Here is a 288,358-nt window from a genome sequence, read left to right as displayed (position 1 = left end):
CTGGGTCACATATTCAATGGGAATGAGAGGAAGAGGGGTCCGCAATGACTGAAGCAGGGAAAAGAAATTCACACAGGGCAAGACTGAGGTTAGCCAAAAGAAGTGGGGCAGAAATTTTAATTTTCAACTACAGACAAAGCCTGTGGCTTTTTAAATTATTTTACAATTCAAAAATTCCAAAAGAAGTCACCCAAACACTCTGAATTATCAATTTATAACGTATTTAAATAAGTGTTAAATGGTTAAATGGTTTAAATAAGTGTTAAATGGTCCATCCTCCAAGTTTTCTTAACCTACTCCAGGAAATGGATTTTTAAAGTAAAAAGACGATGTGTGAACAGCTTGCTTTTTCTCATTATAAAATGTCTACTTTTGCTCGAGGATCTGCCGTTCCTGAGATCACAAAAAGTGAATATGGAAAAATTGCAGAAATACACAAAAAGACAACTTCCTCTATTACAAAGGCACAGACAGCTGCTTTAGAGATGGCAGTTGTGTTAAGACTGAGATGTACACTATTTTAAACTCCCTCCCATGTCAATCCATAGCCTCTGCTAGATCCTGAGCTTCATTAGGTTCTTCAAGAGGACCCACTAAACACCTGCCTAGAGGATCCCCCTCCCTGCCTGGATTCTGGATCAACTGACAAGTAAGGCAGGGCATGGAATAGATAGAAGCCATAATGTTACCTTTGTTACTGAGGGAGCTGGGTTCAAAGATGTGGCTTATATCTGCAGGCAAATGTGATGTAATCAATATTGTAAGGAGAAAATTGTTATAACTGGAAGATGACTCCAGAACCCCAAAATGATATAATAAGTGCACAGGATTTTATAGAGTCACAAAAGCTTACTTGAAGGGATTTTGTAAGAACTATGTGAAGAGCCTGGATAAGTTAAATTCTATTAGCCACTCTTTGACTGCCCCCTACTGTCTGAATTTCAGAATGTTGATTAGAACATAGTACTTGGTCTTAACGATTTTAATTGTACCAAATACATTTGCTGAGAGATTTTTATAGGCTTTCAGATTTTTATAAAGGGCTCACGTGATCCTTATTTTCTATATCTCTATACAAACAAAAGTGATTTCTTTCATTTAGCTTTAATCCTTGCTGATAACATATCTTGATTTTTCATTTGTGTTAATCGATTTGTCTAAGGGGTTTTCAATCATGACAAAAGCATCGCATTCAGGGGTGACCAGAAACAAGGAATTCAGTGTATTGTATTTTCAGTGAGAGAGACTTCTCTCATAATTTAGTAAAATAGGTAATTTGCTGAATGCAAAGCCTGTGACAAGGGCTGTAAACCTAAGTTTTCTAACCAGTGCTTTGTATGTGATTTTATTATCTCACACCTCAGTGTTTCTACACTTACTGATAGCAACTAAATACAGGCTTATGGAAATTTTTATTGGAAACTGATACACTTGCTTTTATAAGGCTTTGAGTAATATCTGTGAGATGATGTCTTCTTAAATATGAGGGGCACTTGTGGGAGTTAAGTTAGATGGTCAATACAGGCTTCATTTTTAAAGGTCTTGAGTGCAGAACTGTAATCCTGGCACCCTGAGTTTCTTAGCCTGTGAACTAAGAACTAAGGGATTGTGGGTGGGGACAGTTAAGCAAAGCAAGGCCAATTTGTCTCCCTGCTCACTTGTCACAAGAATATAGATGGGCTGATGCCCCAACAGTACTTGGTGGCCAGTAGGGGACTCTATTCCTTCAGTAGCCACTCCAAGGAAGTTAGCTCCTGTCATATGAAAAAGGAATTTTAAAAAATCTCTATTTTTCATCAAGACAGGGTGTTGGAGGACAAAGTACTGTCCTCCACATTATAGGGCAACGTCTTCCTGCAGAATAAAAATCCAAGATTGTGCAAAGGATAGACCTTGTGCTATAAACTTGAGGGTCTAAAATAATGTCATATAACTTTATTTTCTCCAAATCTGAATAAATCTTTTTTTTAAAGATTATACTTATTTTTTAGAGAGAGGGGAACAGAGGGGGAAAGGAAAAGAAACATCTACGCACATAAGAAACACTGACCAGTTACCTCTCGCATGCCCCAACCAGGGACCTGGTCTGCAACCCAGGCACATGCTGTGACTAGGAATCAAACCAGAGACCTTTCAGTTTGCAGGTGGGTGCTCAGCCCACTGAGCCACACCAGCTGGGGCCTAATCTGAATAAATCTTGAGATTGAGCCTGCATCATATTGAGTTATCAAGACGTTCAGTTTTAGTCCTTATTATTCTGGGGCTTTCCCTACTCTAAGTTCACATCAAGACTCTTGTTCTTGAGCAGAACAAAATAGTGGGAGTGGCACCTGCAGTTATCCATCCTCTCTGACTGCCCTGACACCTACCCAACACCCAAGTCCATGTGTTCTGCCTCCCCCCAGGCACACCATGGGCAGGAGGGATGGGTCCCCACTGCTCCCAGAACCCGCAGCCCTCCTCCCCTTGAGTCCTGGGGAAGCGCAGCTCCCTACTCCTTCTGATCACCTCTCTCTTACCCTTTCTGCGTCACCCACCAGAATCTCCTTAATGAGTTCAGGCTTTTCTGACAGCCAAGAGGAAGTATTCCCAAACAACCTCTGCGGGAAGGCTTATCTAAGCACCTCCCTGGAGGCAGACAAACACCAAGGCGGAGAAAGCAATGCAGAGAATAAGTGTAACTTCATTTTCATCCTTCCTGATGCACCTGTCAAATTCAAACTGATATTACTACATCATCAAGTTATTCTGCCACATTTACAAAATCAAGGAGAATGGAATAAAATGTGAAAGACACGAGTTTAGGAAACTTAGAAGATTTAGAGAAAGAGCATCATTTCTGTGGATCCTGCAATTCATTGTTTAACCTATTTATTTATTTCTGCTGCCACCTGCTGGTGCACAAGGACTAATCATGTGCTGAGCCAGTGAAGGAGATTTGCCCTGCTTTTAATTCACTGCAGCCTGTACAGATCTGTAAGGGCTGAGGATAAGCACCCACAGGGGATCGTAAAAGGTTAAAGTAGGATGTTGTGGCACTGCTTTAATACAAGTCAAAAGGTAATATACTGGGGAGGGGTCTATGGAAAGAGAAAAGAAGTAAGGAAATAGGTAATATACAATACCAGAGGTCAGTAGGTTGGAGATGGAATTCTGCTGACAGAAGGGAGAATTTGTTCATGTTGGGGATGCAGTGTTTCAATATTTGTAATAAGTACTCCTGGGCTCCTGGGCTTATTCAGGCAGTTAAAGACAATAAAGGAATTGCAGAGTATATTTGAGCTGCTAAATACATGAATACATGCCACTGAAGGCTTGCTCATTTCTTGCCCATTTTACTATTTATCTCAAACAGCAACAGCTAGAGCTGATGTAATCTTTTTTGTTTGTTTGTTTAAAGCTGGGCAAGAGTACACAGTATAAAACCACCCTTAAATGCCACCAGGGGACGGATTCTACTGTCTGAAAACTAAGCGGATGCCCTGCTATGTACAGTAGGCTTAGTGCTCAAGGATTGGCTTGATATCGTGTGTGGTCTGGAGTTCATACACTAAGAGGTTTTCATTCAAATCAAAACAAAGAAGCTGAGGATTCTGCACAGAAGGCACGTTGCCTATGTTCTTGACCATTTATGGAGCCGGAACCTAGTCTATAAAACGATTCCTCATGATCCTGGATTCAGGAAGGGCTGAAATACTTACTGACAGGAAGGCATTACGGAAGGCCAGCCGCGCACGACACCAATGGGCACTCAAGAGATTTCAGCTCCACAAGAGGAATCGGCTGCTACCGGAGACATTGCTGCTTGGGGTGCAATGGAGAGGTTCCTGAGATAAAGTTCATGGTCACCTCATCTCACAAGACTACTTGAGTGACCTAAATTCAGTGTGCAGAGAATATAGCTGGTGAACTATGGATTAGTCAACACTTTTCTTCACAAATGACTCCCAACTAGAACTATCTTAGACAAATGGGAATTTGATGATTAACAGAGTTCGACCATTAGGGCCAAATCTGTTGTGATTTGGCCATAACAGTCCATATGGCCAAATCACAGGAAGAGTGGGGATCTGGCTGGGCCTTAGAAATAGCTAAAATAAGTGAGTGAGGTGCTTCTCATGCTCTTCAGTGGTGTTTATCAATTCATAACAACTTCATCTCGAGGGCAGAAAGTCTCCCTTCAAAAGGAGGCATTATCTCTTCTGACAGCTCCCAAGCTTCCCTCCCCACGACTCCTGCCACTTAAAATTCTCAAGGAAGATTATTGATTGGCTTGAGTCAAGGGCCCATGCTGACTGCCCTGGTGCGGTTCTGACACTTGTTAGCTCTGTGAGCTTGGACAATCTACGCAACGTCCCTGTGCATCAGTTTCCTCGTCTGTCAAGTAGGGCTATAATAGTACCTAGTTCAGAAGTTAATGTGGGAATGCAAAGAGACACTCCATGTAAAGTTCTTACAACTATACCTGACGCAGGATGAGCACCATTGAAGTGGCTGTTATTCCACTGGGACAGCTGTTCTCAATCTCTCCGACTCATCAGGGAACTTTACCTGGTACCCTGGTCTCATCCCCAGATAACTGGTTTGTGGGTACACTTCTCAGAAGACTCATTTTGCATACAGGACTGAGAACTACTGCCCTAGAGTCTAAGTGCCATCGATGGAGGGATATCCTTATGTCTACTACTCAGTCTTCAGTGCTTGAAGCCATGCCTGGCACACAGAAGGTGCGCGAAAATGTTTGGTGAGTGAGATAATGAGGCAGCCACAGGGACTGCTGTCTCTAGCTGAATGAGGGCAGGTGCGTGTGCGTACGTGTACGCGTGTGCACACACACAGGCACAGGGCAGCCCACAACATTTGTGGGCCCAGGGCGTGAGTACACGTGGAGGCCCCTTTAGCATGTTTGTAAATATTTTTTATAGGCCAAGCTAATGAATGCCTAAATAAAATATTTTTGCCCTACCATGAAAAAATAATTCTTTGCAATTATTTAGAGGTACAGATAGAAATTTCAAATTTTAGGCCTTTTCCAAGTTCCTCTCTAGAACATGGCAGGCTGGGAAGAGCCATTCACTGGCTTTTGGTCCCATCTATGACCACACTCCCTTCGCTCCCCCATCCCAGCCCAGCAGGTGCCCTTCGAGCACACAGCTGACCTCTGTTTCATTCCATCAATCAATATGCCTGTTCTTATGCAAGTGCCAGGCTGTTTTGATTACAGTGGCCTTGTAGTATAGTTTGATATCAGGTATTGTGATGCCTTCAACTTTGTTCTTCTTTCTCAAGATTGCTGAGGCTATTGGGTTGTTTGTTTTTTATGGTGTTAAGTAGTATGAGTTCTTTATATATTTTGGATATTTACACCTTGTTGCAAATATCTTCTCCCATTCAGTAAGTTTTCTTTTTGTTTTGTTGATGGTTTTTCATAGTTTACACTTTTAAGACTAGTTATAATTCCCCATTGTGTGAATCATTTTACAAGTTAAAGAAACCCAAAATTTAAAGCAAAGGACCTACAGTCCTTATGTGTGTGTTTATAGTTTTACGAAAAAATGAAAACAAGTCCGTCTTATACTTTCTTCAGTAGGCTATTTGGATATAAAATGTGGGTTTTTTCCTCATTAAGTTATTATTGTCCTTAGCTTCTGTTTTAGAATCTGCTGCCAGAAAACAGATCTCTAATTACCTTTGTGACCAGTAAAGATTTAGAAAAACAAATGCTAAGCAAGGACTTAATTTTAGCACAAAGAGCCTACATAGAAAGATGGATTTTCCAAGTTCTTTGCCAGGTCAATAGAAATAAAATCATTCAAATTTGTCTTCATTAGCAAACGTGCACATGATGTGCTCTGAGTGGGGAGGAGAGCGCGGGTTTAGTCAGTCCTACTCTGAGAGGACTTAGCAGGCTGCTTCAGTTAGGATGAGCAGTGGCGGCTTTTCTGAGGAGGTGACATCTGAATTGAGACCTGAATCATAGGAAAAGCCTTCCAAGAAGAAAGACCAAGGACAAAAACCCGAAGCTTGGAACAGAACTTGCACAGGTAAGGGACAAAGGAGGCTAGCGGGTCTAGAGCACTTGAACAGGAGGAGGGTGGAGGGATACATCAATGACAGGAGTAGAAATGCTCTCTAGCCTCTTCCACATCCCTCCAGCCTTCTTTTGTTTGGTCCTGCTGAGAAGGAGTGAGATTAAACCCCTACATTTTATGAACCTTAGATTTTAAGCTGTCTTTAGCACCTAGAAGAAGGAGTCACTGATTTAGATACCATAAGAACATATTGGGAGATGACCTGTTTTGGGTGGAGGGAGATGACATTGGAGGGCAAGCAGCTGCCTATATCACACTGGGCTTTCTAGACCAAAGTAAGGAGTCTGAATGTCACTAAGGGGAAGCCACTGGAATTAATATGATTTGATTTACTCATTAGACAGACCCTCCAGATTGTTCTCTGGGGGTCAGCCTGGGGAGGCACAAGGGAGGGAGTAAGATGATCTCTTAATGCTATGGAGCAATAGTCCTTCCACGAGAGGCTGGTGGCTACTCTAGGGCAGCTTTAGTGAACACGGAGAGAAGGTATATACGACTTCACTGCAACTGGAGGACTAGATAAGTTGGATAATTTCTTAAGAAGGAGAGGGAGGAGAAAGCATGCAGTAAGCACTAATTGTGTGCCCAGATCGCATTAAGTTTTGGGAAAGATACAAAAAAAAAAAAAAATCAACGAACTCCTTCTCCCCAAAATGTGTAAAGTTTGGTTGGGGTACAAACTAACTAATGCTTGTATAAGGTGATATTTGGTGGTGGGCCCATCTTTCCTCTTCTTCAGGACTCAGCAACCAGGGCCACAACTCTGGGGCGGGGGTGGGGGTAGAGGGAGAGAGAGAGAAGGAAGGAGAGAGGGAAGGTGGAAGAGAAGACAAGAAATAAAGAGAAGGAAGGAAGGAAGAAGGAAAGAAGGAAAGAAGGAAGGGAGGAAGGAAGGAAGAAGGAAGGAGGGAGGGAGGAAGGAAGGAAGGAAGGAAGGGAGGGAGGGAGGGAGGGAGGGAGGGAGGGAGGGAGGGAGGGAGGGAGGGAGGGAGGGAGGAGAAAGAAACTAAAACCCAGCACTGCCCCCTGTAGTTTCCCCAGAGGGAACTGTCTCTGTAACCTCCCCTCCCCTCCACCATCTCCCAGTATATTTTCTCAGAATAAGTATTTCTCAGAATAAAGCACCTGTGAAAGGATGGGGGCGGAAGCAGGCTTGGGCAGAGGGAGAAGCTGAGCTGTGACGCGGGACAAGCAAAGCCATGACCAATCTGACGGCAGGGCTCACCAGAGTGCCTCGCACAAGGCAGGCCTGACCAGATCTCATCCTTGCACCTTAGTTACCAGAGCAGATGCAAGTTTTCCTGAGAAGGGAGTGACCCAGAAAGGGGCAGCTCTCTGCTGCTGAGGCAGTCCCTGATGGAGCTGATTGCTGGAGCAGAAAGTGCTGGATCTGGGCCATGTATCCTGTGTCCCCACACCTGTTGTGGGGATACTGGGGGTGGGGTGGCTTGGTGGATAAGAAGTTCTGTTTTGGAGAACCGTTTGGGGGCAAGAAATCATCCCTTCTCATCCATTTCCCCTCCCCAATCTGTCTGTCTTTCCTATAAGAATAAGAACACCCACGATCATTTCCTTCCACTGAGTTAGACACTTATTGTCTTCTTGTCTCTGAAATTTGCTGAGCTTTGAACTGGCCTGATGCTGCCATACAGAGAGATGTCAGAACTAAGGAAAGGGTCACCCAGTTTCTACTCTGAGGATGAGTTTAAAGGAGATTGCTGCCTTGTTGGAGAAAATGCTAGCAATTGCTGGGAAATTAAATCCCATAGTTATGCCTTAATTCTAGCATCTGCAATCGCAGAGAAGAATCCTTGGAATTGCACATTCTCTCTCTCTCTCTTTTTTTTTTGAGTCCACAGACTAAGTACCTAATGTTATGATTAGCTAACATTGGATTGGATGATGTGTCTGAATTAAATGTAGAGTATGTTTTGGACCTCTAAATATAATACACTGTTAGAACCCACAAAAATATTAAATAAAACAAATGTGTAGCTAGAGGGACACATGAGAGCTGAAAACACCTGTTTGACAAACTAAAACTAGAAAACAACTGAAATTGTAAGGCAATTATGAAATGTGTGATTAATGTAATCATTGCTAAGATTATTTCTCACCTATAATTGACATAACTAAGGAAATGCTGAAGACTGATGCACTTGGTGGCTTAAAAACATGAATATTTGCAAGAGTTTGACACCTGTATTCCTCCTAATTTGTGACCTCTTCTTTTCATATGTACCGTGCTGGAGATTCAGAATAAAATGTCAATTATAATAGACCTAAGTATTTCAGGTCTAGAAATATTTCTTCCATTCCATTGCATCTACAAGTGCACCTATAAGAAATAACTCAGAAAACCACTAAAATAAAAAGTTTCCTTTTTTAGGAAAATGTCAAAATTTTGATTAATTGTGACCCAGACTTAAAATATGATGATTTTACTTTTCAAATCTAGGTCTGAGAAGAAGTGAGTCTAACTAAAGACAGACTACAAATGCTGGATATCTATCTATTTATCTCTCTCTCCACCCAATCATTCATCTATCCATTCATCCATCCATCCGCCCATCCTCCCTCCCTCCATCCATCCATCCACCTACCTACCTCCATTAAAAATTCAGCGATTCTAATTTATTTTAATTTAGTATATGCTCTCTGCATCCTGTAACAAATCTGTAAACTTTCTGATACCTAACACATTTTTAATAACTTTCCTTTTCTAGAAATCAGTGTGTACTAAGGACTAGCTAATTGACTCCCTCTTTCATTTGATGCTCATTAACGTGAGCAAGGCCCTGCAGTAGTTGTGGTGGAGAAGATAGTTTCATAGAGTTTACATTCTAAGACAGACACAGACATCACACATGTGTTTATGAAAGGCCCCATAAGTCGAGCAGCTAGAAAACACACTTAGAAATCTCACCTCTAGGATCAAATCCTGGCACTCTGTAAGCAACAAGCTTTGTAATAAAAGTGTGGGTATTAAGTATCTCCTATAGCTGTTACACAGATTAAGTGAACTGTATTTACAAGAGTGCCTGCTACATGGTCAGACTCAATATATGTTGGCTATTATTATTAATATGTATGATAACTGCCATTAGAGGAGAAATATAGGATGTAATATAGTTTTAATATCAATCCACATAAAGCATGAAAAATATACAGCTTAAAAAATAACATTCCATGTGACATTCTATGGTCAAAGTTGAATTTGAATGTGTCAGTGCTACTTTTCTTCATGTAAACCACTGCTTTACTTTAATTAATTAATTCAATACTTACTGACGTTCTACCATGTGACTGGCTAGACAGGGGTACAGGGTGAGAACGGGCCCTGCATTCATGGAGCTTATAGTCGATCTTGGGGAATAACGGGGGGGTGACTCCCAGCCTCACAGATCCAGTGGGCGCTGGACTATAAGGGGTAAATCTCGGGAGAACTCAGAAATTTTACAAGTAAATAAAACTTACTAAGCTTTTCAGGATGTGTGACTTCCCCTCAAATTCACACGTCCCTTAGGACTGGTCAGATCGCTTACTTTGAAATGCAATCTCTCGCCTCACATCTCCTACTTTCTTTCTCCTTATGAGCTCACTATTACATTTTTATAACATTTTAAACCTTGAAAGCTTGGTACGTTAGAACTACCATTAAAAATTCATAAATCTTGCACGGAATATGTCAAAATCACACAGATTACTCACCATCCTACAGAGCTAACACCATTTTAGGGAGGCCAAGTTCCAACTTCTTGTTCAGTAAAGAATATTAGTGTATAAACTACGGAATTAAGGCAGAGGCAGTGTAATGTAGTTGGCAAGAGTCCTGGTCTTGGATTTTGAAGTCCTTATTTCTTTTGCTCATTTAAGCAAATATTCATTAAATACTTAGGCGGTGGACCCCTCTGCTACTTCAGCCTGTTCAGTATATCTTGGCCCCTCTGGGAACATCACCGTCACTGTCCCTTAGGAAATGGAGATCGGCTGGCCCCACGCGGCTTCCACGTGGCCGTGTAGTGCAGGCCAGCCAAATAAGCATCTCCCATCTCAGTAGCCACGGTGGTGGTGGGCTCAGAGGCAGGACGCCACACATGCGAGGCCTACTGCGCTGGGAGCTTTCTTTGCCCCTGAGTTGTCGATCTGCTGCACCGTTTGCCCGAGGCTTCTGCAGGGCCTGCGCAGAGCCTGCCTGACCGCAAACCCAACCAAGAGGTAACAGGTTTGGAGGCGGAGCTTGACTGTAAAGCGAAAGAGAAGGTGAGAGGAAGTCTGAGTGGGTTCAAACTCAGGGGGGCCAAAGCATAATCTACTTCCCATAAGTAAATGCAACTTCTGTCTTAGTCTCTCCTTTCACCCGGTGGCAAAACGGTGAATATGTGACAACACAGTGTACCAGTTAACTCAGGGCCTGTCCCCTTGAGGTTGACTCAAAGTGCCACAGCATGGAGTGGTGAGGGCCCAGCAGATGCCCAATCTCCCTGTGGCTGGCTGCGTTGGAAAAGCCCACAGTTCCACTGGGTCCCTGCTCTCTGTCTACTCAGTTCCTTCTCTGCACTCCTTCTCTCACCCACTCGGCCCCCCAGATTGTGCAGCTCTCTCCACAACCCCTGCGTCTCTTATAAAAACTCCATATATCTGACCCAACACACCAACAACCTTTGTCACTCTGCTAATTTCACTCCATGGTGTCACAGAGTGCCTCCTGGGGTCTAGGTGGCCATAATGTCACAGGTCTCCTTTCTTTTTCAGCCGCAGCCCCCCAGATGTGGAGTTTTCTGACATCTCTCCGCCCCAGGGCTCACTCGGGGAGGGGTGCAGCCACCATTCCTGGGATTTCATGGGTATCCATCCTCCTTGACTCCTCTCTCACTACCTCTCTGCTTTGAAACCTGAGATGGGAAAATTGACTTTTACATTGAAATCTGTTCTTCCCAGATCCATCTCTTTACATAAACTGTGTCACTTGAAACTAAAATACCTTGTTTTGGGTGAGAGGTTCTAAAACCACTTCGAAGTTTGAAATTTAATAATCTCTCTAGGTCTCCGAATGCTCTCTCTCCTGGGGCAGTGAGTGAGGCCACCTCAATTTACGCCTCAGATCAAGGAAGAGAAGCAAATTGCTGATAAAGAAAAAAACAATTGATTGTCTGAGGTTTGCTCTAAACCATTCCAGGAAATGGTACTGGAATGAGAGCAGCAGGAAGCCTGGAGGAAACCAGGTTTGCCATGTGTGGGTAATTGCTGGAGCTGGGTGGTAGCCTAGGAGGGTTCGTCATACTCTCCCTCCCACTTCCTTACTACTATTTTCTCTGTGTTTTGATTTCTGGAACACTTCCATGTTCTAAAGTATTTCTTATGTTGAATAAAAGAAACCTTTGAGAGGAGAATAGGACCCTTTGGAAACTATAATCTAGGAAGACTCAGAAAAACTTTCTTCCAAAAGGCTCTAGGCCTACCTCAGCAGAGTTTGCTGCTGCTTCTTTTGTTTGAAATTCCACAAAGGCAAATCCCTTCAGATCTCCAGTAGCCTTATAATGTGGTAAACTTATATAAACAACATCCCCGCATTTCCCAAAATCTTGTTCAATCTAGCTGGGATTAAAATGTTTGGGAAGTAACTCCTGTAATGAATTAGAAGCAGTACTAAATATATAAGGATTCTTACTCAGAAGGTCAATACATTTTATTTGAATATGAAAAATAATATAAAAGAAAAGAAAATGAAAAAAATCAGTTAAAATCCAACTATTCTTTTGTTTAAAAAAAAACAACCATTTGAGACTATAATTAGCTTTATTAAGTAATTCATGAATCAGGCAGCATCCTTTCCAGCAACTCCAAGGACCCTCTGAGGGGTGGTACCAAAAGAACAGTTTCTATAGGAAGAAGGGTGGGGCAAGGGAGCTATTAGCAAAAGAAAAGAGAGGATTATTTTTAAACCTGGACATCATCTATTCAGAGGGGAAGGGACCCGCAAGGGTTTTACCAAGCTGCTGGTCTCTTCTCCCTGGGGAAAAGGGAAGGGATGGAGAAGCCCCATATGACAGATTATCATCTCACTGGTGTGGAGCACAGAATTCCAAACTAATTCCAAACTGGTTGATTAAGATGATATTTTTAAGGGCAGTTGAAATGGCAATTAAATCAGGTATTAGGTTTCAGTTTGGTATCTCGGGCTTTAGCACAACTGATGCCATTTTGGGCTTGTTTGATTTTCCCTTTAACATCCCATTATGTAATGATGTCCCCGATTTAGGTAACAGATCATTGTTAAAGGAAATCGAGCTGAAAAGGAACTTGATCAGACCTGTAATTTGGAAGCTTACTCTGGCTGTGGTATGGGGGAGAGTGCCTCCAGGCAGAAAAACTAGAGGAGACTATAGTGCCTTGATGTGGAGAAATTGAGTCAGGAGGTGACAGAGCTGGAGGGAAGGTCCAGGCAAAGACAGCGTGTCTTGCCCAGGGAGGGTCATGGGGGAGGCAGCCTCAGGGGTCCTGCTAGGCTCCTGCTTGGGTTACAGGGAGAACGGCAGGACCGTTTACGAGTATGGGATGCATGAAGTACAATAAAGACTGAGAGGCAAGATATTTGGCTATGACACTTTGGAGGGGCATTAGGAGAGTCAGCTAATTCTGTTTAGGTTTTGTGCATGTAAAATTGTGAGACTAATATAAAATAATTCAAAATATTTTAAATTATCAAGCATTATTGTATACTTGATATACAATCGTTGTTTTCCAAAACTGTATGACATGTCATATGACCCACGTAAATAACCGATGATGAAAGGAAGACTATTTAACAGTCTTGGGCACCAAACCCGCTCTTCTTGTACAGATGGAGATGGTATAACACACCTGAAGGTGAACGTTTGCAGGGAAACCAGCTCCAGATGCATCAGTAGAAATCCTTGACTTAGCTCATCAAAGAGAGTATGTGGATTTATTTTAGTAACGTGTTAAGTTCAAACAACTGGGAGGAAACAAGACGAGTGCTGAAATTTGGATGGAGACTCGGCTATTTGTTTTAGCCTAACAAGACAAAAACTGAAAAGCCTTCACTCAAAATAGACAGTATTCATGCAGATACCTGCAAAGAAAACACTCGCCCATCTCCTTGCAGAGGAAAAGGCAGAAACTAAGAAAATAATTTCTAAGCCAGGAAGCATTTGGTGCATAATATTGAAAGCTAACTTTAACTCCTGAATTTTTTTTTAATTTGCACTTCAGGGTAAAAAAATCATCATCTTAAAATCATTCACTTCCTTCTGATAATTATTTAAGTATCAGTCCTCAAAGCTTTTCTTAGATTAGAGGTCTGTGGCCCAACCTGAACAAGTGTTATTCTAAGAACTCCTTGTGTCTTCCCTTTAAGAAAGTCTCGGCTATTTTTCATAAAGAAACATTCTAAGAAACATTCTTAGAATTACAAAGCATTTTCTGGCACCGCAAAGATGGGAGACTCATTTTGTTATACTCTGATGTGCTTATATTGATTTAAATTCCCAGAGTTCTGTTTAAGTCTGACCTTTCTCTCTGACACAGCCTTTATTTTTCTCATCGAAGGGGTCCTACAGGGGCCCCGAATGCCACTACTGAGAAAGCATGTCAGCAGCATTTCTTAGCAAAACACTGCCAGAAATGCGGAAAATAAACATCTCTGAAAAATAGCTGAATTGAAGTGCTTCCAGATTCAACTCCAAATAACTAAACTCCCGTAAAGCCTGTTAAATACTATACAAATCAGGTCTTTAATTGTAGTTCAGCTTGCAGATGGCAATGTGACTTAGAGCCACTGAGAACTAAAAAAGCAAGTTTGATAGCTATTGATCTTGGGACAGTACAATAGCCTACTGACTCTGGGGGTGGGGAGGAGGGAAGAGGCTGAGAACTCAGTACCGAGGAGCTCTCAGGGGGATGTAATGTCTAAATTTGGCTGGTGATGGCTGATAAAGAGCTCAGCACCTAATTAAAGCAGCTTTGCAAACAGTTCCCAAAGCAGAATAAATGTCTGCATTTGGAATCAGTGGTCACTCTCCGGGGAGTCATCATTAGCCAAAAATTAGAACTTAGCCCTTTGGAAAATCTTCACCCTGGAAGATGGTAACCCAAAGGGTGATGAAAATCACAAGTTCTGTAACGGAGTCCTGGAACAAGATCTCGTTTGTCTTATCTGCACAAGATATCTTGCTCAACTCTCCGGCTACGGATAAATAAAGCCTGGAAAATGCTCAGGCTCCAGGGAGAAAGTAATCAGGCTTTCGCACGGTGGATAAGCTTAGTTCATCCGTGAAAACACACGTCCTCGGCAGTAACAATGCTCCATCAATGCAGGCCTCTCTGAAGGTGCTTGCAAGGCCCTCAGAGCCAACAGAGAACATTCTCTGCCCCCCGATGGCATGTGGCTGTGAATTTTTAACCACCACTCAGGAGTACAAGGAATACCTCATTACTTTACTACCTTTAAATCCAACTTGGACATCCAGCTTTAAGATTCCATGCAGCCTGAATGGTAGGGAATTAAACTCCATCTTCATTTACCCCCTCACTGGTTTCACCTGCCTCTGAGTGATGCAAAAGTCCCTAGTTTCTCTTGCAGAGAGATGGGCCACACTGGTTACCTCTGAGATGCCCAACAATACCCTGAAATTCTTCCTTTTCAAGTCCACCCTGGGCACAGAGTGCTCCGCAGAGAGTCGAGCGCACCTGGGTGGACGAGCCTCCCAGGCATCGCCCTAGGGGGCTTCGCCCGGGGTGTGCACCACCTTTCCCTGCCTGAGGCCTCCCCCACCCTCTGCTTCCCGCCCCTCCTCAGAGACAGTCAACTCTACACAAGCAAAGGCTTCCAGGAAAGACTGTAAGAGAGGTCGTCTTTCAGAAGTTCCTGGTGTAGGCTTCCTAAGGATAGGAAACACAGTGTCCCTATTAGCTTTCCCCCAAAAGAAAGATCTCTCTCTCTCTCTCTGTTTATCTATCTATCCATCCATCTATCTATGCATATCTCTCTTTCTTTTTATTTCATGTACTCACACAGACACTTCAGTTAAAAAATAAGTTAACATTAGTGTTATTCCATTTATTTCATTTATCAAATGAAGAAATGAAGGCTCGGAAGTGTTGAGTAACACCTTGGGTAACCAGGGTAGGAGGCATCCGGACCCAGCTCTGTGTGAATCCAAAGTCCTTGCTTCTAAAACTTTTGTCATAAGCCGAAAAAAGTCAATATTGCAGAGGATGACTTGTAGAAAGGTAGTCATAATTTAACAAAAAAATAAAGTAGGTGCTTAGGAAAGGAATGTATTAACAGGCAGATGCTGGTGCTATGGTAAGGTGAAGTGGCTCAAGAGCTTTCATTTTGTGTTCCCTCTTCCAGTAGCCATGGCCAAGGCTAGTGCTGGCACAAATGCAACTTGGAAAAAAGTTGCATTTGGAAAAAACTTGGAAAAAAGTTGCATTCCTTCTAACAGTCACAAATCCACCATAACCTTCCTGGTTTAACAAGAGGACTGTGGGCCGCACTTTAGCCCCGTTTCACCCTTTATTAGTTATCTGTTGCCACAATAATACTGTGTAACAAACCACTCCAAAACTTAGTGGCTTAAGGTATTAGCTATTTATTATTTCTTATGAATCTGTGAGTTCCCCAGATTTCCACTGATATTGGCCATTGTCGTCTTATCTCCACTGGACTTGCCATTCATCTGCAGTCAGTTCCAGATTGCCTGAGGGCCGGATAGCCTAGAATAACCTTGGCTGGATCAGTTTATGTCTGCTCCATAAGGTCTAGCAACCTCCAGTAGACCAGCCCAGGCTTGTTCCTATGGGAGAGGCAGGTGTTCAATAGGGAGGGCAGAAGTTTTAGGTCCTCTTGAGGCCCATGCTCAAAAGTGGTACACCATCACTTCTGCCACATTCTATTGGCAAAAGGAATTTACAAAGTGAGCCTAGACTCAGGGGGTATGAGATAGACTCCAACTCTTTTTTTCTTTTAAAGATTGTATTTATTTATTTTTAGAGAGAGGGGAAGGGAGGGAGAAAGAGAGGGAGAGAAACATCAATGTGTGGTTGACTCTCACACGCCCCCTGCTGGGGACCTGGCCTACAACCCAGGCATGTACCCTGACTGGGAATCAAACCAGCAACCCTTTTGTTTGCAGGCTAGCACTCAATCCACTGAGCCACACCAGCCAGGGCTAGACTCCAACTCTTGATGGGAGAAGCTTCCACGTCATAGCTATGGATACAGATGTGAGGTGGAGACTTGGGGCCACTCTTTTTTTTTTCCTGGGTGGATTAATTTATTTTTTATTTTTAAGTTTTCCCTCAGTTTTATTAAGAAATAACTGGCCTATATCACTGTATAAGTTGAAAGTGTACAGAAGGATCCTTTGATTTACATTTACTGTAAAATGATTACCACAGTAGGTTTAGTTAACATCCATCATCTCATGTAGGTACAATGAAAAGAAAAAAATGTTCCCCTTGTGGTGAGAACTCTTAGGATTTGCTCTTCTAACAGCTTTCCCATATATCACATGACAGTGTTAACTATAGTCATCCTGTTGTACGTTGCATCCCTAGTACTTATGTATCTTAACACTGAAGTTTGTGCCTTTTGACCACCTTTTGACCTCCAATTTCCCTTCCTCCAGCCCCCTGCTTCTGATAACCTCAAATCCGATCTCTATTTCTATGAGTTTTGTGGGTTTTTGCAAAAGATCCACAAAGAAACGTGATCACACAGAATGTGTCTTTCTCTGTCTGACGTATTTCACTTAGCACAGTGCCTTCAAGGTCTGTCCATGTTGTCGCCAATGATATAATATTCTCATTTTTATGGTGAACAATATTCCACATATACATATACTACAACTCCTTTATCCATTCGCCCACTGATGGACACTTAGGTTGTTTCCATGCCGCAGCTATTGTAAATAATGCTGCCGTAAACAGAGGTGTACATGTCTTTTGGATTTAGTGGTTTGGGTTCCTATGGATAAACACCCAGAAGTGAATTTGCCGGGCCCTTCTTTGCTCTTGATATAGCCTTTGTTTTAAAATCTGTTTTGTCTAGTATTAGTATGGCTACTCCAGCATTTTTTTTCATGTTCATTGTCATGAAATGTCTTTTTTCCATCCCTTTACTTTCAGTCTGTGTATGTCTTTTGATCTGAAGTGAGTCTTTTATAAACAGCATATATAATAGTCTTTTTTCTTTCTTTCTTTTTTTTTGCTATCCATTCAACAACCATATGTCTTTTGATTGGAGCATTTGACCCATTTGCATTTAAAGTAATTGTTGATAGATATGTATTTATTGCTATTTTATTACCCATATTTTTAATCTTTTTTCTTCTTCTTAAAAAGGACCCTTCATCATTTCATATAATATTGGTTTGGTGGTGATGAACTCCTTTAACTTTTTGTTGTCCAGGAGGTTCTTTATCTGTCCTTTGATTCTAAATGATAGGTTTGCTGGGTAGAGCAATCTTGGTTATAGATACTTGCTTTCCATTACTTTGAATGTTTCTTGCCAGCCCTTTTTGGCCTGCAAAGTTTCTACTGAGAAATCAGCTGGCAGTTTACAGGAGCTCCCTTATAGGTAACTGCTTTTTTCTTGCTGCTTTTAAGGTTTTCTCCTCATCTTTACCTTTTTGCATTTTAATTATGATGTGTCTTGGTGCGGACCTCTTTGGGTTCATCTTGTTTGGGACTCTCTGTGCTTCTTGGACTTGTATGTCTTTCTTTCAGCAGGTTAGGGAAGTTTTCCGTCATTGTATCTTCATAGATTTTTCAATTCCTCACTCTCTCTCTTCTTACAGCTCCCCATGGTGTAAATGTTCGTACATCTGACGGTGTCTCAGAGGCTCATTACACTATCCTCATTTTTTTGGATTTTTTTAAATCTTTTTGCTGTTCTGACTGGGTATTTTCTGCTTCCTTATCTTCCAAATCACTGATAAAATTCTGCGTTTCATCTAATCTACTGTTTATTTCTTCTACTGTATTCTAGATATTTTGGATATTGCATTCTTCATTTCTGACTGGTTCTTTTTTTTATGGTTTCCATGTTCTTTTTAATACTGTTGAAATTCTCACTAAGTTCCTTGAGCAACCTTATAATCGTTGTTTTGAACTCTGTATGCAGTAGTTTGCCTGCCTCCATTTCACTTAGTTCTTCTTTTGGAGATTTCTCCGCTTCTCTCATCTGGGATCTGTTTCTCTGTCTTCTCATTTTTGCTGCTTCTCTGTGTTTGTTTGTATGTATTAAATAAAGCTGCTGTGTCTCCTAGTCTTGGTAGAGTGGTGTTTAGGGTGCAGTGCACAGCCTCACCAGTCACCTGAGCTGGGTGTTCCAGCCACACCCCGTATGGGTTGGGTGCACCCTCCTGTTGTAGTTGAGCCTTGATTGCTGTTGGGAGGACTGACCCTCAGGCCGACTGGTTGCAAGGACTAGTTGTGATTACAGCAGAGGAGCTGCTCTGCAGGGGCCAACTCCACAGAGCAGGACTCATTTCAGTGGGGCTTTGGTGCCCACTGAGTGCCCTTTGAGTGTGTCACTCTTGGAGGTGATTGGGTTGTAATTCAGTGTGGTCTGAAGCTGCCCAGTTGGTGTACTGGCTCTGGGGCTTAGAGGTGCCCAGGAGAGGCCATGCTGTTAACAGAGACTGCCTGTCACTAGTGCTGGGCCTGGGGCCACTTAGCAAGAGGTATGGGGCATCCCAAGGCCAGATGCTGCTTGTTTAAGAGATTTTAGGAAAGTCTGAAGTGTGGAACAAGACAGGCTGTTCATATGGAACAGCCACTGGAAACGGCTTGGGTGGGGCCACTAGTTGGGTGGGGTGGGGTCTCATGGAATCACCAAGGTGGGGCAAACAGTGTGAGCCAGGTTGATGGAGACTCAGATATGACTCCCACCTGCTGGCTCTCTGGGGACAATGCTCAGCAAAGGAAAATGATCTCTGCCAGCAGTTCTTTCTGGAAAAATGCACCCCCCAGCTCTTGTCTTGATGCCAGACAACTCAGTTCCTCCCTGTGTATTCCTGGTGCCTTTCGAGTTGCTACCCCAGCACTGGAACTCAGAGGGAGTGAGTCCGAGTAAGTCCATGCATGGGCCCTTTATGAGGGATGCCTCTGACACCACAAGCCTCCGTCTGTCTCCCTCAGGCACAATCCTTGCTGGTTTTCACAGCCAGAAGTTATGAGGACTTCTATTCTTGACATTGGAACCCTGGGCTGGGGGACTGGTGTAGGCTAGGACCCCGAGCCCCTCAGGGGGTCCTCTGCAGCTGAGATATTCCTCCCAATTTTTACTGCCACACGTGGGTGTGGGACCAGCTTGTTCCACATCTCTGTGCCCCCCTACCAGTCTCGATGTTACTCCTTTATATTCTTGATGTTACAGGACTTCTGTTCAGCTAGATTTCAGGCAGTTCTGAATGATGGTTGTTATGTAGTTTAGTTGTGATTTTAATGTGGTGTTCCGTGGTTCCAAGTACCACATTTGCCCATGCCGCCATGTTGACCTCCTTTATCATTTTTAATTGGGCTATTGTTCCAAGTGTGCAGACTTAAAAAATCATGATATGTGATCCAATTCTATTATTAAAAGTAAAATTTAAAGTATCACCCCAATAGATTTAATTTAAAAAGGCATCTGATCCATAATTAGAAATATCTTTAACAACATCATTGAAATTTAAAGTTTGAAGTATCTTTAGAAGTCATCTGATCCAAGTTCTTTATCTTACAGGTGAATAAGCCAAAATCTAGAGAGGCAAGTCCAGGCGGTAAGAGATCCAGAACCAGAACTCAGATCTCCTCTTCCATCTCAGCCTCTGCTCGTCCGAACTTGTGCCTCCTTTCTTCAGCTTGAACAGTGTCCGTGAGTATTTTCATTTCCCAGAGGTCTGTCTGTCACTCATCATGAATGGATGGGAGGAGAGTGAGAGTGGATGTGGGGAAAGCAATCTGAAACATTGTTGCAGTGATTCAGGCCCCTCCAGGGCCCTAAAATATGTATGGTAGAGGAGGTGGAGAAAGTTACACACATTCCAAGGATGGTTAGGAGTTAGAAAGGACAGAAATCCTAGAAGCAGAAAAAGAGAAGAAACCAGGATGAAAATGCAGTTTCTGACATGAACAATGAAGTGGGTGGTAGCACCATTCATAGAACGAGGCTCTAGGGGTGGAAATTAAGAGATTGGTTTTCCCACTGGTTTTGTGCCTCCTTCCACATGTTCAATTGGAAATCTCCTTGAGCCAATAACAGATACAGGCCTGGGTTTCTGGACGGTTAAATGCAATGAATGCATTGGCTCCCTCTTCCCCCAAATATCACAAACACCTGTGTGATGTTGAGCATCGCGCTGTGCCCAGTGAATGCAGTTAGAGGGAAGACAGGTCGGTACCTGCCGTCATGGAGTTTCCACGGTCGCAGAACAGTGTGGTCCGGTGAGCATTCCTGCTTGCATTATTCCTTGTAGATGTCAAAGGTGCAGACTCCAGAGTGTCCAATGATTTGCCCCAAATTCAGATACCTGGGATGTGGTAGAACAAGAGCTCTCATCTGTCTTGCCGTGGCTCATTTGGTCCCAAACTCCGCTCTTCCCTTATCCCCTACACGGTCTGGAGAGGGAGCTCCTTTATTCTAGCTTGAAGTTTCAGAAGTACTGAAAACATATTTCAAGGATTTAATCATAGATTTCCTTCCTTCCACATGCTTTACAAAGCCTTCCCCCTCGGCACTGGAATGAATGAGTGGCGTCAGAATGAATGAGGCCCATGACTCTGGACTCTTTGGACACTCTTCCTCTCTTGTTTGAAGTAACATATCTTTGACCATCATAGGCAAACCACTCCGCAGGCTGCCCCAGAGAAGGTCAGGCAGTTGTAGGACAGTAAACCAATAATTTACATTATAAAAGGTTATTTAGGCAGAATTAGAAATTTCTGACAAAACACGGATTGTCTGCCAGTCAGTATCAACTTAACTAGTATTTATTAAAGACTTACTCTGTGTGCAACACTGTGCCAAGACTAAGCTATACGTAAAATATTTTATTTATAATCCTTACAATTTCCTTATTTGACAGATAAAGGAACTGAAGCTTAAGAAGGTTCAGTAAGTTAAGGCACCACAGCTAGTAAGTATCAGAACTGGAATGTGTGTCTGTCGATTCCCTCCAAAGCAGGCCCTTAACCACTAAACTAAACTAAATTCCTGTGCGTTCAACACTGTCTCCAAATGCGGTTTGGGAGTATGCTGTGTCCTTCCCAGCCCCTCACGTATGCTGTTTATCACAGGGCTTTCCCTCGTCTGACCGTGGGCTCGGGCTGAACGTTTCATGTGGGTTGTCCCTCACACATTCCCTGCAGTGCAAACACTACATGAAGCAGTCCTAAGGGGACCAGATGGGGGAGAGAACAAAGAATTCAAGTTTCCAGAATATTTTGTTTGAATTATAAGCTAATTTAATAATAGTTAGTGTTATGTCTCGCCTGAGGCGAAAAGTTGAACCATAGATTATTTTTAATAATGAAAACATGTCAAGTGATATCTCCTTTACAAGCAAGGGACACAAGAGGAAATAAAAGCTGGACACATTTTGGGAAAAATGATCTAAGCCATTTGACGTAATTAAATGAGAGTTAGATTGGTTTTAGCATAAAATAATAAAATGAACGAACCAGAATTACTTGGTTAGCGAAACTTATTGAATTTTCATTTATATAAAATTTGAGTGGGAGAGAAATACCAAAAAAAATTGTTTTTTTAAAGGCTAAGAAAAATAGTGAGTGAAAGTTTATAATTTTGTTTGATTTTATGTTCTCAAACTTGTTCCCTTTCATGACCTGAAATTCCAACACCAAACCATACCACCATTATCCTCTTTGGAGAAAAACAGGATGTAAAGAAAGTGAATAGAAACTCCATCATTTTTGCAAAGCTGAATGCCTCGAGTTTTCAGCAAAACATACAGAGAAAATCAGTTTGGGTTTGAGTAGGTTTTGCTTATACCATTATTAGCCACTAGATGGCAGAAAATGACATGAAATGGAGGCTGCGGACACAGTTGAAAGTTTGACTAGAAGTGAGAAAGCTGGAGTTAGTGAAAACCTATAATTGTACTATATTCATAAAGAGATATAACGTAGCCTTTCTGAACATGTGCACATTACATCTAATTAAAAACATTTACTGATTCATTTAAATTCTTGTCTGGAAGTCCTAAAGCCAAGACCGGGCTCATTGCGAAGCTTGTTCCAGAGCTCCTCTTCGATAATAACCTCTCTTCCTGTCTCTGCCAGTCTCCTTCCCCGGGACTCCCTGCTTAACAATGTTTCTCAGGGCCGACCACCGGCTTGCCTGGGTCCTAATAATGATCTCCTGTCACATTCTCCGTCATTCTCTTTGCTTCTTTCAGCATCCTACACTACTTCATCCTTGCGTACTTGCTTGCACTGAGCCAGCTGTGGTCACCCTTTGTGGCTCTTTTGGGGCCTAATGAACCCATTTCTCAGCGGGGCACCTAGTCGGATGCTAGATTTCCAGGTCTTAGCCTGAACCAAAATGGGCCCAAGAAGCGAAAGGGATGTTTCTTGAAAAACGATTCAGAGAAGTGTTACAGGAGGGCTGCTGGAGAGGGAAAAAGATGAATTCAGACCAGTTAAGCAGCTTATTCAAAGTTCCTTATCAATAACTGCTAAAAAAAATAGAACCAGATATCCCTGACACCTGATTTGGCACTCCATTTGGTTAACAGTATCTTTCTTTGATCATTCAGTGAAAGACAAGAGTAGCAATTTGGGGGAAAGTCTGCCAAATAGACTTAATAATCTTTTCCAAGTGATATCAGTGAAACCAGCAGTAGGAAAAAAAGTTTTCGGCTAGCCTCTCTGGACTTCATAATTTCTATGATACTCAACACCCTGAAATTGAATCACAATACTAGACTCTCTTGTTGGAAATTACCTGAAATTTCCCCAAGTAAGTGCTCTTTTTGAAAAACCTCCTGTGCAATCCATACCCCATATCATTTTCTACACAGATCTCTCATAAAGTGTTGGAACAGCCAAGCAACATTCTCCATGAAATCTTCCCTAACCAAATGCACCTACCTTAAATCAACCTCATTTTCTTTGTGCCTGGCATATAACAGATGCTCCGTTTGCACAAGGAAGGAAGGGAAAGGAGGAAGGACGAAATGGACAGGGAGAAGGGAGATGAGAAAAAAGATACACCTACTGAAAAGTTATAAACGATGATTGTAAAATCTCCAAGAAGCAGGATATCTGTGTCCAGTTAAGATGAAGAAATGTCTGCTCTCTTCCCAGTATAACCTAATGTTTTAGGCATGGCCATTATTAAAAATATTCCCTGACCATCTCTTTTCTAGACTAAACAATCCTAGCTCCTAAAACTTCCCCTCAACACTTCTATTAATTTTTTGTGTGCTTATCTATTCCAATTTTGATTTCTTTCTTAAAAGTCAAAGTTACTTGAGATTATATTCCATTGCTTTTCATGACCTTTTTAAATGTTATCCTCATTTGAGGAGATATTTATATAGGTAAAAGAGAAACCAAATGAAATTTGTATGTTTTTAAAGAGTAAACATATTTTGAAGCATATGCAAGAGTAGTTTATCAAAATAACTACTTTTTGTGTACAGACAAATTTTAACAGAAATTTGATTTTTTTAAAGGATAAAGTAGAGTAATTATTGCATCTAGATTTCCCAACCCCCCAACACAATACACACACATACTTTTTAATGCAGTGAAAAACTAATCAAACATGATACTTACCTTTCCCATGATAATATTTAATTAAATCAACTATTAAAAGAATTTTTACCCTGAATTTATGAACTATACAAAGAATCTGTTGTAACATAATAACTGAGAAAACCTGTTGGCGAATATTGTTGGGAACATACAGATACATTTTCCAGTTTAGTATTTCCCTGTTTCTGACCAAACTGTTGTCTACGACCCACCTTTGCCAGCATCTCTTTACAAAGGGCAGTTCAACAGTACTTCTCAAAAATGCTGGTTCTTCATCTCCATCCCAGCCCTACAGAATTAGAATCTCTAGAGAAGGGGTCCAGAAAATTGGCATACTCCCCAGATAATTCTTATGAATATCTTGGTATCATATATACTTATATCAAACTTTGGTTTTTTCACTTGGCGGAGCACTCCTCTAGAAGTACTGAGATCCTTTTTTTTTTTTTTTTAAGTCGTTATTTAAACAGTGATGGGAAAAACGTGAGAGGCTTATTTTCTATCCAGGACCTGGTTATGGTAGAAGGAGAATTTGACTGTGTTCCTAGGGATCTGTAGGGTGCTTTGATCTCCCAAAGACTAGCTTTCTTTCTGGATGTTGGCGTATGCTAAATCCACGATTTCTTTTATAATTCACTTACTTGGCCATGTTTGCACTTCACGTTGCAGAGAGTTGGATTTGTTCCTTGCAGTGAGCTCTAACACAAGACATTGTCTTTTTCAATATGGAAGTGGCAATACTTATTTTCAGTTGGACACCACCTGCTAGGTAGCTGAAAAGAAAGAAAAGCAATGCTGAGCAATTGCTAAGAGCCAGTGGTTGGATCTAATAAATGGAATCCCGAGATGGCATTCCTATTCTTCGTGTTTCCACCCCCAAGGTCACCTCCAGGTCTTTTGCTTTAAAGGCGACCTGTTGCAATTATGTGATAGCTTAGGGTTTCTGTGATAGCAACATGACATTGTTTAGAGTGTTGTCTCTAGTTATGTTAGAATCTGTCAATAAGGTTATTCTCTAAATACTTTCGGTTCACCACATTTTTTTTGTTTCACCACTTTGCAGCATATTTTCTCCTAAAATGATTATATTTTGAAAGCTCTATGGCTGGGACTTACTAGATGTTTCTCCATGATAGTTTTCCTTTGATCTTACTGACTTGCATTTTACATTCTGTGAAAGGTTACTGACACTTTTTGTATAAGTATACATTTTACAAAACTTTTCACCTCTGTTTGAGTCTCATAACCACTCCACATATGGCAAGAAATGTATTGTCTATATTTTAATTTGAATAAAATTTAATAAATGTTATGGTCATCCATATGAAATTTACTACTCCCAAAACATGAACAAGGATGTTTTGGAAATTAACTTTGGAATAAAGTTAAATTCACAGGGAAAATATGTTTTATCTTGTGTTACTATAGGATGAGAGAGAAATCTATTGATGAAAAAATCTCCCCAAATTGTGTGAACCAAATTTCTGTTTGTTCAGTGAGACATAAGGGCAAAGCTTCAGGCTTCCCAGGCTTATGATAGTATCTCTGTCGTGAACACAGCAGTTGGGGCAAGTCCTCCTGAGTAGGGTCGTGTCTCAGTGCACCTCACATCGTCCCATCTTACACCTCTGCCTGCAGCGCTCTGAGAGTACTCACGATGAACCACGCATCAGATGACCGCTCTGTGAGTCCCTGCGACACCGTTTGATCGAATACTACCCGACACAACTTAACTATGTGACTTCATCATCAATGCCAATCTTAAGGCTCAGTGGAAAGAATTTCTGTGTTGAGCCATGTCATTTTATTTAATACCTACACTACTAATCTCATAGGTGTATTACACTGTTGGTAAAGAAGATATAGGAAGTTAGGCAAAATAGGTACAAGTTGCCAATTTACAGATAGGTTGGGTGGTAGAAATACTATTTCGAGGTGATTTATTGGAAACTGGAACATATTCTCCCCTATAAACGATGTTATAATTGTTATTAAATTCCAACGTTAATTCAAAGTGCACGTAGGTGGGCTACCCTGATACAAAGGAGAAGGAGATGCAGTAAGCCAGCCTCTAGAAAAGAGCTATGTGGCGCTAGCTGAGCACGCGGGCTCCTGCATGCACACTCCCAGGTGAGGGTCACAGAGAGGCGGACTGTGGTAAGCAAAGGCAAACCACAGTCTCTGAGGCAGGAAGAGGCCTTTGATTTCTTGACAGGATAATGACACAGCATGGGCTAATTTCCCTTGGGAATGATAACCAGATGCGTTTCAGAGTGTCGGACCTGAACCCCTTGTGAGATATGATTGATAAGTTTATTCCAAACACCAGAGAAGATAATGAAGTAGGGTAACTTCCAGCCCTCCCCCTACCCCAACTCACTTCCTCCTAACTTTTCCCACTCACAGTTCCCCTCGTTTTGGACATCTGTATTTCTCCACCAGGAGATCTCAAAAAAACAAAACAAACAAACAAACAAAAATCACCTTCGAAAGTGGTCCCTTCTATTCAAGCTCTACAATAAGGAAGAAACTTGATTTGGATCTGAATCTCTTCACTTGGCCAAAAGGATCTGAAAGATTGGTTAGTGTGGGATCTCTGGTGCTTCCAGAAAGTGGAGCTCCTCCTGTCTCCTCCTCTTCTCACGGGTTTCCTCCAATCAGAATAAAGCACAGGGACCTGGAAAAGGTCACCCCCCTGCAAGGAGCCATGCCTAATTTGCTGTCTGTAAGGAATATTTATAAACATGCTTTTTTAAAAAACCAAGGGATCCTTGAGTTATGCCAGGTCCAAAACAGAGCAAGACTATCCTCACAACGGTGGTAGCTGTAGGGATTTAGGTGAGTGTTCTCTGGACAATCCTCTGCTACGAATTTTCTGTGAGGTTTGCCCCGCTTCTGGGAAGATTAAGCTCTGAATGCAGCGATTCTGGTGGTATGTTTCAAGTTCCTGTACTGTTTTATTGAATCTTATACCAAATTTATGCCAAACCAATTAAGGTTATGCACTGAGAGATGAAATTCCTGAGATGTGAGGCCAGTTTTTTCTCTACCTGTCGCTAGCGCTGCCCTGGTTTGGGGACACAGTCCGTGATGCTGAAGGAGCCAACGAGCTGATGGGAGGGGCAGCACCGAGCAGACTCACAGCCTGCCTGTTTAAGTGATTCCAGTCCCCAGGACAATCCTGGGAGAAGGAAAAAGTAACAATTTCTTTTCTCCGTGAGCTCCGCTGTGCATGTGTCTCCATAGATTAAAACAATGTACACTGTCTGCTGCTCAGACTTATAAGATGAATTTAATTAAAGTAAGAAAATAAACAAAAAAAAATTCTAAGTACCCAGGAAATAGGACATCATACCAGTTTGATTCGGGGGTACTTAGCACATATGAGAATATAAACATGTCTTTCTTTATGATACCCATGTTTAAAATAACCATTTTACCTGGAAACAATCAATCTTGGCTCCCATATGAATCAGGAATTAAAGGAGATGATGTCACTAAACTAGTTTTATTAGGTAAGAGACTGGTCTTTTATTAAAACAATTGTCTTTGCTAGCCATACTTCAACTTCAACACCTCACGTGCACCTCCAAATGGAATCCACTCTTCTTTCTGTGAGCTCCCAACACCTCAAAGGCTGTTCCTCCCATGTCCCTTATTTCAGTTGGTGATACTGCCATCCCCCCAGGGGCTCAAGCAAGAAACTCTGTGGTCACCTTCAGCCTCTCCAACTGAAGTAGGAAAATTTGCTGAGCAGAAGAAACATGTTCTTTATGTACAGTCACAAACAAGTCATTCTCTACCCATGTTTAAGTGATTTTGTGAAATGTGAAGTGTTTAAGTAATTTTTCTGGGAATTAGCTCCCAGAAGAAGATATGATATACTTTGAGTACTTTTGTATGAACTCGTCTTCAGAAGTAGCACATTTACCTTTTAGTAAGCTAATGTACCCATAGTTGCTTTTCTAAAGAGGATAAGAAGATATAATATATTGCACTACGGGTGTATATGTGTCTACAGTGAGCTAAGTGGAATATTGAAAATCTTCCAAGTGTAAAGGAAAATTATCACCCGCTTCTGCTGAAATGCAACCCGTTCTGGGGAAGAATATCACGACGTTTAAACACTGTATTATACTACGCACTTGGATTAGCATTACCCATGAGGAACCCCCAAAGGCGTTCTTTGTAGAAACCAAAAATTATCATTGTTGCCCTTTACTCAACTCAATATCATGCTACACTTCTAACATCAAACTACATGGCAACATACTGTCTCATTAGTAAGAGGTACAGAGTTCACACCCTGTAAGGCAGCTTGCCAGCCGTGGGGAAATATCTCAGTGATGATTTCAAATATTTCCAAGAAGATAATGTTTCAAGGAAAAGAAGCAATCACCATGACCTTGTGCTTCCTGGATTTGGAGATTTTAAGGACATATAATGTCATGTAGCTTTAATAAGTGCCTTTCCACTGTCAGTAAAATCATATCTGGGTTTTTTTCCACTTGCTTAGAAACCCTGAAAATAGCATAATAAATGCTGTCAGTTCATTTACACTTAAAATCAAGTCTCATTTCATAAGACTTAATGCTATCCTGTACCAAAGCATTCTTGAACATGAGGGAAGTTATATGAGTTAAAATATGAGTAGTTATATGAGCTACTGGGGGCTTCTCTTCAGGTGTCTGTGCCCATGTTTGATAAGTACCAATGCCAGAGGGATGCTCTCGCAATCAGTAAATAACTGAGATGCTCACATGTGCATAAAGAGAGGCCACCGCCCAGACACCAGCCATCAGGAGCTCCCAAACCTGAGGTGAATTGTCCCAAAGTCATTATCTGGAAACAGAAGCAACGAAGACATTGACCCTTGCCGTCCCCGGGAAAGCGGTACACTTCCTACCAGTCACTCGGAGCCTCTGCTGTGCAAATGTGTTTACGGAACGGTTAGCTTTCTGGACAGCTACCTGGGAGTTGATTTAGGAACTGAGTAGGACTCCACCACAAAGAGCCACCGATCACAGACAGTGTGTTCTTTTAATTTACTTCCATAAACAGGCAAAAATTGAAGTCAGCTGTCAGCAAAGACCAAATTAAAGAGCTGAGTGTCAGAGCCACAGTTGAATTAAGATCAGTTTTTTTTTTGGGGGGGGGGGTTGTGGGGGTTGGGTGTGGAGGAGAGGTTGAATTTTTAAGCTTCCAGGGAAGACACATTGTTAGGTACAAAGCTTAGACTTCCACTTGAACTGTGGTTTAGATGTGCTGTGCGTTGTTTATTTTTCAAAAATTAAATGTAGACTGAAACGAATATCATTCCTAAAAACTTTCCTTACTTAAATGATGTACATAATCTTGGACATAATACAATAGATGTGTAAACTGTAACCATCCCTCATAGAATTAATGCAAATATAGCTCTGTCTGCTAGGCTTGTGGCCTCTGAGTCTCCTCGATATGGCTCATCGCAAAGTCCTAATGCTTCCTTGAGTGATTTTAATGATTAATTCTTCTGGATAATTTTTGCTTCTCTTGTTCCCAAAGGGACCTCACTTCTGTGTTAGTCTGTTGTGACAGAACATTACAATTTCGACGACTGGGGGAGGGAAGTAAACAAAACCTCAGGCCTGGGCTTTCGATAACGCAATCTGCAGTGCACACATCGACCGTGTCTCCGAAAGTGCATGCAGACGCCTGTGCCTATGTGTGACGTCTCAAAGTGTGGTGGACGCGGTGTAAATGCCACTGGGGGCCGCACGGAGGCGGTGAGCGCACACTGGCTGTGGAGTCAGACTTGGGCCTGCTTTGCAACTTGGCTACTTCATACAAATTATTTCTCTGAATTTTAATTGTCTCATTTGTAAAATAAGGACAATCGTATTTCATAAGGCTGTTTTAAAATGAAACATGAAAATATACTTATGCTTACACTATGCTTACCTAAAGCTAGGCATATGGATGGCACTCAGTAAAGTAGCTATTCTTGTTATTTTATTACTAGCTCAATTCCATAAATAGATTGTTAGGGCCTGCCCTGAGTCCAGGACTGGGGGATACACACACGAAAATATGACATAGTGGCCTGTCCTGAATAAGCTTATAGTCTAGTTGTTAGTTTTAATGGCAGAAATAAGCTATAGTGCCTGGCAAAAGTGATGTGTTACCCTATGGGGGAGGGTTTAAATGGTTAGGGGTGGGGCAACAAGAGCTACAAGGGATCAGCGAAAGAAGCGGCCAGTGTGAATTAAAAGCATGCAGGAACATTACATGGGAGGTGTCGGCATTTTGATGAGTCTTGAAGAGTGGGCTTCCCACACATGAGTGACTGAAGGGTGATAAAAATGAATATGACCTCTTGAAGGAAGAAGCAACTTCACCAAAGCACTGTTGGTGCTGGGAGTAGGAGGGGCTCAGGTCACAAGGGGTAGCATTTTCCAAAATGTGTTCTAACAAGGGGTAGCTTATCAGGATAATCAAAGGCGTCTTCTCTCTCTCTCTCTCTCTCTCTCACACACACACACACACACACACACACTGAAAATAGTTTATTTCTTGATCAAATGATTACAAAGTATTAGGCCAAGCAAGGTGAAACACACATCTTCCTTCCATGACTTTGCAGAGACTTCAAATGCGAGCATGTGTGACAGAAACGTAACTCACAGCATTGTTGAAGCATACAGCTTCTACCTGTGTCCCAAGTGTCATAATTCTCATCGGTGATGCAATACATGGCACATGCTTCTGTCTTCCTTTTGAAAGAGCTTGTGGTGACAGAGGAAAGGTGAGACTCAGACAAGAACAATGGAAGTAAGTGGAGGACAGAAATGACTCCAGATATGCAGGGGAAAATCCAGATTGGAATTTGGTGGCAAGGGTTGGAAAGGGCTGCACCACTCTGCATTCAGAGACGCAAGGTTGGAAAAGGAAGGTTGGGGAATTGCCTCCTGAGAATGAGCAGCTGGCGGGGGTGGGGTGATGAACAAGCAGAATAGCAAGAAAGGGATATCCAATACTTCCTTCTAAGTTGTTTGAGTTAATGTGAAGTGTAAAATTCAACTCCCCTAAGAGTTGAGTACAGTCTGTGCCCCATAATGGCCTTGTGATCAGTTAGGTTTATCAGTTCACTTATGTATCAACCAGCTGCTAGGTTAGCTGGGTGCTGGCTGTTCTAGAGTAGCTTCAGTGGGATGGCCCATCTCCGCTGCATGTGGCCACTCGCCCTCCATCAGACTGGGCCAGGCTGGTCCATTCCCATGGTATTGGCAAGGCTCCAAGCGAGACCAGAAGCACTCAACATCTTGTGAAGCCTAATCTTGAACTGGCACACTATCATTTCCAGCTGTCTGTTGGCCAAAGCTAGTCACAGTGTAGCAAAGACTCTAGGGATGGGGAAATTGTTTCCACTTTTGATGGGAGGAGCTGCAAAATCACATGGCAAAGGGGTGAAGATAAAGGGAAGGAGATAACTGTAGCCATGTGTATACACAATTTATGATATCTTACTTGAATAATATTCTCATGGAAATGTTAAAGGACTTTATTTAATTCTCTGTAGAATAAGAACAGCATGCTCAGAAAGCAGGATCAAGTCAGTAGAATACACACCTCCAAACCAAGAATGACTGTGAGAATATAAGACATTTGTGAAGCCACCAAAGACTTGGAGGAGCATTAAACTTTCTATAAGTCATGGCATGGGCTGCTGCACCAGTATTACTTCACCCTTAAGGGACACTCTGACACTAAGGCAGAGATGCCTTATAGATTGGAGTTATGAATTCCAAAGAGTTGCTATAGGATATGGTGTGCTTCTGGTTCATTTGGCCAGGGAAAAATCCTCTCCTCTCCTCTCCTCCCCTCCCCTCTCCTCTCTTCTCCTCTCCCCTCTTTTCTGTCATCTCCTGTCTTTTCCTCTCCTCCCTTCCCATCTCTTCTCCCCCTCCCATTTCTCATAGGGACTAAGAAGTGGAAAAGGTATGAGAAAGGGCTTAGAATATTAAAATGAAGCATTTGCCCCAAGCTTATAGGCCCTGGCCTGTCTCTAGAAGATGTGGGATACAAAGTTTATGACTGAGTTTGGAAGCGTTCATCTTTGGACAGCATTGTTGGGCAGGTCAGAAGGCGGCCCTGTTATTGAAAGTGAAAAGCAGGCTACACTAAGAGCTTTTAAAAGAATTAAGACAGATGCAAAACAAAGGCACATCTGCCTTCCGGTTCCCAGGCACCCACGGCATTCAGCAAACATTTAGTGGCCAACTGCTCTGGGGCCATCCATGGGCTTGGACGATTTTCAAAGGGGCTCAACTAGTAAAGGTCTCCAATCAGGCTTCATTTTGTAAGAGATGTTTCCCATGTCCCATGTGATTTTTTTCTCTCTAGACATCAGAAACATGAAATAAAATGTCGGTGGGGTCCAATTGACTCAGGTATATTTTTTAATGGTTGGTAAGAGGCTCTTTAACTTTAGACTTCCTAGAGCTAAACAAGGAAAGTAGATAGGAATGACTGAACCCTCCCTGTGGAATGAACTACACATGGTTAAGTGAACGGTTAACATAAACACGTAGTCACACATCAGAATAGGCGGCTGCAACTACAGTATCATTCCATTACTAATCCCGATCACCCTTTGTGAGGATATCAGCGCTTTTAAGAACTAGTCCTTGTCTTCTCCAAAGCAGTGGACTCAACTGCTTTATTCCTGTGTCGCTCATTTGTCCTGGTTGGCATCCACCCATGAAAAATCTGTCACTTTCTTATATGAGAGTTGTACCTAGGCAAGAACACACGAAGACATTCCTAGTTGCTTTATCCACACTCTTCAAGCAAATGGAATCTACATCAACTATTTTTTTTTCAACATGGACGGTTTCTGTTCCTCTGTTGCTAGTACACGGATACACAGCGGAAACTCAAGCCCCGTGGGTTCCGCATATTACACCAGTTGTGTGCGACCAACCGCTCTGAGCTGGCCTGCTCCAGGATGCCTGTAACAAGGGAGTTTGCAGGCCTTTCTGCATTTCGTGCTGACCTCAAAAGCTCTTCTCACCTCATTCTCCCCTACATATAATATTTATAATTCAATTTCTTGAGAGTTACTTGCTTACTGGCACTCTAAAATACCCCTCCCCCTCCGCAAGCAGCTATGATTGCAGGTTTAAATAGGAATACATTGTTAGATGATTGTTTTTTAAAAACCATTTCATGTTCATTCTAGGTATTGCAGACACATTCATATACACAGTCAATAAAAACCAATAATAATAATAGCAAACATTTAGTGAGAGTCTACTGTATGCCAGGCACTATGTTAAGAGCTTTCTGATGTATTAGCTAATTTAATATATACACCAAACCTAAAGTTCACTTTCTATTTTAGGGTCATCTTTTAAAAGTGTAAATGTAACCAATTAACCTGCTTAAAATATTTTTAGAGTAAAATCTAACTTCTTTACCATGCTCTACAAAACCCTCCATAAGTTTCCCTTTGCCCATCTCCCCAGCGTCCTCCCCTCCCTTGCTCACACCAGCTTTCTTTCCCTTGGACTCTCAATGCCTTTGTCCCTGGCCTTCTGTGCCCCTGGAACTCCCTTACTCAGCCTTTCTCCGAAGACTGCCTCCTCAGCATCATTTAGGTCTTCAGCTCAAGTGTCATCTCTCTAGAGAGGCCTCTGGGACCATCATCCTGTCTCCCTTCAACACTCACCCTCTATCCATTGCTCAGTTGTACGTATCATCAAATGTAGCATTGCTTGAATTTACTTTTCCTATCCATTTGCTTACATGCTTCCATCTGTCCATCCCCACTCAGACATTAGTCCCCGTGAAGGAAGGATTTGTATCTGCCCTCTGTATATAGACGAGTAAATATCATTTTTATTAAATGAACACTTAGGGACAGACGACAGCGGTCCTGGCTTTCTTCCAAAGCACGTGTGTGCTAAGTAATTTATCCACAGGCACCCAGATGATGAGTTCTATTTCAAACAACTCACTTATCCCAGTTGGAACTCAAGACTGGTCAAGTCTAACCCCCATGCTGATAACATTTATGCTCCCCTGTGTGAAGTTTTAATACTTCTATTCTGTACAAGAGCTGAACAATTCTACCCCACTCCCCTTTCAGTAACAATTGACTGGATAAATTTGTATAAAAGGATGTGGTTTTACTGCTGTATCTTATTCTGGGTCCGAAGAGAAGAGGCCCAAGTATTCTAGATTGTCATAGAACCCTCCAGGAGGGCAGGAGAAGGGGAAAGAAAGAACTAGGATATTTTGAGCCCCTGCCATTTGTGAGGCATGTTGTAAGTGTTATGATGATTAACACCTATGCTGCGTGTCACAAAACACCACTGTCCGAAGGAAGAAATGCTGATTTGGAGTTAAGAAATAGTAGAATACGAATGTTGTTCTATATAAATCCAGAGCCCATAAATTTTCCATGGCCTCACTGTCTTAATGAGTGGTAGCCGTATTCTTAAGAGTAAAATGTGAAGATTTTTACTGTTAACACCACCTACGTTTCTTCATTTTCACTGACATTTGACTATTCCCAGAATATATGATATTTCTTTATCAAAACCCTGACTTCCCTCTTGTTCAGCAATAACAGAAAGTTATGCCAAATTAAATAAAGCCGCATTACTTAAACAGGCTCAGCAGAAACAAGCCAAAAGGCTGGACAGTGCTCAGCAGTGGATGCAATTTTGAATCTCCAAGGCAACGAAAGAATTTATTTTTCCCTGAGGCAATATAAAACATGAGCTGTCTTCTCTTTCATAAAATGAATCAAGCCAGCTCTGTGTGGCAATTTTACCTAGATTCAACAGCTGGTCCCTAATCCGTCAATTACCCTTTCACATAAAGCCCAAGATTGAAGCTTCTCCTACTTTAATGGCATGTGGTCCAAGGGACTACACAGGTGTCAGGTGACCAGCCTAGAACCATCAGGACTTGAAATCGACATGGAGGGAAATTCTACCTTTGCAAATACTCTCCCCCCACCCCTCCCATCCCTGTCTCTCAGGATCCTCCATGAAGTTTTCCCTGAGTTGAGAGATAATTGAGCACAATTTGGCCTTAGCGATGCGCAAGTTCCCCACAGAAGCAGGGCTTGCAGACAGTGGCAAGATGAAGGCGATTTCAATGCCCTTTCTTAGAATTGTTATCGTAGAAAACAGGGTCTCTCCTGTCAGCAACTCCTGTTTTCCTGACAGAGCATCTGTTCCCCCATCCTTGTGGGAGCAAGGCTCTTACTTCATCCACAATGTCTATCTTTTGGCAACCTGCTCGCCCTGGACTTAAACTCTTTTGAAACTGTTTCCCTTCCTCCTCACATTTCCAAATGAAACAACTTCCCTGCAAGTGCGCTCCTGGCAGCCTTGCTCTCTTACTTTAGAAAACACATTTAGACACTCTGTTCCAGCCAGAAGGTCACCCGTGACAATAAACAGCAAACAAAACGCACATTTGAAGGCACAGAGGAGTGATGAAACATGACGTTGTTGGCTGCCTCCCTGCCAGAGCCGGCTGTTCCCTCCATCCCGTCCACAGCCACACTGATAGCTAACAGAGAATACTCCAGAGCTTTCTACTGAAAGCCAAGCTCGGGGGCTGCTGGTGACACAGGGCACCCATCACATCCATTCAAGTAGGATTTCTGCAAAAACAAAAAGATACCATATGCTCTCTGTTCCTTTCAATACAAAATTCTCCTTTCTCAGGTTGCTAAACAAACAAACAATGCTATAACTGAGCTCTTAACAATGATGCCTGATAGAAAAACTGAGGGTTTCAGTGTCTGGAGAAGTGATACTGCTTTGCTTGTGCATCTGTGAAATCTAGTATTGGTTCTTCTCATAAAGCATGGCATCCTTTGGCTCGTGACTTAAAAGGAAGTGCCACAGTACTTCCCCTCTTCATGAGCATCCTCTCCTGGTTATGAACTGAAAACTGTCCTCAGGGAGGCCAGGCTCTGTTGCTGACCTCTAAGCAACCTGAAAGGAGTCTGGATCCTTTCTTCATGAACAAACCACCCATGTGAATCTGTTGGACGCCTCCCTCTGGTCTTCCATTCAGAGGTACTCTCCTCTCCTTCCTTGGTTCATTCTCTCAAACATTTGCTCTTCTCAGGGGCAGGTCAAGGGTGCAGGGTGGCCCAGCCACTCTGGTCTTTGGCACAGCTCATCTCCACACAAAGTGTGGTATCTATTTTCTCCTATAGTTTTCTGGTGTAGAATCTAAAACATGCTGGAAAACCAGATTATCCAGACCTTGGGATACTCTCCAGTTGTAAAAAAAAAAAGTGTTTGGTCAACAGTATGGGGTATTAATGTAGAAACATGCCTGACACAGATGAAGTTAAAAAATAAAAGGAAGTTGCAGAAAAAGGAAGGGGCTTGTACTATATTTTTATGTAATTCATGTTTAAAATATATAGTTTTATTTACAAAAATAGTACACGTTCATGGGAAGAATCAAAAAGCTTAGTTCCTGGATGACCATGGATGGGAGGGAAAATTTTACTTTTCACTTTGTACAATTTTGGTTTTCTTAAATTTGTACCATACACAGGTATTTTTTAAAAAAGAGCAATGAGACTGTGGGCCAAGATGGAGGTGTAGGTAGACACACTGTGCCTCCTCGTACAACCAAAAGAAGGACAACAACAAATTTAAAAACAAAAAACAACCAGAACTGACAGAAAATCAAAATGTATGGAAGTCCAACAACCAAGGAGTTGAAGAAGAAACACTCACCCAGACCGGTAGGAGAGCTGGAGACAGGCAGTCAGGCAGAGAGGACTGGCAGCAAGGCAGCAGCTGGGGGACCAGGGTGGGCAAGACGGAGGTTGGCAGAGTGGGCAGTCCCACTTTCATGTGCAGATAAACCAGAAGGAACAACTGGGGACCCAGACAGACCACACAACACAGGGCTCCAGCACAGGGAAATAAAGCCTCAAAGCCTCTGACTGAAAACACCTGTGGGGGTTCAGAGGCAGCAGGAAAAACTCCCTGCCTCACAGGAGAATTCATTGCAGAGACCCACAGAGCCCTAGAATGTACCCAAACCCACCCACGTGGGAATCAGCACCAAAGGGCCCAATTTGCTTGTGGGTAGTGGGAGAAGTGACTGAAAGACAGCAGAGAGAGGAGCAAGTGGCATTGTTCTGTGGGTTGCCCCACCCTGGTGAATACCTAAGGCTCCACCCCTTACTACGTAACATGTGCACCAAAACAAAAAGCATGGCCCAAATGAAAGAACAGATCAAAGCTCTGGAAAAAATACAACTAAGGGATGAAGACATAGCCAACCTATCACATGCACAATTCAAAACACTGGTTATCAGGATGCTCACAGAAATGGTTGAGGATGGTTGCAAATTAGAGGAAAAAATGAAGGCTATGCTAAGTGAAATAAAGGAAAATGTACAGGGAACCAACAGTGATGGGAAGGAAACAGGAACTCAAATCAACGGTATGGACCAGAAGGAAGAAAGAAACATTCAACCAGAACAGAATGAAGAAACAAGAATTCAAAAAAATGAGGAGAGGCTCAGGAACTTCCAGGACCTCTTTAAACATTCCAACATCTGAATCATAGGGGTGCCAGAAGGAAAAGAGGAAGACCAAGAAATTGAAAACTTATTTGAGCAAATAATGAAGGAGAACTTCCCCACACTGGCAAAGGAAATAGACTTCCAGGAAGTCCAGGAAGCTCAGAGAGTCCCAAAGAAGTTGGACCCAAGGAGGAACACACCAAGGCACATCATAATTACATTACCCAAGATTAAAGATAAAGAGAGAATCTTAGAAGCAGCAGGAGAAAAGGAGCCAGTTACTTACAAAGGAGTGCCCATAAGACTGTCAGCTGATTTCTCAAAAGAAACCTTGCAGGCAGGAAGGGGCTGGAAAGAAGTATTCCAAGTCCTGAAAGGCAAGGACCTACATCCAATATTGCTCTATCCAGCAAAGCTATCATTTAGAATGGAAGGGCAAATAAAGTGCTTCCCAGACAAGGTCAAGTTAAAGGAGTTCAACATCACCCAGTCCTTATTATATGAAATGTTAAAGGGACTTACCTAAGAAAAAGATGATAAAAAATATGAACAGTAAAATGACAACAAACTCACAGTTATTAACCACCAAACCTAAAACAAAAACAAACTAAGGAAACAACCAGAACAGGAACAGAACCACAGAAATGGAGATCACATAGAGGGTTATCAGTGGGGAGGTGGAGGGGAGAGAATGGGGGAAAATATACAGAGAATAAGTAGCATAAATGGTAGGTAGAAAATAGACAAGGGGTGGTTAAGAATAGTATAGGAAATGTAGAAGCCAAAGAAGTCATATGTACGACCCATGGATATGAACTAAAGTGGGGGAAATGCAGGTGGGCGGGCATGTGCAGGTTGGAGGGGCATAAAGGAGGTAAAGTGGTACAATTATAATAGCATAATCAATAAAATATATTTAATTAAAAAATAAAAATAAAAGAGTAATGATGATAATAAATTGGTGGGGAACTAGTCAGATGTCATAGTGGGATTGGATGCAGACTAGAGAAATTTTAGTTTTGTTTTTCCCCTGAGTCAGCATTTACATCGACTCTCAAAGTGGCCCCTGGTTGGTAACTGCCAGCCCGTGAGTGTCCTGATCTGCTGTGCACGCGGATAAACCACATGCTTCTTTCCCTTCATATCCGAGGTGCTGGGATGCTGTGTTCCTGTGCCCTTTTCCCTCCTTCTGTGCCATAAAGGTGAACCTTGCAAATCGGCCTCTATCAACATCCCTCTCTTGATCCAAGAGCCCATTTAGGGGATTAAAAAGCAGGGACCTTTTCTCCTTCTTGCCTTTCCTAAAGCATCATAGAGATCACTCAGGGGGCTGGTGAGCCAGACTGTCTGAAACCAGGCGCCCTGTCTCTGCCTTCAGGGAGAGACTGCAGCATGAAGACTGACCCCAGAGGCAGGAGAGTGGAGACCGTAGATGGGTGTATGCAAATGGAGCAGGTTGTCCAGAGGCACTGTTGACAGCAGGTAGTGTGGGCAGTCATTGAACAAAGTAGGATGAGTGGTGCCCAAAAGTCAGGTTCATGGGCGATTGCAATTGAGCCTGTGCTGCAGCCACCGGATACAGAGCAAAAATAAAAATAGGGCTCTGGGCCCAGAGGATGTGCTGTTTTGGCTGATTATTAAGAAAAAGATGGAAGTGAGGACTCAGTTATCAGAATTAGAGCACCAGCTCGAAGACGCATCAGCATTAGCGCTGATTCACACTGAGTTGCCTCATTGGCCAGACTCAGGCCCCTCTGAATCCTTCCAACAGAGGAAGGGCGGGTGCCTGTGCCTGAAGTGAGACTGAGTCTGTAGGTCAAGTGGGCCAAACAGTGAAAGAGCAGAGATTTGAAAGGCAGGTCAGTCCATACGTTATATCAACCAGATTGGGAGATGAGGGCATATTCAGGGCCATTTAGCACAAGTGGGATCAATGTCAAGCCTGCTGCCGATGTCAATTAAAAAGTTCAGAAAAAGATAAAATCTATTCACGTCACCTGTCATCTGCACATTCATTGGACATTGGGAACACGAATCCAGCAGTGCGTGTCCTGAAAGTCTCAAGCTATGAAGTGAAAACAAACAGACAAACCAATACAACCACCTGAACCAATAAACAAACACACCAGGATGACAATCCATAATCTTTTATGGGAAAAGTGATGACGTGTGGAGCCCAGCACAAGGTTCATCCACAGCATTGAACCCTGGTTGCAATTTTCTCTTTATGGCTAGGTTAGAGGAACACACCCATTTTCCTTAAATCACATTTAATTTGTTTCTTGGAAATTCTAACATGTTCCAAGAGAGCACCTTCCCCATTGCCAAAATCTCCTCTTGGCCTGATCTCTCTCCTCTCAGGTGTTGAGGCATTGTCCATTTCCCATCTCACACACTGTCACTCACTTCTTGCTCAGATGGCCTGAATCAACTGCAATGTGTTCCTGTTCCAGGACTGAATTGTTACAGCAGGCTGATTGTCAGGAAGGCTGAAAAAGTGGGGTGTGGGCAGAAGGCAGCTAGACGATCACATTCTTCCAGTTAGCTGCCAACTACAGACTGTCTAGCAGGGCCCTGTTAGGAGAGTTGCACTCTGGGACCACGCCACATGGAGCTCAGATTGTTGGTAATATTTATGTCAATGATACAAATTGCTGGTGGAGAAACACAGGAAGCAGCTTTGGACAAATTTAACAAGCCATTTCCAGAGGTATTTTTAATTGAACACCCAGTGAAGAAAAGTGCTTCCCAATCGAGCCCATACTGGAATTTGAAGCCAAACAACATTGATTTAGCAAGAGTGCCTAGTACTAAAAGGCAACCTGCATTCCTGTTCAAAATCTGACTAAATACATCGAGGGCTCTCCTTCCTAAGGTGTCATTATTCTAAATACTGTTCGGACATCACCTCCCAGGACTTCCTCCTGGTGTATCTCCAATGCTGCAGATCTTCATGAAAAACTCCTGGGATTTTTTTTTCTCCAATCCTGTTCGCATGAGTTACTATGGTTGACAAACATGTGGCTGATTGGCCCCTGTGCTACTTAATGAGCTTATTCTTCGCTCCTTTTTGTAACTATCTGGTGAGCCATTTCCTGACATTCATTCCATGAACGTGTACCAACTGCTTTGCATAGCATGTGCCGTTATGATGCTTGGAGCAGTGAAGACCAAGACGAAAAAGGCAACAGTATCTTGTGCAAGATAATCACAATAAATACCTACTGAGTCCATATTGATAATATAGGGAGACAGACGTAGTGCTTCCACTGGTGGGCAAAATGAGAATGATCACCTCTATTTGAATGGATAAAGAAAGTTTTTAGAGATACAATGCTTGAGGGATGTATGTGTTTCACAGACCCACTGGAAAGGTGTTATGGACTTGAATGTGTTCTTCCAAATTTTCCTATGTTGAAGCCACCAAATGGGGGCAGAGAGGCTTCGGGTAGTAATTAAATGGTTTAGAAGAGGCCATGAGAGTGGGGCTGCTAAGAGGGACTAGTGTCATTCTAAGAACAAGAAGGGAGAACAGAGCTCTCTCTCTCTGCCCCCCTCTCCCTCTCTCCCTCATCCACAAAGTAAGAAGGTGGCTGGCTGCAAGCCAGGAAGAGGGTTTCACCAGTAACTAAATCTGCTGGCACTTGATCTTGAACTTCCCAGCCTCCATAACAGTGAGAAGTAGGTTGCTGTTGTTTGAGCCACCCCGTGTATGATAGTTTGTTAGGGCAGCCCATGCTGAGTGGGACGAAAGGAAAGGGGAACGGCAGAGGGAAACAGAGGGAAACAGGTTAGCATTACAAGGGGCAGCGATTCGCAGTACGGCCGCTGCACTGAGCCAGTGACATCCCTACACTGCTGCATCAGGGGGTATGGGGATGAGAGGCGACAGCCCCCCAACTTCCGTACACACCGTCCCAGGGGAAGCACAACCTTGTGCCTCCCCAGCCCTGGTTAATTATGAGTTCTTACGGGAGTGTCGTCATAGCCCTCAGATATTTTAAGGTGATTAATAAAAATGAAAACACCACTTTACACTTTAAAAGCAGTTTTTACACATTAGCTCATTTGATTTCTTGCTGCAACTCTGTGGGAAATGGAATTATCCCCATTTTTACAAGGGAGGAAACCTAAGAGTCGAGTGGTTTGCCCAAGGCCTCGTTCCTCGTCACACTGTTTATGAGGAAGGCTCCTGTAGGCTTTGCATGGGGCTTTACAATTCTTCACAGAGACAAGATTCTGCCTCATCTGAAGGCCAGAGCCATTTCTCATGCCCCTTTTCACAGCCAGTGCCGAGTTCTGTGATAGGCTCAGAAAACAGATGCCTAATAGATGATTGCGAAGGGAAGACTGGCTTTTCATTCCGACCGTGTGTTTTTGCCACTGGTCCCCTGCGGGGATGCCCCACCTAAGTGAATGCTGAGCAGCTCCCGTGCTAGGCCACACTCCTGCCTGCGGCCTCCCGGACCGCTGCTGCTTTCCATCACCAACTTATGGATTTTGTCGTCCATAGCACCGCAAGGAACTGGCAAGCAGTCCTTATGAAGTTAAATTTACTTTTTCTCATCGAATGACTAAAAGATAACCCAAGACTAAAACAGTTACATGTATAGATTTCAGGTGAGCTGCCTGTGTGCTGTGAGACAACGTGATTTGGAGCGGGTCACTGGGACCCTCCGTACGAGGACGAGGTGATTCTGACGACTTCCTGTGTCCACACCTAGGAGAAATGCAGAGGCCAGCTGTCCTGATTCTGAAGCTCCGTATGCATTCCCTATTTCCATAATAGTACTTGTATGCCACTTAACGTTGCATTGCCTTCCTTCTTTCAATGCTCTTGATAACCCAAATACATCTCACTCTTTATAACAGGTACACTCCTGAAAATGTGTAGGTAGACCAAATCTGAGCTGTTTTAGGCGTGAAGAGAGAACACTTGATTTAAACAATGATCTAAGAGATGTAAGATAAAAATGGCTGGGTTTGATTTTTCTTACTTGTGAACTACCACTTATGATGGTAAACATGTTATTTAAATATTAAATATATTCAGTATATTAAAATAAATGAAACATTTTAAATGTTGAATTAAATACATTAAAATAAACTTTAAAAGAGGAAATTCATTAATTTTTATCTTACATCTTCTGGATAAAATGTAAAGTTCTGAAGGGGACATATGATAATATCTTAAGGTAAAAACTCTGTTTTTCTCCAGGGCTGAAAGTCTTAGAAACTTTTCCAAGAGCTACTTCTTCCTACCCAGAGTATGAAGAAAGGATTAACAAGGCCCAGTGCACCTCCTTTACCAGGCTTAAAACTTAATATTCAAGTGGCCAAAGTATGCAGAACAATAACTTCTTTACTTTCTTTAACTAATATCATCTCGCTGATGGCAGAAAACAAACAAACAAACAAACAAAAACCTCAGACTTGCCACGTAAAGGCCATTCTCCCTGTTAAAATAGTCTCTTTTCATTTAATTGTTTAGCTTTATAAATACACAGGCAAGTCAAACCTCAAACTTATAGGAGCTGAACTAATGTTCACAAGGCTGGGGCCAATTTTAATTATGTGTAAAGGATAAAAACAACATTTTGAGTCACACCATTTGAACGTGGCCCTTCCTGGCTCTGGGACTCACCCACGTGAGAGAGTCCCAGGGCCCCATCCCAAGTCCAGTGGAAGTCACCTCCATGTTCTTCCACTCCCTTGGCTCCGGACTCTGGATTCAGACTTTCTGGGCTCAAATTTTTCTGACTTACAGATCTTACTAACAAGGCAACCTTAAGCAGATTCTTTCTAACTTCAGCTTCCTCCATTGTCAAATGGTCAACTGCTTCACAGGAATTAGTGGCAAGGGTTAATTTAGATCACACCGCCGTAGCTGGTGTGGCTCAGTGGATTCAGCATGGGCCTGTGAACCAAAGGGTTGCCAATTAGATTCCCAGTCAGGGCACATGCTTGGGTTTCAGGCCAGGTCCCCAGTAGGGGGTGTGTGAGAGACAACCACACATTGATGTTTCTCTCCCTCTCTTTCTCTTCCCTTCACCTTTCTCTAAATATAAATAAATAAAATCTTTAAAAACATTAGATCACACCCATGGAGCTTTGATGACACTACCTCTCAGACCAGCTATGGTGAAGCTTGGGGGGATTTTAAAGTTCCCAAGCAGCTGTGGAAGAGACATTTTAAAAATTCAGTAAAATGGGTGACTTTTAGATTTCTGGCCAAGATGGAGGTGTAGGTAGATACACTGTGCCTACTCGTACAACCAAAAGAAAGACAACAATAAATTTAAAAACAAAAGACAGAAAATCAAAATGTATGGAAATCCGATAACCAAGGAGTTGAAGAAGAAACACTCAACCAGACCGATAGGAGGGGTGGAGATTGGCAGCCAGTCGGAGAGGACTGGCAGCAAGGTGGCAGCTGGCAGAGTGGGCAGTCCCACTTTCACGTGCAGATAAACCAGGAAGAACATTTGGGAGTGAGACAGACCACACAACCCAGGGCTCCAGCACAGGGAAATAAAGCATCAAAGCCTCTGACTGAAAACACCTGTGGGGGTTCAGAGGCAGCAGGAAAAACTCCCAGCCTCACAGGAGAGTTCATTGGAGAGACCCACAGGGTCCTAGAATGTACCCAAACCCACCCACGTGGGAATCAGCACCAAAGGACCCAAGTTGCTTGTGGGTAGTGGGAGAAGTGACTGAAAGACAGCAGAGAGAGGAGCAAGTGGCATTGTTCTGTGGGTTGCCCCACCCTGGTGAATACCTAAGGCTCCACCCCTTACTACATAACAGGTGCACCAAAACAAAAAGCATGGCCCAAATGAAAGAACAGATCAAAGCTCTGGAAAAAATACAACTAAGGGATGAAGACATAGCCAACCTATCACATGCACAATTCAAAACACTGGTTATCAGGATGCTCACAGAAATGGTTGAGGATGGTTGCAAATTAGAGGAAAAAATGAAGGCTATGCTAAGTGAAATAAAGGAAAATGTACAGGGAACCAACAGTGATGGGAAGGAAACAGGAACTCAAATCAACCGTGTGGACCAGAAGGAAGAAAGAAACATTCAACCAGAACAGAATGAAGAAACAAGAATTCAAAAAAATGAGGAGAGGCTCAGGAACTTCCAGGACCTCTTTAAACATTCCAACATCTGAATCATAGGGGTGCCAGAAGGAAAAGAGGAAGACCAAGAAATTGAAAACTTATTTGAACAAATAATGAAGGAGAACTTCCCCACACTGGCAAAGGAAATAGACTTCCAGGAAGTCCAGGAAGCTCAGAGAGTCCCAAAGAAGTTGGACCCAAGGAGGAACACACCAAGGCACATCATAATTACATTACCCAAGATTAAAGATAAAGAGAAAATCTTAGAAGCAGCAGGAGAAAAGGAGCCAGTTACTTACAAAGGAATGCCCATAAGACTGTCAGCTGATTTCTCAAAAGAAACCTTGCAGGCAGGAAGGGGCTGGAAAGAAGTATTCCAAGTCCTGAAAGGGAAGAACTTATATCCAATATTGCTCTATCCAGCAAAGCTATCACTTAGAATGGAAGGGCAAATAAAGTGCTTCCCAGACAAGGTCAAGTTAAAGGATAATGTCAAGTTCATCATCACCCAGTCCTTATTATATGAAATGTTAAAGGGACTTACCTAAGAAAAAGATGATTAAAAAATATGAACAGTAAAATGACAACAAGCTCACAGTTATTAACAACCAAACCTAAAACAAAACAAACTAAGGAAACAACTAGAACAGGAACAGAATAACAGAAATGGAGATCACATGGAGGGTTATCAGTAGGGGAGTGGGTGGGGAGAGAGGGGGAAAATGTACAGAGAATAAGTAGCAGAAATGGTAGGTAGAAAACAGATGGGTGGGGGGAGTTAAGAATAGTATAGGAAATGTAGAAGCCAAAGAACTTAATATGTATGACCCACGGATACGAACTAAAGGGGGACAATGCAGTTGGGAGGGGATGTGCAGGGCAGAGGGTAATAAAGGGGGTGAAATGGGACAACTATAATAGCATAATCAATAAAATATATTTAATATAAAATAAAATTTTAAAAATGCAATAAAATGAATTAGAAATCACATACATGCGCACACGCACAATCTAAGCTCAAAGTACTACAGCAGTTTCCAGGCACTTTAATTTTTATATATGTCGACACTGATAGCAATTTGCATGCTGTGGTGTGCTGGCCATACTTTCCATAACACTGCCTTATACAGTGCCCAACGCAAACAAACACACAATAAGTGTTAGCTATTATGATGTTTATTGAGTCCAAGTAGGAAGAGAGCAGATAGAGACTCCTGCAGAATGAATATTATCATATTTTGCCATGTGTAACGTGCACTTTTTTGCCCATATTTTTTGAGGGAAAAATAAGGATGTGCATTATACACGGGTAGTTTAATTTCATATCTATATAAATGTTTTTCATTCTTTTATTTATGCTTATGCATTAAAAGTGTAACTCTAGAATGCAATAATGATAACTGTAAGCAAAATAATACCCTGGAATATGATCATTGGTTTTATTTCTAAATATAAATAAAATCAATTGAATTTAAAAATTAAAAGATTTTTTTCCTGAAAGTTTGGGACAAAAACGTGGGTGCGCATTATACAGGGCAACATACAGGGTAACTCAAGTTCAGTGTCATCAGTTAATAAATAATCAGCCTTCATTAATGATGGAACAAACATGAAAACGTCCAAACCATGACCACATGCGTAACTCGTATCTACCTAACTTAATTAAAGAACATAAAGTGCTTCAGGAATCATTTCACTTTATAAATGAGAAAACGAAGGCAGAACTGGTAAAGGCCCAGCTGTGGATTAAAAGCACCTGGGAGAGCTTTTAAAAACTATTGTTGCCCAATGACATTAAGTCAGCCCCTGGTGCTGGGACAGGGGTGTGGGGATTTTTAAAAAGCTGCTTAAATAATTCTAACATTCAGGGCGTGGTTAAGATTTTCTGACTGAACCAATTACTGAACGAGGCAGGACTCTTCAGCCCCCACCTACTATCTCCAGCACAGCATGGCAGTTAAGTTGGAGACTTCACTGCGGGGGAAGCATTTATCTTTGGAAAATCAAGATGAAGACATTTTGTGAACATTAAATTTGGGGTAGAGGGAGGTCTATATTAAACAGCTGACTAATCAACCTAACTCATGCCCCAGACGAAGGGCCCTAACTGGGTTTCTCTAAACGCCTCCCTGGGTGTTTTGGGAACCTGGGGGACATACTGATAAGCCTGGTTAGATGGGTGATAGATTGTACTCTGCATAATATTTTAGATTCAGCAGGGAATTCAAGGCACAATTTTTTTAAAAAAATATCCTATTTCATCCCTATTTCCAGAATTGTAATCAGAACTCTGGCTTTTATGATGTATTATTTTTCTCATTCGGTTTCCTTTGGAAGAGAATGGAAACTTTGAGTCTTGGCCACTCTTCCCTCACATTCTGATTTCCCCATTTGGTGGGCCACAGTGCTTCTTGTACTCTTTAATATCAATGGAATTAATATGCATTCTGTGGAAAATGGACCATGGAGATTTATAGACTTGAGAAACATAATGAAAATTAAGCTAAATGTTGATGCTTTCTTAAAGGTAGAGGTGGTACATTTGATGGGCTTGCCAAAGTTTAGTTTGGAGAAAAAGTGTTTAAATTTTCCAAGGCTTCCTTTATTTCATTTTATTCAAGATATTGGTTCCTAGACCTCCCCTGTAGTGTAGAACCCATTCCGAGCTAGTGGGGAAGGTCTTAGGGGAGACAGGAATGAGTGGGGCAGATCTGATCACATCACGAGCCAAACTGTTTCTGTAACCTGCTGGGGAAGATGATAGTATGAGGGGGAAAAATTGTTGCAACAATTCTGCTGCCCATTTCTTTATTTCTTTTTCTTTTTCTCATCTGAGGCATTTTTCCATCACCTGTTAGAGATGAAGGAGAGAAGAGATAGAGAGAGAAACATCAATCAGCCGCCTTTCCATTCAGGCCCTTACCAGGGACCAAACCCTCAACCCTGGCATGTGCCCTGACCTGGAATCAAACTGTGATCCTTCGGTCTACAGGATGATGTGCCAACCAACTGAGCCACATTGGAGAGGGCCTTTTTTTTTTTTTTTGAAATCCTCACCTGAGGACATGCTTATTGATTTTTAGAAAGAGAGGAATTGGAGAGAGAAACATCAGTGGGTTGCCTCCCAAAAGTGCCCTGATAGGGGATTGAACCCGAAACATTTTGGTGTACAGGACGATGCTCTAACCAACTGAACCACCCAAGCAGGGCTGCTGCCCATTTCTCGCATTTCCTACTCCTGATTTCTCATTCGGCATTTCCTTAAATATCACTGTCTTTTGAAAGTTCTTCTGTCATTTTCCAAATTAGTTTGGATCTCTGTGTAATGTTATGCAGTTTTAAAGAAAACTGTTTTCCTACATGGTACCTGTCACAACTATATTTGCTTCATGTATTTTTCCTGCTAGATTGTATCTTGTTCTATTTCAAGCACCCGGTACCTAACACAGTGCTTAGCATGAATGAATCTGCCTTCTACTACCAATACCACACACACCCACACACCCACACACACACGCATGCACACACACTGTTTTAGTGATTTTAAGTATTTGCCAAAAGAGTAGTGGAGAATATACTCATATTGAAACCTTGGTGATATCTTTAAGTTCTGCTTTATAAAACCCACAGACTACTCAACCTTTATGCCATTGTTACAAAACCAGAAACCACTTTCTAAGGTGGCTATAGATGCGCTGAAAACGAAACTTGGAATCAGACTTGGGCTCCAATCTTGAGTCTGCCCCTTGCTCGCCATCAACTTAATGTCACAAAGTCTCCATTTTCACATCCACGAAACGGCAAGCAGTAATGACAATAATGAGGAACTAAGAAGTAACCCAACACAAACCATGGTTGTGAGGATGGAATAAGATATCATTTGAAAGCTAGCAGAGTTTCTGGCACAAGGTAGGTCCTCGGTTAATGCTTGTTGCCTCGGAATTGCAAACAAGAGCAACAGCAATAATGGCGATTTTGGATAGAAGTTTTCCAGGTGGAGCAAGCCGCTCCCACGGGGAGGAGGCCCGGAGAGTCTTTCATCGTGGCTGCTCCTTGCTCCTGAGCCACAGTTTCTGCTGCACCGTCTTTCATTCTACCTGTGGTTTCTGGAGTTACATCAGAGGTTTGGGGTCATTTGAATTAATATTCCCTCTATAATAATATAAGGTAATCTGAAACTTCTATTTTTTGGTCCTGATAATTATTAAAAAATTATTCTAGGAACTACCGTATAAAATAATATGTTGGTATACTGACTGTTTTTGAAATTAGTCCTAAAAATGTTTACCAAATATTATACTTAGGAACTCAAAACTTTGGTTTACTGGGCTCACATAGCCGCATGTTGACAATCTTTAAGGCAAGAAGAAAAATAAAATTTCTCTGACATTAAACTAAGGTTAACAGTGCCAGAGAAGTTGCTGGGGCAATGCATCAGGACTTCAACCCGCCAAAAAGCCAAGTTTATCACAGTAGGTGCATTTAGTTTTCTCTGGGACGGGGATGTTTCTGGCTAAAGGTTGTGAAGCCAGTGTGCCTAACACTATTCAAGGCTTCCTGTAACCTCTTATAGTAAGATTATAGCTGACACCCAAGAGTATGTTGGGGGGAACTCAGCTCAATTGGAAAAATCTCTCTTGTATATTCAAAATGCTTATATTCCTCAGGAAGCGGAGAGATACCACTGTTAGTGAGGAACTGCCGTTTCTCACCAACTCATCCCTGTCCAAGTTCAAAAAAGCCCTGGGTCTGCCCATCAGAGGTTTGTCAGGTATAGGATATAAGAGGAGCTGCAAAAGAAAGTCATAACTGAAAGAATAAACATACAGGTTAGGTAGGTACAATTGCTTAAAACAATCACTTCTCATGCTAGTCCGTCCTAGGAAATCATAAAATGTAAACTCAGCAAAATACACACATTTTTATCACACGAATAGTGTGAACAGCCTGACTCTAATAGTGAATAATTTCTATTTCTTTTTTTCACCTATCCTCCTAAATGAAGGGATTTCCTTCCTGCATAAAAATATCTTTGTTCTTATCTGAACTGACTGTCGTTTGTTTAAATATTGGAGACACAAGCAAGTGGATAGAAAACACAAGACACACACTGAGCTTTCTTCAGCTCCTGAAATTTCTCCACATTGGAGTGAGAAAAAATAGGAGACACATTTCCTTTGCATTTTTTACCCCTAATTGAAGAACCAGTTCCTAATGGAAGAACATGAAGCTGAAAAGGAGCCAATGAAATAGCAGGGTTTCAAAAGCCACGGGGCTGCTTTCTCAGTACAAATAGACTTGTGGTTTCAGACAGAAAGTCTCTGTGGCTGGGAGAATGAACAGCAAATCAAATCAAACTTCATGTAGCTGTTCTGACGAGCAGGAAATATGTAAACATTTTCAAAACCATCAAGATTGCCAGGTAAGGGGACTGCCATGCCTCTATCTCGGTACAGCACCCCTTCTTCATTCCTCGTTCACCTGGTCAGCTCCTTCAATTTAGGATGTAGTCATCTTTCATCCTAGGACAAACCTTAATTTGACATTTTATGCAAACTGTAATAAATCACACACTACCCCACCACCAATAAAACTATTAGGCAGCTCCATTCCTAATCTGAGCTATTATTTTTGCCTTTGAGTTCACTGAAAAGTCCTTTAAAAAAAAAGGAAGAAAAGAAGGAAGGGAAAGAAGGAAATAAATTGGGAGGAAAGGATGACAGGGTGGAAGGAAGGAGGGAAGGAAAGTAAGAAGGGAGGGAGGGAGGGAGAGATTATAAACACAGGACGTGTAATGGAGTGGTGAAGAGAAGTAGTAGGCCACCCTATAGAATCAGAATGCCCTTTTAAATGCTTCTAGTAACACAGGGTGCCCTTTTAAATGCTTCTTTAACACAGGGTGCTCACTGTGTTAAAGACAGACCGACTATGTGACTGACAGAAACCAACACTGATTCCCAGGTCTCAGCTCTGGGACTCTTCTTGCTCCCAGCTCTCTCCCACTAGGCCAGACAGAAGGGGAAAGTGTTCATTTATTGCTCTATTACAACTGAAACCAGTACTATTTGGCAGTTCCTCTCCACAAAATCCAATGTCAAAACTTCAATTTCTTGAAACAACAGGTTTGGTTAAGGCCAAACGCTTTGAGAGTCACTTTTTTTCCCTCATGGTATTTCCATTGCCAGTACTAGCCAAAACCCAAACTACATGCCCAGATGAAAATAAACATAAATCAGGAAACCTCAGAAATGGTCTGAGCTTAGTGTGAAGAGTAAACGAACGAGGACTCAGGTTAGCTGGAATTTTATCCGAACTGGATCCTTGATTTGTTTTTGAGCTGGTTAGATCAGGATTTCTTTTCATTCCTTGGTTTCAATCCTTGATTTTGACATACATAAAATAGTTATTGCACTGGCAAAATAAAACGTCTCCCCCACCCCCCCACCCCGACAAGAAATATCCAGAAATTCAGCCCACTCCATTAAGTATTAGGCAAATTCCAGTGACGGATGACATATTACAGTTATTTCCTCAGTTATTCCTGGTAAAGGGTCCAGCTCAGAATTGAGCTTTCTTTATAAAATATAACAAAAGAAACCTTGAGTCTCTAACTCCCCCCAATTACTTGTCCTTGGGGGAAAATGCTAACGCCTTTTGTGAATGGAACCTTGATGGTAGAAGTAACCTTTATGTTACTACCATTTTTTTTGTGTGTGGACTCACTGATGCTTTTTTTTTTTTTCCTAATAGGGACAGGATGAAGCACATAAAAGCATTTATTAAAGGACATATTTTTGCCTGAAAACAAACCCTATTTCTGCCCCCACAGGATGTTGGTGCTCTCCACAGACCTCGTGCTGATTACCCTCTGTGGGAAGTAGCGGTCAACTCTAATTAACTAATTTACTTTCAACAAGTGTTTAATTAGGGCCTTTGCCCATATGTTGTGCTCTTTTGAAGATTCTACACAATGTAGGAACTTTCATGAAATACAAAGAATTAGTCTGATTCTCTGACATAAGAGGCCTTCAAGCATGTAGAAAATAACCTGAAACAGTTGACAAGTATTAAACTAGATAAATAAACATCCAACAACCTAGAAAGGGCATTGAGCCCACCATCCCGAGGGCAAAGTACTGTGCCTTTAGGGACTAGCTCTGAAGAGGAGGACGTGAAAACTTAAGGGCAATATTTAAGAGGCAAAATTGTAATCGATGGTAGATTGAGAATAATCATGAATTCTTTGACTATTCACTCTGTGTTAGATAGTTTCTGCACTCTCTCCCATTTAGTGCTCACAAGAATTCTACAATCAAAATCATCTTCACTTTGCAGGTGAGGCAATTGAGACCGAGGGGTTAAAGAACTGGCCCAGGTTACAGCTGGCAGGTTGTGGACTTGGGGTTCAATCCAGGTTAAGTATTAGGGAATTGCAGAGGTACCTTAAAGAGGTGCTTCCCAAACTCTGATGTCCACAGGTTATATTGCATATTCTAAGTCAATGGGTTATGGGTGGGGCCTGAGATTCTGCATTTCTAACAAGCTCCAGATAATGCTTATGTTACTGATCCTCCAGCCACACTTTTGAGTAGCTGGGATATAAAGAAAGAGTGAGGATTTCAACAAATTTAAATGTGGTAGAGAACATGCCAGAAGCTATTGAGAGTCAGAGAGGATCAGCAAATTAATCAAGGACGTAGAGCTGATGAAAGTGTGGAGGCAGTTCTTAAGCCCAGGTCCCAGGGCCAGGCAGTGTGACTCTTAATCCCTTACCTTCTGTCCCTCAAGCACTTAGACTATCTAATTGTAAAATGTGGATATAGAGGAAGTAATGATTGCAGTTGGAATTCAACAATTAACTGCCTCTTCTTGGGGTCATGGTCTTAGTAAGGCTAAAACTGCCTCCACACCATGTCAGTTGCCATCCTTGGAGACTGGAGCATAGGAAGTGGAGTGTGACTTTAAAACCTGCAGTTGCAGAAACTCTGTCACATTAATGGGTTAGAATAGGAAGCTCAGTCACTGAGACAGGCTGGTGTGCTCCTTCCCCAGAGGAGGCAGAGTAGGCAGGAGTTCAGTGCAGAGTCAGGCTCTCTGGTTTGAATCCAACGCCACCTTCTAGCTTTTTGACTGTAGTTGAATTACTTAGCTTTTCTGTGCTTCTGTTTTTCCATAAAGTGAGCATCATTATAACACCTCCTCTGAAGATTTTGAAGTACTGAATGTGATATCATTGAAAAGTGCTTGATACAGTTCCAAACATGTCATAAAGGCTATGTGTCATAAAGGCTATGTATTTCTTTTTAATAAAGATTTTATTTATTTTTAGAGAGAGGGGAAAGGAGGGAGAAAGAGAGGGAGAGAATATCAATGTGTGGTTGCCTCTCACGTGGCCCCCGCTGGGGACCTGGCTCGCAACGCAGGCATGTGCCCTGATTGGGAATCAAACCAGCGACCCTTTGGTTCACAGCCCACACTCAATCCACTGAGCTACACCAGCCAGGGCAAGGCTATGTATTTCTATTAGTCAATCTAAATTTGTTTTGATCTGTCGAACACAGAATTAGCTTGGCCATGGTAGTGGAGAAGTAGCAAGGTAAAAATGAACCAAATTAAGGTAGAGAGGAAATCAGGGAAGCTCCGCTCTGACACTAATTTGCTAACCTTGGACACTTCACTAGAGTTCCCTGAGCCTCAGTTTTCTCACCTGTAAAGAGGTGGAGTTGAGTGAACTGGATAATTTCACACACTTTCCCCAGACATAAAAAGGGTTATGACTCCATTATTGAGTGGGAAAGGAGGGGAGGGACATGGGAATAAGAATTATTTGCAGAACTTTTAATAAGGCTGCGGCTGCTCGATCCTACTCCCCAGATCGCCAGCACCCCCTCCGCCCGCTTATTAAGTATTGAAAAGACATGAAAATCTGCATTTTAACAAGTGCCTCATAGGATCCTCAAGTCTGTGGTTCCCAGTCTTTGAGAAACACTGTCTAGGTAATAGAGAAAAAATCCAGTTAGAATTGCAGTTTTTGTAAATAATGTTTATATGTGTGATGCAGATATGGATACACAAAAATAAATATCCCAGGCAGTGAGAGCTCCTGAGTGCATAGAGTATGCTAACTGCAAACCCTGTGCCATGCATGCAATAAATTAGTTTATGTACATGGGTGTGCATGAAATATCTAGTTTTCATAAAATCCCTGCAGACGTTTTTGAGCTGAACTTCAAGTTATGTGAGCCTATTAATTTTCTGTTCATTTAAACCACGTTGAGCTGGGACTGTGGTTCCACGAAGCCCAAAATACCCTAACTAGTTCATGTAGTCTATTCTAGGCACTGTGGATTTAAAGCAAGTTTTCCCCGAAAAGCTCCATGGGGTGTCAGACAAGTAAAGTGATAGGTTTGAAAACAGATTTCTAAAAAACGCTGCAGAAACACTGGGGAGGCATAGCAAGGCTTCAGGAGGGGGAGCCCGAAGTAATTCCTGAAAAGTGAGCAAACAACGTGGGTGGGAAGGGCATTGCAGGCAGAGGTGCAGATGTGGGAGAGAACACAGAACGCAGGCCTCTGCAGGAAGCTGGGCTCCCCTGCCAGGCCGACTAGCATAGATTATCAGCAGGTCTGTTCTGGCAGCAAAGAATGACTTCATCTCCTCTGAGCACTGTGTGGAAGGGGTGTCTGTGATGATACTGCCTTGAATCCGGCAGACCTGGCTTCACACCTCAACTTGGCCCTTTATTAGCTGTGTGGTCCTAAGTTACTCAACCTCTCCAAGCCTCCATATCCTTGTCTGAACAGGGAGGTTCATGATGTCTAATTTGCAAGTAGTTTACATTGGAAAGACAATGAGTATCAAGTGCTTAGCACATTATGTTTATTATCACTTCAATTATGATGACTATCTGTGTGCTAGAAATACAAAAAGACACCATCCCTGCTCTCGAGATGCTTAATATTTAGTTAGCAAGACTAGTATGCGAGCAAATAGTTTTCTGAGAAAGGAACTGTCCAGGAGAGTGTGAGAAGTGCACCTTCTAAAAGTTAATTTCATAATAAATGTTCAATTAATTTGAAAGTAATATAAACAGGTGAGCAAGGTTTCATTTAAAATCATGGTTTCTGCCATGGCTGGTATGCCTCAGTGGGTTGGGCATGGGCCTGCAAACCAAAGGGTCACCAGTTCGGTTCCCAGTCAGGGCACATGCCTGGGTTGCAGGCCAGGTCCTCATTGGGGGCATACGAGAGGCAACCACACATTGATGTCTCTTCCCCTCTCTCTCCTTCCCTTCCCTAAAAATAAGTAAATAAAATTTAAAAATAAAATAAAATCATGGTTTTCATAGCTGAGTGGAGACTTGATTGTAAGGAGAGGCAGCAGAGTGGTTAAGAGACCATTACAGTGGGAGGTGAGGGGAGAAGGTAAGCAGGGAAATAGCAGCTGAATAAAGAAACCAGACTTATGAGATACTGAGGAGTAGAATTGACTGGATTTGGCTCTCATGCCTCAGCTACAAGTCTTGGGTGCTGTTCACATTTCTAGTGTAGGAATACTTAATATTGATGACATTCTCCAGCATCTGGAATGTGAGAGGTCGAGCTAATAGAATCATCAGAGTTTTCCAATCCTCATTTTCCTCACCTGATCCACCCAGTACTTGGCCAGCAATTAATTATTCCTTCCCCCGTGATCTATGTTATGAATACAGGCATACCTTACTCTATTGCACTTCGCTTTATTGCAAAGTACTATTTGCAGATGTTGCATCTTTCACAAACTAGAGGCAAGACACTCCACCCACAAAAAGATTACAACTCACTTTATTGTGATACTTGTCTCGGTAGGGTAGTCTGGGACCCAAACCATGTTACCTCGAAGGTGTGCCTGAATGAAACTTGCAGCATACTGCATTATGTTTGCCACTTACGTCTAAACTTCCCTCTCTTCAGAGATTCTCTAAGTTCAATCTTTAAACTAGCAACTGTTAGAAATGCAGATCCTTGGGTTCCATTCTGGAAAGACTGAATCGGAAACTGTGAGGCTGGGCCCAGCCATCTGTGATGGAACAGCCCAGCAGGTGATTCCAAGGCATGCTGGATTTTGTAGAATCATGAGTCCACAGGAACCTTAAGTGCACCGGTGATTTGGATGATTCTGGCTTGCATAAGAGGAAACAGCTCCAGCAACACTCTGCCAGTCCCAAGACGACGAACCATGGCTTCTCACGGAGGGCACGGTGGCCCCGAGGATGGAGCAACCAAGGGCCCTCATCACAGGTACAGGTACGATCCAGCTGGGAGAATCACAGTGACTTCAGGCAGCTCTGAAGCTAATTTAGTACAACCTGGGTCTTCTTCCCGTGGCACAGTGCAAAGCTCAGAGGAGCCATGGTATTTACTGCAAAGCTACCTAAGGATTAGTCCAGTATCAAACTTACCAGTCCCACTAGGAGAAAAATGGGGCCCAGTGGAACATGTGAGAGGTAGTCAGAAGGAATAGTGTCCCTCTGACACACTCCTCCTGCACACTGGGCCATTGCACTGTTCTTACAGACAGGGCTACTCAAACTCCAAGAGACAAAAGTAATAGCCCATCATAGCAGGTCAGTAGGTAGAATTTCAGGGGTCAACAAGCCATGGTCTTAAGGGCTCCAATTACAACTAGACAACCAGACAGATGCTCAATTGTCTACTGGCCTCTGTGGGACAACTCCATGCGTCTTGGGGAGAAGGGGGAGGGCTCCTTGGCTCTTTCTCAGGGAAAGGGAATTAATCCTATCATGACCCCTAGGTCTCAACCCCCAAATTCCCATTAGCTGTCTGACTAAATGGCATCCCTGGGTGGGCTACAAAGTTTGAGAATTGTTATGAAATCACTTCCTGACAGTTTTCAGAATGAAATTCTACATACAGAAATATTTTCTTTCTCATTAAATCATTTACTTCCTCAGCCAGGGAGCTCTTTGGTTGAAATTGTGTTGAAAATTTAATTGGAACTGTCCCATCCCTGACAATACAGAAACTACGGTTCCGAGACCCTCTCTGTCTAATGACAGAGGTTGTGCTGGGCTCTCTAGCGAAGTGTCGGCAGCTGCTGACCATTGGCGCTGCCTAGTTTCTCACAGTTCATCTCCCTCTGACCCACTAAGCTAATTACACTCCCGGCCCTGCTCACAGTTAGACGTCCATGGGCAGGATCTAGACTCCCCAGAGGTCAAATGGGAGACTTGTTATTTGTTTGCTTTTCTCCACTCTCAAAAGGAATTGACTGCAGACAGAAAGGGACCCACAACCTCAGCGAATTCTGACCAGTCCTATGGCCACGTCCACCACGTTTTCCTCTACTGTTGCCTTTCCCTCACCGCTGTTGCCTTCAAGACCTCTGGATGCTCAGAATGCATGAAGCTCTGAGTGGCCGTGGGCAAGGTTTTAATCTATGCAACCTTCACTTGGCTCGTATGTGAAAGGGGGTAGTTGTGAAGATTAAATAAGACCATGCATGTAAAATTGTGCCTTGTGTGGTGCTAGATAAATGCTAGCATTGAGGAAATGATGACAACGGTGAGGATGACTACAGCGCACAATTTTAGTGTTCCTCCCGGATCCCCTGGGATCCCTTTAGACGTTTGTCTGTGCTTCCCCAGAGGCTTCTAACCAATGACTATTGGGTGTAAGAACATGAAATTCCCAGGAGCCATTTGGGACCACAAGGATGCTCTGAACCTAAAGAAACAAAAGTGAGAGAAAAAGATCCTTCTTGCTTTAACAGAGTGGCTCTGTCATATTTTTGTGCTGATACTTCTTAACTTGTGGTCATTAGCAGAGTCCCTGCTTGCCAATAGCAGTGCAAGCACCAGCTTAACCTCATGGAGGAAGCCATAAGCTCCACCAGTGGGCTGGTGGCTTCAGAAGCTCAGTGGGGACAATAGTGGGGTAAGTCACCGACAGCTACGAGTAGCAGTGTGAATGGGTGGTAGAAGTTCAGAGGACTGTATTTGTGAACTCTAGGTTCTCCCAGAATAACTGCGAAGGTTTGGAAGTAAGCAAAAAGTCCACTAATAGTAAGTGAAGAAACAGAACCAGAAAAATATAACATACTACTGAATCACTATGAATTTTCTCCATGACTTTCAAAGTACAAGAGTGGGAGCTGTAGAGCTTCCTACCTCTCCCTGTCTCCGTCATGCCACAGGACCAGATGAGAAGCAGGGGAAGGGCAAGGAATCCTTGGTGGGCTGGCCAAAGGGGAACTGTGCGTTCTTTGCCTGGCCCACATTCTTCCTTCCATTGTAGTGTAGCGGATCAGGAAGTGGGCACCAGCAGCCTATGGAATGGACTCTGCCCCTCAGCGGCCTGTCTTCACATCTGACGTGTACAACTCTCTCCCCACCACCTGTTCCCCACCCCCTGTTGTAGAATACTCCTGTGCGAATTATCAAGCCCACCGGTACATGATATTAGAGAGTGTGCAATAAATGATTTATACTGATACTTTCTTCTTCTAAATCAATTCCATTGAGTTCAGCCTTGAACAGCTTGCAGAAAATCTGATTGCAATTATGTCTTTATGAGTCTCCTTCCCTGTCTGTGATGGTCTGAGTGTCCTGGCCCTTCCTGGTAAAAGACACCTCCAGGCCTGTGGATTCTATTCTGCCAGTTGTGATTGGCCAGACCTTCGTGACTCACTTGAGAGCACTTTCCTATAGCAAAACTTTTTCCATAAAGGTGCAGATAATATTTGGGGGTGGGGGGATGCGCACTGTATGTTTTCTGTCACAATTATCGGAGTCAGCTGTCATGGCATGGAAGCAGCCACAGTCGGTACTGAGGTGAACGGTCACGGTCACATCCTTACCAGATAGGATCATGGCACAGAACCAAAAAAATGAAAGGGTTTCCTCCTCCTCCTGAGTCAGCCCCATTCAATACAGAAAAGCACAAGAGCAGCTACCTTTTCAAGTTTCCATGCTCCCGTCTGCCTCAATAAAAAAGGAATTCCGACCCTCTGAGAAGGATTGGAAACATTTTTCTACCATTTCTTTACCCATTTTTCATTCATATCACTCTCGAGATTTGAGGAATAACATGTGACTGCCAGCCTCTTCTGGGCTCTTCCCCTCTTCAGGGGTGTTGCATGCCTCTATATCCCTCCACGTGGAGTCTCAACTTCTCTGGTCTTGTTTCTGTAGTGAGTTTAGTGAGGTCCCTTGCAGTGTCAGATAGTTGTGAAGGGGGTACGTCTAGTTTTGCAGCTCCTTCCACCCGTACCTGGTGAGTGAGCTTAGCTTCCCCTTTATCATTACTAGTCCTTGTGTAAGCATCTCTGTTTTATCACAATTCCCCCTCCTAAACCTCTGTGCCTTCACGGATACCCAAGAACAAATGTAAGACTTCTTAAATGACAGTTTTCTACAACACATACCTGGAGTGTCTTGTTATTCTAAATCATAAGTGTTTCTATAATCTCCAAATCTTGAGGCTATGAGCATCCCTTAGAGTGAGGGTGGGAAAACATAAATAAGTAAGGAAGGTCAGGGATTCTGGAAGGCTAAGAACCTAATAACAAGTTTTAATATTGTTCTAGCTATTGAGCTAGGCACTCTAGATATGTTACCTCACTTAATCCTTTCACAGCCATTTACAATTGATAACAACCTATATATTATATCCCAACTTTAGATGAAAAATGTGTAACCAGGGATGTTAAGTAATTTAGTATTCCTTATAACAAGCTAGTAAGCAACAAAACCAGAATTTAAACACAGATGTCTTTGCCTCCCAAACCCATGCTGTTAATCACTGTGTTATCTTAGCAACTAGTGAAGGGAAATTGAAACAACAAGCCGTATCTTTTGAGAGATTACCTCTCTCAAGACTGGAGATAGCCCTGAGCAGCAAAAACTTCTCAAGAAAGGGAAGTATCTTATCTGCGCCATTCCTAAATTAGGATTGAATATTCCATTAGTCAACCATCTTCCAGCTCTTAGGAACCTGAACCTGGGCACATCCTAACTCATGACTCCTCACCGGAGATGAAGTCCCTGGCCTAACTCAGTATTGTGATCCACTCAGGGCTAACACGACCCATTGATGAACCGACAGAATGAAAACAAAAACGAGTAGGATTTGATATAAAGAAATCCAGGGAGGGAGAACTTCCGTGGTTCAGCATGTCAGGCTTACATTTTATACTATCTCTACTTTGCTTAAAAAGCAATATTCTCAGTGCCCCTTTCTCTACAATTCCCATAATGATAGGATTTTTTTTCTAGAAAAATTATAGAACCATCAGAGTCCACTGAAAATCCATGACATATACATTGTAATTGATGTTCTAAAATCTTTTCATACATGTTCCTACTGGTTCCTAAGTACCCTCCCTCACAGCCACTGTACAAAATTGGAGTCTCCTCAAATACTTCCACTCAGAACAAGTAACTCCACTAACTTTTAGTGACAAGAAAGCCATGTGACATATTTCCTCATTTATCTTCTTCAAAACATCTCTGTGTGGGTACCATATCATAAAAGGATTTTCTTTGTCAATGCAGAATACTTACCTTAGAAAATAAAGACGAGTCGGGGGACACAACAGAAAATGATGGCGATTAGTTACTTCAGTTGATATAGCTACACACTCACATGACTCTTCAGCTTTCTGGCTTCCTCGTGAAGACAGCAGACTTACTGAACTGGCTGAGAACACAAGGACAGCCATCTGGTCAACTAACACCCATCATGTGAGTGTCTGCTCTGTGCCAGGAACTATAACCAAGATCAAAGATAATCATTTGGTGATAAGGGGCTCAATGCAACAAAGGCTTTTTCCAATTTGCACATCCAAGGAACAGTCTATCTTGAAAACCTACAAATACTCTATTTTTCAACCAAATGCCTACTGACCACATCAGATATTGTGAAAAGATTTTTTTTTCTCCACTGCAGAAGAGATGAAAATAATTGAATTACTTTTAACTCACTGACTGTATGGAATGACAATTCTAAGGTGTTTCTCCAGTATTCATTTTCTACTCAGCACTGTTTTTACTTTCACATTCCTTAAAAAATGTAACTATTGCTGATGACTGATAAGTGGTTTCCCCTAGTTCTGGTGTCTCCTCTAAGACCCAGCCATGTGTAGCTCTGCCTACTGGACCTTTCCAGTTGGATGTCTTGCTGTCTGTCCAAAATTAAAGTATTTAATCAAACTTCTTCTTAACTCAAAACTGAGTACACAATTCTATCAAGAGCACCATTTTATTCCGTTAGTTATTCTGGCACGAAATTTTATAGTTACCATTGATGTACTATGTCTTAGGTTTTAGAATTCATCGGTCATCGATTATATTGACTCAGTATTTCGAATTATATTGAGTCAGTATTTCCAATTTTATCTTGTCTACTTTTTAAAAGAAAAGCTGCATCCACCTTTCTAGTTCATGAGTCTATTCCTTAGAGTGTCTAAGGATTACGTTACATTACCCCTAAATCTCTGTCTTCCTTGACATTTCTCAAACTAAGTATATACACTCTTTTCATTTTAAGGTTTTGCTGCCTACCAATAATAGTCTTTATCAAAATGTGAAAGAATTATTTCTGTATAGCTACTGTGATTGAAACTCATTCATTTCCCTACATTTCAGGTAGCACCAACAATTCAGTAGATAGTTTATAAAATGGAAAAATGGAAGTACACTACCTAAAATACTCCAGTCATTTGCAATTCAGAAAATCTTTATATAGGTATGTCCTATTTTACTACTTCTTTTTTTTTACACATGACATGTTAAATTAGACCAACTACATTCGTCTACCTGTGAAATGCCTTTAAGTGCTCTGGCTTTGCAAAGGATGGGCCACAGCCTTACCTGGATGTACGATCCTCACCTCCAGTGTTTGTAGTAGACTGATATGTGGCCAGCAGTAATCCCATTTCCATGCATTGGCCAATGGTAGCTCTTCATTGTACTAAACAGTAAGCACCCTGAAGGCAGGGACCTTGTTTTCAAGTAAGTGTCTGAATCTTAGATACTAGCAAAGAGTGTTGCATTTAATGAATTTGTTCAGTAAAGAAAGCCTGTTTTTTTGCTCATCAAAGACATTGTTCAAACAACAAAAAGACAAGCCACAGACTGGGGGAAACAGTGGCAAATGAAATATCTCAGTAATTGTATTCAGAAAATATGAACTCCTAAAAATCACTAAAAAACCCCAAACGATCCATTTAAAAAATGGGTAAAATATTTCAACAGGCCCTTCACCAAAGAAGATATAGTGATGGCATACAAATTAAAACACAATAATGTACCTCTACATACCTATAAGAACATCTAAAATTAAAAAGACTGGCCATATCAAGTGTTGATAAGGATGGGAAGCAACTGGATCTCATGTACTTCTATGTGGAATATAAATGCTAAAATCACTTTGGAAAACAGTTGATCAGTGTTTTAAAATCTTAAATATACACCTATCTTCTGACCTAGGCATTTCACTCCTAAGACTCTACTCCAAGGAAAAGAAAATATACGTCCCCACAAAGACTTGTACGTGAATGTTCCTGGCAATTTTTTTGTAATAGACTCAAACTGGAAATGACCCAAAGGCCCATCAACTGGTGAATGGATAAACAAATTGTGGTATACTCATACAGTGAAATACTACTATATGAGTATAAAAAAGGCCGAACTTATACAACAGCAGAAATGTTTCAAAATAATGATTCTAAGTGAAAGAATCCAGGCATAAAAGTAGTGCATACTGTATTATCTATTTATATAAAATAGAAAATTTAAACAAATCTATGGTGACAAAAAGCAGGTCATTGGTTACCTGAGGACAGATGGGTTCAAGAGAGGTTACAAAGGGTCACAAGGAAACATTGGTAGGCAAATGGACATGGTCATTATCTTGGTTGTAATCATGATTTCATGGGTGTTTGCATATGCCAAACTATTCCAAATTGTACACTTTAAACATATGCAGGTTTTTTGTATGTCATTTATACCTCAATAAATCTGTAAAAAGATTAGTGAAAAAGAAGAAAAAAAGGAACTCTCTGTCCATTTGAGACCATCAATCATATGGATAAATACAGTTGCAGAAGACTTGTATTTTTTAAAGGAAAATCTGGCTAAGGATTATAGCTGCAAATGGAAATGGGCTCAATCATTCATTCATTCACTTAATGTATACTTACTTAAAATGTTATTTTACAGGTACTATTCCTGTAAAATTATAGGCACTATTTTACAGGCACCAGGGATATATCTGTGAACAATGCAGATGAAGCTACATTTTATGGGGAAGAGGGGACAAAACGCTTACCACACAGATGAATAGATTGCATGTCATTGTCAGGGAAGGTAAATCAGGGGAAGGAGGTGCACAGGAGTGATGGGGGAGGGGGTTGTTATTTTGGATGGTCAGGGGAGATCTGAGAGATGACATTTGAGCAGAAACCCCTTTTCATAACATTAATGCTTTTAATTAATAAATTTTCATAATTTCATATTTCATACTGTTTTGAGATTTTGGACAGTAAAATAATGTTCTGGATAATAACCTGCAATACTTTATGTGACTCACCTCCTCTATCTTAAGAAAGAATTTTGGGGGTATGTTGGTGGTAGGAGTGAGCTATAGAGAGTTAAGCATAATATATATATATATATATATATATATATATAAATTAAAGGCCTTTATGATTTCTAAAAGCCAAACACCAATTAGGAAACCACTTTCAAATTAGAATCATCTCCCTTAATTACCACTTTGAAGGGAATTACCTTGCCCCCATAATAAAACATGTAGCTCCCTTTCATTTGGTAGCTGAGCCTAAGTGTTCTGTTTTTGATTTACCTTTTTTGTCTGTACTGACTTTTATGTGTTGAAATCAATACAGTCATAGCAATGAATGACGAGACAGTCTCTGTATGAAACTATTGACCTATTAGTGTTATTATCTTTCATTCACCTATCCATCCAGCATGCACTAAGTACCTACTATGCTCTGTGTACTTAAACTCCTCTAGCTGTTCACCAAGAAAAGGAGAAAGATAGCAATAAGGATTAAAAGATACAACAAATATAAGGTGTACAACAGGTTAAATGTCCACTTAATGTTAGTTCCTTTTCTTCATGTTTTACTCACTCTAGAAACCAAGTGTGATTTTATACTTCAAAGATTTTTTTAATTATGAAATATTTCAAATATAAAAGAGTATTTAAGGAACAGACTAATAAACTCAGCTTCAGAAACAAAACATTATTAATACAGTTAGCATTTATATATATACCTGACTCTCTCATCTCCCTTCCAGCAATAGCCCCTTCCAGACGAAGTAACTTCTATCCTGAATTTGCTATCAACTCCATGCACTTCTTCATACTTTTATTACCCATGTACACATATATACTACATGTAATGTTACATACACATATGTAATGCTGCATTGTGAGTTTTTAAATGACATCATAGTTGAGGTATTCTGAAAACCAGGTTTGCCTGCAAATGTGTTTGTAAGATGCATCCTTATTGGTGTGTGTAGAGCTAGTTCAGCCACTTCTCCGGTCGTAGCTGCCATATGAACACTTCGTGGCTTATTTATTTCTGCTCTGGTTGGTAGACACGGAAAAATGCTGCTTCAACAATGCTTCCACAATGTTCCTGTACAAGATGCTATTTGCAAATGTGTGAGAATCCCTCGGGGGTATATTCAGAAGTAAACCGGTTGGATCACTGACTACACATAACTTCCATTTTATGGAAGTTACCAAACCACCCCAAATCGTTGTAGTGATGCAAACTTCAACTAGTAGTATATGAATTACTCATTTTCCACATTCCAATTACTTCATAGCATAGTGATATATAAAAATATTCTCAGATGAAAGGGTATGAAATGGTATTTCCATAGGGTTTCCATTCATGTTTTCCTTTCTACCAGTGGAGTTAAGCACCTTTTCAGATGCTTAGTGGTCATTTGGGTTTTCTCTTCCATGAGTAATTTTTGCCCATTTCCTCAAAGTGTCTTCTCAGCAGGATAAGTCACATTTTTATCTTCTCAATTTTAAATTTATTAAAGTTTCGATGCAATCAGTACATTTAAACCTATCAGAAGATTTAAAAAACAAACATAAGTAAGATTTTCCTTACCACCCTTGACCCCAATCACCCAGTTTTTCTCTTTGTAGTTAACTTTCCTCCTATTTGAAACCTGGAAGCAGTGTATGGAGAGTATTGTTTTCTGAATTCTGTCTGTGCATTGAGGAGATGTATGTTGAGTAGAGTAAAACTAAGGGACCTATGGCAATTCTTGAAGGACTACAGAGACTGAATCGGTCAAGAGGCTTTTATTACCCTTGAGCAGGGAGATGAAATGAAGAAGAGAGAATGATCACTGATGTTTGACGGTCACAGAAAATGAAGAACAGGAGGTCTCATGCCAGCGGAGGGTTCAGGCCAGGGCTGTCCCTCCATGCAGCTAGGGCTGTCCCAGGAGCCCTTGGCTTGTGTGTGAACCTGTCTGTCCTCGTGCAGAGTAACAAACACTGACTTGTATGGAGATGAGGGAGTCAGCAGCTGCTAACCAGAGGTTCTTTATGAAGCCTGTTCAGCCATGCATAAAGGGGGATATCGCTTCAATGTTTTCTGACATTATAATAAATAATATGCCTATGATTTGCATTTATTAAGTGTTTATTATATAGGAAATACGTTACACACTAGCTCATTGAATTTCTCAATGCTCCTAACAGGTTGTGAAACTATCTTACAGATGAGGAAACTGAGGTTCATACTGGGGAATAATTTAGCCATAGTCATAGCTTATATGTTACAAGTCATAGATAGTGCTAGTCTTGTGATGAAGTCTGTAGACTTACTTGAAATTGATGGGAATGAGAGTCTAGTTATGTAATCCCAAGTTCAAATGTATAATCATCCACCTGGAATTGAGAGTTGCTGATTTATTTGGAAATGTCCAGGTTATTTTACACCTCTCTTCACATGGCATTTCTTTACAATGAAGTTATCACGTGTCCCAAGTATTTACATAAATCTCTGAAAGGCAGGTGCCAAGTCACCACTGAGAAAGCTCTCACTGGAAACCCAAACAGTTGGCCATTTCTACACATACAGTTCCTCTTCCCTATTGCGTCTTCCTCCACCATCTTTCCCTGGATATTGGTAGGGAGAAAAAGCCACATTTACGTACCAACCCACTGGGTATATCATAAAAATTATAAAGCCTTAGGTTTAGGCAATTTGTGAGCCATTTTATTTCTCCAGGGGGGAAAAAAAAAAAAACTAGCTCTGGGATCCCAGGCTTTCATATGCTGGCCAAAATGAATGCTTCCAGGGTTTTCGTCCAGAGCTCCCTAAAACCATCCCAGCTTTCTCAAAGTCTCCGTTCTCGGAGGCCACGAGCAGGAGTTCCATATGAGCTTGAGGGGTCTCAGTGCTGGTGCTAGAAGGTGAATTGTTACAGTTTCCCAGGCGAAAAACTCCATGTCTTTGATAAAGAAATTAAACATTTATTTTAAAGGGTAATACATTCCTTCCAAAACTCTTTGTGCTTTCAGCAAAGTGTGTCCAAGCCAATTTGGGGGGTTTTATTCAGCCTTAAAACTGTGGCCACTAATCCACAGAAGTTGTTTACTTCTTTGAAGTTTCCTCTCGCTCTGAGCTGACAGGGTTTTAGCCAAGCTTGGCTCCAGGAGACCTTCAGAGATTGTTCTCTGCCCAGGTTGTGTCCTCTCTGTATGGCGGTTTGAGCCCTTGGCTTAAATTTTGGGGGTCGGACCAAGTTGTTCAAGTACAAGGCAGAGTGGATAAATGTTTCCAGCCCAGGGAGAGGTTTGTGAGAGCAGTGTGTGTTTGTGGAGTGGGTTTGGGTGTGGATGGGCGTGGCTAGGTTTCGCTGAAATGAACCCAGGAGATGTATATTGAAAGTTCAATTGTACTTAGTGTGTTCTAAACATTTACATTTATCGGATCTAGAAATAACTGTGATAATGACTATACAATGGTTATTCTCTCCCCATCGTTACTTTCCCATGTAATTATTAGCTCACTTGAGATACTGATGAAATAATCTTGGTAAATGGTCTAATAAAAACTAGTGTCATGCCAAATTGACCATGAGCAGCAATGAAAAAGTAGCACATGAAAGTGGTTAAGAGTATTACCCAAAGTTCCCATTACTGTATTCAGCCATCTCGCCTTACGATGCACTAATATTTCTCTTAAATACGGTCACGGATCATTAATTCCCTGGCCTTGAAATCTCATTATTAAAAGTGTTACTTAGCAACTTTGAGACATTGAAATTAATCCAAAGAAGAAAAGCCAAAAGGTCTGTTAGTCTGTTCACTCTTATTGTAAAAATTGATTGATGTACTAAGCCGGAATATTTTTCATTTGCTTTCTTAGAATTATATTGTCTTGACTGGGTTAGGGGAGAAAAAGTAAAATGTGCGTTTTCTTGGCTCCCATAGATCAGGAACAAAATCACAAACATATTTGGTGTTCATCTCATATGTCTGCCTCACTATTCCTCACGCATGAAAACAACTCTCTTCTCTCCTCCAAAGGTTGGATCCAGTCTAGAAACAGCAATGTGTACTGTCTAATATTGAGTTAGTGGATGGAGCGGGTCCAAATAATTCTATTTCTTTCTGCAGGGTTGATTCATCGTTTGCATTTTTTGGCTAAAAGCAGTCATGTTTATCTTGATTTCTGCATGCTCATTGGTGGAGCCACTAGAACTGTCTGGAGTGAGAGCATAACCTCCACGTCGTTCCTGCTCCACCTTTACACACACTTGCTCTTAGGCACTTCCCATCCTGCCCCAGGCTCACGTCCAGACCTGACTTTGTCGGTGTATGACCTGTGTGGTCATGTAGGGCCCACGCTGAGCAGGGCCCACTCATGGTTTAATGTTGCACTGTGGCTCTCTTGAAATTCTTAATTTTTGAAGAAAAGGTTATGCATTTTCATTTTGTTCTGGGATCTGCACATTACGTAGCTGATCCTGCATACCTGTCTGTCTTCTCTACTGTAGATAAGCTATTTGAGGTCAGGGGTTATATTTCCTGGTCCAGTTCAATGCATATTGCATAGACTGATTAACCTTCATGGAAAGCATAAAGATTTGATTTCTCATAATTCAATCTGATGATGCATTATTAATTACTTGGTTTCAAGCTTTGGATAGAAACCTTTTTTTCAAGTTGGAGTTTGTGTCTACAAAATTCAGTCAGTGTATTTTAAGTATTGAGTTGGCCAAAAAGTCCATTTAATCTTTCCTGTAAAATAAAAGACACATTTTTCATTTTCACCAATAACTTTATTGATTTGGATATTTTGAGTATGTCAGCTATCTCCCACTATTGGCTTCCAGTGGGTAGAGGCCAGGGGTGCTGCTAAACATCTCCCAATGCATAAGACAGCCCCACAGCAGAGAATTATTGGGCCAAAATGTCAATAGTACCAAGAAACTTTGCAAACTGCTTTTGATCAGTCACAGCACCTTCTCCATACACTGCACAAATCTTTTTTTGCATTTCAGTTGCATTTTTACCTTTCTTGAAATAATAAAGTATAATACACCAAAAATGTTGTGTTTCTTCTTCCATCTTCAATATTGAAATGGCTGCACAAAAATTCACCAGTTTTGATGTTTCTTTTAAAAATGCGCACTGATATGACAGCTGTCACAAAACCCTCTAACAAAATTGCTTCAAGTGAAGTTAAAGACAACTAAGCGCTACTAGAGCCATCTTACAGAAAACACTCAGTGAACTTTTTGGCCAACCCAATATTTCAGTTATGTCACTAGAACACTTTAGCATAAAACATTAAGGATCAAAGTCAGTTGTTCCAAGAAGAAGCTTAGAATTAAGTATGATAATAAAGCTAACTCCTGAGAGTAGGCAACATCATACTATTAAACTTTTTAAATTTCATTTGGCTATTAATTCAAATAATTCTCACTGGAGTAATGGAGTCACCTAGTAAACAGTGTCCATTGGTTTCCGTCACTCTATTCTCTGTGTTTTACTTAGATAATCATCCCATCTTTGTTAATTTTTCCCTTTTAATTAGATCTCAAAATCTATTTTTAGGGCATTTTCATGCACCACTCATGAGAATAGAAATTACGATACATTTCTACAAGGTAATTGGAATCATAATAAAAAAACATGCAAACCTATTTACCCAGCATTTCTGTACATTTCCTCCTGAAGTACATTGCACCTATAACAGCAAAGCAGTAGAATTAGTGTCTAATAAATCATTTATTTTAAAATAATATATTAAATATTTATTTATATCATCATAATTATATAGAAAAATGACTAATAGCTTAGATTTTTAAAATAATTACACTTAAATCAGTACAATTCCAATTTTTAAAAATGTATAAATGCATTAAGAACTGGAAATAAACATTAAACTGTTCAAAGTGATGCTGTTTTGGAAGGAGGGATTATAGATAATTTTAATCTTCTTTTTTATATTTATCTTAAAATGATTTTTAAAATAATTTTTAAATATCAATTTTGATTATTTGAGGATACCTCCATTTTTTTGTTTGTTTTTGTTTTATTTTCTTAATTTATTAAATTATACTTTGTGGGAGGAGGGTACCTCCATCTTTGTTAAATATAATAACCTAAAATTATATGCATATGCCAAAGATTCTATTTAGACTAAAAAACTCTTAAGCTGTATTTGGATTTTCAAAGAAGATATGTAAATCCCAATGAAACCTTAAAGGAGATCACGTTGAACATGAAAAGTGCTCCCTTATCCCAGTATTTCAAAAAGTATCCCTTGGGAATCAGCATTTTGGGCAGACACCAACCATCCGTCCAACTTCCCAAGTCACATGCACCACCTTGGGGTGCGGGAGAAGAACAGCTCTTGCCTGGATTTTAGCCTGGCAAGTCCCCAAGTAAATGTAGACGACTGGGATGACTGAGTTGATACGAACTGGTCTCATCGGAATTGGTGGCAGAACCTTTCTGTGCTTTAGCACAGCACTGTGTGCAGAGCTCAGCTTTAGCGCTTTGTATTCAAAATGCCGAAGTCCCTTTGCAGCTGTTTCCATTACTAAACTTCATGCGGTTCGAGGGCAAAGACCATGTAGTTTCTGTGTGTCGTCCCTCCCAACACGTGGCGCAGGACCTGGCATGTAGCAAGACACCATGAATGTTTTGAGAATGAATAAATAATGTGCAGTCAGGTCTTACTGATCTTAACATGGGTCATACTGCGTGGCATTTACTCGTATATATGCTTTATAAATGCTTTGATGGAGTGATTTAAATTAAACAGAACCAAGTTTGGATATCAAACTTTAAGATGATAGAAATATGCCTTCAATTTAGTTATGACAGTCATTGAGTTTGAAGGGACATCCATTTGTGAGACATTTTCATAGAACATTCGGTTTCCAATTTTAGATTCAGTTCTACTGGATAAGTATCCGTTGATAGCTGGTATGAAAACAACTGTGGGACTTGAATAAATCCATGGAGACTCACTTTTCTATTGTATCAAACGAGAATACCACTATTCACTTGACCCACCTGACAGACTTTGTAGGTGTCACATTTATATATATACTAACACTGCAAATCACGGCAGAAACATTAGATATTATACGCAAAGTGCTGTGCTAAGTGATCTGGAAACCAGTGGTTTAAACCCAAGAGCCCCGTCTTCAGGGAATTTATAATCTAATTACAAGTATGAACTGCTCCGTCTAGTACTAGGAGCAACCAGTGTTTGTTTGGGTCACAGAGCAGAAACCCCACCATGACGAATGCCTTCAGGCTTCCCGTTTGCATTGCCGTCGTTAGGAACCTGCACTTTTTGCTGCTCAGACTCTCAGACAGTTTGGAACCTTAATTTTGGTCAATTTTCACATTTGAAACAGTGACAAGGATCCTTATTGTTCTTTTTGTGTTTGTTCTGCTTTGAATAACATATAATTTCCAACAAAAATCCGGACCATAACTTTCCCTGAATTGTATTTCTCAAATTGAGACTGACTGTGGGAACAGAGGGGGAAGGAGGGGCAAAGAGACAGAGAGGGGTAAAGAGACAGAGAGATAGAGAGAGAGTAAGAAGATGCAGAGAGGGAGGGAAGCTGGTCAGGAGAGAGGATGGAATCCGGACCCTCTGGGAAGGTACAATTAGCATCGCATCTTCCCCCATCTCCTAGGCTTGTGAAAATATTTGCTGCTCAATATATTTCCTGGCTCTGGACCTTGTTAAACATTTTAATAATCTTTGTACAAAAGGTTAAAAAGTTATAATAAACTCTCTCCCAAATCATCATTGCCACCACCACCAAACCAAAAGGGGGAAATTAGATTGAAGAAGTAAATCCATACAGTAATATAGAATTGGCACCCCTAAGAAATCCTGCCACTTCAGGTAAACTCAGGCATGTCCAGGATATAAATCAAATCTGCCTTTAACTTGGACAGTTTGACTTTTACCTGGAAGAACACAGAAGAAATTGCTCAGGTAATAATAGCCCAGAGATTTATGCAAAGCAGATGTGGGGTGGGGGTGGGAGTAAGCCAGTCCTATCCCTCTTATCTGGGCCTCGGTTTCCTATAGTTTTATTGTCTAGGGAGTCCAGACCAGATTTTGGACTTGGTATAAACTTTATCCAGCCTTCAACTATACAATTTTTATGTAGTTTTATATTTAATCATCCAAGGCCCTCACAGAATCATAGGGTGAATTACTGGTAGCTTTTTCCCCAAATTATTCTGGGATATATTTGTATTGGCTTTTGAGCACCAGTTTTATTTGTCTGAGAGTGTAAATCAAAGAAATAATAATTTCTGGGTAGATTCAGACCCAAATGTCTCCAATATAGCCCAAGTATGTGTGTGTGTGTGTGTGTGTGTATACAGCAGTAGAATGTTTTATATTTTAGTTCACTTTTGTAAAGTACTGTTTGTACATCAAGGAAACATTTAAAGCAAATCATGTTTTAGACTCAATCAGTGCTGTGGAGTTAAAAAAATCATATAATCTGAGAAAATATATTTAATAATTGGTGCCAATTTTTAGATGGTGGTCTTTTAAATTTTCTAAATTTCCTAATTAGGGAGTAGCAAATTTAATGACAAAGAACTGCACACAAGCAGCTAATTACAGTGGAGCACCACTGATACTGAGGAGCTAAAGAAAGGGCAGCTAACATACCATCCACTTTGCCTGTTGCTATTCCGCAAAACACATCAGAGTTCAAAACTATAAGATGAAACACATTCAGCCAGCCCATTTTCCAAAGCTCAACGGTCTGTGTTTTTGAAATGCACACTAATTTAAATTTAAAAGCACGCATTTAATGTTCCCCTTTGTAGGTTTTCAGGAGCAAACACACATGGAGTCACCATCTGTTTTTAGCCTGGTTCATTACCAATTCATCCCCTGTGCTGTATTATCAGATCAAGAGGGTGGACATAAATTTGGCCACCTGGGCACTGGTGTCATTAACGTGCAGCCCAGCCACACATTCATAAAGTGGTTTTGCTTGGAGCTGTAACTTCGTGGTGCTTCCTTTTTCCATTTGATCAATGTTGAGTTTTACTCAGTAAGCTCTTAATAATGTAATTTCAGAACAAACTAGAGAACACCAAGAACTTTCAGGGATATTTGGCCTATAAATTCAGGAGAAAATTATTTGTTTTTAGGGACAGACAAGCTGGTAGGAGTAGAATCAGAGAGAAGAGCAGACAAAGGCAGGAAAGATACATAAAGACACAGTCAGGGAGAAGCACACACAAGGTCCTTTCTTCTTTATTTTCCTGAATGTGAATGTGTACCGACGAGTTCAAACTGTTTCAGTGTAATTCCGAGTGTGGCTCATGGTTGAAAATGGGTGAGCCCACTTACTTTCTTTTTCTTTTTTCCTTCTTTTTTTAAATTTTTTTTTGAAGATTTTCCACCGTGGCTGCACCAGTCTGCATTTCTACCAACAGTGCACTAGGGTTCCCTTTTCTCCACATCCTCACCAACAGTCATTTGTTGCTTTATGGTTGATTGTCATTCTGACAGGTGTGAGATGATATCTCATTGTAGTTTTAATTTGCATGTCTCTGATTAGTGACATTGAGTGTATTTTCATATATCTATTGGCCATCTGTATGTCCTCTTTGGAGAAGTGTCTATTTGGAGAAGTTTCTGTTCAGGTTTTCTGCCCATTTTTTAATTGGATTGTTTGGTTTTGTGGTGTTAAGTTGGATACATTCTTCATAAAATTTGGATATTAACCTCTTATCAAATGTATCATTGGCAAATATCTTCTTCCATTTGATAGGTTGTCTTTTCATTTTGTTGATGGTTTCCTTCGCTGTGCAAAAACTTTTTAGTTTGATGTAGTCCCACTTGTTTACTTTTTCTTTTGTTTCTCTTGCTTGAGGAGATATATCCCCAAAAATATTACTAAGAGCAGTGGCAGAATTTACTGTCTATGTTTTCTTCTAAGAGTTTCATGGTTTGGAGACTTACCTTTAAGTCTTTAATGCATTTTGAGTCTATTCTTGTAAATGGTGTAGAAAAGTGCTATAATTTCATTTTTTACATACATCTGTCCAGTTTTCTCAACACTGTTTATCGAAGAAATATCTTCACCCTATTGTATATTCTGGCCTATTTTGTCATAGACTAATTGATCATAAGAGTGGGTTTATTTCTGGGCACTCTATTCTGTTTCATTAATCTATTTGTTTCTTTTTATGTCACTTTCTTGTTGTTTGATACTATACCCTTGTACAATAGTTTGATATCACATACCTTTAACTTTGTTGTTCTTTCTCAAAATTGCTGTGGCTATTTGGAGTCTTGTGATTTCAGATCAATTTTAGGATAATCTGTTCTAGTTCTGTGAAAAATGCCATTGGTATTTTGATATGAATTGCATTGGATATAGATTGCTTTGAATAGTATGGACATTTTAGTGATGTTAATTCTTCCCATTCATGAATATAGTATATGCTTCAATCTATTTCTATCTTCTTCAGTGCCTTATAATTTTCTAAGGAGAGGTATTTTACCTACTTAGTTAAATTTATTCCTAGGTATTTTATTTTTTTTCATGCAATTGTAAATGGGATTGTTTTCTTAATTTCTCTGGTAACTTCTTATTGGTGTATAAAAATGCAGCTGAACCCTGGCTGGTATGGCTCAGTGGATTGAGCACTGGCCTGCGAATGCCTGGGTTGTGGGCTAGGTCCCTAGTGGGGGCATATGAGAGACAACCAATCCATGTATCTCTCCCTCATTTTCTCCCTTCCTCTCTCTCTCTCAAAAAATAAATAAAACCTTAAAAAAATGTGAATGATTTCTAAATGTTAAATTTGTACACTGCTACTTCACTGAATTCATTTATCAGTTCTAGGTGGTTTTGGTGTAATCTTTAGGGGTCTCTCTATGTAGCATGCTCTCATCTACAACATCCAATGATAACAGTTTCACTTCATCTTTTCCAGTTTGGATGTCTTTAATTTCTTCTGATTGTCTGATTGTTTTAATACAATGTTGAATAAAAGTGGGGAAAGTGGACATTCTTGTCTTGTTCCTGATCTTAAGGAAAATGATTTTAGCTTTTCAACACTGAGTATGATGTTAGCTATTGGTTTATCATACGAGGTCTGCCTGCAATAAGCCCAACCATTGTTAATATAACTTGAATGGTTTGTGCGACATTGATGTAACCTGGCAGCGAAGGAGAGTGGGCTGTACTGCACGTGTGTGAACAATGACAACTCCTCAGTGGGGGCAGTAGACACCATTGAGTGAGCATGTGTACTGTGTGGCCATTGTATTCAAAACTACTGAGTGAGTAGAGCAATAAATCTGCATCAAATTTTGCATTAATCTTCAACATTCCTCTGTGGAAACTATGGGCAACTGGTGATTGGCAGCTTCATCACGACAACGCACCCGCTCATGCATCACATCCTGTGCAGAGTTTTTTTGGCAAAACATCAAATCACCCAGGGGACTCAACCCCTCTACAACCCAGATATGGTGCCCTTCAACTTCTGACTTCACAAAACTAAAATTGCCTTTGAAAGGGAAGGGATTTCAGACTGTTGATGAGATTTAGGAAAATACAATGGGGCAGCTGATGGAGACTGGGAGAAATGTGTGAGGTCCCAAGGTGCCTACTTTGAAGGGGACTGAGATGTCATTGTCCTATGTACAATGTTTCTTATATCTTCTATCTTCTTCAATAAATGTCTCTAATTTTTGTATTACATGGATGGATACTTTCTGGACAGACCTTGTTGTATATGTCCTTTATTATGTTAAGGTATGTTCCCTCTATTCCCACTTTGCTGAGAGTTCTTATCATAAATGGATTTTGTTAAATGCTTTTTCCTGCACCTATTGATATGATCCTGTAATTTTTATCCTTTGTTTTGTTTATGTGGTGTATCACATTAATTGATTTGTGGGTATTGAACCAAACTTGCATCCCTGGAATAAATCCTTCTTGGTCATGGTATATGATCTTTTTAACACATTGCAAAATTCCATTTGTTGATATTTTGTTGAGGATTTTTGCATCTTTGCTCTTCAAGAATATTGTCCTGTAATATTTTTTTTTTTAGTAATGTCTTTGGTTTTGGTGTCAAGGTAATAATGTTGGCCTCATAAAATGAGCTTGGGAGCCTTCCTTCCTCTTGAATTTTTTGGAATAGTTTGAGAAGGATAGGTGTTAATTCTCTGAAGGTTTGGTAAAATGTCACCTATGAAGTCATCTGGTCCAGGACTTTTGTTTGTTGGGAGGTTTTCTTTTCTTTTCTTTCTTTTTTTTTTTTTTGATTACTGACTTGATCTCCTTAGTAGTTATTGGTCTGTTCAAATTTTCTGTTTCTTCTTGATTCAGTCTTAAAAAAATTGTATGTTTCTAGAAATTTATCCATTTCTTCTAGGTTGTCCAGTTTGTTGGCATATAATTGCTCATAGTATTTTCTTATCCTTTTTATTTCTGTGGTGTCAGTTGTCCCTTCTCTTCTTTCCTTTCTAATTTTATTTATTTGGGTCTGCTCTCTTCTTTTCTTCGTGAATCTGGCTAAAATTGTATCAATTTTGTTAATCTTTTCAAAGAATCAGATCTTGGTTTCATTGATCTTCTTTAATTATTTTTAGACTCTATTTTATTTATATCCACTCTGATCTTTATTATTTCCTTTCTCCTACTCACTTTGGGCTTTGTTTGTTGTTCTTTTTTGAGTACCTGTAGTTGTAAGATAAGATTATTTGAATTTTTTTTCTTTATTTCTTGAAGTGCGCCTGTATTGCTAAGAATTTCCATCTAAGAATGACTTTTGCTGTGTCCCATAGATATTGTGGGTATTTTTTTACTTTCATTTGTCTCAAGGTATCTTTTTTGATTTCTTCCCTTAGCTCATTGTTAACCCATTCATTGTTTAGTAGCATGTTATTTAGCCTCCATGTGTTTGTGTGTTTTTCAGTTTTCTTCTTGTAATGGGTTTCTAGTTTCATACCATTGTAGTCAGAGAAGATATTTAATATGTTTCAGTCTTCTTAAATTTATTGAGACTTGTTTTGTGGCCCAGCATGGAAAATGTCCCCTGTGCATTTAAAATGAATTCTAGTTCTTTGGGGTAAAATGTTCTAAAAATATCAATTAAATCCATTTGGTCTTATGTGGTACTTATGCCACTGTTTCCTTGTTGGTTTTCTGTCTGGGTGATTTATTCATTGCAGTCAATAGGGTGTTGAAAGGACCTACTCTGACTGTATTACTGCTCACCTCTCCCTTTATGTCCATCAAGATTTGCTTGACATAATTAGGTGATCTTACTTTGGGTTCGTTGAGGTTTCCAAGGGCTGTATCCTTTTGTTAGATTAATCCTTTATTATTATGAAAATGTTCTTCTTTGCCTCTTGTAATAGCCCTTGCTTTAAAGTCTATTTTGTTTGATATAAGTATTGTTACTCCAACACTTTTTGGTTCCGTTTGCATGAAATATCTTTTTCCATCTCTTTACTTTTGGTCTGTGTGTGTCTTTTGATCTGAAATAGGTCTTTTGCAGGCAGCATAATTCTTGTTTTCTTATCTAGTCAGCTACTCTCTGTCTTTCGATATGATCATTTAATCCATTTACATTTAAAGTAATTATTGATAGGTATAAAGTTATTGCCATTCTATTGTTTTCTGATTGTTTTTGTAGTTCTTCACTGTTTCTTAATCTGTTGCTCTCTTTGCTTGTATGTTGATGACTTCTGTAGTTTTGTATTTAGGTTTCTTTATTTCTTGTATATCTCTTGTAGATTTTGGATTTGTGGTTATCACGTGCTTCATATACACCAAGCTATGTTTATAACAGTCTAATTTAAGTAGATGGTTGCTCAAGTATGAACACTGTTTAAAATAACTACAATTTTTACACCCTCACTTATAGGTGTTCGTCATTATTGTTTTTAGTTTTGTGTATGTGTTTACGTTTATCCATTAATTTACTATTGTAATTACACATGATCTTCCTACTTTTGCCTTTTAACCTTTGTAGTAGCTTTATAGTTGGTTGACACACTGCTTTTATTGTTTGCCTGTGTCAATGAGAACTTTTTTTGCAATATTTTCTTATACATATTTTTAATCATTTTTTAAATTCTTCTTAAAGAAGTCCTTTTAACATTCTTTGTAACATTGGTTTGGTGGTGATGAACTCTTTCAGCTTTTTCTTGTCTGGGAAGATCTTCTGTCCTTTGATTCTAAATGATAACCTTGCTGGGTAGAGTAATTTTGGTTGTAGGTCCTTGCTTTTCATCACTTTGAATATTTCTAGTCAATCCCTTCTGGCCTACAAAGTTTCTGCTGAGAAATCAGCTGACAGTCTATGAGAGCTCTCTTGTAGATAACTAATTGCTTATTTCTTTCTGCTTTTATGATTCTTTCTTTGTCTTTAAGCTTTGGTATTTTAATTACATGTATCTTGGTGTGAGAAACTTTGGGTTCATCATGTTTGGGACTTATGATTTTTATTCTTCATTTTGTGAATGTAGTGTATCACATGGATTGATTAGTGGATGTTAAACCATCCTTATATCCTGGAATAAATCCTACTTGATCATGATGCATGATCATTTTAATGTACTATTGAATTCAGTTTGCTGATATTGCATTGAGGATTTTTATATCAACGTTCCTCAGGGATATTTCTCTGTAACTTTTTTATTCAGTGTCCTTTTCTGACTTTGGAATTGGAAATGCTAGCCTTGTATAATGAGCTTGGAAGTGTGCCCTCCTCATATTTTTTAGAAGAGTTTGATGAGGACTGTACTCTTCAGCTCTATAATTTCTGTTTGGCACTTTTCACTTTCTTTCTCTGTTGAAATTCTCACTCTGTCACACCTTGTTCTCCTGACCTCAGCGAGCATTTTTATGGTCATTATTTAGAATTCTCTATCAGGTAAATAGCTAATCTCCATTCCATTAAAATCTGTTTCTGGAAATTTGTTTTGTTCTTTTGTTTGGAATATAGTCCTTTGTTCCTTTATTTTCCTTGACTCTCTGTGTTGGCTTCCATGCATGAGGATAAAACAGACAACTCTTCATCTGGACACGGTGATCCTGTGTAGGAGATGAACCTCACCAATCTGTTTGGCCTGAGCTCTTGGTTGCCTTAAATGCTTTGTGATGGTCCAAGCTGCCTTCTTGTTCTTAGTGGCTCCCAATAGCAGAGAGCATGGCAGGACCTATCAGTGTAGGGGACCCTCAGGGGAGAATGCATTTGGCTCCCAGATGCAAGCTGACTGGAAGCCAGTCCCTAAGGAGGAAACTTGGAGAATGTTAGTTAAGCCTCTTTTAGGGAGAAACTGAGAGATGGGCATTTTTGCCTGCTCCCTTTATGCTAGGCTGGCTATGTACCTGCCGGCCAGTTGCTTCTGAGCCAATTAAGAACTGCGTCTTTGTTAGCTACAGTCCTATGGGACTTGTGCATGCAAACTCCTTTGGCTATCAGAGCCAGGCAATTGGAGGCCCATCCCTCCACAGCAGCATGAAAGCTGGGCTGTGAGATACGTGTACAAGCTCCTTCCAGGAGATACTGGTAACTTGTTGTGGGCTACAGGGAGAAGACCAGAGAGGGAGCTGCCTGTTTCCCTGGTCTCTGGAGAGCATCAGAGGCAGCCCCTAGAGGTGTGCTAAATTAGAAGCCTGAACCTCAGGCAGCTGCTTTCCAAGTATGCAGTTGGACCCCTTTCAGGGAAAGACTGGAAGATGGGCGGTTTTGCAATTCCCTCTGCACTGTGCCCTGGGGGCATGGCTGTGGGAGTGCTCCCATTCATTAACTACTGGCTCTTTTTTTTTTTTTTTTTTAAATTTCACCATAGTCTGTGTGTTTCCTGGATGCAAGTCTTGTTGATTTCCAAAGCTAGGTATTTTGAGCTTCCATCTCTCGGGTAGGAGTTTTAAAGTGAGGGCACTACATGTGGGGTATATATATCTTTCCCTCCCCGGGGAGAAACCAGGAGTTGGGAGTTTCCTCCTGATTGCATGGCACTATGCTAGGGGTTGGTGTTATGGTGAGAGTGTGTCAGCCTTTCAGCCCATTCGATGTGGGTGTTTTCTCATTCACTCAATGTGCAGTCTTATTCAGCAGGTTTCTGGACCACTTTCAGTGGAAAATCCTCCCTGGATAACTGCACATTCGTGTGTCCTTGGATGGAGGAGAGTTCGGGACCCTTCACCTTGGTTGACCTCCCACTAACGGCATTCCATAGGTTGCCTACACTTGCTACACAGAGTAGGTTTGTGGCAAAAACCTATGAAGATTATGCACACCTTGGCCATCTAACAACATTATAGAAATCTTTGAAAAAGTTAGACAATAAATTACTTTACCACCATCCTCAAAATGCCAACTTCTTTCATCAAAATCAGAGAGATGCTTCATTAAAAGTGGATATCATTGTTCTAATTCTAATGCTACACAAATTAATTTTTCTGGTCAAATATCATTTTGAGTTTTCTGCTTTTCTTTACTCTTTCAACTAATAAGTAATATAATTTCTTGCTCCTAAGAAAAAGCAAATTGAAAAACAACATTACAGAGTAATGTCAGGCTATGTTAAGGTAACAATAATCCCAGTCTCGGTGGCTTAATACAATAAAGGTTTATTTCTTGCTCATGCAAAGTCTGACTTAGTTTGGGCAACTACCCAAGGCAACACTTGTCCATGCAGTGTCTCCGATCCAGGCTGCTTTCACCTTGTAGCTCTGCCTTTGTGGTCCCAGCCAAATGGGCAAAGAAATTGTGTAGAATGTACACTTGCTCTCAAGTGCCTCAGCCTGAGAGTTTCACATGATTCCCAACCAAATTCCTTTGGTTAAAATAACTCACAAGGCTTCCTCTAACTGCAAGAGAATTGAGTCATCAGATGCTGCTTGCTGGTTAGAAAGGAAAGAACTAGATGTAACCAGGCACTGGAAGTTGCTCCCACATTTAGTTTTTCCAAGTGGCAGATGTGTAAAAAAATAAAATAAAATAAGATCGGGAGAAGCATGTGTGATGGAAAAAAAAGCTTAAGAACATATTTATTTAATTCAAAAGTATAATGCAAGTACCTAAAACTTCAGTTATCCTATTTTACACAATGAACTCTGAAAACATACTTTTGACACTTATCTTGCTTTGCAGTTGAATGCCACGGCTGCATGTGCCTCTGTTTGAACGTGTATGCTCCTGCATCACAGAGCTGTTACCAAAGTTTCTCAATAATTACAAGTTTTAAAAATCCTCATTGTTAAAAATTACAAACCCAGGGACCTGTAATTCACAAAATGCTAGTTCTGTTGTTCACTTGAAATATTTTATTAAATTTGAAAGAAATGAAGGGAAATTCTTTGTAGGGTCATTGAGATAATTATTTCATCATAAACGTAGATGAAATTGGTAGGTGATATGGTAACCTGAAATTAAGTATCATTATCACATTTATGAGAAGAGTACTTTCCAAAGCTTTTAAGCTTTGACTTATTTTACATTCTTTATACACCAAGACAATTTTCAAGGAGCTTTTAAACTATTGGTAAGTTTCACTCTTGGAGTGCACAATGAGGAAAAACATTTGAGAAGTCCAAACTCCTTAATTATTACAAATTTTTCCTAATTGCCCTTCACTTATCCTGATATTTTTATTCTGAAACAAGGGGCAAGAGAACTAAGTGAGCCTTGAATTGTAGCCCTTGGTCACCCTTTGTGCCTACCTGCTCCTGGTTTTCTTCCCCAGACACTTTGTCACAGTCTCTCTACTGGTGCCTCCTCCTCTGTTCAAGATGTAGGCGTTGGTGCGTCTAAGGCTCTTTCTCCCCCTTGTACATTCTCTCTCGGGTCAGGTCAGCCCGTAACGTTCCTAGGTACTAAGTGCCCTCTATCACTCATATCCCACAGACAGTCTATCTCTAGCCCTGACCTCTCTCTAAACTCCAGATTTATATCCAGTTGCCTACTTGGTATTTTCACATAAATACCTAAGAGGCACCTCAAATTTAGCATATGAAAAATGTATTATTTTTATTCTACAACTTTCCCTGTTTTCATCGTATGTTCTTTTGCTTAAGGCAAGAAACCTAGGATACATATTGTTTTCCTTCTTTTTCCTTCACTACCCCCCACTACATCCAAGTCACCAGCAACTTTTGGGCTCTTCTGCCCAACGATGTCCTGAATCCAAGCACCTCTCTCCTTTACAGCCTCCCACCAGCCTAAGTCACCTTAATTCTCATGTGACTACTACAATAACCTGGTCTCTCTGCCTTCATTCTGAAAATCCACACTCCCTACACAGCAGCACAAGTGAATATGGCAAAGGAGTCAGATCACATCACTCCCCAGCTTAAACCCTCTGATGATTTCTAAGCACTTACACTAAAATTCAAGCTTACACCTTCATGGCCCTTCATAACCTTGGCTTTGAGTACTCCTGACCTCGTATTGGTTCCATGGTCCTTCTGCCTATACTCTGGCAACTCTTCCCTTTTGCCTGTACTTTGATCTATGCTGACCCTGTTCGCTTTTCCCTGGTTGCTTCCAGTGTCCGGGCTACTTCTTTCCCTGGCCATCACATACCTATCATTCGGGCTTTCTATCAAAGGCCACCTCCCCAGAGATGCCTTCCCAGGCATTCCTGCCATGATCACATAACTGGTTCTATCTTCGTACTTAGAGGTGCTCAGCACAATCTAAAACGTTGGTCTGAAAACTGTGTACAGCTGAGGCAGAGTTAGAGGCTGCCTCCCACAGAGTTTACAGGGGTGGTCCAGGAACCAACAAGTGATGTTCTTTATCAGGGGTCAGCAAACCCAGCCTATGGGCTAAATGCAGATTTTATTTTGGTATGGATGGCAACCTAACAGCTTTACATTTTTTTAATGATTGAAGAAAATCAAAACACTAAATAGCCCAAGGAGGAGTGAGCTGGCTAAGCCTTTAGAGAACTTCAGAACAACTACCACAGGACTCCTGTTAGGGTTCTTAAATGGGGATATGCATTTCTCCACGCGTAAGTGATGTATGTGCCAAGGAGTATGTGAAGCCATAGGACAAGTAAGCATGGAACGTCTTCCTGGAACACAATTTCACTGCAGGTTTTGGGGGATACTGAAGGTGGGGGGTGGATAATTTTGTATTTAAAAATAACCATAAATTTTACTGAGGAGAACACAAAATTTGCCTGAATTTTTATATGAAAATCAAGAGGGTAAAGACATTTTAAACTTGAAATAAGGCTGCTTTAGGTTATAATCCCAGAGTTTCAAATTCACTTTTCTCTGTTTTTAGGGGTATTTTAGTGGAAAGGTTTGAAAAATACTGCAGGAAATACTCCAAGGAGTGTTTCTGACAGAAGATTGTTGTCACCATATAGGGCATGAAATTGCCCTGGAAATAAAAAAGTTTAAACTCCACTGTTAACTCCAACCTATCGGTGGTGTTTCCTTGGAACATCTTTGTTGGGAAGGACTCTGAGGCTCAAGCTGAGTCCAACAGGGATTAGCAATGTGTTCTAACACTGGGGGAGGCGGTACGTGGCAGTTTGCTGTAATTAGTCATCACAGATTAACATTGGAATCTGTCTAAATTTTTAACTAAGTTTATTGGGGTAATATTGGTTAATAACCTTATGTAAGTTTCAGGTCTACAATTTTATAATACATCATCTGTACGTTCCATTATGTGCCTACCACCCAAGTCTAGTCACCTTCAGTCACCATATATTGGACCCCTTTTCCACTCTCCATCCTCCGTCCTCCTCTCCTTCCCCTCTGGTAACCACCATGTTGTTGTGTCTATGCGTTTGCTTGTTTGTTCATTTGTTGCTTTCTCTTTTACATCCCACGTCTGAGTGAAACATAGTTCTTAGCCCTTTCTGTCTGACTTATGTTGCTTGTCGTGATACTCTCCAGATGCATCCATGTTGTTGCAAATGGCACTATTTCATCTTTTTATGACTGAGTAGTATTCCATTGTGTATATGTACCACTTCTTGATCCAATCATCACTCAAAGGACACTTAGGTTGTTTCCATGTCTTTGCTGTTGTGAATAATGTTGCAATGAACATGGGGATACATATATATTTATGAATAGGTATTTTCAAAATTTTGCAGGTAGATACCCAGAAGAGGGATTGCTAGGTCATTTGGTAGCTTTATTCTTAATTTTTTGAAGAACCTCCAGTTTCCACAGAGGCTGCACCAATTTACATTTTCACCAGAAGTGTACGAGGGTGCCCTTTTCTCCACATCCTCTCCAACCCTTATTTCTTGCCTTAATGATAAGAGCCATTCTAACAGGTATGAGGTGGTGTCGCACGAATTTGATTTGTATTTCCCTTATCCACAGTAAAGTTGAGCATCTTTTCATGTACCCGTAGGCCATGTCTTCTTGGGCAAGTGTCTGTTCAGGTTCTCTGCCCATTTTTTTAGTTTTGTTTGGGGGGGGGTTGTTGTTGAGTTATATGAGTCTTTATATATTTTGGATACTAGTCCCTTACCAAGGTATTGTTTGCAAATCTTCTCCCATTCAGTCAGTGGCCTTTTTGTTTTGTTGATGGTGTCTTTTGCAGTGCAGACGCTTTTTAGTTTCAAGCACTCCCATTCATTTATTTTTGCTTTTATTTCTCTTGCTTTTGAGGTCAAGTTCACAAAAAAAAAATTCTGGGACAAAGTCTAGTACCTATATTTTCTTCTATGCATTTTCAATAAATAGTGTTGGGAAAATTGGAAAGCCACATGCAAAATAAGAAACTAGACGTTCTGATACCATATAACAAAATTAACTCAAAATATCTAAATTTTTATTCAACATTTTTTCAGACTGTTCAACCTCTAAATCAGATTTAATATGTTTACCACCTATTTTCAAAGCCATAGTTGCCATTACACCTCTGCCTTCATGATTCAAGTGGTATTAATTAATATGTTTATCAAAGAAACCCTTGGAGATTTTATAGGAATGATCATCCCAGTCCCTTCAGGCTTTTCTTGATCCCCGCAAGATATATAGGTGAAGAGGAAATTAAAAGGGCACTGTATTCCAAGTGAAATGTTTAACAGGTTATTCCACAAAGAATAGGATAGTATTTGAACAAGAAAATAGCAGAACAAATATGTTAATACAAAAACAAATGGAGAAATATAAGTGAAAAATTAAGACGGGGCAAGCATATTTAGGGTAATAATGAAACAGCTCAAAAGAGAGAGAAAGAGGACCAAACAGGCATAAAGCAAGCAAGTGAAAAGGTGGGGAAAAATTCAACAAAGTTTTCTGAGGTGGGCACACTAGAATCTGGTTATAGATTAGCTGGAGGGAACGATGAGAGTAAATGTTGAATTCAAGGGTCTTTGCTTACCCAGCTAAGTAGGTACAGATATTATTAACTATGAAATCGGTGGGCAGAAAAAGGAATTGTTCAGGGGACAGATGTTGGTGATTATGCTGATCATTTGCTTCCTTGCTCTTGGGTCTACTCTCAATGTCTCCTGAGCTTCTCAGTGTCACAAAGAACTACATTACCCAGGCTCCCCAGCTTCTAGGCAGGTTTGGGCAATGGCAGAAGTTGGTAGGAGGCTGGAGGTTGAAAGATAGGGAGAAGCCAGGGTATTTCTTTCTCACTTTGCCTCAGGGGATGTTTCTTGTGGTGACCAGAGCTCTTTCAAGATTTCGGCTTCTACCAGACAAGCTTTCAGTCTTTGGTTTCAGTTTCCTCAGTGGACATAGCTCTAGCCTCAGCTATTTGTTCTAGCTCTAGTCGGGTGGTCTTATCTTCTGGATTCTGGAAACTTTATTTCTTCTTGTTATCCCTCTTGCCCTATGGGTGAGTGGCTTCTTGCTGTTTCTAATCTCTGGATTGTCTCGTTTATACCTATGTAATCATTTCCAAGTATTCGGCACTGTTTGAAATACCCTGACTGATATAGTAATAACTTCAGTGTTAGACACATTGAACTTGAGGTAAGTATGGGACTCCCTCATCAAGATACTTAGAAGCAGCTTAGAAATAGTTACCAAAGACCTGGCAACAGAGATCGGTTTGGAAGTCAACAACATGCAGGTGTATTTGAATGAGGAAAGATTAAACCAAAAAGATTAAATAGTGAGCTAACCCCTAAAATGTCAATGTTTTTAATTTAGACTAAGAAATAACTTGACAACTGAAAAGGACTATCCAGAGAAGCAGAAAAGCCAGGGTAGAAATGTCACAGAAGCCAACAAGAAGTAAAATTGCTAAAGGAAAGGAAACGATAGAGTCAGACTTGGTGGAAAAAGCAGATTGGACCCATACAAAAGGACTGAGGCAATTAGACAAACATTTTCCTTGAATTTAGCCAGGGGAATGTCATTGCTACTTTAGTCAGAACAACTGCAATACAGTTGTGAGGAAGAAACGAGATTATGATGAGTTAAGGTGAATGTCAGCTACTTTTTCAGGATATTGGACAGCGAAGACCTTGAAAGAGAGCACCTTAAGTCGAAGGGAGAGGAAGGACCGAAGAAATGAAAGGCAGGGATAGTGAAGATCCCACAAAGGTAAGAGGGGATGGGATTAAGTGGATAAGTGGAATGGAGGGTTACCCCTTTTGAAAGGAGAGGGAGAATGATAAGGTTGGTCCAGATGGAGATGCAATTACAAGGTTACTAATTCTGCCTTTTCTAACATGGTATTATCAAGTAGTAGTCACTTGTGCACAAACTTCTGTAGAATGAACAGAAGTATTGCTTATTTCTCTCACTTACAGCTCCCCTTTAAAGAAAAAAAAAGAAAAAGAAGTGAAGGAGAAGGAGTCACACATCACCTGGATATGAATTACAGGCGGGAGGCTGGGTGTTAACTTTTTTCCAATGTCTCAAGCAAAACATGAAAATCCCATGTTTACAATGACTGATATTAGCATCTTAAGAAGTCCAGAAACTATGGTACATTTACACAATGGAATTCTACGCAGCAGAGAGAAAGAAGGAGCTTATACCCTTTGCAACAGCATGGATGGAACTGGAGAGCGTTATGCTAAGTGAAATAAGCCAGGCAGTGAGGGACAAATACCATATGATCTCACCCTTAACTGGAACATAATCAATAGAAGAAAAAAGCAAACAAAATACAACCAGAGACATTGAGGTTGGGAACAGTCTAGCAGTGGCCAGGGGGGAGAGGGGTGGGGCCAGTGGGAAGAGGGGATTGCAGGAACTATTTTAAAGGACACATGGACAAAATTGGGGGGATGGTGGTGGGGGAGGGAGGTGGGTTCAGCTGGGGTGGGGTGGAGGGATGGGGAGAAAAGGAATACAACTGTAATTGAATAACAATAAAAATTTAAAAAAGGAAAAAAAAGAAATAATTAAGGGTACTTGAACAATAAAAAAATGTAGAAAAAATATTTAGTGATATATTCAAAGGTATCTTGCAGATAGATGTAATTTGTACTTGTATACTAATGCAAAATTGTTAATAAATTATTTGAGACCAGAAAAAAAGAGAAAGACTTAAGGCATTCATAAAGTTGGTTTTTGTTAAGTGCTGATCTGTCAAATTTTCTTTTCTTGTGATGAGGATATTTAAAATTTCTTATCTTCTCAGTGTTCAAATATGCAATTAACTATTGTCACCATGCTGTACATTAGAACCCAGTGACATCAGTTTTTAACTGAAGTTTGTACCTTTTGATAACCTTCTTCCATTTCACCCATCCCTACTGGAACTTAATTGTGAAAGTTGTAGTCCCATCTTTTACAATACTTTTACAATGCTAAGCTACCTGAAAATACTGGGAAGAAAACCAATTTCACATATTCTACTTATGCCATCCCTATACTGCTTTCAATGTACGTATTTGTGGAAAACCACCGGATCTTTGGATAACTACCCTGAAGCTATAAATTACACTTTAGTCCGTGTGCATTGCAGCTATTAATCAATTCCCATATAACTACAATAGAAGCTTGAGCAAATAATGTCCAGGCATCAAGCTGTAGACTGAAAGGAACTAATGCTTTCATATACATATTCATTTTTTTTGATATGAGAAATACTTTTGAAATAATTTAAATAGCCAAGGACAGAGGAAATTAAAGACAGGTAACACCTTGTGTAATGCTTAGTATATATCATGCTGTGTTAACCATACTGTACACATTTTACCTGATGTAATCCTCAGCACACGAACCTCTGTGTATTTTACTTAATTCAGCCCTTAAAATGGAGCCCTGCAGGTAGGTAAATATTGTTACCTCCATTCCACAGGTGAGGAAACTGAGACCGGGAGAGATTAAGTAATCTGCTCCAGGCTCTTCTCAGAGCCTACGCTGGAACTCAGGCAGTCTGACTCTAAACCCCCCACTCCTAACCTCTCCACTACTGTGTAGTTTATAGTTAGCCTGGCTAGTGTCTTAGATGTAGTTACTAACAGGTTTTAAATTTTTTGTCTGCTTTAAGGACCTTAAGGATAGAATTTTTAAGTGGTGTGTTTTTTTCTAAATATATCTGTAAAGAAAAGAAAATTTTCACGAATACTTTTGAAGTTTTTAATGCATGAAAAGAACATCCCAGAAACAGAGCAGGTATTGACTTATTAACGATGAAGCACAATACAAGAGCCCCGTCCCTGCTTGGTAATAGGAATATAGTGTAGATAGATGGGAAAGGAGGTGAACACTTCAGGGTTAAACGCAAACCCTGAAGTCGTATACAACATTCATATATGGCTTATCTCATAGCGATAACAGCTTCATAACAATGCATATGACATTTATACTTACTGGTAAGACGCTTCTGACTCAAAAGTTAACCAAAATGCTGAAGAGGTAGTTTTGCCAATGCAAGGTGAGAGAAAGGCTTTACTTAACCTTGCTTTATTATTTTTTTTCCTCAAAAATCTGCAACCATTTCTTTTGTTCTAATTTTCTTCTGGATCAGCCAGTAAGGTAATGATGCTTTTAGAAGTGGCCAATTAAAACCCCTTTAAGAACTGATTCCCCCAAAGGGACAATGATGCCTTTGAAACGACTGCTCCAAAAGGCGTCCCTCAGAAGCTTCCACTGTGCCCCTCAGTCTGGGACGTGGCACAGATTCGGGCTCGAAGGTTCCCAGGTACTGTCTGACCAGCTGTCACAGGAGGCCATTCTGGTTTTGCCTCCAGTTCTGTGCACAGTCTCGTGATAGCAAGTCCTGCAGTGACCCACGAATACTGGTAGGTGTCCTGTGACTGTGAGTCAGGGACTGCTTTCAATGACCCCTATGCCTATCGAAGTTTGAAATGGAAGTTTGAAGAATTCTCTAGCTGGCCTGTGAAACTGCATGATAAGCACTACATGTGACCGCATGTAATTCCTCCTGTGTTTCCAGCTGTGTTTCATGAAGTCATCACATCTCAGACTCAAAGGGAGTTCTGGTTTCTCACCGTCAGGTTCCGCATGCTGCCTTATCTGTGTGAGGAGACATTCGAATTCTTTGACACCGGTCATTGGACCCTATGTACAAACTAACTCATCCTATCCTTACAATGAGAAATCGGCCCACGAAGAAAGGAAAGGTTAAGTTCCAAGGGGCAACAACACTTGTCAATTCCCAAAACTAGAACAGTCATTTACCGGACAACGGTTAGGGACCACTAAAAACAAAGTGGCATCTATTAATCAGGTATGACTTGTTACACATAAGAGAGCATAAATATACAGTAAATAAGAGGTTTATGCGAAGCCCCAGCAGAATATGTACATATTAGAGCCGCTGTGAAACTGAGGAGGGACTCCTGTAGCACATCCCCAGGTAAGAACAGTTCCACCCCAGGACAGTTTGAAGGGAACAGACGCTGAGGACAACACGTGGTCACACTAAGCAGATATCCACAGACATGTACCCTTGACAGTGCACAATGTGAGAAATAAAGGGCACAAGTGAGAGAGCACGTTGCCTGCTGAGCATCTTCCTTCCCATAAATATGCACAAAGTCCGTCCTCCAACAGTGGTCTGCAGCCACACACCTCCTCTCCATGGGGGTGCTAGGACCACAGGGCGCACACGGAGCCAAGTCACAGGCTATTCCCTCACTCCCGCTTCCCCTGATGCAGGTCAGGAGCTCCCACCTTAGTCTCCAGCTGCAAATCGAAGCATAAATAACACCGAGCCCACTTCGTGGCTCCCCCTTTCACAATGTCACTGAGAACAGAGAGATACCGGTCAGAGCGGCACAAGTACCACGCACCAGTGTCCGGGAGTGGAGAGTAGCTCTGTGCACTTTTGCAAAAAACCAAAAACCCCCAAAATCCACCCGATGTGTCTTTTATTTTATTGGTTAGCCCTGTCTGTAGCTAGGAAGACACTGTGTTGCTCCTGGGCTCTTTCTATCAGCTTCCTCTTCTTCTTTTTGTTCTTTTTCTCCTTCGCCTTTGGTGCTCTCTTCCCTAAAACGGGGCAGAGAGAGAGAAAGAAAGAAAGAAAGACGTGTCAGAAAAGGCTCTTTCTCTGGGAAAGAAAACATAAAACATTAAGAGTTTTACACAAAGCCCATCTGGAAAACATCACCTATGGAAAAAGCAGCCTCAAAGAGAAAATTGTTCACATTAATTTTGACGGAATAATAATAATTTACTAAATTGGATATGCTGTCTAACACAGAGACTGATCTTCCTGTTACAGGGAACTGGCATATTTAAAAACCTCCCAGCGGCCTGATCAGTCTTGCAAATATCATCCTGCCACAAAAATTCCACTTATCCCCTCCTACTTTTAACAATGCTACCCTTCACTAGACATCTTTACATCTTTCTACTGCTCCACCTGTCAGTGGGTCAAAAGAAAATAAGCATCTATCTACAGTAAATATACCAGAAGTCTCAAACTCCCCTGGCCCTGCCCCAGGGAGAAACAAATGTCTTGCTTTTAACATTATTCCCTCCGTGTTCTCCAGAGGCCAATATATGAAATGACATATGTGTAATACTTCTCTATTTTCTATAAAAATTCATGAGGCCATCATTCATTATGTGGCTTATGGTTTCTTACAGAAATCCCATAGACAAGTTGTTCTTATTATTAATTGAGAGCAAGAGAAATGCTTGTTTCTGAAGAACTGGTGGTACGTGTCTTACAACCAGAAAATCACACCATGTTATTTTATTTGCCCTCTTTGCCTTAGTCACTAAGAAGCTTGGACCACAGGCTTAATAGTTGAGGTTTTCCTCCATCAGGAGTTTTTAGATGCTATGTTTCACTTCTTACATCTCAGTGTCATGCATCCTAGTCTTTATAAGGTCTCAGCATTTCTTTGCAAGTATGTATACATAAGATTATGAGAAAAAAAGAATAAGAAACACAGGCATTTGCTTTAGGTCCATTGCTCTCTTTGGGGTCTAAACACACAGGGATCGTAGGATTCTTAGAGTAGAAACTAGCTCTAAAGGTTACCTGCATTTCACAGAACGTAAGTCATCATCACTATACATCTCCCGTACAGGAAGGTTTTTCCCAAGAGACTAGAATCCTACTGCCAGCCCTCCTACCTGCCCTAGTATCAGTTTTAGTGTGTAGTTCTGCAAAACTTTTCTCTCATAGTAATGAGAGCCACATAGTAATCAGTACCACAACTAGAACATCCAGTTGTAACCCATGCTTTTCAACCTTCCCACACCTAAAACACTCAAGACCTCACACCTTTTCAGGACGGTGACATAGGCGGCCTGTTTTCAACCCAGAGAATGGAGCAGGGGGCTCATGTGAGAAATGAGGAAACAGACCAGAGGTCAGAGAGGTAGGCTCACGCCTTGGGAGACCAGAATCATACCAGATTGACAGAGGCCAGGACAGTTCTACCTAAGGGAGGTGCTTCTCATGTCTGCTCTTTCTGCTCAGAAAGGGTCTATTTGATTTGCGGATGGAAACCAGTCTCACTGGTAAGACTTGAGAACATGGTTGTCACATAGTCGATATTCAGTAAGTATTTGCGGAGTAAAGCTTTTATGACGAGAAAAAAGATAAAAAAGAATAACTTATTTTTAATAGGACACTGTAGTAAAATAATCAGAATATGATCATGCCCTCATATTAAATTATGAAGGTCCTTGAAGTTAACTTCTGGTTCTCATTAAATTCTGGCATTAATGTTATAATGGCATTTTGCCATCTTTAAACATAGCTAATCCTACCCAATAAAAATTTAGTCCAAGCCATCATTAGTCAAAAAAAAAAAACCTGTAAAGTTACAACTATTTAGTAACACTACAACTAATGATGAGACAACCTAATGAGGGCAGAGAGATGAAATATTTAATATAAAATAGCATATGTAAAAAGAAGCTTCTATTGTAGTTTTATGAAGGTTTTTCTTAGTGTTGTATATTTTATCTAAACAAATGAAAAATCCTTTAAAAATCATTGCTGACTACATTGTAAAAATTCAGTTTCTATTTCATTTCTTTAAAGGCTGGAGTTTTCTTTAAAAGCAAATCAAAATTAAATGAATGGAAAATAATGCCAACATTCCTTGATTTTAAAATGTATTCTATTAAGATAAAAATATACTGAATATATGTTATTTAAAGAAAGCTTTTCAATGTCACCGTTTCAATTCTTCATATAAAGGATTTAGTTGAAAACCAAATGTGCACTACTTTGACTCACAGCAAATCTAAGCTAACTGATTGGAAACTCATTTGAAGAGAGGGTCAATTTCATGTCACTTACCTAATATGTTATTCTGATGTAATTGTCAACATCAAATCATCTTTGGGTTTGATAGCTGATATAATGTACGTTAGGGAAGTTATTCAATATTTGCGTAAGACTGTTCATATTTTGGCCAAAAATTCAGCAATGATTCTGAAACCTTACTTATATAGGATAATTTTCCAAAATGTACAATTATTCTATTTATTGGCAATAAGTCATATGGTACCAGTGCCAATGGGAGATGTTTTGGGAGACCTAATTACAACCCTAAAATTCTTCCTCAGCAACCTCTTTTGAATGATGCCTCTGTGCTATGAGTTCATTGGTTGGTTTTGTTCTTGCCCCCCCCCCCATTTCTCATGTAAGACACATTGCAAATACCAAAGAATTAAGATGGTTAGCCAAGATTTGACCACAGGTAGGCCTAAAGTTAACTGACAATATTTTTTTGGTCCATAGTACGTTGTTTGGACTCTAAGCCCAAATCAAAGTAATAAAAGAACATAAAAAATGACCCTAACATATGGTATAAAAAGGGTCTTGCATATATTTTTTTCTGATCTCTGCTAAGATTTAACAAAAGAAATTAGTGAGATTAAATCTAACAAAAAGGTCTATTCCTATTCTTATTTATATATTTGAAAATAACATACTGAACATACAAGCATGCTAATTTATGTTTTCACTTCTTTATATCTGTGGCTATGAAACTGGATTCAGAGAATAACATCTACACTTACGGATTGTTTCACATTTTCAGGAACAGTCACCCTGTGCAGGAAGCATTTACAAGCAAGTTTGATGCCAAAGAAGAATTCAGCTTCCTTGCTTTTTAGTTCACAAGAGGAGATTTGGAAAACATGCCCCCAAGATCAGCAGAAAAGGCTTGCGTTTTATTAGGAGATTGTCAGCCTCCAGGTTTGTCCAGCACCAATGACACACTTTGTCCTGAGAGCTTGAACAATGCAGTCGCCTGAGGGGACTAAGAAGCACAAATAGGTAGGTACACAATAGCCATGGGGATGCAAAGTGCAAAGTAGGAAATGGAGTAGCTAAAGAACTTGTATGCAGGACCCAGGGACATGCACAATGGTGGGGGGATTGCCTGAGGGAACAGGGGATGCCGAGTGGAGGAGGGCAAAGGGAGAACTACTGGGACAACTGTAATAGCATAATCAATAAAATATACTTTATAAAAAGAATGCAGTTGCCTTGATAAATCACTAGTGAGCGAATCTCTTCAAGATCAAGCAGAATCTGATCCACCTAACAGAGCAGATCTTTTCAGCGCCTTGTGTGAACGCAAGAAAGACAGCTAGCCCAGATATCGCAGTTTTGAAAGAAAGCAATGTGATTTCACAGAGAAAGGGCTCCTCTGGGAGGAAGGACACCTGGTAGGTTGGCACGACTCAGGCACAGAGGTGTCTGGTGCAATACTATACTTGTGACGCTCGTTTCTGCATTTACAGAGAGAAGATGCTGTAGTCATCTTTCACTAGAAAGTTACGAGACACTGTGTGAAAAGATTGCGCTCCTGGCATGAAAGGAAGATGTATAAAATACCAGTGGCAAGACGAGATTATCATCAAAATGAACAGAGTTAGAAAGGTATTATCAAGGCCACACACTCCAACCGACGTAATTACATTGACTGGCACACATGTGGAAACGGTCCGACAGGATAACCTATCAACTCTTCTACAGAGAAAGGTGAACAGCGCCTTATGGAAATACTCCCAATGTCCAGCTGTAGATTACTGCTATTAGAATCAGAAACAGGATGGATTATTTTGAACCAAGGTATCAGGCAGCCTCACAAATTACATGAAGCTGTGAAAATACTGACTCCCCTGCCAGTCAGACATGAGTTTCATTCTTTCATAAGTTCCCACATGCAAGGACTGTCTTCAGCTGTTTTCCTTTTCTCCCTCTCTAGGTGTAGCTAAAAGTCCTTTCATCATCGGAACAATGGTTCTTGTACACCCCTCCATCACTGAGGCACAAAGGTTGTTTCCATAATAATTACTAAGGGCTTTCAGGGCAACTTTCTAATGGTAAATACAATGAAACAAAACTGAAGAAAAAATTCAGTAGCAAAAAAAAAAAAAAGACAAAAGCTTCTCTCTCCATATTTACACACATGGGGTGGGGGAGGGGGAGAGTCAGTCACAGTTAGGACCAATGCCATTAACGGTAATTAGGATTGTGATAGCCACAGCCATGATGACAGAGGTAATCACCTGAAACCAGGGCCGATTTCTATAACATTGTCCTAAGTTTGTGATGCTAACTTGAAACCTAGGCTTCATTGTATTTATGAAATTCACCATGGAGACTCGGGAATCACCTCAAAGAGATTCGGTCAACCTTCAGAGCAGCTAAAACAGAGGGACAAGAGACTTATATAACCACAAACTGGTGAATCTTGTCACACCTCAGAGGACACAGTGTAGGCAGAACATAGAAAGTTGCTTCCACATCTCGAGTCACAGGGATTGAGTTGTAGACAATGAATAGCCACTGGGCTATTACTCCCTTGCATGTGGGCAACTTTAGTTTGCCCAAGAAGGAGTAGCAACAGAGATTTATTTGTTTAAGAGTGATTGATGATTCTCTGGAAACAATGCCAGCTGGTTCCTAAAATATTTGAAAAGCTCATATAAAAATAGACAAAAGGCCTGACTACAATTCAGAAAAGAAATAAAAATGGCTAATAAATATATCTAAACAATCAAATCTCACAATTAAAACTACCCAATAAAACAAGTTGCCACTGCAAAGATTCTTAAGAGTGAAAATATCTCAAGCTAGTGAGGACGCAGAGAGAGAGGCATCGGTATGCGGTTGGAGAATATAAAATCGCCACGTACAGTCTTTCTGAAAAGCCATTTGGCAAGTGTAATAAAGCATTAAAAATGTTCATAACTTTCACTTAGATCTAGGAATCTAGGAAAATAACCTAAACTTGGACAGAGATTTATGCATAAAGATGTTTAACATAACTCTGAAAAACCTGTAAATTACCTAAATGTCCTTCTACGATTTTTCCATGCCTCATTCTTTTTATGATTAGTGAAGCAATAAAGTGTATTTTCAACTGTGAAGAAGCACTCTTTTAATTTTAAGGCCACAGCCATTAAATGTATTTCCACGATTAACTGCATGTCCCTAAAACTCATCATAAATACCTATAAGGAAAAGCCTGGAGTACGATAGTATTCCTACTATGGTAGGAAGCAGATGCTTTACTGGAGTGGCCAGATTCAATAAATGAATCTAAGATATAAAAGCTTAAGAACCACTGACCCAAACACTCAGACATCAAGGAAACAAAAACAGACTCATAGAAACAGAGACCAAAGGGACGGTGGCCAGACAGGGTGGGAGGGTGTGTGAAAAGGGCGAAGGGAAATACGGTCAATAATACTGTGATAAGTTTGCAGTGACACATGATTATTAGAATTAGTGGGGTGATCAATCACATTGTAAGGTACAAAAATGTCAAATCATTATATTACACACCTGAAGCTATATAGCTAATAGAACGTTGTATACCAACTGTACTTAAGCTTTAAAAAAGAATAGATGTTAGCTCCTGTGGCTTCTTTTACCCAGAGAGGAGTCCGAGGGGCAGGTATGATGAGCATGACTGGCACCTACCGCAGAGTGCTCTACACAGCCCGAGATAAAAATCTCCCTACTGTCTGCGACAGCTCAGGGCAACACATCTCCACGGTTATTTATTTACGTGAACTGAGAGTCAGAAGGGAGTGTCAGCTAGACCTCTAAGCAAATGAATCCATTTAGGGCTGCTTAATAATACAAAGTTCCTTAATCGTCGTTTTTTGCAATACTTCTCTGTTTGATGTTTGTTTAAAGAAATAACACCCTCTTCACTAAAAACATTTCAAACAGATGTCTTTGGAAAGAACTAGCAAATCCTTCGATCGTTGTTTGATGACTGTGATCAAATGTTCAGGAAAAAACCGTCTAGATACACAGCAATCTGTTTGAAAAATAGCAAGCTACCTACAAAGTAGACTTTACTAGACATCTTAAATCTTAAGTCATAATCTGAAAGCCTTTTCCAAGTAGTGACTTAGTCATTTCATCTTTAGAGAAGTACATGTGCTTTAAAAATCTACACACAACCCAGAGATAACTTACTAGTACTGGCTCACCTTGCAAGGCTATTGGTGGAATGACAGCCGTCCAAAATCAAAAATAACTAACAAAATATACTTCTCTAAACACACAAATAATGAAAATCACTCAAATTTAAAAAAAAATTACTACTATACAGATCTACACTAATTTGTAAAAATGTATTCAATAAGCCAGTTCTGACTGTGTCTTACTATTCTATCTGTAACAGTTTGCCATCTTTATTGTAAAAAGAATAGTATGAAATTGCTTTCTTTGTCTTTAAGACCACTCAAATTTTTTAATGTAACATGTTTTATTAGGCGTGAGGTCTGTTACCTATTTGGATGAAAGGAAGTCCGTTTGGTTTTAACATCTTGTTTCATGTTCGAAACAATGAAGTTGGAAGAAAAGCTAATTCTGAAGATCACCTGAACCTTTATAAGTTAATTATAGCACCACTAAGATTTCCCACATGCAGTATTTCAAAATTTCCTGATTTTATAGCCCCGGAGGAAGTCATTGTTCTTCATGCATATAACAAGACTACTAAGAGGGCAATAAGATATATATTCCCGAGCCCCTCCCAACTCACTTGAAGTGGTAAGGACTACAGAAAAGAAAAATGTGCGAATCTCACTGAGATTTAGGTTTGTTCTGTATAATGTTGGTCACTTCAGAGGTTTGTTTAATGAAAGCTCTTACATATATGGTACCTTAAACAGAAACAAATTCAGTTCAAAGACAGAATTCTATGGAGTTTAAAATAGGTGAAAATAAACTAGGAGATTTTGTTTCAAAAATATGCAAAGATCATTTCATAAATACCTTAGGCTCATTATAAAGGACAAAGAGTTGCAGAGTAGTAAAGACTAAAATAACACTCTCCACAAGTTCACTTGTGCGAGAGAATAAATATATAACTTTGCCACAAGGGGGCAATAATTCACTTTTACTGTAAGAGTACCCCCAGTTAAAAAAAAAAGGTACATGGGAACTTTGGGGCTCTAACTTCTTACATACTTTCCATGAACCCCAGTGGGAGGCCATATTTTTTCTTTCTAGCCAAAGGTAGCTCTGTAGTAAACTAAAGAATAGTAGCAAGACCTTAGTGCAGCACACGGAAAAATACAGTTGCACACTGCAGTTAAAGATGTTTGAGAGTAAAGGCGGGGAATAATGAGAGGAGATAAAGAGGATGAACCTGCTATTCAAAGAGTGATTTAGGGAAAAATGCAATATTATTGACCCAGGTTGCATTCTCTTATGAGGAACTTAACATCAACTACCTGCAAAGGACAGGTCCTTTCCTTCGATCTCTTATATCTATAAAAGATATTCTTTACATCTATAAGAATAGATGTAAAATTAAAAATGATATTCACTATTACCTGGTCCAGGGCATGCACATAGATTTGATATTAATTATGAAAGCTGATTGTTGGGAGGTGATTCCTGACCAAGGATTCTGACCAAATTGGCCTCCCAGCACCAATACCGGTTGGCCATGTTGGGGAGGGCGGAGAGACAACAAGTATACCAGACATTTCCTACCTCTGCACTGGTCCAACTCTGCCAAATGGTTCAGATATGAAGCCAAGTGAGACACAGAAAAACTAGAGCCACCCACCCAGGTTCCTACAGCTAATTAGCAGCAGAGTTGGGCTTGGAACTAGGTTTCTATGTCTCTCTTTCTTAGATGCTTTTATAGTTTAAAAAGTCACTAGGAAAGGACATAGTGATAGAGTTGTTTTCCAAGAAAGGCAGAAAAACATTAGAAGACATAATATTACCCTGACCACATTCTAGGAGAAAAGTCATTGGCCTCCTCATTAACTGTGCAAAAAGCCTTCAGATACTGTTAAGTAGTGCATAAATAACAACTTCTCTGTAACTTAGACATTCTGTAAACTTACACTGCATTGATTCATTGCTTATTGTTTTTCTTACCTTCCAGCAAGATGCAACCTATAGAGTTTCCTACGTCGGGTAAGTGAGACGGTGGACATTCCTACCATGGATCGTGCACTCACTGTAAGTGCTTTATACACGCTCTCATGTAATCGAATATCGTGAAAAGACTTAAGTACTCCAACCCTCTGCCAGAGCGTCGTGCAGCTATGCATCCCAAAATTACTCAAGGTAAATAAAATTTGCAGAAAACCATCAGGCTCATTTGGCACTCCAAAATTAAGTCAGAAAAACATCAGGTTTTGCAGAGAAAATGATACAACTGTTTTCATTTGATTAGGAGCGATGGGATAACCAGAGAAGAATTTCAAATTCCTCCAGAGCTGACTTCATACTACAACAGAAGATACCTTTTAAGGTAATTCCATTAGAATAAGAGGATTCAATACCTTCTCCTTGGACTTCAATCAATAACCATCAACTAAATGAAAAAAAAAAGTCCAAGAAATCATATTTAGGGCTATGATTATATGGCAAGCATTTATTTAATTTGGATTCAACACAATTTCTATGGAACTTGAAGATACACTTACAAGTGAAAAGAAAAACAGGAATGGTTTCTCCAAGACAGTAATGTCAGGGTATGGGTTCTTAGTCCAGGCCTACAGCTCTCCTATGTGGTAGGATGACATAAAGGACTACGGGTCCCGTGAAGGATCATAATGCATTCCCTCTTCAGGGCCCGTGGAGCACTCAAACCTCCCTCATTAAAACAAATTACCACCTTCTGTTTTAATTTGTATATTTTCTGATATATCATGCAATGTATTTGTGAATAATTACAAATAGCTGCAATTAAGGCCACTAAATGCCATGGGGCCTTAGTAAGAGTCTTTCCAAAACTCAGGCTATAGATACTCACTCCAGCTTATCTCAGGTGATAAGGGGGTCAGAGCAGAGACAGACTGGCTACAGGTAGACACTGGATGTAGTCAGGAGCCAAAGCATGTGGTCTTTGTCATCCACGATAAAACAAACTTGCTTGTTCTTCCTGGGGCCACATGGCTTCTGCCCTCAACTTCAGCTTACCCATGGTCTATGAAGGTGACCCTGGCCCTGAGTAAACTCCATGACCTTTTAACTTACCTTCCTCTTACAATAATAGCCTCATGCTCTTTTGCCTTAATTGCAATATTCCCAAGAGAGGAAATCCATGTGCCTTGTTCCACCTCCAAGTTAACCCGTAGAGTCATGGATGGCCTGGCCGGCCCATGGATGGGTCACTCCCAGGTCTGTCCTGGAGGGGTGGGAGAGTCACGTGGCACTGGGCTGGGCAGGCATCTAGGACACGTGGTTAAGAACATGGGCTTGGGGATCAGACAGCCCTAGATTCAAAGCAGACCTCTGCCTCTTAGAAGCGAGTGATCTTGGACCAGTTACTTACTTTTTCTGAGGCTTAGTTTTCTTATTTCTGAAGTGACAGTGTCAACGGTACCCACCTTAGCATTGCTGTGATGGGTACGCACAAAGTGTATAAAGTTCCAGATACTACACCCGGCACATAAATGTGAAATACATTATAGCACCACCTGAGGTGCCTCATGTGTATTATTTCTAATCCTTACAACTGTCCCCAAGGTAAGCATTATTTCCATTTTGCCGATGAGGAAATAAGTTTAGAGAAGTTAAGTAAATAGCTCAAAATCACATAGCTCGGCATTGATTCAAACCAACATCTGGCAGATTCTAAAACCTGTACTTTTTGGATCCCTTGTGCCCAGCAAAACCTCTTTGATCTCATAGTCATGTAAATGGCTGCTGAACAAACAATAATACTAAGCTGAAGAAAGGCATCAACCTCCCCACCCAGTGCTCCAGGAGAGCAGGGCTCCCTTGGGCCACATTAGCTCCCCAAAGGGCCAGGCCTACAACCTATAGTTTTCACATTAACTTTGCACTTGGGGATGAGGCATTCAAAACCTCAGTTTCCTGAGGTCAAGCAATACATTTAGCATTTTCAACTCAGTGTAAACAGTGTGCCCTGGGCAAAACCCAAGGGAAGAAAACACAGGATGCTTCTTTTTCAGTTGAAACTTGGGAGAAGTTTAGACATGTGGTTCCAAAAGCCAGTTCATGGGCCAGAAATAGTAGAATCCTCCAGGGAGCTTTTTCAAAACATAGGTTCCCTAGCCATACACACCCCTGAATGGAACCTTCATGAGGGAAGATCCAGGTATTTATTTACTTACTTATTTATTTATATTATTATTTATTTATTTAGCTTCGGAGGTGATTCAGTGCAAAGTTAACATGGAAGTCTAGAGCATAAAGGTTCTCTGTGATGGGTGTGGGCAAGAGAGCGAAAGGACTTTGGAACAGGAGAAAGAAGGAAGTGTTGGGTGAGCACAGGACAGAATGAATCGCAACCTCCTTCCCCAATGAGCTGAGAAACAGCTTCCAAAGTGTGAAACGGGGCAAACCGCTGTGTGCCTGGACTCCGCCAGGTTCTGTTTGTGGTGGCGCCCCAAGGAAGCAGCAGGGATCAAGTTGCCGCCATGACCAGAGGAATGTGCACACGCAGGAAAAGAGCCCTTTATCTTTACACTCAAACTAAGGGGTTGTAGACTGCTCATGCCACAGCAAATTCATCTTTCCTGTGGTCAGATTCCAGAAACTAGCTTTACTCTATGCAGGCGTGTCCAACCGGCAGCATGTGGGCCCCATGCGGTCCAGGATGGCTGTGGATGAGGCCCAACATGAAATCATAAATTTACTTAAAATGTGAGATTTGTGTGTATGTGTGTGTGTGTGTGCGTGATTACATGTCACAATATATTTAGTGTGTGGCCCAAGACAACTCTTCTTCTAGTGTGGCCCAGAGATGCCAAAAGGTTGGACACTCCAGCTCTAGGATCTCTCAATTCATTTCATTAACAGGTTTTGTTTTGACAGACAATGTAGTTGGTTTACAGAAATTCTGAACAGTGGGACCAAAAAAATTGCAGTTGAAAAATTAAAACTATTATCAAGCTTGGGACTCCTTCATCACTAGGGTATATAGTTGGCACTTCAAAAATTGGAAAGGCAAGAAAAGTACCCCTCAGACCGGGTGACAAAAATACCAGAGGCAGTAAGGCGGTATTAGTTATATCACAGGCAGAGGGAGCATATTACAGGTCTTTCATTCTTCTTTCACAAAGGTGCTATGACTTTCTTCTAAATTATCAAATCATCACCATCACCAACATGTGATAGCTGTGTGCCAGGCAGTTTTACATATGTTAACTAATTTCATACTGAAAATATCCACTGTAGTACCACTTTACAGAGGAGGAAACTAAAAAGATCAGAGAAGTAGGGTAACCTGAGATGAGTTGAGATTTGAACTCAGCAGCCTGGTCCCACAGCTTATCCTCCTCCCCATTCTGCTACACTTTCTCCCATCACCTCTGTAGTGCAGTAAATGTGCTCTCCTGAGAGGAAGGAGGTCAGTGTTACACTCTTCCCTTTAACCACAGACTTCCACACACCCTGTAGACAGATTATTCCATTAAATGGCTGGACCATAAAATGGAGGCTCAGATCATACTGGTTTGATATTAATGCAACACCAAGATAATCAAGGGCATATTTTCTTTGTTATTTTTGCAGGACAAGGAAAGTAAACAAGTATTTGTCAAAGTAAATAGTCTCTATTCACAAGTAAAGATCAGACGAAAGTTCTGATCCCTATAGAATCTTTTCTCAACTACCCAAATAACGGCAATGGATTTCAATGAGAGGAAAAATATTGGACAAGGAACTCTAAATTACAAGTTCAACACACCCAATGATTCTTACAGACTTCACATTTCAAAGGTTTCAAAAGGCCTAAAGCCTTGCTGGGTTATCTTGAATCCTAATGTGTTTGTGATTAGCAGATATTAAAAGAGCAGAACATGGTTATTTTTTTTTATAAAAAATCCTAATGTTTCATAAAAGGGGTTCATTTTCCTTCAACTTAAATGGCATTTCACTCTCCAGAAAAAGTGTATAGACTTGTAAACACATAAAATAAATCACAGTGAGCTACTACACGTGTGACCACACACATATATTCACAATGTGTATCTGTACTATTTCCCAAGCATTGCTTTTGCCATGTTTGTATCTCTGTGTTCTGATTAGTTTAATGTAGCTGTTAAAGGAAAAGACGAGAAATCAAGAGTTTACAAATAATGTGAAAAAATTAAGACATAATGAAAATGGTTTAAAATGAACCACCACTGAATCAGATATCCAAGAGAAGAGTCTCACTCCAAACTATTATAATTTCAGTAAAGACATCCCCTGGAGTTGGACAAGAAACTGTATAAAGAATATCAGCGAGATGTAAGTTTAAATGCTATAAAGGACAAGCTCCTCACACTCTTAGCAGGGCAGGCTCCGTGATCGCGCTGAAATGAGCTCAGTGGATCCATGCAATTGAGTTATAAGTTAAAAATGCCTGTGAAGAGCCATATGATTTCACTCATATGGGGGGATATCAAACTGAAAGCACCAAATGAACAAACGAGAAAAACAAACAAAACCTCAGACACAGACAACAGTATGGTGGGTACCAGAGGGAAGAGGGGGAGGGGGTCGTAAGAGGTGAAAGGGGTCAGAGATGCATGGTGACGGAGGAAGATCTGACTTTGGGCGGTGGGTACACAATGCGATATACAGAGGATGTATCACAGAATTGTACACTCAAAACCTACACAATCTTATTAACCAATATCACCCCAATAAATTTAACTGTAAAATGCCCGTTGACAGTGAAAGGGAAGTCAGTGGCACTGCAGCAGAAGCAGGGTGAGGAAAGCACCGCCCACGTGCTGCACCTGCCTACTGCGTCCTCCTTGGCTTTCAGCAATTTAAGTGGCCCGGCCAAATGAGGTACCAAAAATGAAAATGTTAACCAATTTTTAAAAAGCAAGAAGCTTTGAGGAAAGGCTACAGAGAATGCTCTTCCAAGCGACAAAAAAAGATGTCAGTGCTCACAGGATGTGTAGAAAGTTGTGTTTAAAAATAGAACTGTTTTCTACCTTTTACTATGTTGCTAATTAAAAATAGAAAAAAGTGCAGCTACAAAGTTGTAACAGCCCCAGGAACTCCTGGATCTACTAGGGGAGTTAGAGACTGAGTCACTGAGAACTGATGTAATGAAGCTTTCCTGCTTTCCCATTGTCAAAAATTAGATAACCATTTTTTTGATAGTAGCTTGAATAGAACTCAGAAGACAAGGAATGAATTAAGAAACTTCTGGAAATTGCTTCTAATCAGTTTGATTATAACATAGAAAACGTGCAGGTGACAAATGTTAATGAAGATTAATACTTATATTTTGATACATTTTTATAGCAGAAGATATAAGTATATTTTTAATCTGCCTTAAATTAATGTGTTTTCCAAGTCTTCCTATAAAAAAATTGAAAATTCCACCAAAATAATGCCCAGGGATCACCATCTAACATAAACCAAGTCTTTCTTTGAAGGACAACTGCGGTTATATTTTAATGGCCATTCACTTAATCTTGAATTCTGGGTCACTGACAGTGTCAGTAGCAATGGAGCCACCCTAAAAACGACTGTACAGTTACTCTGAAGTGTGTGTGTGTTTGTGTATTCATAAGTGCATGTGTACCGGAAGTATGTCCCTCCGCAGACTATGACCGCGCACACGGGCCAAGAGGGCAGTTCACGTCCACACAAGCATTATGTGTTCATCTTGCAGCATAAAATCATATTGCTTAGGATTATGACCAACAAATTACAAGTTACTTTAAAAATAAAACTAAAAATTCTGGGAAATTAAAAACTGTAAATTCACAAGAATTGCAAAATTCCTATGGTAAGAGTTTATGGCTTGGAGTCATTACTAATCAATCCTAGTTTTCTGGCTCTGACGAACATTTTGCACTAAACAAAGTTTCTTTAAGAGTCTAGTTTTTACACCATAAAATATAGGAAAAATAATTCCTATTAACTAAGGGGAGAGCTTGAATTCATCTCTCACTCCCAGTTACTGTATTTTTATGTAAAATATGGAAATAACCAAAAATCTGTTGAGGGGAAGTTGTGTGGTGAGTCAGAAGGAGGAAGGGAAGGGGAGGAGGGAGAGAGAAATGGTGGTGAATTATTATGGCTACTACTCAACTCAAATGCAAATCAGCCTATAGCTGCTCATTTGGAAATTGATCACGGAGGTGATCCAAATGACAGGTAAACATTTATTCATGAGAGGGTATGATTTTCAAAGCCTTCCAGTAACAGCACCTGTTAGGTTGTATTAGCTGGTATAAATATCTCTTTGTCCTAGATCCCATCCTAAGGGTTTGTGTCACACAAACTGTAGATGAAATCCTAAAATTCTGAAAACATGATGCTCTAGGGAAGTCTGCAATGGAGATGTTACAAAAACAAACTAGCAGCATTTGGATCATAAGCCACTTTGTCATAAACACTGAAGTTAAGGTAAGAAGACAGAATGACAACTACAGTTAATAACACTGCGTTCAATACTAGAAATCCACGAAGAGAGATTTCAGGGCTCTCTTCACACACACACACACACACACACACACACACACACACACACACACAGGTAACTTGGTCAGAAGATTTGTTAATTAGCTTGACTGTAGTCATCATTTCACTACGTATATCAAATCAGCATGTTGGACACCTTAAATACATACAATTTGTATTTAAAAACAAATTTAAAAATATGATCATTCAGTTAGGTCAGTCGGACATCATCAGTGACTTTAAAGAGAGAAGCTCAGCAATGCAGAGAGGGCAGAAAGCAGCTGGCGGTGAAGATGAGAGAGTGAGGCTCCAGGAGAGACAGCTGTTCCCAGAGAGATGAAAGGGGCGAGCAGGGGGTTATTTGGGTCGGGGAAATCTGAGGTTATTAAAGGTTGAGGAGGAGACCTAAACAGAAGGTGGGAGACGACTTGTACTATGGCTAAACTGTGTCTGGCCATGTTCACTTTACCAAGTGGATGAAAAATAAAACAAACAACAACAACAAAAAAACCCCCGAGATTATCTTAAGGCAAGAATACAAGGTGGGCAAAGGGAGGTTTGTAGTTGTTCATATGGAAAATACAATAATTAATAAATAATAACACAAGATCAAACTCTGTTTCATGTACTCACAACTGTAAACCTACTTTTGCTCCACCCTGTGCGTTAGCTACTTGTCTGGCAACATCACATTTGAGAAATATAGACTCTTTCATTCCTATTTGACTCATTGCGTATCTGAAGCACATTCATGAAGCACATGAACATTCAGAAGCCATAGACACGTTCAATAACCTTCCTTGATCTCTTACGCCTTCCTCATACTATCTTTCCTGGATCTCTCTACAAGGAAAGCCAAAACATTAATGCTCTCTCCAGCAGGAAAAATTAAATAAATGTATTCTCTGTGCCAAACTTTGATAATAAAATAAAAGATAAAGTTAAAAAGTATTTGAGTATAAATTCTTTTCCAACTTCATTCTACGTAACTTCACAAATTGTGCATTTTACAAACTGAGTGCACTCATTGACTGAAATAGTCTGTCTTTCCCTTTGAGTAATGAATGCTGCCTAGTGCCAGCAAGATTGTACTTTGGAGGAGAAATTAGATTGGTCCCCATTAAAGGTTATCTGAATGCATTATGTTATGCTACTCCATGGGAATTTTATACACTATCAACTGTTCCACATCTGTACATGTATATATTCAAAATTAAGTACAATAGGTTAAAATATTAGGTAGATGGAAAATAATGAAGTAGTTCCATCTATGTCTAGTGTAAGTGTAAAGTGGTATAACCTTTCTGAAAGATTGTTTTCCTCTATACTTTCTTCTAGGGATTTTATAATTTCTAGTGTTGCATTTCAGTCTTTAATCCATTTTGAGTTCCTTTTTGGATAGGATCCCAAATTTGTTCTTTTGCATGTAGATATTATGTTTTCCTAACACCATTTATTGAAGAGATTATCCTTTTTCTATTGAGTATTCTTGCCTCCCTTGTCAAATATTAGCTGACCATATAGGTGTGGGTTTATTTCTGGGCTGTCAATTCTGTTTAATTGGTCTATGGTCTGTTTTTATACTAGTACCATAGTATTTTGATTACTGTAGCTTTATAATATACTTTGAAATCAGGAAGTATCATGCCTCCAGCTTTGTTCTTTCTCAAGATTGCTTTGGCTATTTGAGGCCTTTTGTGGTTCCACAAAATTTTAGGATTGTTTTTATCTATTTCAGGAAAAAATGCAGTTGGAATCTTGCTAGAAGTTGCGCTGACTCTGTAGATGGCTTGGGGAAGAGTGGACATTTTAGCACTATTAACTCTCCAATCCCTGAACATGAGATATCTATTTCTTTGTGTCTTCTTCAGTTTCTTTCCTCAGTATCTTATAGTTTTTGTGTATAAATCATTCACTTCCTTGGTTATATTTTTTCCTAAGTATTTCATTGTTTTTGGCGCTACCATAAGTGGGATTGTTTTCTTTATTTCTTTTTCCGATAGGCCTGTGATGTGTGCACACCGGGCTGCAGGGAGCCTGGGTGGTGGGCCAGTTGCAGACACACTCGTAGCGGTGGGAACCATGGCAAACAGCCAGGGCTAGAGCCAACGACAGGGGCACTGGCAGCCGCAGGGGCACTGGCTGTCAGTGTGCACTATGCTGGCTGCTGGTTTGCTGGTCACTGGTGTACAGCAGTGAGGGTCAGTGTCAGGGGTCAGGCTGGGGCATGTGGACATACAGCTGGAGGGGTTGGCTGCAGGGGAGCACAGTGGTACAGGCCAGGGGCAGGAGGCAGGGCCAGATCCAGGACCACAAGCAGCTTTGGGGACCCTGGCTGTCGGCATACCCTCCTGTGGCTGCGTGGTCTCTCCACAGGCCCACACTTGGCAGTGGAGGCCAGTGACTGGTTGGCCTGGAGGCATGCAGACATGCAGCTGGAGGAGCCAGCCCACAAGCAGTGACAGGCAGCTGTGGGTGGGGTGTCTAGACTGACATCTTGAACACTCACACAGACCTGGAGGCCTGGACTGGCTGCCAGTGTGGGCCTGGGCCTCTGCAGGGAAAGGGGGGTGGCCTGGAATGCATAGGGACTCAGGCAGCTGGCATCAGCAAACCCGAATAGTTATGGGACAAAACTGGTGAAATCTTCAGGGGGTCTGTGGTGGCTGTGCTGGCCCTTGGTCTTCAGTGACAAAAGCTGCTGGGGTCACCTGCAGAGAAGGCACCAGCAACTGAGGTGTCTCCCACTATGTGGCTGATACCAGTTGGTCCTGCTTTTCTTCCTTGTTCCTAGTCATCTTTATGTTTCAGCTGTGCTGGTCCCTGGGATGGGTGACCGGAGTAAGTCCTCCACGCAGTGCCCCAAAGGCTGGGGCTGTCCCTGGGGAAGGAAGTCTTCCCTGCTGAAGGGTTCACTCTGGGCCCAGAGCAGTGCCTTGAAGAACGGGATGACACAGGCACAGTGAAACTGTTCTTCCTTCCCTTTTTGCACGGGTATACTCCAGGTTTTTGTTCCATCAGGTTGCTGAAGTTTCTTAAGTGGACTCCATAGCTCTCCCAGAGCGATGTTTGTTTGTAGATAGCTGTCTAATCATTGATCTTTGTGTAGAGATGGAGGCTGAGGTCTCCTACTCTGCTATTTTGGTGACGTGACCAATAATGATCTAATTTATAAACTGAATGGTAGGTACAGGCATGATTATATTACCATTGTTCTTTAAACTATACATTTAAATTATATGTACTTTTTTTGGTAGGTATGATTTTTCTTTAAAAAGTTAATATAAAATCATTGTAAAAAACTTTAAAATAAACAGAAAGACCATCCCCGGAAATGACTATTGTTAACCAGAGAGAGATAGAGACAGATAATCTTTGAAACAAAAATGTTACCATATCATAATGCTAATCAACTACCTGATTTCTTCTTTAAGACATTTTGCCAAGTGTTTTTTCAAGAAATGACTCTATTGGCATTATACTTTGAAATTGGTGTACACTTAAGTATCTTTGTTTCCTTCCACTATAGGAACCTCCATTATCTGAACCTAATTCGTTCCTGGAAACATGTTGGGTAGCAAATTTTGGGACAGTGGTGGCCTACCTTCCATCTTCGAAATGGAAAAAATAATTTATTTCCAACTATGAAAATACCCCAACTAATGCCCCAGAGTATCAGTAAAATCCTTGGAAACATTTATGTACCAATCCAACCAACCAAGGATTTCTGACTTAAAAAAACATTTAAATAGCCTAACTAACTATTTAATAAAACCTAACAAGCTCTTTGGTCAGTGTGTTTGTGTTAAGCAAGCAATGATACCACGTAGGATGGGACACCTACACCTGGAAATAAAGGGAGCTGGGGACCGCTGCAGTAGTCTGACACCAGGGCAGCTGCGGCCATCCTCTTCCTTCCCTGTCTGCCTGGGCCAGTCTTTCACTTTGTTCCTCTCCTCCCTGGGAATCTGCCCTGGCCTTTCCAGCTTGCATGGCAGAGATGACACTCTGGGACTTCTTTCAGTTTCATCTGGGTCTGCCACACTGTGAGAAACCCAAGCTCACCACATGGAGAGACTATGTAGATAGGAAGATGCTCCACCAACACCAAGCGCTGCAGCCAGTGCCAGCCCAGGAGCCGAATGCGGCAGGAAGCAGCCTTCTGAAGGACCCATCCTTCAGCTGTTCACTGACACAAAAGAATGAGTGGCCCCAAGAGAGAGCCTCCCGGCTGCAGCCTGTCAACTCTCACGTCCATGTGAAACGATAACAAAATTCTTGATTTTGAACTACTACATTTTGGAATGTGTGTCACGAACAGATAGCACAAATATACACATAATATTGGGAGGACTGCTGAGATTGAAATGCACTGCACTGGTATCCTATTTAAATATTTCTGCTGGCAAGTGCACGCAAACCCCTTTCTACTGGGGTTGTATCCATAAATTTGGGGTAAAATTCTTTGCAAGTTATTACAGGAGACAGTGACAATTCAGGGAGTAATCACTTGGCTGGGTTATGAGATTAGAGTTACACTCTTCATCTCCCAAAATTTAGGTGCTATTCCATTATGGGGTTTTTGTTTTTTTGTTGTTGTTGTTGTTGGACATCAAAACTAGAAGTCTGAGGACAGCTTGATTTTGATTTTTGTCCTTTGGCTATAAAGTGCCTACCTTATGGATGCACACAGAATTTTCTCTGTCCTTTTTATTTCAAATGTTTTTGCCAGCCTATGACTACATGTGAATCTCTCTTTCACACATTGAGTTGTTTGGCTCTATAAACCCAGACCATCTTTCAACTCAAGTGTTTTTGTTGTTAATATTTATCACCTTTTCCATTAGTTTCCAAATCAGTTTCATTTTCCCCTTATGTTCTAAAATCCTATTAGCTTCCTAGGTTTCTTTTTCTCAGTAGCCTTATTCTATTTTCCAAATGATCACGTCTGCACTTGACACTCTCCGAGGAAAGCTTTAACTTCATTACTCTGTGTTTAGGTTGCCTTCAGTTCTTTCTCTCACCTCACCTCTCTCACCGACCTGCATGACAGAGGTGATCATATTGTCACTCTATCTCAGCCCATTTGTTGTTGCTTTCTAACCTATTTTTTGAATAATATGCCTTTCCCGTATGCTATTGAGGATAAAAATTTTTCCTAAATTTTTTGTGTTCTTATAATGCAATAATATCAGGAGTCAAATCTGAACTTTGCTAAGTTGATTTAGATGATTTCCCTCTTATTCAGCAATAATTATTCCATAAACTCATTGTTTTCCTTAAATAAAGGAAGTCTACTCAGATCTAAGAGATGAACTGTGAGGGCTGCCTTTGGACCTCCTCTCTGCCCAACCAGGTATTGATTAAATTCCATTTCCATCCCAACACATGAATAGGACCTGATTGGCTCATTTCCCCAACGGAACCCAATGATTAGGTAACTGTGCCATGACGATGCTGAACTAAAATGGAACCTTCTCTTGGCTACCATCCGGATTTCTAACACACTGAGGGGAAATATATTAAATTATAATCTTCAATAGTCACTCCCATCAAGGTTCTTTCCATCACCCCCCTGACTTCCTAACTTATAGCACTTAAGGGAACCACATTTTCCAGGACACAATGTACCACCTATTTCTTATGTATTTGTTTTCTGGGAGTTGGTGAATTATTTTTAGGAACAGCAATACAAATACATGTAAACAGATGTAAGAAAGAGAAATCTGGCTTCACAGACAGTTTTTCCTTCTCATTAGGAGCACAAGTCCTGTGTGGCTCAGTGGATTGAGCACTGGCCTGCAAACCAAGAGGTCGCCTGTTCAATTCCCAGGAGCACAAGTCCTGAAGCCAGACAGTCTGGATTCAAATCCTGCCTTATTAGTTAACTTGCTCAAACCACAGAGTGAATTCTGATCATCTCTGTGCCTCTATTTCCTCATCCAGAAACTGGAAATAATGACAGTGCCTACCTTTATAGTATCTTAACACAATATCTAGAATATTATAAGTGTTCATTATTAGTTATAATGATCATTCTGTTGTGATAAAGCAGAGCCATGTGACTAAAGGACTTCTCTCCAGTTTTATAATTGATGTAGAACTTAAACCCAGGTCCAATTGGTTGGGAATGGAGAAAGGCACTTCTAGCTTTGAGGCAGAGTATTATTAGGAGCATAATGTTAATGATTCTCCACTTATATTTTTCAATTCAGTGTTTTTTGATTTTTGGTTGTTGGAACTTCCTTCTGGATTCTGATGACAGGATGCCTGTTGGTTTGTTTACAAGTCATCCACTGCACCCTTATATTAGGGAGAAGTCCACAGAGGTGGTAGCACAGGAAAATCCATCTAGATACCATTCTAAACGAATGATCATTAATCCTAAGTAGGTTAAAATGCTTTGTATCCGAATGAAAATGTGCAACTAATGTTTACATAACTAAGAACAGTTCCCAAGTCCAATGCTGTTTTGTTTACACCAATGGTAAATGGCAAATTCTAAAAATGTCCTGACTAATCAGAATTATTAAATGTGGACAAAAAAAAATCACAGTGCAGGACATGACTCTGAGGGATCATCTACTTCATTCCTTTGCCTCAAAATATGTCTACATCCACTTACCCTGGAAAAAGTATTTCAGTGACCCAAGAAAATACTTAGGTATTCTTAACAATCTTAAGGATGAAGGAGCTCTTGATTATTTGAACTCCAAACTCTCCTCTGTGGTTACTTAAGTACAGTTTCTCCGAGAGAGAAAAAGAGTTGGCCACCAGTTTCCATATAATCTTTATGTTCTTTAAACCTTATTATATCATCTTTTACTACCCTTTAAAAATATATAGTTTACAGATGTACTGCTTATCTAACAAAGTTTGCATAAATAAATTAGCTTTATATAAACACATACAGCCTATTCTTCTTTTGAAATGTCATACTTATTTTAAACAAGTAACTAAAAATTTACTCTTGCAAAATCATGTAAAGATTTCTCCAACACTGCTTCTAGTCTAACCTTTCGATTCCCTCTACTGAAGGTACTTACATTATATACAAGTAACGGAACTGGGAGAAATGCCATTCCAAATTTTTATGTATGGAACATTTAAAAGCGGTGTGTTTCTGATGTGAATACTTTCCAATAATCATCGTAGTTCAGGAAAGCAATATAGCACAGAGGTTAAGAACATGTTCTTTGGAGACGGAGAGCCTGGGTATAAATCCTAGCTCTGCCACTTGGGCTTATCCAAAGCCTCATAGCTGGCATCTTCTCTAACTCTCAGTTTCTCATCTGTAAAATGTTCCTCCCAGATAACGTTGGTGCTGTGATTAAACAAGAAATGAAGTTAACTTTTAGAGTTCTTGGTACCTAGTAAGCACTGAATATACGTTGGTTGTGGTGGTGATGGTGGTGGCAGTGATAATAATGATGACAACAACAGAAATTATCAATGAGACCAAGGGAGCAAGAAGAGATCTTCTTCGCCTTCCTTAAACCCACCACATGGACCACGGAGCCAAACCACAGGGAGGGTTTGAGCGCATGCCCTGACACTGCCGTTAAGCCACGTCGTGGCTGCGCCTCCCAGCTCCGTCACCCAGGACTGGTAGTATCTCACTTGTATTAGAACTTGCCCCTCCCACCTCTGATGGATGGCAACTGCTGGTTTGGATGGGGTTTACTTCACATCCTCTGACTTGAATAGCTTTGCAAAAGTAATTTTTCATTGTTTTCAAAGGATAAGTAACATTACAGAGGTACTCATGTCCAAAGGAGTGAGGATCACACAACAAAAGGAAAACACCCATAGGAAAACAAATGTGTAGAGGAGATAAATTCACTTCAGGATGGATGTTTACCAAAAAGAAATTACATCCACAGTTCTCTCAGTTGGGGACCAATGTCAAGCAACATGCCCCCTGTTTAGCCGCTGAAAGCCAGCCAGATCCTGTGGCTTGGCTCCCGCACAAGCTTGAAACACACGAACTTGCAGCACAGCACCCAAGTAAGCAAGTAATTGCAAACTGCTCTCGGCTAAGAACAGAGACAGGAGACAAAGTTTTCAATAACTACAAGCTTGAAGAGATTATGCAGATAAATGGATTCAGGCCTACTAAGGTAGAAAACATTCTATTAGGTTTTCAAGATCTCCATTAGGTTTTAAAGTGTATTAGGACACTTTAAATTAATCTCAATCTCTCTCTTTCTCTCTCCTCTCCTCCCTCTTCTCCTTCCCTCCTCTCTTCTCTCATCTTACAACTCTGTAGAATAGGTTGTAGGAAACTTAGAGCAGACATAAATTTTATGGATGATTTTTAGCTTCTTTTCTTCTTATATTTTTCTATCTACTCAAATAGATTTCCTATTACAAAAAGAAATGCAAAGCAATTCTGTCTGTACTATGAACTCTGACTTTTTAAGGAGCTATGAGGCAAAATATCTGCTGGAGAGGAAAAATGTTGCTGGTAGGGATTACAAGGCCCCAGCTCAGCTGTAGTATTCATAAAAAGAATCTATATAGCTGTCTATTCTTCTACCTGTTCTAAGCCTTCTGGGCAATTCCGATGATCTCCTTGGCTTGGGAACCACTTCTCTGGGTCAGTACCACTGAGATTGCTTTACCTATATCCTTGAAGTGGACTGACATTATCAACATCATTACTAGTTACACTTTAATATGTGCCCAAGTACTATGACAGGCATTTCACAAGTAGTGACCCCTTTAGTATCCGTTACAACTGTTGAGGTAGGTATTTATTATCATTTTTCAAATGAGGATTGATGAAGTTAAGTGACTGCAAAGGTCACAAGGCTACTAAGGAGCCAAGAGATGAACTCCAAAGCCTTTACTCTTAAACAACATGTTGCATTGCCTGGTTATGGAAGAGCTTGAAGAATTAGAAGTCAAGTAGGAGTGGAATATAGGCAACTGGGTGTGAAAGGAGAAAGAAGATAAAAGAAGGTTTAAACTCTGTAGGCTCCATCACCAGATCTCTACCACCCTATGCCCCGCACTTCTGGAGCAGCACGGATTCTTCCACTGAGAAAACACTGCTGATGAACAGTGTAAGTCCCCTCACCCAGAGTAAATGGCCTGCATTACAGCATCTCGCCGCCAGGATTTCTCATGATATACAGATGCTTTCTGAACCACAAAGTTGAAGAACAAACACCAGCACGCTAAAATTATACGCTCTTGGTTTTGTAATGATTTCAAAGTATGTTGCTTCATCCCTAAAAAAGTCATCTAACCCACGATGGGTACTCAATAAAGCCTTCTTAAATATACAGCTCTGATCTCACACTTGGAGGACACTGGAATTTGTCAGGAGGACACACACACCATCCCCAAGATCAATAGCAGAGCCAGGCACTGACCTCGGCCCTACTACCAGACACTCGGCTTGACCAGCACGTGTCATTTTTCACCCCATGGCTGTATGATATGGTTCAAATCCTCACTTAACTAATTGACACACTGAACTACCAAGTAGGATTTTATAATCCAATTTGTTTCTCATCATGTAGGCAGCTGTTTTAACCAAACTGTGCTAATTTGTTTCAGGACATACATAAAATCCAGCATTCCTCTACCCAGGCTGGGAACATAATAGCACTTTGCCAGTGAATAAAAAAGTGTAGATGGCTCCCATAAAAACTTGTGACATGAAATTAAACTAATTACAAGACACAAATTTAAGGTTAAACTACTTAATAATTCTTATTAATCTTGCACTAAAAATTGAAACCAACAATGGACAAGAGTTACTTTGTGTAACTAACTCTCTTCAAATTAATGCTATTTCCTTTTGAGTAAAAAGAAATGTTAATATAAAGTGGGTCTTTATTCTTCACATATCCTGCAAATCATAGCTTTGCAGTGCTTATGGCTCCAAGATAGCCAAAGTCCAGTAATGCCCTTGGTAATCTGAGACCCGCAGTACACTTTTGACACAAGCCTCCTTTATTCTCCCCTTAAATGCTGTCAAAACACATGAATGTTATCACTCCGCATTACTTTATGTTCGGATGCTTGGCTCTTACCAAATTAACCAAATCATTTGTTTGTATCAAATCACAGAAACAAATATTGTACTAAATATAAAAAAGTAAAACAGAATAAAAATTTGCAGAGTTTTACCATGAAACAAGCAGTTGGCTGAAATTTTAAAGTGATGTGATCACATGAATCAAATAAATGTACACTTTTAAAAAAAATCAAGAAAAAGAATTAACCTAGAAATTTCAGTAATATTAACTAAAGATGTACATTTGTTTGTTTCAAGGTAATACTTGGGTGAAATAAAAGATTTCAGTCGTATGTACTAAATGGGTGCTCTTCTAAAGTTGATCTCAAAAAAGTAAAGAGAAAAACAGACCAGTCAGACCACTAAGGTAGTCAAGGTGGGCAAAAAGAAGACGGATAAAAGAAAGGGCATGGTAACAAGGTCAATGAAATCATTTGCAAGTGCTGATCACCAGTAGAATCAAGTGGAATTGGTGACCAAATGGATATGGGAAATAAGGACAATAAGAGGAGTCTGGAAGATTTCCAGGTGGTGGCCAAAACACGCAGGGAGATGATGTCATCCTCTACAATAGGGCAGAGTAGTGGAAGAACCTGCTCGGAAGGAGAATTAGAAGTCATTTTAGAAATTTTTAATTTGCAGTACATATGGGATAAGCAGGTGGAAACGTGAAGGTCAGGGGCTGGGATAATGAAGGCATGGGAAGGCCTGGTAGAGAAGAGGAGGAAAATATAATAAAGAAAAGATCGTAACAGATGAATAAGGTCTTTTTGGAGCGGGGCTAAGTTTCAGGAACATGACAGTAGCCTTGAAAGAAAAAGGTTTGTCTCTTCCACAAGAAAATGTGAGTAGGTACATTATTTGAAGGTAGATGGGAAGAAAGGGGAGGTAGTTTACTTCAATTGTCTGCCATACGGAGAAGACAACAGCATCCCCTGAGAATAGTCAAGGTTAGGAATAACTATCATGCAGAATGATAAAAAGAGCTGAGAGGGAGAGAGGTAACAGGGTACTCAAACTGGGCTGAGGAATTAGCTAAGACTGTGAGGACATCTGCCTACCCAGTGTGTGATTTCCTTAGCCTTAGACAGAATCAACTTTGGGGGACTGTGAAGGACAAGATTAGGTGAAGTTCCAGCCTGTCTTCCTGAGTCTGTGTATGTTGTTTAATCACAGAAAGACTAACAGCCATGAGGAGACCTCCTCGTGAACACAAACTGATGGATCTTCGCTTATACATACATACACTTCTCTGAGCTGATCCTGAATTTGAATGAACCGTGTTACTATTGATATGAAAAATCAGATCGCATAATTTTTCCAGCTTATAACTTCGACCATGTACTTGTCGGACTTGATATAAAAGTAAATATAAGCTCATGTAAAACAGTCAACTTTTGACAAGAAACTGGACAAAGAAATTGCATATATACTCACATGAAATATACATATATTTAAATTATTCATTCTTTTTCATTTACTTATATGTTCATAAAAATGTTGGTCTCAAATTTGTCACCCATATTAGTATAAATATACTATTATATATAAGATTTCTGAGGGAGCACATATGTCAAATTTTTACCTTAAAGGAAGATTTTAAAATTTATTATCATAAAACAACTTTTCAAAAAGAAGCCAATTCCATTTGTCTTGCTGCTGCCTTAATTCTATTTGTCTTAGTTGGCACCACTCAAGACTTAGAAAGCTTAGAAGACAAGAACAGAAGCTAAAACTATCATTGTACAACACAACAGATTATATAGTCATCATTTTTACTACAACTTTGTACTCATTTCAATCCACCTAAAAATTAAAGACTTTGTACTTGAACATTATAATCTAGTCATAAGTATCCAACTGTGATAATTTCAAAACCCTTTGCCATTGTGTAAGTCTTGGACCCTCATCTTAAAAAATAAAATTACCATATAATTTTTTATATTCTGTTTTTCTAAGTTTTTAAAGGAATGCACATACTCTTTGCCTATCATAGGCAAAGGCTGCAGAGATCATTCCCAAAAGAGAAAATGTAGCTGGTAAACAAAGACACGGAAGTGGGATCCCCCTCATTAATAAATAAGTATAATTGAAAACAGATGACACTTTAAAAAACATAACAAGATTAAGTTTTAAAATGTAAAACGTAGTTCTGGCAAGGTGTAGTAAGGCTAATACTCACAATTTGCTGGTAACACACTGATACATACAAGCCTTTTGGAAAGCCATCTGGCAATATAAAATTGTTGGCAAAAAAATTTATTTTCTGTTATGCAACATTTCTACTACTCAATCTATTCTAAGAAAACAATCTAAAATACAGAGAATTATATTCATAATGGTAATCACAATAATATTTTTATGTAACATGATACCAAGGTTTTGCCTGATTATAATACTAAGACAATGTTAATTGTGCAAAATTTGAAAATTATGAAGCAGGGGTGTCCAACCTTTTGGCATCTCTGGGCCACACTGGAAGAAGAGTTGTCTTGGGCCACACATTAAATACACAATCACTAATGAAAACTGATGAGTCAAAAAAGGTTTTAGGTAAATTTACGATTTTCCGTTGGGTCGCATTCACAGCCATCCTGGGCTGCTTGCAGCCCGTGGGCCAAGGGTTAGACACCCCTGGATAAAGGAAGAACATTTTTATTCATCCGTTTCCATTCATGTAACTACTGACTACCTACCTGTGTGCAAGGAAATATTAAACACTAAAGACTCAGTAGCGGGTGGGATAGTCCTTGCAGTCACAAACCATAATTCTACCACCAAGAAACAACCATTATTAATATCTCGGTGAAATCCAGTTTATTACATATTTTAACTGGCTGATACTTATGACTAGATACACTATTGATATTTTTCATTCTGATCTTTTTGTGTTCAGGAATCTTGCTGATGAAAGGAAACAACTCTCTCCAAATGCAAAAATATCCTAAGTGCTCAACTTCATAATTTAGGAATGGTAAAAAAAAAAGATTATAGGCTTATTACATGCAAAGAATCCTCTAATTTCTATAAAATGATTACATATTATATGTACTATGAGAGGGTTATATAGATAATTTAACATATACTCTACACATTACTCAGACGTGAATATGTACAAAAAAGATCCAGATACACAAAAATTATGTACTACTGAAACTTTCAGCTAATAATTTTAAAGTTTGTTTCAGAAAATAGTTAATAAAAGATACTCTTTATGAGATATGGCTCAAAATGGATGTAATCTAAATAGTCACCTTTGAGTTTGGCAATATCATAATTTCCTACGGGTTCTGAGATTTGTGAGAGGCGCTTACCCTCCTGGGAGGGTTGTCAAGATTTAGGACCAGGACCAGGTCTCCAGAGACAGAAATTAGAGACAATTGCCCAAGCAGGCGGGAAGAATCAGAAGACACAGTGGCATAGGACTAATACACCAGGGCCACAAAATATTGCCCTATTAAATGGTAGAAGGAGTCGGAGTCTGGAAAAATGCTACTACTTTCTGGAACCTGCTGAGCTTTAGTGTGCTAGCAAGCCACCCAGGGTCAGGTGCCGGCACACACACAGTCATAAATAGCCATGAGAAGCCAGGAAATGTTAGCTGTGTCCACACACTGTGTGTTCTCCTTTAAGCCTCACAAGCCTGCAAGATAGATTCCATCATCGGCACTCATTTTACAGAAAAGGAAAAACAGTATTAGACATGTGACAAGGACAAATAGTTAATGGGCAGCAGCCCTGAGGAGACAATCTCAGGTCTAAGTGCAAAGCCTTTGCTCTCCTTACTCTTTGCTATTCTGCCTCCCATCATTTTAAGGGAGCGGAAGGAAAGAAGGAAGGAAAGATGGAAAAGGAAAGGGGGAGGGGGGAAGAAAGGGAGAGAGAGGGAGAGAGAGAGGGAGAGAGGGAGGGAGAATGAGGGAGAGAGAGGGAGAGAGGGAGGGGGAGAGAGGGAGAGAGAGAGGGAGAGAGAGAGGGAGAGAGAGGGAGAGAGAGAAAAAAGAAAGAAAAGGAAAGGAAGAAAGAAAAGAAAGAAAAAAGAAAGGAAAAGAAAGGGAAGGAAGGAAGGAAAAGAAAAGAAAAGAGAGAGAAAGGAAGGAAGGAAAGAATGAAGGAAGGAAAAGAAAAGAGAGAGAGAGGAAGGAAGGAAGGAAGGAAGGGAGGGAGGGAGGGAAAGAAAGAGAGGGAGAGAGGGTGGAAAGAGGGAGGGAGGAAGGGAGGGAAAGAAAGGAAGGAAGAAAGGAAGAAGAGGAAGGAGGAAAGACAGAAAGAGATGGAATAGGCAGCCGGCAGTGGAGCTTCAAGTGCTGGTGGCATGGAGTTTGGAACAGACTGACATCAAATGGGGATGCCAGGTCGTGAAGGGACTAAAAGAATTCACAGGTAAGATACCAAAGTACTTATCCCAACACGTCTAACCTTGCAAACCTACATCATGACTTTTCTATAATGTCATCCTCACCAAGCCTTATAGTAACTGAGTATTTCAACAAATGGATTTGGTCCATATTATAGGGAGAGCTCCTCCTCTGTATTTTCAGCAGACCAGTTAAGAAAACATACATTTTGGTCATATATACACATACAGAGAGAGTATGAACGACTGAGGTATAAAGACTGGTATTTCTTGTACATCCGCTTAAAATCCTGAACCTGCGCACAATAGGAAACTTGAAGTAAAAGTGCTATATCAGACAACATTCTCATAACATAAAAATGTAACATCATTTAAAGTTTCATTTTCACGTCAGAAGACAAAAAACATTTACTAGACTCAGGAGCTTTATTGCCACATATAAAAATTTTAACTTTGCCACATTTCACAGCATGTTTATTAAATCAAAGATTTTGCTTCTATTTACATTCAAGTTTTTACGAGTTCAGAGCCTGAAAATATTCAGAAGAAATTAAAATTAACCCAGAATTGTTCCCATCGTTTCATCCCTGTGATAATTCACACTGCCCACCCTTTTCCCAGGCAAATGCTCCAGGAAGCCTCCTTAAAACACATTGACTTCAACCTTGCATTTATGAATTCCTGCAGAATTACTTGACATATCGAAAGGAAAGGTTTTCTTTTCAAAATACACAGTCTCTCTGCCCACAATACTATCAGCACAAAAGGTCATTTATTAAAGCTATGATATCCCACCCACTTAGTGAAAATAAATACAATAAAACAATCCATACCTCCCCAGCCCATCAACCAAAGAATTAAACACAGGGTGGATCTCACCTGATGGTGGCTACTGAAATGTGAAAAGTCAGGGGACGCTAAACACAAAGCAGAGGTTCAGGAAGAAGGAGTCCCTCCCAAGAGACAGACAACCTCTGAGGAGACAGGTGACACATGGCCTATGGACCAAAATAAAATAAAGACCTGGCCAGCCACGCTGGGAAGGAATTTAAACATAACGAAGCCTCATGTTAGCACATGTTGGTGCCAAATGTATCCTGCAATCTTTGGGAGCAAAGCATTTTGATGAACTGAGGCAGTACGCTGTGGGGCTGAAATGAAAACCTTCTAGCCGTGGACCTCGGACCAGCTACCACAGATGCGGCCCACACTTTGCCACAGCACCGGCGAACGTTGCCCTTTGGTAACAGATTTGTGATTCTGTTTTATTATGTTTTTAATTAATGGTAAGAATCCAAACAAAGCCTTGAATCAGCACTAAACGCTTATTAGAACATTTCTCCAAGAGTGAAGCCAGGTCTTGGGACAGCCCAACGTGTCTACAGAAGAGGACAGGGATCACGGAGAAAGGAAACATGTTTGCGAGCAAAAATAAGATTGTAAGTCTTGCTTGTTATTAACTCTGGCCAAGCCTAAACAAACATTTTTTTTCTTCCAGTTGTTATTGAGTCATATGGCCACTGGCAGGAACTGTTATCACTTCATTTTCTGCAGAATGTTTCAGAAACTTGAAACCTCCCACACTTTCCCCATGGGAACACTCTGGAGTTTTAAACAGCCATGAAGTGTTTGTTTCCAGAACTGAATGCACTTGAAGGCTTGGTAGTACAGCTGATCCATCACAAACTGTTTAGCAGGGAGAGTGGGGGAAACTAGAAAGGATACTAGACCAAAGGGCATAATGATTACAAAGCCATTATGGCACAGCTATATAGAACAGCAATTTAAATTAAATTAGCATTAGCATTACGGCTGTCTCTATTGTGCTATCACCTCTGTTTTGCTGTTTAATCATTCACTCTAGAGAACACTGGCAAAAGTACAGCCTGGGATGCTTCAAAGTAAAGAAGCAACATTTCAAAAATCTGCTGTAATCTTCTTTGCGTTACTAACTTCCCGGAAGCACCTGCTCAACCCCCACAGAAACTCAAGGCAAAAGATGCTAAGTTAACTGCCAGGTATTTTGCCCATATTCTATTAACATAATAAGAAAAGAAATTATCTAGAATCTCAAAGTCCCATATGTGCTATGAGCTTGGTAGTAAATAAATTCTTGATTTTTCTGCAGCTGTTTTACAAATAAAATGCCTATTTGGGGTAAGAGTTTTTCTCTAAATGCTATCTCTGCTTAAAAAAAAAAAAAAACCCCAAACTACAATTGCTTAATATCATCTTTCAACCAATAGATCCAAACTGACATCCTGTAAGTCAACACAATAGAACATTATAACGTTCTAACTTGTAGCCACCCTAGAACCTTCTGATTGTGCTACGGTACGAGACATCATCTTCAATTTCATCTACAGACAATCTGAAAGGAGACCTGCCTGAAAGAGCTTTGTCCTGAGTGGATTTCTCTCCTGCTCTCAAGGCTAGTTCTTAAATTTTCACAGACGTGGTCATTTCTGCTTAGCAAATAAAGTGTTGGATTTTGCCTAAAAGGAACTTGAAATGTAAAACGCCAGGTTTCCTAGCTCCAGCCAAGTTAAGTATGTGTGTTTTATAACAGACGCAAGCCAGAAATGCAAATGATTTCTACAAACTTCTAATCCTGTTATCAATCCCTTGAGACACACCCCCTTACCCTCCATCTCTCCCCTGGCTATGGTTCTGCATTTTTACTACATGTTTTCAAAAAGAAAAACACTAGTAAAGATACCCTAGATTTGGGTTTAGGAGTCCCAAGAGATGACACTGAGGTGTGGACTTGAGCTGTTTTCTAATTAAAAACTCAGATGGTCTGTTTCTCTTAGAAAAGCTTCAATTCCTAGTGTCTGCAGAGCAGATGCTTTGCTCAGAGCATCTCTGCCCAAGGCCACTTGGGATCTGCCTCCAGGAGCCCTTTCCCTAAGTGGATAGCGAGCAATGGAGAGTCACTACCAGAGAATGAAGGACTTATGCACCTTCAATAGGGACCATATTACCAAAAATACATTTTAAAAACAAAAGTTTTAAAAGGACTTGGAAATCTGAAGAGCACAAGCACAATTCTGAAAGAAAATTCATTATATAGAAGAGCAATTTGAAACATTTTAACAAGTTGATAAACGAGGACAAATCCAAATACACGGAACTATTTAGCCATGGATGAAATGCCAATCACAGCTCCTTTCTGATAAAGCTGTTTTCTTTTTTTAAGGCTCAGTAGTGCTTTTTATAAACTTCTCAAGCAGTTGGCATCAACCTTTCTCTGTGGTGTCTGCGTTCCCTGCTTTCAGCATTTGGTTCTTGCTTTAATTTCAGCTGTGATAGCTTTTAAACTTTTCAAATCTTAAATCACTTCATCATCACAGCCCATGGTTTGTCAAACACCTATTATAACGAAAGCCACGCATCTTACCACAAAAGTACATATTTTATCCATTTCTTTCAAACCTGTGAGTCAAGAATTGATATCCCTGGTATAAGGGATATCGATTACCAAGAAGACGACAATTACATCCAGACTCTGGAATAACTATTTGTGATTCATCTGGGTCTGTGACATAGACTGCAGTCAGAATACACACACAAAAAAAAAATAGGCCAAGAACAGAGCTGTTAGAGTCACTCTCCCACAGTCTTCAGAGATTGTGAAGAGATTATCTTCTGCGGTAGCCTTACTCTCAGTCAAACTGCATGAAAGTCTAAGAACTTGGCTGTAAAAAGCCCTCACCAGATCCTTGGCCTGGACAATGATAATAGCAGCTACAACAGCCCAATAAGTGGAAAAAAATGACCATAACAAGGGGTAGATTCTAAAGTGACTTATGTACAGGTCATTTCTGAATACTATACATAATAAATGTGGACCACTGTGAGTGTGCACATGCTTTGGGGCTTCATCTGTAAAATGCATTAAGATAGCCCTTGCCAGATATTTCACGGATCACTTAACGCACACAATGCAATGAAATTTACATCACCACGCGATACCACTCTGATAGATGTTCATTTCAGTTGGATATATGGGCGTCGGTCCGGCCATGAGTAAATTTAACCACTGAGGCATTGGCATTTTGTTCTCACACAGAAAACTGCTTGGTTAGCAGAACTAAAAAAAAGTAGTCTTTTTAAAAAGATTTTATTTATTTATTTTTAGAGAGATGGGAAGGGAGGGAGAAAGAGAGGGAGAGAAACATCAATGTGAGACATCCCACCGACTGGGACCGCAACCCAGGGCCTGCACCCTGACTAGGAATTGAACCAGTGACCTTTCACTTTGCGGGACATGACACCCGACCAACTGCAACACTGGTCAGGGCTAAAGTAGTCACTATAAAGTAGTCTTCCACTGAATGCTCTATGAACAATGTAGTAAAACTAACGAGTAAACTCTTTATAGGTAGGGATTAATAATAAATCAGGTAGGCTGTGCTCACTGAAAACTGACCAGGGAAAACAACATATAAAAGGAAAGGTATTTAAATTAGGTTATGCAAGGGCACAAAAACACATGACTTTGAAGAAATGTAACAAAGAACTTTCTTCTAGAACCACAGAACTGCCTTCCACGATCTGCCACAAATTACCTGCCTTCAATTAAGCGGCCACATCCATAAGGGCGATAGGCTGGAGATGCTCTGTGCCTGCCTTTGGAGGCCAAAATTCATAGTAACTTCAGGGAATTGTCTCAAATCAGAAAGTACAATTTCAAAACTCAATTTTTCCCTGTTGGTAGAATGAAATAATACTTTGTTTTTAAAATATTAAATTTTTTTGTCCCCCCTTTAGGAAAATCCAGATGAGACCTTAAAGCTTTTTTTCTGGCCAACAGGAATTATATATTTTCTTTCTCTAGTTTGGGGGTGAGGGTAGTTTTGCCTAATAGCTAATTCTGATTTTTGTTGTTAAAAGGAACAGATGCTAAAACATAAAGAAAAAAAGTATGGATGCATGGACCAGCTAGTTTTGAAACAAAGCGGTAAAATAACTTAAACTGTGGTTGCTTTTTGTATTTGATCTATCTTTGTTTCTTACTGGGTTCTATTTCCAGCAGCGGACAAAGGCACTAATTTTCTCAATATGGAAAATGCCAGCATTAAAGCCAAATAAAGTCGGGTTTAAGATAATTACACTAGATTTCATCAAAGCAACTGGGCAGTCATCAAAATTCAGTCCCAGTTAGTTGATGAGATTTCATCAGGCTGCTTAAGAAGCAGGGAAATAAACAAAGTGGAGAGACAATGAAAACAACGTGTCAAACGGAATGTGAGCGCAAGGCTGAACATCTCCCTGAGCGCAGTGCTGAAACCACTAATTCTCCTCCCCTGCCCCCACGCATACACACGCTCATGTACAAGAATAAATGACCACATATTTTGAATTTTCAGTCATCTTTAATTGTGCATTCGTTGCATAATATTGATTACAGAATCATTTGTTACCAAGTACTTAAAGTTGCATAAAAGATGAACAATTGAGGACTGTATGATTTTCTAAAAAGTTTTAAAATATGGGTGCTTAAGAGGTCACCACCCTTGTTTGAACCCCTTTAAGCGAGTTCTTAATAAATGTAAGCTATTATAAAAGGAATGGTTCAAATTAGGCTACTACCGATGTTATAGTTTTGCAAAGAGATATGCTCACATGTCATCCACCTGGTAGAAAATTTCACATGGAGCTTGGCGTACACAGGTCTTATGTTTCTGATAAAGTCGAAGCCGAGTGGTCTCAGCAACACAAAGTGCGCGGCTTCAAACAGAGCTGCAGAAGCCAGCCAAATAACTCTTAATTCAAAGCATGTTTGATGGCTGCATTAGGTCAATCTGTGCACTTGGATTTGACAATTATACCAAAGACAGGAAGATCTGAAATGCAACAGACACTTGATGTTTGAGGCAGAAATTACTGTAAATTACTCAAGTTAGCAACACCACTCTCAACATGAGGATATAAGAACACTACGAGCAATCTTTGCTCATGTGCAAGACAGGCCTGTGGTTTGCTTCGCCAGGTTTTGACCTGACAGGTAAAGGTAAGAGGAAGAAAGGGATGGGCTTCCATACAATGTCCCCCTCCCAGGGGCTAGCCTTCAGTTTCTTTTTACCGTGTCATTTCACCAGAGGTTCCTCTCCTTTAGAATTTTCAAGAGATTGGTAATTTGGAAAATTCTTCTCTATATAGGTATTTTGGAAAACAGTCTCTTCATATCAGCCAAAGTCTGATATGAAGACTATGAACCTATTTATAGGTTCAAGATAATAATCAAAAACTTATTACTGACTCAAGTTTCTAGTTATTTGTTACTTGAATTAAACATTCTAATAACTAAATGAAGACTGTACTGATGACTAAAAATGACCATCAGACCAGATCACCAACAACTGAGCAGAAAAGATGTCAGACCTGCCAGAATTTTCTCCTCGGAACAAGGGAAGAGAATGCCTATTGGATAAAATGTTAAAGAGGCAGCTCAAGATGAAATACAGTTGTGCTTGGAGCATATCATGTATTTTTCTACCTTATATCATATTAACTGTATATAATTTGTGTATCCAAATGAAAACCAGTAAACTAGCTAAAGGGGGGAATTTAAAAAAAAAATTGGTCCATCATAGAATCTTGCAGGATCCATCAAGAAAAAAAAAATGCAGATACATTACTGAATTCAGTCCACACTAAGCTTCATACAACTATTTGGAGAGGAAACAATGCAAAAATACAAGGTCAATCACCATAGAGGGTAAATATGTAATAGCACGAACATCCTAGTTGCATTACCCCTGGGGGACTCCCAGGGATCACTATGGGTTGGGAGATAAAGAAACTATAGGGAGGAGGCCGTAGGTTTGGCTTGGTGTCTAAGCAAACACCAAGCTGCGCCTTTAGCTTCTAATATTACCATGGGATATTCACTTAGCCTCTCTGTCCCTCAGCGTCCAACAAGGAAAAGAAGGGATGTAATTGAGCACAGCTTATGGCTGTGTTTAATAGAAAGAAATGCTCTTTTATTTCTGGAGGAAAACACACACAGAATCTCCAAAAAGTAAAAGAGAAAAAGTAAAGCTACTCTCTCATTCAACCAGGGTGAGAGGCCAGATCCTCACTTGTGAGAAAACCCATATACTGTGACACCTTCATAGCACCTAGTTCGACCACTCCTGAGTCTATAGCTTCCTTCTTTTTTTTTTAAGTTTTATTTATTTATTTATTTATTTTTAGAGAGAGGGGAGGGGAGAGAAAAAGAGAGGGAGAGAAACATCAATGTGTGGTTGCCTCTTGCACACCCTGTACCGGGGACCCACAACCCAGGCATGTGACCTGATTGGGAATCAAACCCATGACCCTTTGGTTCACAGGCTGGCATTCAGTCCACTGAGCCACACCAGCCAGGCTATGGACTCCTTCTCTTTGATAAATCCTATTCTTTTCTCAGGATTAAAATACTGATATATAATGGGTTTAAGAAATTGAATTTCTATAGCAAAAATGCTTTAGGTACAGTGAGGCAGCATGTATTACTGAATTTGTTATACATCTGTACTCACATTCCTAACATTAGGCTCATTGATTATGACGCAGGTGGCTAGTTGGCTTGTTATAGACTATGTATCACTGCCATACCCATCCTTTAACTTCTATTTAAATATTCACATACCCCAGCTTGAGGTTTGTAAATGAATCCCCACAAATGGGCAGATACTTCCTCCTCCCTGGGATAATTCTTCAGTCATCTCAAATTTTTCTGCAGTGGTCAGCCCATGGGGTTCAATGCAGTAACCAACTCTTACTGATTTCAAAGTATTTGCTGAGTTTATTCCTTCTTCTTATTTTGACTCCCTTTGCCCAGAGTTTCCTGATTTTGCTTCCTGCATTATTTCAAACAGATTCTCCATGTTATATACACATGTAATCCTGTTTTTTCACACTTTTGCTCATTGATCATTCCCCCAACCCTCTACTCATTTTCACCTATTCAAAATACAGGATTCCAACAGCCTCCCTGGTGGTCTAGTGGTTAGGATTTGGCACTCTCAAAACACAGGATTCCAGGTCTATCTTCTGAAGGCTCACCTCTTCAGTCACTATTCGCCCGTCCTAGTCATCCTGCAACCTTCATGCCTTGCCACAATTGCTCTGTACTAAGTCCTATGCTAATCAGAATACTCAGCGACTGTGCCAGGCATTTTTATAATTTACTGTGTCAGTTCCACCACCTAGATTACACTGTAAATGAGGTGAAATGAATTCACCTTTGAATATGCTGACACATCTGTTAGATGGATTGCAAACTAACCTAAACTCCCTCTGCCTATCAAAGGTTATACAATCTTCTAGGTAAAGAGAATAAAAAGGTTTCAAGTCAAGAAAAGACAATAGAAATGTAGATTAATGGACAGTGGAGCAGCAGGACTGTGTGGGGTGGTTATTAAAAAAAGAAAAGTTGCCCTACCTGGTATGGCTCAGTGGATTGAGCACCAGCCTGCAAACCAAAGGGTCACCGGTTTGATTCCCAGTCAGGGCACGTGCCTGGGTTGAGGACCAGGTCCCCAGATGGGGGCACACAAGAGGCAACCACACATTGATGTTTCTTTCCCTCTCTTTCTCCCTCCTTTCCCCTCTCTCTAAAGATAAATTTAAAAATTTTTAAAAATTTAAAAAAAGAAAAGTAATAACAACAGCCCACATTTTCTGATCCTCGACTCTGTGCAAGGTACAGTATGAATGATGCTATTTAATCCTCATAACAATCCTATGGAGGAGGCTTCTGTTATCTCCATAACATAGATGTTAACACTGATGCTTAGAGAGATTAAGTAAACTTCTCGAATTTGCATACATTTAGGTGGTTGAACAAAGATCTGAATATTAATTTGTCTGAATGTGAGGAAAAGATTCAAAAGTAGGGCTGAGAGCCTGGATCACTGAGAGGTTAGTGATGGCACTAACAAAAATAGTTGTCCCAGGAAAAATAAGGTTTGAAAGGACAGCAAGGTACATTTCAGCTATGCTTGGTCTGACAGGCAGACTGGTCCCCAGGGAAGATGCCCATCAGCAGCCTGACCTGGGGGATTAGGGCTCAAGTGGAAGACAATTCACATGTGAATGAAGCCAGGAAGTGGGCAAAACTGAAAGGAGAGCAAAGAGGCAAGAATAAGCCAGTCGCAGAAAGAATGGAAAGTATTGCAGAATTAACAAGAGAATTACAACAAAATGTAGCAGAATAATAAAAAATGTACCTATTTGCATAGGTGCTCATTTAATCCTTACAACAATCTTATAATAAATTATCCCCATTTCATATATAGCTAAACCTTGGGAAATTAAGTAACTTTCCCAATGTTATACAACCATTAAGTGACCAAGACCAGTATGTAACAAATTTATAACTCTTTACACTATTTTTCCAATATACAGTCATCCACCATCACTGAAGGTATAAAAGAGAAGCAAAAGTCTGTTTCTCCAAAGACTTCCAAGTGTGTGTTGGGAGGCTTGGAGGGAGGCAGGAGAAGGTCATGAACAGAATGGGTTAAAAGGTTTAGAATTAGGGGGAACAAGTACATGCTACACTGCTTCCCACCCAATGCTGCAAACACAACAAATTGATAACTATATACCTTCTCCAGAACCCAGCATTTAGCTCACAATCCTTCTCAAGCCAAAGTTCTAGGCAACTGCTAGTACACAACATGCTAAGTAAAACCACCTTAGACGTACAACTGAAATTGAACTCTGCAGGGACATTTCATCCTTGCTCTGAATAACATTTGTGTACTTTAAATTTTCAGAGTACCCTAAGCTGGCTGATAAGGAAAACCCATTTCACAAGTTAACATCATAAGCAAGAAAACAGGGAATAATACATTCCAGGGCCTTAGTAAATGGCATATGGAAATAGCAGTTAAAACGCAAATACAGTTCAGTTAGCTTAAATGCAAAATGTGCCTAGATATAAAAAAATAAACTGCACTAATAAAACTGGGGAATGGCTTGGCTTAGAAAGTTGGCAGAAAAAGATGTAAGGGTCATAGTGGACTGCAAGTCAAGGCAAAATTCTGTACCCTTCAGAAAAGCAAGCATAACAGAAAAATGCATAAACATCAGAATGCATAAATATTCTTTGGTAATTTTCCCAAACTCAGACTCTGTTTAAAGAGCTGCCCCAAAATCTGGGACATGCAGTTTATTTTCTTAGACCTTACCAATACAACCTCAAGTCCCTTCCACCTTCCATCAGCATTCTACTAAAATACCTCCACGCTCAGAAGTCCCCTATGGCTCTCTACTGTGTACAAAGTAAAATTCAAAACCCTGCCCTCTCCATAGAAGCACTCCACAGTAAGTATGCAACTTATATTTTTGCTGTGAGCTTCTGTGACTGCCACGTACAACCTCTGAGCTTCCCACAGGCTCTTTTGCTCACCACCCTTGGACGTGAGGAGCACATTTTGGCATCTACACAATATTCCATCTAAAAAAAAAAATCTCCTCCTTTTTTTAATGTGTTTTCCTCCTAATATAAATTAAGTTTTGCTCTTCAAGAGGCATTCCCTGTACACAACTAAAAATGGTACTTTTTCCTATAGTATCAGAGCCTGTAACAATACATATTCACATTTACAAATACAACTCTGCTTCTCTTATTGTGTAATGTTCATTTTATTCTTCCCTAGTTAGACTGTAAACACTTGTCTGTATCCTCCCCATTCCCAATTTGCTATTTCATTAGAACAAAGCAATTAACAGATGTTTAAATAATTGGTTTGATGAAACTGTAGATGTGGCAATGGGAAAATCATGGATTACATTGAAAATTCAGCTCTAATATTTACTACCTGAATTATATTGGAGAAACAGTTCAAAAGAGGAATTAGAAGGCACCTTGTAACATATTTTAATAAGGTCGGTTCAACTAAGTGAGTATTTACTCAAAATCCATATGGTTCTCATATCAAACAGTTTTCCAGATTAAAATAATTGAGGGCCAGTCTTGGAGAAGAAACAAAAATCACAAAAGGTTATTTAAAATATTATTGCAGGGACTCCTAGTCAAAATGGCAGCATAGACAGACACGACTCAACCACATCAAAATTACAACTAAAATACAACACAACCATCACTCAGAACTATCAGAAATCAAGTTGAATGGAAGTCTGGCAATTACGGAATTAAAGAAACCACATCCATCCAGACTGGTAGGAGGGGCTCAGATGTGGAACAGGTTGGTCTCTCACCCACATGTGGTGGATAAAAATTTGGGAGGGCTATCTTGGGAGCAAGGAGTCCCAGCCACATACCAGGTTTCCATGACAAGAAGATAAGTCCCCACAACTTCTGGCTGCAAAAATCAGCAGGGATAGAGTCAGTGAAAGAAACTGCTGAAGCCCCAAACAGTTCTTCTTAAAGAACCCACACACAGACTCACCTACTCAGACTCACTCCCTTTGAGCTTCAGCATCAGGGTAACAGCTTCAGGAAAAGCACCAGTGGCGTACAGGGAGAAACTGAAGTGTCTGGCATCTAGTTGAGCAGAGGCCATTGCCCCTTTTCTAAACCCTCCTCCCACAGAGCTGGCAAACTGGTACCATATCTGAGACTCCATCAACCTGGCTAACACTGTTTGACCTTGGAGATCCCCAGAGATTCTGCCCCATCCAACTTACAGGCCCACCCAAACTGCTTTTCCATAAGAATGGCTGGTCTTGGCTCATGCTTCACAACTTGCTAAATCCTCTAAAACAAGCAACAGCTGACCTCAGTGAGCCCCAGCTCAGGCATTAGCAGCAGCCAGCCTAGATTCATAGTTTGGTGTCATCTGGGAATCTCTAAGCCCCGCACAAGTAACAACCATCTCACATTGCTTTATAGCTCAGGCAGGGTGGCCCTGGGCAAAACACAGGTTTGGGCTAACCTTGGCCTGTACCACCTGGGAACCCCCAGGGCCAGTGCACCCGGTGGATGGCTACAGCACCACCACTCTGCCCCCTGTATAGCAGATCCTCCACGGAGGGCAGAAATTGGTGGTCAGTGGTCATAGCCAATCCTTGCCCCTGAGTGGCCTGTGTAAATCCCTCCCATTGATCTGCCAACAGCAACCAAGGCTCAATTACAAGAGGAGGGTTTCTCAACCGACACAAAGGGTGTAGCTTGAATACCCAGTTTGGGTGATAGGAGAGGCTTTGCCACTGGGCCCTGTAGGACACCTACTACATTAGGCAACACTATCAAGACACAGAGCCAAAGCAGCTTTATCTAAAACATAGAAACAAATGCAAGAAGGCTGCCAAAACAGGGACACAAAGAAACATGGCCCAAATGAAAGAACAGATCAAAAGTTCAGAAAAAGGGACAAAGAAAATGGAGATTAGCAATCTATCAGATGCAGAGTTCAAAACAGTGGTTAAGGAACTTAGTGAGGACCTCAGCCACACAAAAAGATCCAGTCAGAAATCAAAGATACACTAAATAAAGAACAATTTACAGGGAAACAACAGTAGAGTGGACGAATCCAAGAATCAAATCAATGATATAGAACATAAGGAAGCAAAAACAACTAATCAGAACAACAAGAAGAAAAAAGAATCCAAAAAGTGATGGTAGTATAAGCAGCCTCTGGGACAACTTTAAGAGGTACAACCTTCACATCATTGGGGTGCCAGAAAGAGAAGAGAAAGGGCAAGATATTGGAAAGCTACTTGAAAAAATAATGAAAGAAAACTTCCCTAATTTAGTGAAGGGAATAGACATGCAAGCCCAGGAAGCAGAGTGAGTCTCAAACAAGATGGATGCAAAGAGGCCCATTCCAAGACACATCATAATTAAAATGCCAAAGGTTAAAGATAAAGAGAGAATTTTAAAAGCAGGAAGAGAAAAGCAGTTACCTACAGGGGAGTTCCCATAAGACTGTCAGCTGATTTCTCTAAAGACACTTTGCAGGCTAGAAGGGATTGGCAAGAAATACTCAAAGTCATGAAAAGCAGGAACCTACAGCCCAGATTGATCTACCCAGCAAAGCTATCATTTAGAATTGAAGGGCAGATAAAGAGCTTCCCAGACAAGAGAAAACTAAAGGAATTCATCATCACCAAACCATCATTAGATGAAATGGTGAAGGGACTTATTTAAGAAAAAGAAAACTACCAAAACTATGAACAATAAAATAGCAAAAAATACATATCTATCAAGAATTGATCTAAAAAACAAACTAAGCAAACAAGAAGAACAAGGACAGAATCATGGATACAGAGAGCATTTGATGGTTGCCATATGGGAGAGGTGTGGAGGAATGGGTGAAGAGGTGAGGGGATTAAGAACTACAAATAGGTAGTCACAGAATAGCCATGGGGATGTAAAGTACAGTATAGGAAATGGAGTAGTCAAAGAACTTACACACATGACCAGTGGACATGAGCAATGGTGTGGGGGGGGCCCTAAAGGAGTCAGGGGTGCTAGGTGGAGGAGGGCAAAGAGGGAACAATGAGGACAACTGTAATAGCATAATCAATAAAATATAATTTAAAAATAAATTCAAAAATGAAATATTACTGCAGGACTTGATATAATTACCAGAATTAACTCTGCATCTAGATGTGGGCCTCCTGATCATACTTAGGAACATAGTACTATGTAGAGAAGACACCACACTTACTGAAAAATTCAAAGGGAACTGACCCTCAGTACAAATGTACATTTTCTAGATTTGCTAGACACCAGGAAGTTCTAAAATTATTCCTCATTCACTAAAAAACCAGGAGGATGATTCCATTCAAATATAACAGGCAAGTCAAAAAGTCCTGATTCCGTATTGCCCTTGCCTCTCGCAAGTCACATTTCACAATTATACCTTTGGCTTTCATTGAGGGATAAATACTCCCAGGCTGCCTCATGCCTGCGAAAACATGCATTTGTAATCTAGATGTTGTTGGAGACACTGTCCACTGCACTGCTCACTGGATGTGATTCTCCATTTGAGAAATGTGTTTAGTGTGCGCCTCCCTGTGGAACGAGAATGCTTTATTTAGCATGAAATTATCATTAATTTCCTCAGTTCTTGTGATGTAGGACCCAGCCCTTCCACCACGTGCACACACTTGAATGTGTCCGAAATTGGAATGAGTATCCACACATGTATGTGTGTTGTGCATATAGGTGTATATATTCACATGTACACACATGTGCATATATTCACATGTACATGCATATGTGTGCCATGTGTATATGTACATGTGCATGTGTGTATACCTACATACATGCAGTGATTTTCCCTTTGAAAGTCATTATGAAATTGATTTTACTAATTATTTTATAATCAATCATTTATTTTAAATAAGAATAGGAAAAACCATATCTACTTTTCCCCTTTGCCTGGTAAGAAGCCCAAGTCCAAATTTTTAGCCCATTTCTTTCAGCCAACACATATCCATAGGCTGTATTTTCTTCGTCAGTCTTGAGCTCCTATTTTAAGTTTCTCCTGGTTCTGACCTTTTAAATTTGTTTTGTTTTGTTTCAGCATGTTATTAAATATCCTTTTACATTGTTATTATTAAATCCTTTGAGTAATTGCCAGCATATGAGGACATAACATCAATTATTAGATGTCTCTTGCCTACACAAGCTCAAAGACAATAATACTGACACACAGAAATATTAGGTCCAAGTATTATATAAACAGATCAATTGCACAGCAAAATTCTATTGCCTTCCTATTTTTAGTTTAAATTCATTATAATCACTTCGGCCACCTGAACCTTTAGCCTCCCTCTATTGGACAAATAACTTTATCATCTCAAGCACTTCTGCATGATGACAACATGAATCACGCTGGTATTTTAGTCAAACTCTGTCATTATTTCCATTAAAATGTTTTATTTTCTCCCTGCCTCCTGATCCTGGAGGATATCCACAAACACAGCTCTAGGTCATGCCAGTAGCCGGAGAAGTATTTACAGGAAATCTCAGTGAGCAAACCGCCTGCGCCTTTTATCAACACCAGTGCAAGTCCCACAGAGGTGTCTGATGAGGAAAATAAGTTGTTCTAGGAAATCATTAGGAGATTTGTACTTGAGACTCTCTTATCTCCTACAGAAAAAAAAATAAAGTCCCCTGTAAATAGGGGGGAAAAAATCTACCACTGACACCATGTGTGTCCTATTAAAGTTGTTTTTATTTTAGAGCACTGAAAAAATTGTTTTATATATCTTACATTAAGATCAGAGTAGCTTACTGCTGTGTAAAATTCATAAAAGCAAGCCCCTTTGGAATTTTCCTGTCCTCGCTTTGCTGCACACAGAACGTCGGGCCCTCGGTGGCATATGTAGTTGAGAAATCCTTTTTACAAGTGCCCATAAAAGAGACTAGTACATGTTGCTCCAGACTGTAATTAAATGGGGCTAGTAGAGACTCCAGATGGGAAGCTGTAGAGAATGGCACAAAGGTGTGGCTTCTTTCACTCACTCGCTCCCCGGCCCCTCTGGCAGGCCAGGCTGGCACCAGGACAGGCTCAAAATGAAACGCGGAGAAGAGGCTGTCTTATATCCCGCCCTCAGCCTCCATGTGATGAGTGCTTTGCACGCCCCAAGGTTTCCACTTCTAAGTCCAAAACTGCTCTCTCTGGACATTTCATGATCTCCCATGCACACCACATGGGAGCTCTTACCCTCTGAAAGTGACAATTAGATATAAAGGAAATCATTGCTAAAATAAAGCCCCAGGAAAACAAAAACAAAAATCACCACCACCAACAGGTGTGAGTAGTTATCACCTACCCACTTCCCAGCAAACAAGAAGAAATATTAAAAAGTAATGGGTGGAGGGTACAGAGAAGGTGGGCAAACTTCCCAAGATGTCCCCTGAAGTTCCTTGTTAAGATCACCAAAAGCAGGAATTTCGGACACTTCAGCTGCTGAGAGAAATGTCTGTGGGCAGGTGGATCTTTGTTAAAAATCAACCTAATATAATAATTATACATGAACATTTGAAATGTGGCTGCTTATGAGTGACTATCCCAGTTTATAATCACTATAAAATAAACATTACCATTAGCTGCCATGTATCCAGAGTACCTGGGAAATAGTACAATTTGCTTAAAGTGAGTAACACAAGCCACTGATTTTAAAATATAACACAATGTTTAGCATAGCAAACATAGGGCAACAAGAATGTCCCTTTTTTAGATGCAGTCTTCTTCATATGAAAATTTCAATATCCACATTCCTGACAACTGTGAAGTTTTCAAAACAAAAGAGGTTTTACTCTTATCCTCTCTTCTTGAGCATATTCTTGAGGTTGGCATGTATAAAACAGACCACATACATTATAACTCAAATGTAAACAAAATGTACAGAAATAAAGAACATATGTCTAAAGCATACTTGCTTGACCCTTATCCTACTGAAAATGTGATTATTTCCTGCTCTCAGTTTAATCCATCACAATCTACAACCATCTTTAGTTATATTACCTACTACCTAGTCCACATGTTGCTGTCAACTTCTATACAGAAAACAAAGATTAGAGAGGTCTTATTGCTATCGCTTTTTTAAAAGCAGATGTTTGCAAAAATTAAGGGTCTAAGTTGCTAGAAATATTTTCTTTTGTTTCCTACCAAGTGATAGGCCACTTTTTAAAAAGTAGATAATAGTCAAGTGAAGTCTCATAAGAGGAATAAGTTATTTTCCAATTGAATAGTATGGAGTAGCAGATTTCATATTTAAAGTTCAGCACACTCCTGAGAAAATACAATTAGGGCTTAAAGACTTGCATTATGTTGCTACGAACAGCCACGGTATGGTGAGCGGAGGCAGCTGTGAGCAAATGGGACAAAAAGCAATCTGGGCCTATGTCGAAGCATCACCTAAATTACTTTAACAGTCTAACTGCTTAAATGTGTCAGAAAGAGAAAAAGCATGCTGGCCACAGAGCTACTGATGTGGGCGTGAGGCTCGGATCCCAGCACTTGTGTGCTGACTAGGGAGCGAGAGGGCAGAGATGAATGCTGGACCTGACTCAGCACAAGGCAGCCTCATCTAGAGGGTGACTCTGAAAGACTAAGGATGGAAAGAACACTCTTGAAGCCACTCTTCTTTCCCAACAAACTGAGGACCAATGACAGTAAAATTATAAAGAAGAGGTCTTAGTAGGGGCAGCTGAACCAAAACAAAGCCAGTGAGTGGCTCAACACTTCGGCATTTCTGAAATGACCTTTGGGGTATGTCCTACTAGCTATTTCAACTTGGAAGACGGTGCTGATGGCAGAGTGCCATGTTTGTGAAAAGTATTTGTAGAGCAAAAGTAGAATGATGTGTTTGTTGGAGAGAGAAATAGTTTAAAGTTGGCTACTTCAATGATGGACAACCATGGCTTTATCTTTGGTTTTTATTATAAGAAACAAGGAAAAGGCACAGGAAAACTTGGGTTTCCTAGGCAGCAAAATATTGGTCCTACTTTTGGCTCTACCACCAGAAACTTGCTATGCGTCACCTTGGACCAGTCAGCGCCTCCCTAAATCTCAGCTCTCCCCTCCTCCCTAATGTACAGTGGGAGGATCAAGATAGCCATGTAACACAGCCGTTGAGTCAGTAGCTAAACAGGTGGCCCTGAGGGCCATCAAAAGATCTCCTTCATTCAGATCTCTAACCAAATGTTCTTCCCTCAGTTTCCCTGCATACCCTATATAAAATAGACACTCCCAATCAACTCATTCACCAGCTCTCTATCCTGCTTTATTTTTCTTCATAGCCTTTACCTCCTCTTGAAATTATGCACTATTCCCATTAGAGAAAGCTCTGTAAGAACTCAACATTATACCTAGACCAATGGTTGGTACATAGACATGAATGACTTAAAATTAGTTGTCATAAGACCTTATAAAATAATGAGTCCCATACAGATAGGACAGCAAATTTCAGGTTGAGGTTATGTTGGCCAATCCTGTGAAAGAGTGTGGATGACAGCCACCTGCAAATGTCAACACTTCCCCTATTCATGAGCATCTTCCAATTTGACCCTCCACAACCGTGATTGTGCTCTTCTACTATTCTTTTAAATGTATAATAGGAGGATGTTTATACTTTTCAATTAATATCTTGCCTAATATACAACACGGTTCAGACTTGCAGTTCCTTTCATTTAGAGATACAGGTTATATATTAACAGAATAAATCAGTCCCAACAGGGTGACTTCTATTGATTAGTGTGCTCAGGCCGGAAGGAAGGGAAGATCATTTTATCTGCACTGGGTACAGCCTTCATTTTAAAGTAGTCCATTCTTTTTTCTCCTTGTTTCCCATATTCATTGTTCAATTTTTTTTCTTACTCACTATCTATCTTTCTTTTTTTCCATAGTCTTTTAAGCTCTTCTCTTTTTCTTATTATCTATCCTCTTGCTATGCAGGTCAAATGTGGATTTAAAGAGTCTGGCACAGTCTTTGAGGGCTTACTACCTGTGGGAAGGAAAGCGAGGGCAGAAGGAGGTGCCAGATGTGAAAGGCTTGGCAAATGCCCCGCGCAGCTACTGAAAAAGTGTTCTGTTCTTCGGTTGTAAAACAGTGCTCTTGGGCTTACCGGTCTCTTCCTCACCCTTCACTCGACAACCACGGAAACTGCCCGTATCTTCTGACAATCTAGAATCGTTGGGTTTTAGAACTGGGCTGGATCTTAATGCTCGCCCACCCTAATACCCTCCAATTTACAAATGAGGAAATAGAGGCCAAAAGAGGTTAAGTGACTTGCCAAGGGTCACAGAATTAATGACCTGACAGGGTACAGAGTTTCAGATCTCATCACCAGAACAGAACCCAGAACAGAACCCTGAAGAATGAGTGTCAGAAAAGCCCAAGACATTCTACAGGTTATTGTCATCAGAAATGAAAGAAAGGATAACTAACCCAAAAGAAAAACTGGGAAAGGAACACCAAGTGATTAAGTGTAAATCAATCCTTGACTTAGAATATTTTCAGATCATCTTTTCTTTTTCTTTTTCTTTTTATCTTTTTAAGGAAATAAGCATGTGTTCTTTAAGGGGAAAATAGGCTGAAGCATTGCAAGGTTGTTCCCCCCCCCCTCAAATCTTGCATCCATTTATTTTCTTATTTTTGATGGTTTTTCACGTAATATACGCTTAGTGACTATTCCATTGCGCTGACCCCTACTTCTGCCTTCCAGTAATGGAAAGCAGCTGATTTTAATGTGCTGCTGCGTTAGTGTGAAGGAGGTTAAGGCTGTGTTTGTGTGCAATCAGGTTAAGATTGGCTCCAACGGGAGAAAAATCCATACATATGTTGAAAAGATCTGAAAAATGCCTGTATTCCCAACCTGATTACGACTTACATTTTTGCATGGTTTGTCAAAGCAGATCACTAAAATCAAATCAAGATGTAAAATGGGATGAAGTGGTTTTCTCCTCCATTCTTCCATTAATCACCGTGACCTACTGAAGAAAGGAACTTTTTGCTCTCCCACCTGAGGCAAGGTGGGATACTGCGCTAGAAGTTATGCCAATTTTTATCAGTTGGTACTCAAGTTCCTAAATTAATTTTCTACATTTTAATTTGTTACATTTTTAAATAGAAGTTATTTTGCTGCAGAGTAATTTTCCACCGACAATTCTATTGTAGTTCCCTTTTTATAAAACAGAAAATAATAAAACAAGTCATATAACAGTTTAGACCTGCTAACTTTAAAGGTTATATAAAAATTGAATTTATTAAACTGAACATGTAGATTCGGGGATTAGAACAATAGGCAGTTTCTCCTAATAAATAATGCTTGGTAAAACCTAAATACAAATGACCAGTAAATCAGAGTTCCTTACTGGTTATGAAAAAGAGAACATAAGCAGATGATACATAAGTATTTATTTTGGCAGAAGTTAATTCGCCGGCAGTGTCAGGTTGTACTCAGTGTACTGTTGTCGGTAGCACAAAAAAACTATGAGTGCAATAAACAGGCTAACAATCTAGCTGTTATCTACAAAATTCTCGAGCAAGACTGGGCCTAGGTCAAAATAATTTGGGAGGGGAGGGGGATATTCTGGCTCTTGTTACACATAAGCATGTTTGTTATAGGAGCATTTTCAGGTTAATTTTTGCTATTAACGTAAACCACAATTGGGGGACCACATTGCTGGAAGAGAAATGGGGGGAGGGTAGTTATATAAACAATATACAACAAAGGAAGTCTTTATTTCCAATACCTGAATACATCAGGTTTGTTTTTAGGCACAAGGTTGCAGGTTAAATGCTCTCAGCTATCCAAGAAGTGGCTTATTAGTTTTGTAAGAAAATATTTTCTTATATTTTGACTGAAAAATACCCAGTTTAAGAGAACAAAACCATCCTTGTTAGTGAAAAGCAAACCCAAAAAAACTTTGTTTCAAAGACCCAGCAAAGCAAAGCAAAACTAATTCAAGAGGAAAAGCTGCCTTCCTAATAGTAGCTTCTGAATCTGGATCTAATAGTACTCAAAGGCCGACTGGAGTCTTCAAGTCTTAAAAGTTTGTCTTCCTCCACGGATCATAGACATTCTCTATGAGGCAGCATAATATGGATATAAATCCATTTTAAGCAGATATATATTCTCTCTCTCTGGCCTATAACCACAAAGCTGAGAAACCATGCACCAACAGCAAAAATAAAGGCAAACAAAAGTTTTGATTATTTTATGGGGCAATTTTCCAACTGCAACTTTCTTTTTTGCTTTTCTATGTGGTGGACTAGAAAACCCCCCGCTTCATCTCTGGCCATGTAGCATCTACTGGTGATAAAATAAACGGTAACAAGTGATTATGCTTTAAGAACCCCGGGGATGGCGCTGAGAACTACATTTCAAACAGACTGACTCAGCTTCAGCCAGCACCTGAGCTATGTAGCTTCTCCTAATTTGTAAATGAGCCTAATCCTGTTATTACAGAATAATTACTGCAAATCAGCACAATTACTACAAAGACATGAATAAACACACACATACCAGTAGCTGTTTTCTACAAATTATTATCAAAACAAAGAGAACCAGCTAATTGTGGTAACATTAAGACAACGTTTATTCCTCCCAGTGTTTGGGCAAGTTTATTTTAAGTTGTCATCTTCAACTAGTAATGAAGCAGATGATTTTACAGATTCCATAAACCTTTCTAATCTAAACTCTTCTCAACTGAAAGTTGGCCGCTTCCCTCAGAGCAACATCTGCAAAACACTGATTTCCTAAGACCTACTTCTATGGTATGTTAGAAAAAAAAAAAAAAAAAGGCACAAACTTACAAACTTCTAGAAAGCTCATTTGCAATGTAGTCTTCTAAATTAGTATCTAGGTATCATGAAAATAAATAAAATACATTTATTCTTCACAATTTAACCATCCATCTCTAAATTAGTACAATGTGGAAGTTTTACCCTCTGACCAATGTTATTAATTCCTTCCATGGTTAAACACTCTTTACTGGGAGGGAGGGTGGTTAGGGAAGAGGCGAATTCAGAAAGCACACAGCTCATAGTAGTGATTATCTACACTCACCTCCTGGACAGTGCCTCATGGCCATCTTACACCTCCTGGATTCAGCGATGGTTGGACATGGTATTGTGTCTTTTGCTGGCTTTTTAACAATTTGCCGTGTTCTGGTTTCCAGACCCCATTTAAATCCACATGTGCGATTATTTCTGCTACAAGTTCCCCATTCGCTCCAATGACCAACTTCACATCCTTCTAAACAAAGATAAAAAAGACAAACACATAAAAAATTGGTATCCATTTGCTCCACTAGCATCACATTTGTATATATAGCAGTGTTTCATCCTCTCCCACCTTCCTATACCAAAAATTTAGTTGTATAGAGACCTAGACCACAAAGACCTAGATTCACCTTTCAGGAACTTTAAGTCTTTGAACCATGGGTGCACTTTAATTTACAACAAGTGCCACATAAGTAATTGAAAACCTATTAATTTTGATTTGTCTTAGTTCATTTTTTGAAGAGATGCAACTGGACCATTCAAAACACACTGAAATATACAACCTCCAAAAGATTCAATAGCTAAAACCTATAGTAGAAGATACTATTTTCATACTGTCAGACCACGAAATTTTTAGGGCTAATTCCGAATGCCCCCACTGAAATATACAAGTGTGTCAGTTTTATTTTGAAAGTAAGTATTTGGGGGAAAAGGCTAGGGTGTTTATTTTGCATTTTCTGACTTTCTCAATTCTTTCAGTAAGTGTCTGGAAGCCACAGTATGTATTTCTTTTTACCTAAATTGGTGCTACACTTTATTATACTTTGAAAAGTAAACAAGTATGATCAGATATTTGCAAAATGTATTATTTTCCTAGATGACATATCTAGCTTTTAGCATCTCCTTTTGTAACTTCATAGAGTGGGAAAGTGTGCTACCCTCTAGCCCCCTGGGGTGAGGTTGGGGAATAAAAGGAGAAAAATAGGGCAAGTAAGCCTCCTCATCAAATTCACCATTAAAAAGCCCCTTCACACTACCAGAACAAGACTCAGGCCCAGGGTCCTCACATTTCTGCATTCAGATCTTAGCAGGCATCACGGTTACTCTTAGGTATTTCAAAGCTATGATTTGTAGTCAGGTGGAAAAAAAAACTGTATTCGGGGGAATGCATAGGACTCAATTTGAATTTGTTTATATTTAAGGGTTTCATAAGAGTCCCCGCAACAGTTGTAAGGGGCATGGGCCTTGACTCTAAAAAGCAAACTCAACACTCTCAATATGCTCTTCTACTGACTTTCTTACTGTTTAATAGGGTGCTGCCTGTATGACTGTATTCACCCACACTTAAAGAGGAACATAATGCTGCGGCTGGTGTGGTTCAATGGATTGAGCCAGAGGGTCATGGGTTCGATTCCGGATCAGGGGACATGCCTGGTTTGCCAGCCCGGTCCCCAGTCGGGAGTGTGAGAGGCAACCACACATTGATGTTTTTCTTTTTCCTTCCCTTCTCATCTATCTGAAAATAAGTTTTAAAAAATCTTTAAATAAGACCATCAGTACACATTTCTTCATAAACCTCTATTTACAAGTGTTCTCTACAAGCTTTCACATGTATAATTATAAACGATTTTAGCAATATTTCTGCAGGAAAAAGTTCTTAATTTCTTTGAAGTGTCCATATCAAAGAGATGGAAAGTCTCGATTATAATACATAGCTCTGTTGCACATATCATATCAGATGTATAACGTGTCAAATGAAATTCAGGGGTGGGAGTGGAGGATAGTAGCCGCGAAGATGCCATTACACCGAATGGCAGCTTCAGGCATCATCAAAATGCGGGTCCTGACAGGTCTTCACCTTTTCATCGGGAGCAGAAAAACCAAAGCCATATAAAGACACTGAGCAAATAGTATAACAACCCAAGTGTTTTCAAACACTCAAAAATATTAAATTTATTAAATGTATTTCTCATTATTCACAAATGGTATATATGTGTATTAAATTATGCACCCTAGTTATCTAAAGTTAGTAAAATTGCTTTAATGCACTATGCAACATGCAGTCAATCATCAAAATGTATTCTACACAAAAATTTTCTTCCCAGTGATGTTTTTTATAAATGGCTAAGAGCCATAATTAATATACATAACAAAAGTGATAGAATCATTACTTATATGGTACTGCTTCAAATTTTGTTTTTCTTTTAAGTAAAATGTTTTTCTCTAACATGTACTAGTAATTTATTAAGATACTTAAGAAATGGATGTATAACACATAAGATAAAGACATTATCAGCATTTAAACAATCTAGCAAATGTACCGCTACCAAATTTCGAGACAAGATGTAATATGTGAGACTAGAATTCAGAGAGTCAGCAAAAAACTGAAACTATGTTCAGTTCTAATTGACAAGAGACCAACATGTTGTTAAGTTGAATATATCCAGCACACATTTTTCTTTCTCAAGAAACAGGTGTTAAAAGTTGCAGTTTGAAAGTTACACAAAAAACCACTCACCCACACATTCCATGGTGTCATCTAATGGTGCGAAACCGTCTGGACACTCATCAAAGCAACGGCCTCTATGCAAATAAAACCCTGCTTTGCACTTAGTACAAAAGTCTTTGCTGAAGCAAGAATCACAGTTTTCTATTCTGCATCCTAAAAACAATTTTAAAGAGAAGAAAAATTCAGTCAAAGAAATGCACTTGTTTTGCAAATAAAACTTTCAAACTTATCAGTCAACTCAATCGAGATTCTAGCGGTCAGGGAAATAGGAGTTCAACCCATTTGTTGCCTAATGCCATCTCACTGATTTAAAAATCAGTGATTTAAAAATCACTCCTACCTCTTGCAACAACTCACCACATCAATGAACGAAGACACAATTCCAACCCAGGGCCCTAGGCAGTGTGAGACCCTGTAGAAATTTTTGCAACTCCAAATGGGATTAAAAAGGTTTTAAAAGAAAAAGAAAACACCCTCACTACAAATTACATTGCTGCTTGGATTGAAATCTGTTCTGCTCTTCAAAAGACCTACCATGGAAAACACAAAGGGAATACTCTAATCAGTATCTTCTGTTTCAGGACAGTAAATTAAAATTTTGTTTATATTGGTCAGTACTAGCATTTACTTTCATCAAAAGGTTTCTTAACTTGCAGGGGGTAGTTTAGGCCTTTAAAAAAAAAAACATAACAATGTGCCAAAGGCTTTACATGCATTTCCATTTAGTCTTCATAATAATCCTACAAGACGGGCAGTACTATCCATATTTTGCAAATAAGGAATCTGAGCCACAGAGAGATTACATCATCAAGCCAGCAGTGGCTGAGTTGGTTCTGAAAGCTCCCAAAACCCATTGCCTCCTCAACCTGCTCTCTTTTCTCTATAACTCGCTAATAGGAGGGGTCTGTGAAACAGAAATGCTTTCGGGCCTGCTACATCTGGGTTTGAAGCCCAGATCTGCCCTTACCAGCTCCATGACTCTGGACAACTACATGCCTGTCTGAGTCCCTACTTCCTTCTGTATAAAAAAGAGACGTCACTGACTTTACAAGGCTATTATGAGAACTTGTAATAATATATGTGAATTGACTGGCTTATCATAGGTGGTCTGCACAATAGTGAATTAGAAACATTTATTTTTCCACTAAACCACAAAACAACATGTAAAAAGAAGCAAACTTTATCTTGTATTCTAAGTCAGATTCCCTGATAGGCTGGTAACACCCGGGTCAGAGATAACTGCCTTACATGGGTCAAAATAAATATAGTCTCAACTACTCTTCGAAGAGAGGTAAGGAGAGAAGGTTAGAGGATTGGTTAACTGACATGTCAGGTTTTCAACAGATTGTAGCACATTATTACTTGCAACATCTTTAATTGATGATAATTAACAGCATGTAAAGCTCTAGGAAAACTCCATGCTATTACTTTTATTCATTTAACAAGCCTCCAAGTACCAATACTGTATTTGGAGCTTTAATGATTCAGAAAAGCTTTAAAATATATAGTTCCTGCAAGCAAAGCCATACTGGGATAGAAAATAGTGATCAAAATGTGAAATCACTGAATATTAAAAGTTTGAAAATTAGGACAGTAAAGCCAGAAAGTAGAATTAAAGGCTAAAAAATATACATATTTCATTAAAATAAATTACATTATAAATGACAATTTCTAGACCTATTAAAAGAAAATGGCAACTCCTCACCTTCCAATATTGACTCTAAACAGGTCTTCATGTAGTAAATGACCACCATGAAGTGGTTAATTCAACTTCTAACTGTTACCATATTTATAATTGGAAAAGCAACTCTGTGTGGGTGAAAGTCTATAGTCAAATTATAGTATTGCTCTTTTGGGGGAGGATGGTGGACACAGAACACTTTATCACCCCATAAAAGGTTCATTTGTAGTCTTAAATGCTATAACATGTATTTTAACAAAAATAGTGGTCTATAGCTGGTCAGTAGCTTCTTAATCATGGTAAAATGACATGACCAGCATGTCCACAAATTGTTGGTTTTCTTGTTCTTTTTTTTTTTTTAAAGCAAGCAGTCATTCCTGTTAGCAGAATTATTTCCCAAGAAATAATGACAAACATTCCAAAGATAAAACAGAACTAAGGGATGAAAAGAAAAAAGAATTTATATTTTTTTAAAAAGAGGACTATACACTTCATAAATCAATTGTTATCTAGAAAGTCTGATTTTTCTTTAAAACACGACCTGCACCAATAGCTTTTTGGCCCAAGAGTTACAGCAACAAGCATTTGGAATTAATTTTACAAGGTGCTCTGCTGACCTTTATTGTTACCTGTAACTCCCTTTCTGCATTTTGTTCCACACTCCTAACCGGTTCACAGAATGCGGAATTTCTGAAATACCTATCATTCTCTGTAAAGTCCCTTAGGACTTCTTCAGGCATAAATCCTGCTAAAAAGAAAGCGTAATTGGTTGTCCTCAAATTTCAGTAGAATAAGAATCTGATGCATTCAAATTGTAGAATACCGCAGCCATGAAAAAGTGTGAGGTTAATTATAAGCAATGACGGAGAATAAGCACGAAACCCATAGTTCAGTGAAAAAGGCAAGTTGCAGGGTATCTAGCGGATGATGCAACAAAACCATATATACATGTGTATGTGTGTATGAAGTAGCTTGGAGGAGTTAACTTGGGAAAGGGGTGGTAGAATTTTGAAATCTTAAAATTATATGTTTCTGAATTATATGAATAATTTAGTACTATAATGCATTTAAGTATTAAAGTAAAGCAAAAAATTGCTGCAATATACATTTGTGACCTACTTGAATTTACGGGAAATAAAACTTTAATAACATTCTAAAATAAATTTTTTTGATTTTAAGGCAAGCATGACTAAAGAAATATTATCCCATCCCAGATTTTTCTAGATTTGGGTCCATGAACTCACAACCCTTATTGGCTAATGCTGAACCTGCCTTAGCCTTCACATTACACAAACATTTGACCATCTGTTGACAGTATCCTTTGTTTTCATATATTCAATGGCATGTTTCTTTCACTCAAATCATAAGGAAAAAACACAAAATTATTTCTCATTCAATACAGCAATTAAACAAAAGCTTTGATTGGTGCCAAGTCCGAACATCGCTGGCAGCTGCGCAGACCTGCCTGCTCTCAAGCCCCACGTTGCCACAATGTAAAACCGATGCCCGCGGCTCCGAGCGTTCAGCGGTCTGAACTGACACAACTCAGCTTATCACAGACATCTATGATCTGAAAGCTTCTTAAGCGAACAACTGCATAAACCACCTACCCTGGAAATCTACATCGGCACATACTTCAGCACCTGAAAACCTCTCCTCAACAGCTCCAGGTCCATCCACAAGCCCCTGCCCTCTTGTGCCATTTCTCCCCGAACTACCTCTTCTGCTTTGGAGAAAACCACTATTGTGCAGGGGCCTCATAGTCTCATACTTCTCCTTCCCCATCCCATGCCATAGCTACTCTGTTCAAAACATCTTAAGCTTATTATCCTTAAATAATTGGGGTCTACATCAACTCTATGAACTCATTTTAATATAAAACAGTCTCATTACAAATAAAAATTCAGAACAATGCAGAAGGCTTTAAAAAAATACAGAAATACCTTCCGTACTTTAATGGCTTATCAGGCCTACTTCTCAGAAATAGCCCCTGTGTTACAGTTTAGAGAAATCTCGATGTCAATTTTATAAATAAATGAGTTTTAAAACACCAACTGGATCACTTAATAGGCTGACAAACCTTAGAAAACTTTATACTGTATAAGAAAACAGGTATATCAAAGTTTTTCTAAACATAGATCTTTTCTATAAAAATCTGGGCTCTAAGTCCTTGCTCAGAAACATAATACCCTGGTTTAGCCAACTTACATGCTTCTAAATTACATGCCTCCTCAAAAATGCAATCCACGAAATGAAGACTGCCAATATCGGTTTAAGTAAAATTACTGTCCAAGTAAAACTGCCTCCAAATACATTCTGATGGGACTGTCATTTGGCAAGAGGGGCTTACTCTGGCCAAGAGGGAAAAAAAAATAGGCTGGGTGCCCCTTCTCCTGTCCTCCCACAGTACCCATGCAGGCTCCACTATACCATCATCAAATTACACTGTCATGCAGTTCAACAGTTCATTCCAAACATTCTCCAAACGTGTAGTACTGTGCCAGATCCTGCGCCCATGACATTACACTATGCATGCCCGAAGGCCACGGAGAGGGAGCCCCGTGCACTTACAGGGCGTTGCTACCTGGTGCAGGAGTTATGTGCGGGGGGGCATCACAGGCAGGGAACGTGGGTTCATTTGCATTCTGCCGTTGTGGTATTCTTGATTTTGTTTTCAGTCTGTAAATTCTTTGTTTCTAACACAGAGCTGGATACATGGTGGGGTTATAATGCTTGCCAAGAGAACTCACATGAGTGCTACTTAAAACTTCAACTCCTTTATATTTAAAAACTCGTTTGAATGCTTCATTTGAGATTGCTTACGTGTGCACTGTAAATATCTTTACTATAAAAAGTTGGTTGGTTGGTTGCCGAGGAAGGACCAAACAGTTAAACACCTATTTAGAAATAGAAAACACCTAAATAGAAAACAGTTATAATAGAGAATAGAAATACTGAAATGTGGCAGATAAGCTGTGCTATGAAGGTGGAACTTTAGCTGAGCAGATTGTAGGAAGACAGAGGGAAGCATAGAGTTCCGGCCATAACAACCCCACTCGTGATAAGGCAATGAGGAAAATTCACGTGGTGTGTGATGGGCCCCAAGGCGAGTGGATGGAATGAACTGGACGGTAGGTGCAGGGGGTGGTTGCTCAGGCACTTCCTATGTTACTTAGTTTCAAAAAAAAAAAAAAGAGAGGTAAAATTATAAAGTAGTTGTAGTTGCGATGGTTTTGAGTATCTAAGTAACAATTAAGATTAGTTAAAAGGAACTGAGGCTCACGATCAGGGCTTGCTCTGACTATAGTAAGATTCTTGAACCAGAGAGCAACATGACAAGACAGTAGCTGGTTTGTTCCCTCGTTTTGACAGGTACAAGTCCCTGGGATCCAGGCACCATGATGGATCACTAAAGGCTAAGACAAAGAAGCACTTCAGGGTCTTCAGTCCACTAAAGGACAGGTACCCGGCAGGCAATGAGATGATAAGGCAGCACTGTGAAATATACAGAGTGAGCTGGGGAGTCCACATTTTTAGGAAATTAAGGTTCCTGGAAGTAGAAAGATAGTGAAGGTGGAAAATCACTGAGAGCCTCAACACTCTCGCAGGGCTGCCCAACCTGCAGCCTGTGGGCCACACGTGGCCCAGGATGGCTATGAATGCGGCCCAACGCAAAATCGGAAATTCACTTAAAACCTTTTTTTGCTTACCATTTTTTGTTAATGTTTTTATATTTACTGTGTGGCCCAAGATAACTCTTCTTCTTCCAGTGGGGTCCAGAGGTTGGACACCCCCACAAGGGATAAAGGTCATGGAAAAAGGAGTTACATGAATCTATAGAATCAACAAACTGAGTCAAGAAGATAAAAATTAGAGAAGCCATAAATTATCCCCTCTGCCTTTGGCCCCACAGCTCCCTGGGGGCTTGGCACACTTGGCAGAGTTAGTCTTGTTTATCTTTCCAGCAAAATCTAGATGACAAGAACCATCTCTTAACTAAGTATCTCAGCATGGCCAATCGTATTGTCCAAACAAAAAAAAATTAAAACCTTGAATTGAAAGCAGAGAGAAATGAACCTCTGTCAAACCCAACTATGAAAAAATGCAATTCTATAGATTGCAGTCATGTATTGGAGAAAGGGAAGAAACCAACGAGACAGAGAAGACCTCAGATACACACTGAGGAATCCACTTCTGTAATCTCCTGATGGCTCGTGGGCTTCCGGCTGCATTAGCACAGCCTGATAACCTCACTGCTCACTGTTCCTCGGCTGCCCCTTGTTGCCAAACCACCAGCATCTCCATTTGGAATAAGGAGATGCCAACACCAGCGAGGGGGATTTAATCTTCAGGCTGCAATTACAAGAATCCAAGAGCACCAAGACTACCCCTGGAAAACTCTACAGGTTTCTCTACTTGGTCAATGCTAAAATTTGAACAGAAATGAAGTTGACAGGTTGTTCCAAATTAGGAACAAATTGTTTAAACAAACAAATTGTTTAAAATTACACCTTTAGCAAAATTTTCACATGAGAAGTACTAGACTGTGCAACTTAATATGAGGTTTTGTATAATTGTTTAAATATTTTTAGATTTCTCCAACAACTATGAATAATGCTGTTTAACATTCCTTCTCAAAGCTTGTGATGGCTTATAAATATCCCAAAATACAGTTTTTAAGCTTTATGTTAACACAATCATGTATTTCTAATATGTACTGTTGCGGTAATGCCACTAGAATAAGGACTGATGAAAACTATTACCTGAAATCTAAAATTACACTCTTTGTCACATGCTCTAGTTACACACAGCTCATAAGTAGCACTGTCATATTTCAACCTAATGAAAACGAAGGACAGAATCAGAGGGTTCAGGGCTCAGTGTTTCATGCTTACAACTAACCTATTTGAGTGATGAGGCAGAAGACCAGCATGACTAAGTTACCAGAAGATCGAGGGTAGGGGTGTGTGTGTGTAAAACCCACTGGAACAGGTTTCAATCAAGATCGCCTTATTCATTGGGCAAGTTAGCACAGGATGAAATCCAACTATGTCAAGTGCAGAATATTACACCCAGAACAAGAGCCAAAGGCAGGAAATAAGAACTATGTTGAGAAAATAGTGGCCTCTCAAATAGTACAATGGTTAACAGATAGAAGGCTAGAATCTTCGTTCATGTTGCCTCAGTTTCCTCATCTATAAAAAAAAAAAAAGGTAACATCGGCTCCTACCTCCTAGAATTGTTGGGCGGATTCAGAGGCTTAATAAAGGCAAAGATGTTAGCACAGAGTCTGCTGTGAAATTAGTGATAAAAGGGTGTGAGCTATTATGAGTGTGAAAATTTACCAATAGGGACAGTCTAAGATGGCAGATGGAAGGAAGCTCTAATGATATAAATGTATGTTACTCAGAAGAAGGCATTATCTGTAGTAAATTATCTCTACCCTTGTGTAGGTCAATGCAACTGAATACAGGTACTGTCATTTATCGAGTACCTACAAAGAAAGTCATCTACTTCAAACATTAGAAACCAGGATTTAGGAAAAATGACATCTAAATGCAATTTTGACCTTGGGGGTAGGGGTGGTAGTGGGGGAATTACATCCTCCCTGTGCCCTATTCCCTGCACCGTCAGTCAGGAGGGGAAGTACTTGACATACGTATATCAGATGAATGTTCGGACTATCAAATTAAAGATGAGAACAAGAGAATAGGTAAAAGGTACCACATAAAGTTCGTGTCACTGCCTAGAGCCAAATAAGCCCACCCTTCAACAGATAGTGTTGGGAATGTGCAGTGCCCCTCCTGAGCACAAGAAGCTGTTCAGTTTGTGAAGTTCTCTAAAGATGGTCTATCGTGGCCATCAGGAAAGTGACCACGGGAGAGTAAAATCCTGGCCTCGCAGTGCTTTTAATCTCCAAACTGCAATTAGGGAAGATGAATGGACTGCATCCGGAAATCTATACATCGTTTTTCAGATAGCTATAAAGTTCTATCTTATATGCCAAAAGTGTCCTTTATTTTAATATGCTGTCATATATATGCTGTCGAAAACAATTTTTCCTCCTGACTCATTTTAACTTAGTGTTACAGCAGTTTATTAAAATAAAAACCCCAAACTCAAACTTAGGAAATATGTTGCTGGTAGCTTCACTGTAATATTTGAATGTTTAAAAATTATAGACTGCCCACCCATGCACAAAAAATCTGAAGAAATATTGAATCTTGTATAAAATCATGTGGTCAAATAGTGAGGAACTATAAAAGAACACTGGCTTTGTTTCTCATATATTCAAGTGATGCATATTCAAAATCATTCTCAAAACAACCAAAATTAAAACTTGGGCACATTTGCCGGGAATACAAAGGTAGGTGTTTTAAAGGGATTTTTTTTCCATTTAAACGGGGTGAAAGAGGAGGGCAATTACCTCAAAATAAAGTAGGAAAGGAATGTGATAGCAATGAAAATGTTTTTAAAAATTATAAACCAAATTAATATCTCTGACAAGATTTTTAATTCCTGGCCAGTAGCAGCTCCCCAATCTGGGTTACTCCTTGTGCTTTTCCTTTTTTGGTGACATGGTACCCTTTCACATTAGGTGGGACCAGAGTGATTTTATAAACGTCAGACCTGAGTCTTGGTTGAATTTTTTCAAATGTTGAAAAAGGCAGATCTCTCCACCCAACTAAATGGAAAAGTGTACGTAAGCTAATATGTCTGGCCCTTCATTCAGCCTCCATCCAAGGAAAACAAGAAGAATCTCTTAATCCCTTCACACTCCAAATAGGATAAGGCAGGAATCAGCAAACTTTTCCCGTAAAAGACCAACTAGTAAATATTTTAGGCTTTGGGGGCCATACAATCTCTGTCTACACCACTCAGCTCTGTCATGGAGAATGAAAGGAGCCACACACAATGTATAGATGATTACATGTGGCTATTTCCAATAAAACTTTATTAATGAACACTGAAAACTGAAGGTAAGATCATTTTTATGTGTTGCATAATATTGTTCTTCTTTTGACTTTTTTCCAACCACTTAACAACCTAAAATCTATTCGTAGCTCAAGGGCCCCACATAGAAGCTGGCAGGCCAGGTAATGCCCACTGGTCTTGGTTTGCTGACCCCCCGACTAGAGACTGAGATCCATGAGGCACATTGAAAGGAAAAGGAAAAAAAGGAAAGGGTTTCCATTGTTAAAACATGAAACGGTAGCATTTAAAGTTAGGGAGGCTCAGTGACGTTTTATATATGCCATCTGGCTATGTGCATAAAACACACGTCAAATGAATCTGAGGATGCCGGGATTTACTTATCTCTACATGGGAACACTATTTCAGGACTCCTTATCAGTTGTAAATAGGTCAAAGTTTCATCCTACCTTAATAAGCTTTTAATTTCTTGAATAGGTATGGTATTAAGTTGTCGATGAAGGGGGTGGGTGGACAGAAAGAAGGGAGTAATTTTAAAACACAAAGCGTTTGGTCAGTAAAAAATAATAATAATAAAACTAAAGTAAACAACGTGTTTGGCCTGAAACCTGCCTAACGTTGATGCCTAGTCCTTCCCCAGCTCTGTGGTAAAGGTGACTTTGCCAGATCTGCCCACCTAGTTGCTGTGCCATGTTGGCAGCCAACCCTCAAGCTTGTCAGTGGACTTCTCAGAGCATCTGCCACCTGCTCTGTAAATGCAGACAATACTGAAGGATTGACAGAAGCCAAGGAAAGGCTGTATTTCAAATGAAAGTTCTTTAAAAACTAAAGTGCAAATTAGGTGCCTTTTATGCACAAAGGAAAACGGAATACAAGGTAGCATTTGCCTTTGAAACAGAATGATGCTGTCCAACTTGGGTCTATACTGAAACAATAGACTCATTCAAGAGAACCACCAAACCCACAAGAAAATTAAATGTAAGCTTGAGAAATAAGATTTCCTCTACTAACTATCAGGGCAGGCTAATTTCCCCACTTCAGTTTTGCATTTTACGTTCTCTATTCAGTGATCTTGCTTCCTTAATCACCGGCTGTCCTCCTCAGCTGTCTCTTTCCCACTCACACCTCCTTCCATGTGACACACGCACGCACACACCCCTATTCCCTAAACCTTGAGCCATCTAGCTATCATCAACTCCTTTTCAACGAGCTTAGTAGTAAAGGCTGCTTCCCTAAGACCACGTGCACTCCCTAAAACCATTGCCATCAGGATAGTGCCCCCAAATGACAATAGAACAACTCTCATTAAGGTTAACACCTATTGTTTAGGTCACTCTGACATCAACCACTTGTAACTGCTCAAGCCTTCCTGCTTCTGCTTCTGGGGCAGCATTCTCTAAATTTCTTCCTATTTTCCTGGTAACAGTCATAGCCTCCTCCACAGGCTTTTCTTTGCTTGCTGCTCAATGTCAACATATTTCAGACTTTAATCCTCAGAACTCTTTATCCCCCCTGTTCAGTTGATCCTGCCACTGATTCAGTTCAAACCTCCCTGGAAGGCTCTAGACCAGTACATCTAACTGCTCATTGGGCATCCTGCCTAGGATGTCTCATACCACTTCACACTCAACATGTCCCACATCAACCATCCTCCACATCATGGCCTTTCTCTTCAGCAAATATGGTCCTCCTCCTGTGCTCTGTACCTTGATAAATTACACTCTCTCCAACTCCCTCAACCAATATCATAAGAGTAATCAATTTTACCCTCATCCAACATCCTCCAATCAATCGATTATCAAGTCCTATCGATTCATCCTCAATATTTCTCTCCATTTCTCCACCTCTACGATATCTACCTTTGTTCATTTATTCATTCAACAAACACTATTGACCATCCACTATATGTCAAACAATATTCTGCATATCATGAGTCTAAACAAAGGAGATAAAAATCCCTTCCCTTTTGGAGCTTACATTCTAGTGGGAGAGGTGAATATAATAAGTAAACTATACAGTATATTTGTTATTCATAAGTACTAGGGAAATAAGGGAAGAAGGGAGTGAAGGAAGAGGGAGGAAAGGAAAGAGGGAGGACTCTTTCCCTCCTACCAGGATGGTAGTTTTGTTAAAAGAGGAGAGAGGGGAGCAATCGGGAAGAGATACAATGAGGGTTCTTGGGGTGCTGCTCACATGCCCCCTTTACCTGAGTGGTGGTTACAAATGTGTGGTCACTTTTTGATAATTCATTAAACTCTCCAATTATGATCACAAAATTCTGTGATACTTCATTTAAAGATTTTTTTATATTACTAATAACAAGACAGTTGTGCAAATGGAAGGGAAAAGGCCAGAGACTCTTGTAAATACCCTACAATGGCATTATTCACATGAAAAATAAGTTTATATTCATTTCTATAAAATAAAAGCACATTAAAACAAAAAATGCATTTTTATATATTTTTTGGCAATAATGCCCAGTGTTGGTGAGATGTAAGGCAAAACATCTGCTATTAGTGAAGTGAATAAGTACAACTTTTCTAGAAGACCATTTGGTAATATATATCAAATGTCTTGAAAATATGAATTATGGCTACATGGCAATTATATCACAAGAAAACTGGAAAAATGTATTATGTTTTAAAGTTTATCTTATGAAAATAAATTAGATAAATGTGTAAAATTACATATGTTGGTGAGAGAAAGAAACTATATATAAGGATATTCTTTTTACAAAAAAAAGATTTAATTTATTTATATTTAGAGAGAGGGGAAAGAAGGGAGAAAGGGACAGAAATATCAACGTGTGAGAGAAACATCATTTGGTTGCCTCTCACCCCCCCCCCCACCTGGGGACCTGGTCTGCAAAGAGGCATGTGCCCTGACCAGGAACTGAACTGGTGACCTTGCGGTTTGTAGGATGATGCCCAAGCCACTAGCCACACCAGTCAGGGCTATAAGGATGTCTGTAATATAACTGCTTATAATGGTGACAAGCTAAAAGCAAATTTTCAGTTGGTAATTAGCTAAACATATTATGGAATATCCATTCAGGAGAATGTATGCGGCATATTTAAAGACATGAAAACAATGTTCCCAATTATTGTTAAGTTAAAAAAACAGAAAAATGACACATTTGTAACAGGAGAAAGACGTAAATATGACCAGAAACAAAATGTTGAGCATAGAAGCTAAAATGTTAACTTTTGTTATATTTTAGTAGTGTTTTTTTGTTATTTTTGCTTTTGCTTTTCTTTTTAAGGTCTATTACTCTCTAAACTTTCTACAAGGAATATGTATAACAATTTTCAAACTTAATTTTTTCACATAAATGAATTTATCAATAAATAAGAAATAAAAGATATTAGAGAACCATCATGTGATAGTATCAGAAACAATGGCTACTCTTAGCATCCATTGGTGTGTGTTTATATGTATTTTCACAGTATGCCTTAAATTATTCCTAAATTGGTTTTTATAAGCATGTTTGAAATTCATAAGCTCCATGCAGCTTGGACAGAGAAGGGAACCTCAACCAACATTTCCCAGAGCAAGTCTTCCTTTAGAAGAAAGATACTGCTTTACAATTGGGATCTTACGCTAGTGATTATGAAACAGAAGAGCAAGTTTCACTTGTAGGATTTTCTATAAAGCTACTGTTGCTTGAAGTATAATTTTCTTCTCTACTGTTGAGAAATAATCTCTTAAGAAAACAAAAAGTGGCTATGATGTCAGATTCTCAGTCTGTGACAGCTTTTCCAATTGAAATCGGTCTCATCCTCTGAATAGAATACAGATACAGATAACAGTGCAATAAACGCAAAGTATCTATGAAAAAACATGAACCATTAGCATGAAAGAGCCACAGTCATCCAGTCATATACGGAGAATTAAATAGTTTTCCACTTTCACCAGACATCACAGGAGTCCTGTTAATCAGCACTTCCCACTTGTAACAGATAAGTAATGACTTCCTCCAGGTCAGTAATGCCACATTGACTGCAACCACTTACAATGAGGATAACCATAGCAAACCCGTTCTCACACATGGGTTACCTTTTCAAGGCTGATTTACAGTCACTGTCCCTTCTCCATTTCTGAGAAAAGGGGTCAACTTAGCCAAAAAGTGCATGTTAACCCCTACCTGGGAGCATCTCTCTAAGGAAGACCCTAGGACACACTGTAAGGTACTGTTGAGTGACCATCCACACCAGTTTGCCCAGACAGTTCTGGTTTATGCCCTGTGTTCTGGAATAACTCTTAACAGCAGCCCCTCACGCTCCCCAGTGTCCCAGGAGGAGGGACACATTAGATGGTCACCCTGTCATCCATACACAGCAGATACAATGCTAGGCCTAGAGCTTGAGATAAACCCCTAAAGCCATCTACATTCCTACTTCATCTTTCCTGTGCACTGATGGTGTGGAATGAAAACCACACAGAATATTCATGCATTCAAATGCCCACATAAGTGGTCTAAAGCAATATGAGTAGCAATCCATCTTAAGGACCCATCCTCCTATGAAGTTCAAAAATTACTATGTAGCCAAAATCATATACTATCAGGATAAGGTAATTATTTGCAAAAATTAGCCAGTCTATTGATAAATTATTAGAAGTTATACCCCTCTAGTTATTAATCTAAAAAATTCCATGAAATGGAAGTGGATCCAAATTTCCTCTAAGCCTATATATTTCTATCTGTGCTGATGGGAAAACTCTTCCCACAGACTCCTTAGCTAGAAAGTATAGGGTCAGACTTGATTCCCTCTTCACTGTCGAATTAGTTACTAAGTCCCACTGACTATTTTTCAAGTCTCTGGAATTCATTACCCACAAATCTTTCTTTAGAACACTATTTCTATCTAATTCTCAATGGTTACAGTAGCCTTAATTTCTATTCTTCTCTAATTCATTTTCCCACTTCTGCCAAAATTATCTCAGGTAAAGCAATTGCTTTAGTCTACTGTCTGCTCAAAACCATCAGATAATATCACATTTCTCCACATGGTACTCAAGACCTTTATCAATTGCACTCAAGCCCCTTTTCCATCCCCAATTCCAACCACACTTTCCATCATGCACACTCTGCCCAACCAGACACGGTACTCATCCAGACATGGTACTGCTCTCCTAGGAGGTGTCTGGAAGTGTTTGCTGACATTTTTGTTTGTCATAGTGTCTGGAGGGTACAAAAGACACTTAATGAGCAGGGACTGAGGGCAATAAAGGTCCAGCAATGTAGGACAAGATGTCTTGCCATAATGCCAATAGCCCGCCAGATGAGACTTCTTCCCTAAACACATTATTTTCACACATGTGTGATGCCTTTTTTCTAAAATCTACTTAACCTCTCTCCACTGGTTCTGCATCTTTCCAAAATAATATTGTCATTGGAAGATACAATTCAAACTCTTCTAATCCGAACACCTCAACTGACTTAATAGTCATATACATTGTGTTCATGAGAGATAATTAAATCACTCTCATAACACACCAGTTGCCTGATTAGCACTTAGTGTATTAAATTATGATCAAACTTCTTACCTACCCGTCATTTCACTCCATGCTCCCCTTCCCCTGATCGCCTGTGTTCCCTAAAATTTGAACTCCTTAAAGAAGTGGATGTTCCTTTGGTATCTCGCTGATTTTTTAAACTCAAATTTCTACTGTTTACATAGTATTCTATGAATGGTTTTTGGATTAAAAGATGAAACATTGTGTCTGCATTCCTATGTGTGTACGTAAGAATGCCATTCCTTAATTAGCTTTTTTTGGTAGTTGTTAAACTTAGAACTCAGAATACTTTGAAGTAAACTAAATATTTCAGTTACATCTTTTATCAGTAATCATGCTTTACAGAATTCTAAAATGAATGTATTACATTACATATCAGACTAAATAAGGTATTACAAACTAGCTGAAAGAGTGAAAACAAGCTGTAGACACTGTGGTAAAGTGGAGAGAATGTTTCCAATAAAAAAGCATTTAACTTACTTTTTTGTTGTTAAGTGCTAAGTATGACTTACAAAGATCTGCCTAATAAGTTTATGTGTTGAGACGTTTGTTATCAAAAAAAATGTAGATCTTAGAAAAAGTGTTCATGTGCAATATTCTTCTATACAGAAGATAAATTTAAAGTGTTTTTATCCCACTCTACTCAACTGTTTAAAGTTTAAGCCTAGACTATTTCTATCGCATATTAAAGATATACCTCTTTATGGTCAAAAGCTTCAACTTAGTTCCCCCTGAGTGGCATAAACAGTAAAATGAGGCAGACAAAGGTCAACTGCTCACGTGCACATCTGTTCATATCTGGGGCTCGGTGTCCGTAGTAACCCGATGGGCAGGAATGCAGGCACTCCCCATACTGGCGCATGCCTTCTCTTCGAAGAAAGAAGAACAACTTCTGTTGACATCGGCTGCACCCATTGTCCTTTGAACAAGACAAGCAACCCTTGCAAACAGGATTTGATACATAACTAGCTGTAAAAGAAACAAAAAAGCATGTTTAAATATGAATATGATCAAACTTCTGGGTAATGTGACATGTCGTAAAGATAAGTATCTCTTATTCTTTTATTTTAATGAAGTAGAAAATCTAAACAAAATATCCTCTGAACCCCCCCAGAAAAATGATTAATACACAGCCAAATTCAGAAAGAAAGAGAGGAAATTCAGAGCCAGAGTTGAAGCTGGAAGCTCAAACTGAATGGCTCATGCAGACGTTAAGCCAGACAGAAGTCGACCTCATGCCAGGGCCCTAAACTAGACCAAGAAAGATGCACATGAAGAGCTGACACTTGATGGGCTTTCAGTCAAAATGGCAGCATAGGTAAACATGGCTAGCCTCCTTGCACAACCACATCAAAATTACAACTAAACTATAGAGTAACCATCATTCGGATCATCAGAAATTGAGCCGAATGGAAGCCCTACAACTAGGGAATTAAAGAAGAAACCATATCGAGACTGGTAAAAGGGGCAGAGTCACAGAATAGCCTGGTCCCACATCAACATATGATGAATAAAAATCAGGAGGGATATCTCAGGATCAAGGAGTCCCAGACCCACACCAGGCTCCACAGACCAGTGTTCCAATGTCAGGAAGATAAGTCTCTGTAAGTTCTAGCTGTAAAAACCATCAGGGATTAAAAATACGGAAGACAGAACCTGCTGGACTCCTTGGCAGATCCTCTTAAAGGGCCCAGGCACAAACTTATTCAGGCTCACTCACTCTGAGCTTCAGTTCTGGGGCAGCAGCTCGAAAGGCACCAGAAGCATACGGGCAGGAACTGAACTGTCCAGCATCAGCACAAGAGCTGGGGGGTAGCTTTCTCCCAGACAAGTGCTGGTGAAGCACATTGTTCCTTTTCTGAGCCATTCCGCCAGAGAGCCACAGAGCCAGCAGGTGAGTGCCATACCTGAGACTCCATTAACCTGGCTCACACTGTTTTCCCCACCCTGGTAATTCTCTGAAGCCCTGCCCCACCCAAAATTTATGCCTACCCAAGCTGGTTCCAGTGGGTTTTCCACAAAAATGACTTGTTTTGGCCTATGCTTCAGATTTTCCTAAATCCTCTCAAACAAGCAGCATCTGGCTTCAGCAAGCCTGTGCCCCTCACTAAGCTGCCCCTGCCCAGCACTATCAGCAGCCAGCCATATTCACAGCTTGGCCTTTCCTGGCCACCTCCAAGCCCAGCACAAGTAGCAGCCATCTGCAGATTGCTTTGTAACTTATGCTGTGTGATTCTGAACAAAACATAGGCAGTGGCTGACCTTGAACATGCCAAAAACAATCAAGGCTCAACTACAAGAGGAAGATGTACTCAGACTACACAGTGGGTACACTTTGAGTACCCAGCTTGGGTAATAGGAGTGGCTGTGCTACTGGACCCTACAGGACACCTACTACATTAGTCCACTCTATCAAGCCCAGGAGACACAGCAGTTCTACCTAATACATAGAAACAAACCCAGGGAGGCTGCCAAAATGAGGAGACAAAGAAACATGGCCCAAATGAAAGAACAGAACAAAACTCCAGAAAAAGAACTAAACAAAGTGGAGACAAGTAATCCACTAGATTCACAGTTCAAAACATTGGTTATAGGGATGTTCAAGGAACTTGGTGAGGAACTTTCATGCTGTTGAGACAGCATAAAAAAGATGTAGTCAGAAATGAAGGATACACTAATTGAAATAAAGAACAATTTACAGGGAATCGACAGTACAGTGGATCATGCCAAGATTCAAATCAGAGATTTGGGACATAAGGAAGCAAAACACAACCAATTAGAACAGAAAAAAATGAAGATAGTGTAAGTAGCCTGGGGAACAACTTCAAGCATACCAACATTTACATCATGGGGGTGCTGGGAAGAGAAGAAAAAGAGCAAGAAGTTGGAAACTTATTTGGAACAGTAACAGAAAATTTCACTAACTTTGTGAAGGAAATAGACACACAAATCCAGGGAGCACAGAGAGTCCCAAACAAGATGAAGCCAAAGAGGCCCACACTAAGACACATCATAATTAAAATGCCAAATGTTAAATACAAAGGGAGACTCTTAAAAGCAGCAAGAGAAAAGCAGTTAGTTACCTACAAGGGATACCCTATAAGACTGTCAGCTGATTTTTCAAAAGGAATTTTGCAGGCCTGGAGAGATTGGCAAGGAATACTCAAAGTAATGAAAAGCAAGATCCTTTGATTCTAAATAATGGATTTATTCTATCCAGCAAAACTATCATTTAGAATCAAAGGAGAGATAAAGAGCTTCCCAGAGAATAAAAAGGTAAAGGAGCTCACCAACACCAAACCAGTATTATATGAAATGCCAAAAGGTCTTTTGAAGAAGAAGAACAACAACACCACCAAAAATATGAACAATAAAATTGCAACAAAATATCTATCAGCAATTGAATCTAAAAAACAAAACAAACAAGCAGAAGAGAAACAGAATCATAGATACATACAAGGTTTTGATGGTTGCTAAAAGGGGGAGGGGTTAGGGGGATGGGTGGAAAGGTAGGGAGATAGGTGAAAAGCTGAAGGGATTAAGAAGTACAAATTAGTAGGTACAGAATAGGCATGGGATGTAAAGTACAGCATAGGAAACACAGTAGCCAAAGAACATGTAAGCATGACCCATGGACATGGACAATGGTGTGAGAATTGCCTGATGGGGGGGGTTGCTGGGCAGAGGGGGACATAGGGGGAAAAATTGGGACAACTGTAATATCATAAATAAAATATAATTTTTTAAAAAGGGAGTTGACACTTGGCTCTCTTTATGTAGACTGGAGTCATGAGGGCTGTTTGTCCATGTAACAAGCACTAGAAGCCCCCACTCCAACTGGCCAGAGGAAAAGATTCCAACCCTGGGTTAGGGCATTAAGGGGATGAGCAGGGAAGCAAGAAAATATAACCCATGAGAAATAAGTACCCACACCTGCAAGACATCCAACAAGAGTGGGATCCAAGCCTAAATTATTGATGCAATATGGAGTCCCTAAGAGGTCAACATTAAAACTTGTCTAAATCAAAGAAAACCCACCAAGAAAAAAAAACTAAAATTGCCCTAATTTTTTTTCTACAATCCTAAGACCTGGAACTTCCAGGGAAAACCACCTTAACATCAAACTGTACAAGTCACATGTACAGGCAAACACTGCCATGAGAAGTCATCAGTCTCAGTTCAGAGGGAGATTTCACACCTAAAGAGTCAGAAATAACAACAGTCTAAAAGAGGCTTTTAAATGGGAATCTTTAGGATATTTAAAAAGATAAAATAAGGACTAGAAATCACATAAGAACAACACCATAAAAATAATGTGCAGAAATTAGAAAGAAATGAAAATTCTAAAACTGACCAGTTGCATGGTTGATTAGAAGAGAGGGAGTTAACTGGAAAACAGATTTAAAGAACTGTAGCACAAAAATGAAAATGTAAAAAGGGTAAGAAGCATGAAAGAAAAAAAATGAAAAGTCTCTAATACATGAGTATTAGGTGTTGCAGAATCAAATAAAGAAATAAGGAAGACATAATATTCAAAGTGGTAGTGGCTAATTAGTTTCCTACACAATGTCTCCTCCTACAGACTTAATTCCAACCCTCACTCTTGTGAGTTCCACGAATCTCATAACTCAGAGCTACTTATGGCAACCCAACCCCCACCCACCTTTCTCTACTTCACGCTATTCTCTTGTTGGGTCTATGTTGCTGCTTTTATACTTATTGTAGGATCTCTGTTACATCGTAGTCGGATGAGATAATTATGACTTATAGAACATTTTCACATAATGGCTTTATGTGAAAATATGACTGAAAATAAGCCTATACTATTTACAATTTCCCCAGCTGCCTTCTGAAGTGGTTTTATTCTGACGTTACTACTGGTGTTCTGAGCAGGATGCAAGGAGTGAGCATGGAAGCTTCAAAAACTAGGGTACAGCTCAACCTCTCTGTGTAAGAAAGGGGTAAAAATTGGGGATGGGAGTAGGGTGCAGAAAACTGAGAAAAACAGAACTGGGAATATTCAGCAGCTGTATGATGGATGAAATGGCTTTGGCAGAGGAGGTGGACTGGGAAGAACCCAACTCACTTATTATTTATTTATTTTATTTTTTAATAGTCACCTGAGGATATGTTTATTGATTTTATTTTTTTTATTTAATCTTCATTGTATTTTTTCCATTACCATTTAGTCCCCATGTATCCTCTTCCCCCCAGCAATCACCACACTGTTGTCCATGTCCATGAGTCCTTTTCCCTTTTTGATTTTAGAGAAAGAAAAGAAGGGAGGGAGGGAGGGAGGGAGGGAAGGGAGGGAAAGAAACATCAATCAGCTGCCTCCCGTACATGCCCCTATTGGGGACTGAACCCACAACCTAGGTATGGGCCCTGACAGGAGACCACACCCGCAACCATTTGGGATAGGGGACAATGCTCTAACCAACTGAGCCACCTGTCCAGGTTGAACCCAACTCATTTTAATTTGGGGGGCTGTCTAAGAACAGAACCCACCTTAAGCACAAAGACCCGATGGCATGATATTTGAAAAGGCAATATTATGGTTACCCAAATGCCCAACTTAGTTCCATCAGTAAAAAAGAGACTTAGAAGACTGACATGCACAGCAGCGTGGTTTAGGAGAAGCCTCTGCACCACAGCCACCATAAACTAAGGCCGAAGCTGGGCTTACTCTCAGTTCAAAGCTAAACCAAGCACTCTTTATCACCATAAATCACACTCCATAGTAAAAAGTAGGGAGAAAAGAGAGGTTACAGAACTAGGGAAGAGAAGTCACAACATAAATTAAAGGCTTTTTGTTTTGTTCTGTTTTTATGTATCAGATGCCAACTTTCATCTTGACCACAAAGGTTTCAGAGTCAACAAAGTGTTCTCTACATTTTTTAAAGGTATTCTGAAAATCATTAAAAGCATTGCTTTATTTACTTGAACCCTGACTGGCTTAATGAAAATGAATTAGGGAATCCTTGCCTGAGTGTATATCTCAGATATCTTTATAACCCTACACAAGGAATCCTCTTAAACAAAAGCGACAGGAGCCCCACCCAAACTAAGTGCCCTCTCTTCCTGTCCTCCAGTCTTCTTTAGTCATTAACAGTGCTCCTCAATGCTGAAGGGCAAGGGCATGTATAATTTTTGCAGTTTGAAGTTTCATGCCCCAAACTTCAAATAGACTTTTTCAGTTTAATTAACCATTGTCCAGTATCTACTATCATAGTAGCCTCTATGTGATCAATCAAGAGCTTCACAATTTAACTAAAGCTTCTTCATCCATATGCTGACTACACCAATCCCTGTATCTACCGTCAGGCAAGAATATACCTTTTAACTTGACTAAAGTAAGTTATTTTGTCAGGATCTTAATAAGTCAAATGGCTCTGCCTATTGCTTTGAGATTTAATTCAAGTGTGCAGGTGAATAAACAGACCTTAATTCTCAGCTCTGATGACCATGTTTATTTGCTCTCTCTGTAAGCTTCAACTTTTCCTTCCCTAAAGCCTGCTGAGACCCAGAGCCTCATCATTCCAACCAAAACACTTTCTCAAACTAGACCCACCCAAAAGTGTAAAGATGAAATATATCACTTAAAAGATGAAAAATCCTCACAAAGATGTAAGCAGTATTAACACAAATCCATACATATCTCTAAAGGAGTATGTGGAGATAGAAAACAAGACAAATTTGAGGCAGAAACCAGGTAACAACACCTATATTACTAACAAGTATATCAAGACAGAAAAACAGTGTAAATAGAACTCTTTACTTTTGATTCTAATTATTCGATTTGTGTTCCTTTAAATTGCAAGTTTTTTTAATGAATCTTGGTATTTTAAGTTTGATCCTTTGTTAAATCAAGTTCAGTTATTCACATTTTATCCCATAGAGTATTCTGTGTAGGTGTTGAATGCCCATCTGTTCCTAATATACTCCTAACATTTTTTAAAAGGGCTCCCCTGTTTCTGGAGTTAGTCCCAGCCAGGCAAGAAGAAACCTAAATTCCATCTAAGTGAAGGCATCCATTCCTGACAAAAGGTACAGATTTCTAATTTTGCACATAATGGGACTGACAATGGGCTATGGGCATCTTATCCTCACTCCATATTTGCTCCTTAAATAATGTTATAAGTTCAAAAGATTTTTTTAAATTAACAACTCCTATGAACTTAATTGATCAAACTTATCATAAAATTGTTAATTTTTGTCTCTGCTCCATTCCAAATTCAAGACTTACTTAAAAACAAAAACCCTATCTCTGCCACCAATAACATGTCAGATCTTATATAAATCAAGCTGGGCCTAGCTCCTCCCACTAGAACTTGGCAACACTGGGTTTAAAAAAAAAAAAAAAATCTCGTAATCATGTGTATTATCACACTCAAACTCAACTAAGCAATCGAGGTCATGAATGGAGTCACACAAGATTTGACCAAAATAAGAAATGCTTATCTTGGGCTACTTAGCTTAGTTTCATATTTCATTGTAAGTATTTATAGAAAATATCGCCATAAAACATGTCATCTGACCTTTGACACAAAGACAAATTCTAACACTCTAGATGTTCACTATTCCAATCATCATGTCCTCAACAGGAAATAAATGTTAAAATTAACAATGTTAATAAAGCTTAAGCAGATACACATTTCTCTATGTCCATTAAAGTTTTAGAGGGCTCAATTAACATGATTTAATCAAGAAAAAAATTGAAAAAGATAATAAAGGGCAAATGCACCAAAAATTCCACAATTTTAGAACCTCTATAATTAAACCATATTTTCTCAATCTCTCTTTATCTGGTGTCATAAATTCTTCAATAGATAATATTTTAGGTCAACGGCTTACAAAACTAACTTCTCAAATTACTAGCTTTAAGAAATCTGTATTAATTGGCTGCTTGAAAATGTTATTATTTGACAATTAATAATACCATTTTATCCACCTAAAATATGTTAGTTCGGAATGAAAGACCAGATATATCCTTATTTCTATATGTATTCCTTGGAAAAATAATGTTTAAAAAGTTATGTCCCCCAAAATATGAAAATTATCTCTAGAGATGAATATTCTAATGACAGCAGGATTAAAGGTCATTTAATCAGATGATTTTGCTTCTCTTACCAAAACTCAAATAAAGCTGCCAGGAGACTTTAAACTATGAAGGAAGTGCTAAGATCTTCAAACACAAAACATGAAGAAAATTATCACAATTATAAACTTCTAATTACTCTGCAGTGCCAGGACCATTTAACCCGTAATCCTCACAGCCTGGCACCCGAGAAGTCCACGTACCATCACAGTGAACTATGGCCGTAGTGTGGCTCACTGGACGGGACATTTTTCACACAGCACAGGGAAGTGGAAAGCTGCAAGTCTGACTTAACCAAGAAGTCCCAGGGAAGCCCAGAATATCAATAACTCTAGGTCAAGGAAAGATGATGAGCCAAGATACTTGCAAAATAAATGTGGATGGAGTCTTACATGGGTCTGTTGGAGGGCACAACAGACCTATTAAGAACATGGGAAACATTTTGCTTTTCATTTAGTAAGTCACAGACTCCACTAACATCCAAGACAGGCTGCAAAACAGGAGGAGATTGTATGCATGGGGCCAGGTGGACGCTGGACATATCGAGGGGAACACCTTGTAAAGTATATGACTGTCTAACCACTATGCTGTACACCTGAAACTAATACAAAATAATACTGAATGTAAAATGTAGTTGAAAAATATAATTCAAATTTTTTTCAAGGTAAAAATCTCAAAAAGAAAAAAAAAAACTGATGGAGAGTGAAAGCATGTACCGTAGCAAACCATCACTACAATCATCAGAGGAAAAACAACTTTGGTTCAACACAATTTACCTCGAGGCAAAGAAGTATGCCTTCAACACAATTTCACCCAACACGTAAGCAGCTGATGCAGATGTGGGCTGCACATCTGGTGGTGGGGGCCACAGATTTCCCAAAAGAGCTTCTGAACACACATCAATTGCAATGCAAGGTACTCAAGCGCTTTTTGTCAGCATCCACCAGGTCCTGACCCCCCCGGGCCTAGCTGCACAGAGAAGCTGCAGGAACGCTACAGTTGGCCCTATGCCTGCCAGTTCTGTGTGCTGCTCAAGAGCAGTCCCATCCCAGCCCACGCCACAGTGAGAAGCTCGGGCAGAACTTCAGAATGCAAATGAATTAAATGGGATTTAGAAATTCTTCAGGAACGTGTTTCCAAAACGGCCATTAATACCCACTCAAGCAGAAAGACCAGACACACATACAAGGAAGTAGCTACGTGTAGACCTGGTAGAAAAATTAAAATCATGAGCCCTCAGCTTAGCATGCGTAATTCCCTAAGGGATGGATTTTTCCTAATGAACTCTCACTTTGGAAACCACGCCCTATAAGGCTTATTCCTTTTCCCCCTCCTAGAAACTCTGACATAAAAATAAATCCTAATGCGCATGCCTACACTGGATATAAATTCTGACAGGTAACGGGAGTGGGGTGGGTATGTACAATTGAAGATCAGAACACTCTCACCACAAAACTAAGCTATTAAAATGCAGGCAAAACAGGCCACCAGAATCATGAGCTCTTCAGCTTCTACAAGTGCTAATGCCAATAACATTAATTGGTTGATGAAGTCAGAAAAAAATATAGAAGATGGTTGAGACTGCACATTTCCCCAAAGATATACAAGTATGATGTTTTTGAAACAAGGGAAAAATTGTATCTTATGTTGTATAAAATAAGCCACCTGTTTAAATCTGTGAAAGAGAAAAAAATGTACTCCATAAAACTGTTCTCACGCCAAACGAAAAGCAAGCTTACAGTTAGAATGCGTGCGAGGCTGCAACCCGTAGCTAGAAAGTTGTGTTGTGTAGAAGACTCATGCCAAGTGTCGGCCTGGGCTTTCCCAATACACTAAAGACCCTGTTGACAAACTGTTGGTGCTAATGGTAACTCCAGCATGAGCAGATCTAAATATATACATTTACGAAGATTGTGAAACCGCCACTGTCACATGGTTCCATGTTTACACAAGGAGATAGTCCCATTATTTAAATGTAAAAAACAAACTGCTCACAAACAGACCAGATTATTTCTCCATCAAATACTTAAATACTTCTTATACTAACTCTGTTCCAAAACAGTTTAGCAAACTTCCAAAATACTGTGTAACATAAGTGCCATAGTGTCTGAGCTATCCAACTGCCTGTAGGAAAAAAACCTCCCCTTCCTATCTACCCAACGATTTGTTTTTTAAAAGGGAGGAGGGATGGGATGGAGTCTATCGAATGTATATTTCCATCATGTACAAGCTGTTGACCACACCTCATACACCACCTGCTTCCTAGAACAGAAATTAGTTTGCCAACTCCTGCTTATTCCACTATTTTCATTTTGAAACAATAAATGAAAAGGAAACGGGATGGCTTCTTTGGTGTCATAAACACAACCCGCAAGAAGAATCAGTGTCATAACTAACCAGATTAAAGGCTCCATGTGTTTTAGATGTGGGAACTTCCATGGGTCAGACCGCGGTGTTTTAAAATTGAGAAACAGCACTTAGCTAGCTACTGTCCTAGAGAAAAGTTTCTTCAAACAAAGATAATAAAATGTTTTTTAAGTTGCTTTAATGAAAAACACAATAATAAACCCTTAGGGTTGGCAAACAATATTATGAAAGAATTATTCAGGAATAGGCTGTGCTGCAAAAAAAAATAAAAGTGAAAGCTCTATTGGATTCAGTGTAGGTCACCGTGGGTAAAATATCACATACATTTACAAAAATCAGAACAGCTCACTACTAAATCTCCAGACCTACAGAGGATCTGTGGTTCTCGACAAGCTTTTCATCAGCTGTCTGCATTTACCATGTATAAACAGCTAGTTTTAGCATTTTTTGTGGATTTGCTAACTTCACAGCAATCCATACCTCAGACCTAGTTTGAAATCTAGCTTTTCAATTATTCTAAGAAACTTCTGTCTTCTCAGAAGAAGAAATGAAAAAGAGGAAGATAAAAATGGGGGCTGGAGAGGATATAAAATGAACACTTTCCTTTGGGGAAAATGCTATATGACAAGTTGCAGGTTCCATGCTTTCATACTTTTTGAGTCATGTTTATTATGCATCATTTCTGTTTATTCAAATAAATAAACAGATCAGAGAATTTAAGAAACCTTTCCAAGGTCATACAGTTTGTTAGTGACAAATTTGAATCCAGCTCCAACTTCTGATTTCAAAAGCCATCCTACTTCCCCATTAAGAAATATATGTGTGGCATGGTGGAAGGGGGGTGAAATGCACTATACCGTGATTAAACTGTGAGAATTTCTTTCATTAGGCTGTACCCCAGTAATTTGCCCACTGCCTCTTTATTTTTGCTATAATTAAAAATAGAAAAATCAGTTACTTTTGATGATTAGTCACTAAGAGCACTATACTAATTCTTTCCTAACATAACTAAGACAACATTAAGTCTCATAAACCAACAGAAGAGAGATGTCAAAAGGATAATGGGGAAGACTGAGTTACAGGTTTCTTGTGATAGAGGTTAAAGGGAAGGCTTCTGAATTATAAACGGAAAGTCTTTAACTATTTGGGCATACAGCAAAAAGCCAGCACTTCTTAAATAAGGATCTCCACTTGACAAGTTCAAAGTAAAAAAAAAAAAAATCACCCTCAAACCATGCAATTTCCTGCAAATGGGCCAGTCTGCTCACTGTCTTTGAAGACATATCCTGGCCTGGCCAAAGGGCCTTTGAAGTAGCACAGCAAGCACACCTATGTCATTAGAAAGGCTGGGTACGCCTTCAAATGACCCGAACTAGATTTTAAAGATGCACAAAAGGAAGGAGGTACAGACTGACAGACTGACACAAAGAAGAGAAACCTCTGCTCCAGACTGATTTGGAGAGCACTCGCCACTGCTCACTGACCATGGTGCTCCACTCCCTCCAAGCCTTGGAAGCCACAGGCAAACTCCATGCATGTGAATGGGACACTAAACAGTGTTTAGTCACTTTCAAAAAGTGGTAAAACTAGATGTAGATGAGTATACGGACACAAATAGAGAGAGAGACATGTTATGTATGCATATATGCACAGATGTGTGTGTAGACATACTAATTGTGTATACAAATATTTGCATGTGCTATTTTTCTGAATCATTTGATTGTAACTTAAAGACACTGTGTTCTTTTATCTCTAAATTTGTCAGTGTTCACTACGTATTTCCGAAATGCAAGGACATTGTCTTGCAACAGTCATATTGGTACAATACTATTTTTAATCCATGGTCTGTATTCAATTATTCCAATAACAACCTTTATAACTCTTTTTCTCCAAGACTAGAATCTCATCCAAGATTATGCATTGCATTAGGTTGTCCTGTCTTTTTAGTCCCCTTTAATCTAGACACTTCTTCTTTCATGAATGTGATGTTTTAGAAGAGAACAGGTCAGTTATTTAGAGAATGTCCATTTGGGTTTGTCTAGTGTTCCCTCATGATGGGACATGCATTTGGGGGAAAATGTATAAAATGATGTTATGTCCTTTCGTTGTGCACATCAGGTGGCAGAAGATGGATTTGGCTGCATTATTGGTGATGTTAACTTTGATCTCTGGTTGAAGATAGTGTCTGCCAGGTTTCTACATTTTTTGGTGGGGGGGTGAGGATTTTATTTATTCATCTTTAGGGAGAGGGGAAGGGAGGGAGGAAGAGAGGGAGAGAAACATTAATCAGTTGCCTCTTGCCTGGCCCCAACACAGGAACTGGACCAGCACCCCAGACATGCGCCCTGAGGGGGAATCAAACTGGCAACTTTTTGGTTTGTGGGAAAACAACCTACCCACTGAGCTATACCAGTCAGGGCCAGGTTTCTACATTTTAAAGTCACTGTTTTCTCTCTGTAATAAGTAGTTTCTGATGAGATACAGTAAGACTGTCTAAGTATCATTTTGGCACCCATTGATGATTCTCGCCGAAATCAACTATTATTCTGATGGTTATCAAAGGTGGTTTTCTAACACCATCATTCCTCCTGCACTCCTTAGAGGGCATTCTAGGGTTAGAAGGACCTCCCCTTCTCCCTTCAATTGCTTGTCTGCATGTTTGTTTATATCAGTAGAGAATCCTGGATTTTATTCAGTGGACTATAATCTGTTACTGTATTGACACTCAACTTCTCCTAGATTTGTTCAGTGGGAATCCTTCCAGGTGCTGTGGTTCTGAAATTGTATTTGATATGTTCCTCTCTACCCCAGGCAACAAGTGCTTGGGGTAGAGAGGAAGGAGATCTCATTTATCCGGGGAGAACTAAGAATAGGTGGTAATGTGAGTTGGGTCTTGAAGAGAAAGCAGGAGTTTGCCAGTTGGAGGAGGATATCCCAAGGACAGGGAACAGGATGTGCATTAAGGTCGGCATAGGGTTGGCGAATACAAAGACAAAAGGTCCAGGACATCTGAAAAATCCTGGCCTAGGTTATCAACAATGTACCTTCCGGACAACTGCAGAAACAAAAGAAAAAGCCACTCAATATTTAAGTTGGATACAGGAAGAATTTGTTGAAAATAGGAAAATTATGATGTTACCATGGAGTTTTTAATAGTAGAATACAGAGACTGTAACCCTAGAAGTATAATCTAACTTTAAAAGTGTGTATTTTCAGGAGTTTGGAAGGAAACAGGTTTGGGTTTGCAGCCAATGTTTCTAAATTAAAATTCAAGAATAAGTCATATAAAAACTAACCTTGCCCTGACCAGTGTGGCTCAGTTAGTTTGGTGTCATCCCACCAGGTGAAATGTCACCAGTTCGATTCCCAGTCAGGGCACATGCCTGGGTTGCAGCCCTGTCCTCAGTCAGGGCAGGAGGCTGCAATCCAGAATAACATTTCTCACATCAACATTTCTCTCCCTCTCTTTGTCCCTTCCATCCCCCTATCTCTAGACTAAATAAAATCTTTAAATAAATAAAAATAAAAGCTAATCTCATTTTTCAAAAATCATAATTACCATTTGTTGAAGAGGCTATTTTTGCTCCATTTTATGCTCCTGCCTCCTTTATCAAATATTAATTGACCATAAAGACTTGGGTTTATTTCTGGGCTCTCTGTTCTGTTCCATTGGTCTATGTGCCTGTTTTTATGCCAGTACCAGGCTGTTTTGATGACAGTGGCCTTGTAATACAGTTTGATATCAGGTATTGTGATCCCTCCTGCTTTGTTCTTTTTTCTCAAAATTGCTGCAGCTATTCAGGGTCATTTGTGGTTCCATATAAATTTCTGAAATGTTTGTTCTATATCTGTGAAATATGTCATAGGTACTTTAATAGGGATTGCATTGAATCTATAAATCGCTTTGGGTAGTATGGCCATTTTGATGATGTTAATTCTTCCAATCCATGAGCATGGTACATGCTTCCATTTGTTTGTGTCTTCCTTAATTTCTTCAGTGTTGTGTAGTTTTCTGAGTAAAGGTCTTTTACCTCCTTGGTTAGGTCAAATGGTGTTGGGAGATCTGGACACCTACATGCAAAAAATGAAACTCGATCACCAACTTACACCATACACAAAAATAAATTCAAGGTGGATAAAAGACTTAAATATAAGTCATAACACCATAAAAGTCTTAGAGGAAAACATTGGCAGGAAGATCTCAGACATTCCACGCAGCAATATCCTCACAGACACGTCCCCTAAAGCAAGGGACATAAAGGAAAGAATAAACAAATGGGACCTCATCAAAATAAAAAGCTTCTGCTGGGCTAAAGAAAACAGCATTAAAACACAAAGAGAACCAACAGTGTGGGAAAACATATTTGCCAATGATACCTCAGACGAGGGCCTGATCTCCAAAATATATAAAGAACTCACATGACTCCACTCCAGGAAGACAAACAACCCAATTAAAAAATGGGCAAAGGACTTGAACAGACACTTCTCCAAGGAAGACATACAGAGGGCCCAGAGATATATGAAAAGATGCTCAGCATCACTAGCCATCAGAGAGATGCAAAATAAAACCACAATGAGGTACCATCTCACACTGGTTAGAGTGGCCAACATAAACAAATCAACAGACAAATGTTGGAGAGGATGCAGAGAAAAGGGAACCCTAGTGCACTGTTGGTGGGAATGCAGACTGGTGAGGCCACTGTGGAAAACAGTATGGAATTTCCTCAGAAAACTAAAAATGGAACTGCTCTTTGACCCAGCAATTCCACTGCTAGGATTATATCCTAAGAACCCTGAAACACCAATTCAAAAGAACCTATGCACCCCAATGTTCATAGCAGCACAATTTACAATAGCCAATTACTGGAAGCAACCTAAGTGCCCATCAGCAAATGAGTGGATCAAAAAACTATAGTACAGTTACACAGTGGAATTCTACACAGCAGAGAGAAAGAAGGAGCTTATACCCTTTGCAATGGCATGGATGGAACTGGAGAGCATTATGCTAAGTGAAATAAGCCAGGCGGTGAGGGACAAATACCATATGATCTCACCTTTAACTGGAACATAATCAACAAAAGAAAAAAGCAAACAAAATATAACCAGAGACATTGAAATTAAGAACATTGTAACAATAGCCACAGGGGAGTGGGGAGGGGATAGTGGTGAGAGGGGTCTATAGGAGCTACTATAAAGGACACAAGGACAAAATCAAGGGGGAGGGTACAGGTGGGGGAGGGAGGTGGGACTGGCTGGGGTGGGGTGGAGGGAAGGGGAGAAAATGCAGACAATTGTAACTGAATAAAAATAAATAAATAAAATTTTTTAAATCATAATTACCCTTGCTTTTTCTACCTATATCTATATTTCTATCTATATACACACAGATCTGTAAGTAAAAGCTATGGAAAAACACCTGCATATATTTTGGGTAAATTATTTGAAAGTTTATTGCAGACATCACAATATTTCATGCTGTGTTCTTCAGCATACAACTTCTGAGAATGTAGACATTGTCTTACATCATCACAATGCCATTGTCAGCCTCAGAAACTGGCATGAGCAAGATAATATTACTAATATTCTGTTGATATTCATACTTGCTCAGCAATCCCCAAAATTTTCTATTTTTCATCTACTCAGAAACCAATCAGGACTATGCATTGCATTTGGATTGTTTCTTTAGTCCTTTTAGTTTGGAACACCTTTTGTCCACATTTTTTTTTTTTTGGTCTTTCTTTACATTAAGATGTTTAGAGTCCAGGCCAATTATTTTGTAGAATATCCTACAATAGACATTTGAATGACTGTAGCCACATAATTAGATTCACCATTTAGCCATCATTAATATAATTTAATGCAGGCAGGTATTAACATTATCCTAACACTATTAGGTGAAAGTGTATAGGGAAAAAATATCACCCAAGAGATTCCTTATTAATTCCAAAAGGAGAAGCTGCCTTTATGATTAGGAGAGTTAGCCCAATCCACATTAACCAAGTGATCAAACTGAGCATCGCCCAGAATGGGACCAGCTGGAGCACGGGCCTCCTGATGTGATGAAATCGGGACCACGTGCCTGCGTAGAACTCTTGTCCATAGAAAGAGCCAATGGATAGATACCATGAGATATTGTGTCTCTGCTCAATAGAAGAGCTGATCGTTAGGTTCATGTGCATAGGCCAACACGTATGCACACACATACGCCCCGAGAGATTAGAGTGAAAGGGGAGTTAGATACTTTCTGAGAAAAACAGTTCGTCATTGTGGTACAGAAGCATTTCTAGGGCCACCGCACATGACGATGCACTACACAGCTCTAAGGGGTACTATTCACTAACGCAGAGAACCTCTGCCTAGAACGAATATAAACCAGAGGTTCCCAACTGATGACCATGAACCCTAATGCAGTCTGTAGCAACATTTTGTTTTACCCACACCACATTTTCCCCTCTAAAATTTTTTTAATGGAAATCCAGATTTTTCTTGAACAATCAAATGGCGTAGCCCACATTCCCGTTTGATAACCACCGGCCTGAGCTGTAGAGCACCTGCCTCCCTATTACACAGGCTACACCCTCTATCTCAGTTCATCACGCTCCATGGTCAAGCACACGGCCTGCCCCACGCACAGAAGTGGCCACCTGGCCTCTGGAAATCACCTTCCACAGAGGAGACAAGACACTAGAGTTCATGCTGCCACACACGGTTTCCTAACATCCAGGTCACTTACTCACTGGAAAGTGTGAGTCGTCTTACCAATGCAGCCGTTCTCTCTGTGAATTAGTAATTCTGGGTAATAGCTTTTTCACAATGGCCTCTAGGGACCAGTTGGCGTAAAGATAAATAGATGTTATCATACAAGTCATATCAATGAAAACCAAATTAAATTCAAGCATTCAACTATTATAAATATTTCAATGTACCCCAATTTCATGCATATATTAATATCAAAATATCACTTTGTAAAGTTGTTTGTATATTTTAAAGTCTGCCTTTATAGAGCAATTAAAAATAATCTCCTGGAAGGCTATGTGACAAAGTCAGAAACTCCAAAAAAAAAAATAGTTATTAAACAAAGCAACACACTGGAAAAAATTATGGCAACATACAAAAATGGCAGATATTTCTGTACAATGAATACCTGCAAATCAACATAAAGACCTTCTAGAAGAGGAAGTAAGGAATATAAACACAAAATACAAATTACCAACAATGAAGTGGAAAGATACACACAAAAATGCAAATTAAAGAGTCAAAGTCACTATATATTAAGGTTTATGACATGGATAACTGAAAACCATTAGTAAGCATTTAGGAAATGAGCATCTCCTATACTGCTGATGGTAACGTAAATTAAATTAGTACAAACCTTCTAGAGTATAACTTAGCAATATTGCTCTTTTCCTTTTACCCAGGGACGTCACTTTTAGGAGTCCTGCAGAAAGAACTGGATGATACATAAAGATATATAATTTACATGACAGTATTGGTGTTAATATTAAAAAGATACTAAAAAGCCAATGTCCATCAATAGAACACTGAATAACTTATGCTGGATCTGAAACACGGACTTCACACAGCATTTGTTATACGTTACACATGGAAACCTTAGTTAACATGTAAAGAAGGCTCTTTCCACATAAAACGATGTGAGAAGGAAAGCACATTACAAAAGCAATGTACCAATCTACTTTTACTTATTTAAAAACACAGATGTATAATGACATGATATTTTGAAGTGTCAACAAATTTTTCTTTTAAATGCATTTTTATCCCTTAGATTTTTCTTCATTCAAATATACTGGGAGAAGGGTTTCTCAAAGAAGTACAAATGCTTGAATTTTGAGTTTCCAAATGAAATTTTAAAACCTTTGAAAAAGACAGAAACCTTCCCTTTCCATTCATTTTATTGTGTTAGAAGACACGGAGTTTTTCTGAATATCAAAAACCAGAGACACAAAAACACAGAACAAAAAATGTTTCTGTTCTAAATACTCATGGAGGACTGTGCAACAAATAGAGACAATTATCTCCTTCAACAAGATAAAGACCCCATGACTTGGAAGGGAGGAAGAGAAAAGCACTCAGTTTATGTTGAGTGTGTCTCTGCAAAGAGCCCTGTGCCCTAACTGTGGGAGCATGGTGGGACAAAATAATATTCATATCCTGTCCCGATAAATTTGGGATTCAGACCAGAAGATCTCTACAAAAACTAAGACAGTAGGAGCATCCAGTCATGCCCCTCCAACCAGGCAACTTACAGCAACCAGAAGGGAAACAAGGGGGTGAGGTCTTTGAGGCAGAGAGGACCAGCCAAGTCCCCCAATCCCAAAGTAGTCTAGGAGACCACCCAAAATAACCTCACATCCCAAGAAGAGCTCAGAAGTGGCTGAGAGAGATCACAGACCAGGACGGCCTCCAAGTCAGGACAGAAGACTCAGAGTGCATGGACAGAGAGAGTCCCCAAGAATTCATGCCCTGGCGTGGGGTGTGCAGGGCCAGACGTGGAAGAGGAAAGGTCAACACCAGGGTGCAATAGTGACAAGTGCCATCAGTGTGACAGAGACCCTCCATTGCTTGCCCTCGCCAAACTTAATGCAAACCTCACTGAGAAGAGCATGGGAGGAGAAGGGAAGGGCAGAGCTCATCTGGGAATGAAAATGGAAAAACACTTAATTGACAGAGTACTTGAATTTACCAGGATTAATTTTCCACTACTCAGAGGAACGAGGCCTCAAGACAGACAGTAAACTCAAGTTTAGAAAATACAGTGACTTTGTCACATCTCTGGGTATGTGTTTTTGGAAACTGCCACTTTCTACATACACACAGAAAACACCTTAGAAAAATAGACACAAAAATGTTAACAGCAGTTAATGCAAGGAGATGGAATGAGTTGATCTTTTTCTTTATACATTTCAGCATTTCATAAATGTCTTGCAATAAACCCATATTACTTTTTAAAATAGAAAACAAGGCTATTTTGGAAATAAAAGGTAAATGACAATCATTCTGCCTTAAAATGTTTTAAAGAAATTAAAGAATAATTTGATTTTTAAAATAATTATGACACCAAAGTACAATGAGCCATTTCTCACTTTTTACTTTGAGTTACTCAGAGTTTCACATATGAAATTGAGGGACAAAAATCCTTAACTTATATCAGTGATCCATCTGTCAGAACAAAGTGGGACATGTGCTGTTTAAACCATTTATGCACTAAATGGACGTGCTCATCCACGCAGAGGAAATCTTTGGGCAGGGGGGAGTTACTGCCTCTTTAAAAAACATGTAAAATCCTAATTTGCTTAAAATACACACAGGAACCCAAAGGCCTTAATAACTTTAATTACAATTTCCTCCAAGTAGAACATTCATAAGCCTTAAATCATTTTACTGAGTTTTATTGCCAGTAATTAGGCAAAGCATACAGAACTGAGTACGTGTGCACGTATATGTGAGTGTTTAGATTTAATATAATCAAGAAACATTCGTGTCATTTAGTCCACATTTTCATTACAGAATGGGAATATTTAAGAAAGGAAAGGAAGAGAGATGGGAAGCATTCAGAATAGGAGGAAAGAAGGAATTTCTAGATTAGTTCAACATCCAAACGAATATAGTATTTGGATTCTGTTTATATAAATGATTTGTTTTGACTATTTCTTAAACATTCCCAAAACATATTTAGTTGGAGAGCTGGAGTGGTACATGAGCGAAGTGTGCAACTTGCACTATGCAAAACGTGGGGCTCAGCCCTGCAGCAGTGCCTCAACCAGAGACAGAATCTCAGGCCTCGCCACACACCTGCTGAATCCAAATCCATATTAAAACAAGATCCCAGTCGATTCCGACATGTTGCTTAAAGGCATTTAGATCAGAATTTTAAATGTAGTGCCAATCACCCCCAAAAAATAAAATAAGAAAAATAAATCTCTGTACCTAAAATTTCCTTTATGCCTTCCTATACATAAATTAAGATTAATTCAAAGGGGAAATTAATATATATATTTCAATCAAGAACCCCACAAAAGTCATGACTCAAGTAGAATCTTATTTTATTCTCTCAATCTTAAACTGCAAATTGAAAATGTGTTGATGTGCAAAAGAAATGCCAGGAGTAGAAGGTTAATTTCCTAGGGTTATTACTTGACCCTATTCAACCTACAGTAGAGGAAACTGCTAGGTCACAAAGTACCATCACAGCCAATAGAATCTTCTTACAAACCAAGGGAGCCTTTCTCTCTGTGAATTAATAATTATGGGATAATAATAGATTTTATTCATTGTAGCCTAGTATAGACCAGTTGGCATTAAGAGAAATAGATGTTATTATATAAGTCAGAGCAATGAAAAACAAAATTAAATTCAAGTATTCAACTATTATAAATATTTAAATGTACGTGGTAATGAGATCTTCCCAAGCACTGAAAATGAGTACACTATATAAGAGAGAATTAACAAAAATTAGGAAACATAAAAGTTAAGGTTTTCAAGTGTTCATTCATTGACGTTCACAACCCTCATACTGAAATTTACCCTAGATCGACAACCCACACAAACCTGGCACAGACCAGAGGCTAATGGGTCTTGCCACATTGGATCAGACTCGTGATCCTTCCTGTCCAGGATTCTGATGATGGCACCAAGGGACATGCTGTGGGAAGAATGGCTGGTCTTTGATGTCAACCTCAAAGGCTAGGAGTATACCCAAAACATCCTAGTTCTCTGTAATAACCTATTAGGGATCTGCCATCCACAAATTCAGTTAAATCATTTTTGAGGTTATTTATATTTCCACCCCTACTTCCTCTTAAAGTAATCAGTTCCATAAGTTTATAACTAGTTGGATAGGGTGATAGTTTCTAGTCCCACTGATCACCAAATCTTGGAATAAGACAGTGTTATTACTAACAATACCATTCATATCATTCATGACGTCAAAAAATGGCCATATCTCCTCACACTTGTATCTATAGATTCTTACGGATGTTCTTTACTCCCCATAGGCAGTCGACACCTATCTTGACCCTTTTAGTATGCTTCTTATATCTTCTCCGATTTCATTACATAGCTTCTGGGAGGATTAGCAGTCTATTTCAAGGAGTGGGTACACTACTAATTCGTTCAAAGATAAGAGAACGTGCCCTACTCAACCTCAAAATTCATTTCCTGGTGATTAAAGACCTCGGTCAAAATTCTTAGGTGTCCTGTAACCCCTCATCAATAGTAGTAACTTTAACATAAACTAGACACTTAACTTCCCATACTTAAAATTCACCTTCTTTGTGTCGTTTTTGTTTCTGTTTTGTTTTGTCTTGCCTTCACCATTATACTTGTCCACCATTGTAAACATAAACTCATCTGCATATTTCTATTTCTGCACACTCAGGTAAGCTCGAGAACTTTCCCTAAAATTTCTCCTCATTGGCTTGGCCTTTTACGACCCAGTAGAGATTAATATTGGTAGCCAAAAGTAGAAACTGTATACTCTTTCAAAAAAATAAATTAACTTAAGACTACATTGATAACCTGTCTTTAAGATGCCCATCTTGTTACATATTTCCTTTGGGAAGCAATGTCCCACATTACACCTGTGATTCCTAGGCCTAAGTTAGTTAACCATGGTAGAAGCAGCAAAAGCACATTCTCGAAGTACATGGTGACAAAGTTTTTTAGACATAAAGTTATATCACTTTTTTTTCTGGTATATATACTGGTACATATTTGGATTAAATTCTTCAATGTGTCGAATAACTGAGCAGGATTAGCCTTAAAAAGACAACATATTACTATCCCCACCAGGCAATGTGATATTACCTTTTATTTCACATTCTAATAATATATCACACACAAAAAAATAAGTGACAATACTCATGACTAGTCCAAGAATTACCTTGAGAACTTTTTGATTCTCTAATACCAGAACTCATGTGGTAAAGCCATACGAACTTCAACCATAACAAGGATTCTCCCCTGGACCCAACTTGAGTCAGGCTCCTCCAAGCCCTCTTCTCTACTAGCCATTGATTGGGCCTGCATAGCCCAGTGGTAGCAAGAATGGTGCTAAGTGGGTTTAGAGAGATTCCCTTACCCCTGATCGCCCTCAATATCCAGTGGTTCCTCATTCCCACCCTTGATATCTGATCCCATTTCCTCATCTCCCTTTCCTGGTATCTGATCAGCCTGGCCTACCTTCCGCACAAAATCCTTCAAGTCAGTTTAGCAAGAATTCCCCTACTAATTTCTCATCGTCCAACCCCATCCTGCACCCTAATCCTTTACTGTAAATTTCTCCTTGATGTGTTAGGAATTGAGGCCAGTTCTAGACCTAGATCTCCTTTCTTCTATTACCATAGTTCCTGAATAAAATCTGATTTTATGACTTAAACTCTGTCCAGCTCTAGTTCTCTGTGACAACCCTGAGGTAACACCAGATACCAACTATCAGCACCGGTGATAACTTCTGAAGGCGAGGATGCAGGAAGGAACAGCACACACGCTCCTGACTCCAACCACCCACGTGGGTGCTGGAGAAGAACTGGAGAGGAAATTAAGAGAGGTAGATGTGGGCCCACCCTGAGGTTGAAACCTGGGAGTAAGGAGATGGCTATCAAAAATCTCCAGAAAGTATCCAGGGCTACACAAAATAGTCAATTGTAAAGCAGAATAAAGACTTTTTCTGACACTTAGAGTCTCAGAAATATATATCCCACGTACCCTCTCAGGGTAAGGTACTAAAGGACATACTCCACAAAAAAAAGGGGGGAGTAAACTAAAAAAAAAAAGTAAAACGGAAATCCAGGAAGCAGAGTATTAAACACAAGTTAAAGGCACAAGGACTCCAACAATAATGGTGAAGGGACTTCCCAAGACAGCAGCCTGTAATCAGTCTAGGTTGCAGCAAATCAGAGACTGTGAAAGAAAATTCTTAAAAAGGATAAAATTAATAAACTAGTTAACATATTCTAAAATACTGAAAATTTATGTAGGAAAGCTGAAGGAGATTTAGAGTTGAATTAGGCATACATCTATAAGGAAAAAACCATATGTAAAGAATATAAGTTATGCAAGATAGGAAATGTAATAAATAGGAGGTCTGTCCAGAGGTACTCAGCCATGTAATATGAAAAATAGAGACATCATTGAAAAAGATACAAGAAACACTGTACATAGGACAATGTTACCTCAATGTCCTTCAAAGTAGGCACCTTGGGACCTCACACAGTTCTCCCAGTCACCATCAGCAGTCCCATTGTATTTTCCTGAATCTCACTGACAGTCTGAAATCTCTTCCCTTTCAAAGGTGATTTTAGTTTTGGGAAAAGCCAGAAGTCACTGGGCACCAAATCTGGGCTGTAGCGGGGCTGAGTCACCTGGGTGATTTGATGTTTTGCCAAAAAACTCCACATGAGATGTGATGCATGAGCAGGTGTATTATCATGATGAAGCTGCCAATCACCAGTTGCCCATAGCTGCAACCTTCTGAATCATCCAAATAGTTTCCATAGAGGAATGTTCAAGCTTAATGCAAAATCTGATGCAGATTTGTTGCTCTACTTGCTCAGTCATTTTGAATGCAACAGCCACACAGTACACATGCTCACTCAATGGCATCTACCATCCCCACTGATTAGTACAGTGAAGTCATCATTGTTCACACATGTGCATTGCAGTCCACTCTCCTCGGCTGCCAAGTTACATCGATGTCTTGTCCTACAAACCACTCTCGTCATATCAACAATGGCTGGACTCTTTCCAGACAGACCTTATATATATACATACACATTATGTGCCTCAGCTGTGTTTGTGTGGTTATGAGGATATAAACACCAACTATTCATCCTTCCAAAACTACACTACAACTCTTCTGGAAGGATGGGGAGGAGAAGCAAACTTGTGTATGGCAAGGAAGGGAAGTGATGAAAGTGAACTAAATCAGTATCTCCCATAATGTAAATTCAACAAATAACGCCGTCCTCCAAAAAAGACAGAGCAAGAGCAATAAAAACATGTTATGAGGAGTTATGGACATAAATATCCAAAGATTTTAAAAGACTTTCAAGTAGTCACAGGAGAGGTAGCAGGAGGGCATTGGGACAAGAACAGTAGAACAGTAGTTTTTCATAACAACCCTGGTGAAACATTTGATCTAAACTATGTGTATGTAAAAATTTAATAAAAAAAATTTTTAAATGAAGGATGTACTTATTTTCCTGTAATATTAGTATAAATGATTGATCTATACATAGGAAAATTCCAATTTTATGGGATTAAATTAGAAGAAATTCCAAACTAAAGATTCAATTACACAGTCCTTACAAAGCCAAAGGGAGAGAAATATACAGCTAAATGCTAATATTCTGTGGGCTATCTGCAATCAATATTACAATATTCAAATCCCAGGTTTTTTGTAATTTCTACCAATCAGAAAAGTAACAAAAAATCTTTAGAATCTGGAGTCTCATTCTATGGTATCTGATGTAGAGAAAAACAAGAACATTTTTTGCCATAATGTTTTTATTTACTTAATTGTGGATAAAAGCATACTCTTAATTTATATTTACATTTCCTTACTAAAAGGGGATTTCACTTAAATCTTGGCTGAAAGTTAGAGGTTTCAAGACAGAAACACAGCTGATCTCACTCTATGATTAATTTTGGGGGGGGATCTCTTATTTTACTCCAGGGAAAATGAGGGAATTAATTAATACAAGTTATCATCACGCATTCTTATATAAAACATTGGGTTCACAAGGAAAGAATGTTTATATTAATGGCACATGGCATTTGTAATAAATCCTTCTCACAACATAAGAGAGTCCTCTAGCAGCCACCCAGATTAAGGAGGACCACAACAAGTAAAACCAGGCCACACAGAAGTACTTTCCTACATAAGAGACAAAACAATACATGTAAGAGTTCAATAGTTTCTTAAGCTGTTCCAGTGTTGGCTAAAACTTACATCTTTCCAGACTTAGCAAAAATACAGACGTTATCCAGACTTAAGGAGTTTCATATTCAATAAGAATTAAAATTCTTTGTTCCTCTTTGCCAAGTTGTCTCAAATTCTTAAACAGGAATAAAAAGGGCATAGGGACATGATAGAAAGGCCAGATAAAGCATTAAAATGAATCATGGATCACCAAATATGAAGAGTTTTTTCTGTAAAGCATGAAGAATCTGAAAGTGCCAGTGTTCTAAAGTTCATGCCTTCACGGCCTGCTTGAGAATTTGGCTTTTAGAGTTAACAATTCGTACTTTACGAAAACAGACTTCAAGCCAGCCCAAGAACTGCACACATGTTACTGCATATATGTTTAAAATAGTTTTGAAGAACTGACATATGGCAGTATATTTAAGTGCAGCCAATACAATATAGATTATTTAAAATATAAATACAAGAGACGTATATAAAAGCAAGCCTGATAGATTTATTATTTTATTTCTGTTCTGTAGACCTCATAGTCTCTACTGTTTTCAAACCTAACAAATTGAATGAATTTAATTCAAAATGTTACAGTGAGCTACCCAATGTTGACTCTTTATTTTTTTATGAAGAAATAGAGACATTTATTGAAGAACGTACAAGATACAAGAAACATTGTCCATGATTCTTATTTTACAAACAAGTACAACCTACTCCACTCTTTCCCTCTGGTTTCTTTGTCACATGGGCTGCAAAGCTGACCCCTGCTCCATGGTAGCCTTTCCCTTCTGTGGGCTCCTGTCAGCCTTTTTGTCTGAACCACATTATAATCACATGTTTATGTGCTACTTTTAAACTTTCCTTTGTTGGTTTATTTTTTTTAACTTTTCATTCAAATCAAGCTGGGTGAGAAAGAACACAATTACCTCCTTTCTTTTTTGTTTCTGTTATATGTTTTGTTATTCTCTGTGTTTCGAACAATAGTCTTAGAAATTCTAAAGCACTTGCTGATTGAGCACATGAGAAAGATACGACAGCCTCAATTTTCTTGCAAATAGAATAATCATCCATTGGTATATGCTTTTCTCAAAATGTCCTCAAAAAGACGAGACTTCGTGTCCTGTTTTTAACACTAGTGTAGGAAGAGTAACAGGTCATTTACCATGTTATCAGACATTACTAGTTGCCTACCCTTCTTTCCAGATCCCAGTTCTCTTCCGAGAGGCCATCTGCTTGGCTAAACGACTAATTTACCAGACCCTCGGTAGTTAGGGGCATGCTAATCAGGGACAAGGGTATGTGCCAGGGGCATCTCTCTTATTTTAAGAACCCAAAAGCTTTTCCAGAAGCCCTATCCAGAAGACTTCTGCTTATATTTTAGCAACCCAAGCCTTACTTCCACCCTAGACTGCCACGCCCTCACCAGGACCAGTTAACCAACTCCTACCAATGATCTTCACATTGCTGAGGCAGGGGACCGCACAGCTAGGGCAGTCCCCTGCCTCACCAATGCGTCCTTCACTCCAAGAACCTCTCTGCATGGGTTTCTACACCCAGGTTGCTCACTGCAGAGCTTGAGCTATTCCGCCAGCCGACACACTTCCATGCTTCCAACTCTCAGCTCCATGTAATCTTTCTCCACTAAACTTACAGAGGGACTTAAAAATTAAATAAAAATCCTATCATCCCTCATTTAAAAACCCACTGTAGTCTCCACTACCTAAAGAAACAAGTCCCACCACATCGCTACACAAATACCACCCCAGCCTGGAGAGTTTCTGCTTCTGCTCCTCACCATCTACCCCCGACTGCCCTTATTTTTTTAATTTGTATTCATAATCTGAGGCTCACATCAGGTTCTATTTCACTCATTCATTCAGCATTTATGATTATTTTCTATATGCTACACACTAGGAACAAAAGGATAAGCAACACGACATACAATTTCCTAACTTAAGGCATATGCAATCCCCTCCAGGAAGCCTTCTCTGAGATTCTAATCACTTTTTAGGGCTGAAGGGCCATGACAGGGTGCCCGAGACCGGCTGGACTGTCTTTTTTTTTTTTTTTTTTTTTAACTATATGTGTCACATTATGACGGAATTACCCAGCTGTCTATAGGTCTTCCCCAGGAGATAATAAGCTCCTCAAGGGCAGGTAGCACCTCCAATACATTTTTTTTTGCACCTCCTATACATTTTGATGTGTCCGGAGTCTACCTTGGTGCTTCGCATCTAGTATAGATGTTTGTAATAATATCTATTATTAGTAGTAATTTATGTTTGTATAATAATGCAAAAATAAATAGCTAAAGTGCAGTGCATTTCCATTTATAAGTTTTAATGCGCACATCTTTTACTCTTTGCCAAACGAACCATTAACCACTTACTGAGACAGTCTGACTCATGAGGTTACGTAAATAAACTGCTTTTTACCCCCAAACCTGCCCCCTTTTCTGCTACCCTGCACCCCCATTTTCCACTTGGGTATCAGTTCCTTAGACACTCTGAGCAGATTCCATAAATAAAAGCAAGTTGAAATTTATGACAATTCTTCTTGCATATTTAAGGCATGCTGCTTTTTATTTCAAATCATCAATTTAAATTGAATTTTTCCCTCCCCACACACAGGCAGGAAAAGTCTAATTCCCCAACAGCCTGGAGTACACAGGGGCTGAATACATTAACTTCCCAGCATGCTACAGGAGAAAAGGGGCCATGCCCTCTGCTTAAAACAGGAGGTTTTCTCCCTCTCCTTAGTTGACGGTAATGGTCTCACTGCCAATGGTCTCTGGAAAAGTGATGACTTCATCACCCTCATCATCACAAGGAAGCTTGTTGGGGAGGTTAACACCCATCTCAACTCCTCTGGGCTTCGGCAGGCCCTTTACAAACCTCACCACATCCTCCAGCTAATACCACGTCCACACTTCATGCCCCGACGCATCAGCTACTCCCCTCCCCACTATGCTACTAGAAAGGTCCTGTGAGAGCATCATCCCTAATCTCTTCCGCCCGTGTAATCAAACACTCAGGTGCTGTCTTTAGTGCCTCCTAGAGGAGGTTTTGAGGTCACGGTGGCCTCTCTCTCCCGGGAGCACAGCTAGGGCAGTCCACTGCCCGAGCAGATTTCCAGCAATGTAAGGAAAGGCCGTTCTCCCTTTCTGTCAGTAGTAACAAAATTGAGGAGCAACTTTCTTGAAGTCCCCACCCTTGCCTTTGGGGAGGAGAAATACTTCCCCTTTATCCCCAAGCTCTCAAACATGTGGGAGAGTTTATGAATGTGAGAGTATAAGCACCCTGAAAATATCAGAAATTCACAGAACAGTAGTTATTTTTTTAACCAGGAGAATATGAGTGTATTTGTGTATAACACGTGTAACTAAAATGAGAACAAAAGGAAAGAAGGAAAGAGGAAATGAAGAGGGCAGAGCAATTGATTTCTTGTAATGAAATGGCTCAATAATCCAGTTTTCAAATGGAACCCCTTGGTATTCATATGGTATTTACAATTCACTCTTCAGAAACAGTGAGAACAAACCCCTTTCATGGTCTCAGCGAAGGAATAAAATTATATCACTTGCATCAAATACAGCAAATTCAGAATTGAGAAAAATGTCCTTGAGGAGCGGGCCACGTTGCCCCCCGAGATCATTGGAAAATGAAGCTCAGAAAGCACCAGCTTCTGGTTAAAGTCAATCACCCCCTGAAACAACAGAGTCTTTGTCAAGGAAACTCGAGTTCAAGTGCATGAGGATCAGATAAAACGCAACACATGGCATCTGAACTAAAATGATATGCTTTGATTTTAGATTAAAAGTTAAGCCAGCAGAATGCAAACACTTAAGAGAAAGGATGTACAAATAAAATTAAGATTGGCTTCCTCTAAGGTGGTGACAGTTAAATAGAAAGGTGGTTATGTTAAAGACGTTGCAGAAACATCTTTACTCATAAATCCACAATAGATACAGTTCTATTTAATAAGACATTGTGTTATGGTCACAGATAAGAGATATTAGATAACCAAGTGTTTGGAAAAATACATTGTTTAGGAGACTACTGATAACAAAAGAACAACTATTAATTCAAAAAAGCACATGGCCCGCCTTGTGGTCTCTAAGGCGTGTACCCTGCCCAGGGAGGAGGAAGTAGTGGATGGAAGGAGTTATGTGGGGCTGTGTCTCAATTACGGCTATAAAACCAGTCACCCAAATTCTTTTAGAACTTCTCGTTAGAAGCTGCTCAGATTACCTAAGATAATAAAAAGCCAGGAAGCATAAGGGCTCTTTTGACCACACATTAAACATGAATTAAATTACTGAAATTTCATGGTGTGTAGTCCCAATATGGTGTGTTTCTGTGTTTAAAAGTATAAGAATTCAATAATTTTATATACTGAAGATATTACTGAAGGAAGAAAACCAAGTTAACACATGACACTAAAATTGTCTCCATCAAAGACAACATGGAGAAAACTTGGATTAAGTTGCTGTGATGAAATAAAAATTAATTGGAAAATACACTTGCATAAGGTTATTTTTTGCAGCACTGTTTGTCCCTGCAAAATCCTGGGAGCAACCTAAATGCCCATAAACAGGAGAGTAAGTGGGTCACTTTGGTACAACCACATAACAGGGCACAATGCTGCCATTAAAAAAAAGAAGAAGAAGAAGAAGAAGAAGGGAGATCTCTAAACTGGTATGAAGTATAAAAAAAGAAAGTAAAGTGCAAAACAGTATCTAATGCATGTTATCTCTGATAGAAAAAAGGGAGGGAATGAGAAAGCATACGTCTGCTCGTTTGTGTAACTAGATATATAACCAGAAGTCAGTGAGATTAGCTGTCTGCAGCAGACAGGTGAAATGGAGTAAGAAAAGGAAATGTGAACAGGATAGGAGCGATAGGGCGTGGGAAGCACACACACCTCTCTTGCAGTGTTCTGAAGCTTCAAAATCATAGTAGTATTTGACGTACTTAGAAAAAGTGAAAACAGTAAGGATGGAGAAGAGGAAAACCAAAACAGAAAATAAATCAGTCTAACTGAATTTTAAATGAAGAACAGAACTGCATTGCAATGGGAGGGAAACTAAGTAACTTTTGAATATTTTGACTACATACTCTTAAAGATAATGAACACTGCAAACAAATACTGATTCACAGCAAGTTTTTCACAGTGGTATGAGTTAGTATTTCTAAAAGTATTCTAGGTATAGTTTAGAACTGTGCAAATATTATGGATGAGAGAAGTTTCCCATTGTTAGAAAAGAGAGTTAAAAACTTGGATTAGAACTGAAACTGAATTTTTTTTTCTTGTACATCCTAACACGTTAGTGGGGCAACTAAAAACATCTGAATAAGTTCTATAGACAACAGTATTTTATCAATGTTAGTTTTCTTATTTTAATTGTAGTTATAAATTAAGTTTTTGGTTTTAGGGAATACATATCAATGTTTATAAGGAGGATTGTTGCTGATTTACATACAAAAATTCAGGAAAATTAGAGACAAATAGATAATATAGCAAATATGAAGTGTGGTAAGATATTAATATTTGAGGAATCTGGGTATAAAAGTACATAAGAATTCCTTGTACAAATTTTTTAACTTTTCTATAAGTCTGAAATTATTTCAAAATAAAAAAAATATATAGCAATCCAAGTTTAGGCAGAAAATGCAATAACCAACCAATCCATTTCAAACTAGTTAACATAATAATTACCTATAAAAACCTATACCCATTAATACAAGTCATTTTGATCCTGGCGAGTGTGGCTCAGTTGGTTGGAGCATCGTCCTGTGAACCAAAAGGTCGCGTGTTAGGTTGCTGGGCAGGGCACGTGCCTGGGTTGCAGCTTCAGTCCCAGAAGAGGCCTTATGAGAGGCAGCCGATCATTGTTTCTCTCCCACAGGGATGTTTCTCTTCCTTTCTCCCTCCCTTCCCCCTCTCTCTAAAATCAATAAGCATGTCCTCAGGTAAGAATAAAAATACACAAATAATTTTGTGAAACTACTCCTGTCTTTTCCAAGGAAGTGGATCTCTATAGCCCTTTTATATTATCTGGACCTTTTGAGTAAATCATAAAAAATACCTCCGATATTGCTTAGATAATAAGGCTCATTATTCAAAAGACTAACATTACCCAAACATATTGCATTTTCCTTTAGATTTCTCAGTGAAGAAAATTATCTGATTAACTCATTAACAAATAGTTATTTAATGAAAGACACCGTGGAGACGCTTAAACAGATAACATCTACATCTGGTTCATCCCGTTTTAATAGTTCAGTACCAACAACAACCCCCCACAGAAGCTTTATCCAGTGGCCTTTCCCAAATGAATTATCAGTCTGGTAGGATTACCACATGCAGATAGAATATTCAAAATAGCCATGGTCATAAAAACAATTCTTGAATAATAATTTCAAGGAACTTACTGGAAATGCATCCTTCATTGCAAAGGCATTTTTATATGGGAAAATACAAGAGTAGAGAACTTGTATTTTTTTAAAAATTAAACAACACATGAGTTCAATTACAGTAATCATTCCAAATTACCACTATCCATTAGATTCTTGTTTAGTGAGCTATATTTGACATTTAATATTGTGTAACTTTAATGTGCACAACACGCTGACTTCATACATTTATATATGGCAATATGATTGCCACTGCAGTGTTAGCTCCCATCTCTATCACATCACATAAATGACGATCCCTTAGAATGGACAGATTGGCATGGATGTGGTTTGGGGAGTGAATTCTAAGCAGTTCTTTGCAGAGTCTAATAGCAACAATAAAAAGGGATTATATATCTTCCTTTGAGGATTTCATCACTCTCAAAAATAAAACCGTCCTTGATGTTTGCATATACTCCCTGATATATTCTCATCTGGTTTTATTTTCAACTGTTTACAAGCTCCTTTCTACATATTTACATACTCAGATTCAATGTAACCTCCACACCCTTCAAAAATTCTTCAGCGGTTCCCAATGTCTACTGATAACTTTGGCCCCTCACCATTTATTTCCAGCCTAGTGGACATTATTATATATACCACAAGTGCAGTGACCTGCCATTCTATACATATTCTACCATCCAACAAATAAAAGTTTCAAGTTTCTAGCCTGACACTCAAGAGACCAACCACCGAGTTTGTCCAGGACTGAGGGTTTTCCTGGGATACAAGGCTTTCAGGGCTGGAACCTGGAGTCTCAGGCAAATTGGGACATCTTGTCACCCTAGCTCTGGGACCTAGCAACCGACCTCTTGACCTCCTGAACACCTCTTTGCTTCTGATATTCACTTTCTCTGGCTCATCCTGCCCCCATTATCTCCACATATCCAAGTGAAAATTGTTCAAAGACTTATCTAAAGGCCATGTTCTGTCAAGGTTTTCTTTTCCCCATTCCTGGAATTTCTCCTCATTGCAAATTCCAAAGCACCTCAGTTGTGCCAGTTCTTACCTGTTGTGCAGAAAGAGGGGGGACACTTAGTCCCTATTCCTGATGTTTCCTTCTTCATGTGGGTGTGGGGGCAGGGACACCTCTATTCACATACGATGTACATTCTCCTCCCTCTCACTAATTCCCAAGAAAGGAGAAGGGAGTTCTCTGTATGCAGAATTCGGGGCAAGGAACTATGCATTCAGACAAGTGCCCTCCTCCTTCTTTTCCTCTCTGGAATTTGTGTGCACTCCCACAGTATTCCAGAAGCAGCATCCACACGGAGGCCTGTGGTTGACCACACTGCCTGTGCCTGGCTGGGTCTGAACCCGAGGAATGGGATCAGGAGGCTCATTTTTGCTGTACATTAAAGCCGCGTTCTCTAGGATCAGCTTTACCAGGAACAAAAATATTTAAGTTTTCATCTCAAAACCTTGATTTGTTATCACTTGAGTTGGGTATGTATTGGGTTGCCCAAAAAGTCCATTATTTTTTCCATACGATGGCTCTCATAGCGTTTAGTTGTCTGGAACTTCATTCAAACAGAATTTTGTTAGATTGTATTGTGACAGCTGTCATGTCAGCATGCATTTGAAAAACAATATCAAAGTTGGTGAATTTTTGTGTAGCTATTTTAAAATTAAAGATGGAAGAAAATATACAACATTTCTGGTGTATGATGCTTTAGTATTTCAAGAAAGGTAAAAATGCAACTGAAACGCAAAAAAAGATTTGTGCAGTATATGAAGAAGGTGCTGTGACTGATCAAACATGTCAACAGTGGTTTGCGAAGTTTCTCGTACTACTGACACTGTGGCCAAACAATTCTTTGCTGTGGGGCTGTCTTATGCATTAGAAGATGTTTAGCAGCACCGCTGACCTCTACCCACTAGAAGCCCATGGTGGGAGATAGCTGACATACTCAAAATACCCAAATCAATAAAGTTATTGGTGAAAATGAAAAATGTGTCTTTTATTTTATGGAAAATATGTAACAGACTTTTTGGCCAAAACTATTTATTAACTACCTCCCCCTTTACACTGTAGGGTCCTCTAAATAAGCCTGGATCACCTCCGTAGCACACAATACAGTGCCTCGCAGAAAGTGGACGCTCCTAACTAAGCAGAGACAGATAACTTACTACTGATATTTTTTTGAGTCATGGCAGAGTGAAGTCAGTTCAGAGCCTGGGGCTGGTCCTTAAGCAAAGTGACCTTAAGTAAGTCTCTTACCATGTGAGTCCAAATTCTTTCCCAGTGGAGGAGTTGCTATAGAGACTTCTGGTCCACACAGCCTCAAATATTTAAACTCTGGATTATTACAGATCCCTCTTCTAAGGATTGTTGTGAGGGTTACGGATCAGACTTTATTTATTGCTAAGGCCTAGTGTCTTAGTGGCTGTTATCAATTTAAATACCACATTAACTTTAAAGTAATATTTTAAAAGAAAATTCTTATGGGCACACAAAATTAACAGCCACGACACCCTGTTCTCAAATATTCCACACCTAAAACAGGGGCAAGCCCACAAGAATCATCATTTTTAACTCACCACCAATTTGGAGGCTCAGGAAGCATTACCTACCACAGAACTCTTACACTGCAAAGCATCACGCAGACATTTATCAATGTTTCCAAGAACAACGGCTCAAGGGAAAAGATATACCAAACATTTTTTCCACTAAAAGGAATCTTGAAATAGAACTTGAGCAAGAAGTATATTTACATATTTAATATTCTTTAATGGATGAGAAGCAGAGAGTACTGATAGGAGTTATTTCAGTTTGAGATGAGTTGTGAACATAAGTATGTCTGACCGAGACAGTGCAATAATTCTCCCTCCAATTAACTTCGACTCCTTTAACATTGTGTTAAGTGCCAGGGAACCCAGATCAAGACAGTCTCTGTCCTTGCAGAGGTCAGAGTATATCGAGGAAAACAAACACGCATTTAACAGGGTTATCTGAATTCTTATAACTGGAGTTCAAACACTTTTAGAAGAAATGACTTCTCCCCTTTGCTGAGCCCCATGTCATTTTTGTTTGGTACCAAGGATCGAGGGGAGAGTGTTGCAAGGGGGAGTCCTAGGACAGATAAGAATTCAAGGCAGCTAGGCTTGGGATGTGTTGGCCCTCCCCTTGGCCAGAAGTTAAAAGGGTGAGGAATCGTGGCTGGATAAGCTGGTTGAGGAGACTCTGTGGAGAGACCCAAGCAGCATTCATTCATAAGACCAAAACACACCTTAACGTTTAGCAGGGGGCCAGTGTGTCTACCTCTGCAGGTAGGCCAGCATGGCCCGCACCCTATAGGTTGGCAACATGAGAAACTTCAGAAACAAGAGTCTTTGCTCCTGCCTAGTACCTGCACTCGTAAGTAGTGGCCATGGTGAGGCTCCTCCAAATGACTTCATGAGCCACAGGCACTGATGAGTGGCTGGCCAAGCAAGGGAGGGAAGTTGCGATGGATGTCATAGGGTGACTGCTTGTGATGCCCAGAAATAACTGGAGAAACTGAGTGGGAGTGGAACCCACAGCCCTGGCTTTACTATGCCACACTCATTTAGGACATGTGTGAAAATAAAACCAATACAACAGAGTAAGTGCTACCACAGAGGTATGCACAAGCTCCTATAGAATCCAGAGAAGGGGCCCCAAATCCAGCCACTTGAAGCAAGTCAGAAAGAACTCTGAGGAAGATGAGTTTTGTCTGTTTTTATGAAATGGCTTTCTTTTTTACATTTCTGCCAACTATTTAGCTTTCCTCCTTCTGAAGGTATAGTATAACAACAGGATACATTTCATCAACTGTTTCTAACATTCGTGGAAATCATCGTATGGGGTCCCTGAAGAACTGGCAAGCATTTTGCTACTGATGGTTATACCCCTGCGTTAATAGTCTTGAAGGACCAAGATGACTTTATGCTACCAGAGTCGTGCCTCCCATTTATTGAGTTTTTATCAGGCTCCACCAATTTCTGTTAAATTATTGTCTCTCACAGAACATGCATTGAAGTTACATTTTCAAACTGAAATAAGCATAACTTGAACCAGCCTATTTATAAGCCATGGTATTATAGGCTTGAAACTACTACCAGATTCATCTTTCTTCAAATAATGGCTATTAAGAGGGTACTTAAAGAATCCCAAAGACCTTGTATCACTAATGGATCCCCATTACATGGTACAGAAAACTTGACTCAGGAAGTCATACGAGTGAACAGATGAAGTCCATTATGAGCTTTCCTTTCTTGTGGTATAACTAAATGGCCTTATTATGCTACCAACTTTACAAAAATAAATTGTAATGTTTATTACTGATTATTAAAAACACTATGCATCCCATGCACTTTGAAAAATACACAGAGTAGACTGTGCATCTATTTTTTAAAAGGGACCAAACCTTTTATGTTTGCCAAAAGCCCTTTCAGAATAAGATGAATACAAGTATTAAGTATCACCTGAATGAGAATTTTAAAAAGTGACATACAAATCAGAACACAAAAAGATCATAATTGTGTACGTTGGAAATTCAAGAAGAATCATGAATAAAAATGTAAAAGCAACATTTCCTGGCACTGGGAATGCCAAAGATTGAAACTTTGGTTAGTGGACTTTGTTTCAGGTTTTTTTTCCTCTCTGTTCATGGAAGAGGAGAGAACAGTGACCTTGAACCAGGAGAGACACAAAGCCAACGAGATTATGTGCATCCTTTGCAGACAGTGACTAGGTTCCTCCATCTGTAGCCCAAATAGAAAAGAAGAAAAAAGGTAATGGAATAAAACAGGACTGGTGCCCACATTTTGCTCATAACACAAATGGCCCAGTAGCTACAATGGTGGCTTAGACTGGCAGAGAGCAGTGAGGAGGCGACAGGTGGACGGTCAGTCACCCCACACAGGAACACACAGCTTGTTCAGGCTGCAGCCTTCATCTAGGAGTTACGGCCAGACCACAGGCATATGGAACAAATACTAGTTCTGACTCCGATCCTGCTTCTCCCACTCAACCACTTCAATAAATCACCTTGCACACACTTGTCTTAACTCTAAAATTACATTTTTTTTTAAAAAAAGGAAAACATGAAGGGGAATTGAAAGGAGAGGAAGTTACAGGAAAAAAAATCCATTGGTTCTACCAAATTTACAAAATATTGTGTAAACTACACATAATCATAAATATTTAATAATATACATGGTTCACACACGGCCCGTCCCTCTGAGAACCTACTGATTCATCTTTTCTGCTAAATGATCAGCTCCTTGAGGACAGACACTTAAAATTTTATCACTGGCCCCTTAGTACAGTTTCTAGCATATGAGGGTCAATGTATTCTATTTAGATGAATAAAAGGTTTTATTATCTTCCAAATCGACAATACCATTTGTACCCTGTATCCTGACTACAAAACTCGGTATTTATTGCACAGTTTCCCCTTAGCTGCTTACGACATCAAAGTGAAGACACTGAAATTTCAAAAATAAACTTCCCCCATCAATGTCTCTTTTTAAAAACTTAACAAGCATCTTTTATTGGGTTATTGTGGCACAAATACTTGGTCACCAAGTTGACAGAGTATTTCTAAACCTTTCTAGTGTCTCTTCTTGTCACCTAATGTGAGGATCCTACTCCAGTTGCGCATTAACTTCTGCCCAGGTTACTGCAAGAACTTCTAGGTGACCCCTCCCATTTCCAGCTTCCTCCCTCCAGACCACTCATCTTCGCCACACCCTGCTTCCCCCCCACTTCAGAAGACAGGCATGCTGGAAGGCAGGTGCCATGTCTCACTCAGCTCAGAGTATCCACTCACATGTTTGCATAAAAACATTCAATTGCCTCACAGACTTTGGTGTCACATGAACGTCAATTTCTGTTCAAAATTAGACCTATTTGGTAATATTATTTTCTTTAAATATAACCCTTGAATCATTGCAATCACAAGGGAATAAATAGATTACTTCTGATTAAGAGGAAGAGCTTGCTATGGGGTTTTAAAATTCACCTGTGTGCTCTGCTCCCCAGATTTTTGTTAACCTTTTTTTAAAAAAGTAAAGTAAGATAACAGAAAGGAGGCTGGCTGAGTGTGCTTGGTCCTGGGGGTGATGAGTGGAAAAACATCCTGGGGAGCAGAAAAATGCAACATCAAGTTGTACATTCTTTGTGTAATTCCATCATAATTGGAAAGCTAAAAGCGACAACCCACTGGCATCACCCTTCGCTGAGTCACTGTATTCTTCGTGTGCATTTTTGTAACAGCAATCAAAATGGTAATTGCAGGACTAACTTTAGAACATGAAATCACTGTATCTTCACTGATGTGGAATGCAATGTGAAAAGTAATCTCTCGGTAAACTAGCAACTGTGGTTTACATTGTTTAAAAAGTGCATCGGATAGCTCATTCTCAGGGGATAGGTCATAACGCTCATTAAGGACAGAAAATTGAGAAGAAGTATTAGTTCCTTCCACAAAATACTTAAGAAATCCCATGAGTTTCTGGGTTCTCACCCCTACCCCTGCTTTTTCTAATTACATCAGGAATAAAGTGTTCTTTAAGTGTGTCTTCATTACCAACCTTAAAAATATCATTTTCCCAAACTTCATTCCTGATTCAAATAAACAAACGATAAAAGCCATTTTTGAGACAACTCGAGAAATTCGGTCATGGTAGGTATTTAGGGATGCTGAGGAATTATTGTTAAATTGGTTAAATGTGGTAATGGCCTTGGGGTTATGAGAAAACCACACTTCACATACAGACAGTGACATACGTTAAAGTAAAATACATGCTATTTGAAACTTGCTTTCAAATACTTTCTAAGGGACAAAAGGCAAAGGACAGATGAAGAATATATAGAAGTGGATACATATATCCACTTAAAAATGTTGAATCTGAGTAATGCCTAGGGGGGGGTATCCTCTATTTGTGGTTTGACTGAAATTTATCATAATAAAAATATACATATCGTCTGCTTTGCCCCCGTTGCATAGGACTCAGAATCACGACTGCAGTGGGCCCATTGAGGTCTAGGGCCACAGCAGCAACAAAGCAGAGAAAGACTTGCCATCACCAGGCTGTGGCCAAAGCTTTGTGAAGACCACCCGGGGAAGCATCCTAAATATAAGGTCTAGAAAAGCTGTGCTTACGCACACAGAACACTAAACCTGGTGATGGCCTCACGTGACCAAGCAAATTCCTAAGTTTTATTTTCATGCTTAGACTGAAGTTACTAAGTTTTCCCCCTACAGGTTGTTTTTCTCCCCCACCACCACCATACGTGTTTTACCTCAAGTAGTTAAGTCGTACTGAAAACTCCCTCCAGGTAAACACACCTTTCAAGTCTTGACTGGGATTCAGGAGAGGAAGACAAAAGGAGTTGGGAGCCAGAAGACTGGACCCTTTTCCAAGAAAACAATACAATGGAGACAAAAGATCAAAAGATTACCTGAGTTTCTAGCAGTAGCAACAGAACTGGAGCCATCTAAATATTTTTTCTGAATTACAAATAAATAATGATAAAAATTATCATTATAAAAATTATAAATGATTTTCTCTTCAAGTTACTGCCTCTCGTAGGTTCTTCTTAGGATAAGTAAGATACCAGAGAAGCACAAGTCAAAGTCTGATGATGCTTTCTACCGAGTTCCAGCTCACTTGTGTGCTTTCCTACAGTTTCCAGGAGAGCGTGCATTCGCATCACAGCACAGCCAGCAGTTTCCATGTCAACAGTGCGAGCGTGCAGCTCGCACTGGTTTCTCCTACGGTCCTTAAACATCTGTGAATCCTGGACGCAGAGCCCGAGCTCCCCCTCAGAGAGTCTGTTTCAGTTTATCTGGACTCGGGCCCGGCTCCCATGTCTTTAAAATGCTCCCCCAGGTCATTCCCACTGTTATCAGGTTTAGGAACCACAGACAGACTCAATCCATGTCCTGGCTAATGTGAGCACTTTCTTGATTTTATTAGATATCTTACCAAGATAGAGACACAAAGGCATCCTGTGAATCTGTACATACTGTCCCTTCAAGTATTAAAAAGCAGCTTTCTAAAAAGTTTGAAAACCTAAAATGCTTTGTTGAAAATAAAAACAAAACACTCGGTACGATAGCATTCCCTGCATACCAAGGAAACCATCGTCGGCACTGTGCTGTTCTCACAAATCTTAGTAAAGCAAACAAAAGTCTGACCATCTTTAAAGATTCTGTTCCTAGGACACCTCCTCTGGTCTTGGCAGAGAGGCCTGAGGCTCATCCTATGTACCTGCAGTATCAGCGCCATCCATCTCTGGGCTGTATTTACGTTTATCACACAGGTCTGAGCATCTCCCAAAGACCGCGTGTTATCCATCCTCGTATGAATGGTACCTAGGAAGAATCTGATAAACACTCTGCTCAGTGTCTATTACATATCACACAAGCAATCATCTATAGCCTTAAATGGCTTAGGTAATTAAGTCAGGGTGTATATGACAACAATACAAACAGGAGGCTGGATTCTATAATTTCCCTCAGATTTCCATTCATTCTCATCCACTATGCTCCATCATAAGAGTCTCTAGATCTTCCTGGTTCATGTCCTCATGTATTAAAATCATAACACTTTAGTAATCTGGGCAGTAAATTAGAAACTCCAAGTTCTCATATCTGTCCTTATTCTTTCAGCAACCCCTCATCGCTTAATAACGGTAATACAATTGCCAGCATTTGAAAATACATCATATGCCACACATGTACTGTTAACTCATTTAATATTTATAAAAACCTCATGAAGTACTATTATTATGTCAAGGATACAGAGGTGAAGTGAAAGCACAGAGAGCTTATAAATCCTGCCCCAGGTCATTCAGCTACTAAGTGACAGAGGCCAAATTCAAACCCAGGCAATCTGGCTTTAGTGCTTAGAACAGAGACAGGTTCAGGTGTGTGTTCCTATGTATTTAACAGCAAAAAAAGGAAAAAAAGAAAAACATTTGAAAGATGGTCTATCCTAAGGCTGCTTTCAAAAGGGAAAAAGAGCTGGATAATGAGGAGGCACGAGCTCATCCATCCAGCTTCCACATCAACCACACTCCCAACCTTAAGAGGGTCCTCGTGTCTCCTGAGCTGCCACACATACTTACCCCTTCTCACTGTTGGCCAAATAATAAGTAGTATGAACAAGGGATTGGTCAAGAAAATAATACTAAGCACCTATTGCTAGAAGGCTAAGTCCTTAAAAAGGGATCCAATTGGAAGGGTTAAATGAACAGGCATTAAACGCTTATGCTAACAGGCAAGGTTAAATGTTGAAATTTTTTGCTGTGTTCCACTTATATAATCAACCAGGTATCATTGAAGGCATTTGAATTGAAGTTTTAGGGGAAGTAAAGGTGTTTTAGAGTGTGGGGGGAGCCCATAAGCAAATGCTTGGGAACAGTTAGTGGTGCAGTTCAGCTGGAGCAGAGAGCAAACACTTGATGTTCTCTGAAGACAGCTGAGAAGGTAGGTGGGATCCGCACCAAACAGAACACGGAATATCATACTGAGTAACAAAATTAGCTTCTTCCAGGCACTGAGAAGTTCCTAAAATCTCAGCAGGAGAATGACGTCACAAAAGGGTAATAACTGGAAGACTAATCTGGTTTGATGTCTATGAGAGAGAAGGACGATTAATAGAAAAATCAGTTAAGAGACTTTTGTAGTAATGGTGACTGGAACACCAATCGGGGCCAAAGCCTTGGCATAGGGAACAGCGAACCAAAAAACTAACAAGTGTTGATAACGGAGTGTGGGGGTCTGAAGGAGAGAGACTATTTGAAAATGTAGTCAAAATTTCCAACCTGGAGGACAGAATGGAGTTATCAAGAAAATTAACAGCAAGGCCAATGCTGAACAAGATGACAGTGTGGAGTTGTGGGTTCCATGTGTTTATTTTTGGCTGGGGGAGGGCATGGAGAGAATTTGCTTTTGGGACAAGTTCAGCCGGCTCTCCGGCATGCAAATGGAAATACAGGGCTTGTCTACAGAGAGACTCTAGAGTTATTAAACAACTTAGGAGAGCCTAGAGCATGAACAAAAATCAGGTTTCTTCTCCTTGCAACATTTTAGAAGAAGTTACAGAATGAATATGTGTGTGTGACAAGAAAGAAGAATACTATGAAGATTTTATTTTATTTTTTATTTAGATTTTATTTTATTTTTTTTTTTAGAGAGGAGAAAGAGAGGGAGAGAAACACCAATGTGTGGTTGCCTCTTACGTGCTCCCTACTGGGGCCCTGGCCCACAACCCAGTTATGTTCCCTTACTGGGAATCGAACCAGGGATGTTTTGGTTCACAGGCCGGCATTCAATCCCCTGAGTCACACCAGCCAGGATTATAAATGATTTTCCCCCCAAGCAGTTGAACAATGAAAGGAATGGCAAAAGCAAAAATACTACCTCTTTAGGGCAGAGTCAAAGGACATTTTTGTTTTACATATAACATTGAAAAGAACCTAAACATGTTTCAAAGTAAAAGGGCACAGTGCTAGTGACAGGAGGAAGACGATGCAAACAGAACAGATCATATCTGTGCAAGGCCCAGTGAAGGAGATGGGACCGAAGTAAAGTAGAGGCAATAGGCCCCATCTACTTTGAAATAGGAGGAAAACATAAACTTAAAAGAAGGGGTGACTGAATAAAGACATTTTTAAGGAGAGTAGGGTATGGTAACAGGAAAGTACAAGCGTGGTGAGAATAAGAAAAAAGGTCAGTGAGCTCTCAATCGACAGCTTTCATGTTCGCAGGACAGTGAGGGGCAGGGCTGCTCTCTCAGCGGTAAGAGACGGTGTGGAACAAAGACCGGGCTTGCAGAGGACCATTTGGAAGAGCCACTGTGGGGGCAGATGCAAAAAAGACTCCAAAACCAGTGAAGCAAAGGATTTCCGTGGAGTAATAAATTCTACCTGTGGGCAAAGAACATACCAAGTATCCCTTAGCAGCTTGAGAGTGGCATCACAGAGGTCAAAGGGGAAAGAATTTGGATAAAAATAGGGCAGCCTGGAAGATTAGATGGAATGTTTGTGTTCTCCCCCAAATTCCTATGTTGAAACTCCAGTGCCAATGTGGTAGTATTTGGAGGTGGGGCCTCTGGGAAGTAACGAGGTCATGAGGTGGATCTCTCATGAATAGAACTGGTGCCAGTACAAGAAGAGGCGAGAGACCTAGCCAGCCCTCGCTCTACCGTGTGAAGATACAAAAAACTCAGCCTCTTCAACTTGGAAGATGCACAGTAAACCCAAACGTGATGGCACCCTGATCTCTGACTGCCAGCCTCCAAGACTGAGAAATGAATTTCTGTTGTTCACACCCCACTCAGTCCACGCTGTCCTGTTACAGCACCCAAACGGGCCAAGGCCATGACCGTAGGTCTGGTCAGATCCTGGGTCGAACAATTGGCTGATAGTAAACAAATAAATCGATGAAATGTGGAGAGCTGTGGTGACCAAAAGGTCAAAGAACAAGTTCAATTAAGTGATGGTAAGGAAAGGTTGAGCCACATAAAGTATATTCAAGAGAAGAAAAAACAAATTTGAGAACTGGGAATTGGAAGAGTCTCAACATAAGGTCACTTCAACAGGTGACAAAGGAGAAAAGGAGATCAAGGACAAGCTCTCATGAGTCACTAACAGGGTACCTACTGGAAACAGCAGAATTAAGTGCTGTAGAACACAAAGAAGGAGACTGTTAAATAACAATGGTGGGAAATAACGGCTGGGATGCAGTGCAGGGAAGTGAGAAGCAGTCCTTCCTTTTCCAAGGAAATCTGGAGAAATGAGAGGAGCGCGTCCCCACAAGAGGAAGATTCCAGAGAACAGGCATTATGGCCTGCAGCCCAGATTTCATTACAGGTCAATACTGGTGCTCATTAAATGCTGAGTTAACAAATGGCAAGAAGATGGAAGGAATAAGCGTAAAGAAATAGAAGCTCCCTGGCCAGGAAGCTCAGTTGGTTAGAGTGTTACCTGGATACGCCAAGGTTGCGGGTTTGATCCCTGGTCAGAGCACATACAAGAATCAACCAATGATTGCTTAAGTAAGTGAAACAGCAAATCGATGTTTCTCTCACGCTCTCTCCCTCACTCTCTCTTTCTCCCCCTCTGCCCCCAGAATCAATAAATAATTTTAAAATTTTTAAAAAGAAATAGAAACAACTTTGTGTTGACATAGCTTTTTCCTGACACCCAGGAGACCTAAGTGACAAAGTGGGGAGCATAGGGAAGCGAGGAGCTGGGTTGAGTTCTCACAGATGGTTACTAGACTGGCGGCAGGTGCAGGGTAAGCTTGTGTCTAGGGCAGCAATGACGGGTGATGGGCGATGAAGGAAGCATGAGAGTGGCGGGCTGGGAGGCAGCACTGGGGCATCGATGGCTGTGTTTAGAGCCAGGCCCAGCTTTAAATCCTGGCTGCATCACATGCTAGCTTTAAGAACTTCTCGCCTCACTTCTTTGCTCTCTTAAACTCCTCACCTATGAGCTTCCAAATCCACACCAATGACATATGGCTGCTGCAGGGAATAAATAAAATAATGAACACTTATACAGCACAAACATGTAAGTATACAAAAACACCACCAAAAATAAGTGATACTTATTGTTCCTAAAAGAGGAGGTATTGAAAATCTCAGAGGCTGTGAGAAGAGAAAGCAGCCTTAGCAGTCTGTGGGGGAGAGATAGGGGGAGATAAGGATGAGGGTACAGGAGCAAGTGACCTGATAAATGAGGCTTTTATTTTATTTTAAATATGTTTATTAATTGTAGAGAGCGCAGAAGGGCATGGGTGTAGAGAGAAAAATATCGATTAGTTGCCTCCCACATGCACTACGACCAGGGATTGAAGCCACAATCTAGGCAAGTGCCCTGACTGGAAACCAGACCCTCAGCCTTTGGGTGTAGCGGACAGCACTCCAAACAACTGAGCTACACTGGCCAGAGCATAAATGGGGCTTTTAAACCATAAGGGTAAGTGCACTCAGTTTGTAGTGAGAAGTTTGTTTTGATTAAAATGCTTGCTCTGTTTACGGGTTACATTAATGCTTTCTCACCTGAAAATCTGTACTTTAAATCTCTTCTTGCCTTGGCTGGGGAGCTCAATTGGTTAAAGCATCATCCTGATAGGCCAAGATTGTGGTTTGATCTCCAGTTAAGACACATATAAGAATCAACCAATGAATGCACAACTAAATGGAACAACAAATTGGAACTTCCCTCTCTCTCAGATCAATTTTCTAAGAGAAACCTTGTCTGAGCCTTAGAGATGGAAGCAGGGAGGATACTGGGAGGCACTGGCCTGCCCCTTAGAGACGCATCAGGTGGTGCCTCTTTAACAGGTAAGGCTTTTCTTCCATCTGCTGTATTTCACTAATGGCACCAAATCAAAGTAATACTGGGCTCCTAATAAGGAACAAAAGAAAGCCAAGTATTTCTCAAGTTCTGCCTAAAACATTATATTACTCGATTTGTTAAATTGCTACAGAAGAATGGTTATTTAAATTTAGTTATCCTTTTAACTAATATACTTTGGGGAAAAAAAAAGTAGTATCTTGGAAAAAAACCAAAAGATAGTCTTAGCACCTCTTGCCCTGAAGTATGCCAACATTCTCTCATTCCACGTTTAATTTGAAAAAAAATTGAAGAGATGCCCTTGGCAACTTGGCTGAACTTTATGCTTGTGATAGCCAATCACGAAGCAAAAGAATGTGAGAGCTCTGCGGGGCTGTCCGAGCCGGGAGAGGAAAGACGAGGAGCCTCGGAGGGGCAAGAACACTCCAGAGGAAAGTGACATGAAAACGTCACTTGTGTGAAGCGTTGTTTTAATAACCAGAAATTCGAAGGGACATTACATGGGTAAAACTGCATTCAAATTATCAAAAGCAACTTTAGGGGGGAAAATGCTCACTTTTCCACTAAAAAAAATATTTAATAGCAAAGCAATGTTGCACTGTCTTGCACATGATAGTCATTTCTAGCACTACGCCTGACACCCAGTAGGAACTCAAGAAACCGTCACTCAATGAATCCCACGAAGAGCGGATGTGTCTCGATCACTTCGTAGGAAGTGATCACGCAGAGGCAAGTTCTGATTTTAGAGGCCAAGAAGTAACACTAATATTATGCTCCTAAAAAAAAGCCTCAAACAAACAAATAAAACTTCTGAATGCTCTTTAAAACCCATAAATATCTATACTTCCTCAAAACAGCTATTAAAAGTTAAGTTTAATTTTAAACACAAATTTTCTCTCTTAATTACAAAGACCATGTTTTAGACACCTGGATGCCAATCCAAATGTTCTCAGAACATTAATTGCTTTCTTTAATTATCCAACATAATACATTCATAAAGATCATAAAGAAGTATGTTTCATTCTCTACTCACAAATACCAAAACTGACAAGTATTAAAATGTTTTGGGGAGGAGAGGCCCTGGGGGGAGGGACCCTGGGTAGGGGAAAGAAATGTCTGTTCCACATGTAGCTGCAACACAGGCTTAGCTGAATTATATTCACCTTTTCTAGACATTGAAAGATAGTCATCTTGTCTGTATATGTTACACTGATATATACATCTTAAACAGTAAAAGACTCTATCCCACATCTGCCTAAGTGAGTTGCAGGGAAAAACATGTGAACAATTTGCTAACTGCTTACTCCATTCGGATTGCCATAGAGTCAGCACTCCGGGATAACGATATATATGGTTGGAATTAAACTGTGTAATACAAAACACAGCTATGTTTTAAATCTCTCCTTCCTGCCCTGCCATCTTTATTCACTGACGTAGAGGATCCCTGCCTCTCGGGTTCACATAAGTATATATTCAATAAAACATGAAATACCTCTTATCTTGGAGAGACAAAAAGCCAAGACAGGTAGAGTTCAATGTTAACTGATCCCCTTGCAGACAGTGCAGCCAGGGCGAGGCTGTGGGGCGGGCCCGCCCGCACTCGGTTCAGGGGTATGGAAACCATTTGTTAATGAGCAGCCATAATTTAGGCCTAGGGCCTTTTGAAAAGAAAACGTTTATACATTTGCAGAACAGTGTAATAAGATTTCACAAATGCAAAGATAAAAATGTGCTATCATTTATCATGGATTATAATATCTGGGGGTTGATTGCCATGTGAAATGTCCCAATCAAGAACAATTATAGATTTTTCTCACACCACATACACCAGGAAACATTTAACAAGCACTTCTTTTAGACTATTCAAATGATTAGAAAGAAAGAAAATTGCCTATTCAGTGGTAGACAGGAGCAGTAAGATGTAAACACAATATGGTATACAAAGAGGATAAATAAAAGGAACTAAGACTAGCAATGAAAATGGTCATCGGTCATTCTTGTAAACCATTACTTTAGGGAAGAAACAATCATATGCAGCCATGTAAACTTTTCTCTTGGGTTCAAATTGGCACCTTGGGACCAAAGCATCATTCGTAAGATGCTACTCTCTGGACTGCGTGAGCACACCGGCCGACTGAAACTGTGCTGCTTCCAGTCTGTAACTCCGTCTGGCCCAGTGTATTGATGAACTCTGCCAAAGTGCACATGAGAGGGACAAGAATCTACCATTCATCCTATGGATTCCCTCTCCCAACACAAGTGTCAAGGGCAATCCACAGTACAAGCTTTCTAGAAATAAAATAAACCATTTGGGTGTGCAGACAAAACACTGTTTCAAGTCAGCAGACATAATTGAAAAAATAAATTCTAATCACTCTCTAGGACCACAGTTGATTCCAAGTGTCTGGAGAAAGACAAGTCAGGAAAGGTAAAAAGACAAGAGGACGAGGGGGAAACAACACAGAGATGGACACAGGAAACTGCATGAGCCAGAATCAGAAAGGAGCACCTAGAGACCTAAGTGTTTAGCAGAACTCAGCAACCAGAACGCCTTTTCCTTGCAGGATGTCACCCCGTGGATGCAGGACTAGCAAGTGGTAATATTTTTACCACCTTCCTGCTCTTCAGTATCACCTCATATAACCTATGGGCATTGTCTACAATGGGAAATATTATTAATGCATGTGAAATTTTGTCATGTATCAGAAAACATTATTTAAAGCTTTCAGTCATTATCAATATTTAAACCACATGCTGCTCAGGTGCGAAGCCATGCCAGGTACATTAAAGGGAACTTTGGGGGTCTGTGACCTCATGTCTTCTCAACAACAGTGCTACCTTCTGAGAACAGTGAAGAATTTGCACACTTCGCCACACATGCTCTTGGAAATACCTCAGGAAAATTCTTGAAAGGCTGCTGGACAGTGTGCTTTTTCTCACTCAGTAAATAACTTGATACAAAAAACTGGAGGCAATGAAAGAGAAAGCCTGTGGTCTGAGGTGTTTACAATCCTCACCCGAAGTAATGAGACAAGTTAGGAGAATGACATCATAAACATTTTTCTTTATTGTAAGGACAAAGTCTCCGTATACACAGGGTCTGCTTTTGTATAACTGCTAAATAATTCTGCAGAAAAGTAAGAGCAGCTTAAACCTTTTTGTCCTCACTCTGTGCCAGGTACTACATTAGGCTCGTTCTAGGCCCTGCCATCCGATCCTCACAATTACCCTCGGGAGACTGGTCCTACTAACATCCACTTAAAAGATGGGAAAACGGAGGCCAAGGGAGGTTGAGCAACTTGCTGTAAACATATAGCTTAGACCTAGGGTGTGGTCCATGAAGTGTCCCGCCACTGTTTATCTGCCTCATGTAAACCTCTGAAAAAAGCCCTGAGAGAGCAAATTCCTGAGGGACTTCATGAAAAGGAATTCCAGCCCCTTCTTGCCTGTAAGGTCAATTTTGAGAAATCAGCTGACAGTCTTATGGGAACTCCTTTGTAGGTAACTGTGTCCTTTTCCCTTGCTACTTCTAAGATTCTCTCCTTTTGTTTAATCTTAGGTAATTATGATGTGCCTTGGTGTGTTCCTCCTTGCGTCCGGCTTCTTTGGGACTCTCTGAGCGTCCTGTACTTCCTGGAAGTCTATTTCCTTTGCCAGAGTAGGGAAGTTCTCCATTATTTGTTCAAATAAGTTTTCAATTTTTTGCTCTTCCTCTTCTCCTTCTGGTACCCCCCTATAATTCAGATGTTGGAACGTTTCAAGATGTCCTGGAGGTTCCTAAGCCTCTCCTCATTTTTCTGAATTCTTCTTTCTTCATTCTGTTCTGGTTGGATGTTTCTTTCTTCCTTCTGGTCCACAGGCAAGAAGGGGCTGGCAAGAAGTATTTGAAGTCATGAAAGGCAAGGACCTACATCCAAGATTACTGTATCCAGCAAAGCTATCATTTAGAATGGAAGGGAAGATAAAGTGCTTCTCAGATAAGGTCAAGTTAAAGGAGTTCATCATCACCAAGCCCTTATTATATGAAATGTTAAAGGGACTTATCTAAGAAAAAGAAGATAAAAAATATGAACAGTAAAAATGACAGCAAACTCACAGTTATTAACAACCACACCTAAAACAAAAACAAAAGCAAACTAAGCAAACAACTAGAACAGGAACAGAACCACAGAGGTGGAGATCACATGGAGGGTTATCAATAGGGGAGTGGGAGGGGGAGAGAGGGGGAAAAGGTACAGAGAATAAATAGCATAAATGATAGGTCAAAAATAGACAGGGGGAGGGTAAGAATAGTATAGGAAATGTAGAAGCCAACAAACTTATATGTATGACCCATGGACATGAACTATAGGGGGGGAACGTGGGAGGGAGGGGGTGGGCAGGATGGAGTGGAGTGGGGGGGGGAAATGGGACAACTGTAATAGCATAATGAATAAATATATTTTTTTAAAAAAGAAAGGGAATTCCAGCACTACTGGAAGGGGTTGGGGCCAACCTGTCAACATCTACGGGCTTTTATGTCCCGTATGAGGCTGCCCAACGACTTGATAGTTATGAGAAACAACAAAGCCACACAGGAAGAGTGACATTATAGAAAACCTACTAGAGTTGAGAAAATAAATATATTCAAGAAAGAAATAGATCCATTTTTCTAAGTTCCAACACTTAAAAATAGTCATTTTTCCTTTACCTGAAATCTTGACTCATTGTCCAGAGTTAGGCTTGACTCCTGTACCCTTAAAACCCTAATGTTTAGAAAAAATACAAAAACCTCTGTCCCACTTATCTTTCTTTTTACCCCCCAAGACTCTATCTCGTACATAGTTCAACAGTCTCAGGGGAAAACACAGAACACTGGACTACTCACTGCTCTACTTTTCCACTACAGGTCGTCAACACTGGAAAAATCTTCATTTCCTTCCAAAGCACGTGTGTTTCCAGGATGTATTGGTTTTATATTTATTGCATTTTCAAATAAAATTTCCACAGCCCAGAAAAAGCCTCGCCATGAAAACAAATTGCTTTTTACTTGCATGTATTTAAGGGCTAAAATGTTTGCTTTCATAAGATTTTGGACTTGGAGTACAGATCAGTTAATTATAATAATTAACCTTATTTTAAAAAGAGTTTATACGAGAGTAAAACTTATCCTTCTGGATAATTTTTGACTTCTTTCATAGGGCTGTCCACACTAAATAGCTATAGTGTACCATTAAAAATGAGTAAAAACAGTGTGTGTGTATATATATATATATATATATATAGATAGATAGATAGATAGATATAGATATATAGATCAATGAAACAAATATGACCAAATGTTCGCTCTTGTTCTAGTCTGTGGGCATGTGGGTGTTTCTGTTGCCATCTTTTTATGTTTCTGATTATTTTCAGTTTATCAAAATGACAAGTGGAAGTATTTTCTGAAAACACAAGAGGAGGTCAGGTGACATTCATAAAGTCCCACTTGGGATGCACAAAGCAAAAAAGGAACCGGTGAGCTTGAACAAATGCAACCGTCTCCAGCGAAAGCTGCTGCCACCACCTGGTAAACGCACCTGAAACGGCGCCACCAGAAAATCTGCTCCCATCTCACCCCACTCTCTGCCTTCAAGGAAAAAAAAGTGACATCTTAACATACCCAATGAGCTCAGGGAGAAAAGTAAGTTATCTACATCTCCAAAGACAGAAGAACCACCTGGGAAAAAAATTGTTGCTTAGCTGCTGTTTCCTGGGTCCCCTTTTACTGACTTGAACCTTCAGATTTCTTCCTGGGAGACTAAGTACAGCGATGGCTACAGAGACATACCCCAAATGAATCAAGACGCAGAGAACCCTCTTCTTACTCAATAAATCAAAACCACATGGAAGGATGTGCGTGAGAGCTGAGGACGGCTGCGTGGCTTCCAGCAACGAGCAGCTCCACTCCAGCCCCTCTGCGCCCCGACTGCACTAGCAATGATTTGGTGAGAAAGAAAAACTCATTGAAATGTCAAGGGAGGGGATAAAAACTGGTAGCCAATTTTTTTAAAAGCTCATTGACATATTAAAATAGGATGCTTATTCCTATAAAATAACATAGACATGTGCCACTGGCAGCCACCAGGTTAAGAGTGAGCGCTGCAGAGGCAGTTTAGTGGAGAAAATCAAAATCAAGACTCCAAATTGGGCACCGTTAAAGTTTGGGGCTGGGGGCTCCATCAGTAGGAAAAAAGGTGGCAAAGAAATTTGATTTTTCTTTTGAACTGGCAGCTTCTTGTACTGGACAGAACAGGTGGGCACTAAGAGATGTCAAATGACTTAAAAGAAATTTTGGGAAATCTCCCTAGGGCTTCAAAGTCTCATCAGTAAAAATAACAACGCAGAGAGAAAACGCATGAATGTAGTGAGAGCAGGACAGACGGGTCTGGGTCTCATCAGGGCCGTGATTTTGAAAGGGCGAGGGACCAGATGAACGAGGTGATTTTGAGTGCCATCCCAGTAAATGAAGAGAAAGACAAGGAGTTAGTGTTTACAGACAGAGAGAGGAGTAACAATCCCCTACTCAAATTCATTCTTTTCACGTTTTTCCTTTCAGGCCCAGAAAGACTCGAGGACCACAGTCACAAGGAGAGCTGGTGCCATTTCCAGAAGAAGGCCAGCCCCGGCCTCCCACCTCTTCCGTCGGCATTTTCTTCTGAACGAAGAGCTCAAGTCACATGCACACAGTAAGTTCCGCAAATCTATCGCTCGTCTAGTGCCAAGGCTAACACTTAAAACTTGCTAAGAGGGTCAATTTTATGTTAAGCTCTTACCACAATAAACAGACAGACAGACAAAAGCAGGTGGAGGATACCTTGAGCAGTCATGGATGTGTCTCTGGCCGTGATGGAGGCGGTGGCTTCATGCGTGTATACTTATCCCCGGACTCATCAAGTTGCACACATTCACTACGTACAAATTTTGACATATCCATTATAGCTCCATAGAATATTATTTTTAAGTCACATGCACAACCAGGGTTAAGTAAGTGTTTGTTTCTTCCAGGGTTTTCTTTGGGCATTCCATCAGCGTTCTCGTGTAACTTATACCATACTAAGTAGTGTACCTGTTAACAGATTGGTTTGCATGTATACTTTTTGAAAAGTATGAAAAGGAAAATTTTAAGTTCCTTAGCTGGTGGAGTAGTTCTGATGGGACTCATCTTCACAGTGAGAGACACGTATTTGGATAAAACTGGGTCACACAGGGACTGGGTCATGCAGCAAGCCGGAGAACAGAACACATCACTTAGAGTTCTAGGTGACCGTGATCCTCTGGGCTCACTGCTTTTGGGAAGGTGTATTTTGCACCTTGGCCAGCAACACGTGGTCTAAGCACGAACATTTTCTGTTCTTTACCAGACACAGCCAGTTTAAGAGAAAGAGCATTCCTTTGAGAAATCCAAACTTACCTCTGATTTTAAACAAATCTCCAACAGGGATGTATTCCTCAGGGCCATATGCAACAATGACAGACAAATAAAACTGTACCTTTTCTCTAATTCCTACAGAGTTTAGAGGTACCTTAGTGGTATGTAAGAATCAGAATAAAGTTTAATAAGCTACCATTTGGGGAAATTTTTCAAAACCATAAATGGAGAATTTATTAGAAACCTGGTGTGGGAGCAAATCTGAGTCAGAAGACGTCCAGAGTAAGCAAGTGGAAAACTGATTCGCACCAGCTAATGGCCACAGCACATTCGCTGAGTGCGCAGCGCTTTGCCGAGGGTTTGCCGCGCACCCTCTGTAACTCTCACGACAAAATCCTAAGTTAGGTAACATCATTCACCCCTCCTAACAAACAGTAACAGTGAGGCACAGAGCTGTGCACTAATCTGATCAAGGTTACAGAGCAGTTAAGAGTTGGAAGAATTTTTGGTGTAAAAATTTGGAACAAATACAGAATAACGATATGAATTTTATTGTTGAAAGGACTCTTGGGACCATTCAGTCCAAACCTTTTATTTTAAATAAGCAGGATGTCTGGTCAATAAGCTAGTGAAGAGTTGCTTATCCGGGCTAACATAGGTAGCACAGAGAGGCACGCACCTCACCTGTGAGTTTCGATACAAAGAGGAACAAAAGCCTCAGATTTTCCATACTCTAGGTCTTAACTGGAGCACTGAGCCTGTGTATCCATTACTACAGCATAAAACCTGGGCCGGTGGCTGCCACCAGTCCATCCTGGGCTCCAGCGGCTTGCAGGGTGGGCCTCCTGATGGAAACGCCCAGGGGCAGCAGAAGCACACGCTCCCCTCCAACCCCCACCCTGCCTGGAAAGTTCATTAGCCGCAGAGATCCATGCCCACAATCTCAGGACTCCCGAGAAATTAAAAACAGGTTCTCTTAATATAAGTTAAAAATCGTCAATCCTGACCAAAATCCTTTTCACCTCCTTAGAGCCCTCTTCTTAGAGCCTATAGACGTTTCTAGAATGCCTACAGATTCTAACCCTAAACTACTGTTGCTATCACTAGGCAAGCAAGAAAACTGATCGAACCTTGGGTATCAAGGAATTTCACTGCATAAGTAATAAAAGCAGACACTCTCTCTCTGTTGCATACATTAAGAAATTCTTAAAATAGAAGTTCAAATCTATATTGGGCATAATCAGTAAGAAATAAAAGCAAGAAATTTTCAGTACGTGCATGTAACCATAAACAATGGTTGGATAAAGCCTAATATGTAAACTTTTATTAAATTCTACATCTTCAGTATGAAATCACTGTGCCGTACCCATGGTCCAGGTTTTCAGAACATCTGTGACTAAGAAACCAATAGGGACCACTTTATAAATAGTGAACATCTTACATTTAAGAGTTAAGTCCCCCTTTTCATGAAATCTTTTCCTAGAGCATCATCTGCTCCTTCCCCTCTAAACCCAGAAGATGCTTCCTATCTGTGTCACTCTTTAGCATTCTGTCCTGAGTTGTTTATATACTGCTATTGATATTCTACGGTTATGTGCTCCAATAGGTATTTCTTTGCTACAGTGTGAACAGCTCCCCACCCTTTCAGAACATATGTTCTAAAACTTCCAGTGGGATATGAGCGTTTGTAAGGCTTAGGGCAAGCAGTGCTGATTTGTTCTTCCCAGCTTTACTGAGATATAATTGACAACTAGGTTTGTAACATATTTAAAGTGTACAATGGGATGATTTAACATTTTTATACATTGTGAAAGGATTCTCCCATTGTGTCGATTAATACCTGCATCACCTCACATATTTGCCTTTGGTTTTTTTTTGGGGGGTAAGAACATTTAAGATCTACTCTCTCAGCAAATTTCAATTATTCAGTACAGTGTTATCAACTCTAGTCACCATGTCATCCATTAGATCCTCAGAACTTGTTTATCTTATAACCAAAAGTTTGTACCTTATTACCAACATCTCCCTCTTCCCCCTACCTCCCAGCCCTGGCAACCACTTTTCTACTCTGTTTTTATGAGTTGAACTTTTTAAAAAAATCCTACATGTAAGCAATACCATGCAGTATTTGTCTTTCTCCATCTGACGTATTTCACTTAGCATAATGCCCTCCAGATTCATTCACTTCGTTGCAAATGTCAAAGTCTCAGTGGCTTAAACACAAAAAGTGTGTTTCTTGCTCACCCAGGATCTGGTGCAGCTATGCAGCTTCCACAGGGTCCTTCAGGTACCCAAGCCCTGTTCAACGGGAGGCCCTATTGCCCCCAAGGGCTCAGAGAACGGGGCTGGATCCTCTGTACCAAGCCTAGTGACTCAAGAGAGACTCTTCCACAGGAGGTTTATTGGGGCCAGGTCTAATAGTAGTGAATACACCACTTCTGCACACTTTCCACAACAAAACTCAGGCCCACGGTCACACCTAGCTCCAAGGAACGCTGGGAAACAGAGTCTGGCTCCATGTCCAGGATGCAAAAGAAATGGGATTTGGTGAATACAGTGTTCTCTGACACTGGAACAAAGAGAAAATTCTAGCACATTTAAGAAATAAACAGTTGACATAATAAACAGAGCTGGGACTAGAATGAGGTGAACAAGGCTCCTACAGTAAAACAAGCAAGGAGCCACTCACTTGCAGGCTGAGGCGAGTAAATCTTTAGACTGGTACTGTGAGCACCACCCCCCCTGGCCCCACAAAGAGACAATTTGCAGAAAACAGAGAAAGAGTAATATGCTGTTTCAGAAGTTATCGGGAAAGGAGCTTCTTGTGAAAAGGATCGGGAAAGATCTTTCTAGACAGAGTAAGCAGCAAATGCAAAGGCCCTGAGCAGGAACAAGCTTAGTGTTTGAGAAACAGGGGGTCAATAGGTCTGAGACCGATGGAGAAATAAGCAGTGACCAGGTCACACAGAGTCTCCAGGCTGAGCAGGGAGTTCAGGCTCTCCTTCAGGTATCATGGAAATGCACTGCGGCATTTAACCCGGGGCCTCACCTGCTCTGACTTCTGTTCTGTAAGCAATCGCCCTGGTTGTCCTGGGGAGAGTGGATCCCAGGAAGATCAGTTGGAAGGCCACTGATGTGGTTCAGGAGGGAGATGGGGATAACCTGCGCTAGCAAACGGCAATAGACTTAGAGAGAAAAGTGATTCGAGATACATTGGAGAAGAGGTACAGTAATAAGAAGTACTGCTGAGAAAACAAGGAATAAAGGTGAAAGCAACTAAGTGGATATTAGTGTCATATGGATCCAGGAAAAATAGGAGAGAATGTTTTGTCTCCCTATTTAAACAGTGAGCTTCTTGAGGATAAGAGAGAGATGCTTCTTTTGTATTCTCAACCAGATATTTTTTAAAAGAAGAAAATATATGTTGTCAAAGGCTCAAGGCAATATGCACCCCCTCTCCCACCCACAGAATAAGAATCAGTAATAATCTGAAGGAAAATTGGCAATAAGATCAAAAGTCTCACCTTTCCATCTGGGTGGTAAAGACCATGGCTGAGTCAAATGACTAGACTGAAATTGTAGCTCTGCCCCTTCCTGGTTCTGTGACCTTGGGCAAATTATTTACACTCCTGCGCCTCCAGATTCTTCAACTGGAAAATGGAAGAAATAGAACCTACCTCACAGCCCGTTAGAGAATTAAATAACATCACTTGTAGCCTAAAGAACTATGCTTGGCACATAGTAACTGCTCAATAAATGTAATGATTATAGTATATTAATTGTTACATCTAGTGCTGCAAGCGATTCCTAAGGGAAAAAATATACAAGGATGACAGCATTATTATTAATACTGAAAAGTTAATACTAAAATGTTTAACTGCCTGACAACAAGGACATGGATTTTTAAATTTCATGGTTAACAATAACTTCTGATCCAGGCGTTATAAATAATATCATTAAAATAGTTAAGATTATATGCTTATGATGTATTGTTTTAAAACCTTGTATTTATGTAGAAGGGAAGGAAACATCTGGAAATATGAAAACCAAAATGTTAACTGGTTATCGCTGAGTGGAGAGATGATTGTTAGTTGTGTTTTCTTCATTGCATTCTTTGTTTTCCAAATTTCCAACATGGAATGCATGTTGGTTTATATTCATAAAAAACTCCTCAGCTAGTGGCTTTCTTAAACCAACTACTTATACAAACATGGTGTAAAGCCTTCACCACTTGCTTCCAAGACAAAACACCTAACCATCTCAACAATATGAGGGTTTAGGACCAAAATAACTTTCAAAACCAAAGGAAAGAAAGATGGCGTATGAAGGCCAAGGAACTACTAGCCCCTAATGAGTAGATATAGCTCATCTGGTTTCTTAAAAACATACAGGTTGGAGGGAAAAAAATTCATTTTCCAGAATCTTCCATCAGGAAAAGAAGCTATGTGCGTTCCCAGCTCTGTTTCCTCGGTTTGCAATATAACCAGTTTGTTCTGTTCACAATATTTTCACTCTGAAAAATACGGGGAAGGCACTTTACTTGTAAGCATTGAACTTCTCCGGCAACAGGTTTGTTGGAGTCCATGTTAAATATGCTCATATTCACATTTTCTAACATGCTCTTTAACGGAATCCTCCTTATGAACATCTGTGTAGACTAAATGTTCAAGTTCACTAAATAATGAGATTATCAAATGTATATATTATGGTACCTTCCAATGAGTAATAGAAAAACTGCACTGATAATAGTTTTATTGGTAGCAATAAACTGTTTTTAACTAGATAAAGGAAAGCTTCCTGTAATTTAAAAAGCCAGCTGCAGCTACTAAGTAGGAGAAATGTTATTTATTTTATGTACAACTCTACTGTCACTTAACCACTGGAAATACATAGTATCTAGACCCTTCATATGCCTGCAAGTTAAAGATTACCCTGCAAAAACAACAAAACAAAAGCAACGAGCCACTGATGGGTTTCGAGAGCACATTCTGAGTGGCCAGCTGCCATCCAGGTCAAGCTTTGGGGAAACTTGAATCCTTCTCAGGTGACGTTACTTGTATTCTACTGCATTCCGTTGATCTTCTCAAATATTTTCCTTCCTCTCCTCTCTAAGCCTTCCAGAGAGTGTTTAAGTGGCACAAAGTACCGTTTTTCCACCCAGTGAGCCTCAGATTACAACAGGCTGAAGCTACTGTATGTTCACTCAGTAGCTGCTCTGAAAGCTGTTAACAGAAAACATTATCAGAAGATGTCTAATAGAAGTCAGGTTTTCAGAAGGTTTGCATTTCACTCCTATTAGCAGATGCCAAGAAGATTTTTTGGATGTCATTCCACCCCTACTGTCTCACTATGCAGGAACCATGGGAAGACTTCTCCTCCTCCACCTGACAGGCAGCGGTCTGACACAAATCACAGCCTTTCAGTCACTCATAATGCAGCTGATCCACGGCCAGCGGACGTGGGTCAACTCCTCACCCTAAAGATGGGCAATTAAAAGGGAAGAATTACGTGTGTTGTCTACTTTTCCTATAATAACTATGTTTCATAGTGACAAAATATCTATAGTTGAAATGAAGTGATATTTAATAGAATTTTGGCTAATAAATGTGAAAGGAATAATAAAATTAGGGGAAAAATTCATATTTTACAACTCCTAATGACCACTGGTGATTCAGACAAAGATCATCAATAGTAGGTACTACCAAATAAAAGGTTAATAGGAATCTTACAGTGGAAGGATCAGGCTGTTACCACGAACCCCTTGTTTAACCTTAGCATCACTAAGAATGGCACAACTGGGCATTGTGTGCTTGCTGGAGTAGTGTTAAATGATGCACACAGCACCACCTGTGAAGTGTTCTAGCCAAAAGAGTTAAACCTGAATCTAATCTAACCTTCATGGAGAAGTTCTAGTTTACAGAAAATAAGGAGGATAAAAAAAATAAGTCACATGACCCCCACGAGGGAGCAAATGGGAAAATCCAGAATATCACACATTCTGCAGAAAACTGACCTGGTTTTCTTCAAGTCAGTGGCACTGGGAGTTGGGTTGGAAAGTCCAGCTTTCAAACCAAAGGAACCTAAGGGACACATCAACCAAGTGCGTGAGTGGCTGTTACTTGAATGCTGATTCATACATACCAGCTGTATAAAGGCATTTTTGAGGCAACTGATGAAGTTTGATTACATACTGATTAACATGTGTTACCAAGGAATAAGCCTATTTGCAAGAAATACATCCAGAAATACACAGAGTGAAAGGACATATCTGGGATTTTCTTCCTAACATAACAATGAAAGTAAAAAAAAGAAGATAAAGAACAGATGGAACAAATGTGGCAAAATCTCAGTAGTTGTTCAGTCTGGGCGATGGATATATGGGATTCACAATGCTATCCTCTCTGCTTTATTGTATGTTTGAAGAATTTCCATTTAAAGTGTGAGAACACTTAAAAGAATGTTTTCACTAGCCCTTTACATATAGCGCACAAGTATGACTAGATCAAGCTCCTTGGCAAGGCCAACAATATATGCTACTCAAAATCAGAGGAAACGAATTAAAAACCCTAACACCAGAAGCAAGGCACGGGAGACAATACTGACATTGCGGGGATGTTCTAAAAAGGATTCTAACAGCTCCTGGAGGACAGTAAACTAAACAGGGAACAGAACATTCAGCTCAGCAGAACAAGAAGCGTTTGATTCACGGTTTTGTTTGAAATGGTGAAAAACATGCTGAGGTGATTGTTTGGATTCACACAATTTCATTGAACTTCTCCAACACAAAAAATGTCTGACGTCTCCTAGTCCAAACCCTATACACGTATAAACCGTATCTAAAGCATCCCATTCCTAGGGCCACCGTGCAAAAGTCCTGGGGTGATGTTAACAGCAGGCATTATAGCCAGTACGCAGTCATGTGGCTGTGTGCAACGGTCCTACTAAGTATTCTACTTCCGTTGCCAACATTACTACTTCTTTTACTATCACTACTACTTGTTAGGACAGTATAATAAATAATAAAAACAATAATAACATTTATTCCACAGGGTTGCTGTGAAAATAAAATGAGGACCTAAAGAACCTACAGGGATTGGTGCAGGTTGTAGCTTGTTATGGGTTGAACTATGTCCCTTTAAAAGACTTATTGAAGCCCTAACCCCCAATGCCTGTGAATGTGACCTTATTGGAATAGAAGGTCTGTGCAGATGTAATCAAGTTAAGATGAAGTCATTGGAATGGGCCCTCACTGAATCTAACTGGTAATCTTATAAGGAAAGAGACCAGCAAGAAGGGAGGACAGCTTGCAAAAACGGAGGAAGCACTTTGGGTTAAGCTGTCACAAGCTAAAAACATCTGGGGCCACTGGAAGCTAAAAGAAACAAGGAAGGATCCTCCCCTCCAGTCTCAGAGGAAGCACAGACTTGCTGACACCTTGATTTTGGACTTCTGGCCTCTATAACTGTGAGAAAATGAACTTGCGTGGTTTTAAGCCACCCAGTGTGTGGTACTTGGTGACAGACAGCAGTCTCAGGAACCCATTTAGAGTTATCATGTGCGCTGCTAATGCAACCCTGAAAGTAACGGCATCGGAACAGAGCAGCACTGTGTGGGCTGGAGACCTTCACACACCTCATTCTTGAATCTAGGTAAATATTTCTCTTAAGGCAGCCAATTTCTTTTTGTGATGCAACCTCAGGATGTGTCAAAAATCGGTGAAAACCCCTTGTCTCCAGCATCCTATTCTTCCACGGTTGGTTTTTTGATCTTAAGAGCTACACTCCACCTTTTTCATTCATAAATTCATCCCGCCATTCCCAGCCATCAAGATACTTTTTGTCACCAAACGATATTTTAAATGCCCTGTTCGACCTTATAGTATGCAAAAGTGTGGTTGGCATGCCATCTGTCTCCAACCAAATCATTAAGAAAATAGTGGCCCAAACAAGGCCATGAGAGAGTCCCTTACTACACCAGAGGCTTCCCTCAAAGTGGACATCAATCTACTACTCACCACTCTCTGACAAATGTAATTCAAGTAAGCAACATACAGTGATATACCTGCATTTCTCTACCTTGTCCAAAGGGATTTTTCATATGTGCCAGGTATTATTATTCATGGATTTTGGTCAAATGCTTCTTTATCCTCCAGCCTAGTAACCCCATTTAAGAAAGTAAAATATTTGTATTGCATAAGCCATGGTCTATTGCACTAAAATCTCAGACTTTCTTATAATAAAACATTCTAGAAAATGACATTATGATTATGCAAGAATTTTTAAAGGCTTCTTTTCTTCTTAAAAAATTCAGATTAAACTTCAATATCTATAATATTGATTACTGAAGTTTAAAATAATGACTCTGAGGCACATGGTACTGAATCTAAGCAATGTTGTTTAGCTTCCTCCACTGGGGAAGGCAAGAATCTTATAATTTGAGTCCGAGTAGTTGGTGACAAGAATTTGTATGTAAGTGCCTATGAGATGCCAGCTGCATTACAGATGTGCTCATCGTGGCTCTTCCACTGTGAATGGCCCTCAGGGGTCCCTCTGCACTCAGTACAGTCACTGGCTTCACAAAACTCTTAATAGATACCCTCTGCTGTTGGCAAAAGACAATTTCCAAAGAGTAAGGGTATCAAGACAAGGTCTCTTCCATGCCACTTTCCTAAATATAAGCTTTAATCTTCCTATAAATTTCCTTCATTTTGCCTTCATTCCAACAGGTAGGATAAATCACATCCTTCTCTCACATGACTGGCTTCAAGTCTTAAAAAGGAGTGAATTTGTTCCTTCTCTTTCTCCCCCTTTCTAAGTGCAGGTGGCCATTTCTTCAAACCTTTCTCTGGAATTCAAAAGAAAGATGACTACTTGAAGCTTGCCAAAGCCTTTAGAACCAGTATTCTTCACTTGAGCCACTTTCATATCAAAATCATGTTGAGATTACCCATGGCATTGCAAAGAACTAATTATTTTTACTTCTGCATAAGGGAACAATTCAATTGAACCAAACTCATAATTTTGGACAATTTTCAAGGGACAATTTCCAAGCCCTAGATCAATTTGCAGGATAGTGTTAGTTATAGAAGAGACAAAGAAATATTTCATAATTGGCAGGATTCAGTCAAGAATCGCATCAGCCACCGCATGACTTATTGGCCACCAGGAGTGGTAGGACGGGCTTCCCTAACTCCACAACAAACTAACCTCAACCCACTAATGGTGCTTCTGGGAACCACCAGTGTCCACTATCAAACAACATTTGGTTTTTCAAATTACTTAGTCTCTTGACCCTAAAAATGTTTCTCCACTATCCTAAGCTGGTGGAGGGAGGGTGACCATGAAATTTATTTCACCATTGGAAGGAATGCTATGGACAGGACAGCTCCGATTTCTCTCAAAGCCTTAATCAGACGTCCAAATCTTGGAAAAATAAAAAAAAATTTAAGCTAATCTGCTCATTCAACTCATCCAACCTACAGATGTTCTCTGTCACTTCTTCATAAAAACTGACAAGAGACCAGAACGAGCACCCGAGTCCCTCAAAATTCCTCTATACACCTGACCCTGAAACACACACACACACACACACACACACACACACACTTCCAAAAACAGGAAACCTCTAAAATATCATCAAGAAGCAAAGTGTCAAAATTAGCATTAATTTTAACAAAGTACTCTACCACCTACAAGCACTACCCAGAGAACAAGATGAGTCAAAGACTTGGACCACCTTCACTGAACTCATGTTTAGGGATGAAACCTGGGAGCCCCAGGTGCAGTCCTTTTGGATTCACTGGGCTGCCAAGTGTTTCTCACTCAGTGGAGAGTCTTCAAAGACCAAATAAGGCAGTAGAAGAACTGAGAAAACAAATACCATAGCAACCCCTCCCCAAAGTCTATTTTTGCGGGGGTGATAGACATAGGGTAACTAACTCACTTGGTCACAGGAATATTAACCCCACTGTAAATCAACTACACTGAAACCTGGTCTTGAAACTACAGCACTGTGGTAAACTAAATGTGCAAGGTTATGATGGGATAGGGCAAGTACCTCAACATTAAAAACCAACTCTGACTGTAAGAAAGAGGCATTCAAACACAGCATGGAAGGTAAGCAAGGGTTTAAATTCTGTGGCAGACTTTATTACCTGAGGAGGGAGAAAACCTTTTTTTTAAAAAAAATTGCTCTTGGGGTTTTTCATATAAAATCAGACAAATTCCACCATTTTCAAAGGGCTAAAATGTGATTCATTGAAAGAAATGGGTTTCTCCATAAAGATTAAAGAATTTGGCAAACAATTAATTGGGAAGTGTTAATTTGAAGTTGTTTGGGCAACTCCAAATTTTACCAGTTGCTTAATTTTTTAGGCATGCATTTTATGGAAAACATTCTTTAAAAAAATTAATGTTTTCCAAGTGGCTGTAGAAGCTGGAATCCATCTCCAGGTTAATGCAATTTCAGGTTTTAATATCTGCCTCGTAGATAGTAAAATTGAAAGATTGGTTAAATCTGCCCTTTGATGAGAAGGTCCTGTCATAAGGACATTAGGGACCCAAACCAGAAATGCTCAGTCAGACTGAACGCTCTCTTCATCGGCTCCTCTTTCCCTGCCTCTCTGAGAGGGTGGCAACATGATGACAGCATTGATCTTGCTGGAGAAAGTGGAGCAGGTTTGCCCCCTGAACCTACAGGGCAGAACAAAGTAAGCCCGAATCCTACAAAACTTCAGAGAACAAAGCACAAGAAAAAGAGTGCAGAGTGTGCCCTCTATCGGTGTGAGTGTTTTAATTGCGGAGTGGCTGCTCGGCAGGTTGCATCCAGCCACAGGTGAGAGGCGAAGGCCCTCCCTGTGGAACAAGTCTAAATGTGCTGACCCGGCAGCAAGAACCCCGGCAGAAGCCCACGTGGCCCGAACTGAAGAGTGCTCGCCCTGGTTCTGACCAGTCTATGAACTGGCAGGGTGAAACATGCAAGTCACACCAATGCCAGCACCATATGGCATCAGCTGGAGATTGCGACAGAGACTTCTAAAACTCTATATTATTGTTTTGTTAATGAGATAAAAATTAGATCATATGAGAAGTTTTAACAGAACCCCTTATTCTGTCTATTTTTTACTTTTATAAACTTTTTAGGGAAATGGAGAGAAGAGTTTAACAACTATTGTCTTTGAGGAAGGAGTATTAGCCAAGTAAGAATTTATGAAAATAAATCTTGAGAGAGTGCTTCCAATGTGTCCTCATATTGTGAAGGATATACATGGCCAATGGCTAGACACCCACACACGGAAAATAAACTTAGCAAATTTCTGTGTCCATATGAAGCAGTCATTTGGCATGAAGCTAATTAAGGTCACCTCCTATTTCTTTAACCAATGTTTCTTAACCTGTTGAAGGAATAAAAGGAACTGTGGGCCTCTATGATAATCCCATGAACACTCTAGTAGATCCTCTCTATGTACTCACCTTTGCCCCACCTCCCCCGCAAAAAAGATTTTCCTTCTAACTTCAGCAGATACAAAAACCCTGTCCCCACCTCTGGACCCCAAGTTAAAAAACCTTACTCAAAAGAAATATTCTGAGCAAGCCTAAATTTGTTCTATAAGTGTGCTTAATATCCTCCAGCAGGTGATGAAAATTGAATGGTTTCCCCAATATTGTAAAGGCTTTCCCAGAATAACTATAAAAGGGGGAAAGCTACCTATAATTAGTTTCTCTATGCTTTAGCAGGGGTGTCCAAACTTTTGGCATTTCTGGGCCACACTGGAAGAAGAAGAGTTGTCTGGGGCCACACATTAAATACATTGTGACATGTAATCACAAAACAATCTCATAGAGTTTTAAGTAAACTGACAATTTTGTGTTGGGCCACATTCATAGTCAACCTGGGATGCATGTGGCCCATGGGTTGCAGGTTGGACACCCTGGCTTTTGAGTAAATATAAAAAATACTTAGCAGCTTTTCTCTAATGTTAATTGGTTATTCTGATTGTATTCTGATGGTTAAAACATATATGTGTATATGCATATAATACATATAGACACACATGCATGAGCGTGCACCCACAGACATACACACATTTGTCCTGGCTGTTGGAATACCAGAAATAAAAGAGGTTCCTACAAGTCATATACAAGAATAATGATTTTTAAAGTAATGATAAAAATTTAGCCATATTCATATGCAAATTTTATCAGATCACACTTATGGCCCTCACCTCAGTTACTCCATCCCCTTCAGCCCTAGGATACTTAATATCAGTTATGTTGTTAGCATAATTATGAGTTGTAGTTAGTACTGAGGCTGAAAAAACGTGGACCAAAGAACTTTGGGGTACAAAGGTGATTTTGTTTCTTTTTAAAAATGATATTTATGTTGAAAGTGTACAAGAAAAGCCAGGGAATTCAGGGGGGTTGAATTCTAGTTCTATCTCTCTTCAATTTAACTGTTAGTTTTTACTCATTCATTTATTCACTCATGTCAGTGAGCAGCTCATCTTTCTTATAAGTCAACAGCCCCAGCTCTTTCAAGGGGTAGCGAAATACCAGTGCTCTCCTGGAAGACACAATATAGAAATTATGTAGTCTACTCACACTTACAGGAGAACTTGTTCTAAAACACACACGCACACACCTGTGCCTCTCACGGGTACCTGTGCACAGCTAGATTTATAATAAAGTCATAAACAGAAGAAAGCAGACTGATTTCTTGCACTAATTTATCTATGTTATTAATATGATTGCCTTTTAAGAAGATAAATACCACTTCCTTTTATTATCCCTTAAGTGATTATTCATATGGGCAAAGTATTGGGTGATTTTTTAAAAAAATCCCTATTGACTTTTTCTTGAAAAAAAGTGTTTTTAAAATGTAGGTTACCTTCCCCCAGAGTTTACCCTACCCTGCCCCAAACTCCCCTGTCGTTTGAGATATTCTATCATTCAAATAGTAAGCAGGTAGGTCGATAAAAGATTCCACAAGAGAAGCCATAGGCACGAGAAGGTATGAGTGAGGCGGGGCTGTGGAGGACAGGACACTGGGGACATCACTTATTCCCAGGATTGTCAGGAGTCAGAGCTCCTAACACACACAGGGATATGCAGATAGGCACTAATACTATGTGAAACTCTAAAGACTGTGAGAAGAGACTTCTGACTGAGGACTGGGGTGGGGACGCTTTGACACATCAGAGGGTTTTGTCGTTGTTGTTTGTCTCTGAATTCTACAGAATAGTAAACAATGAGTTTATAACTATTACCTAACTATTCATTCAATGTACCACTATGTGCAAAAACCTCCAACTTAAAATTTTTTTTTCTCATTAAGTCACCAAAATTATTTTAAGGGCAACAACAAAATCCCATACTCAGTGCCTTTTGTTCAGCCACAACTTGTGCAGGAAGCACTCCTCAGGCCTGGTTTGGGGAGCATGAAGATGAGTACACTGAAGCTCTGCCATAAAGGAGCTTAAAAATAAAGTAACAAGAAGACATATGGCAAAATAACCAGAATAAAAGCGAAAGGGAGTTCCTTTAGAGTAGCACAAAAAGCTAAGAAAACTGATTGATTTTTGGCTTCAGGAAAAAAAAGCAGAAAATTCCAGGAAGTCTTCCTATAGGCAGTGACATTTTCACTGTGGACTACCACACACTCAACAACATGGAAACACATGGTGTGGCTGGAAATGAAGTAATCTGGTATAGCTTAAGCATACAGGGCTTTCAGGTGGTGGGGGTTGGAAATGGGCTTCAATCAGATGGTGGGGAACCCTTGAATGCAACACCAAAAAGGCTGGCATTTATTCTGTAGTCAATATGGAGACCTGGGAGATTTGAGGTTTATTGCTTAGAAGCAACATGATCAACTGTGGCTGAGAAAAAGTCAATGTGGCAGCATTGCAAAGGATGGAGTGAAGAAGAAGTGGCTGCTGGGATGTGAGAAGTCAGTGAGGGTCTCAGCCAGAAGATACCTTTGGGAATGGAAGCGAAGGGGTGGATGTAACTACGTGTCTGAGGCTGACTCTGTAAGACGGAATGAACCAATAAAAGAAGAAACAGAGGATCCAAGCCGGCAGCGTGGCTTCCAGCCCTGACACACAGAAACCCCACGAAGAGAAATAAGGACTCAGGCAGAGGAGCACAGCTGGTGGAGGGCATAAAAGAGGAAATGCGTTGTCAACTTGGAGCGTACACGAAATGGAATCTCTACTCATACATGAGGGTGCATGGGATATCTGCCCACGTGACAGGAGGCGGGAAATCAGAGGGTAAAATAACCTGAAGCTCAAAAACTCATTCATTCTACAAAGTGTTGGGGATTGAGTTGAAGGACTCTACATGGAAATAACAGTTCAAGATACAGGGATGGGTACAAACCTCAAGGGAAGAATAAAGATATACTAGTCTGTACCTGTTCCAAAGGAGGGGACCCAAAAAGGGAAGTGGGCAGAGTATGGGAGGCACAACCAGAGGGTGGAGTCACTAGCCAAAGGAGGAGACTTTCTTTGGAAAGGAGTGATAGACATCTCCTGAGGAACAAGGAGCACGGGACCGCAAAGATGCTGGTGGAGCTGGCCTTGAGGTGAGCACTGGCTACAGATGGTCATAAAGAAAACCCTTTCAGTAAAATGAGGACGCCGGAGCCAGACCGACAGACTAAACACTGAATGAAAGAGGACTGTTAAGCAAGGGAAGGGGAGAAGTGAATAAAAAAGGAGGGGAAGAGGTTGGACAAACAGCATGGGGAAGAAGGAAATTAAGAATTCTAGGGTTAGGGGGCCAGCAGCATGCTTAAAAAGAACATGACTGGTACAGAAAGGTCCTAGAGGGAAGAAGAAGGGTTGGCCTTGGAAACAGTGAAGACACCTATCCTTCCTTACTCCTTCCCTCTCCTCCTCTTCCTTCCCTTGTCCTGCCCTGTCACCCCGTCTGAGAGAAAGACGAGAAACAAACAAGAACTGAGAAAGATAAGTGAAAATCCTTTTTAGTTACAAAAACCCAACCCCTTATAGTCATACCACCCCTACACCCTCTTCTCAACACACACCCACACCCAAATATAGATAAACATATGTACATATATATGTGTGTGTGTGTATATATATATATCCCCTATCATACACAGTTACATCTGTAATACCTGCTGTACTTTAGTATTAATTAGCTCTCTTCATATGCATTCCAGCTAAAAATATGAAAATTCACAAATACAGATATGGTACACTGTGTTTACCCAAAGTCAGTCCATGATTGCTGCGGATCCGGGGGAAAAATAATGAACATCATGAGTCTGAAAAAAAATGGGAAGTTTAAAACTTTATTTTCATCCCAGAGCTTACCACCTCCTTTCAGCAGAGTGGTTGTCAAGTGACCTATCAAATGACGCCTGTCACCTATTTCCTGGCCTGGGGAAGTGTAAGAGGACTTATTTCCAGAAAAAGAAAAAAAAATGGATGAAAAGGCAGTCAGTTGGAAGAAGTAAATGTAGCCTGGACAATCCATAAACTGGCCAGTTAGTCTCTGACTAACTCAAGAGGTGGTTTTGCATTAAGGAATTAGAAGTGTCATTTCCAACTTGTGATTTCTGCAAGTATTGGATTCTACCCAAGATGGATTTTAAAAGCAGATAAAGAAAGCCAGGATTAGACGGAGGCCCGGGGGAGCGCCACCTATTCTGAATCACTTCCAAATTTCAGTAGCTAAGTGAGATGTTGGTTGGGGCACAGCAACTTTCTGACCTCCACACACTGGTACGATACTAGCCAGAAAAACTCAGAATTCTGCTGGAAGAAAAAGCAGCCCATTAACAAAAGAGAACAAAAGAAAAGAAAGAACATGTTTATGTTGCAGTGTTAAACATCACATCAGCTTTTCCGAAATCCTCTGGAACTTAAAAGAAAGTAAGCATACAAAATGTATTTTGAAGCCTTTTCATTTAAGTGTAGGTTAATACGTTCCATGTGCTTTTTTGTATTTTGAAAGAATACTGTGAGAAGTTATCATTCAAAATACTTATAAAACCAAATATCTCCAAATCTATTCATTAAATTTTTAAAGACACAAATTAATTTAGCCCTAGAAGGTTTAAGAGAAAAAGTGTGTGTGTGTGTGTGTGTGTGTGTGTGTGTTACCAACCTCAGTTGCCAGAAACACACCACACTGTTTGTGATAAATACTTCAGTTTCACAGAAGAAGCCAAACCCAATCTTAGGGAAACGAGATGTCTCCACACTTCAATATGGGGAAGGCTACAGCAGGAAGCACTTGCCTCACCACGCCCTCTACCATCAGGCCACCAGAAACACCAATTACAGGTTTGAGGGGTCTCGCTGCTTTCAAAGAGTTTTATCAAGAAATTTTCATGAAACCCTGGTTAAAATGTGACTGAGCATATAAACAGAATGAAAGAGATATAAAAATAAGTTACTACATACCAAGCTCAAGAAATCCCAGGAGACTATATTAAAGTTATAATTTGTCTATCCACCTTGCAGTAATTCAGTCTGCAATGTGGCTTACAACCCTTCCAAAAAATGAAATGAATCAAATAACCCAGTTCACCATACACATAATTCACGAGCAGTCCCAAGACAGTTCCAGGCAGAAAGGGTTAACAGTTGTTAGCAATGACTATGCAGTTGAATGAGAGGTGGGCATGGGACCAACTAGTTACAACCGTTAATGTTAACGTGTAGGCAACACATGAGTTGTCAATCAGCTTTTCAAAACATTGACATTTGTCTCCCCTCAACAAGATATTCATTCTCTGTATTGTGTTTGTGCCTAATCAGTTTTAAAAATTATTGCTGCCAGGTCATATTAGTGTTTATCCAATGCATTTTTATTTTATAAACTTGTTTTTAACTAAGGGGGAGAAAGATCAGTTGGTGTTGCTTATGATGGTCTCCCCCAAACAGAGGTTTGTCCAAAAGCAGGGAAGGTTGACATTCTATTCTCTAAATCCTCTAGCTATATTTTCAAATAAAACATAGAGTTAAATGATATATTTGCTCTCTATTCCAGACTGGATGCAATTGATTTTAACTGACTAAATTATCTGATCTCTGCCAAGAATTTTATTTCATTAAGAAAATGATATTATAGCGCATCTGAGATCATAGAGCAGACTAAACATAATGCCAAAGAAGTTCTGAGAATGCTCCACAGTGAAGGTTTGATTATTTGCAGATGGAATATGAAGGAAAAAAACAAAAAGGATCAGATCCCAGGCATTAGCCTCACCAATCCTGGTGTCACCGCTGCCTACATGGTAGCACAAAGCCAAGAACATAACTGGTCTTCTGAGCCACAACACCGTCTCCTTTTAAGGTACTAATCACTTTTCTTCCTGGAAAGTAATATTTAACTGCCACTATCCAAAACAAAGGGAAAAGGGGAAATGTTGGTGCCACAATGGGCTCTAGCATGTCAGCTGTCACTACTGACATGATCTGGCTAGTAGTCAAGCATTCACCAGGGAACTAATTTAAATCAGTCTCCTTCGGGCAGGCCAATTGTTTGGTATGCGCAACAATTGGTGTAGGATCAATCAGTGGGCATGAGATCAATTAAAACCAGCTTAAGTTTGTGAAGAGGAACAATTCACACAACCTGAGTTAGATCTCTATTCATTTCAATACTCTCACAATGCAATCCTTAAGCTTCCTTGCAAAGCAGAATAGCAACTATCACCCTACACTGTCTAGCCAGCTCTTTAAGTAGTTCCACTTTTAATTAAAAACACAGTGCACTCTTTGTTGGCACAGATAGTGTGGTCACTTTTAAGGACCGCAGTTATTTTAGCCAGAAACTTGGGATTTGGGAAAGGACATCTGTTAAGAAAGGGTGTGGGGGGAAGTACACTTTGATAGAATTTTTTTTCTTTACAACTTTACCAATTTGCATGTACTTGAAAGCATTTGAGTTTTATTAAATGGAAAGGTTGGTTTGGCAAAAGTTACCATTACACACTTTAGAACTAGGTTTCTGAATGTCAGCACTTGGGGACGTGGAGGGTATGAGATTTTGCTAGAGCAGCTTTGAAATAAAGAGGTTTGGCCTCAGATACTAAGAAGGCACTGGCGTAAGTGCAGAGATGGCACGGGGAAAAGCATGCAGTATCGCCTCTGGCCGCAGGAGTGCTGTAACGTCATTCTCCACGGAACAGCATCTCCACTACGTTCTACTGAAACAATATGCTTGTTTCTTCCCTGCTCAACCACACCGGGACAGGCACTGTGGATCAGAAAGACATCCCTGAATTAGTACGCACTTGGGAATGGGTTTTTGATAGTTCTCTATTTCTCAAACTCTAAGCACTTGAATTTTTCCAACCAAGTAGACTGTAACTTCTGCCTATAAGTGGGGGCAAGCCTCTCCAAACACTTTTAACCACAGTGTAATAAAAAATTGCCAACTCATCCAGGCAATACCTCGAAAGAAAACAGTGGGGTAGAGAAGGGACCAGTTGGGAAGAGTGGGGAAGAGAGAGAGACAGAAAAGGACTTTTTCAAGACTAATATCAATATCAAACTTTCATGGCCTCTAGGAAAAATTTCTCTCTAGTAATTTTATGCAGAATAATTTCTGAAAATAAACATTTTCCAAATGTCTGAAAGGAGAGAGCAAAAGAGAGAGAGGGGTGTCCTTGCAGACCACAGATCTGCAGCCACAGTTGGAGAACAGAGGCTGCGGAAGTTGCCCACCGCCGCTTTAGCTTTATCTCGAGCTCTGCCCCGGGGCAGGCCACCCTCCAGCGCTGTGGGTAGGTGAGAACAGCTTAACGACTTCCTTAAAAACTATGAAAAATCAAGGCGCGAATAGCTCTCTCCAAAATCTGGACGCAGAACTGGAGATTCCATAAAACGAGTTATAAACAAATCACATCACAGGTCGAGTGAGACGTTTATAGCCCAGAAAAATCAAGATCCGTTAACCTCAAGACAAATTCTAGCCGCGCAGAAGTCCAAATTGCTAGATAGCTGAGGGGTTGCTCTGCACCTTCCACAAGCGGGCAATCAATGCAAGGTGTTGGGGAGGTGGAGCGGGGGTGGTGGTTGAAATCCCGCAGAAGACTTAATTGTGTTTAGCAGCTCTTCCTTCCCCTAGACTGCAGCTGGACTAGCTACAGCCACAGCAGGGCTCAGAGACAGAACTTGGCGCACTAAATCTGCAGGAAGGCTAGCACTCTGCAACCGGCTTCCACTCGCCTTTGCGCGTGGTGCACACAAGTGATGGAGAAGGAGGATGCGGTTAAAAAGCCAAAAGTGAATTTCATTGAGAGGAAGAAAAATCCCTTCTCAGAATTAGCTGCTTTTTTGAGGGAAGTAAATGGAGAGGGCAAAGTCAGGCCTGTCCCCTAAACGTCACCCTGCAGGAGAGCGCTCCCCAGAAAACCCGCTCACGAGTTACTGCTCAATGCAGAAAGTTCAGGGAATCACCCCATCCAGTCTAGCTCGAAAAAAGAGATCAACATTGCCCTTTTCCTGGAAATGCAGCTTCTCCACCTCGGAGTGGTACCCCCTGTGAGACGCTCTCCTGACCCCTCTCTGTTACACACGCGCGCACACGCTGCTAGGCCGTGTCCAAAGCGATCTGGGGTCACGGTTTGGGGCGCACGTGCGTGGGGAAGGTAGGAACAGATTAGCTGCTGGGCAGAGGGTCAAGAGGACTAAAAAGAAAGACAAAGAGACAGAGAAGGAAATTGGGTGCCAGATAAGAAATGAGACCGAAAGAGAAAAGAAGAATTCAGAGTAGCAGCGAGGCAGCGAACGTGAGCACGGACCACACCACGTAACCCCCAGCACCCTTCAGACACCGGGTCCACCCGGCTCTCCGCGCGTCTCGCTCAGGTTCGTCGCACCTTCGGGTGACGGAGAAGGCAGAGTTCTGCAGACCTCCGCGCCCGCAAAGTGGGGAGCAGAGGTGTGCAAGTGCGGGGTCGAGATGGGAGGCACTGTCCTGCCTCCCTGTGCCCCAGGAGCGCGTGAGTGAGTGAGCGCCGTGACCCTCCCGCCCGCGCCGCGCACTCACCTCCGGAGGAGTATGACCCACCTCGTTTACTGCGTCTCCATCGGTTGCCTTGGCAGTGGCTGTAATCCATACAGTTCAGGATGATGAGGGCAAAGGAGAAGAGGCGAAACTGCATCTGGACGGTCGGGTGGGGGAGAGACGCCTCTCAAAGTCGGGGAACTGGAGGGCTCATCCGAGGAGCCGCCGGTGACCGCAGCTGGGGACGACGCAGAGGGAGAGTCGCCAGTAGCCCAGGGATGGCACTGGTCAGTTCCGCGCGGTCAGCATCTCCCTGCCTTGAACCTGAGAGACCAGGAGGAGGAACAGGATGGGTGGAGGGTGGAGAGAACCCCGGGGAGGCGGCTGTCTCTCCGCGCGTCCCAACTTAAGAAGGGAAGGGGGGGGGGAAGCGCACTCATTGCCTGGCACGAGCTGCGGAGCTGCTTAACCCCCAGCGCACAGCTGCCGGCGACTTGGAGAGGAAGGTGATTTCAATCAGTGAATTAGCAACCACTGCGGTGCTGCGGGCTACGACCCGGGGGGAAAGGGCGTGTGCAGCGCTCCGGGGAAAGGAAAGAGCTCCAAACGAACAGGGGGCGCGGGGTTAAAGAAGCGCTCTCCCGCCCTTTGGCTCCAAGGTGCGACACCCAGGCGCGGTGGTCACAGTGGTCACCTGTCATGAGCACTTACGTCTCGGGCGGTGAGGCGTGCCTAGGCGCGGCGCTCCACGCCGGGCTCCTGACGCCAGCCGCCTCGCTAGCACGTGGGCTGGGGGAAAGTTTGCCGAGACCCGCTGGGAGCGCCGGGCAGCTCCGGGTTCCGGAGGCCGCCGCGGGTTCGATGTGCGCGCAGGGTCCTCTGGGCTGGCGGCGCCCGGCTGGAGCGCAGCGGATGCTGCGTCCCCACCGCTGAGAGTGATTCTCCGGCGAGGGACGCGCCCGCTCTCACTCTCTGGGTCCCTGTCCAACTGGGCAGTTTCCCGAGCTCTCTCCACAGCTACTTCACAGCTAAGGTTTCCCCCTTCCCAAGCTCAGGGAGATCAAACGTTCACGGGAGGCCGGAGGGACGTGGCTAGCGCACTTTCCGACGGAGATGCTGCCGGGCTGAGCTCGGGATGCTTCTATAAGTAGGTGGTGCTGTGGTCCACAGCATCTAAGTCAAAGCTGCCTTGGAGTTCCTGGGTCCTAAAGCCAGAAACGCTCGGGTTTCCCTGAGGTCCTAAAGAGCGCTGACAGCTCCTGCTGGCCTGACCCCAAGCGAATGCCCTCCGGGTTTTCCTGGAGCGGGTGGCTAAACTGAAGGGTGGCTGGGGTGGGGGCGCCCCCTGACTGTGCTAGGCCCGGGAGTCCAGCTGGCTGCACCCCGAAGGCGTTCGTTCTTTCGGTGGCTCTGCGGTCAGTTCCAACCTCAGTTCCAGTCTCCCTGCAGGAACGTCTGGCAGACTGGTGGCCTCTCCGGACCTTCCTTCCCGAGCCAGGCCCGGACCGCTGCTTCAGACAGTCGCCGTTTAAACTGGAGCCGCTTCCCGAAAGATGCCACACCTCGGCCACTTTTTAATGTACGTCTTGGCTTCGTTTTACAGAAGATTTGTTAGCAAGGGCTGAAATTTAAACGCGCCCTCAGTTTGGGGAGTGAAAGGATATACCCAATAGCTTTTGCTTATCCTCAGAAGTTATTTCTTGACTTTGTTTCTCCTCCAGGAAAACTTGCAGAAACCTGTGTTCCCTTGCTTGCAATACTCGGAGAAATTGAGACCTTACTTCTTTACAGAACAGTTCACTTTCCAGTGAAGTACTTCTCATTTATAATCCTCCTCCCTCCCACCACCCTCAAGGTCTCCTGGGTTTGGGGGATACTCTGTTTAACAAAGTGTTAAATTAAATACACTTGATTTTGCCCAATTTCATCCTGGTGACATCTTCTGTCCTGCATTCATGACTGTATTTGCTCCTTGGGCAAAAGATACGAAGTTATACCACCAACCATGGCAATACGATACAATATGACTGGTCACAGGTGCCATGTTATTACAGTAGCATTTTATACCATTTAAATTTTATTTCCTCGGCCTTCAGTCTCAGAAGATGTTTAGAAATGGGAGTCTTGAGACAATCATGTAAATAACAATAGGAATATTAGAAGAGTCGTGTTTATTAACTGTTTATTATTGCCTGTCCACAACTACTTTTTACCAACATCACTATTACATAGCAATCTTTATGTGCTAAGAACGTCAGTGCCGTCCCCTTTACACATGCCTGAGAACCAAATACATCTGAGTTGAGGTCACTGGTCCCCTTCCCTAGATAAGAAAAGTCAGCCCCGAGACTGGCCCATAGCACAGAGTTGACGAAACACATTGCAGAAAGAGTGGGTCTGTTTCTCTGCTTTCGGAGTCTTTGATTTTTATCACAGAATTTGGAAGTGATTGCAACATTTCGGCTTACGAAGTGCGTGGCCCAAGCATGATGACTTGCTGTTCCAGTGAACATCCCTCCATCGTCATAAATTCCACTTCCACACACTCACACCTGCACACACCAAACTCATTGCACTTCAGAAGGAGTTAAAAGTGTTAAATCCATGGGAGAACCTTCTGCCTTCCAACACAGCATAATACCCTTCAAGATCAGTGATTATCAGTGTCTCTTAAAATATTACAAAGCAAAAATAAGCACAAGGCCAAGTAAATCTAGCTGCACCATTAACCAGATGGGGGACTTTGACATTTCTCTGGATATCAACTCCTTGCTGGTATTTCTAGGAAATTAGACCAAGATCTCTCTCACCTCTATTAGGTTCCAGTTTACAAGGAATTTTCTATTTCTATCAAGAAGTTTGCTACGGAGTCTAACAAGTGTGAGGACAAACTCATCATTGACGGGTTTTCAATGTAGAAAAAGGAGAGTTAGCTACTGTCCTCCATTAACTTTACAGAAAACTTTCAACTTTCTGTCTTTGAAGATTACTTCCATAATTTTCATCATCTGGTTTTCACAGTTGGCATTTTTAAAACCAAAGATACTTTTCAGTCTAGTGAACTCCCAGATGCATGTTATAAAAAAGAATCTTAACAGCACAGCTTCTGTTGAAGATTGGTTAATGCTCTTAACAAGATAAGAATGGGCTCTGGGAGAAAAGAAGATTCCTATTCCTTTCTTCCTCCTGGTCTGTCTCTGTTTTTTAAAGGTCACCACTGATCCTCAAATATTTGTCACACTTAGCTCTTGAGGTACTTAATCTCTTTGGGGCTGGTTTGTTGATAACACCTTTTTTTTTTTTTTTTTTTTTGCTATTCACTGAATATTTTTCCTGGTTTCAAGAACCCAGGAATGTTCCTGCTACTACTAAAAAGTACAACCCTAGTGGATCCTAAATTATTAACTTTAAATCTGTATTTCCTTTCATTTCTAACCTCTGAATGTGTTGTTTTTGAGGCTTGGAGCTCACAGTTTCTCCATCCTGGAGGCTCAATGGACTTTTTCTTCAAACTGAGTCTAAATGGTGGTTTCATTAAACTGGCACTGTAGATAGACCTGTGCCTAGCGTCCCTTTCCAGAGAAGCAGGCTGGTGAGGTAGACTTCATAACACTCACGGGCGCTAGGGAGGGTTAACTGGGGGCAGGGAAAGGGGACGGTAGTATAGATGGGAGGCAACTTGTGTACTTTACTTTTTAGACCTGTGATTCATTCATACAGCTAAAATTTAATCTTTAATAAAGGACATACAGGGGAAAGGTCCTGCCTCAGCCACCCAGTTCTCCTCAGAGACAACCAGTTATTCATGATTACCTTCCAGGTTTTGAGTATTCTTCCAGGGATACGATGTACCTACCAAGAAAATGTACGTGTGTTTACACATAGTCGTCATAAATTGCTTAATGACAGAGATACAGCGTGAGAATTAGGTGATTTCGTTGTTGCGCAAACATTCGCTAGAATCCTGTACTCAGTAATCTGCACCTCAATTTTTTATGCGTGGTAGGGTGCATTCAGTGTCAGTTCATAAGAAAACTTTCCTGCTCTGTGTATTATTTCATTGTAGGGTTGTATTTAGCCAGCTCCCTACCGATATATATTTAGATGGTATTCATTCTTTTCCTGTTATAAACAAGACATCAATTAGCCATTTCATGGGCCATTTTACCTTTTCATTATCAATTCCTAAGAATAAAGAAGTTGGATCAAACAGTTGGATATGTGTCTATGTGTATATATTCCTAAAAGTACCATCTAGAGAGGCTCTATCAAGTCACTATGTAAGGAAGTGTCTTTCTCCCTACACACCAACCAAGCTGTTTTGATACTCCTGGGCAAAAAATGGTATCCCAGTAGTTTTCATTTTTTTCTTTCCTTTTAAATAAATTCTGTGTCTTTAATATACTTGGGCAAGTTATATTTCCTTTTCTACAAACTCTCCCAAGATATTGGTTACCTCTTTTCATATGTTCTTTGTCATTTATTTTTGTCTTGTAGAATATACATAGAGATGTATATCACCTTTTGCGAATTGAGTTCAGATATTTTTCCAAGTTTATCACTTGTCTCTTAACATTGCTTTTGTAGGTAAACTTGTCAGTCTTGTCTGGTTCAGCCTCTATGTTTGTGTCCTGCTTATAAAAGCTCTTCCCCATCCAGTCTTCTTCATTTTCATTTGGCAATTTCCACATGCTTTTTTAATGTTAAAAACCGTAAGATATTAGTGATTTTATGGCATGGCTCCATTAGAATAGATTTAAAATTTTCTGAATCTTTCCTAAATATTTTTGTTCACAGATTTGGTTGACTTTGGCTCTGACTCTCATTTTCATTAGCTAATTGATTTAGAATTCTCTTATCTTTAATGTTATCAGATATTCCTAATCTCTGCTTTAAAGTTTTCCACAACCTTCTTACTCATAGTTGAAATTTGCTGTTGCTGTACGCACTCTTCTAGTCTAGAATTTATCCGTTAATTACTTTGGAATAAATTATGTCATTGTTGCCAATGTGTCATATAGATAGTATAATTTTTCCTGTTAAATATAAGCTGAATGTCCATTTTCCTAGTTGCATGTGACAGCCTACGTTCATTTATTATATTTTGCATGAAATAATTAAACAAATTCATATGAAAGATCTTCAGCAAGGTCACTGACCAGTCCTTATCTGGGCTAATTTGTTGTTTTTAAAAGCCACACCATAATCACTTATTTAACATTTGAAAAATGTGTAAATATTTGACTCCTCCAAATGTTAATACTGTGTTCTGCCACTTGAGAACGTCTCTGTAGACTGTGGTGATAAGGCCTGTTTCTCACTTTGCTCTCCATCCTCATGGAAGAGGTCCAGGAGTCTCTCAGCAAAGGAAGTCCCGCTCAGACCAGCTGGTAAGAGAAGGCTGGAGATTTGACCTGAAGCTTTAAAATTATTTCCTTTATTTAATTTTGTGTGTCCTGAACTCTTCTGAACCAAAGTAATGCGTGTCATTTCCATTCTTTTGGTGTGTGAATGGGATTGCTGGAAGGAAGTGTTACTACACCCAGTAACTAACAAGAGATACATAAAGATCCTCAGCTGTTTTAAGAGTTAGACTCAGTTTTCATTAATGTGAAGAGAATCTCTCTTTTCACTGTGGTGATAACTGAGATGAACAATGGGATGGTAATCCCGAAGAGCAGGAATTACCCTCCCCAGCGCTTTTTCCAGTATTTTATTACCCAAAATACATTCACCTCCTCTAAGCAATTGGTTTGTTTTAACTTACGGTTATGATGAATTGTGTTACCACTCAAAAGCAAATTTGTGCCTTGCTGGTAGCAAGTGTACGAGATAGGCAGACTTTTTTACTAGTCTCATTTCTTGCTGCATTTTATGCTTCTACTCTTATTTTCCCTTTGCTTTGTTTTACTCACCTATTTCTAATGTATTCTACTTTGCAATAGTATATGCATCTTTATAAGCCACTTTAACTTTGGAACAATATGCAAAATTTAAAAATAATAATACATACCTTATATACACAAGGACACAAAAAGATAAACACAGTCAGAGAACCGGCCTGAGGGTTCTTCCGGTTGCTGGGTATGTCTACTCTCTTCATCCTGACCTGTGGAAATAACCACGGTGATCCACTAGACCCCCTGGGAAAAGGGCCCAAGCCAAAAGTCCGTTATTTATCTGGTCTTCATAAGCCCCCTCTTTTGACGTTTTGGATGTCAGTAAACTAACAGTAGTTCCCAAAAGCCTGGTTATTTATTTCTCCTTCCCCCCAACAGAGTCATCTGAGTAAATGGCCCCAGGTCCTATTGGGGAAGGCCAGGAGAAAGATTTACAGCAAGGGCCTTTGCTAAAGAGACATGACCTCCTCTCCATTCAAGGAGCTCTGGGCACGTGAACTGGTCAAGTCTGGGGCAGTTAAGGAAGGGGCTGTTGACACTCTGTTGTGGTGACTCAAGTTACATTTCCATAAGTCAGACAAAGTTTTTCTGTTCTACAAATCAAGTAAGATGCTAGTAGGCTGCCCATCTATTTCAGATCTAGGGGGAAAGTAAGTTATAAATATCAGTTTCAAGTATGTAAGGCGGTTCTAAATATGAAACATTGCGTGTATGTGTCACACTGTCATTTTTATCATGCTTTCATATGGTAGAAATGAGTTCAGATTAAAAAGTTAAGATCGGAAATATACCAGAGTCCATTTGGATGACTGTATTTGGGGGAAATCAGAAGGACCCCATACCATCTATTTCAAGTCAGAGAAAAAAGGCTGTGCATCAAAGGTCATGAGAACTTGATCCCAACGTCCCATCAAGAAATATCGGTTCTGTCACCCTGTTCCTGTGAAGGCCATCCACCAGCAGAGTGCAGTGAAAGGGTAGGGACAGAAAACTCAGGGCGAACAGCAGACAAAGGGACCAGGGATGATGAAGCAGAGACCAGGGGTTTCAGAGAGAAGACTTGTGGTTCCAGGAAGGGTGAGCTAGGTTATTTGAACCAATTCTCTGGATAAAAACAACTAAAAAGGCTAATTATCATAATATTTTTCTAACAGCCACAAGGAGCTAGTAAGGTTGTAAAGAATAATGGGCTAAACAAGAACCCAGGATGATTAGTGAGCACAAAAGCCATTTTTATCCTGAGGCTGTTGGCCCAACATAAATATGCAAATTTTCATTTTTCAGGGAGGGATAAATGAGCTGGTACCCCAGCTATGATACCTTCACACTCAAGGTGGAGCAGTAATAAGCCAGCCCTCTCCACATCCTGCATCCCAGATTTACATCATGTGAGCATCTCTGGAGCCTCAAGCATGGAATTGGAATTAAGATGGTCCTCGACTGAGAGTGCCCACAGGGGCTGGCAGAAGCAAATTCAAAACCTGCCCAGGAATAAAGTGCTTTTATGCAGAATTCATATTATTCCTGTAAATAATTTTCCAAATTCAATAACCAGCACAAAATAAAAGATAACTAGACATATACAAAAACACAATCACTGTGGACAAGAAACAACAGACAACATAAACAGACCCACTAGGACTCCAGATATTGGTATAACCAGGCAAACCACTAAATGACTATGCTTTAATATGTTTGAAGAAATAAAAAAACAAGCTTGACAATATCTTCAAGGGGTAGGATTGATAGTGTATGAGATGGGGGAAAGGCTAAGGACAGTAAAGTGTTTGGGAGAAAAGAAAGGTTTCTCTGTCTCCATACTTGCCTATGAAATGACTAAAAGCAATAACAGCATTATTTCCATCAAAATGCATCATTAAGCCCTTAACTCTGTAGCGGCTATCTGTTGCTTTTGCATGTCTATTTTCCATTCTCCCTTCCTGTCAAAGAGCAATTTTATTTTTCTTAGTAAGGAAACACCCAGCACTACGTCCACTTACAAGGAAGTCTCACCTTCCTCCAGGCTCCCAGGTTGGTAAGGTGACCCCAGCCTGACCAATTGAAGCATTCCATTCCCCTAGTTACTGTAATTGATTCCACAATCGGATTGTTTCCCAAAACAGACCAATGAAAGAACTTTTGCTGGAACTCCTGAGAGACCTGGAACTGCTGAGGTCGCTGAACACTCTGGCGGCTATCTTGGTGCCCTGAGGAGAAAGCCTGCCTGTGAATAAAGCCAACACCAAGAAAAGCAAAGCCAAGGAAGAGAAACAGATTCTTGATGACATCCTTTAAATACCTAGATACTGGGCCTGACACTTTTCCATTTGGGGGGCAATACATTCCCTTTCTCTGCTTAAGCCAATTTGAATTGGGTTTCTGTAAATTGCAAACGAAAGAGTCCTGGTCACCAAGTATAGAACAGCTAAAAGAGGGAGAAAGAATCTGTTGAGGAAGGGGAATGGAAATTTTAAAAGAGGAAATAATTAGAAAATTCAGATAAAGACTGATCCATTGCCAATCCTTCCTAAAAAAAATAATATCCTCCTGCTGAATTTCTCTAGCATTTTATCAATTACCCTTTTGAGGCACTTAAAATATTTTACCTTGTATTGTAGCTAACTTTGTATATCTTACATCTCCTAAAATTCCGCATGCCCCAAGGAGCAAATAATCATAGGATTTCAGCCTTATAAAGTACCCTGGACAGACTTAGTGGGACTTTCTTATTTCATAAATTGAGGTAGGGACCAACTATATCTGTTTTATCTTGGTATCCTACATATATTTGGGAAGCAATATTGATTAACCGAAGGAATGAGTTAATGAAATGAAAAGAGAAAAAGAAACAGGAAGTAAGAGAAATGAAGAAAAAATGAGATATTTAATAAATAAAAATTACATATTTTGGGAAAGGGTAAAGGAGAGAAGTTGGAAGACAGAAGGAAAGAGAAAAAAGAATAAAGAGCAAGTAGAAAAAATTAGGAATATTGAGTAATATTTGTGTGTGCCTTTGGTTGTGGGCTACATTCTAATACTTTTAGCATTTTAACCCTTCTAAGTTTCCTCTGCTTATGCAAATAATAACATTTATTTTTTAATATCCTGAATGCACATCACACAACAGGAAGAAAGCACTCTGGATGTGTTCTTGATGGCAGGGGGACCATGACTTCAACAGGTGGATGGGGACTTGTGACACCCTGGACAGACTGGTTAATGGGTTTATGCAAAGCGCCTCTTGACCATCCTTGTAGACTGTATGTGGTTTCCAATTCTTCCCTTCCCCTTTCCTTTAAGGTAATTATTCACCTTACCCATTGCCATGGGACCTGCAGTGATTTCTGTGGGAGGAACTTCCTGCCCCATGGACATCAGTGATGCTATTTGCTTTGGTCAATAATAGCATGTGTGACCCGTAAGACATCTAAGCAGAACTTTAAGAACCATGGTGAGTTTCTCTAGCTCTTTTTCTTCTTTTTTTTAAATGATTTTATCCTTTTATTTTTAGAGAGATAAGAAAGGAGGGAGGAAGAGAGGGAGCGAAACATCAATGAGTGGTTGCCTCTCACATGCCCCCCCACTGGGGACCTGGCCCACAACCCAGGCACGTGCCCTGACTGGAAATTGAACCAGAGACCCTTTGGTTCACAGGTCCATGCTCAATCCACTGAGCCACACCAGCCAGGGTGCTCTTTTTCTTTAGGTGCAAAAATGGCATAAGATCTGCTCCTTTATCCTGGATCCTAGCATGAGAGGACATGTGCGGCAGAGCCATAGCTTAGTAACAAATAACTTCCAAGTCACTGAGATGGAGGGATCATCTGTAACCAGAGCAGAGCTCACTGATACATCACTAAATTGCCTTTGATGCACAAGCACCAATTATTTTTTTAATTCAACTTCTGAGTTACTTTGTTTTCAAGGTTACATGCTCTGAGATAAAACTGATTCAGAAAAAAATACAATGTTTGAAATACAATTTTATATGTTTATATATTTTTTAATTTGTCAATACCTATGTAGGACCTGAAAGAGAACCACAAACATCGATCCGTAACTTGGATAACTGATATAGCTCACAGATTCACAACATCTAAGAATGCAATAAAAGAGATTCTCCATAAGTTCTCCGGCAGAGACTTAGATTGCTTTGCCCTCATTGCAGGAAAAATAGACTTTACTTTTAAATGTTAAAAAAAAAATTATAAGGCTGTCTGTGTGTATAGGGAAGACCACCCCTTTCCTCACCACTACCACCATAAAAATATTTACGGACTATAAATATCTTGGTTTCAGGACCTAGCTGGTCATCGGATAGTTCAGTAATAGCCTCAGTGCAGAAAGGAAAATATGTTTCTTGGGTTTAGAGGAAGGAAAAGGAAAACAACTCCAATAGTTGCATTTTTTAATTCCAAGCTGCAAAAGAAATGTTTTCTTTCATGAAAAACCAATGAGGCAAGACTACTCTGAATTTTTATATAAAGCTCCCCCCCCACAAAGCAATGGATTGTAAGGTAATACCACTTCAGAAAAGGTGGGTTTTCCACTTAAAAAAGTGATAATAATGAAAAAGAGTACTACCAGCAATCCAATACATATGTGAATATGTATAGATTTAGCCAAGCTTCTCAAAAAAATTACAACTACTTTTCTTCTATATCTAAAACAGAACATTTGATTTTTCCCTTTATTTTCGAATTATAGGGAACAAGAAAGTAAGTGCTAGAGGAAAAAATTAAGGGATGGCTTTTATAAGTCATTTGAGTTCCAGTTTCAGGGACATTTTTCTATTTTTTTTTTCCCAAAAGTCTAGATACCCATAAAAAAAATAATAAGAAAAATATGCTGGTCACTGCATCCTGAATCCTCATCTTTCAAACTGGACCTGTTTGCGAGTGTCTGGTGGAGCCTGCCAACTGTCTGAGCTGCCTTCCTACTGGAAGGTCCCAGTGTGCGAATATCAGCTTTCTTCTGGAGAGTACCCACTGCAATTTGCTAATATTCTTAAGGTGGGAGGGCAAATTCAATTTGTCCACTGTATCCACCAACTTGGTTTTGGAAGATGTTGACTGGTGGGTATTCAGAAAGAGGTTTTTTTAGAGGATTTTTTTTACATTTAAAATGTTTTCTGTTTGTTTGTTTTAAAAGAAATACTCATCATCTGAATAGGTTAGATTTTCTTTCCTGTTTGGGAAAGAACCTGTTCTCTTTGGTGACAATTTATTATTTTTACAAGATTAATCATGGGCCATAAATCTCATATATCTAAGGTACTTGGCCTGCCCTTTGCTGCATCACTGTAAAGTAGTAAATCTAATACCAGATTGTGTTATCCAATGTATGCATTTTGAAAGGGGAAGCCAAATGTAAGTAAATTGAATTGGCTGACTTCTAAGAACCAGAGAGCTGCATGAGGTAGTTTGGACCGAGTACAATCGCAGTCCACCTCCCTCTGCTCTTCCCCCTTTCAGAAAGCAAGCTAATTGCAAGGCTCTGACTGCCCAAAGACTGGTCTTTGTGGACCACGAAGGACCACTATACAGCCTGATGCAGCGGAGTTTGGAATCTTCCAGTTTTTTCTCCATCTCTCCCTGCACGCACAGTCCTGTTAGCTTCGCCCTAAGTGCAGCAGCTTCGCAGGTGTGCACCCCCTTCAACCCCAGCAGCTTTCCACCAGCTCCAATTAGACTTCTCTCAGGATTTTTGGAAGAAGAGATGTCCCCTTCTTCCTTGTGTGCAGCACCCCCCACCCTTTTTTTAACCAGACCATCACATGGTACAGGCGTCATAAACTCAATCAGCTGTTCGGGATCAAGCAGGTAACATAAGTGAGTGAAGTGAGTAGGTGGAGACTATGGTGAGTGACAGATCACAGGTCCCATATAGAGAGGGCAGTGGCTACTTAGTTCTGACCATTTTTTTCACATAAACATTTAATCTACTAAAGCCAACTCTTCCTTTTTTTTTCAAGAGAAATGGTATATCGGTCCAGATCTAATCAAGAAAACTATACAAATATAAATTTTTATGACATATCCAAATTTCCATGTGTAGCTAACTTTAAAAAACTTCAATACGTACATGCATATACAGTGTTTACCAAAGTAAAACTGTAGGCCTTGACTTTGTGACAGTGAGTGACATGTCAATGGACAGAGCCTCTTAAAATATTTTACTCAAGTTACAATCTGAACTTTTTAGGATTGTAGGTCACCTTCAGCTCAGTAACCTCAGACTACTTAAGTTTGTGATTTCACTTATTCGTCCATTCATCCATCAAATACTTATGGAGAGCCTACTCTAGCCGGTAGGTGTATGGAGAGAGAGACATGGTACCTGCCTTCAAAGGAGCTTACAAACTACCCAGGGAGTCTAACATATAAACTAAGTTAATATGGGTGTAGGAACTTGCTGAAAGTAAAGAGACAAGCTGTCATGGGGTTATTTCTAAAAATCAGTTCCCAAAATTACAGTGCTACTCAGTGCTCCCCCTAATCTCCTATGCCCAGTTTCCCCACCCCACCTACCCTTCAGGTCACCTAAGCTAATTACTACACATGCCAAAGGACCTGGGTGTGTTTATCGGCTGCTTCCCGTTCACTAAACTCCATCACTCTACAGAATGGTGCCTGTCAAGAAGTCAGTTATACTGCGCACCTTGTCCGACATGCTGCATACATGAAGGGGCAAACATAACAAGTCAGAGAGAAAGTGTTTCTTGTTGCTCCCGCTTTTATCGCCCTGACTTCTCCTTTATCCTTTATACCCCTCCTCCCCTCACCTTAACATTCATCTCTCACGTGTAGGTAGGACCGAGCAACATGCCTGGCATGACTTGTAGGCACTAGAAAACAATGGGATGAAATTCAATTTCTCTTTTAGAAAAAGTGTGTCACTTGCCCTTTGAGACATCCCACCTTAAACCCTATAGTGTAAGTAGGTATCTAATACACCAGGACTGAGGAATGGCATTAGAAGGATTTTCAGATGTTTGGGAATTATTTGCTCTCTGTATAATTTATAGCCAACTTTGACGGTCTCTCTATAGGTGAAAATTGACAAGTCAAAAGTTTTTAGTAATAGGATATAAACTATCATATTCTCTACAATAAACAATAAGCTATATTTAAGGGATGGCTGGTGCTTATCGAAAATGTTTTATGTTTTAGGCACCATGTTCAAGGATTTTTGCTGTCTAATTTAATGATTTAATTCCTGCAATTAGTAGGTAGTGTTACCACATTTCCAGATGAGGAAACAGACTTTGGAAGATTGAATAACCTATGAAAATATCATACACAAGTCAGTGGCAAAACCAGAGTGTAAATGCAAATCTCTCTGAACCTGGACTCTTGCTCTTCCCACTGAGCCACCCTGTTACATTAAAGCAGGCGCTGAGTAGATCCTTGCTCACTTAGTTATGACTTTACATTTGCAGAGCCTTTAGCTGCCACCTGTTCTTTATGCCAAGGAAGTAAAAAATGCCAGAGAACAACAACTTCAAATACAGTTGTGTTTGACCAATTTTTTCTGAACGAAACTACAATGTGATTTCAGCCATGGTCATGTCAAAGACAAGGTAAAATGCCTATGAATTGCTTTCCCTGGTAATAAGTACAATCATAAGAAATGATTATTCTCTTATAACTTACCGCATTGATATACTGGCTTCTCTAAAACTGAGGATGGATGAATTTGACATATACCCATTTTATAATGCAATTATTCTATCAAACTGTACATGTACAAAAGCCAGTCATACATAACCTTCTCAGGTTCTCAGATCTACACTGAAGAACCTCCATTCCGTAGTCAACAGGAAGGTTGAAGAGGGGCTGGTATGGACCAGGTTTCCTCCCATTCACTTCCCAATCCCACAAGTCCATAGTCTAGAATGCTAATGAAATAGGGTCTGGACGCCCCAAATGCAACCACAGAAGGAAGCAGGGGGGAAAATGTTAGGACTGATTTTTTTGTGTGAAAAGGCTCAGCAGGAAAAATCATCAGGACGAGAGGAGAGCCTGGCCCTTTCCTTAATACTCCGGACCAGTCCCCAACTCAAGCTTTTTTCCCCAGATCCAAAAAACCTTCCATTCAAGGATTTACATCAATCCTTCTCTCAATATATGCACACTGATTTGCACTATTTGAAATAAATCCTGCCACATGATGAGATCCCTATCTGATCTCCTTCATGAAGGACCCACAGGTATTGAAGAATCAGCTTTCTACCTGGTGTGCCCATAACTTGCCTTTGGGAAATCTGCTTCCAAACTCCCTTGATCTGTGGCAGTGAAAGAGACTCTAAACAAAATATTCCCCTGACCCACTCCAGGGCCCCCTCCCATCCTTTGCTCCCAGCCCTGGTCCCTCAAAATTAGAGGATGTAGATGATATTTTTCAGGCTATCTGTCCATTTACTTTTTTGAAGAGGGACAACTGTAGACCCCTTGATATCATCTGTTAACTTGGCCCCATTTGCAATGAATCTAGCAAAAATTCATGAATGTTTGTAAGATATAATTTTATTCCAAATTCTATATACAGCTTCTCTATTTTTGTATTCTTTTGTTCATTTCAGTTGAGGATGGGAGGATTCTGATACCTGTGTTCATGCTACCATTTTCATTTCAAGTCTTTCACTGGGAATTCTTCTAAGTCTCCTTGCTTAGAAAGCCAAAATCCACTCAACCACCCCTTTCTGGAATTTTGATTAAAATATCACTTTACATCAGTGGGAATTTTTTGCTGTTCAAGGAGGGCTTTTGTGCCCAGAAAAGACTATTTAGAATTACATATTCAATGTAATGAATTGTCCAATTTAAAACCCCAAATTTCCCTTAAAGTCTTATACCCACCTAAGAGATCCTTTTATTTTAACTATAAATCAAGTAAATTTTATGTAAAACAGGAACAATAATTTTCAGGAGAATCTTAAGTTAATATTTGGTCAATTAATGTAGCATGGACTAAATTCCACTTTAACCATTTAATTTATGAACTTAATTTTCCTAAGCACTTAAAACTTCATTTTAGATTAGTATATTTTATTTTATTTTATTTTAAAGAACTTTAAATGCATAATCATGCAGATACATAGTACTACAAGACAAATCCTTTCTAGAGTTTACACAACTCTTTTGTCTAATAAATTGTGTGGTGGGTGGGTGTGTGTGGAGAGAGAGAACGAGAGACATAGAGAATGTCAAATTCTTAAAAACATTTCAATTGTCTTAAAATTTAGGCAACTTCTCTTAACTTTCATCTTAAAATAATAAACCTAGTATCAATCTTTCAAAGTTGGAATCACAGGTGATCTTTCAAATTAGCTAAAATTTCAAATCCTCTTCAACACAACAAACTATATAACAGCATATATAGATCCTTCTGACTAACAAAAAATGAGTTATGCTATGGATTTGATGTTGTCATCATTGAGTAATATAATTAATAAAATGAACTCCAGAGCTACATATTACACTCCAGAACCCCCAAGCCAAAAAAAAATGTAGTCTTTTCAAATAGCAATGGAACACTGACAAAAACTGACCATGTAGTAGACAAAAAAAAATTCCTGATAAGTTCTACAAAATGGAATTAAACAGGATGTGTTTCATCCAAAATATAATAAACGGAAAAACAAAGAATAAATAGAATCATTGAGTTAGAAATTTAACACATGGGGCTGCATCAAACTAAAAAGATTCCTCACAGTGAGGAAAACCATTAACAAAACAAAAAGGCAACATACAAAATGGAAGACTATATTTGCAAAAGCTGTATTTGATAAAGGGGTTGATATACAAAATATATAAGGAACTCATACAACTCAATAACAAAAAATAAACAATCAGATAGAAAAATGGGCAGAGGACATGAAGAGATGTTTCTCCAAAGAAAATGAACAGTCGGCCATTCGACATATAAAAAGATGCTCAACATCACTAATCATCAGGAAAATGCAGATTAAAAACATGAGATACTGCCTCACATCAGCCAGAATGGCTATTATCAAAAAAGTCAACAAGTAACATGTGTTGGTTCACTGCTGCACAATTTATAACAGCCACGATATGGAAGCAACCTAGGTGTCCACTGATAGGTGAATGGATAAAGAAAATGTGGTACATGTGGAGTATTACTTAGCCATAAAAAAGAATGAAGTCTTGACGTTTGTGACAACATGGATGGACCTAAAAGGAATAATGATAAGTGAAATAAGTCAGACAAGAAAGACAAATAGCATAAGGTTTCACTTACCTGTGGAATCTTACAAAAAAAGTAAACAAAACAAACACAGACTCATAGAAACAGAGATCCAAATGCTGACTGCCAGAGTGAAGGGGATGAGGAATCAGTGAAATGGAGGAGAACGCAGTCACTGTGACATAATATTGTGATGAGCTTGCGTGGTGACAGATGATTACTAGACTTAGTGTGGTGATTACATTGTAAGGTATATAAATGTCAAATCACATATTGTGCACCTAAAACTAATATGATACTGCATAACTTACTCTGCTTAAATTTTAAAAAATTCAAAAATGTGAGAAATTTGAAAATACTTTTCTAAATAACCACTGGGTGAAAAAAATCATGACTATGATAAAATAATATTTTTAATAGCAATGCCTGATAACAACACATAATCATCTGACAACGCCGCTACCAACTCCCCTTCCTGCTGCCGTGTGCCATGTGACCAACGTTCCTCATTCGTCAGTCACTTTGGAGCCTGGCTGACTGTTTTGCTGTCCATCGCTTATTCCATCTTTCTTGGTGAATTTAATTTTGTACAGATAAATCATCCAACACCCAGGAATTTCAGTTTCTTCACTTCCTTAGTTGAAAGGACAGCTTCTTCCACAGCTAATGAGAGAATATTCCTTTCTAACTTATACTGGAAATGCATTACAAAGACTATTCTCACAGTGTTACATCATTCATCCCACAAAAAGGACTATACTAAGATACAGTTTAAGATTGCCTGACTCAATTTATTATCTAATTATTCTATTTTAACACTAGCTGTTAAAAGTACAAGTATTCATTTAATAGAAAAAATATGATGAAATTAAACACTAAAATGTTACTGAAAAGGCTCTTAATGACAATTTTTAAACAAATACATCAAAAACCCATGTGCAAATACCTGATTTACAATACCGCAGTAAAACCACTCCAAAACACAAACTCCTCCAGCCTGCACTGCACCTATCACACTGGATACATAGTTTACACTGTGAAGTAGTTATTGGCCAATTGATGCAACCTGCATGGATGCAATCAACGTGGCTTACACTTATTTACTAGGTGTCTGTAACAGTGTCTAAGAATAATGATGAAATATTGGCCCAAACCTTCAGGGAAAAAAATCTTTTGTTTTAATTTTTTAATTCAATATTTTAAATGTATTTATACTTAGAAATAAAACTGATTATCACATTCCAGGGTATTATTTTGCATACAGATATCATTATTGCTTTCTAGAGCTACACTTTTAATGCAGGAGCATGAATAAAAGAATTAAAAACATTTATATATATATGGAGTTAGTACTACCCATGTATAATGTGCATCCTTATTTTTCCCTAAAAAATTTGGGCAAAAAAAGTGTGCATTACACATGGCAAAATATGGTACTTGAAAGTTGCTAAGACAGTACATCTTAATTGTTCTCACTGCAAAAAAGCAGTAACTACGTGAGATGCTGGATGTGTTTAATAACTTTATTATGGCAATCATTTATATATAAATATAAATATAAATCACCATACTGCACACCTTAAACTTTAAAAATATTGTATGTCCATTATATCTCAATAAAGCTAGGGGAAAAAAGAGGAAAGAAGCACCTAGGAGGAAAAGGTCTATATTGGGAAAGCTATTTTCCTAGAAATTTATTTCTGTCTCACTGGCCAGAATATTGTCACTTCATGCTCCAAAAGAGCTGGGATTCTATAAAGAAGAAAAAAAGGGAGCATGGCAGACAACCATTTGTTTCTGCAATAATGAGAGTTGAAAGAAGGGAGGAAATTCTTGGCAATGGTTCCATGGGGGAAGTGAAACAAGAGCTTGATCTTAAAAGACGGCAGAAGTTGGATATCCAAAAGAAGACGGAGGGGTTTACCCAGAGGCACAGGCAGCCTCACCAGAAGTGGAATGCAGATTTGAATGATTGGCCTGACATATGCAGAGACCAGATGAAGGTGGAGACCATGCTTGGGAGCAATGAGAGAAGATTGAATTGGTGGAGTGAGTTCCAGTTGTGGAGATCTTGGACAGGAAGACTCTGGATTTAACAGGGAGCATATTAAGGGTCTACTGGAAGTTTTGAAGTAAGATGAAGACATATTTAAGTAATAGTTTAAGAAAGCCTTCTGTGGTTGCAGAATGTGGTACAGATTAAAGTGGAAAGGGACTGGATCTATTTGCTGATGAAGTCAGTGAAAAACATTCAAGGGCTTTCACTGCAACAATTATGGATGTTGCACAACCAAAGGTCTTAGAGTTACCCTCACCCAAGTGTTTCGTGACTAATGGGTCACAAACTGGCAATCATCAGTGACATGCTCACTCCCCCTCCCCCGCCCCCAAATGTGCTCGTCGTTCCTCAGACTTCGCTAACAACCATTATCAGAGTACATTGTCACGATACATTCAACATTTGAGACATTCTTTACTTTGAGTTGTGGCAACTGAGCTTTTGAGAAGGATATATATATACACATGGTGATTTTTAAAAAGCGGGCCATTTTTATTTTGGTCAATATCTTTAAAGTAAGTGTCGACGGCATCCATGTGTGGAGAAGTGTGTGAAGACTAGTTTTTATGCCAGTGTCCTTTTCAAACACTGTGCATCGAAAGCCCGATTGAATGGCATGCCTGACTCACTCTCCTTCCCCACCCCCCACCTCCACTCCCTTGCCCTGGGACAACTCAGATTTCTTCTTCAGGCTGCAGCTTAGCCCCACCCCCAGCTTGGGGATGGAATCTTCCTCCCTCATATTAGCTGGCAATTCTGGAACCTTAGGCAAGTAGCTCAGTGACTCAGCAATCTGAACTGAAGTCTGCCTTGCTTCTGCACAGGGTTAACCTTTGAGTCCCTTTCTAGTAACTAGGTTCTCATAGTGTTTTCCCTTGTTCGACACCCTGTTGTGATGCCTGACCCAAAGCCCATTCCTCCATAGCTGAAGTCCTACCTGGGTCCCGTTGGTCTTTCTAAAGGCCGGTGTCCAAGCCCTGAGTCCCAAGCCTTCTACTTCTCTACTCTCTGCCAAGCCTTCCTGATGCTCCTTCTGTTCTGGTTGACACTTCTAGCTATTGCTAGTCGTCAAATCCTCAGCAGCCCACTTGACAGTACTCATTTGCTCCTATTTCCTACTGCTTAGAGTCGTCTGGTCTCCCAAGTTAAGCCTTTTGAATAGCTAATTACAAACCTGATTCAGACGTGTCCTTCATTTTTATAAATGTTCACATCTCAGGACCAATCTTCCAGTGTATTGTTTGTGGAAAGATTTTTTTCTGAAAAATATTAATAGATATTATTCTTTATGTTTTTTCTTTTCCACTAACATTCCCAAAAGGTAGCCAGACCCTTAGCAGTTTCTTGACACAGAGAATTTTGCTGAGAAGAAAGCAGAAGCATCTTGAAGAAGATGGCCTTTTTGTCCTTTGGAAAAACTTACTGAAGAGTTTGTTTTAAACATCCTGAATGGTAGAAGAGAGAAGTGTGTATCCTGTGGGAAGCAAGAAGAGTTTGGACCCAGGGCCATCCAAGGAAGCAACAGGAGTGGGTCATCCCTCCAGCCTACTGTGATCGGGGTTCCAAGAGGAATTCAACTTTATTTTTAAAAATAACCCAAGATAACATAACTATAAATTAGACATGAACCCTGTCTTCAAAGAATTTCAAAATAACCATGGAAAATAAAACAAGGTCATTTATATTATATATATATATGTATATATATATATGTATGTATATATATACACGCATATATATACACACACAATAGTATATATACATAATATGTAACATAGCACAATATAACATAGTAATAAAGTATCTGTACATTTAAAGATGGTTAAAAAATTATCTGTGATTGGAAGATTCAGGAACATCTTTGTGGAAACCTAAAAAGATTGATACAATTTACGTAAGCAAAAACCCGCAAGTTGGGAAAGAACCAGAAGTTAAGCAACTTTCAGTGGGAAGGCCCTTTGGCTGGAATTTATGAAGCCTAGAGTGTCACGGACATGATGGTGTTAGAGATGAAACAGGGAGACCAGAGTATGCAAAGTGAGCAGAATAACTGTGTTTACCACGTGGGAGACGAATTCTAGACCGTGAATCCACCTGGCACGTGTTAAGGATTTGTTAGGACATATATACAAATGTGTGATCTTTTATGCTATTTGCAACAAACAGAATCAATCAACATGAAATACAATTGGCAACAGCTAAATGGTGAGATTTTTCATTCTGAGCTGGGAAAGTTAGACTTTGTGAATACAGGGATCAAAAGGGGGTTCAAAAGTTACAACCAGAAGAAGCTATAATTGGTAGACTTGATGTGGAAAAAAAAAATCTAACCAGGGAATCAAATTTCATTGTGAATTTTCCACAGAGCAAAAGATCTCAATAAAAGTAGTAAAATAAATGGAAATATTAGAAATGTTTAACTGTACTCTACAGAAAATTGATCAAAAAATTAAACTGATTTGGTGCAATCACTCCAGGAAAAGGTTCTCAAACAAAATATGTCACCTGTGGAATAATTCCGATGAAATCCTCACCCTGGCACCGTGACGTGAGGACGCGGGCACTGTGGGGACTTCGTTCTACTCGCACCGCTAGATTGTCAGCACTTAACACTGCAGAGGTCACAGACTGCCTTCACATTCTATTTTATGCAATCTACACAAAAAGTATTTACTGAGTACTTACTGGGTAACAACTCTTCCTCAGGTGTCCTAGATAGAGCTATGAATGAGAAACATTGCCCTTGACCTCACAGACCTCACAGCGTCTCAGGATCTCACCGGGACACCTTCCAGGCATGCTCTGCCATTGAGAGAAGTCCACTGGGATTCTGAGTCCCCTTTATGTTCCTGTAGGTCTCAACACATTAAAGCTGAAGCCGTCTTCTCCAGCTCAAGCATCGTGAGGAGCAATGTGGAGCAAGGCCTCATAATTCATTTTGTCTTTTCCAGATTCTCCTCTTAAAAAAAAAAACAAAACACTGGTAACATTTTCATCATTTTTTCCCTCTCTGGAAGTATTTAGATACTATTGTGTATCAAATTATTCTGATCTCCAACTTAGTAGAAGATTGAAAAATGATTCTCTGCAACACGTGAAATAGAAGTCAGGAGTTAAGTCCAACCTCCCTAAGAATGTACATAATTACCCTACTCATTTGGAAATTACAACTCTGACTACTTTGTATTAACTTTGTATTTTGCCATTCAAAACAATTGGGTTATTTTCATATTAAAATCAAGGCAATCCTGGTTTCATCTTCCTATATATTTGTATATTTATCCAAAAAATATCCTTTCCCTCAGGTCCACCAAAATACAGTTTCTGGACTTGAGAAATGGTGAAAGGTTTTCTCTTCGAACCCTTGGGGCAGTTGCAAAAAGAAATGCAGTCTTGGAACCATTGCTGACAAGCATTCAACTGTGTGACTGTCTCACAAAAGAGAAAATGTCACTGCCTTTGGGTTCCTCTTGGACCACCAAATAAAAACAAATTTACGTTGTACTAAAAATACTCCCTGACCATTTTAGTTCAGAGAAAGACCCTCCTCTGTGTGGGCATATTAAGGGTATTCAGGTTTCTCAAGCCAGGACTGTAAAAGATTGGGGTGGAGAAGAAAGCAAATGAGGTTACCCCACCAGCTCTGTTGTCCCACTGTGGATCACCTCACTCTCTCCTAGCCCTTTGCCCCAATTTCCACCACCACCCACTCTGTCCCAAATCCCAGCTCATGCATTTAACACACACACACAGAGCAACTCCAACACTAAGGATGTTTGTTATTGAAGGGAAAACACACTCATTCCTTTTCTGTTCCCCTGGTCAAGGGCATCTTGCCACTGTGTTGTGAGGGGTAGGAGATAGAGGTGTGCTGCCAGCTCTGGGGAGCACTTGAGAGACTGCCTGGAACCTCTGAATTTGCCCATCATGATGCATCAGGGTAGGATTTAAAGATCCACAAGGACAGCCAAAGCAATTTAACAAACCATCCCTTCTCTATTCTCCTTCATGAGTTGCCACATCACAGTGCTTGGAGGGGCTAGAATATGCCCTTTATTAATCCCATTTCCAAGGCTCAATCCCTTTAGAGCAAGTATTAAATCCCACCCGGGGTCTGACACAATAGAATTCTCAGAAGCAAAACTTCCCTGGGAGAGAGCAATAAATCAGGACGTAGCTCCTCCCCGGAGTCTTCTCCAGCAAGTGTAGTTTCCAGGCAAATCAGAGCAAGCAGCAAAAAAACAAGTGAGCTCAGGTTTCCCTGTGATGCGATTACTACCTTGGGGGAACAAGAGGGAGGTGGATGGAGAGAAAATCTGACCCTACCTTGGATTAAAAAAAAAAAAAAAAAGCTGGCATTTTGGCAGTCCATCTACAAGTGCTTTCTGAATGCCAAGTGCACGGTAAAACCCAGCCAGAAACAGAGACCTCCGGTGCTTTGTGATAAGCCACTGTTTCACTAGCTCTGCTTTTCAATAGTGTCAGGTGAACAGAGCCTCGCGCTGCAACCTTAGCCAGGAGAACAGCGGCTGCAAGGCAACCGAACACCATGCTCCACCACTGTGCGCACCGCCAGGCTGGGGGAGGAGGAGGCCTGGCTTTCTTCTCTTTAAAGAAAGATCTTGCTACTTTGCCCTCTCTCTTAACCTTTCCTTTTCTGCTATGTACTCCAGTCAGGTTTATCAGTCAGTGGGCCAAGTTGGACCAGCTCACACCACACCTTTGCCTGGGCAATTGCAAGCTTGGGGGGTTCCCAGGGTGAAGAGTTTGACTTTGACATCATCTGTCCTCCCTTCATACTTTGCAGAGTGTTAGCCCATTGGCTTGGGAGTCTAACACAACAGATTGGACTCAGACTTTGGCTGTGTGTCTTGGGCAACATACTTTGACTCTCTGAAACTCAGTTTCCTCATATGAAAAGTGAGGATCATTATACCAGTCCTTCAGTGCCTTGTTAGGAATAAGGTAATACCTAAAGTACTTACCATAGGATCTAGCACATAGAAAGCACTGAAAGAGCAGGTATTGAAAACAACTATGCACAGAACAGGCATGCAAACAGTTGGAATTTATTTTACCTGGAAGGTGCCTTTGATGCTTCTTCCCACAGATCTGCCAGGTTCAATCCAAACCTTTCCACCTCTGAAAAAATCTTGCACAGCTTTGGGGAGTTCAGTGCTTCTTGCTCTGTGTTCCCAAAGCAAACTGTTTGAGCACCCACACTGCAGCAATTCCTGTGCTGTTGAACGTGGTCATTTCCTTGTCTGTCAGCCTGTCCTGCCATCCCCTGGACACTTGGAAGGCAAAGGAGAGATTGTTCAGTGTGATGGTTACCAGCACAGCCTCTGTGCCCAGACTGCCTGGCACCAAATCCTACTATGTATTTGCCAAGTTAACTGTGTGCCTCGCTGAAGTCAGGAGTGGTAATAATAGTACCTACCTCCCAAGGCTAGCGTAAAAGAGTGCCCAGCACGTGAAAGTGTTAGCTTTTATTATCTCCCAGTGCCTGGTGCTTGAGGCGTGGGAGTTGGAGAAACCAGAGGAGCATTAAAAGTCATAAGGATCCATACATTTCATGGAGGGAGGGCAACACATCATAAAGTGATTTAAGAATAGCTAAATTGGTACCCAAGGAACTGAAAACAGGATCTTGAAGAGATATTGGCTCACACGTGTTCTGGTGGCACTATCCACAAAGGCCAGAATGTCCAAGCAACCAAAATGTCCATCTATGGATGTACGGATACAGAAAGTAAATATACCTACAATGGAGTATTATTCAGCCTTTAAAAAGAAAGAAATTCTGTCATATGCTACAACATGAATGAAGCTTACGGACATTTTGCTGAGCGAAATAAGCCAGTTACAAAAGGACAAACACTGTATGATTTCACTTATATGAAGTACTTAGTGTAATCAAACTCATAGAGACAGAAAGCAGAGTGGATGCCCAGGGCCGAGGGAGGGGGAAATGGGGAGTTACTGTTCAGTGGGTATGAAGCTTCAGTTATGCAAGATGAGAAAGTTCTGGAGATCTGCTAGACAACACCTGTATTCAGCTGACCCTGAACAACACGGGTTCGAACTGCGCAGGTCCACTTATTCACAGATTTAAAAAAAATAAATACCTGTACATTTTTTGTCCTCAGTCGGGAGTCTATGGATGTGGTGGGCTTACTGTATGCACCGACCTGTGCCATTTTATACAGGGGCCCTGAGCATCCATGGAGTTGGGTATCTGCCAAGTACGTGGGTTCCTGGAACCAATTTCCCACAGAGACGAGGAACGATTTAAGTTTTGGGGGAGTCAAAATGTATACGCAGATTTTCAACTATGTGACCCCACATAGTTGGCACTAACCCCAGCATCAGTCAAGGGTCAACTGTAGTTAACAATATTGTACTGTACACTTAAAAATTACTAAGAGGGTGGATTTTACCACAATAAAAAAAAAAAAAACCAAAAACGCAGATTTAAAGCCAAAAAAAGCAGCACACCTAAATTGGATGTGTCAAGCTCAGCACTTCAAGCCTATTTCTGCCTACCTCACCTCTGAGGTAGGTGCTGGTCTGCGGGGGAAGTCAGAACCAACACGAGTCAGGGTCCTTCAGTACACGTGTCTCCGTGTCTGCCCAAGGTGTTTATTTGTTCTGAGCACCCCTAACATCATTCGAATGCAAATGATGCATTCAAGTGGGAAAAACGGAACAGAATGAAGTGTTTCAAGCCGTCTGAAGTGTTAATGCTCTACTTTCTCTCTGTTCAAGGAGTAGTGTGTTTTCAAACAAATTTGCTAGAGAGCCTGCTTTCTTTTTCCTCACTGAATGTATGGCCATGGGCATTTTATAATACAGTCATTGGGTCGTCGGTCTATTGCCCACTACTAGTATATAATTCCATGACAGCCGAAGCTTGGTTTTGTCCAGAGCTCTATCCCAGGATCTGGAAGAGTTCCTCATAGATAGTAGATGCTTCGTGAACTTTTGTTGAATAAATGAAGAGATAAACAAGAACCCTATTAAGGGAGGGACAGGAAAAAAATATATTGTTCTCAGCCATTGAGATTAAGGCACTTGAGTTGAATAGGAAATTGTCTTTGTAAGGGTAGAATCCCTTTATCTCTCCGCATTGCATTGGGATGCAGGCTTCAGCCACACTCTACAACACAGAAATATGACTTCACTTACGATTCTTTAACTAGATATGCCCAGGACACACTGATTTGTACACACTTTTATCAGCTACTTAATTCCAGGAATTGAACTTAGTGGCAAGAACTCATTAGACAGAGGGGATGGGAGAGAGCGAATTGCTCAGGGGGGGGGGCAAGAAGGTAGGTATAATCATATCCTGAACCAATTCAATACATTCACAGATACCATGACTTGAAACTGTTCAGGAGCAAAGAGAGGTGTCTGAAACTCACAGACTAAGTGTTTCTTCAGCCTTCAAAGATTGAGTACACACCCTGAGTTAAAACTCTTTCCACTTTATTTCTTTGCAAAGCTAATCAAATTTTGTCCCAAAAGTGTCTGGTAGGTTTGTAAGGCCTAGGATCCTGTGATCGCAAAGTCACTGTTTCAGTATCCTGGTGCCTTCTTTGCATGCTGATGGGGAGGATGGACCACACTTTCTGCCTTTTGGCCTGTGGAGTCCCTTTGTCCACAGCCATTGAGATGGTACTGTTCATGCCGTCTCGAGCCAGCATTTCCGTCTGGGCTGCTAACGTCATCTCTCTTGGTGGCCCATAAAGGATTGTTTTTACATGCTTTTATGGGGACTTTTTATGAAATGCTGGGTCAGAGCCCTTTCTAGAATAATTGGAGGGGCTACCAAAGTTTTGGAGGGAAAAGATACTGTGAGTTTTTTCTCTTTATGTTTCTTTGAAACAATCCCAGGGACGAGGTTTGAGGGAACTTGGTTGGGCTTACGATCCCTCCTGCATCAACAAACAGCAACCCCAACTGTCAAAGCTGACTTTGCACAGAAGTTTCAAAACCAGAAACCAAAATAACTGCCAACAAGAACCTACTGACAGCAAGATTTCACGGCATTTTTCCCTGTTGTGTAACCCAGCCTCCCTCTCACCTTCCCTCCCGGAGAGCATTCTATAGGGAGGGATCATTTTCCTCTTCCTGACCCAAGCAAGTGCCCCATGAATGCATCTGTAGTTTATAAGACTCCACGGGGCAGATTGGATGTGGCAGGAAAAGACTGTAGGGATCAGAGCGGGAGCCGAGATCTGAGACTGTGAGTTCTCTCCCAACCTCACTCCTGATCAGGGTGGCCTGAGGAGAGCTCGGGTCTGAGGATTTGCACAAAGAGTGAACACATATTTACAAGTAAATTCCAGATCAAAAGCAAAACCAGTATTCAAAAGGGAAAAAGGAGTTGAGAAAGGCCAGCAGGAAGCTTCCAGCAGAAGTGAGTGAAAAGAAGAAAGATTTCACGGCATTTCCCACAGAGGATGGCAGAGGGCAGAACTACAGAAGAGTGGTATGTAAGTGAGTGACTTTAATGTTAGTGATAATAATGATAGAACAGCAGCAGCTACCTTATTTATCAAGCACCTGCTATGCCCACTGTCGCAATTTCTTTCCAGACCTTAACTCATTCAGGCACAAGGTGATGTGTGCAACCACCTGTAACTCCGCCTGGCAGAGGCAGGGCCAAGGCTTAGAAACATTAATAACGTGAGCATGGTCATTCAAGTGCAGAGAAGAGCCAGGACTTCACCTCGGGTTCTTCCAACCCTCAGCTAGCTCTATCAGTCCCTGGGCAGAGCTGCTGTCCTGGGAGCTTGGGGATGAACTCTGGATGGGATATCCAGGTTCTGACTGTCCCCTCCTCCCTCCAGTTTCCTGCCTGTCAAGCATGCACGGAGAGCAAAGAGGTAAACTGAGGCGATTCCTGCTTTATTCTTCTCCTCAGGGCAGCTCTCTGACCATTTCCTAGAGCTGGGACAGACAGACCCCTGCTATGGGATGGCAGGTAGCAATGAGAAGCCCACAGAGGGCCATTTGCCACGCCAGCCCAGCTGCACGGTATATCCGCCCAAGACTCCCGAGCCTGTGGGGCGCCCGCTTGGATTCGGTCTTGATTGCTTCTTTGCCTTCTAATCTGAAAGTTCAATCTTTCAATGGTCTTGTTTCGAAAAACACTGTAGCCCAGCTCAGCTTTTGCTGACTCCTCACACGCCTTCCCATGAGCATTGCTTCCTGCAGCCACCAGAGCCAATGTGGCAAGCGGCTGAGTGGGAATGCTAAGGCGAAGCCAGGGAGCCCGAGGCAACGTTTTCTTGGCAGCGGCTCTCTGATTCGGCAAGGGGCAGGCAAGGGCTCCAAGGAACACAAATATCCCCATTTTTCTTTTTGGCAGAATTAATGGATAAATGCTTTAACGAGGACAGCAATATGATGAAGAGAGGCTGGAAGAAAGGGGTAAAGAGAAGAAACTTCTGGCTAGACAAGAACCCCACATTGGAGCTCATCTTCTAGGTTGTGAGGATGGCTTATACTGCGCATTATAGAGTCACCTAGACAAGATTCTTATCTCCTGTGTGCTCAGAAGTTGCTGCCACACCCTTGGAGCTCCACACATTCTGATTTTCTGTGGTGGGAACAAAAGACATTTTTCTTTCCCAAAGCAAACTATAATAATGATAAGCTAATACCAGTGTCTATCATATATGTAAGACCTGGTGCTAAAAACTTATGTGATGAAGAAGATGATGATGATGATGATGTGATGATTAATAAAAGAACTCAAAATTTTATACTTTGCAGTGTACCACTGTTCTAACTGATATATCTATATGAACACATGTATTAATACATGAGTTAACATATTAATCTTTACAACAAAACCATGAGGTAGGTACTATTACTAGTCCATTTTACAGATGAGAAAATGGAACTTTCTCAGTCATAATCCTGAAAGGTGGGTATTTATCCCCCAGGCAACTAAGGTTCAGAGGGGCTGAGGAACCTATTCAGGACCATAGAGTGAGAAAGCAGGGGAGCTGAGTTTCAAACCAAATCCACAAGAATCCAAAGGACATGCTGTTAGCCACTAAGCTTAACTCTCTAAGGCTCTCTGTAGATAAAGACAGAGACACACATATATACCTATGCGCCTATACATGTAAATACACACACACATCCACACAACCTAGAGAAGTAGAAGTTTGACAGGGTCACACGTCCATCTTGTGTTTCTGTACAAGAATGGTATAGACTCTAAGGTTCTAAGAGCACTTCTTAGTGCCTCCAAAACACTGCACACCTTGGAACACGCAGAAAAGGGTTGGATATGAAAGTGACTTAGACTACATGAAAAAGGTGGCTTGAGGCCCCTTTGGACCCAGTCCTGCCACCTATGAGCTAAAAGGATCAATACTGTATCAAAACTGAAAACCAACCTTATTTGGGAAGTCCTACCTTGGAGAAATGCTCCAGGCATCTAAGAAAGATGTGAACGGAGAAACTACTCCCTCTTCTCCACTTTCCACCTCTTGCAATTCTGCTCCTTCACCTGATCCACATTTCATCTTTCCCCCAAATAAAAGCACATGTGTTGAATAGAGTCAGGTTCACCACTAAAACCAAAAATTGCCCACTGCCTAAAAGATCCCAGTTTACAACATTCCTTTTTCTTTCTTTTTCCTCCAGGAAAACAGAACAACAGTAGTTAAAATGGAGAAAGCATTAGAAGGCCCAGAGTGTATCATGAGCACCATTTGCCTAAAAGACAACCAAGCTGCAGACTCCCTATTTCCCCCAAATGAACAGCAACTACGGTCCTGCAATGCTGTAATCAAAACCTGCCTGCAGCTGTGCAGTGCAGGCCGTGATGGCGCCGGGTCCCCCTCTGAGCCAAAGCTGTGTGAGCTGCACCACTTGAGGCATTTTCCCCCCAGAAGTGAATAAACATTGGTGCACATATCAGCAGGGACAGGCATGCTCCAGCAGAAGAGCACACAGTGTGACTGCCAGCCAGTCCTGTCTGTCTTTCAATTTTATGTTTCTCAAATTCTAATTGAGTTACAACTACAGCAGGAGGAGTTCTGCTCCATTTCTGTGTTTTAAAAAGCTGGACAGCCCTGGGACACATGGGCTGTGGGGTTCTCTGGGGCTCAGGTTTGGAGGGAGTGAGTCCATTCCCAAAGCAGACTCCGGGCATGAGACAGATAAAAGAGGATGGCCACTGTGAGCCTACACTTGTCTGCAGATTCCCCTCAAAGCTGCACAGTGATCGATGCTGGGCAAACCCTGTTGGTCCTAATGCCATACGCAATGTACACATGTTGTCAACTAGGATTAGTTTGCTATTTCTCCCTTAAGTAGGTTAAGCTTTTTAATGCAGGGGTAATTAAGATTATGGTTAGACAACAATGAAAGAAATCACAGGGCTTAATGAGGGTACCATAGCTGCCCCCAAATGGAAAGGATAACAAGTTTGCTTTTATTGATATGAGAAAAGATGGCAATAAAAGCTACATAGTGCACAGCCCTAGCCACCACCTAGTCTGATAGAATGGGGAGCACACTTGACCACTATGGTAACACAACTGTCACTTTTGGAACTCATTTTTTAAAAAGGACTTCCTCCTCTTTGCTTATTAAATCCTCTGTGGTTGCTAATCTCTAAATACTAAAAACATATAGCTGTACACCCTCAAAGATAAAGGTGGTTAGGTTGACATACCCTTCCTGATCACAGATTCTGGGTTTCTGCTGGAGAGAACTTAGAGGAAAAACCAGGAACTCTCTCTCAGCTGGTTCTGTTCATAAACTGCCCCGCGAACACGTCCATTGACAGGGTTTCGGCAGCTCTCTCTCCCTGCCCCTCTCCTAGAAATATACAAGACACCCTTGACCAGCCTGCTTGCTTCTAATTGTTCCTGCCTCGCTCCATCCTCCACAGAGCGGCCAGGCTGATGGCTCCAAAAGGCCAGCTTGCCCATGCTGTTCCCCGGGTTAAATGCCTGCCTAAGGGCACAGGAGCTCCACTTTGAGGAGCATCTCCTGTAAGTAATACTTGTACATTTTTAAAGACAAGAACATTCAAATGATCATTGTGTACTGACTGGCAACCCACTGAATGTCTATCACTAGCAAACGGGTTAAATACACCATGGTTCAACCACATCGTTAGAAAACATGGAGCTGCGGAGAAGAAAGAGATAGATCTAAATGTGCCTAATGTGCTGACATGCAACAATCTCAAGATTCAAAGCAGGGTTTGCACAGTGTGCCCCTGCCTGTGCAACAAAGGATGAAGCACGGAGCTATGTATCCACAGGCTGCTACTGCAAAGATATGCACGAAGGTAAGGATCACAGTTGCTTTCTGGGAGGGAGGCTGTGGAACTGAGGATACGTGGTGCCAAAGATTTCTTTTACTGTGTGCTGTCGTAGATTTTAACATCATACATGGACATCACCTTTGCGACAGGAAACACAAATTTAAAAAGCAAAACAAGACCCTCTATGTGAAAGCACTTTATCGCCATCTAATGAAAGCACTTCATCCGCTAGCCCCAACCTACTTGACGCCTCCTGGGTTAACTCAGGTCACACCACGCCGATTGCCACTGCTCGACCTGCTCCCCCAGCTACCGGAGCGCTCCCCATATGCACATGGCTGGGTGTCCTCACTTATGTACAGAAGACGATAACCGCACCCATTACAGGGATGCTTTTGAGAATCACATGAGATAAAACACCAGTGCTTATAATAGTGTATAGCTGATAATAAGTTCTCAATAATTGTTAGTTGCTATTATTGTGGGGGTTTTTTTTAAAGGTTTTATTTATTTTTTAGAGAGAAGGGAAGGGAGAAAACGAGGGTGACCAATATTGATCAGTTGTTTCTTGTGCGCCCCCAACTGGGGTCCTGGCCCATAACCCAGATATGTGCCCTGACTAGGAATCAAACCAACAACCTTTTGGTTAGCAGGCCAGTACTCAATCCACCGAGCTACACCATCCAGGGCTGTTTTTACCCTACTGTGGTTCTACTCTGTAGAAAGGCCTTTGCTCCATTCTCTGCCTGGTGGAAGGCTACCCGTACTCTACGTGGCCTAACTCAAACGTCATCCTCAGTGTCTTCTTCACCACCTTCGAGCTCTGAGCCCTTGTTCGCATCCTTTGTGTAGTGCTCGTCATACTCTATCATGGTTAATCACATACAGGTCTGCTTCCATCCACACCTTCTAGGGTATAGAAAGCAAGGATTGTGATATCTATAATTTTATAGAGTCTAACATAGTTTTCCAATAAGTATTTAGAGAAATTACATGTAATGCAAGCGGTACAAAAATCTCCAAAAGGCGTGGCTTGTGTGTACCACAGCAATAGGAATCCTCTCACAGGGTGTCTGCTAACGGCTCCTCACTATGTGACACTAGAGGAGCCTTCTGGGAAACAGGGATTAGCGTTTGGGCCAAGATCCCCCAGAAAGGTAAGCTAAGCACTTCACACCATTTTGGCTGTCAGGCCTCACTGTTCACTGCTCATCCTTCTTGCCAGAATGCTGGGCCAGCTCTTAGTGCTTAGTAATATAGATTGTGAGCTAATGCTGGGCCGATGTCTAATTTAAAAGATGGACTGTGCTTTAAAAGCCCTAGAAGACCAAAAGAAAAAAAAAAAGACTTGAATAAATCATTACAAGAGGAATCTCTTGGCTGATTATCATTTTGGATTTGAGTCTCTAAAATTAACACAATAGCATATTCAATTGTCCTCCATGCTCATGAGGGAAATAATACTTTATTCAAAGATATAGAACAAAATTCCAGAGTTAAAATGTCTGAGGGGAAAAGGCTTTTTTTTTTTTTTCTTTTACACTGATGTATCTCTATAGATAATGTGTTATCTGAATCCTCTGGAGGCACTTGCTTATGATTCGGGTTCTCAAGCTCTACCCAAGGCCTACTAAATTAGAATCTGGCAAGGACCCTAGAATCTGCTTTTCCATAGATGATGCCTTGGTGCTTCTTGAATATATTAAACTGAGAGCCGCTGATTTATGATAGCATTCAGGAAATTCAGCTCGAATAAGAAAGTACAGCAAATGTAAAGATCTCATGAAACGTCAAGCTTCACCAAATCACCAAAGACCTACCGTGTGCTGCTCCCCATCCTTCGTACGCTTTAGGCAGGGATTCTGTATCTGCTCTTGCTAGGCGTCTCATACAATGTCATGCTTGCAAACATGTCGAGCAAGGTTGGACAACTGTTCAGAATTGAAATGTGGTTAACTAGTGACTGATTCTCTTTCCCTTACACTCCATATCAAGTTTCCCAATTCTAATTAGTGCTACACTTACCTGCGTCTCAAGCCTGATTACGACTAATGGTCACGGGAAGGAAAAGGACAAGCAACATGGTTTGCCTTGGGTCGCAAGTGATGTGGAACCCAAATAATGAGAATTGGATCAAAATTGCATTTTAACTTTCACACCCATTTGTTCTGCATTTTTAAAAGCCTTCCTTTTGAATAGATCCAGTTGCCTTTCCAGTTCTTTTTTACATACCCCTGTAAGCACATGGCATAAAGGTAATATCAAAAGTAACATACTCCACTCAGGGCATTCCTCTTCCCCCAGAGTAGACAAGTGAGCTCAGCATGACTTGGGGGTCACTCAGCTTTATGAATGAACCTATGTATTAACAGAGACTTACTGCAAGCTACAGTCTCTAATGGGAAGAGCATTTGTTTTCAAGCCAGTATCTATGTTTAAGACCACTTCATCTTTTCTTAGGTGTACAAACTGAATGAAGCAAGTTCTTTCCGAACCAGTTTCCTTATTTGCAAAATGAGAATAAGAATTCCCACTTCCAGATACTTGTCATAAGGATAAAAGAAATAACATTGAAAAAGCACTTAGAATATTGTCTTGTACATAGTAGGTATTTAATAATATGTCATTAATTCAATCATCATATAACAAAGCGTCTATGATTTCCTATTATGAGTTATCAATGGACTGTGTTGCTTTGGGAAACACTAAGGATAGTACAGATCATGCTTAAGCTGCTACTGTGGTGCTTATATATGGTATACAATTTATTTAAGTAACACAAAACACTTCACAAGGCAATATGTGATCAATTGCTAGAGTAAGGGTTTGACTAAAAAATGCAGTAAATAAGAGAAGTGAAATAACTCCGGGACCAGAAAAGCAATTTGCTAGGATCACCCTGGTTATTACTGAGGCATTTGTGAAAGTATAGAGCTGGCAGTTATTTCAGAAAATGAGTGTCAAGGAAGACCTTTCTCAAGAGGGAAGGTTTCATCAGAGACCTAAGTGAAATCAGACAGTGAGCAAGAAGTAATCGAAGGTGAAGGAGCAGCAAGTGCAAAAGCAGGAGTGAGCTTGGGGTGCAGGGTCCTGCAAGAACACCAGTGTGTCTAGGTGAGGGGAGCCTGGGAGCAGTGGCAAGAGACACAGTGAGGGAGGAGAGTCGGATCACATGGAACCCCTTGATCCATGAAAAGAGAGAATTGTATTCTAAATTGTGATGTAAACCCATCGAAGGATTTTGAGCAAGGGAGCAGCATGATTTAATTACTTCCTTTTCTAATAGCATGTGTAGACAACAGGCTATGAGGGTAAGAGAATAAATATGAGATCAATAGGAGATGAATACATTGGTCTAGGAAGAGGGCAATGGCTTTAGCTATTGGAGGTGAGAAATGAAACTACAAATACAGTAATTAAAAGAAGAAATGAAGAGATTATAAAAAGATGATGAAAATATGGCATTCTGGTGGACAATATACTGAAAGTAAAGAGGAGAAATGAGAAATAAGGTCAGAAAGAGATTACAAGTTGGGGAATAGAGTGTAAACGCCTGGAATCTGGAGCCCACACACTTGAATTTGAATCCTGAGCCTATCACTTATTACCCTTGTGCCTTTGGAAAAGTTTCTTAGCATCTCTAAGTTAGTTTCCTCATTTTTAAAATAGGAGTAATAATATGTACTTCATAGAGTTGTGAGAGTTAAATGAGAAAACACATCAATTTCTTGTCACATAGTGGGTTCTCCCAAAATATTTGCTCTTTCCCTTATACCCCTGATTGAACTTAAACTTTATTCATCTTATTTCAATAACAGGATCTCTCTAAATACCATTGTTTAGAAACATGTGTGACTTCTGCATGGAGACTTCATTGTAGTAGATCAATAATTACAGTATGTTTTTGTTAATTATTATATTCTTTAATAATTCAAGGAGAGTTTTAAAAACTGGCTTAGCTTTACGGCATTTTGGGAGGAGATTCCTAGGCAAACTGTGTGGTATGGTCAGATCACATCAAGGGGAACCTCTATGCCAAGCCTTATTTACCAGATGGCTCAGTATCTGTTCCACTGAAATTGTGAACTGTTAGCAGACACACTGTGGGGCGATTTTGATTGTCTGGGACTCTGTACAGGGGGAGGCAGGATTTAAGGTAATCAAAGCATAGACTCTACAGTGCTTTATGGATTAAGGTCACAGCCCCTCAACAAACCCATAATAACCTAAACATGATTCCCATTTGCTCATCCAAAAGGAGAAAGGGAACAACAGAAGGGAGACGGCTTTCATTTCCATTGTGCTGAACTAAGTGACTCACTGCAATTTCTGGTCGGGCCTCGCTTTTCGTACAGCTTCCTTTCATGTTTCTTAAAATTAGCATGAACTCCATCCACTGAGCAGTTGAGGATGAGATGTTGAGTCAGAGTCTCCAAGTAAAAGATATAGCTCCAGGCTTGCTGTTTCACACTGTTAGAAGCACTTTCTTAAATACTAGACATGTGGCCAAACCAAAATACTGTTAGTACAATATTTGTGTGATACGCAAAAAAAATAATAATAATAATTGGGTGTTTCGCATGGAGGAGAAGGGAACATGAAAGCACATACCAAGATGAAATCTCACAAGTTAGGGATAAAACAGGCAAGTACTTCTTAATCAACCAGTAGTTTGCCTCACCTCTCCCAAAAGACACCAATGCTCAGTTGAAAGTAGTGGTTGTTCAATCAGTTGGACACACCAATTAGAACACATTATCATATCAGTCCCTTAATTGTTCTGTGTTGCTGAGTAGTTACATCTGAATGTGCTGTGGCCAAATAAAAGGGACAATTTTAATTTTTTTTATTTTTTAAGATTTTAGTTATTTACTTCTAGAGAGAGGGAAAGAGAGGGAGAAAGAAAAGCAGAGAAACAGCAATGTGTGAGAGATATATTGATCAGTTGCCTCTCCCATGCCCCCAACTGGGGAATCTGGCCCACAACCCAGGCATGTGCCCTGATTGGGAATCAAACCTGAGACTTTTTGAATCAAACCTGAGGCTGGCACTCAATCCACTGAGCAACACCAGCCAGAGCAAAAGGGAGAATTTTTATAACAGATGTGTTGGCTCTTAAGTAGAGCTGATTATGTCATATCTTATTAATGATCATACTTTCTAGAGTATAAATAATAAATTAAATCATGGCAAGAAAAAAATATTCCTTTGGCTCATAGGTATTTTGATTAAAAAATAGAGTTTCAAGTCATATTCTTGATTTCTATGAAGATTTTAATAAAACTACAGAAATGTAAAAGATTGTTGATGTCTTGTTCAAAAAGTAGACTTTGCTAATCTATTTGTATATCCAGCAGATGTATTATACAAGTATGTTTTAGAAAATTCCAGTCTATAAACTTCTTACCAAAGAAAGGGAAAAGATCTTACCTCCTGTATGTCTACACAACCTGTACACAACACCACTGAAAGGGAGGGGAGTGTGATTTGCTTTCCTATACTATTGAGACTTTCCAAATGAAAACATTGGTCACTTTTCAGTTTCCTTAAAATGTGCAGAAGTCTTCCGGCCAAGATGGAGGCGTAGGTAGATACACTTGGCCTCCTTACACAATCAAAAGAAGGACAATGATAAATTTAAAAATAAAAAACAACTAGAACTGCCAGAAAATTGAACTGTATAGAAGTACAACAACCAAGGAGTTAAAGAAAAAACATTCATCCAGACTGGTAGGAGCAGCAGAGATGGGCAGCCAGGGCACAGAGGATGCACAGCAAGGTGGTGGAACAGGCAGGCAAGGAATGGTGGACCGAGCAGTCCCACATTTGCATGCAGATAAGCCAGGAAGAACAACAGGGGAATGAGACAGACCAAGCAACCCAGGATTCCAGCACAGGGAACTAAAGACTCAAAACAACTGGCTGTAAAAACTTGTGGGGGTTGCAGTGGCAGGAGAAACTGCCAGTCTCACAGGAGAGTCTATTGGAGAGACCCACAGGGTCTGAGAACATACACAAACCCACTCACCTGGGAATCAGCACCAGAAGGGCCCAGTTCCCTTGTGGGTAGTGGGGAAGTGACTAAAAGTGGGATGAGAGCCAAGCAAACAGCATTGTTCCCTCTCTGGCCTCTCCCCCACATACAGCGCCACTACGCAGTGACAGGGGTTGCCCCACCCTGGTGAATTCCTAAGGCTCCACCCCTTACAACATGACAGGTGCACCAAGACAAAGAAACAGGGCCCAAATGAAAGAACAGATCAAAACCCCAGAAAAAGAACTAAGTGACAAGGACACAGACAACCTATCAGATGCACACTTCAAAACACTGGTAATCAGGATGCTCACAGAAATGTCTGAATATGGATGCAAAATAAGAGGAAGAAGTGAAAGCTATGCAAAGTGAAATAAAGCAAAATATAGAGGGAACCAACAGTGAAGGGAAGGAAACTGGGACTCAGATCAAAGAGTTGGAATAAAAGGAAGAAATAAACATCTAACCAGAACAGAATGAAGAAACAAATCAAAAATGTGAGGAGAGGCTTAGGAACCTCTGGGACAACTTTAAATATTCCAACATCTGAATCATAGGGGTGCCAGAAAGACAAGAGCAAGAGCAAGAAATTGAAAACTTATTTGTAAAAGCAATGAAGGGACACTTCTCAAATCTAGCAAAGGACACAGGCATGCAAGTCCAGGAAGCTCAGAGAGTTCCAAAGAAGCTGGACCCAAGGAGGACACACCAAGACACATCATAATTAAATTACTCACTTGAGATTAAAGATAAGGAGAGGATCTTAAAAGCAGCAAGAGAAAAGGAGACAGTTACCTACAAAGGAGTTCCCATAAGACTATCAGCTGATTTCTCAGAAGAAACCTTGTAGGCAAGGAGGGGCTGGAAAGAAGTACTCCAAGTCATGAAAGGCAAGGACCTACATCCAAGATTACTCTATTCAGCAAAGCTATCATTTAGAATGGAAGGGCAGAAAAAGTGCTTCCCAGATAAGGTCAAGTTAAAGGAGTTCATCATCACCAAGGCCTTATTATATGAAATGTTAAAGGGACTTATCTAGGAAAAAGAAAATAAAAAATATGAACAGTAAAATGACAACAAACTCACAACTATCAACACCTGAATCTAAAAACACAAAAACAAGAACAAACTAAGCAAACGACTAGATCAGGAACAGAAGCACAGAAATGGAAATGACATGGGGGATTATCAGCAGGGAGAGGGGGTGGGGGAATGGGGGAAAAGGTATAGGGATAAGAAGCATAATTGGCAGGTACAAAACAGACAGGGGGCGGTTAAAAATAGAATAGGAAATGGAGAAGCCCAAGAACTTATATGTATGACCCATGGACATGAACTAAGGTGGGGGAATGCTGCGGGTGGGGGGATGCAGGGTGGAGGGGATAAAGGGGAGAAAAAATGGAACAACTGTAATAGCATAATCAATAAAATATACTTAAAAAATGTGCAAGCACACTCAATGAGATTATTGACTTTATAGAAATGGAAGGAGATGGCCTCCTTAGACACAGGCCTGAAGATGGAGATCATTGTTCCCAGACATAGAAAAGTTGTTAAAATGCTAGCTTACCATAAAATCATATTTTCAAAGTGGACAAGAAGACCATCCATCTCTAACCTGAAATGCATTGAGAGAATGGAAAAGAAAAATTATGGTAAAACAGAAACTTACATGCTGTTTCTCTGAAACTGTCTGATGATCTCTGAAGCGGCCGTAAGGAACCTGGAAAAGGATGAACTGGTCACACAATGAGTCGTTCAATGTTATGTGCAGATTGCAATACTCTTACAGTGAAAATAAACCTCCTTTACAACTCAGAAAATGGCAGCTGAATTAAGCAGGACTCTCTTTTTTACTAAAACTATATTTGAAATCCAACTTCAATTTCACAAGTTCAAACTACCGCTATGCTTTAAAACCATTTTTTCTGAGAAAGAGAGGTTTAACTGATGATGACATCCCATGTCCTTAGGAGTACAGAAAAATGGTGGGTGACTTAGATATGAATAGCCTGTTGGAGTAACTTCCACATCAACGGACCTGAGTGCTAAGCAGCTGTTCTACCAAAACAACTCTGTAATACCAAATGAATGAACGTTTTGGGAGAGCTCGAGATGAAACCTGACAAGTCTAAAAAGCTGCCGTTACTAGTGAGTAAAAGTCCAAGTAGTCAATGCTCACATTCTTTTGTTGAGAAAGTATGTAGATCAATGTCACCACATTGAATCGCCATCAGGAATCAGGGTAACGTGAGCTTCCCAAGGGCAGAGCTGCAAGTCACAGTGCATTTTACATTTGACTATGTTGACTTTTACCGCCACACACAAGGAAATAGGATGTCCTGAGGCACGGGCTGCAGGCAGGTCAGAGAACTATTATTGGAAGAGCAAATTCAAAGAGTAAAAATACCCTGCTGTATCATGAGTCAGAAAAAATCTCATTGCTTTTATTATTATTTTTGATTAGATATAAGTAATATATATTTAATTGGTATGGACCTTAAATACACACACTAATAACTTGCAGTAGTTTAATATCCAATCAAGAGATAACGGGAATTAAAATTAATCATTGCATCAGAGGAAAGAAATATCATCAAAATATTATTAAATCTCCCTCATACATGTGATTTTTAAAATTTAGTCCTACTCTTAATTGCTACTAATTGTCACTGTTAACTAGTTCTATTGCTTTGGTTTAAACAATGGCATTTATGTAAAGAAAAGTAAATAATACAGAATTTAATATAATTTCAAGTAAACACTCACTTTTATATCTTTATTTTAAAGTAGTAATATATGTTATTTATTATACACTATATATAAACTATGTCCCAGGTTAGCACTCTAAAAAGTCCACCCTAACTCCCTCCCAGCCCAGTCCTGGTCCCTCCTCACTCACCTGGTGCTCCCGCAAACACTGCAGCAACCATTCACACAACCGCCCGTCAGCCAGAGTCTGATTCCAGGGAACCCTTTGACCACGACCAATGCAGAAGTGGCTCCCTCTTTCATAAATTTACCATCTAGCAGGAAAAAAAAAAGCATCAAACATGTAATTCCAAAAGAAAAATAAGTGTGTGGAGAGGAAAGATAGGGGCCGTACAGCGGGCGAGAGAAAGTACAGCAGGGAGAACCAGTCTGGCCAGGAAAGGCTTCCCTGAGGAAGGGACAGCTAGTGATTCCCTGGAGCCTAGCAGGAAAACCCTTTGCAAGCCGGAGTTTCCAGCACTGAAATAAGCCCAGGGTTACAAACCAGCTGCCTGCAGGGCAGATTCAGGCCGAATGCTTACTTTGGCCATTATAATGCTTTATAAAAGGTCAGGCCCCATATCATCATTTTTTTAATGGAGATTTTTACTTAAAAGTTGGATTTGTGGCCTCTTTTGAAAATTAAGAAATTTCACAACACTGGGCTTAAATCCCATATTGCAACAATCAGCTGGAAATGAGTAGCCACTGCCCCCGTGAAATGACATGTGCCTTGCCCAGGTCACATCATCCCCACCATTCCAACAGCTGCCCTGCACTGAGACTGAGTGGCTCATGTCCCTTATGCTCACGCAAGCTGTTACTTGTGGCAGAAATATATTTCTTATCCAAATGAGAACACAAAAGGCCTGAGTGGCCACGCCTACCCAGCTTACTTCACATGAGGTCACTTTAGGCATTTGAGTGTGTGCTGTGCATCATAAGCCAGTGTCAGATAAACAGAGTTCTCTATTTTACTTCTCTTGTTTTGACATTTTTTATTGGCATTTTCTTAAAGTAATATTTTTAATTTAAATAATATATTTTTAATTGAATTTATCAGGGTAGCACTGGTTAACAAAATTACAGATTTCAGGTGCATAATTCCACAACACACCATCTGTACAATGTACTGTGTGTTCACCGTACTGTGTGTTCACCACCCAAAGTCAAGTCTCCGCCTGTTGCCATTTATCCCCTCTGGACCTTCTACCCACCCCCAGCCATCCGCTCACCATTGGCCATGAAAAGCAGACAGAATTTTTTTGTGTGCCTGCAGGAAAGCTGTCCTTCAGAACCCATTCAGCAGCTCCCTCTCCTAACCACAACCCCTCCCCAAAGTATTTCTAAATCAAATTCCTTTCTTGATGTATTTAACCTGGCTGACCTTTCGCTGAGGTAGAGGTCTCCAGCTGGAACTGCCATTCTCCCAGGCTTATCCTGTGCCCAATTCAGCTTCTGTAAGTCCCCAGAATGCTCAGTTACCTTCTGGGGTGCATCTCCTGGTCCGGGGACTCCAACTGCCCTAGGGTGCCAAGATAATCCAATGAGGTGCAGGAAGAAAATGCTAGCACTTCTATTTACTATTTTCTTATAAAAAGAAACATGAAGATACATAAACATTTAACCTAGAGCTTGACACTGGTATTTTCACTCTTTCCGTGTGACAGGCTACCATGGGTCTAGGTTTCCTCACATATTTTTCAACCTCAATTCACCGTGACACACTGTAGTTTGCATTTGTCAATTTGGTGAAGTGGTTGTTCAAGTTTCAATGGCATCGTAAAGGCAAAAGAAGAACCCTAATAATGACTCAGGTGACTATATTCAAATATACTATGTTAAGTTTTTCCAATTTGGGGGCCCACTGTCACTTTTTCTCATTTTTCGATAGGTCTATCTTTCTTTTTCCTTTACAGGGGGGTCCAACCCAAGGCTCACAGGTCCCATGCTATGGTCGTGGATGGCTATGAATGCGGCCCAGCACAAAATCGCAAATTTACTTAAAACCTTTTTGCTCATCAGTTTTCGTTAGTGTTTGTGTGTTTGATGTGTGCCCAAGACAAACTCTTCTTTTTCTAGTGTGGCCCAGAGACGCTGCAAGGGCAGACAGCCCTGCTGGTTAGGGAGTTCCCTCGTGCATGCTGGTAAATAGCCTCGCCTCTCGGGCTTTCATTAGTTTAGAAAGTCTTCCTTGAGATACACCCAACCCTCTGGAAACTATCCTCCCGCCTCTCTGAGCAGCTCTGATAAGACTCCTTTTAAAGTTCCCTCCTTCTGCTTTTAAGAAACCAGTTATCACCAAACTATCACTTTTGCTTTGTGTTCAAATAGAAGTGAGTTGGCATCCTAGCTTCACTATAGGTTCTTGGTCAAGTTATTTAACCTCAGAGAGCCTCGGTTTTCTTATCTAAAAAAATACCAGTTTTGCAAGGTGGTTGAGGGATTATGTGAGGTGTCTACCACTTTATATACAATAACAATCAAACAATTATTCTAACAAGGAGAGATTTATCTGCTATAGTTTTCTAGTATTTCTCTTTTTAGCCTTGGCCATTTACCTTGTTCCCAGAATAATTTCTGAGAGAAATAAAGACAGAGGGAGGGAAGGATAGAGGGAGGGAAGGAGAGGGGTGGGGAGAGAGAGAGAGAGAGGGAATGAGAATCTTGACTGAATCCAAATAACAGAGAAATACTTCCAAATATTCAGCTATGCAGCTCTTAGCTGGTTGGCCATTAAAATATAGGGTTCAGAAGGAAACTTTTCCTTGCAGGGCAAATTCTAGAAGCATTCAAATAGAATATTAAACATTGACTTTTGTTCACACCTACTCAACTTCCATCTTATTTCCTCAACAGCAGGACTTTTTTTTTTTTTTTTTAAGAGTAATGGAATGTCTGGGGCAGATTTTGGACACAGGAGATAAATGCCAAGTGTCTAAACTTGCACGTATATCAGCCTCTATCTCTTTCTGATCTTCCCAGTAGAAGCACATTCCTTTGGTTTATCCTCACTTGATCTATTCCATTCTCCCACTGAGGACTGGCTGGACTCTACTACGTTAGCCATGCCCGTGATAGCAAGAATGAATTCTATCATCCCCTTCAGTGGGGTGTCATTTGTCAACGGGAATAAGGGCCTTGACTGTAACGAGGAAACCCTGCATATCGATGTCGTCTATCAACGCCTCACTCCTGGCTTGCTCCTGATACCCCAGCCCAGCTAGCTAGTGTCAGAGGTAGCATTCCTTTTGGAGGTTTCAATACCCCCATCGTGGCCCCTTGACTCTGCTTGGTGACTTCCATTATTTGTCTCTAAAAATTGAGGAAGGTGAGATTTTCAAACTTCCAGAATGCTGGTTAGCACTCAAAAGCATAGATTGAATATCACCTTATTTGCTTTAATTCCTGCTATTCCATAACATACAATGTCCTCAGGTTGAGCTTTGTGACTTCCTGAACCTCATTCATTCTAAATTTTAAGTGATTCTCCTTCTTGTTGTGAAATACATCATTCATAAAAAGAACATATAAAGCACATATTCACATTAAAAAAAAAAAAAACACTGTAAAGCAGACACCCAAATTCTCACACACACTCCTATTATGAAATGTTAGAACATTCATGCCTCAGGAGACCTTCCCTTCCCCAGATGTAGCCACCATTTTAATGTTTGCCATAGTCGTTATTAATAGTTTCATCATTTACATATGTTATTGCTTAACAGTGTAATTTTGTTTTGCCTGGCTTAGGATTTATATAAATGGAACAATGGCTTTTGTTTTGTGACTTGCTTTCTTCACTCTCTGTTGATGTGAACTTAGGCCTAATACAACTCAGTTTAATATTCAATATGGCTCACAAATCTCTCCTTTTACCAACATTGTTGGGCTCATAATAAATAGTGCTCAATTAGTACTCAGTTGGTTGAGGATAACAACAATAATGGTAGCAGTAGTACTAGCTATCATTTATTGTGTACTTACTATGTGCAAGTCAGTGTTTTCTGAGATTAATTTAATCATTAATTTGAATAATCCTCACAATATTATAAAATAGAATTTACTATGTTTATCCTCTTGTTATACATGAGACAACTAAGATCAGAAAAATGATATAATGTGCCCAAAGTCACACAGTAGTGAGTGTTAGAATAAAGGGAATAGTGGAAACTTAAAAATATTCAATTTACTTATTCCATGCTGATTTACAAAGGTATAATCATAGTAATACATTAATAGTAACAGTTATTACTTGCTGAGTATCTTTACTCTGTGAAATACTGAATTCATCCACCTACATGATCTCATTAGTTCTCAGAACAATTTATTATGATGGGTATTTTATTTCCAATTTAAAGGCAAGGAAACTGAGGCTCATAGAGGTTAAATTGCCTAAAGAGCTAGTAAGTGGCAGGCTGGGATTTGAACCTAAATATATATGACCTCAACATTTATACTCTGCCATAACACCCTGCTGCCTCTCTGTAGATTTCACCAGCTCTTTAATATTGATGCCTTTCCTTTCATATATATACACCTATCTGGAAAAGTCCCAGATAGGTGTACTATGTTAATATAATGAGAACTATTTGCATGACATCGATGTAACCCAGCAGGGCAGCCAAGAAGAGTGGACTGGAATGCACATGTATGAACTATGATGACTTCACTGTACTAGTCAGTAGGGGCGGTAGACGCTGCCATTGAATGAGCATGTGTACCTTGTGGCCATCTCATTCAAAATGACTGAGCAAGTACAGCAACAAATCTGCATCAGATTTTGTGTTAAGCTTAAACATCCCTCCACAGAAACTATTCGGTTGATTCAGAAGGCTGCAGCTATGCACAACTGGTGATTGGCAGCTTCATCAGACAATGTGCCTGCTCATTCATCATGTCTCCTGCAGAGTTTTTTGACAAAATATCAAATTGCCCAGGTGACTCATCCCCCCTATGGCCCAGATTTGGCACCCTGCAACTTCTAACTTTTCCTAAAATTAAAATAACCTTTGAAAGGGAAGAGACTTCAGATTGTTGATAAGATTAAGGAAAATAAGATGGGGCTGCTGATGGTGATTGGGAGAACTGTGTGAGGTCCCAAGGTGCCTACCTTGAAGGGGACTGAGGCGTCATTATCCTATGTACAGTGTTTCTTGTATCTTTTTCAGTAAATGTCTCTATTTTTCATATTTTATGGCTAGACACCTTCTGTGCAGCCTATGTATACACACATACATATATGTATATATATATATCCTCTCATTACAGGATGTTACAGGATGTTGTCTCATTGCAGGGAAATTCTTTTTAAAAACCATGAAGTTCAAACTTCCAACTTGCAAGGATATGCAGGATGATCGATCAATAGTTGGAGAAAGAGTATTGGATAGTCCATGGAAACTGTTTTTCCCTACTGTTCTGCTCTCTATGTATGTCACCATAAAGAATTGTGTGTACAACAGAAAGAAAAAATTAACATAACCATCCCCTGTGCTCCCTAAGACTCTGGTGAACATCAAGTCATTCTCTTCTGCCTTAAGTCCCTCAGATAATTCACTTGCTTCTTATTTCCTGAGAGTGGAAGTTACCAACTGACTCTCACCCATACTCTATGCTACATCCATTGTTCTGATTAAGAAAGGCTACACAATGCTTTTAGAACCATTGTGAGAGAAATATAATTAAAATCATAAATATTATTTATGTAGTTTATAATGTAGTTTAAAAATGGTTAAAACTTTTTATCCTTTTAATAAAAATTACCCTATGTTGCTAAATCTTGGCCCCCAAAATAGTATTGTTATCTTATTGCTTGTACAACTGCAAAACGATTTATAATCTGAAAATGTAGAGGTACCTCTTGAGAAGCTACTTTCTGAGTCAACCAGGGAGGAATTTAGAAAGTTAGTATGCACACAGATGACCAGGGGATGCTACAAATTAAAAAATGTAGAGGTGTAGATGCATTTTTAAACTTCAATTTACAAACAGTAAAATTTACTCCAAAGTTCCAGTTTGCATTCTCACCAACTTAATAAAATACGTTTCATTTTCAGTTGCTCCACACTTCCTCGTACGTGTGGAACAGTGTTTGATTTTAGCCATTACAATCTAAGAGTAGTGGTATCACATTATAGTTTCAATTTGTGTAATCCTAATGATAAATGATATTGAGCATATTTTCATGTGCATATTTATCATCTGTATACCTTCTCTGGTGAACTCTAGTATCTGTTCAGATCTTCTGTCCACTTTTAATTAGATTGTTTTCTTATTTTTGAGTTTTAATTATATATCTGGATTCAAGGCCTTTGTCAGATATAGGATTTCCAAATATTTTCTTTAAGTCTACGGTTTGTGTTTTTATTTTCTTAGCAGTGTCATTTGCAGAGAAAAAAAGGTTTTTATGAAGTCCAATATGTCAATAGTTTTCTTTTATAAATTGTGATTTTGATGTTGTATCTGAGAATTCTTGCCTTAATTTAAGGTAACAAAGATTTTCTCTTGTTTTCTTTCAAAATATTTATAGCCTTACCATATATTTTATAGCCTATGATACAAGGTAAACTTGGTATAAGGTATGGGTTATAGGTCCAGGTGCATTGTTTTAGCATTTTTGCATATTTCAATTGTTACAGCAAGATTTCTTGGAAAGACTCTTTCTTTCAATTGCCTTCAAATCTTTGACAAAAACCAATTTACCATATACATATGGGTCTATTCTGGACCCTGTGTTCTGTTCCATTGATCTGTACACCTGTTCTTTCATGAATAGCACACTCTCTTGATTACTGTACCTTTAAATTAAGCCTTGAAACCAAGTGTTAGTTCTCCAATTTTGTTCTTTTTTTCCAAAATGTTTGGCAAGCCTAGCTCCTTTGCCTTTCATATGAATTTTAGAATCAGTGTGTCAAAATCTATAAAATATCCTATTAAAATTCAGATTGGAAATGCATTGAACCTATAAGACATTAATTTGGGAAAAATGTCTTAGTAATACAGAATTTTCCAATCCATACACAGAATATATCTTCATTTATTTGGGTCATCTTTGACTTCTTTCACCAAAAGCTTGTAGTTGGCAGCATACAGGTACTGCATATATTTTGCTAGATTTAAACCTAAATGTTTTTAGTGTTATAAATAATAGCTTTAAATTTTTTCATTTCCAATTGTTCATTGTTAGTAAATAGTTTTTTGTTTATTGACCACGATAAACTCATTTAAATAGTTTTTTCTTCTTTCCAATCTGTGTGCATTTTATTTTTTCTTATTTTATTGAAATGTCAAGAACTCCAGAACAACATTAAACAGAATTGATGAGAGCAATTACTTGTTGCTAACCCTAGGGGGAAAGCATTCAGTCTTTTGCCATTAGGTTAGCTGTAGGTTTTGCTTTTTTAATGTCCTTTATCAACTTCAGGAAGTTTTCTTCCATTCCTAGTTTCCTGTCAATTTTTATTTTCATTGGCTGTTGAATATTTTCAAGTCCTTTTTCTGCATTTACTAAGAGGATCGTGGGGGGGGTTCTTATTTAATCTGTCAATGTTGTGAATTATTTTGATTGATTATTGCATGTCGAACTAGTCTTACCTTCCTGGGATAAACCCCATTTGGTCATGATGTATTGTTGTTTTGTATGTTGCTGCATTTGCAAATGCACCGCTAGGGATTTTTGCATCAGGTTTATCATGATGCAAAAGGTATGTCAGCCTGTTGTGTTCCTTTTTTATAATATCTTTTTCTACTTTTGGTATTGGAAGGATGCTGACCTCATAAAGAATTGCAAGTGTCTCTTCTTCTATCTTCTGAAACAATGTGGAATTCACATTACTTCTTCCTTAATGTTTTGTATAATTTGCCAGTGGTACCAGTTTTCTTTGTTGGAAGGCATTTAACATAGGAATTCAATTTCTATGATAGATACAGGACAGTTCAGGTGATCTATTTCTGAGTGAGTTTTGGTTATTTGTGTCTTTCAAAGAATTCGTCAAAGAACTTAACCTGACATAGAATCTTTAAGCATAGAGATGTTCATAGTATATTTAATTATTCTAACTTCCTTAGGGTTTGTAGAGATACCTCCCATTTCATTTCTAATATTGGTATATTGGGTTTTCACCCTTTTTTCCCCTTTGGTCAGTCTTGCTAAAGATTGACCAGTTAGAATGATGTATTCAAACTGGATGCATTTTAAACAAGAATTCCCAAATATTCTGATATTAATGGTTGTAGGTGAGTCTTGAAGAAATCCCAATCTATGTCATAGAAAATACTATCAGTAAGAGGCAGCAAATCCAAAACAGATTTATGTTTAAATAGAGCTCTTACAATTTGCCTCACTCTAACCTGTCTTATTGCCCATGGCATCATTTTACTATATTAACTTAAAAGTCACTTAATCATTAGAACGAACTTTATTTAGGAAACTCAATAGTCACTTTAAATGAGTACATGGTGATTTTTCATCTTCCCCAAACAGATCTTTGTAAATCTGTTTATATTTCAAATAGTTACTGACATTTTTCAGAGTAATATATTGAATATTTTAATTATTAATTTTCTTAGTTAAAAGAAGTTACTATGGTTCATTTCATCCTAAACTTGAATAAAATAAAATTTTTGAATTTCAGGAGATGATACCAAGTATTTTCCAGATGTCCCTTAAAATTGATGACGGATTCATATACTCATGCTGACTTGAGAAAAACGAAATAGGGCTCAAGAAATGACTCAAGACTCTAAGCTATTAAAATTCAGATGCTTTTTGACCCCAGTATGCTAAATGCCAAGAGAAATGAGTTGGAAAATGCCCAATGCATTTTCTGGAGGCTCCAAAATTTATGACTAAGTTATTTCTGTAAGTCTAGGACCAATTACTGCTGTTTCCATAATTTCTAAAGCAATTCTGCCACTGACCTGGACTAAAAAGGATTAATCTCTATTTTATGATGTGGCTGTAATTATCAAAATCTGACTTAATAAAATAGAGATGATAAAATAAGAATGCCTAAGAAATATCTATTGAACTTTCACTTTTTATCATAATTAAGATTGTTTTCACAAATTCAAATTTACCATGAAGTCCTCTAAAATCAGATGTATTTTGCTATTCTCTTATCATACTTTAAATATCCCCAAAGCACCTGTATGATTCCCTGGAAAACCCCTTCTGTAAAACACTACATGAAGTTAAGGTGATCATATATTCCAGTTTAGATGATATATTATAATGCCACCTACCTAAAATAAGTTTGAGTCCAAGCTATCAATATAAAATCGAACATTCATTAGAGCAAGTACTAACTGACCAACACTAAATGCATAGCAGTTGAGAGATAAAAGCAATCAATGCTTTCTGCTTTTAAAGTAATGGCACTAACATAAGGTGGAGTACACAAGCACTATCAAGTAACAAGATGAAGTTTATAAGAGTACCATTACTTATATGCTTAAAAGAGCATAAGTGAAAGAAGAAAGCTGAATGTAAGCTAGATTGTTAGCTGCATAAGAACCAAAAGCGGTAAATGTGGGGAGTTCCGGTCAACATGGTCACGTAGATAAATGCAGTACTTGAATCACCCCAACAACTAAGCTACCAAACACCTATCATTCAGAACTGCCTTAATGTAGCTAAACAGAAGTTCTACAACTAAGGATATAAAAAAGAAGGCACAATATCGCTTCTCGGACTTTTGGCTAAGATCAAGTGTAGTATCTGTTCTGATCAGTTTAAAAAAGAAGGCACATTAAGACTGGTAGGAAGGGTGCAGACGTGGACGTGGCTAGTCACACACGTGTGGTGGTTAAAAATTGGGAGAAATATCTTGGCTGAAAAGGTTTCTCCTGAGGAGCAAGGGGTCCCAGTCTCACACCAGGCCCCCAGCCCAGGGTTCCAGTGCCAGGAAAAGAAGTCCCCATAACTTCTGGCTGTAAAACCCAATAGGGATTGTGGCTGAGTGAGGTAGATTGCTTCTGGAGTCTCAGGTGCACCTTTCAAAGGGCCCCCACACACACTTACTCAGAATTACTCCCTCTGAGCTCCAGCACTGGGGTAGCAACTCAATTGTCTAGCATCAGGATGAGAGCTGGGGGATAGCTTTATCCCAGACCAAAGAGCTGGCTGATGCCACTGTCCCTTTCCTGAGCCCCCCACTCAGAGGCAGCAGGATGGTGCTATATCTGAGTCTCCATCCACCTGGCTAACACGTGGCCCCACCCAGGTGATTCCCTGAGGCTTTGCCCCATCCAACATGTAGACACACCCAAGCTGTTTCCAGTGGCTTTTCCATACAAAAGGCCTATCTTGGCTCATTGCTTTGGACTTTCCTAAAACCTCTCAAGCAAGCAGCATCTAGCCTTAGTGTGCCTTTTACCTCTTGCTATAAGTGGCCAGGACAAGTACTTGCAGCAGCTGGCTTTGGTTTGCAGCTTGGCCTCTCTCTGACCAAGGCCAGCCCAAGTAGCAACTATCTGCAGAAGGCTTTGTAGCTCATGCTGGGTACCCTCAGGCAGGGCATAGGTGACATTGGCCAGCACCTCCCAGGAGGCCCCAGAGCCAGTGCACTGTGTGGCCAGCTTCAGACCACACCAGAGCACCATCCAACCACCTCCACAAGCAACACATTCAAGGTGTGGACTCAGTGGGCACCAGAGCCCTGGTGAAGTGTGTCCTTCTCCATGGGGTTGACCTCTGCAAGCTGATTCTCCACGGTGTTCACAGCCAGTTCTCCCAGCCTATTGGCCTAGGGGTAAATTCCTTCCATTGAGGTGCCAACAGCAATCAAGGCTCCACGGAGGTTGTACACAGCAGCCCACATGGGGCAGGGAAGGTGCACCTGGAGTATCCAGCCTGGGTGATGGGAAGGCTGTGCCACTGGACCCTACAGGACACCTACTATATAAGCCCACTCTACCAAACCTAGGAGATACAGCAGCTCTGCTTAATACACGGAAATAAACACAGGGAGGTAGCCAACATGAGAAGACAAAGAAACATGTCCCACATGAAAGAACAGGACAAAACTCCAGAAAAAGAGCTAAACAAAATAGAGACAATCAAAATGGACACAAACACTGGTTATAAGGATGCTCACTGAATTTAGGGGAAGAGTAGATGAACTTAGTGAGAACCTCAATAAAGATACAGGAAAGAAAAAAAGAACCAGTCAAAAATGAAGAATATATTAACTGAAATGAAGAATACAATACAGGGAGTCCACAGTAGAGTAGATGAAGCAGAGGACTGAATCGAAATTTGAAAGATAAGGAAGCAGAAAACATCCAATCAGAACAGCAAAAAGAAAGAAGAATGAAAAAAAAAATGAGGACAGTGTAAGGAGCCTCTGGGACGCCTTCAAGCATACCAACACTCACATCGTGGGGGATGCCGGAAGGAGAAGAGACAGAGAGCAAGAAATTGAAAACCCATGTGAAAAAACAACTATGGAAAACTTCCCTAATCTGGTAAAGGAAATAGACCATAGAAGTCCAGGAAGTGCAGAGTCCCAAATAAGATGAACCCAAAGAGGCCCACACAGAGACACATAATAATTAAAATGCCAAAGGTTAAAGGCAGATAGAATTTTAAAAGCAGCAAGAGAAAAACAGCCAACTACAAGGGAGCTCACATAAGACTATCATCTGATTTCCCAACAGAAACTTTGCAGACCAGAAGGGAATGGCAAGATTACTCTACTCAGAAAAGCTATCATTTAGAATTGAAGGACAGATAAAGAGCTTCCCAGACAAGAAGTAGTTCATCACCACCAACCAGTATTACAAGAAATGTTAAAGGCTCTTCTTTAAGAAGAAGAAAGAGATCAAAAATATGAATAACAAAGTGGCAATAAATACATATCGATAGGTGGAAAAGGTGAAGAGATTAAGAAGTATAAATTGGTAGTTACAGAACAGGTACAGGGATAAAATGTACAGCCTAGGGAATATAGTCATTAATATTATAATAGCTGTATGATGTCAAATGGTATAGTATGTCAACTCTGATTTAAAAATATAATTATTTAAAATAAAATAAATAAATAGATAAATGGGCAAAGGGGAAAAAAGAACATAAATTATGTCTATTATGGTTCCTACTCTAATCTTGGTACCTAGCACAGTGGCAAAAATAAAATGGGAATGCAATACATATTTGTCTTCTGACTTTAAGTCCAGGTAGGTGCATCGACTTGGAAGTCAGACAGATTTGGATCAAAATACTGCATTATCCAGTTAGACATATAATAAGATTTTCATGGAAGGCAATATTATCCAGTTTACTCTTCCTTCTAACTCATAAAACATGAATTCAAAAGACTTCTATTTCTAAAAATCAAGTCTATTCTCAAAAACGAAGATCACCACACGAAAAAGCCCTAAACAGTCATGCTTCAGGCCTTGAGGTAAACTCGTGAAGAAGAGTTTCAGAATCTGTAGCATGTTACACAGGCACTCATCTGTGCAGAACGTCCTCTCTCAGGGGGAACGGTAATTTGGGGTACAAACTCTAGTATATTTATTTAAATTCAGTCTCAGTCACTGATAAAAGAGGAATAAATTTCATAAAAAGTGAAATTACATATCAAAAGCCTTATTATAAATGTTTGTATATTTTGACTGACTAATTCCACTTCTGAGAATCCACTCTAAATCAAAATACACAAGTTCATTGAAACACTACTTGAAACAATTATAACATAATATTCAACAATCGAAAAATTATATTGTAAAATTATAGTACAGTAACATCATTCACTATAATTATGAAAAGAGTTTTGACAAGGAAAACTGTTCTGTCACACTGAAAAATCAGAAGCATATGACAAAATTTATGTATGCAGTATACATTCAATTATATAAAAATATACATAGAAGTTAAAATATATATAGAACTAGGACTGAAACTGTCTTAATGTAAAGATAAAGACTATCAGATTAGATATGCCCTGGCCAGTGTGGCTCAGTTGGTTGGAACATCGTCCAGTAACCAAGAGGTTGCTGGTTCAATTCCTGATTAAGGCACATGCCTAGGTTGCAGGTTCCATCCCACTGGGGGCACGTAGGATTCCCACTCCCGGCACATACAGGAGGCAACCAATCAGTGTTTCTCTCTTGCATCAATGTTTCTGTCTCTTAAAAAAAAAAAATGCAACGGAAAAGAAAAGACTATCAGAGTAGGTATAAACAAAAGCCAAATTCTTCACATGACAGGAACTCAAAAATGACAGGCTAGTTTAAAATTATCAGATACCCTACAAATATCAAATAAACACAAACAGGTGTCAAAACAATATCATAAAAAGGTGATTTGAAGGAAGAAAACATTAAGTGGAAAAAAAGATATACTCATGTGTATAATAATACATTGTAAAAACCAATAATAACTGTATAAAAGTCTGTATCAAATTACATAGTCCTAAAATGTAAAAATAATCATTAAAGTATATGTGAAATATTTAGAAATATACGTCAGATAGAAAATTTTAACATGCCACTATAAATTCTGTCATAGTAGATAGGAAACAAAAACATAAGAACATAGAGATATGAAGAATTGATTAACAATTAAATTAATGATCCATTTGTCAAACAGTTCACAAAATTTTTAAAGCATCTATGTAACATTAATATACCGACCTCCACTAAGCCAAACATAAAAGATAAATAAGTTCTGCAAAATTAAATTATAACAGGCTAATTTCTAAATTGCAAAACAATAAATTCATAAATTAATAATGAAAATTTAAACAAAAGGAACTAAACTCTTTCCAAATTAAAAGTGTTACTCTTAATGAATAACAGTTTGTGTAATATAGTCAAAGTTGTCCAAAGGGACAAATTCATAACATTTATAAAAACAATATGTTTCCTTCTCAACCTAACTATTAAACATTGGAGTTTCCTGGGGCTAGACTCCCCTCTCTTTTTGCTGGGGAAATTTCATACATTCCCAGTTTCCTTTGGCATGTATATAGCAAATAAAATAAAAATTTAAAAAGAATGGAAACCACCCCTCAAAAAGAGACATAGCAAAGACAAAACTTGAAAAATAAAAAGCATTTACACAGCTTGCTCAGATAATAAAACAGAAAGTTACTGAAATTATTTACTATGCTACTAAATATGGTAAAGAAAAATAAGAAAGACCTTAAAATCCAAAACAAGAAAGACAGAATAAAAAATTCAAATAAAATGTCAGGAGACAAATCCAGCACTTCCAGTTTCGGCTCTGACATGAAAAGAGCTGGACAGTCATCTGTCCTCCCTTCATTATGAGGAAAAAGTTGCACAAAAATAACTGTCAGGCCATGCGGGCACCCAACCAGCCCTGTGCAATAATCCATGTCGAGAAGAACTAAGGCCCCTCCTCTGTAGCCAGCGCCAATTTGCCACCTTAGTTAGGGATCTTCCAGCACCCCTCAAAGCCTTCAATTAACTGCAGCCCCAGCCAATGTAGGACTGTAATCTCATGAGGGACCCTCAGTGAGAGCTAAGTAACTGAGCTTATTCTGAATGTAACTAAGAGACTATGAGAAATAAATGATTATCGTTGTTTTAAGCCACAAAGTTCTAGGCCAATTAATTATGAACTATTAGGCAGGTTTTTGGTTCCATGGAATCCTACTTTTTATTATGTATTGCATTTATAACTTGACATTTTATGAAAAAGCATGCTTTCACATTATAGCCTGACCTCAGAGGCCAAGCGAGCACAACTGAAGGTCTGTGACATTCTTGCGAGACCTGGGCTACCTGTCTTTTCCCTGAAAGTTTAACGTCTCTGGGCTAGACGAGGAGAGTTAAACTGTGGTTGGTTAAGGTCTTTCCAGTTCTAATTGTTAGAAAGCTCTCGTCTAATTGCTCTTCACAAGTGGTTCTAATTCTGTCCTCTTGGGCCACACAAAGCATATGTAATCCTTCCTTTCTATGCAAGCCTTTCAAATGCTGGAAAAGTTTTCATTTCCCACCAGTCTTCTCAATGTTAAATACCTCCAGATTCTTCAACTATTTCTCATAGGTCATTATTTTGTCTCTTCAACTCAGGTGCCGTCCTTCAGACATGATTTCTTTTTTCAGATAATTAAGGAATGAGAAAACGTTACTTGACTAGCCATGAAAAAAGATAAAAAACCAATGGTAAGATTTACTTTGCAGTACTATTAGAAAGGAATTTACTTTCCCTCTTAAGAGTTAAATTTCCAGGAATCATTCTTCATTTTAACTCAAGTACTCTGAAAATTCTAGGTTGAGGATGCACTTTGCTAAATTATTTAATTATTCCTGGAAGCAGGGTTGGACAGGTGGAGGGAGGGGGGCAATATAGGCTAATGTTGAGAAGCACAAGCTCTGGAATTAGACCATCTGGGTTCAAGTCTTTCCCTACTATTTATAGCTATATGATCTTAAGCATAACCCTGTGTTTGCTTCCCTCTCTGTAAATTGGATGGTAATAACCAGACACATTTTCATAGGTTTGTGAGAACTAAATAGGATAATGTATGTCCAGCACTAAAGTCACTGTGCCTAGCACATAGTAATGTCTTTTTTAAGTAGAACAGTATATATGTTCTCTAAGTCATTTAAAAATCTTCAAAATAAGTCTGCATAGACAGCCACTATATGAAGACAGGATATGATCAGAAAGCAAAAGCATAAGTTATTAACAGTGGTTTTTGCCTTGTTTCATTTCCCAATGCCAAATGCATGATTTGATTTAAAAAATTGTACTTCTACAAATCCAAGTCAATGGATACAGACTTTTTTTAATATGAAGGGCAGAGATAAATAAGACATGGCAGACCAATTAACTTAATTCAGTATTCCAGAGGAAAAATGATGAGTGCTTGATTCCTGGAGAGGAGACAGTTTTATAACAGCGAGAAGGACCATTTTATAGAATGTTTACCTTGTGCCAAGCAGTCACTCAGAGAGGAAAAGGAAAACGGCCGGAGGAGAAGGAAGAGAAAGGAGGGCGGGGAGAAAAGTCCAGGGCAAGCAGGGATGGAGAAAGGAGGAGGGGAAGAGTAGTAGCTAACGTGTGTTGGGTGCAGGCCCTATGTTAATTGCTTCACATGAATTGTTTAATACTATTAATTAGTCCTAATTCATTTAATCCTACTTACCTACAAAATACGTATTAAAAAGTTTTTTTACTGGACTTCCAGCCAACGTGGAGGTGTAGATAGATATGCCTTGCTTCCTCGCACAACCAAAAGGACAACAACAAATTTAAAAACAAAAAACAGCCCTAGCTAGTGGGGCTCAGTGGACTGAGCACTGGCCTGCAAACCAAAGGATCACCAGTTTGATTTCCACTCAAAGGCACATGCCTGGGTTCCAGGCCAGGTTCCCAGTTGGGGTTGAATGAAAGGCAACCACACATTGATGTTTCTCTCTCTCACTTTCTCCCTCCCTTCCCCTTTTTCTAAAAATAAATAAATAAAATCTTTAAAATGAGAAAAACAAAACAAAACAAACAAAACAAAACAGAAAGCAACCAGAACTGCCAGAAAATCAAACTGTATGAAGTCCAACAAGCAAGAAGTTAAAGAAGAAAAATTTATCCAGACAGGTAGGAGGGGAACACATGGACAGCCAGGGTAGAGAGGATGCATGGCAAGGAGGTATCCAACAGACTGGATGCACCAGGTTGCTGGCAGACCAGTCAGTCCCACATTCATGTGTTGATAAATCAGGGGGAACAGCTTGGGAACAAGACATATCACACAACCCAGGGTTCAGAGCCAAGAAAATAAAGTCTCAGAACTTTTGACTGTAAAAACCGGTGAGGGTTGTCGCAGCAGGAGAAAACCCTGGCAGCTGGTGGACAGAGCAGTCCCACATTTGCATGCAGATAAGCCAGGAAGAACAACAGGGGAATGAGACAGGCCAAGCAACCCAGGATTCCAGCACAGGGAACTAAAGACTCAAAACAACTGGCTGTAAAAACTTGTGGGGGTTGCAGTGGCAGGAGAAACTGCCAGTCTCACAGAAGAGTCTATTGGACAGACCCACAGGGTCTGAGAACATACACAAACCCACTCACCTGGGAATCAGCACCAGAAGGGCCCAGTTCCCTTGTGGGTAGTGGGGAAGTGACTAAAAGTGGGATGAGAGCCAAGCAAACAGCATTGTTCCCTCTCTGGCCTCTCCCCCACATACAGCGCCACTACGCAGTGACAGGGGTTGCCCCACCCTGGTGAATTCCTAAGGCTCCACCCCTTACAACATGACAGGTGCACCAAGACAAAGAAACAGGGCCCAAATGAAAGAACAGATCAAAACCCCAGAAAAAGAACTAAGTGACAAGGACACAGACAACCTATCAGATGCACACTTCAAAACACTGGTAATCAGGATGCTCACAGAAATGTCTGAATATGGATGCAAAATAAGAGGAAGAAGTGAAAGCTATGCAAAGTGAAATAAAGCAAAATATAGAGGGAACCAACAGTGAAGGGAAGGAAACTGGGACTCAGATCAAAGAGTTGGAATAAAAGGAAGAAATAAACATCTAACCAGAACAGAATGAAGAAACAAATCAAAAATGTGAGGAGAGGCTTAGGAGCCTCTGGGACAACTTTAAACATTCCAACATCTGAATCACAGGGGTGCCAGAAAGACAAGAGCAAGAGCAAGAAATTGAACATTTATTTGTAAAAGCAATGAAGGGACACTTCTCAAATCTAGCAAAGGACATAGGCATGCAAGTCCAGGAAGCTCAGAGAGTTCCAAAGAAACTGGACCCAAGGAGGAACACACCAAGACACATCATAATTAAATTACTCACTCGAGATTAAAGATAAGGAGAGAATCTTAAAAGCAGCAAGAGAAAAGGAGACAGTTACCTACAAAGTAGTTCCCATAAGACTATCAGCTGATTTCTCAGAAGAAACCTTGTAGGCAAGGAGGGGCTGGAAAGAAGTACTCCAAGTCATGAAAGGCAAGGACCTACATCCAAGATTACTCTATTCAGCAAAGCTATCATTTAGAATGGAAGGGCAGAAAAAGTGCTTCCCAGATAAGGTCAAGTTAAAGGAGTTCATCATCACCAAGGCCTTATTATATGAAATGTTAAAGGGACTTATCTAGGAAAAAGAAAATAAAAAATATGAACAGTAAAATGACAACAAACTCACAACTATCAACACCTGAATCTAAAAAAACAAAAACAAGAACAAACTAAGCAAACGACTAGATCAGGAACAGAAGCACAGAAATGGAAATGACATGGAGGGTTATCAGCAGGGGGGGGGGAATGGGGGAAATGGTATAGGGATAAGAAGCATAATTGGTAGGTACAAAATAGACAGGGGGAGGTTAAGAATAGAATAGGAAATGGAGAAGCCCAAGAACTTATATGTATGACCCATGGACAGGAACTAAGGGGGGGAAATGCTGGAGGGAAGGGGATGCAGGGCGGAGGGGATAAAGGGGAGAAAAAAATGGGACAACTGTAACAGCATAATCAATAAAATGTACTTTAAAAAAAGTCTTTACAGAAGTTAAGTAACTTTCCAAGAGCATAAAATTTATAACTGGCTAAGAATTCAAACATAGTTCTTAACCACGAAATTACTAATTAATAGGGGGAGACACTGTTCAGATAGTGTGAGCAAAAGGGAAGACAAAGATGGTCTTGTGTCTAAATGACAGAATCAGTAGTGATAAGAAATACGGATTTGAGTGGGAGTGGGAAGTGGAACAAAAAGAGTAGAAGAATAAATCTTTGATTTTTGCATTTGTGAAGGAACTATCCAAGATACTCTAAGTGAAAAGGAAAAATGAGGACATTTAGATTACACTACATCAATTTCACATTAAAAGGAATTGACCACTGATGGTCAATAACAACTCTTAAAAGACAAGGCAACATTCTCAGTCCTTCCTTTTACTCCATTCTCATTTCTGGGAAAGTAAAATGAACCATGAAAGATAACAAAAACTTTCCTTTTTTACAAAATCAAGGCGATTTTTTAAGTTGGTAATTTTACATAGGTCCCTGTTTCCTCGATTTGATAACAATAAGGTTTAGAAATGGGAAATAGCTTTAACCAATCAGTATTTCCTTAAATTCCTACAAAAGGCAACCTTTCAGGACCCAGCAGCGTGTTTTAGTCATGCCGTGTTCAATCCACTTGCAGAGAGATGCAGTCTGGCTGGTGATAGTGCCAAGTCGATGCTTTCTTCTTCTGGATACACACCTGATTAAAGGCTGCAGGATCAAAGAGCGAATCACTTACAGCCAAGTGCTGTGGACCCAAGAGCTCATCTGTGAGTGGAATTACTTAAAATAATTTTAAAGGGCCATCACAAAGAGGACGCTTATTTTTAGAAATGAGTTTTCTTTTGATACAAGGAAAAATGTTGTCTATTTCCCTTATGTTTATAACAACATTCCAATTTAATCTTCAGTTTAAAAATTCTTTTAATTATTGCACAACAGTGTTTTGTTGATTGCACAAGACCCACATCTCTGTTTGATGCTACAATCTAGCCTCTACGTGTGTGCGTGCGTGTGCACGCATATGTGTGCATGCACTTACATTCTTTTCCTCTACGGTAATAATATACATTAAAGCTATGCTTTATAATTTTAATTCTGCTCTCAGGGGAAAGCTATAAACAACTGAAAAAATGT

At 40.1% G+C, this 288,358-nt stretch overlaps 1 protein-coding gene and 1 pseudogene across 1 annotated transcript; one reads left to right on the top strand and one right to left on the bottom strand.

Moving 5' to 3' along the window:
- Positions 1 to 87,674: 87,674 nt before the first annotated feature.
- Positions 87,675 to 230,565, bottom strand: RSPO2 (R-spondin 2). Its single transcript, XM_024572270.3, has 6 exons — positions 230,165 to 230,565; positions 229,517 to 229,777; positions 157,659 to 157,847; positions 142,757 to 142,900; positions 140,303 to 140,491; positions 87,675 to 89,553 (listed from the first exon to the last, which is right to left on the bottom strand). Exons 2-6 carry the CDS (start codon positions 229,608 to 229,610, stop codon positions 89,438 to 89,440), a joined length of 732 nt encoding a protein of 243 aa, XP_024428038.2. The 5' UTR covers positions 229,611 to 229,777; positions 230,165 to 230,565; the 3' UTR covers positions 87,675 to 89,437.
- A 47,830-nt stretch (positions 230,566 to 278,395) lies between these two features.
- On the top strand, positions 278,396 to 278,544 carry LOC112315783 (U2 spliceosomal RNA; annotated as a pseudogene).
- Positions 278,545 to 288,358: the final 9,814 nt, after the last annotated feature.

Source organism: Desmodus rotundus, chromosome 8 (genome assembly GCF_022682495.2).
Source record: "Desmodus rotundus isolate HL8 chromosome 8, HLdesRot8A.1, whole genome shotgun sequence".
In the NCBI taxonomy this organism is placed as follows: domain Eukaryota; kingdom Metazoa; phylum Chordata; class Mammalia; order Chiroptera; family Phyllostomidae; genus Desmodus; species Desmodus rotundus.
Note: the sequence above shows the minus strand (reverse complement) of the source record. Positions and strands in the feature narration are given on the sequence as shown.

Bases quoted from the DNA above. Each gene is read 5' to 3' on its own strand.
- RSPO2 (XM_024572270.3), bottom strand. From the start codon at position 229,610: ATGCAGTTTCGCCTCTTCTCCTTTGCCCTCATCATCCTGAACTGTATG. The intron at 142,901-157,658 runs GTGAGCAGTTGA...AATTGTTTTTAG, and splicing joins AGATATGAACAGATGTGCAC to GATGCAGAATAGAAAACTGT. The intron at 89,554-140,302 runs GTGAGTGTAGAT...GCCCCGTTTTAG, and splicing joins CATGAGGCACTGTCCAGGAG to GGAAGAGAGCACCAAAGGCG.